Raw genomic sequence first — 233,528 nt, 5'->3', positions numbered from 1 at the left:
CAGGTGCCACATTCAGCCACCATCATGCTGAATGAGTCAACTCCCCACACACCACCATAATTCAGAACTGGTGCATCACTGATTGCACTAAAAGCAGCAGCTGAATGGGACAAGAACCTGCTTTTCAAAATTTGAAGCCTCTGCATAGATGAGCAGTCTGGAATTCTGTGAAAACATAAGCAGATTTGCTGCTTAAACGAACAGGGCTAAGACTCAATTTATATTGACTAAAAAATTGCCACTTGAATTCATTTAGTATATAATTAATAATGTTAATGTTAATGCTTAACTATGCCAATTCCTTAAGACTTTAAATAGAAGGAAGGAATAGCCAAAGCAATAGAGTACTCAAAGCCAGGTAACATTAAGAAACTCAAACCTGAATTTAGAAACTTTGTTAGGTTCTTTCTCTCCTTTCTTCCACCAAATCTTTAAAAGGTAACACACTCAAAACTTGTGCTGTTCTCTTAGTGCTACAGCACAAGTGTGGCTAAGAAAACTCAGTGTTCAATGCCTGTTGTTAATTTAGCAAGTCATCAACAAACACATACTTTTACATACGATGACTTGCAGAACTTCGTTCTAAAGTAAAATTCAGGTACAGATATGTTGAGTTCTAAGAGAATTCCATGTGCTAAGGGAAAATTTTTAGTGCTCAGTTTCTTTTTTTATAAATCAAGGGAGGAAGCAGATCTAGAGAACAGCATATTCATACATTCAAACTCACATACAAAAAGTACAGGAACTATACGGAAGCAAGGAGAGCAGAAACAGGGGAAAAGGAAGAGTGCTACATTGCACAATGCCAAAGGACTGTCCCTGAAAAACTAATCTGCCACACAGAAGCTCAGAAATAGCTAAGCTAGTAGAACATGCTGGCCATGTCTTCAGTACCAGGGGACTTTGCAGGGTGATGCTATGCTGCTGCCCATACCAAGTCTATGCCTGCCAGAAACTTCCCATATGTCAGAGTAATTACACTCCATAGTTTATGCAGAGTGGCTGCTTAGATAGCCCACTAAGAAAACGGGAATTCTCATCAATGTGCCAGCAGCATATGAATCAACTAGTTAGCAGTGCTCTGCTTTTTGCTGTTGTTTCTGCATATCTCTTTGAATAAGTATTATTCCCTCCAGATACACTTAAGTATTCTGACTCCATTTCACGTGACTCATGCTACATTTATGGTGACTTAATTATCAGTTGCAACTTCCTAGAAATAAAGAATTCAAGTAGCATACTGTAACAACAAGCCAAGGGAAGAGCTGACATTGATGTTTCAACATAAAATGCTCTTCCAAGTTAAAAAATATCAGTTGAAACATATACAATCTCTGCCATAGCCAGAGAAGAAGGACATAAAGAAGACATCAGCACGCTGAAAGCAATACATTCTGATTCCTACCTCTAATCTGTGTTGGAATTAGTTCATTTAAGGAGCAAAACCAGACATCTGACTGTGTAATGTTATAATGTGATGGAAAGTACAGGAATAACAGCAGGATGGCAAAGTTTTTGGTACAACAAATGAGGACAAGCACAGCTAAACAGCAGCCACGATTAGAAAAATGATGGAAAAGAGCTGCTTACCTTTAGAAGGACTCAGGTAGGCAGGGATCTCCAACAAGTATCCTCGCTTCCAGTGCCAACCCTTAAATGAGGTGTGGCAAGGACTGGATCCTGGCTCCACCTCTTCCGGTCATTCAGGTACATTGCATGCACCTGAGCTCCTGGCCCTGCCTTCCCACCAGGTGCTCCATCACTGCTTCAAGTTGTCACTTACCATTTCTGCTACTCTCTGAAAATAAGTGTGACTTCAAGAAAAAATTCAAAGCTTTTTCCTTGTTTCTACACACTACCCACATCCTCACTCATTCCAAATTATCGAATGCTGAGGAACACCTGCAGCTGTTCATCCTGGCGCCTCCATCTTGCAAATATCATCACTCACAGAACACAGGTTTGTCAACCAAACTGCAAGTACTGAGGTGCTATTTCCTGCTCCTTTTGGAGCCTTCAATACCTTTACCAGTATGGGTAAAGATAAAGTCCAAATACTACCCACATTCAAGAGCATTATCTTTACAACAGACTGTGCATAGAAGCATTGAGCACAGCAGGCAAACTAATGGTCATCGCCTGCCCACGGGTGTTTGCCACTGTTTGGAATGAATGTAGTGCTCACCCCTAGGCTTCTGATCAGTTAAATTATCAGTTCATTTGCAAGCCAGAAAACACAATGTGGCACAGAACTCCAAGTTGGTACTTCTGCTTTCCTTGCTGCCCTTGTAAAAGCTACAAGACGCGACCAGCATTTTCTCTGCACAGCTGGTACAGTCAGCAGCAGTTAATTATTGTTTATAAAATGTAGAACTGTGTGTTCCTGCAGCTACAAGTTACATCACTCTTTGGCTGTGCCCGTTACTTATCAAGGCAACAAATAAAGCAAAACACCCAAAATCACACCGTGATGGTTTACACGGGCTCGTAAGGGGTCAGGGAGCAATGAGGAGGAGCAGAGGACACGAGAAGCAGTTGCCGTCACCTTACCTCTGGGAACCTTCTGCTTCAGCCTTCCCACCTGAGCAGCGACCAGCACGAAGCTTGGGAGACCACACACGCTTAGCGGGCAGATGGCTGCGAAAGCCCAAAATAATAAAAACGATAATAATAAAAAGAACATGAAAGGCCTCGACACAGCGAGCGCGCCCGTACCCCGCCGCCCCCTACAGCTCCAAGTTGCACCACCGCTCTCGGGCGCCCCCTTGGCTGCTCAGAGAAGGGCCGAGCCGGCGCGAGGCTGGCGGCCGTTGAGCGGCGCGGGGCAGTTAGGCGGCACGCGCCTTTCCCGCCGAGCCTTCCAGAAGCCGCCGCCGCCGCCTCGGCGCAGCCCCGCGTGCGCGGCGATGTTTGTCACGAACGGAACCGCGGCCGTGCGGGCCCGTGGGTTTCCAAAGAGCGGCCCCAAAACTGAGCGCAGGGCGGTTGGACTGTGAATCCTTTCGCCTATCGCTAACGGTGCTGCTTTGCTGCTTGCAGAGCAGTCGGGGAGTAAGGTGCTGCTGCTCTCGTGTGCTAGGACTTGCGTCTGTGGCACAGGTTTACTCAAGACGATAAACAGCATTTGTAATTATCGAATGCCTTAATCGGTTTTGGTTTGGCATTTAATCAGCGACAAAAGCTATTTATTACCACATAAACTCTGCAGCAAACGTTATCCTTTAATTAATCTCTGCAGATGACGAAGGCTGGCGATGCAGCCTGTTCCTCACACCGCACTGTTAAGCTCAGGAGCATTTCTTGCTGTTTTCTCTTTCGTTTTGTTTTTAGGCAGTCGTCAGCTGGCCCAGTAAAACGCCTTAGGGCAGGGAGCAGAGACTGAGCAGCATGGGATTATTCACAGCTGAGAAACGGGAGATGAGTGAAAGTTAAACCCTAATTTGGCTGCCATGGAAATGGGAAGGGCTATCAGGGCAGCGTGTGGCTGTGGCACTGACCCATGCTGCAGACTGGTTAAAAGATGGGGGGCAGCTGCTAATTAGTTATTTGAGGCTGAGGACACAATAACACCAGTAGATCTCTTCAACGAAGGATTCTGCTGAATGTTTGCTCTTGTGTTGTGACTTTGCACGTTGGCATTTACAGAAGTTCAAAGGAGCTGAGAAGCACCAAGGTCTCTCTACGACTATAACAATTCCATACCTTACAGTATTCACTGGAATGTTTTGTAGTATAGATAGAAGTTTTCTTACACTGCTGGCACAGACTTCTGCTGTTTCCTCATAGTCCAACCCATTCCTCTGCCAGAATCTGACATAAATTTTAAAATTAAGCAAAGAAGAAACAAAATATTAGACCTTGAGTTCTCAACATTTTCTTTGGGATTTTGAGGACTAGAAGCATATCTGGAAAAGTGGATACCTTGTATAAACCTGAAGATGTTATTGGAGAGCATTTTGGGGGTGGTGGGGCAAGGAAAAAATCTCCGAAACATTTGGGAGTTGGCAGAAATGAGTTCTACCTTATTGTTTCCTATGGATGACTGATAAAAATTCTTGTGGAATTACTTGTTTGGAAATGCGATATCAAGGAAGAAGTTACTTTTGTATACTTAGCCAGCTTAGTAGCAAAAAGCTGTTATAATCACGTAATCAGACAGATCTCTGCAGACCTACAGCAAATGTTTCATCAAATGTGAATTCTATTTTAGGAGGCATCTACCAGCACAGGGCACAGACTTTGTAAGTAAGGTTGTATAAATGTGATAGAATACACAAAATACTGGAAGGGAGTTGTGTCTAAAACTTGTTGTAACAAACTTCCCAATCAGCAAAAAGATTCAAAAGTAAATCCTGAAAACAAGCAAGCAAAACAAACCTTACTGTGTTTGGGAAATGGGAAAAGAAAAAGAGAAAAGTAGAAAAAGATACTGTCTCTTATGTCTTTACCTCTAATTTCTTCTCCTCGTTTGAGGAAACCTCGACCTTGTGCTAATGGAAGGACCCATCTGCTAGGGAATTTACATCTCCTGTGGCAGGTGTTAATTGTGGTGAGACTAAAGAGCAGTTCCACTGCAGTGCCTCTTTCTCTGCGTTGGTAAGTGGTAACACAGTAAGGACTCAAATTATAACATGTTATGTATTCAGAGATGTGTTGAAAATGCCAACCCAATAATTACATTTTCTAAAGTAGTCCATGTGTGCTGTGTTACTGCTGGAGGCATTCCACATTTACTAAATGATGGGTTCCTGCAGTCTGACTTTCTGACATAAGTAGGAAAAAAATGAAGTAGGTGGATTCTGTTAAAATAAAACTTTGGAAGCTAGACAGGCTGAAATTGTGCCTCCCAGGAGGAGGAGGAGTGCTGAGGTGATACAGTGATTGGTGGTACAGTTTTCAGCCTTCTGTAATGAGTAATGGAAAGTAGGAAAACCAATACAGGGCTTGGGAAAAGCAGGTCTCTGCAAGGATGAGTCCTGTGATTGTTCAGTTTCTTTGTTCACCAGAACAAGTATAGAGGTAGTTTTTACTCAAAACAATAGTGCCCTGCTGTATGTCATCCACAGCTTATTAAAAAGGAAAAGAAGAATAAAAAACTTGACATGAGATTTCAGAATTCATTGGGAGTTAAGGCAGGTAACCAAGTTACTCAGTTCTAATTCAATATACAGGTTGGTCTCTCACCAAGCACGACTTGTTTTCTGGACATGTAATAGTAATGTTCTGTATGCCTCTTAGCTTTTCCTTTCTGCATAGTTCGGTACTTTGTCTTACCTGAGCAAAAGCTGAATTAAAAAAGAAGTGCTACTGTTATAATATGAACTGTAATATGTAACAATGCATATAATAATATATACAGTAATTACCTACAGCTTCTTTAAAAATCTATTCTTGATTTTCTAGTGGGTACAGAAACAATACAAACAGAAAGGTTATTGTTATCCCCAAATTACATCACTTGATTCTGTCAGGCTTCTTTTCAGTCTAAATGGAGAATACCCCTATTATTTCACAAGCATGACGGCATCCTGCCTAGTGGGTTGAAGAAATGATAATGCATTCTTATGGCCATTTGTCCTACTGGATAGCAGCCTTGTTAGCTCTTTTTCTAAGAATAAAGCAAATGAAGAACAGTAAATGCAGGAGTTGGAGATGCATCCTTTAGATTTTGATTCATCAACTGCACTACTAAGAAAAGTCTGTTGTAATTTTTCAGATGGAGTGGTTGGATCAGAGCAACTTGAAGAACAGGAGCAATCCAGCAGTGACCTCATCATATATATACCTTAGGACTTGGGCAGATAAAATGAAGCACAGAGATACTTGAGCAGTCTTCCCAGACCAGCCTCACTATAAAACCTCGTGCAAGCAGCAAACTGAAGGTAAAGTCTCTTCCCGAGTACTACCAGCAGGGGGGATTTTCTCCAGCAGCTCTAGTAACAGCAGTATGATGAAGAGGCAGACAAAGGCGATACTGTTATTCATGCTTTATTTGGTACAAACAATGCATTTTAATCTGCCTGCCAGAAATCAAGCCCGATTGAGTCATAACTGTTGTGAGTTTGGATGCCTGAATTGTTCCTCATGTCTGAGCTAGCCTTTTCTTCCTGTTTCTGCCAATCTGATTTGCAATCCAAAGGGATTTGTAGTGTTAACGTAAGTACATTGAATAGGTTTTGACTAATTCAGTCTCGGTTGAAAATGAGTGTGTATGTAATGGGATATTTCTGAGAAGAACCCTCTCGTATTGTGCACTTCTGAGTACGAGGTTTGTTTGAATGCTGCCATAGTCTTAATTGAACATCATAGCCGTGTCTTTGAAGCAGTGATCTAATAAAATCTAATGCTGAGGATAGGGAGCCAGTTACATGTGAAACAAGCACAATCTCTCAAACTGGCCCAGTCACTCCAACAAGGATCAGGCTTTCAACCTCAGATTTTTAAACAGTAGGAAAGAACCAATATTTTAAAGTCCTTGTTGTTGTCAAGTGTCAGAATTAATAGACACCAATAAATGTTTTCTACAGTGGAAACAGAGGTAGGAGCTGATTGTGCTGAGTTAGCTTGTAACAATGACCTGTATGGTCTTTTATTTTCAGTCCTTTCATTCCTCTTATGTGATATGTTTGGTTTGCCTAATTAGACTGAAAGCACTTCAGGGTAGGATCTGTGTCTGTGTTCTATGTAATTCCAAGTCAACAGAACTCTGCTTTGTACCGAGGTCTTTATACAATGATAAAACAGAACTATTTTCAAGAACAATTAGTGACACAAGCTTTGAGTGGGAAGTCATAGCCTGGCCTGAGAAGGAGGAATTCTTACTGCTCTTCCCTATCTACTAATTAATATTTTCTTCAATATGAAGAAACTAAAGTTTTTGCAAATGTTATAAATATTCAAAACGTTTGTGTGGTTCAGGCAGACTGAAGCACATAGATAGCGAGCAGTTCAGTTACATCTATTTGAAAATCAGATCAGCTTCCTGAGTACCTATGCACTTCAACAGAACCATAGGAGTTGGTACACACTAGGTTAGTGGTTCTTTGACCTCGCTATGCCAGAGCAAACCATCGGCCCCAGTTTGGCAATGACTTCAGTGTGTGTATAATTTTAAGCACATAAGTAATTCCAGCCAGTCAGGCAGGCTTGTATTTGAGTGCATTGCTGACTAGGGGATTTCTGGCTCCTATAGCTGTTCAGATCGTGGCTCCCAGAAGTCTTTCACCAAATTTAACAGCATTTCTTCTTTACTCCCTTGTGGTAGAAAGGTGGTAGCCTACTTTGCTGTATAATCACAGGCAGAAAATCTGCTTCAGCTGTGAGAATTATGCATTGCATAGATAATTTAATGGGGATAAACACCCTAGAGATAACTAAGAGGCTAAGCAGTGTATACTGCTAAAGCTGAAACACAGGTCAACATAGCTAGTTGGCAGAGAGTTTACACAAGCTTTTCTAAATTTGGGTGCATTTTTCCACAAGGTTCAGAAGCAGACAGAGCTCAAAGTGGGCAATGCAAAGATGTGTTAGAAGTTGAAGGGTCCTTTCCAACCCAAAGCATTCTATAATTCTAAATGGAATTGCTTTTGCATGTGGATTGGGAAAAAATATGTGCTCCCCTAAGAATTAGTACAGTAAATAGAGCTACATCAGCTCCATTATAAATAAGAGATAAATAGAGCCCAGGACTGCAAAGGAGAAGGTACAGCAGCTTAACTCCTCAGGGAAAGGAAGGACTGTTTGGGACAGTGGTAGGTAGGGAAATGTATTTGTGTCTTTGGGTTCCTTGTCTTGAATTTTCAAAAATCTGTCCTTTGCTATACTGCACACTAAGCTAGATGAGTGAGGGAGTTTCTCCCTTCCTCTGAGCAGTGATGCATCAGATCATTTATTTTTAATCACTTGTGCTAGGAAATGTCTACAAGCCATCTTCCACCCCGTCCTTGACTGTGGAAGAATCAGCCTATAATAGGGAGAAATTACTGCATTCTGGTGCAGGCCATCCCTTGTATTTTAATGACATCTATCCCTTGAAGAACAGATTGTCCAGCCTGGCCCAGGTCACAGTGGAAGAATGGCAAAACTAACAATAAGCTTGCTATTCCTAAGAAGCTGTGCTTTCGCTGTTTACCTAACAAAAGTGCATTATGCAAACTTACTTGCATTTTCATTAAATATATATTTCATTCCTTCTTGTTTTGAAACGTGCTTTGCCCATACCATTGAGGTTCTGGGACAAGAGCCCACTTTTACAACAATCCTGTGCAGTGCTAGGTTTTCCAAGCCACAGACCCTGCGTGCTTCTGGAAAGAAAGAAATTATATAAAATTATTTCTTGTCTTCTGGGACTTCTAATTTACTCCAGCATCATCCTTCTATGGGGCAAGTTGCTCCACAATTGACAAAACAGAATTTCTTTCACATCTTGCTTAAGAATTTGAGACTGGTAACTCTTTGAAGCGGGACATGGAATTACAAGGGTCACTGGCAGATCTGTGCAGGCAACTCTACGTGTGTAAAGAATCGCATGGGCCTTTCAGTTTTCTGTAACTATAGAAGGCACCTTCAAATCAGTGATGATCTGCCTAGATAAGCTCCTTATAACCTCAGGCATCACCCTCCTGCTACTTGCTAGCCAGCTTTGTCACTCTTTCCTAGCTCTAGGCCATATTTTCAGCACTTCCTTCAGGAAGCAGGAAAAGCCATGCACAGCTGAGGAACATTGTCAGCTGCTGTTGGTCTTCTCTGTTATAAAATCCGCAGCTGCTCCCAGATGCAGCCCACACATCTCTTGCAAAACAGCAAGAAGTGGGATGCAGTTTATGGCAGGTTTTCATGGCTCCTGTAGGAGAAATGGGAGCATGTAGCTCTGGGTTTCACCGGGCAGTGCAGCCTGATACTGCCCTCTTTCTCTGCTCAGCTGTGCAGTCCTGCAGTTAAGCCTTCTGTTCACTCTTCAGAGTTAGATCAGGGTGATCTGAATGGAGGGGTGAAAGAGTCTGGGGCATGGCTGAGACACTGCTCATGGGGAGGGGTTGGACTGACAGGTGACACCAGTTGCCTTCTGATACCTCAGAAAGGAGATCATGTTCTTCAGATCCAGAAAGAAATAGCGTCTTTGCTGGTTGCCTTGTCTCACTGCCAGGATGAATCTATAACTAGTGAATGGCTTAGTAATAGGAGTTGCAGAAGGGCCCCGGGAGTCCAAGCAGGTGGTACAGCTAGTGATGACAGGCTCAGTCTGCGAGAACAGCATGTGTGCTGGAGATAGCCAGGGAGAACTCCTTTTAGCAGGAGCTGGGCAGGCTCGCTGTCACATGGCACTGGCTCAGCAGTACAGCCTGAGCTCAGGGACAAAGTCTTCCGAACTTGCAAATTGAAGCTGACTGTACAGCGTATTGACTACCTTTCCTGGATGTCTTCTCACAGCTGTTTCCCACCAAATGGGAGAACAAAACCCTCCAGACTTCTTAATCCGACAATGCCTTTGAGATTGGCACAAAAACTGGGCATAGATTGTTTGAATACTTGATACGAAGTGCTCTCTTCTTGCTAATGCTATTTCTGTTACACTCTTCCTTCAGAGTGTGATTTAAGAGGACTCTATGATAGAAAGGCACTGCCGCTTGCTGACTCTGCAGTAGCTTCTGTGGCATTATGAATGCAGCTTAATTCCCCCGTGAAAAGATCCGGCACAACCAATCCCCATGAACTCTTCACTCTTGACAGGAGCACAAGTGGAGAGGTTGATTCATAGTAGTCAAGAAATTGGGATTAAAAGCGGACAGGCTTAGCCCAAACTGTTTTGCTTAGTGGCTGTCACTGCAGCTTATAATATACAACTTAATTACTAGAGAACATCATTTCTGCAAGTGAAAGCAGTTTCCAGAGCAGAGAAGCTGCTATAAATATAGTTCTAAATTCTACTTAAATACAGGAGTTGAAACACTATGCAAAAGAGCAAAAGTGCTGTCTTGTTTTTGGCAACACTTCTCAATAGTAAGGCCATTGTCACCCACCTGATCTCATGTGTCATCCAGAAATATGAAATGAGGATCAAGACAGAAGGTATTTTCTCTTAAATCCTCTTTCTTCAGCAATGGCATCTTTGGTTTAGGGCATATGAAAAGATGTTTCTATAAACAGTCCTATTTTATATCTTAGATACTGTGTTAACAGAAGGCAAAACTGCAGGAAACTAATCTTTCCCCTTGCTCTTAACTCTTTATACTGCATACATGCTGTACAGTGGAGCTCAGGCTCATAGTATGGTTGTGAATGGGGGGTGGTGTTTGTTTTTTGTCATTCTGGCTACTTGGTCTATATTAAACTTTTTTTCATAATAGTAATTGAAATAGTATGACTGATGGAATTTTAGTACTGGATTTTCTTGGGTTTTTCCAAATGTTACATTCCTGTCAGTGTTTAAAAAGCATTTGAACAATGCACTTACTGAAGTTCTTGAAATTATGGTTAGCCCTGAAGTGGTTGGGCAACTGGACTCACTGATCTTTGTAGGTCCCTTCCAAATGAACTGTTTCCATTCAGCTGACTGATGACTGGGAAAATGTGTCCTAACACAGCAACTGCAGACTTTCACTTTTTTTTTTTAATCAGAGAGAGCAAGACTGCTAAAAGTTTGTCATTTCTACATTGTATGTGCTGTGGGGATTACTGCTTTCATTGCACAACTACAAAGTAATGGTCATTCTCTGCCTACAAACTGTTAACAGGAAAATACTGCAACGTTCCAGCTCTGGATTTGCTTTTTTATCCTTTTTTGGTTTACGCATGTGGTTTGAGTTATCATTTGTTTCATATTTTATCTCACTGTGTGGGGTTTCTTCAGTATTTTGGGGCCTTACTGTCATTTTCCTGTGTAGCAGATCTTTTTTCAGTGCTTTTTGGAGTGTTTTGTTTCTGCTCTGGTCAACCAATGGTACTTATCATCTTTGAATAAAAGAACACAATACACAAGTTTTAGCAGATAAACAAATCTACAAGAAGTGAAAAAAAAAAGTCAAGGTCACAAAGCTGAATCTGTGGAATTATGTAGCATTAAGAAGTTGAATGTCACTGTGGCCAATTGTTAAGACTGTGGGCACCAGGGTGTAATGCATGCCTCTGAGTTTTAGGCACCTGTACAGTAAATGTGGTGTAGAATTACCCAAAGCAGCTCAAGCAGTAGAAGAAAGATGCTTTAGTACTGGCTAGTCTAGTTACTTTTCAGTGTAAAATATCAGTTTTGTGCTCTTGACTGGCTCACACTGCTTGAGACTGGAGAAGGGCTCTTGCTTTCTGCTGTTGCATCCAACCAAGAATGTTTGTATTCAAACCAAGGCTCTCTGGGCTGAGAGGGTGAAGGTGCAGAAATAAGTCAGTAATTGAAAGATTCAGGTGCTTGTGGGGGTCAGAGGGACAGAGGGTCTCTTGGTTGTGGTTTCAGCCCTATTTCTGAGTTACATAATATCTGTTATAATGGCTGTTAAACACTTCTACTTATTTCTGCCAGACTGAATTTTTTATAGATAAAATGTTGATTAAAATGGAGAAAAACTGGAGTGCTTAACCTTTTCCCATTCCTCCTCACCTCAGCTTTGCTAGTATGCACCTGCAGGTCATTAGGTGCAATGAAGTAAATGCACTGTCCGGTAGAAGTCGATGTAGGCATTTCCTAAGCTAGAACATGTTTAGATAGACTGTAACATAAATTATCAAGAATAATATAGTTACTTGTTTTAAAATCCATTTCCCTGGGAGAATGTACAGCAGGTCTCTCTGTGTGCTCATGCTGCTTAGATATTGTTTGTTTGGATCACGAGGAAAGCAGCTTACGGCTTCTAAGAGCTAAGCTTTACCTTTTCTACAGGTCTGTGCTTTTGGTTTGCTGCCTTGATTAAGAAAAGCTTTGCTGGTTTAGCTTAGAAGGGTACCTAACCAGGCTTAGTACACAAGCTTCAGTAGTCATACAGGTAGTTGCTTCAGTTTAAGCCTAACAAGAATAACACATTCAAACAAGAAGCAGGAGGGGTCATGCAGTTTTCTATACTTTTGAAGTCCATTGATTTAAATTAGTGAAAGCATTTTTATTATGAGCATTGCATTGTCTGAGTCAAATGCTATCAATTGAAGAAGGAAAACTGACGGTATTAGTACCTCACCAGTAGCATGGGATGTCCTATAAGTAATGCAGTAGTGAAGGACTGGGAATTAAATTTCCAGAGAGGCTGCTGCAATTCTTCCAGCAACTTTTTCTGTAGTAGAGAATGGGAATAAAACTAAATTTGGTTTTGTCCAGAAGAATTTGAAGTGCGCTGCTTACATAGGAACACTATAGCTAGAGGCTGCAACACAGCAGCTTAACACACATTAACTGGAAGCTATTTGTAAGAGCTTCCTTCTCAAATTTAACTCCGAAGTAACCAGAAATCTGTAAGTTTTCATACATTTATTTACTAGAATTCCTATTACAGATCACTGCCTTCTAAAAACACTTTTGGAAGAGCAGTCGGCAGACTGTTCTCCTTAGAGCTGTACTCATTCACTACCTGTTTCAAAACAAGTCAGTGCCTGAACATTATTTGCTCTCTAGCATCCGAGCTTTCTGCTTTCTTGTATGTAAGTTACTGCGCATGGTAATGTTAGGATAAAACAACATAATGCAAAGTTGCAAGGCTCTGCATGCTAAGGGAGTGTGCACAACACTTGTTTGGCGAACACAGCCTCATAAGCTTCTCATATACTTTCCAAATGGGCACTTAATTTATAGCATTGGAGTCAGTCTGTAATTTCTAGTGCAGATCGTTCCAGCAGGGTTGTTGAGCTGTTTTTGTGCAGACACAAAAGAAAGCAGTGATATAAAACACGCATAATTCGTGTGGTGTCTCCTCTCACCCCAACATAGCAGAAGTTACAGTTTTTTCATGGAAGCATTCTGTGTTGTTCCAAACAGCCATGTTGCTGAGTCGATTGTCTCCTATTCTTAGCATAGAAACCATTAGCAACTAATATTGTAGTGCTTCTTTCTCATTTTTTTTTAATCAATCGGTCCAATGTTTAGCTTGCAGCCATCATTAAACTGCCAATTAGAAAGCACTATGTAAGGTAGGTGGCAACTGTTAAATTCAGAAAAGGTAATTGAAAAGGCACTCAGTACTGTTGTAAGTGGACCATGTAGTCACAAAGTAATTGGGAAATGTGCATGTGTAAGTGTATGTGGGAAGTGAGTACAGTGTGTATGCGCTGAGTCTTATCTGGTATAAAGTTGTACAATAGGTAGAGGATTTGGTGTTTGGGTTTTTTTGTAGCTTGTTTGCATTCCCATAATACATACCCCAAGATTTCCTTAGCGTGTGCAAAGGATGACAAGTGTCAGTACTTCATACAACTATATTTAATAAGTTATTACAGAAAAAAATAAAGTCCAAACTACAAAGTTTAAGCAGTTGTAAGCAATAGCAGCATTAAGCTCCATGTTTAGTCACAGTACTGCAGTTCCATACAAGCATTAGTCCAAGCCAGAAAGGAAGAAGCCTTGTTAGAATTACTAGCAAAACAATCTAAGAGAACATGTAATAAAAGATACAGTACATTTAAAATTAGTTGAAAAACAAGTACAGAGATCTTAGCTGTGAATGCGCTAAAAGTTATGTCCATTACTTTGACAGTAAAAGTACAAATATCTAATACTTTATACCCCAACAGAACTACATCCAGGAAAAAAATAATAATAAAAGGAATTAAACAAAATGACCTCTTATTAGCACCCTCAATTTTTACTTACTGCTAAACTTTTTCTCATTTATATTTGAGTGTACCAGAATTATGTGAGCAATGTGATTTCTGACCAGCTACCCATATGGGGTACAGACAGTAGTGTCACTAACATGAATATAAAATACTCCGTGGTATGACTGAACACTATAGCAGCAGAGATAAGAAGTTTGTTTAAAAAAGAAAAAGAGAGATAAAAGGAAAGGAAGGGAAAGAAAAAGGGTTTAGCTGACATCATACAAACTAGCGTAAAAGCAACTACATACAAGCCAGATTAAACGAAAGAGACATTTCTACATATCTGTGACTAATCTTTCACTCATACCTTGCAAGTAGAGATGTCACAATACTGAAATATTAACATGGGAGCTTTTCCCAGTTAAGCGCCATTCTTTTTTTTTCTTTTTTTTTTTTTTTTTTTTTTTAAAACTACTCTAACAGTGAAATCAGCAAAGTTATTTGCTAACTGCATATTTGCAATACAATTTGTTTTAGCCCATGCCTTGCTAGCAGGCTATAAAATACAAGCATGTAGGCAGAAGTATAAGCATAAACTTTGTACCACTTAGCAGGAATTATTTATTCCCTCTTCATTCCTTAATCTCCTTTGTTTTCAATTTGCGTACATTCCAACCAGTAGTACCTAATTTGAGTCTAAATTTTACTTCACTATTTGATCTAGTCTATACATTACTTACAGAACTGAACACACAGAGGATACACGATAGACCGACTCCGGACAGCTTCTTTCCACAAGTTATGGATGAGCCACTCTTACACTGGCATAAGTTAGTCTAAAAGGCCATCAATAACTCGTTGAAGTAGTTGTTTTGTCCAGAGAATGTCACTGTATGCCCTGTTTACGCAACACCAGTTTCAGTCTGGATTGGTTTAGGTGACAGAACAGTCACTGGCATCGGGAAGGGGTTTCTCCTGGCTGCATAGGAAAACAAAGGTGATGTAAATGGAGGTGAAGTGACGGGTGTTTTGATGTTGCATTTGGTATTGCCAATACGAAAGAAAAAAAAGGACGAAGACACAGGAGAGTCAGAGAAGAACAGAGAAAGACAAAGAAGCTGAACTAATGTTCAGACATGGTGGCAATATGGGTTACTGCATTGCTACCAGGAAATGGGCGTACGTTATTCTGCATTAACTAGGCAGCTACCAACACTGTGTGGTAACTTCATTAGAAAATGATGTGGGTACCTACGGTCTGCTCCATGCTGCCACTGACAAATGTATGCAAGAAGGAAGTTGTGCAGGAAAGGGTCATTTTAGTTCATAAATAAATAAATAACAGGGTGGCAAAAATACAATGAAGGATATATATTTTAGGAGATTCGGCCTAAGGCTATCGAAAGAGTTTTGAAAAGTTAATGACAAGAAAAGTAATGGAGCATTATGCTGAATGGGCAGGGTCAAAAACCCATCATTTCAATAGATTTAGTTAACTGTAACGGCAGTCGGATTGAATCAACACTGGTGGTGTATAAATCTAGACAGCGAACTGGTACTGTGACATCCCTATTATCTCCCTAAATCATTTTGATAAAGGAAAAGGCTTTTCAAAATATCACATTTTTTCTGCTTCATTCTGTCATTTTATTGCCCAATTCTTTGTTACAATTTTCCAATCGCTTTACATAACCAACCGTTTCATCATTGCCACACTATTGTAAACCACATCAGCAAGTTAATACATAAAGCTTTGCATTTCAAAAAACTAGACACTTTAGTAACAATATTACAAAGATTTTAGCTTCAAAAATAACTGAAAATGAAAAAAATAAACTTTTAAAGAATTAGCATCATAAAATTAATTTATTCCAAGTAAAAATACAAAATAATATTAATGACATTGACCAGATATGAAAGTCTCTCCCAGAAACAACTATATTAATGGTTGAGAAAGCACTCCTTAAAGAAAATACGAAATAAAAATGAAAAATATGTAAATATGTTTAATTTTTTTCTTAGCAAAAAATCTTTCTAAAAATAACAATGAAAATTTGTCTCAGTACAAAGGCTACATTACTATTGAAAAAATACCAGCATGAAGAAAAGGTACATATTTGACAGTAGAAAAATGATTTTAGTGAATCACAATGTCTAAAGTCTGCAATGAAAATAAATCTGCAATAAAGATTTATGCCTTTTTTCTTTTCATTTTTCTTTTTTTTTTTTTATACAAACAGTACAAACAGTATTGCACATAACAACAAATAGTCGAGGTTAGGTTAGCCTTCAAAAAATCAACTAGTTCAAGTCTCACATCAGAAAAGGCCACAATAGGACCTGTTGTACCCAGGGGCTTCTTAGTCAAGTTGCAGTTCAGAACTCCTTATTTTAAAAAATAACTTTTTTTTTTTGAAGGACCCTCTTTTAATAATAACATATTAACAACTCAGGGGCACATTCATTTACAAAACAAAAGGGAGCATGTTATAATTTAATAAACTAAAAAAAGTTCTCTTTAAAAAAATACAAACAGAAGAACTCTCACAATTCTGGTCAGTCGTGCATAATCACACTTGATTATAAATATACAAATTAAGGGAAAATATTTTTTTCCACCTTCTATTCACAACTTTCAGCACCAAATGGAGTTTGTTTACAGCTGTTTTTCACGATAATTTTGTTTTTTAGTTTTAACCCAACGTTACACTGTATTGTACATCTTCCAGCTTCTCTCTTTCTCTCACTCTTTCTCTCTTTCTCTCTCTCTCACACTCTCTGGGGGTATGTTTGTACATGAAAGAGGGGTATTTCTTCAAAAGGGTTTACTTCGTTCACATAATTAGGTAGATTTCTGTAGGTTAGCTATGATCTTTAATATTACAGTTATAAAGCTCTAACTTCTTCATTTTCAAAAAAACTCAAATAAGCATGAAAAAAATAAAGTTACCCATCTGTTAAATCATTTTTCTTGCAGAATTAAATTAATATATATTTTTCTGAATAAACTTACTTAGAAAATATCATTTTCTTTCCTATATTTCAAAATTGAGGTATTGCAAAAGATCATGTCAGTCAGAAAGCATGCCTTTTTCTTTAAAAAAAATCATCAGCCGACTGTTGAAAACTGTCTAGATACAAAAAGTAGTGCATAACAAAATGTCTTGTACAGATGAAAAAACAGAAAAGACACCTGGGCTGGGAAAAGCAATATCACAAAAATGCCCAGAAGTAACCTCAAAAGGGATAATTATAATTAGCATTTTAAACCAGTAAAAAACTATTTTTTCTTTTTTTTTCTTCAAAAACAGAAAAGTTCCTTTCAAAGCCAATACTCGCAACTAAACACTGGGAAAAACAGCTTACTAAATTAGACACAAACGAGGACATCACGACAAACAAAACCCAGAACATTTACATCTACTATGCGGTGTCATATCCAGTCAGATTGTCCCCAGAACTGCAAAAAACAAAGGAAAAAAAAAAGAAAAGAAATAGTGTACACATTCTCACAATCGTTAGTATACCAAGTGTGTTTATATTTATATGCTATCTGCAGCCCCATAGTTCATGCTAAAAAAATGTCCACTGTGTTAGCAGGTCTTAATTGTGTTCAAGCTTCACAGGATACATCCAGGGGTTAGAGAGATAACGCCACATCCACAGAGCAGACATCTCATGTTACTTTTATATGCAGACATTTCTTTAGCACCACTTCTTTTTCTAACTTTCTTAAATGTGCCTAGTTCATTAGGTTGACAGACTATCTAGTTGGTAGTGTATGTATGCTAGTATGAGCTCTTTGGTTTTCTGGACAAAGTCTGCAACTACGTAACTGGTGCAAGCGTTAGGAGAGAGATTGTAAGTAAGAGCTCATTTCTGTTTATGTACCTGTTATGAACTGTCAAGAGTGTGTTAATGTCGGATACAGAGGCTTTAACAGTTAAGTTTGATCACAGTACTAGACATAATCACCTTACTATATAAAATAAATTGCACGATATATAACAGAGCACCGCAAAGTACTTCATCTACCATCCACAAATTTGTTTTATGAATATCCTACAGCTAGTTTTTATATCTGTTGTAGTATAGGTCATTCTGTAATGGGCTGATCCTAATTTCAGAAGCATTACATTTACTGAGGCATGCCTTCCTCCAGTCAGTAATCAGTTTTTTTTTCTTTGTTACTCAATATTTTGTCACCTAAGTAGACTCGTAATTTGTGCATTGTGGGCAGGTTTTATATTAGACATATATAAAATTTATTGCATGCAGCAACCTGATTAAGTAAACATGCAGTCAAAAAATATTGACCTTCCTTGGAAGCTTTTCTGTATGCTATACTGATCTCCTTTCAGCAGCCATCACTATTTTAATCACATATTCATTTTTTAATTGATACCCTAGCCTGAATAGAGTATTCTGGTATTAGTAATACCATTTTAATAGCAGCAAAAGCTATTGCAGCATACATTTACATAACACTAAAAGACCTAACAAAAAAAAAAAAAAAAAAAAAAAAGAAAAAAAGAAAAAAAAGAAAGAAAAACCCTTAGCAAAACAAAAGAAAAAAAAAAGTCTGATCCAGCTTATGAGGTATCATCCTTACAAGTCAAAAATGGAGAGCAACTAAAGGCTTATTTTCTTTAAGGGTTATTACTACGCTAAATGACCCAAACTAACAATTGCTGAATATCTGATAAGTTTTTGCTACATCTGCCACCTACTTGTGAATATTACCTTTGGTAAGTCATCTGCTAGGGGCAAGTCTAAATTTCTGAAAATAAGTGCATGCTCCAGTTTAAAAATAAAAATAACTATAATTATAATAAAAAAATCTTCATCACATACACATCAACCCAGTGAAGGCTGATGAGAATGGCAGTCTACATAATGTCACTAGTGACAAGTCTTGTGTAGGAAATTAAGGTACCAAGCAGATGTTTGTGTGAATCAAAGTGCAAAATCAGTACAGTTACACTCTGCCGGTTTGTATCATACTGGACACTGAGTTCAGTAATGTGACTGTAAATAATAATAATAGTAATAAAAAGACCCATATCTTCATTAAAGTCGAGGACGAATGCACAAATTTCCAGAACACTAAGCCCTGAGGCAGCGCTCTCTTTTTCCCTCGATTTTATCTACTCCAGTACTTGTTGCTGGGGGAGGCCTGGGGTTCAGCTCCAGCGGAACGGCACGTGGCGGGGTCGGTCACCTCCCTCCTTTACCAGTGGTTTGTGGAACTCTCGCCCAGCACGAGAGTGTATGCTTGCCCAGCAGTATTCACAGTAATACTGCAAACAGGTAACATTGGCACAAAAGAACGGAGCAAATTTTCCACCACAGCGAGTGCCTTGGCATTCATCACACATCTGATCATCCAGCACATATGGCTTCACTTCCACCTGCATCAAGAGACAGAAAGAACTGTAAGTCGATTACGCAGTTTTGCTAAGTGTGAATAGAAGAACAATATCTTAGTTCTTTTGACTCTGTTGAAGGTTTCCAACTGATGCTGGATTAACCCAAAGGGCTCGGCAGTTAGATTTTCATACCAACCAGATTACTTGTCGGAAAATCTCAAGGATAGCTATTCAACATTTCTTAGAACAGTACTAAAATCAAAGTATGGCAAAAATAGTGCCACTGAGGAATTTGCAGCTAGGAAGCTTCCAGCTGTGTGAATACAGTTGTTACGAGGGCAGAGCAAGCGGCACGCATGAAGGAAACTGACTGATAAAATCTAACCTGTATTTCTAAACTTCAGAGTTGAGAGTCTGATGAGCTTCAGAGGTTTTTGGGTTTTTTTTTGGTGTTGGTTGCTTTTTGTGAACTGCAAAAATGCAGGACCAAGCTTACAGATGAAGAAATGATTCACATTAAACAAAATTAAATGCACTAGCATTAAATACTCTGCTTTATGCTTGCAAAAATCACTGTCTAACTTCTGCATTTAGCTCTAGACATGTGGTAAGATTTCAAAGTTGTTATAACTGTGGTCTTGCAATCAATTACAAATAGGCTGGAGTAGTGGACTGTTGTCCTAGTCTCAGTTGTAAACATCCAAGGGCAGGGATGTTGTTGTTGTCTTGTAAAGCACCTGTGCCAACCACAGCAGCATTCAGTGCGTGGCCAGGCACTGCCATAACGCTGCTACAGGAGCTGACAGCATGCGAGTTCTCTCCTGTTTCTGTTCCTCTGAATAATGGCAAATTTAAATGTTATTTAAATTTAAATAACATTTCAACTGACTGTTTATTTCTTCTGGAGAAGTCAGTAGTTTGTGCATGTGTAATTCTTATGTCTCTGTGATGCTATTTATAAAGTGTTTAAGTTCAGTTAGCTACATTTAAAAAAAGACTTAGAAAAAGATGAGATATGTGTACTTAGTAAATAATTTTGCTGTAACAAAGTGTTTTGCTGCATAGAAAATTTGATCACAGTAACTACTCTTAAATGGTTGCAATATTAGACACAGAATAAAACAGCAAGTTGAAAAACAAGAAATTTGCACAGAAATATTTATGGTGAATTTTACTTCAATTTGTCAACAAATGCTACTCATTTGAAGTAAAGCTTATATGGCAAGTAATATTTATGGCTTATGGTACTGATAGAACAGATTTTTTTGCTTGTTCTTTTTTAATTACACTGTGCTGCTGATATGACTCTGAAGATATCTGCATATCAGATACCGTGCCATTGTCTCAAATGAAATTGGAAGAAAGAAAGCAGGACCAATGTCCAGCATATCTCTAGATCTCCACCTACTCACATTTCCTAGTGAAATAGTTTTAAGAATGGGTACTGTACAATTCAGAGATTTCAGTCTATTGGGGATAAAAATTTGAGGACAGAATTAAATGAATTCATGCTTCTTTAAACTCAAGGATAAACCTACATTAAAAACAGATAAAAGATAATGAAGTAAGCTTAAATTCTCCATCAACCATCTGGGATGAGTATTAGTTGTTGAAAACAACTACCAACTAGCATCATTTGTGGATGTGTCTTAAAGCTCAGGAAGAAAACAGGTTTTCAAGCACAAGTGATACATAACCCTCAAAAGATTTAATCCTCCTAAATTCATTTTGTTAGACTCCCAGTAGAAACTGTATGAATTCAGTGCACAAAATAGACTAAGGAACATCATCTTAGATAAAATCACAACACGCACCAGCATCACAAAACTAGTTTGAAGAGATGCAACTATGACCTCATCTAAGCTGACAAGAACAAAAAATTAGTCCAGATTTTTAAAGAGAAACTAAAACCAGTTTGGACTGTGCTCTGTAGGTGTGTTTTTAACTACATACAGCATATAGTGGACATGCTCAGTACCCATCAAGCTGACTCTTAATAAACAATTCATAATAGATTAGGTAGAAAAACAGCCATCCCTCTTGTTATACATACCAGCATGGTATGTATACATACATACATATATATGCAGTTATACATACTGCATGGTACGTGTTCTTTTGAATAATTTTAAATGCTAAGTCCTCAAAAGCTTGGGTGCTATTTGTACATGTAATCAAGAGGTGAAAATAGAAAGTCTGAAGATATGACTTGGAAATTAAGTAATTTTTTCATTTAATGTCTTCAACTCAGAATTTAGTAAAGACATTCATTTCATCCTCTACTTGGAAAACCCTTAGAGCCCATAGACTAAGAAAAAAATAAAAGGCAGCAAACACCTCATTTTTTTCCCCTCCCATTTACTCATCAAGCATTTTTTTGGCATCTCTTTTTGGTTAAATAATACCCAATATTTTGAGGCCATCATTGTCTACTATTTTCTACAATAATACCTGCATTTGGGGAATTTTAAGGCTAGACCTTCATTGTGGAGAGAAAAGGTTGCCTAACTGCAGAATCACCATAAGTGATACAAGTAGCCAGAAGCCGCATGGACAGCTAGAAATAAAATCTCTTGATGCATAACAAGCAAACATCTAAACCCAAAAGAAGGTGGGTTCATTCTACAGTGCTTGATCTTTAGAATTCAAAACAAAAAAGCTGAGACTAAACTGAGTTTGCCATCAACTATTTTCTGATTTCAGTGTTAAAAATCTCAAGTAACAATTTTAAAGTCTACTTTTTCCACTATAGAATAAATAATTAAAAATTATCCACCAAAGAACAGAAGTTACTGTTTTCTAACACAGCATTAGTATAAGGATGTTTTTAATCTCTGTACAGTTTTCTTAGTAACAATCATTTCGTACCACTTTACTTACCCGTTTATCAATGTCATTGTGTTGGAGCTGGACAAAGCGAGCACTGATAGCAGCAATGTAGCTCTGCTGATTAGAGAAAGCCACTCTGCCAGCACCTTTTGGGTATTTCAACTCTGGGTCTGTATCAATGCCAGCATAGCAGACACCTCCGTATAAACGGTCCATAATCATTGCCAATTCAACTGCAAGAAGGCAATTTAAAAATACGGATTCAACATAAATAACAGTTTTGTTTGGTTTGCTGGGTTAAAAAGTAGTGGTATTTGCCTTAGTACGACTGTGTCCAAAGTCTAAAATTGCAAACCTATACGTTGGTTTTAATCAGCTTGAAACAACTCTATAAATTACAGTAAAACATAAAGACTAGAAATGAAACTTGCAGTGGTTGAACTGTAGAAAGAATGCACCTTGTGAGAGCAGGGATCAGATCAACTTTTACTGGAATTTATCACACAGCAAATTGAAACTGTGATGTTTGAGATTAAGCACTCAGGGTTTATCCCAGCACCAGCAAGGCTTGCTAACAGTAGTTTAAATATAAGGTCACTCAAATATACTCCTTTATTTAGAATCTGCTCTTTTAGCCTACATGTTAGGAATTTGAAAAGACATTAAGAAAGTATTTCATGTACGAAACAAAATTTGGTGAAACACCAGAAGTTATATTTAACATGTGCCAACATTTAGGGTGAATTTTAATTAGTTATATTTCTAGAATATTAACTTGATTTTGAGTCTTTTAAAATGGTTTGCTGTTTTTCCTGACACAAACAACTCAAAAGAAAGTTATAAACATTCACTCAGAAGACAGTGCGAGTGAATGGCTAAGGAAACATACAGAAAGAAGGGGAAGATAAAGAGTTGAAGGAAATGGAGCAGAGGCATGTAAAGTGTGCGAAGACGTACAGTTGCTGAGACATTTTCTCTCTATAAGCTGATAGTAAAACAAATTTGATGGATGAAGGACAAACACTCAAAGCAAGGCATTGGGACCTGCCAAGTCAATGATTTTTTTTTTAATTCCAACATGTGAAAACCCTTTGGTAGCAAGCTAAAATTCAGCAATCTGAGATGAAGGGAAAAGATTATTATATTTAAACTATTGAAATTCTCACAAAAGTTGTTAACTACATATAGAATAGAGCTAATTATTAAACTGAATATGTTTAATTATTTAAACGTGCGTTTGTGTAAACATGTGTCACATTATGGAAAGACCAAATGCTAATTTGTCCATTTGCAACAAGCAAACAAACGTCCAAGCCATTTCATCAAACTAGATCAAATTCATACTCCAAACAGTAAGGGGAAACTACCTCCAGGACATACAGACTAAAATATTCTTTTGCTTCCCTGCGATTTGTAACCATTATTTAGGTAATGATCTCAGAAAGTAACAGACTGGAATAAACAAGAGCTTTTAAAAGCATTTTAAATAATTTCAGCAAGTTACTCTTGCCAATAGACAAGGAATATATATGATTCCAGGAGGAAGAAACCACACAGTGTTCAGACATCTTACATAAAATGTCTGAATGAGACCTTGAAAGTTGCAGACAAGAGCTGGAAACTCACTGCCTGCTTTGGAACATAACTACCTGTTTTTAAATGTAATGCATAAACAATCTATGAAAGGCCAAATGACATACAGTTCTGTGCAGTGCTATAATTAGAAGTAAGGTGATGTTTAATTGTTATCAGTTACATAATTATCCTCTCTTACAATTATACCTTATTTTAGGATGGTGAGGAAAATGGAAGCTGGCAAGAAACCTGGGCTAGGAGAAAGAAATCTTTCTGAGAGCAATGACTGAGGATCTTGCATAGAGCTTCTCAGAATTATGGATAAGACTGGGCTTGGAAGAAAGAGAAAGCAAGGAGTTACAGTTGCGGGGGGCTAGGAGTGGGTCTGAAAGTAGCCTTCAGCACAGAGTGGGGCTACAAGAGAACTGGACAGGGAGAAATCTCTCTTCTGAACACAAGCTGAGGCCTTATCCATAGCTCCACAGGAAAGTCAGAGTTAGGGGTCAGAAAGAGGGAGAAATTAAAGAGTTGGAAAGGAGCTTGGAGAAGTTTGTATTCTAGTCAAAGGGCAGGGAAATTCGCCCGCATCTCAGCAAGCAAATCAGGGTTAGGATTGAGATGGTGGATATATACAGAAAATCAGCCAGTTTCTGTATGTGATGCAAATTTGAAGAAAATTGTTTCTATTTATTATCCAAATCAGTAACCTATTTAGAAGATAAAAATTCAGGTTTTGTATTTCATAGACAAAAAGAAATTAACTGACTTAGAAAGTGAGCTGTGATCTTGAGAAAATACAGGATATGTTTTCTGTATTCTATTCTATTTCTTTTACACATACTGTACATCTTTTCTACTTTTAATGTGTTCTGCTTAATCTGAAAACTCTATTACATACCCAGCATTTTCCTTTTACTCACCAGCTCGGAGGGGCCGTGGAACTCCTCCAACAAAAATAGTCTTTCTTGGGTCCAAAGGCTGAGACCCATCCATCACAAAGTCACTGTCACTTAGGTTCCAAGGGCGAATTTGCACCTGTACAGGGAATTAGAGTTTATAGTTAGTAGAGGACTTGACAACTTAAAATAAAGAAAAAGTTACTAAATCATGCTCTAATCAACAATACAATTTAGTAAAAGCAGTGAATCAGTGGTGTGTGCACCAAAATGCCAAGCACGTAGCTTCTCTAAGTGTTTGACAGGAGGAGGACAATTAATTTTTCACCTCTAGAGGCCAGGCTTGAGTTAAAATTTTCATCATAGCAAACTCCTACCTCATTAGTTCCCTGCCCCCAGCTGCCATTTATAACAAGCAATCTGTGAAAGGACTTCCAGAACATTTTATCACCTGTGCATAATTACCGATGGAGTTTGGACTCCACATTCAAGAAACCACACATTTTTAAGCACTGATGAATGGAAAGAGATAAATTTCTGTGCTTGAAATACAAGAAGAGTTTATTTTGACAGTGCAGTTGCTCACTTCTGTTAAGCAGCTGAGAAGAAATTTTCAAACTATGTAGAGAGAAACTGCTCTCAAGTCATTTGGACATAAAGCTGCTCATATCCGCTTGTCGCTGTTAGTACCTGCACACACTGACTGTGCTGTAATATTAGATCGTTCATTTATCTGTGTAAGCTTTTCAATAGCATTTTAAGAAGTCAACATATTTTTATCTAATTGAATTTATTTGTAGTTTCCATTTAATCTGTATGTATCCATAGCCATGAAAAAGAGTAGCTTTGAAGAGTATTAGAGATGTTAGCAATAGAAACAAGGTACTGTATGTTCTACCATAGCTTTCTGCTTTACTTGTGTTTACCCTTCAGTTTATATATGGCAAATTGGACGTACCTAAGTTATAAATGTCTTGGTAATTGCATTCAGGACAAACAATAATTAAAAATAATGGATTACAGTGGGATATTTGAAATTACCTGGTATTTAATGGAGGGAAAGAAGAGGAGATAGTTAAATTTTTCATTTCATTGCATAAAGCTTTCTTTCAAATAATGTGGAGTGAAAATGCTGAATCTAATTGTTTTATAACTAACATTGTAAAAGGGTGCATACTCCTGTGAGACACCAGAAGTACCAAATATAAAAGTTAATTGAATGTGGCATTTATCAGAAAGAAGCAAATGTTAAAACTGCGTTACGCTGATACAGAAAGTCAATTCAATGCAACACCAAGGGCAGCAGCAGGAAATGGACAAGTCAATTAACAGTAAGTAGTTATTTATTTATTTAGCTGAAAAGAGTAACAGCAAATGGGTTAATGGCCAGCAGAGGTGTCATGGCATAAGCTACTTACTGGTTTATCCTTGATGGTGGGACTTGATACACACAGGTAAAGTTTCCCATCTTCTTCCAGACAGGCATCTATCAGAGCTTGTACAGAGCTTTCTTCCTGGAACAGCAGGAAGGCATAACCTTGGAAAGGATAAAAGTGGAAGAAAAAAAGAACAGGTTAATTTATAAAACACTTTTTTTCTTTTTTTTTAATAATAAAGAAAGCAACCCACCAAAAGAATAAAATATAAAAATTACAGGTAACTCAATGTTCTTAGTTTATTTTCATGAATTTAAATTCACCTAATATATCATACACTCATGCAGTATTGATTTCAGAATGGAAAAAAAGAACACTTTCAGGATATGACAATGTCTATTTCTTTATTTAATGATTTGAGAGAGAATATAGGCTGGTAACTAAGGGGTTCTTATCCTTAATCCAGCCAGTGGATACATGCTGGTGTAAGTTCTTATGATCTCACAGTGGGAGTATGGAATTTCTGGTTATTATATACAAAGAATGAATATTAGAAAAAAGAAAAACCATAAACAGATAAATAGCCAGTTTAGGACAGAGATGTTAACACCATAAAAATATAAATTATGGTTATACTACATGTTTGATTTGTAAGTACAAATTATTTCTAAGCAAAATCACCTGGAACAAATTTCTACATTTTTTCGTAAGCATTTTAAAACTCTGAAGTTATGAAACTCTGAGAACATTCAAAAACACAGTCATTCCAAAGGAAGGTTATCACCCAAGGAGAGATCACTGCTTTACCTTACAAACCACAAACATGCTGTTAATAAGACACTGTGACACTCTAAAGTCAAAAGTTAACTTCAGCAGAGTACATCAGGAAATGAGACAAACTTCACAAAGTACAAAGTAAATCTTTAAATAGCTGCTCATTTAAGCTCTGCTAGGGTTTAAGTGTTTCTATGTGTACATACTTCATCTGAAAAGAAAAAAAAGAAGAAAAAAAATGCTTACCTGAAAGCAACAAGCCAGAGTGAAAAAGAATGACATTTGTTGCATTTTATGATGAGTCAAAAGACTTGCTGTTATTTATATTTGAATACAACAGTTCAAAAGGAAGAAGGAAGTCCAACAAAAATTACTCCCAAGTGATTCCAAATTTTAGGACTTAAAATTAGACAGTGAAACTAAGTGTACGTGGCATTCCGTGCTCTTGTGAATGCAGCTATCAATAAAGCTTTCTTCAGTTTTAAAGATCTGATCCAAGCAATCATGTTGTGCCACATCAGAAGCGAACCAACACAGCACACGCTGCAGCAGCAGAGCCATTTAAAGATCGGCCGCCAGGCTGAACACAGCTGCCACACTGAAAAGGGCTTTCTATCATGCATGCTCTTTTGCTCCATAATCAGCACAAATTGTTTTTGTCACTGAATGTGAACATGTTGGCTTTGACCTTTCTAATTTGGCAGCTGCATGTCTTACAGGCTACCTCTTTTCAAAAAGTCTGCAGCAATTAGAAGCAGCTGGAGTTTAAGGAAGGACTCCAAGACTTTATCTGCCTAAGACTCAACTAAGCAACCACCCAATGGTACTCACTGTTTACATTATGAAAACTTCTGGTATAGCTTTACACAGCCTGTTTGCTATAAAAATAGTTGTAACTTACCCTACCTTTGCAGTTTTGAGTGAACATTATTTGGTATTGTCTGTTTAAATAGATATTGCACAACTCTGATTTATTAGAAAAATGAATAGGACACTGCCAAAGGATTTTCCTCTGTAGAGTATTATCTGCCAAATCACCTCTTTCCCTGTCACCTCCAGTTCCGTGTGACTTCCGTATGACTGGTTGTTTTCAAAGGCATAAAAAAAAGCATTAGCACCAGAACTGCGTCTATTTCAGACTTTCATAATCTTAAACCAGCAACATTTCCGAAGTTTCTTTAGCGTGAAGTCAAAATCAAAATTGGCAAATATGTTTTTTTGCTTAATCACTCAGCAAAAACATGGAAAACTGCTTGAAATGCTTCTTTCTCCTATGGAACTTTTCCAAGGTTTTTTGGGTCATAGTAAAAAGTTACACCAGTAGTAGATGGAACTGACAGGCATTTTTTTGGAGATACTGAATTGCATGATCATAAAAATCTCAAGCTAGATAAAATTAACCTAATTTTGGCTGCTTGATTACAAGGATAGTAAAAATTAGTACTAATTCTGTTTTCTAACCTGAGACCAACAGCAGCTATGAACTTTAGTAAGCTAACAACTCGTGATTCTGGACTTCTGTGACTGGAACACGTTGGCCTGCCTGCTAAGGAGTCCCCATAGGCTCTCTGAAGTCAGTCAGGTAAGGAGATTACAGCAGCAATGTTTTGTTGATCTAGAGAAGCAAGCAGGCTGGACTGGCAAAGTACATATGCAGAGTGTCCAGCATTACTTAAGAATTTGGTGACTGCACATCTGTTCCTGTTATTTAAGGACTTTGCATAGTCAGGATTAACAGAGATTGCAGAGAAATTAAAAGTAACTAATATGGGCAAGAAAGACACCTGCCAAAATTGGAAGTATTTTTTCTCACTTTCAAGAAATGCGCAATGATTGCTAATACTGATGGCCGAGCCTCCACAGTGCCACTGCCTGCATCTGCTTGTTCATACAGGCGTGTGCCTGCTTCCCTGGACAAAGGGAACATCTGAAGTGAACTTCGTGGCAGAAGATGCACTCTGAACTCAGATTGCATTATAAAAACAATGAAAGTGGAAAAATATACCTGCTAAAATTGACATTGCAAAAAAGAATTACTTCACAATTGATAGAATTTAATAATGGTGGGGTTTTCCTAATAGGAAGAAAACAGCATTTTCAATAACTTCATTCATCATTTAATGAAGAGAGCAATCTAAACTGTAACTTATTCTTAGTTTTTATTAATTATCTTTTCCTGTCAGCTGTGTTTAACTGCAAAGTTTGGCTATGACTTTATAAAACTCAAAACACCTACTTCAGATACTGTATTGTTTTGCTGAATATTTTAATCCCCATTTCTACTACAATGAGAGATGAGCCTCATCCTCCCAAAAAACTCTGGGCCAGCAGACTTCTAACATTTAGAATTGGCAACTGTAATGACTTCAAGGTTTAAAGGAAACTTATTCTACAAGGACAGTGGGTGAGGTAGAATTAATAAGAACATTAGTTTTCAAAACAAAAATACGTTACTCCAAAAGCATGAATTGAGCAAATGCCGAAAGCTTCTTCAGATGCCGCAGCACCATGTGCTTCAGCACATTCCTCTGTGCATCAATTTTCTTAACACACGGTAGTGTTTGTTGTTTTTTTTTTGTTTCACTAAGGTTGTCTGAACAGTCTTTTTACTTCATGGTACGGGAATATTTTAGAAAGGTGCTAACAGTAACTGTGGAGATGTCTCACTCGTGCTCTAGAGGGGATTGAATTCAGTCTGAAGTTTTTCTCAGAGATTCCAACTAGTTCTGATTTCATTTCATCTCTTCATATTAACACAAGCTTACCACTTTATGCTCAACTTGTATCTACAAGAAATAATTCATAAATGTTTTAAGTTCTTGTACTTAAGGACAGCAGTCTATCAGTTGCATAAACCATGAGTTCCATTTTCCAATACAAAGCTGGCAAGATTAACTTATTTCTGGCTATTAGGATCATAGCTACTTTGCAAATAAAGAAAATCATATATAATGAAGAGCTATATACAAGATCAAAGAGTATTTGAACACGTATCTATGGCAGAGGTCTGCACTTAATCGATTGATTTCCTCGGTACCTGATTGCCCAAACTCAGCACACTTGGAAAAATCAGATATTTGTATTCAAAGGGGCACATATTCTCAGTTTTATAACACTAATTTTGGACAGTGAGGAGAGCCCAGTGTAAAGAGGAGGACTCTCTCCTTGCATACTGTATAGCAAGTCAGAACAGTCTTTGCGTATTCACGTGTATTTATCTCATATGCACAATGAAAAAAACACTTGAAAAAAATTGAACTACGTCTGAGGCACATTTTCTTTCATTCTGTCTTTTGAAAGTTTAGACAGTGTCTTTTCTGATGTTTTATAGAATCCAACATGACAATAAAAAAATCTGTCATCCACCGATGATCTCTTACATAACATTTCAATATGTAATATTATTAAAGAATAAAATATTTCAAAATTTCAATATTAAGGAAAAATATGGACTTAAACTTGCACAGAAAATTAATGTTCTAATTTAATATCTGTGACATCATTTTTATATGGTTGAGATGGCTGCTTCAAAAAGTAGCTTTAAATGGATGTAATTTTTTCATGGAAGATAAATAGCACTCTCTCATTTTTCTTTCTGGATTAAAAAAAAAAGGTATTTAAATTGCATTGCAGTTGTACGAACTACAACTTTTGAATAGATTTGTTTTAAAAGCCCACAGTAAAGGAATATTTGGAATCAGTACGAGCCAACTTACTAAATCAGTTAACGTGATGACAGAGGGTCATTGCTCAAAGTCACCACTAGTAATCTTACTAGAGGATGCTTTGACCATGAATAAAACACATTGCTAAATCCAAAGATGAAAGGACTATTAAAAATGAAACTCATTTTTGAAAAATAAAAATCCAGGGTGTTAAAAAAACCCACAGATTTTCTTTTAAACGTTGCAGTGACACGGCTGGATTTTCAAGACGACATCAAAGGCTTTAAATACTTAAGAAACCTTAAAATAGAAATGACTGTAATCTCACTTAGCTACTGCAGAAGAGTGAAATTATGTATTAGTCAAGGCTGCAAAGATTTCTTTTAGGCAGTCTAATTTTAAATAGAAGTGTATGACGCTGTCAGCTGATTCTTTTATCTAAAAAAGCTTAAGGTAAGAAATGTGAGCAGTTTAGCATGTTACAGCCAGACTCCTGTTTGCTTTATGGTGGTTGGTTTTTTCCATGAGCACTAGATTGAGTCTGAGTAGTCTGGTAAATAAGAAATTCTCCACGTGCCACATTAAAGTCACAGTTTGGAGTACTTTTTGTTTGCTTTTAATTAAAGGTATGTTCTCCATATCCTCAGTTCCACAGCTGTGAAAAAAACTGAACCTTGAATCTGCAGAGTAATTAAATGAAGGTCACGTAAAAATTAAATGAAGCTAAATGGAAGACAAGATGTGCATCAAGCAGATCATATGGAAGGGTTTAATGAGAACAGATTCTGGATCAGTAGCCTCTGTGAAATGAACTGCGTGTCTTCACAATCCCAGTTTTACTATTAAATAGGCCATATCACTGAGGTTACCGACAGAGTGAAAGGTAAACATTTCACCTTCACTGCTAGTGACCTTAACATACCCCAAGTAGAAAAATCAGTTATTTCCTACATTGTCATAAGTACTATGGAAAAGTTTTTCCCCCACATCTTCTCCACATCTTCAGTGTAAATGAAAGAAAAAAAACCAAACCAACCACAAAACTCACAGCACATCCACTTGCTCCACGAGGACAAGGGAAAGGAGCCCTAGTGTTTCCTCTTCACTGCTTCATGGAGAGGACAGCATTTCAATATCGATGCAGTGAATAACACTGGTAGTGATTTACAGACTCCTTTCACCTCTAAAACATGCCAAGAAGCAGAAGGGATTTGCTGGTCATTGCTACCTGCGGTTTCTTTACAGTTTATGGGAAAACACTGACATCCAGATACCATCTCAATTTTTCCTGTAGTAAAGATGCTTCTCCCCACATTTTCTGAAGAAATTTTGAAGTGCACCCCCTCCATTAAAAAGAAAAAAAAAAAAGCAATAAACCCATGGCAAATATTCTGAAAGGGAATCGAAGCCCCTACTTTTATGTGGCATTTTACTTCCACAGTGTGCAAAACATTGCAAGAGCAAATGTGTATGCTTGTCTCCTCTTTCAAAGGTCACCACCATTTTAAAACTTCAGACTTATGAAAGCATAGCAGCTCTAAATCAGAATCAAAGGGTATAAAAAAAAGGCTATATCATACAAGTCGCTTTATTATAATTATGATAGTAGTCGCATGAATTAATTATATGACAAAGAGTAAATTTTTGATGAGGCAAGAGCTATCTCTGTGAAGTTTACTGGGTCGGCAGCATGGAATAGCAGGCATTTGCATGCATCAACACGAAAAAAAAACCCACAACTAAATTCAGAAGTGAATTTGTCAATTTCAGGTTGCAGTATTAAATCACTGCTGCTCTTTTTCATCTTCCACAGGACTCAGGTCTGCTGCTGCTGCTTTAACTCTGAGCAGATGGCTGAAAAGAAACCAGCCTTCAAGTCTGTGGGAAAGCCCAGTTACCCTTGTTTGTCAATAAGCCAATTTCAGATTCTACTCTGCAGTATTAATATAGAAAAATTCTAGATAAATATGTCAGTAGTCTGCTTGATTCCACCTTCTATTCCTTACCTCAGCAGGAGGTAAAATGAATTGATGACATACAGTTTTCATGGCAGAAGACAGAGACCCAAACATCCAGACTGCTTTTTAGCTGAAGTCAGTTATTTTTAGTTAAAAAATTTTGATATTGGATCTTACAACATAGTACCTTTTAAATTATGGGTTAAGTTTTATTTTTAAAGAAGAAAGGAAATTTCCTGCAGCTATGGGGCACAAACCAATCAGAAATTATATAAAGAGCTTCTCTCAAAGATCTCCAAACAGAAAGCACCTGACATCATTTATACAGGCCAAGAAGCCAGCAAGACATTCTCCCACGTGTGTGATTCCAACAGCCCTATGTGCAGACACACAGCTTGCACTTCACCATGATTTCGTAACTCTCTCTGTAGAGGAACTGAAATTGCAAGACTCTTTTTAAGACAGAGTGCAGATGCTGGACTTGATAGTTCTGAGGTGGGGAAAACCAGGAAAGACAACTGTTCAGACAGGCTGTGTTCTCCATCCTTTACCTCAAGGAATCTACCCTTAGACCAATGCCTTTCACTCCAATAGAAATGTTGCTTAGGAAGCCAAAACCTTAGAGAAGACCTTCTGTTGTCTTACAGGGTCACTGCACACTACTGACTCTAATCCAGCCAGAACAGTTAGTCATCGTTCATCCAAAAGGAAAAAAACATCTTTACTGTCTAAGAATTTTCCTAACAAATTCCTTGCAATTAAAACCACTGATCATCCATATCTGAAAACCATCCCTTCTGCTTCGTTTTCCTGCACACATACAGAGCTGGCACTATCATTTATCCATGAGGATGAACTAGGGAAAAAAAATAAATACCTACAAAATGCCAGTACTGTGCTGGAGCATTTGATAGTTTAAGGGCTGCATGTGAAATTCACTGCTAGAATTTTTCCCCGATCTGCTATCCAGATGGTTTCAGCTGTGGTGTCTGCAAATAGCTTGAAAACACCAAAGCTACAGATCAGAGGAGTGGTGTAAATGGACCACATAAAGGACACCGTATGCACAGTGTATCAAGCAGTCAGGGCAGAAAAAAAGAAAAAGGCACAACAGTTTACATTCGGAGGATATTTTAGATCATTAGTCCATGTCTGTCCAGTTAATAGTACTTAAATTTAATTAGTGTTATTTGAGGATACCATGCAGATTAATTCAGTACTTCACCAAAAAACTACTGAAAGAAATTTTGTTGTTTCCTTTTGGACAGAACAGTGTAAAGAATTGAGCAATTTCAGCTTAGAGTAAGAAAGATCTCTTCCTTGCAGCATTCAGAACATATTTTGTGTGTTGGCATTTTAAGGCATTTTATCTAATCTAATCTTACACATTTTGTGAAATAATTCTGTAGTAAATGTTCTTGGAAGGTTCTTTTTGTTTCGTTTTTACAGCTTAACTAAAATAAAGATAATTTTAAAACATCAAATTACTTGGTATTTAATTCTTTCCAAAGAAGATGTGCTGTTAGCAGTTTTTCCCTTAATAAGAAGGTTTCCATTGCTGACAACATTGCTTCAGCACTAGGTTTAATCATAAGAAGTCATTGTGTCAATTTCTGTGAGTTGCAGGTCAATAATAACTGGTTTGAATGTTCACTCTCATGTGTTTTTAAGCTCTGGTTGCTCAAGTCTCTCGTCTCTGTTGGCTGTACAGAAGAGACGCGCCTTGAAGGCCTCAATGACAGAAAGCTTTTCCAAAACTCATCTAAGTCATTTTGGCTGAACAAATTTCTCTCTCCAAGTTTCTACTTAGCATGCAGTTTTCTGGGAGATCAGAATGGTACATTTTACAAAAAATATCATAGGATTTACCAAATCCTCTAAACCACTATGATTCTCACTTTATTAAATGAGAACTGCGCAGCCTCCACTGCGATGTAACAGGGCAGTGATCATACGCAGATGGTGTTACCCACACACATCATAGATCCCCAAACGGGAGCGATTTTGCTGCCAAACACAGCAGTGGGACATCGGAGAGAACGGCTCTCTGCTGCTCCTAGCTTTTGAAACCTGAGCGCAGCAGATCCTCTCCCGAGTACCATCTTCCAACACGTGGTGAATTCCTACTTCCAGTCTTAAACTCTGATTCGGGAGAATAAAAATAGGGCTCATTGCCTCCGAAAAATTCTTGGTGTGTGTTTTCAGATGATACAGCGCTGATTTGAAATTACTGTATACTTACTGTAGGGGAAGAATGGTGGGCATCACTACAGTGATTCTAGGAACAGGACAGTATAAATTACTGCTTGCAGGACTTTCTAGGGAGCGCAGATTTGTAACTCATGAAATGATCACAACTTACCAGGGGGTGCAGGAGGAATAAACATTATTTTTGGATTACTGCTTCCAGAAAAAGTGAACCCACTGCAGGGCTGGTCCTCAATAATGATCCCCTTCAACTTTTCTCAACCATTTGAAAGAATTTGATGGTTCCTATATTATTAGCAACAGATGCTGCTCAAGCTATCAGCAAAGCACAAACTGCTGTTATCGAGACCTCAATCTCCCTATTCATAAAACTGATTTTATCCTGGAGCCCATAACACAAATTAACCCATATCTTCCCATTTATAAAACATCAGAAAAGGCAAAAAAATAGAATTTAGATTTCTATGGTAGAAAAACAATTTATGGAAAAAAAAAAAAGCAGACCATCAGTAAAATTGATGTGGTTTCAGACGCAGTTTATGAGAATCTGACAAATATTTAGCTGCTTTCATTTGACAAAAGCAGACTGCTTCTTTCTTAGGATTAACTGACACAAAAGCCCTTTTTCTATACTTCAGAATGTTCACATAGCAAGTAATACTTTCAACTTCTTTGTTCTGTGATTGCTGCCTTAAATCTTTTTAGTGCCTTAATCATTGAAGACCTTCAAGTACTGGCTAGAAAACCCTCTGAAACCCCACATTTAATGCCCCTTAGTGATAAAATTTTGTTGGATCCGAAATCTATTTTTGACAAGTATGTATGTTCTAAAGAAGGATCAATGGTTATTTCTGGGAGACTTCAATTAAGAAGGGCTTTACTGACCTTTGCTTTAGATAAAAATAAAGATTGTGTGTCAATGTCAAATGTCTCTCCTCCCTCATTACATCATGAATGTGCTGGGAAAGGTTGAGAACTGGTGTTCTGCACACGCTCTGACATGCAGTTGACACAGCAGTAACATTTGCACAAGAAAGTATTTGGAAAAATAGCAACTCTACGCATTAAGCTTCACAAATATGCATGTTTTCTGATTTGAAAACTGTGCAAAGTAAGAAAGAGAAATGCTACCTTTTGAGCTATTTCAGGTGGAGAACAGATGTTTAACAAGTACACAAACTTCAGACTGAATTTGTATTGGAAGTTTTATGATAAATTATTTGCTAACGTGACTGAAAGGTGAGCGACCTTTCAATACAAGCTTGTATGAAAGAATAAGGAGTACATTACTAGCAAAGATATTTATTCCACACTCTTTCTGGTATTGACCATAACCTGTTTTCTACAATTCGTGGAGGTGACATAGGAAGTGATTACAACCGCATACTGAATATGTAGTACGGACACTTCAGTACTGTCACTGTCCTCCGTGAGCAGCATTCATCTAGAGAAGCTGCACAATGTAACTAAGTTACCCTGATGCATCCTTTCTATGAGTTTGAAGGAGAAAATATGCTGCAAGTAGCACTTTTTTTTTCTTTAATATTGTTGGGCTTTTTGTATTTGTTTAAAAATGTAACATGAACAATGTAGTGCTAAGGGTGACTAAGGAAAAAAAAAAACTTAATCTCAATTATGGCATTTTCCCACAGGGGAATTTCAGACTCCTTCACTCTCTCCTACACTTTTCTTTCCAAGTTATTTTTTCCATACTGAGATATTTTGTACACTGGTTTCCTGGTAGAGTCCATCCTGGTGGTTTTAGGTTGCAGAATGGAGCTATTTGACTACTGTTGTGACCAGAACCCGCCGCAGACTGATCAAAAATGAAGAAATCCACGTGACAGAGAATTTGGCTAGATGCTGTGACCAGGCAGTCATTCAAATAGAATCACTAGCATTTCTTTCCTAGTTGGACCATGAAGTGACACTGGGAACTCATTTTTCAGTCTGCTTAGGAATCTTTTAGCCATTATCCAATGCAAAATTTCAGTATAGCTACACAAAATTACTTAATATAACTTAGTTTTAGTTAAATATCCATTTAAATTTAAAATATATGATCTCTAAGAAAATTCACAATCAGAACTCATGTTTTCTTTCCCATACCAACACTCTGTAGTCACTACAAATAGTGAAAATGCATGCCAGCCCTCCCGAGTGAGCCACGTGATGTGTGAGCTGCTCAGCGACTTGGTCTGATAGAAACAGTGTAATATACTTGGATGCTTAACTACTGTAGCATATATCACAGTAATATCTATCATCCACAAAAATGACAGAGCTGCATGCTCCTGAGGGCGTACAACTCAGTGTTCTTCTTTAGGACATGGTGCAGCCAGTCATCAAGCTCGACGTGCTTGTTTCACAAAACACAAAGCTTTCTGCCAAAGAGGATCTGCATCCCCTCTCCACCTTTGCCCTGTCCCTGAATTAGAAAAGTAATGATTCATCTTCAACCATTAAGAAGGTAAGTAGAGCACCTCCTTTCTCTTTAATATCATCTTTACGAACATCAAGATTTAAAGCCCATGAGCACAAGTATGGCTCTATAACATCAGCTGCCCGATATATTCAAAAAGTGAAGTCAGTTACCTCTGTACCACCAGAAAACAGAACACCCAAGATGTACCCATGAAAAGTCTAAAGGTACATAAGATACTAAGCTGAATTAGGCTGCAATTCTAAAAGAAATAGCATTTGTTGTTGAAGGCAACATGAAAGCCGGTAGAGAATAATCCTGCAAAGCCACCTCAGAATGCAATTTGCCCTGCCTAGGTTTGATTGCACAAAAATAACTATATTTTGCCTCATCAGACTCTTGTTTACTCTCAGAAATAGAAACAGCAAATGGCACTGCTCTAGGGACAGACATTCTCTTACATGAAGCAGCTTCTTGAATGCTCTTTGAGACTGCTGTGCCAGTTATCAGACAGATATTTTACAATCATTATCACTTCACCACCAAGACTAATCAAGCACTGGATAGGAAGTAGCATGAAGATCTTTAAAAAGGAAGGCTTACACATAATTAATTGAAAATCTAAAAGCAACTTCTACGCTAAAAACAATCTTAAATAGCAAATTAGTATGTGCTGCATGCTGCTGCCACACACGTTGTGAATTGCATTGCTTTGGAATCGTGCTTTTCTGCTGTGGGATGGCATAGGGCCTCCAAATTACATACACAGCCTGAGAGATCAGTGGTTAAAGGACTGATCTTGTGTGCTTCTGTGTGGGAACATACACAAATAAAGTTTCAAAAAGCACTTTCATTGCTTCTTGCCATACAGTGTGTTTCTGGATAAGGAACTCAAGTTCCCATTAAGTTCCCATTCTAGAAAACGTTATAATCTCCAGCTTCAGCTTGTAAGATATGAAAACTGGCCAGGCACTCTTTGACGTACTTCAGCAGTACGATATTACATCATTTAGACCAAACTAACTGAAAATAAATTACAAAAAAAAAATCACAGAATGATGGGTTGGAAGCCATCCACAGTTCCAACCCCCTGCTGTTGGCTGGGTGCCACCCATCAGATCAGGGCCTGGAGCCCCGATCCAACCCAGCCATGAGCACCTCCAGGGATGGGCACCCACAGCTTCTCTGAAATACTGAGACTGGTTTCTGTACAACATATCACTGCGCTCAGACAAACCAGATGCCCATTTCTGAATCCAGTTGGTGAAGTTAGAATTATGGCGCCATGCTTTATCCTTGTAACTATTCACTGCTGCTGCTCTTGTGGAAACTACCATCTCTACTGCACTGGCAATGGAATTAACCATGCAAAGGGATCTCAGTCACACAACAAAGGTCAGACAACTGCCCATGACAGCGTTCCCAGCTAGTTTACCTTGGAGACCATCAGGAATGCTCAAACAAGTCTGCTGCACCAGTGGTTTTAAACGAAAGCAATCACTTCCCAGTGTTGCTTTATGCAACTTTCTATATAGCATTCTTTTCTTCCTGAGATCTTGCTCATCTCTGTGCGCCCTGTAAGCAGTAGGTACAATGTATCTATTTTGAATCAAATAAATGACTGAAAAACAGGGAAAATACAAGAGGATCGGACTGTTGTACCACACGTCTTAATCAATCATGTCAATGCATTCCTCCATTCCAAATGCATCTTGTCTTCAAGTTCTGTCCCACCTCATTTTCTTTCTCTACAACATCTTTCTTCTTACAAGAAAAGAAATAGAAAAAATTCAGTAATTTTTGTCCTTGTAAAATGTCACACATGTTCCAGTGAGTGCTAGAAGAATCATAGTTATCACTAAGAAAAATAAACCCGTAAAAGCTTCCTTTGGTTTTTTTTTTGTTTTTTTTTTGTTTTGTTTTGTTTTTTGTTTTTTGTTTTTTTTTCCTTAAAGGTGTTGTTTTAAAGTTAGCAATGTGTTGAAAAAACTGAAAGGAGAATGTTTTTGAAACGTTGACACCATCTGTTTAACAAAAGAAGTAGGAAAAAAATTGTCTCTAGTTAGCATATACATGGCTTAACTCAGCAGACCAGTAAGTAAATCAGAAAGCCTTCATATTTTAATCAAATACAAATTGAATTATCTTGGTTTTGCCAGGGTGAAATAAACTGTCATGGAAATGTGTAACTACATTTGATAACTTACTTATGTGCATATTTAATTATTTCTCAACATCTCATAGGTACTCAGAAAATACTTAATCACAAGCCACATTCAGTTCCCAAAACTCTGTGGTGAAAGCCAAGTAAACATATCACAAACTGGGCATCTGCTTAGCGAGACCAACACATGGCATTTATACATTTTGCCAGTTCTGTTACTAATGCATCCAAGCAGATGCCAAAGGAAATAATCCAAAGACGCTTCAGACAGCGGTAATGAATTGGCCTTATTCAGAAGCAAAGCATTAAATTCACCTCGTGGATGACACCAACATAAAAACACGGTGCTAAGCTTTACAATGCACAGGAGAGGTAAAAAGAAATGTTGAGGCAATAATGCAGATGCTCGCAACTAGGAATAGAAGCCTCTTACCCACACTGTCAGCTGTTATCAACTTCTCTTGCCCTAGTGCAATAATCTACACTTTCAGTGACAAAACAGCTGGGTACCACCAGTGTTCTCTTGGCAATCTGAATGCCAAACTCGTTGGTGTTTCCTGTAAGGGCTGTTTTGATCTTCCAGATAATTTTGGTTTTGTTGTGGTAATAACCAAAATTTAACCACTGATCGAGCAGATCTTCCTCAAACACATCATGTCAGGTGAGGTTTGGTATAGGTAACAAAGACCTAGAATACCTGCAAAACAGGAAAACCTGCATGGCACGGTACGCAGCACGCCCTAGTAGTACAACACAGACACATCCTTGTTGATCTGTAGTCCTCCAGGTCCAAAATCAGATTGCAATAAGCCTTGCGTGACTCACCATGCTGGAGATTGCAGTTCAGTGTATGTCACACAAAACTGGTCTACATTCACCAGGCCCTACACTTAATTGATCTTAATTGATGTGTTTAAGCAAAGGCAGTGGCTGTACAGGGCCAGTAGCATCACCATTCTCAGAATGCCAAAATCTTTGTTCAAGCTCAGCATTGTGAGAACGTTTCTGGACCTCAGCCCTGAAAGCAGCTTATGTGACACTGCACCTAAGCTAATCAACCATACCAGCTAATAAACTAGCTAATATGTCTTGCCAGATCAAGACTGCATATCTGCAGTCTGACTTACCCACCAAACTAACCAGATAACGCACCAGATAAAGGGAGGAGGGGAAAAAGTCATTAGACTGTAGTTTTATTTTAATCTTTCAGATTTCATGCCTGATCAGCTTAGACATGGCTAATAGCTCCTGCAGCCTTTTGTTCCTAGTCTTAAGGATATCAAGAGAGTCCTCCTAACATAAAGCAACTAAATGGAATTCATCTACTGCAGCATTGAACACATTTCACAAATTCATGCAATTATGAATAAGGCACAGCATTTTTCTTGAACAATAGATGCGGAAAGTCCATATCCGTATGCTCAGAACTGTAAGGGGTGACATCACCTGCACTTAGAAGGTAGTAATTCCTGATGAAACTGCCCCAGTGTGAAACTCTGCTGACTATGCTGACCCAATGGTATGATTCTATCTGCTTCAAGCCAGTAACTGAATGCTTATCAAAGCAAACAAAAAACAACTTTCATTCTAAGTCTAGGCATAGTCATTTGGCCTGACCTACAGAAATAAAGGGCTAATAAAAAAGCCTATCCATCAAAAGGCCACTGAAGTCCATCTGGAGGCGACAGCCTCTTTTCAGAAAGAGCAGGGTTCAACATTACTGCCAGTCAGGCATGTTCAAGTAGGTGGGAGAAGCCTCAGAGATCAGTTTTATTAACGTGTGAACAAAGATTAGCCTCCACATCATCCCACTGCATTCCCACAGTCCAGACAGCCTCTTTTTTTTTATTACTATTATTTTTATTTTGGACAGATTTTCCATCTGAAATAACCCTACTGAAATTGTCAGAAATTCTACAGGTTAATAACGTGACATGGAAGGAAAAAGGTAGAAAAAAGGGAGAAAACATCTGAAATCACTACTATTTGGCAGCTGGATGCCACTGAATGTTGTGCAAAAGCATAACTTCAAGCATCTCTTTCCATTTCATTTAATTTTCTTTTTTTAAAAATAAGTCACACACAGAATCACACAGAATCACAAGGTTGGAAACGACCTGCAAGATCATCCAGTCCAACCACCCTCCCATTCCTATCAGTACCACAAGCTACTAAACCATCTCTCGTAGCTCCTCATCCAGGCGCCTCTTGAACACCGCCAGGGACGGCGACTCCACCACCTCCCTGGGCAGCCATTCCAGTGCCTGACCACCCTCTGAGAGAAAAAGTTTCTCCTAATATCCAACCTAAACCTCCTCTGGTACAACTTCTTGCCGTTTCCTCGGGTCCTACTATTTGCCTGGGAGAAGAGGCCAGACCCTTTTGCACCACAACCTCCCTTCAGGAAGTTGTAGAGTGCAATGAAGTCTTCCCTGAGCCTCCTCTTCTCCAGACTGAACAATCCCAGCTCCCTCAGCCTCTCCTCATAAGACTTGTGCTCCAGACCCCTCACCAGTTTTGTTGCCCTTCTCTGGACACGCTCCAGGGCCTCAATGTCTTTCTTGTAGTGAGGGGCCCAAAACTGAACACAGTACTCAAGGTGCGGCCTCGAGTGCCAGATAATAAATGAGAACAGCCTAAAATAAAACAAGTCTAAACAAATAAATACTGTGTTTTAATTCTAAAGGAGCCTCTATGGAAAAACAGAAATAGAGGCATTTTATTGCAGTGCTTCTTTCAATGATTCCATAATACCCTTGTAAGAGGAGTATTCTTTATCTTTAAAATAGATGCAAAAGATCTGAAAAAAATACAACAGGCATTCAAACCTGGCTTCTGACTCCTGGTCTTTTACGCAGACGCTCCAGCACAGAAGCGCAGTCAGTTACGTACATTCAACCAACCAAGCTCAGTACAGCTCTTGAGAGAACCTCAAAGACAGGAATGCAGGATGCATAACGCTGCAGTCCTGATTGATAACTAAGAAGTTAGTTATAAATAAATCTGGAACAGTTGGGATTGACTGTTGTTTAGCACTTTCAGACAGACATTCAGGGCAACTGGCAGGGGCTTTGAAAGCCGTTTCCTATATTAGAATCATGACAAAAATAGAAGCGAGCCTGCATTCCCTTGTCTTCTGCTAAAATAGATCTTACTCGAAAACATTTTCACAGGTTTGTTGAGGCATAACTAGTCCAGTGTCACATACAGAACAAACTCAACAATAATTGGAAGTCCCATGTTGATCTGCCTTAAATAGTTACTGAATTAATGAGAACTAAAACTGTAGCGGAGAGGACCAAGAGATATTAGGGACAAGGAGAAACTTGCTTTATTATATTACTGTTCTTTAAACTTTTCAGTGAAAGTGAGGAAAAAAAAAAGAAAAAAAAAAAAGCATATTTTACTAACTGTTCTTAAGAACATGTGCTTTATTCACGTATTTATTAATTCAGAAAGAGGTGTTGCATAAAAACTCCCGACAGCAAGGCTGAGTTGTGAGAATGGGACAGGAAAGACACAGCATGTATGTTTTGTTGTTCTGTTTTAAAGCAAGTGCCCCAAATGCTGTTTACAGAACAAGCCTTTGTACGGAGCTATCTTGCCTCCAGCACTCAAGATTCCACAGAAGCTGTTCATTACTTGTCTGTTACAATCAAAACCATATCTATGGAAATGTTGCAGGATTAGCTAGTTCAGTGACCAAGTAGCCCGCTCTTCTGCCAAGATAATCAGTGGCCTTAATGAGCCATTAAGAACTTTGAGATCCAGTGAGAGTAGAAAATCTTAATGTATAGATCAGAAATCTTGTGCCTAATTTTATGCTGCAGTTTTAGATCATGCATGAACTCCCAAACTATACGCAAGAGGCAAGTGTGACTGAGCATAGACTGTATGGTATAAAAATAAAATCACAGCAGAAGATACAGTACAGAGCAATCGAGTTTAACCAAGCAACTCTCCCAGCCAGTTTTTCCATAAACCCTAAATAAGTTGGCATAGCATTTTGCTGATGGGTGTGAAAAAGCCCCACCTGCTTAACTCTAAGCCACTCTGAAACGAATCAGTTCCGGCCTAACAGCTCTGTGATCACGGTGCCTGACACCTGCCCAAGCTGAAGACTCCATCTCTTAGCAGAATTCATTGCTGTAACTCAGCAGCAGCAAACCCTGCTGCAAACCTTTTGGTTCTGAGCAGGATCACAGCTTCCTGGGTCAGCACACACGCAAAGTAGGCTCATGCATCTTGGCAAAATACTGTGCATACAGTTCACCAATGACTTCTGGCCATGACAAATCATATTCTATTATTCTTATGGTTTCAACAATAAACAAACCACAACAGAATTAGGAAATTTCAAAAACTTTCCTTCTAAACTAAGCCTAGTATAAGTTAAACACTGAATTAAGGACTCCGTGCTCGCTGAAATACAAGGCTACATTTCATTCACTGAATCGCTCTTTTTTTCCATCATGGTAACTGCTGAAAATACACTTGTTGAAAGAGCAAATTCATCACTGATAATCAAATCCTTTCTTTTTAATAGATTGCCATATTGTAGACATAATTTCCTTTTACCAGAACAGCCTGCATAAAAATATTTTAAGCTAATTACCTTTAGGTGGAAAATATGACTTGCTTTCAGCTTTGTGAGGCCAGTCCACCACAAGAGGTCCAAATCTACGAAAGCTGGCAGTGATCTCATCTACAAAAAACAAATGAGGCACCTTAGAGAAAGACTGAAGACTGACAGTGGCAAGGTAAGCATTTCTATTTTAAAAGTCCATTTTCCGTTCCTATCAAGAACAACAAAAACTGCAATACTGTACACTGATAATGCCTAAATGTTCTTTTAGTTCTGCAATATACATGGCTGCTTAAAAAAGGAATTTTGCATTCCACTAATACAAGTCTGCATTTAATCCTGCTGCAAACATGATCTATCAAAAGTGAATATGCTTCAGCTGTGGTCTACATCTAATTATAGCCACAATGCAGGGTCAGATGCTGCCACATGGGGACTGATGGAGAAGCTAAGTGTCTGCATGGCCACTCCTTGCAGCACAATCCAGAAAGCAGGCTGCATCAGGCCATGTGTCTGTGGGGACTTCACCTCCACAGTCCCCTTGGGAAATCTGCCCTGAATCACCACGTTTTTGTTGTTGTTGTTGTTGTTTTTAAGTATCAGTTTAAAAACACCAGAAAGCAAACATCTGAAACCATCCCTGGAACTATCCTATAGAACAATTTTTATTTTAAGAAAATTCTTTTTTTCCCTCAAATTCGTTCAAGTTTTTAAAATATATATAACTTTTCAATGCATTTATGCATTTTAAAGGAAGCAGTAATTTAGAGTTATAGCTAATGCAATGCTAAATAGATCAGAGCAACAACTCAACAGAAAGAAAGGTTGGAAAAAAAAAAAAGCAGCCATTTTCCAAATTCTTGGTTGCTACTTGAGATGCATCCAGATCACCTGATCCCCATGAGCTGCGTGTTAAATTTTTCAAGCAACAAGAGACACAGAACACACAAATCAGAAGCTTAAGGAAGATGATGTTACTAGACTCAGTCTCTCATGTATGAGGGTAATAGCTCCCAAGCAGCCATGTTTCTTATTTCCTCTCAGGACAGGCTGGGCATGTATTTCAAATCTGAAGTGTCCCAGCAGTGGTCACATCAGTTGTACCTGCTGGCCTGCTGCTGCTTGTATTTGGAGACTCAGATGACCCAGCTGTCCCCGTACCAACAACTCTGCAACTGGTGATGTGATGTGGGAACTGTATTTGTAGCTGTTTGTGAACCATTCATTGGCAATCCAGCTTATTTTTATTTCTTTTAACTGAAATTGCACCATAGTTTATTCTTCAGATTTAGTAGTGATGAGATTCAAAGATTCCTCCCTTTAAGGCATCCTTGAATGTCCTGTATATGCCAACTGAAGCTACGTAGTGATGGATTCCTGCCACAGTGTGAAAAATACACCCCAAACTGTAATGTTTTGGTTTCAGTCCAAATGTGCGTGTGTACATGCATGCAGAGTTAATATGGACTGAGAAAAAAACCTGACCATCCCTACTAAATGCTGGTTACTGTTGCAACCATATTAAATGCTCTACTTCCGTGAATTGAATGCTACATATATGCTGCATAGGAAACCAATTTATTTTGATAAGTACTGCATTAACAAAGTCCATAAGTCAACAACTTCTATTAACAAAGGAAATCCTACAGAGGATTGACAGTACCCACTGTTTTTCCTTTTTCCAGCTCTCCCATTTTACATGTGTGGGAACACATGCTACTAGTGCAGATTAAAAGACCTGCTATGCAGGCATTTCTGTCTTCATCTCCTCTAATCTGCAGTACAGAAGAATATCATGGGAATTCTCAGGTGTTGTGGGACAAAGTGAGGAGGATGTTTTAAATAACGCCACAAGCACTACAAGCGATACACCTGGAAAAATACATTTGTTTCTATGATAAAATGTCGTTTCCTAAGTAACTATATGAAAGCCAATTCCCATATCTCACCAATGTAACTTATTCACAGTACCTTCATCAATGTCAGGAGGAAGACCTCCAACAAACACCTTTCTAGAATAGCGTTCCACTCTTTCACCATTCTGACAGCGTGTTGGAGAACTGAGACCCGATGATAAAGACTGATCACCGTGGCTGTCGTCTAGGAAGCCATCTTCAAAAGGAAAGAGTGAAGACCGACCTGTAACAGATTTTGTAGTATCTGTAGTTAAAGCTATTTCCTGGACAATTAAATATTTCAGTAAAAACTTACAATTTCCTTTTCTAAAACACCGTTTTGCTTCTAAGAGAATTTCTAATGAGAAGTCTAGCCAAGCAATCAGTTATTCAGATGGTATTCATTGGTATCACTCCTATTTTTTCAAATCTGTAACTATGTTATTCTTAGAAGACAATAAACTTAATTTAGTTTAAAGCAGAAACTCTTGGGAATGAAAATGGAAGCCAACAAGTTGTCCGCAGAAACTGTCATAGCTGCAGAAAGCACCTTTGAACACTTCAAGCCAATCCTTTTTTGATTTAAGAGCTTCCATAGCAGATCTCAAAGAAACGAATTAAAAATGCAGATCACTTAAGCCATGGCATTGCGGGGCAGGATGGCCTCCTTCAGAATGCTTGACAGTATCCTAACCTCAAGAGCTGCATTGCTTTCTCCATGAGTGAGTGGAGGCAAATTTCTGAGCAGGGGGCAAACAGCAAAATAAACACAGAAAAGCTCTGAGTAGTGGATGTTAAGCGTGTAGGTGAAGCAAACAGCTTAGCTAACAAGATAAAAATCTTTAAAAGACTTATTAAATAAAACACAAACACTTGCACTAAAAAAAAAAAAAGCTGTTAGCTACATCAGTGTCAAATTGTTACTCAGTATTAAAATACACTTTCAGTAAATGAATGAACAGAAAGCAGCACAAATGACTTCTATTCAGTTATTTGATGAAAAGTGAATTACTGTTATCACCTGATTCAAATAACTTGTTGCTACTATTACCAAAGTATACGCACCTTATCTTAAGAACAGATTTATTAACCCAGAAAATAGAAGATATTCAAAATTGCTTTAGAATTTAATTTCCTATACTTGAGTTGAAAAATAAATCCTGTAAAGTGGAAAGATGTATAAATGGGAACCTCATCTCAACTCTGAAGAAACTACTTGTCCCCTCATATCACGTAGGATTGCTCCCAGGGACAGAATTAAAATTAATTGATACAAACAGTTTATAGAGGGGTTAACTATAAATATAAATAGCAGGAAAAATAAATTACATGGTAATTGATCACATGAAATTGACTTCTAGGAAGACCCAATGAAGAGGAAGCTACAGCACACAGAAGTAAAGGGAGGAAAACCAGGGGCAAGGTGGAAAACAAAGACACGCAGACTGACACTAGTCAGAAAAAAATGTATATACTGAAATGATCAGTAATAGAGCCTTGAACAGTAAAGGCTACATTACAAAAAGAAGCAGCAAACCTACATATAAGGAACAAGATAAACAACCAACAGAAAAGATGTTCTGACTGACACAAAGCATGAGCTTCAATTTTTATGTAGGAAGAACACATTGAAGGCAGAACATTGGCAAAGAACACAAATGCAAAAATCCACAGAGGTAAAAATCCTACTGTGCTTTTAAGCACCAATATAGAAACAGGGCAAATGTCACAAACAGAGAAGGATTTAGAGATGCTACTCTTAAAGTCTAGCACAGCTGGCTGTCAGAAATGGCAGCTTTAGAGCATAAGCCAGAAAGGACTTGATAAATATTCTGGTAATGCATGGAGAGGTTATACACATATATGAATGTATGCATTTTAGCAGAAGAGAGAGCACGTGAATGAGAGTAATAATAGGTAGAAGTAAACATGTAAGAATATCAAATTATTTACAGACTAAATAATATTTTATTTCCCCCCACAAACATGCTTTCTTAAAAAAGATGGAAGTTCACACATCAAATGAATCAATATTTAGCTATTCAACTGAAATGCAGGTCCATTGAGGAGGCTGAATGAGAGCTGATTTCTGATGGAAATCGAACAAAATGCATAGTGGCTTAAAAGGCAAGATGCCTCCTCTGATGGTCAGATGCTTGACAGTTCACAGGCACTATACTCAGATTAAGTGAATTCAAGAGATGATGACCTAAAGCTTTATAGTGAAGCATACAGTTAAAAGTATAAAGCAAGTATTTAATATAACAAAAGGCACAGAGAAAATGGAGTAGGGAACAGTTGCTCAAGTACATTAAATACATAAATCCAAAGAAAGCCAAACTATGGAACCCATTACCACAGGCTTTTTAGGATGCTAAAAAGTTCCCATCATTTCTGAAAGAGGGAATGAGCAAGAACAGTGGAAAAACCCATCTTGGAGCATTAGCTATTGAAACCTCACATCAGAAAACACCCAGGGCAAGCCTCTATAGAGTATCATGGAAAAGCATTACTAAGTGCCCTGTTTTTATATGCCTGCAGCCCTTCCCTGGCACCTCTGAGTTGTCAAGGCAAGAGGAAAGACTTTCAATAGCTACTCTTACACCCATATCTGGAAAAAGTAAAATAAAATTTGAAAACCAGATACAGATCTTGTTTTCAGGATACGCAACTCAGCAACCTGAAGTGTGATTTCTACAAAAAAAAAAAAAAACTCGGCTTAATTCACAAAGGAAACAAAGGATCAAGTAGAAAGCTGATAGGTTGCACCAACCCCCAAAATATTTCTGACGACACTCTTCCCACTGAAGATGCTTAGTCACAGTGACAGAGTGAAAGACTAATTAAAAGACTCCAGTATAACAAACATGAAATGAGTCCCTGCACAGACTTGCCTCTGAGTTCTCTGCATATTATTACTGCAATGCAAGTGGTAAAAGCAATGAATATGAGAACGTTTGATAAACAACACATCTTTTTTAAGCAGACAACTTAAGAAATGTGTGGTTCTTCAGGTTAAGAAAGCTCAAAACAACATTATGCAATTCAATATTCTGAAAAAGCATGGATATCTGAGAGATTAATATTGTATGAGTAGGGCACGTCACAAAATCCCTAACACTGATGACAAGAGACGCGTGCACACACACACACACACACACACACACCTACTAGTTACCATAGAAAAGACAAATTCACATAGGCAACAATTACTATGGAGGGAAGCATGCATTTTAGCCGAGTAAAACAATCCTGAAAGTCCAGCGCATCCAGAACCTGTTTGCCTTGTTTTGTCATCACCACAATTTCTACAAAGAAGCCTACACTGAATTTTACAGCCTATCTTGCACGCATCACGATTACAATTGCCACATCACTTACATTTTGCTTCTACAAGTCAGCACAAGTTACTGGAAGTTAACAGTGCCCAGATGGTTTCCACCTCCCTTCCTACTTTGCTGCCATTTAATCAATCTGGAGACACTTGGCACCATCCTATGCTCACATGCATACAGAGCTTATGATATTTAATGTTTCAAGTACCATGGGAGCACCAAAGAAAAATATTAACGTGCTTTAGACACCGGATAACAATACTGTTCTCTGGAAGTAGGGAAAAATAGCAAGGTAAGTTTGTGGATAAAATCTAAGTTTTAAAAATACAATTCTCTGTTTACCTTTATCTATAAATTAAAAGCTAAACACCATCAGCCTTGAATCAAATCAGCTCCAATTTTATGTTAGAAACAGTACCAGTCCAGCCTACTATTTTAAACACAAGTACAAACTACTAGTTACTTAGAGGTTATTGGGTAACTCATATGACTAGGTTTGTCCCCAAATTCTACACTGTGAAAAGGAGGCCTTCCAAGCAACGTCACGTGCATGGGTGCCACAGAACATATATATATATAAAAAAAGAGAGATCAAATGAAATGTAATGCCAAAGTACCCCAAACAGATGGCACTGTCCAATTCTAGCTGTAAAATGCCACAATCTTCACCATTATTTTCTCAGTTAATAAGTCAGTGTCAGCTACAGCACAGTACATTAGAAAAATCTTTTTTGGTAACCAGCATGTTTGCTCCTGTCCACAGTCATTAATCTCTCAGAATAAACATAAACACAGCTCTGTACAACATCTGTATAATGCTTTTCTAAGAGTTGCTTAAATGATGAAATACAGTTAAAACATCCTCAAATGTTTTTTTTGTTTGTTTGTTTGTTTTAAATTTATTTCCTCTCTTGATTATCAGTATTCACCACTGAGGACAGTTATTAGTATTGGTATTCACAATGTTCTACCTAGGGTAAACTGATGCAGTTCCCAAGTGCAATCTTCAACAAAAGTAGTTTCATCCAAGAAAAAAAAACGTATGCTTGAGGTAATTCAATAAGTTTGCTAAACATTAAAAGTCTACAAAAAACATCTGAAAACAATCTTCATTTCTGGAACACCACACATTTAAAATCACAAATATGTGTCATGAAAAAGAATCTTAACATTTACCCATTCTCCAGTAGTAACAGCAACATACTGAGTTACCTGCTCAAATCATCGCTGCTTTAAGTTGTTATAAAAAGGGAGATGTTTTCAAAATGAAGAATATAAAATTGATTTATAAGAAGCAACTGATCAACCAAATACTGTTAAAATTGGTAACATTATCTTATCATAAGAGAACTAAATATTTACATCTCCCACTATTCAGCAAACAAAACATTTAGTAAATACTTTTACCTCTTCTCCGCCCATAGCTCCTGGCTGCATGTAAACACAGAAGAAAATTGTCGGTACAGCTGTCATTAGATTTAGCTCCAAAAGCAAAGAAAATGTAGCTTCTAAATCTTCTTTTCCCCTCCCACCACAAAGAAGGAAAAGGCATTGAAAAGTGTGCAAAATGAAATTCAAACAACCCAAGACAAGAGAAAAAGTTTGAAGATGACACAGCCAGGGAAAAAAAAAAGAAAAACAAAAAACCGCATACCTGCTGTGCAAGTTTTCTACACATCAAGATTAATTAAAAAAATCAGACACATAAGACTTACAGTACTACAGATGATTAATTTAGGATTATGTTTTTAAGAAGTAATAAACATTATCAACAGTAATCCTAATTAAAATAATTCATTTTGCATTTCATTAATTAGCTTGTGGACAATGTTTTCCAATTATGTTTCAAGTTAAATAATTAGCCATCTGCAAGTACTAAAATCCTACTACCAAAACCATATGAACTCAATAGCCAGAATGTTCAGACTGATAGAAACAGATTGGCAAATTCATGAGAACCAAATGCAGCATTTCAATGAGCTATGCATCAATGGCAAATCTACAGCGTTGTACAAGCGCAGAAGCCACAAAGCTGTACAAAAAATTCACTACACAAGCACCATTTTTTCATTTGAACTTTTAGAATACCAGAAAATGACCTGGAAAACAGTGTCTTCCATATACAGAATTCAATGTAACAAAATATATATTTGGTCTTCAAAGGAAATCAAGCATGAAGGCCAGGGATCATGGAAGAGTTTTTCAACAGCAAGTCAGCTTAGATAACAGGAGGAAGAGTTGTTCCGTCCCTCTTTTTAGTGCAATACTGCTTGCCTTCCTCCTCTCTCCTACTCCATCTCTTGCCTCTGCATTTAACACAATGCCTTCAGGTCCTCTCCTGCACATCCAAGCTTAAGTTGTGATTCTCTCCCAAGACCCCCTTAACCCACTTGATATCCAGCTTCTTCTCCTCCCTCTATATTCTAAGCATCCCCTACCCTCCCGTTCTTCCCATCTTTATATTTCCATCCACACAAATGCATGTCCTGAGATGTCCAACCATGCGCATAGCTTTCTCTTCCTCCTCCTTGGCTCCCCCCTCTGCTGAACGAGCCCATGACTGCCACCCTGGCAGCCCAAGGACCTGCCAGTAAAATCCTGCACCAGCAGTTCCTTCCTCAAGCCCCAAAGAAATGCAGCATTGGCAAACACACAACTGTGTCATCTCTCCTCATCATCCCAGCAGTCAGGCAACAAAAAAATAATTACCTGACTGCCTCATTAGAGGAATTACATAATAATAATAATAATAATAATAATAATAATAATAATAATAATAATAATTCAAGGCCCTTGATGAGGAATTGTTTCAAAACTACTTTTTCCAAAAAAAGCCAAGAGTTACTCAGCTAAGCAACTAAGGGATGTCAACATACCCTTTCATTTTTCATCTACACAGGATGAAAAATAAGGATGTGTAATTGGAGACAATTTAAAAATATCCATTTTGGCTATAACTAAGATCAGAGCACAACAGAATTAACAGAAATAATGGTTCATGGGGTAAATTCCATAACACCTCCGGTTTGAGTAATTATTTTGGAAAATAAAATTTAGAAATTAATCTTGAATTAAGATATTTGGGAACCAATAAGAAAACAATTGCACTATGAACAGACAATGAAATTATTAGTGTTATATATACATAAGGTTAATTTCTCAGTCAACTCCAAGAGTAAAAAAGATGGGGGGCTCCTGGCAGAGATGAAGCCTCTTCCATACTCTGCTCCCTACACCAAACAGAAACATCTTTTTGCACAGAAAACCAACTCCTTGAATGGTCCCAAAATTTAACACAGAAGTGTCATTTCCTAGGTGCCTCATAGAATGTTACACACAAACACATTTTACCACACGCACCATGAGACAGCTGCAAGCAGATCCCGGTCAATTGTGCCCCTGCCTTGCACGACCACTGCTGGTCACTATTTCTCCCACCCCTTTGCAACTTTCTTCAGCTCTGACAGGCAGTGAGCTGCAGAGCCACCACATCCTAGAGTGCATCTACTCAAGGAACAACAGTCTTTTTGTTTGTTTCCTGAAACTGTTAACCCGTCTCGATTCCATGAGTTAATTGAACTTTACAAACATGAAATTGTATGTTAAGGAATGGAACTCTAAGCTTTTTACAGATGAGCAAAACAAACTCTCCAAACACCAATTAATGCAATGCAATTAAGTAAATATAGTCCTGTTGGGAATCTTGGAAGTCTGCAGCTAAGGATATCCACTGCTGCAACATATCAAAATGCAATGAACTGATACGTGGAAATTTTAACTGCATCTCAAGAAAAGCTATATGAAGTGGATGAAAAAGAGCTAGAAGGCTTGCATTTTTATAACTTTTATCTGGCAGTCAAAGGAGAGAGAATTCACTGCTGGCATAATAATGACTTTGCAAACTGAGATGAAGAGCTACAAAACTCTGAAGATAACATGGTTTATATGATGCATGACACACTGAAGCACATCCACAAAACACAGCCCTCAGAGTCTGAGCAAAAAGCCCCTGCCTATGGTCCTGGGAAGGCAGTGGAGCAGACATCCACAGTGCAGTAATGCCAGCAAGAGAAAAGGGATAAGGACAAGGAAGTCACCCTGTTAAAAGTTACTCTTGCTCCTTTAACATTTGTTCTGAAAACCAAGAACAACACAATCAAGCAAAGGAACATTTCATACCATATAACAACAAGAAAACTACCTTCACTCTTCTGCTCACTTCTTATGCTGGGAATAAGTTTGGGTTTATACTGTTGTTTATCTTGGAAAGTTCCAACTCAAAAAAGGACATTGTGTAATTTGTGTGATAAAAGCAAACCCTGTAAACAGACACCAGAATTGCACAAAAGGTTTCTGATAATTATTTTTAGTAAGGCAGGTGTTCTGCAATTCATTTCTGAGATGAAACCAAGTGAAAAAGCTATAGAAAATAAAGGATTGACTAAAACATTCTCATCAACTACTCTTTACCTGGTGCACATTAGAACATCAACAGAAATCATACAGCTCATCTAGAATACCTGTGAGAGCTGACATGCAATGCTCTACTGGCCAAGATCACTGATCCACGCAGATGAATGTTCTGTTTTCCCTAATGACACTAGAAAGAGTGTATTAGACTAGCCACTGTATGTTTTTCCTCCTGTTCCATTGGCATTTAAAGTAAATATGTTTAAAATGTTAGGGGGCACTCTTGCCTGCTTCTAATATCTTCTTAGAAGTGTTTTGTTTACCATTTCTCAAATGCCTTTTTGATATTATATCTACTTTACACAGTTTCTGTGGCAGGAAGCTCCAGAAATGAACTACAGAAGCAATTCCTGAGCATTTTTAAATGGACCTACTAGAAGTTTTACCAAGCGTTTCTCTAGTCCTAGACTTGTAGAATATGAAGAACAGCAGTTCCACATTCCCCTTCATCTGCCACCTTTGTGATTTTTGTAAGGATCCATTACATTCACCTTCAACATTCTTCTGACCAAACTGAATCCTTTCAGCTTCTTCAGTCTCCTGGTAATTCAGTACAGTCACAGCAGAGATGCATTATAAGAAAGCATAGTTCTGAGATGCACAGAAAACTATATTCTAATAGTTAGTGATTGAGCTAATATGAAATAAGGAAGGAGCACAGTTAAAAAAAAAAAAAAAGCAAACAAATGAATAAAAATCTAAACTTTCAAACGGAATAAAGAAAACAGAAACAGCAGTGGAACTGATGTTCATTATTAGGCTCATTAGCTTTTCCTGAGACTACAGAGAAAGCTTCCAAAACCCAAAGTTCAATGCTCTCACTGGTTTAACTTACTCCCATGGATGAGAGAAGCCATAAGAACATTTTTACACAAAAAAAAAACCCAAAAACTTATGCTTTTGCATTCTTAATTGTTTGTCATTCTGGTCTCAAGTCACACTGCTAGCTGGTCTTGCTGCACTGTTATGAAGATGGTACTAGGCATTAGTCACAGCACAATTCAGCTATAAGTTACCAGAAAAAAATAAACAAACAACAGCACCTGGTGAAAATAAACATCAGTGATGACTGTGTGGAAGTTCGACCTAGAAATGCTTACCATCTGAAGTGATTCAATTTAAATGCTGACATAATACATAAGTACATGAAGGCAAAACACTAACTTTTATTTCAATATCCCTATAAACCAAGACTTCTAAGGTTAATAAACATTGGCAAAACCAAAACACCCTACTTGGGTAACATCTACTATTTCCACACGACATGAAATCATCAGCTTCAAATGCTGGAGTGGATATTCAGTTATAAGTTCAATTTCTATGGCTTAGAAACTGATATTTAATAGAAACACATTTATGTTACTAACACTATCATCAAAAATTGTCCCTATAAAAACTCAAGTAGTTGTTCACCAATATTTAGCAGATCAGAAGCTTTCAACAGCTTTGTTACGGCCATATTAACAACTGGTGAGAAGAGACTCCTGGAGAACCTCTTCAAATGCATCAAACCTTACTAAAAACTGATAACTTAAGTCTACAGGCAAGATCAAGTATTTCCAGTAAGCTCATAGAGGAGACAATCTTGCCAAATCAATTTGTCAGCTTGTCTTTTAACTCAGGTTCTAACAGCAATATAAAACTGACAAGCTGTGAAAGATCTTCACAGATTTCAACAGAGGCTGACCAAGTATTCTGGATTCCCTTGCAGAAATTTCTTTAAGTCAATTTGTTTGCTATAATGTACATAATATTTATTTACATGTTTCTGATTTTTAAAAAGCATCTACCATTCACCAACCAGTCTCAAATTACCTAGTGAAAAAAACCATCATTGCAATTCCAGCAAGACAAGACAAGTTTCCATTGTTCACTTTGTCAGTCCATCCTGTTCCGTCTAATTGGTGAAGGCTATTCAATAAACTGTTGTTAACATGTGAAAAAAAATCCCTGAATAAGAGGTAGGCAAGGTAGGTTCTATTTAAAAATTGGGCTTCTGTACAGATGGAAGCCCATGAAAGACAGTAGCTAAAGGTGAAACAGTGAGTAACTTAATAGCAATCAAAGCAATAATATTATATACACATAAATGTAACTTAGAATTATTTTAACAATTTTACAACCTAAAATAGGAGGCAAGCTTGACAAGAACATCTTGTATATAAGATGAGGCCAATGTTTAATAAAAACAGCATTAAGTTAATTATATAAAATACTATTCATCGATTACATTTCTGGATTTCAACTACATAAGCAGCAAGCTGACAAATGAACACTATCTGACAAAACTCAGTATGTGCACAAAAGTAGGGAAAACTAAGAACTATGTTTGAGAGAAAAGTATTCAGTTTAATTCACTGTATTAAATGTTGGCTTCCCTGCTGGATGTTTCTACTGATCTTTACATGTGCAGAAATCTATTTGCTTACAAATGAAGTTTTCTATATATTAAGTTGCCACCCTCAGACTATTCTCCCCATTTTGTTAGGGGTATTTAAAATTATTTTTACTTCTGCATGTTTCATTGTTGAAGAGCTGAATGATGATGAGCTTGTTTAAGAAAACAATTTTCTTCCACTTTCTTTGGCTGAAAAAGCTGTTCACAAAGAGCAAGATCTCCATCTTCCACTCCTTTTAAGGAGGTCTTCCAAAGGAAAAAAAATACAATGCAAATAATTAAGATTTTGGAATTGAGGTGAACTTTTTATTTGAGAGTGGTTCAAAAGATAGTTCTTAGTTTCCACTGATTGAGAGCTGGATGTGCAGACTGGTGTTGTGATAATGTAGTGGTATGACAGCCCCTTCTGGTTCACTTCTTTCCAATGACACACTGCAAATGATTGCTACAACAAATCTCTCTGTAAAGTATGTTAGCATACATATGCTACTGAATACCACCTTCAGAATAATACAGTCCATATGCAAGCTGTATTCAGGTTCTTTCTTCAGAGACAGTTAGCAAGCAGGCATCTGTGCAGGAAAGAAGACTTTCCTATTTTCATTTCTTAGTTTTCATTTTAAAAGTAGATTAATGATAAAGCTCACATTTCTAACAGCCAAGCTGATGGAAACTTCTTTATATTGCTTCCAAACTACCAAACATTTCTGGACTGCAGTCCCATCTCTTCTAGCACCATATATAATGCTTTTGAAAAAGCCTGGCAAATCTTGATCATGAAATGATGCAGAAACAGATGGCATGCACCCAAAATAGAGGATCACACAGTTGAAAGAAAACCTCACATTGGTGAGGTTTAGATGCAGGAAAAGTAGTGAGGAAAAAATAAGGTAGTACTGAGCTAGCAAGTGGAACTAAAAGGAAGAAAAGTAAAGAAATCTTCCTCTGTTACAAAGATACTTTGGCAATCACTGATAAGCAATAGTGCTCTTAGTGACAGCTAAATTAGGTCCCAGAAAATACAAATATATAGAAAGAAACTTGAAGGGAAAAGAAAAAGAAAAAATACCTTTTCTCTGCCTGCATTTTTTCTTTTTAATTAAACAAATATAGAAGGAACTTTGATATAACCATAACTATCTTACAGTCCCCAGGGTAGCATCAAACCTAACTGTACAGCTGATTCTGAAAAAGGTAACAAGGTTATGTATGAAGTAACAGTCGCACCCTCTGGGACTCTTATAGCACTGCTGTCTTTGCTGTGTCACACTTTCCATCATTCATTTTCCCCTCCCATTAAAACAATTCTGATCTCTTAGATTAATAAGGATTGTAAAAACAGACCTAATGTAGCTCTCTCAGTGTCTTGTATTTTTTCTATTATTCCTCATATGCAAATGAATCAGTAATTGATTGCAGCTTGATGTGACAATTGGGCTTAAGGTCAGAGAATTCCAATAGATAGATATCAAAACTATCAGGACAGCCCTGACGCCTCTTAGAAGTCCGCTGCATATTTTCTGAGAATATAATATTCTCACTGCCAAAAACCTCCCTCTCTCTATACAAACCTAGTACACTGTCAACTAAAGATTTTGCAAGAGAAAAATAATTCAATAAACTTTCTATTCAGGGTATATGTATGTCACTGGCAGAAGATTAAATATACAATGATATTTCAGCAAGCTTGTTATGTCTAGATATGACATGTTTGGATGCATTGCATCAGAACACACAAAAAGAAAAGCACAATAGCTCTTAAGGAGACAGGACAATTGTAAGAAGACACTAGGAACATGAAAATACTTTGTTTTGCTTCCATTTTCTGTCATGGCTTGAAGATTTCCCCCCATAATTATTATTCATCGTAATAAATCTAAACAAACTCTATACATACACCTAAAAATGTGCCCTAAAGCACCACCTTAATATTTCAAAAGCTATTTTATTAGGGACAAATAGAACTAAATGGCAGAAATGAAAAGATAGTCAAATCACAAGCAAACAGCACCAGACCTCACAGACAATACATTTTTAGATAAGAATGAACATTGGTACCAGATGGAACATTTGAAGCCCAGCAGCACTGCAAAGTCACTGTGCATAGCAGCTTCAGGAAAAACAAAATCCCAGCACTTCAGAGGTGTGAGTTTATTTATTTATTTGAGGAAATGAGTGGGAAGGTGTTGGCTGTTTTTTGGTTGACGGGTATTTTTTGTTTGTTTTTCAATTACCTTTAGTCTAAATTCATGTTACAAAAGGTAGCTTTGTAACCCAGCAATACTGTGTTTCCTTAAACAAAGACAAGGAGTAATAGAATGCACACCACTCTCTTTTTCACCCTGTCTACTTCCCTTCCACTGAACTTGCTGGCTTTCCAGCGTTCACAAGAAGCTCTAAGGACAGCTCACCACCCAGCTGACAGGTAACTGTGTCCCCATGCTGACTGTTCAGTCCAAGTATAGCTAAATTCAAAAGGAGCATATGTTAATTCAAAGGAACGCCCAAACCCAGTGTTCCCATTAGAGCAGTGGCTGCAGAAAGCTATGACTAAAAATAAGAATGAATACCAGCAAGATAAGGGGACAGAGGACACCTTCCTGTTCATTTTGGTCAAACAGATTAATTTACATACAATTCTTAGTACTGTAAAGATTATTTTAAATTAGGATTGCAAATATCTGATAAGAAGTATCCAGGTCAGTTGTTGGTTTCTATAACTTCAGACGTGTTTATGCAAATAAGATATTTGTAATTTCATTTGTACCTCATTTTCCCTAGAAATTACACTATCAATTCTATTTAATAAAATACTGTAGATGAAAGTTCATAAAAGTTCTTCTATTGACTGTTTAGATCAATATCAATGACATTATTAGAAAATCAAACAGATATCATTTCTTGATTAAATGAGAATTTCAATTCAGCAGTATAACAGTTAAGTTTTGAAACTAATCATACACTAATAAACAAAAACACTCTTTGTCTAAGTAGTAGTAGAGGATACAGTAATGTAATATTTGCAAAGACAATTTGATTTGTAATCACCAAATTATCTGAGGACTAGCATATAGACAAACAGTAGCTTTTCCCCTTTGTATAATGCTTCCAAATGTAAACATTCTCATCTCACTTTTCCTGAACAGTCTTTAGGACTGAACAGCACATTCCTCAGTGAAAGTCTAATGTTCATTATGAACGTTGAGCACTTCTACCCTGTACCCATGTACAACTTGTCTGCATACAAGTAATGCCAGTAATGTCAATACATTCATAATAATTACGCATTTACAAGAAATCTTTCTATCTCACTAATTTTATTATTTCAGAACAAGATGCTTCAAGATGACACTGTTTTTGCCTGGGGATGAGCAACTTGGTGGCTATATGTTCTGTACTTAAGCCCTGACAACTAAGGGGCTGAGATTTTAAGGTCCTTTAAGCAGCAAGTTGCACACTGCCTCAAACAAAACAGCCTCCTTCAACAGTGACAGACAGTAACCAGTGACCAGTGTAACCAATAACTGAGAATTGCTATAAAGGATGGGAAGAAGCTATAAAGGATGGGAATTGCTATAAAGGATGGGAAGAAGCTCAAGAGGCAATCATCCCCTAAAATATTTAACGCACGGTAGGGAAGAGGTTTTGTGCTCCTGTTGGCATGAGCCTAAGTTGTCATCCAGCTTCAGAAATACTGTGGGCATGCAGACATTATAAGTACTATGATTTAAAGAAGTTATGCGAATTCCAAAATTTACTGGAATGAAATCACTGAGATTATTTTTTTTAATCCAGATCACAATCGTTTCAGCAGAGGAAGGTAAATTTCTTCTTGGACTAACTTCTCTTAGCTCATTTCCCAATGGCAAAGATAATAGATCATATGGGGGTTAAGTAGTTCTAAATTTCTTAGCTTTAGCTGCATACAGAAGATTAAAATCACAAACAGAAGCCAATTTTTTAAGCTTATATACCTCAAAACCTGATTTTATTCAACTCTCCAAAGTTTTAAGAACAAAAATAAACAGGTTTCACAGAACAATTAATATGGCTTCTGCATTCTTAGTGAGGCAGAAAACAGTGCTTTGTATGGCTTTTTCCATTCCTGTTTTTCAAAACTCCCAGCTCTACAAGAAATGTTTCTATGTATTACATAGCAAAAGCAGTTGGCTTTGATTTTCAAACAAGAATAACTCAAAATTCAATCATAGCCTCCCATCTTCACAATTAGTTTTACTATTACAACTGGCAACTGAAATGCCCACATTAGAACAAATGCACTGAGACCACAATTCCTGTCAAACAACAGCACTGGGATATGTAGGACTTGCACCCACATGCAGCCAGCTTTCCCCTTCAGTCATGTCCTTAATTACAAGGAGCATTTCTCCCAGTTAATGACATGATTTCCTATAACATATGCCTCATTTTGATATAGGCACATGTTCCAACCATTACTACAGAAGCTCTGCAAAAACATCTCACTGTTAAATGTGTAAAACTAAATGAGAGCACAAGTATCCTTATTGATTCCAAGGCCTGGCACTAGAAGTCAAAATCTTAAAACACTTGCACATTTTATGTTACAAGTTTTCCACTCTTTACATATAACAATTATTTTTTTAACATATGTGAAGACCAAATATCTGCAGCTATCAATAATACACCACATGATTTATACAGACAGTAAAAAAGAAGAAAAAAAAGTAGTGAGTAAATTAATCCTAACACCTGTGACTAATACAGCATTCTAAGCAAAAATACAAATTTCCATGTCGTTAAATGAATGTTTCTGTGGATATGTTTGTTGCAGAGTTCCATTTATGACAAAAGTTTCCATTATAATCTATGTTGCATTCAGATTACAGATATTTAGCTATCACAGTTATTGTATGCAATAAACATACGAGAATATTCAACATAGTAATATCAGATTTTGTGTATTAGCTACTTACTGTTAAGGGCCATAATATTATCCGTTCCTGGATGATGGAAGTTTATTCCCATACGCCCTGTAATACAAATAGAAGCTATTTTTAATGTTTTTATTTCAAAACTGAATGCAATTTATTAATGTGAAAAACTACTGAAGGTGGTGAACATTCAGGGTAGCCAAAGCCTCCACCTACTGCAGATAACCCCTCAGAGCACACTTTTAAGATGTTTAACACTGTAGAACCCCCAACGTTATGTTCTTATAACACAGAAGAGTCACAGAACAGTGATAAGTATTTAACAAACTCCTTTGCTTTGTACTAGATAAGTATTACATTTACCCTTTCAAAATAAGGTCTCAACGCTCAGCCTTCTACTTGCTGCAGTTTATTATAGGCTTCAAATGAAAATAGCATTACATAAACACTCCTTACTGAGTAAAAGTAAGTCACAATTCTCCATACTACCTGTGACACTAGGAACAGATCACTGGTGGCTAGAATGCTTATGCTTCAACCTGCTATTGCTCACTGTTTGAGATAAGATACTGTGTTGGACAAAGCTTTGTTCTGGCGGAGTACAGAAACTCATCTGCACTTTGAAAAGCATTTTTGACCCATAACATGGAGCAATGACATACAGCAGGCTCATTAAGAAAGTCAAATGTACTCTGCTGGTGGCAAGAGTCCCAGAAGAGAGGCAAAATAGTACTAACAGTTTAAAGATTGGCTTAAGAAGATTTTCACTGACTATACGAACTGGGGATGGGAAACAATTCCGATATTTATCTTGTTTTAGAGGAGAATTACATCACAAAATCCTATTTTTACTGTCAAAAAAATAAATGAGCTAACTTGATAAATATTAAGTAGTATTAGAAACTAAGACCAGTCTTAAGTGACTTAAAGCATTAAACATATTCTCTGAAGAAACTCTGTAACATTAATTACTACAGCACCAACCACTACCACCACTGCAATTAGAAAAATATAATTGATTCAGCCATTGGTTGGAAAAGGATTTAAAAGGTTATTACAGCCCTGTAGAAAAATATTTCCATTACAAACATCAGTTACCTACAAGCATTGTAATCATTTTTATGTGCTCTGTGTATCTTCAGATTTGTGGGTAAGTTTAGGAGGCAAAGAAGTAGAAGGCTTGCATTTATTCACTAAGTTGGTACTCCAATATAACAACACAAACAGGAAGTTCCTCTGGTGCAAACTCTTTTCTCTACTACTACAAAACCAAGTTCTAACAAAACGCTATGACAAAACAGAGCCAAAGTAGATCTTCTACAACGTTTTTAGCTCCTATCAGTATGTTAAAGCTTTCTATTTCAGGTCACAGAGACTGCTGTATTGTAATTAATACTCTTTCCGAACAGATGTAACACAAAGTTTCAGTTCAACTCTGAAACTAGAGTCACAAGCAGTTTAAGAAAAGCAAATAAATCTTCACATTATCATTTTCTCATTCTTTTACAAAGAAGTCCTCCACAATAAGAGTATAGTGAAGGAAATGCCACCTGCAGAAAGGAGTGGGAGAAAAAGGAGGCAAATAAAATTTCCATTTTACTTTCTAGCTCCTTGAGCAAGGCTTCTTAAAGAGATCTTCATTAACTACTTCAGATTTTCTCATTACAGACCTAATCTTTTATAGTTCACAATATATATTCACATTAATCTGGCATTGCAGAAACATTAGAGCTGCTATTAGTTCAGTTAGTATAAGCCTGTGCTAAAATATTGCAGAAATCTTGCCAGAGTAATTCCTCTTGCTTAGCAGCATACTGAATAAGCATGAGGTAGCAAGTATATCTTTATAATTATTATTATGAGAAAAGGCATATATAATAACCTACACTTTTAAATTAAGTCTTGTAGTAAAGGAATAAAGATGACTGCTATGAAGAAAAAAAGAGTAGAAATCAAATGCTTAATGCCTGGAAGAGTTCTCAATCCTCCCTTGCTCAAGCTGAAATTCTGCTGTTTTCCCAGCTTCAGAAATAGGATCGTATCTGTGACATCTGGGTTTGGTTTTTTCTTCCCTCCAGGCAGTCACTGGACCAGGTGCTGCTTGCATGACATTTTGTCACCTGCCCTTGGCCTGCTATTTTTAAACTGTTCTTGTCAGCTATCTTTTAAGAGGAGCAGAAAATACAGAGCAGCTCAAGCAGAAGGGCATGTTCACATACTGAGCTAAGCAGTAGTAGGGATAATTCTATGCATCTTCAAAGGACCCCTACAGCAAATCTACAGGGATGTATTAATGGAACACTGTCCAAACTCACTTGTATTAAAACCATTCAAAATAGACTGATTGTACACCAATCATAAGACAAAACTGTAACTGATAGATGGCCTTCCATATATTAATGGCATATTCCTAGATTAATGATATACTTTTAACGTTTTTACTCTGAAGCAAAGATCACAAAACTGTATAATTATCCAAAGAATGAGAAGAGAGCACAAAAGTTGCAAAAGAATTGAAATACAATTAGAAACCTATGCTCTCAAAGAAATATTTGGGTTAAACATAGAAATTACTATCAGGAAACTACTTTAGGAAAGCACATGTATGCTAGACTTTTACTGAGTCTATATAAGCACATATTTCCGATTTTACTTTTCATATTGAGCACTTTGATAAAGTTTCTACTTTTCAAGAATCTGAAGGAAAAGAAGCAGAAATGCAGAGAAGACAGAGCACAGAAGTTAGGTACTCCAGCAGTTCAAAGTCATAAGAGCCCTTTCCATAACAACTACCCTACTACTTGTACTCAGTGTGCACCTGCCATTTTCAATTTACTTGTCTTGGTTTCATAGCTACCTGCTTAATATATATCCAATTATACACTTTTATAACCGTACTTTCTATCACTGCAGTTAGATGTCAGTAACAGTCACTCTTACATATAAGTCCTTCCAATTTTAAAATACTTATTTTTAAAAAATATATTAATAATAATTGAATCCAGTTGCAGTAGTAGTAAAGCAGTTCTTGACTTCTTGCTCTTTTAACATTTTAGAGCATAATGGTTTTAACCATTCTTATATCACAGACTAGTATTTTTTGCAAGTCTTCTTATGTCAATAAATGCCTTAAATTCTTGTTTCTAGCAGCAGTTGGAGAGATTTTTCTGGCTGCACTTCCTTAGTTCTCTGCTGCATGCCCAATATGCTTATTATGGCAGAGAGCCCAATTCCTTTCTCAGAGCACATCTCAACAATATGCACTGTCTTTTCTGTATTATGCAGGAAATAAGAAGGTGCTGTCTCTGACAGACAAAATTACTTTACATTAAACATTTAAATTCAATATCTTGTTATTTTAATGCATTAATTTTTGAAGGCATTTCAGAACTCCGTCTATACTTTGTCACTTACGATGATCACTTTAAACTGGTGGAAATGTTTTCATTGAAGCTGAATTTAATTCTAAGCAAGGAAATATGCTTAAGTTCATGAGTACAACTGTTGCCTCCCAATTTATACAAATAATTTCTTTTCACGTGCTCCAAATTAATTTCATTGCAAAAGTACCAAATACCTGTTTTATTTGCCTTCACCTACCCAGACTTACGTACCTGAGCTAGTAGTTTCAGATTCCTTAGTTAACTTGTTCTTCCACTACCCTTCTATATGCAATATCTGGACAATTGCTTGTATAGGTCTTGAAATAACGCCATGTCACCAAAATAATTTAGATCTAACTTACTAAATCCAGAAGTACTTCTGATATGCAAGTTCTTTGTTCTTTCTTGGAAAGCATTGTTAGCAATTACAAATAGAAGAGACTGTCTCTATCTCTACTCACAACTTCAATATTTGTATTTTTTTGTATGTTTTTGCATATAATGTCATCCCTGCTGTTTAACTTCATCCCATTCTCTACATAAAAGCATAATGATTTTGAAACAGTTCCAAAATCTTTCCAATAATTTAAAGAAGTATAACTTTCACAAACATGTCATCCTTTTTTTTATTATTATTACCTAAATAGGTCTGAATTACATTAACAATTTTGAGAAAAAACATTGCTCCAGAAGTAATAAAAGTAATAAATATGTATACAAGGCATGGTTTTTACCACTATTACCTCTTTTTTTTTTTTCAGTGTCCAGAGCCTATAGAGGTTTCCTCATTCTCAACTCTAAAATTCGTTACTCTTAGAAGACAGCCAAGCTCATGAGAATGATCTTTACAACTGTGTAAATCTGATCTTTCATCATTACATTATTTTCCTGTGTCTGAAAGAAACACCAGTGATTAAGTTCCAGAACTGTATTTCACTTCTTGAATTGCATTCATTTTCTCTTCCTAAATGTTGGTTTTTTGAATTTTGAAATCCTAATCGACTCCTAGATTGCACATTCACTTGATGAAGAATTAAGATTACAGTTACCTATTTTCATCATTTTGATATTACAGACAACATTCCAAGAAGTGATGCTTACAGTTAGTTATACAGTGAGTAAGACTTTTTGCACTGTTATACCTCATGGGTTTTGCCAAGATCAGCCACTTACACTAAATTCAGCAGTTGGTATTTGGCACGACATTTGTTACCAAATAACAAAGGCAGCCTGCTTTTAACTGGTCCTGAACTCACTGAGATCAAGAACTTCTCCTCAGTTCTTAAGATCATTGTTGATATCAGTCACACGTTTTCACTACAAACTCCAGCGGCAATGTCAAAAGAAAACTGTCAACAGGACAAGGTCAACTATACTTCCTTAATAATAATACCTCTTTTATTGTTCTTCTCTCTTCTATCATATGATTTCGAAGTTGGTGCCAAGACAAGGCATTACAAAACTGCAATAGTTATTTGGAAAGACAGATAGCAAGTAGGGTAGAGCAAAGTTTAGACATAGAGGTTCAAAAATCAAAGCAAGATCAATATACCTCCTCAGACTCCTGAAACAAGGTTAGACCACTGAATGCATGTGAGTCAAAATATTTTGCAGCCTACACAAGCACAACTTGCTTAACCATGAATCACAAGAGGTCAAGGAGTGTGAAATGTGTGTGTGTGTATGTAAGAGTGTAAATCTGGCTAGACTTCAGATTATTCTCTCTCCTTCTCCAGCTCAAACTATAGACATCTGGCAACAATGCTGCATTAACTCAAATAAAGGCGACCAGAACAATTTTAAAAGCATTAACTATGTAAGCAAGGGTGCGTATAGAGAATTATAAAGGGTAACTCCATGAAGAAGTTTCAGGGGTTTGGTTGTTGGTTTTGTCTTTGCTTTTTAAAGTCTATTTACAATTTGTTCACATCTATAATTTAAATACCTACTTGAGAATCAGGTACTCTTCAAACATTAACATACGCAGGATAACAAGAATACTACTGTATGCCAGAACAAAAAAAATTGAGATTACTGTGTTCACACACCGTATAATTTTCCTGTACAGATACATAGTGTAGCAAAGCGAACAGAAGTGTCTAATTAACAGCTATGAATCAGAAACAAAGCTTGCTATACTGCTATCAGTAGTAAAACTTGCTGATACTAGCTTCTTACCACTGACTAAGCAAGCCTATGCCATCAGAAGAGAAAGATATCTATAAAATAAAACAGAATATACATGACAGTGAAATGCATTCTTTCTAAATGAAATGTATTGCTCCAATAAAAACACCAAGGTCAGTGGTGCAAACATTTTTAGCTTCAAAAAACAGCTATTGAACAGAAAAAGAAACCTGACTTTACCTATGAGGCACAGACAAGGACATACACATATATACACCTATTCTACCCTATAGCTCTAGAAATACACTCAAAAATTGGTATTCTTATTGGGCAGCCTTGCAGGAATAAAAATCGATCGCTATGAAAGCAGACCTCTTATAAGCACTCCATATTAAAACACACAAAATACTCAAAGAAGTAGAGAAGTGAAGAAAAAAAAAAAGGAGGAAAAAAGTTTTATGGGGCCAATTCTCAACAGTACAATATAAAGATGGAATTAAAGAGAAGGGTAAAAAAATATGTATATCTTTATCATCAGTTCTATTAACAAACTAAAGGGAACAACGTCCTCAGTCCTGCTCAAAACAAATTCAGCAAGTCAATGACAAGGACATGCTGGATTGCAACAGCAAATAAAGATGCATGGTTAGATTATAGAATCATTGAAGCAAGCAGTAAGAAATATGTAGCCTTTAATAGTCATATTCTGTCCTGAAACAAAGATTAAAGAGGATTTTCTTGAATAAGCAGTGATTAAAAGCCAAAGGAAACACAGTATGTTTCCTTTAAAAGGATTAGCTTGGGTGGCCTCATTTTACACATAAATAGATGTGCCAACACATCTGTCTGCTCACTCTGGTTTTCATGTGCATTGACAGAAAGGTGCTCAGTGAGCATTGAGAATTTAAGAAAGGCTGTTACTGTGCACTTTTTCTGTATAAAAGTGTTGCAAAAAGCTCTGAGTGGCACCATTTCTTGAACTGGGATGACAACATCTGTTCTATTTGCACGACCTTTGTGTTCAGCTGCTGACTGCAAACACAGATATGATCGTTCACCTTCACTTTTCTCAGGTCATGTGGCAAACTTACTGCTTTGCTTACAAAAAGCTTATAAACAATTAGAGCAGAACAAAATCCGTTGGCATGCACTCAAGCTAACTGAAGATCGAGATGGAAAAGTAAATGCCCATTCTGTACGTATTACAAAACTCACACATACTCTCCAAATACTGTTGTCAAATTCATTAGCAATAATATCACTAAGTTAAACGTAAGCAGAAATCTCAAATTTTACTTTGTTTTCATGTGATCTGGTGTACTTTTTAGAATGATAAACAGGTAGCAACTTCAGTTTTCTGTTGTGCAAATGTACGGTTAGCATTAAATGCTGGCAAGCAAGATGAAGTACTCCAACATAGATGCTACCTGTACCTCTGAACTACTGTACATTTGCATATACAACATCAAATGATCTCAGAAGAACAAATGCTACAACAGCCAGGAAGCTGCTCATTCTATTGAAAGAGTATCACACAACTGGCACATAGTTTGTTATGCATCCTTCTGCAGCTTGATATCCAGTAAATACATACAGCCTGCTCTGGAAATTCTGCTTGTACATGTGTTGTCTCCAAATACTCATACTTGGAGATACATCAACCATTACTGGATAAGGCCTCCAAATTTTTGCTTACTTGGAGATTTGCATATTGCAAAATGTCTTACTAAGAAAAAAGATAGATATTACAGTTATTCCACCATAAAAGTAAATATTAAAAACAAATGTTTAACAAGGCTATGATGTCCCCCCTCAATTTCATATTTTGATTCAGTTTCGTGATCTGTGGGAGCACATGTGCATAACATATGAACAGATGAAATATTTTATTTAAAAATAGAACAAAGGCAGCTGCTAGTCACTACTGATCAAAATATATCTAATAGATTAGAATGTCTCTGTGTTGCAATGTAATATTTTGACACAGATAAACATATTGCAACAGTGACATATTACACCATAGGAGAGACTCTGACTGAAGAAAGAAACATTTTAGCCACTAATAAGTAGCAACTACTCACATTCTGATAACACTGTAAGGCAAAAGTGAATTAGGTAGAAGCAGGACATGTATACCAACAGGTTATGAACTATTGCAAATATGTTTTTCCTCTGTAAAAAATAAAGATCTGTGTTTCGGTATTGTATATTTTATTGGTAGCTCAGAAAAATAAGACAAGCAACTCAGAAAAAGCCTTCTCAAAATACTGCTTCTGCCACATAGGCTGGGTCATGACTGACGCAAAGCCGGCTGTCCTTGGTCATATGCAGTAATTTATCTTTAACCAGAGGAACCTCATCAGTCCTTTTGCTCTACTTTTTAACTAATTTTTCCCTCATTTTTACAAAAAGAGAAAAATCTTTTGAATATAGATGGAAAGAGGAAAAAAACATTGAAAAAAAATTTGACAGCAGAGAAAGCAGGCAAGGCAGTCCACCTGAGTGTCTTGGATGAGGAAGAAAATGAAACTTCTTTATAGAGAGTTTACAGCCTTTACACAGCTCCCAGACTGAGGAAGAACCCTACAAGCTAGGTATTCCTATCTGGCAGGAAAAGCTGGGGGTGAGGGGAGAGGAATTGGTTTCAGACAGAAAAACAGCAAGAGCTGATGCTGGAAAACTTCCAAGGCTGGGCTCAAGATAAATTGCAACATAGAAGGATAAGCTGTTAATTCACCTAAGTCCAGGAACCTCTGAGTTAGATATCAAATCTCTCTTACAGCATGAAACACCCGAAGAGAACTAAGTGACCCTAGCTGGAGAGGACCAAGCAAGCCTGCCAATCAGATTGAATTTGTACTCTGTCAAGTAATTGAATATTGTGAGACCAAGGATCACTTCATTTCTGTTGCACTAAAATCCTCCAGCATTTCTCTTATTCCATAGTTGCACCAACACTAAAAAAAGCCACCAAATCACATGCTATCTCAAAGCCAAGCGGATCCTGCTTTGAGAAAAGTGACCTGCTTCAACAACCTTGAAATAAACTGTTGACTTTCATGGCCTGCAGTACAAAATCTGATCATATACACCTCTAAATCCAATGAAGCTTCCACTACTATAAATAAGAGGACAGACTTCCTTTCACAGCCCTGAACTTCTCCCTCACTGAACAAAGTGGAGCACACAGAACTGACCTACTCAGAAATAACAAGAGACCAGAACCATCTCAGTTTGCTCTTCATGTCAGAATCTTTCCCTATTAACTTTCCTATCCATATTCTAATTAAGAGCCTTTGTTACATAACAATTATTTTTTTGGTTCAAGTGTCTGATAAGACGTTGGGAGAGGAGGGTTGGGGGCACACATGCCAAGAGGGGCTATGATCTAAGCAATGTTTCAAACTTCAGATAAATCACTGGCAATATTCCACTAATTAATAAATAGTACACAGAATACTTTTATAAATAGATATTTGTTGACAGCAGCAGGCTGGAATGATCCTGAAATAGCTGCACTGACTTCGTAACTCACATTAAAGGTTCTAAGGCTGTATAGCTTTTCTAGAATGAAACCTTCCCATGTTTTCCAAGGCAGAGGCTTTTGCCATTTCTCACCTCATCTCTTCCATTTAAAAACCTTTAAAAGTAAATATTAAAACAACTAATAAGGTCAACTGACTTGTAAGTGCAGATAGCCAAAATTGTTTGAGAAAACAAAGCTCATTTACCAAAAAATGAACACTGTTTGTGGTTCTGCTTTTTGGTGTTTTTATTTTATTTTATTATTATTCACTTATTTTGTGGTTGTTTTACATTCTACACATGCATGAAAACACTGCGCAAAATCTAAGAAAAGACGGTCGCAGATCTTAGAGGAAGGGAAAATTTTAAAACACACAGTTCACTATGAAAGACAAAGCAAAGAAGAAGTAGCTCTAAGTGCCGACTACTAAAATTCCAGAAGTAGCAGTTTTAATTTAGCAAAGAATCATTCACAAAGGAATGCCTATGAGGAACTGAAAATTCAAACTGAAGTACATAAACACAGTATTCAAAAAACTTAAGAGATGAAAATAAATAAAAATGGGGCAGTGGCTGGTGAAACAAGCAAATGCAAGCAAAGTTGATCAGTTATGTTCTCAAACTAAAGTGTGCTGATAGTGTGTGAGAGTAAGAGGAGTGTGGGATAGATAAGAATAAAGCCAAAGTGAAGTGAAATCTGAGGGAGGAGCAGAGAAGGACAGTTGAAAACACTGTCTGTGGATGTGGAGAAGGAGAAAGTTGGAGATGCAGGAGAAGAGTCAAGACCAATTTTCACTGAAAAGACCATGAAAATGCAATAGCAGAATAATTTTGCAGGTTTGTTTGTTATTGCTTTTTGTTTCTAAACAAAAAGGAATCAGTTAAAATAGTACTGCAGAGCTATTTAACACAGGGGAAGAAAGCACTTGTAGGAGGATAAAATGATCATGTCCTGAAACAGCCACTCTTACAAACATTGTCAGTTGCACTGCACAGTGTGAGAACTGGAGCAGAGGGAAGTGCACACAAGGTAAAGCAAAGGCTGGAGGTTAGCAAAGTCATTCCTGCACTTGGAGGGAGGAGAAGATGAAAGCAAGGGTAAGAATTAACTACATCAATGGGAAAACAACAGCTGGGCAGAGATGGAATCAGAGATCTAATAGTAAACAAGAATTCTCCAGAAGTTACTGGCCTGGAAGAGCAGTAAGTAACAAGGCAGGAGGGCTGAAACAGGTGAGCAGCACTCAGAAAATATGTCAAGAAGATCACATTCAGAAAGCGACAGAAACTCTCCTTAGAGTAAAGGTAACAATCCTGTTGGCAAGTGGAACAGATCAACTAAAACTTCACAATTAATACCCAACTCCTTTGTTTACTGGTTTGAGTACAGGGAAAACTGTTCCTACTGCTTCCAAGTATTGTGTTAAACTGTACAGCCTCCTACACAAGCCAACAACCTCAAAGAGGTGAAAATGATTTATTTACTTACTTTCAAAAAGCTACTTTGATTGAAAAGCAAGATGCTTAACAAAGCCAAGAATCTCATGTTATCTCATGCATTGAGGCAACAACAAAGCACCAACGCTAACAGGGACTCAGCTTCATGATAGAATGAGTCAACAAGACCAAATACTTAAGTATTTGTACCATTGTTATTTCACTGGCTAATACTCTTATCTAAAACGTTTTTAAAACTGTTGTTAAGGGACAATAATAAAGTAAAGCCCATATTGCTTTCTATGATTTTAAAGTGTTTTTCTAGAGTAACACAATTTCTAATAGTCTTCCTCACTTTTTTCATTCTCAGGATCATACGAAAATTCAGCCTTTAAAAAAGTCAGCTTCAATTCATATGTTTAAATTTATACTTCAAGTAAAAACACTTGTGTTGAGCTAATCAAATCAATAGAACAATTAAATCTTCTTCATAGTAATTTTGTTGTTGATTATGAATTTACTTCATTTTAAAATGTACATGGAAAATACCAGTCATGGAATGTGTATAAAGCAGAAATCTCAATATATATACTTTTTTTTTAAATTAACATTTATGTTGGAGGAATACGATCAGAATAGAGATGTGGATATTTCTTGCCATTTTAGACAGATGAATAATAGTTAAAGGCAGAAGTATGAAGGCTATAGCGCAGAATAATTGAGGAAAGCACAGCTACAGAGTCTCAACTCTTTTAACCTGAGTTTGGAATGTTTGAGGTAATTGTTGCATCAGAAAGGTATGCGTATGCATAGGAAGAATTATACAAAACAATTCCTTCTCTATCAGTTGCAGTATGTTAAAGTTTGGGAATTGTTTCTAGTTCAGTGTCCCCTAGCACATAGCCTACTATCAGCCTCAGTCTTTCAAGGAAAAAAAACTAGCAGTTTGTGAGCAAGAATGTATTCCTGTTTTGAAATGTAACCAACGAAAGATGAAGACAGAACTGTGACAGGCAATTAGGATTCATTAAATGCTTGTGCAACTTTTCACTATTCTGTATCAGCTAAACACTAGAAATAATTTTTATCTCCACTGCTACATCTGGTAGAACAAATACACTTCAGTAGCATAAATAAGCAAACTTTCTTAATGCTGAACAACACCTAATACTTGTTGGTGCCTCCTATCATTCTGAAATCCAAATCAAGATACATTTTTTAAAACCATCCTTAAATAATTATGGAGAGTAAGCTTGACACAGCGACACTTTCAGATCCCCGTATATTAGCTGATGATCTGTAAACAACAGTAATATTAATGCTGTATAAGATTTTTCAATATAATTGGACTCCAGTTGCACACCTCATACTACTCATTTTGTGAACTGAACAGTGCAATTCGGTGATGCACAAAGTTTCAGAAATGACAGTTGTTAGATAATATTATGATTGCGCACTTACACCAAGCGATACACATTTCACCTTATCTTCCTACTATAGAGATGATTATCCTAAGATGGGAAACAGAAGTATTACATAGCTGACAACTCATTCATTAGCAGAAAGTTCATAGCAACACTGAAAAGCTGATTTTTGTTTAAAAACCAAGCAAGCATGGACATATGAATATTCCTAACCTGTAAAATGATTCCTCCACATTATATCAGCGAAACTCATTGGTGGGCCACTGGGAGGGTAGTGTTTACCTTTCAGAGGCTCATGATCAGTCCTTATCATATCCATTAAGGAATTTTCCAAAGAGTGCAAGTTAAAAGTGTCATAGGGCCTATTCCGGTCCTAGAAGGAAATAAAATAAAAAAAAAAAAGGAAAGAGACTGTTACAGACTAATCATTTTCTAGCACAGGCTCATTTCTCATTTTAGAGAACTCCAAAATGCAGTTCTATTTTTCTTTTTGATACATTCTTTTTATATTACAAAAGAAATTTATAAAGATAAGCCTCCACAGCTGTTAAAATTATACTCTATTTTTAACTACTGCTCTCAACAGCATAGACAGAGAAGTTTTGCAATATTTCTGAAAATACACATATAAAAAATAGTTAATTGCAAATATTAATATTTAAGTAAGTTGGAAATACAGATGTAATAATGTATCTACTGGAGAAGTGGCATTACTTCAGAGTTCAGATATATTTGTTTTACAGCTTTATCATCTGCCGTCTGTCACAGTGCTTCCATAACACAGAGCAGAAGCAAGCAATGCTCAACAAACCAGCAGGTATATCTGCCCCAGAAAGTACCAACATATTTTTCATACATCTAACACAAATCTCAGTGCTTTAAAAAAAGTACATTAGAAGCAAGTCAAAACAAAATACAAGATAGGAGATGACACGCTTTCAGAATAGGGTACTCAAAAACCTGAGTAAGGGGTTTGTATTGTTTGAATATCTCATTTTTGTTGTTTTGCTGCAGTTCATCTTCTGCTTTCATGTAATTACAAAGTAATAAAAATACAATGGGTCTGTAAAAATAAACACTTTCAAAAAGTTTGTGAAAAATTATACGGAGATTTACTGATGACTGGCTCACTGATATCTAGAGTGCTGAGTGCAGTGGGACAGCATAACAAAATGGCCCATCTTCCCATTGTAGTCAGACAGTTTTTAGAAAACATTACTTTTCTTAATTTCATCACTACCATTAAAAAGGCAAACCAAAAGTATGTAAAAGATCACAGATACTTGACAGGGTTTTTAGTTCAGAACATGATGCTAAAACCTTCAGTATCACGCTTGTGTTCTCAGAATTCCCAGAACAGTTTTCCACATGCTGGTCGAAACAAGATAATACTCTTGCTTGGGGGAATAAAAACTAAAATCCTTATACCAGAAGCAGCAGTACCCAAAGGCCTTTGACTGCTGCTGAGAAAACCAATGTTCGTATGCTGCTTAAAAATGAATTTATTCACCTTCCCAAAAGGATCAATACATGCGTGTCAACACAGCATATGAAAGAAAATTTATGCCCAGGAAGTCTAAAAGTCTTGGGGGGTGGGTAAAAAAAATAAAGTGTTATATCAAACATATCTAAAAGTGATATATCTAACAAAATACTTCACTTTGGTATAAGGCAATCCAATATTTTGCAATATGCGGCAGGTTAGAAGAATTTTATTGTATTTGTAAAATATGAGGCCAGACTGAAAATTGTTCCCGGGATGTTAAAAAGAATAAAACAAAAAACACCCACATTCCTGTGATACATTAAGGAGTGTTAAGTAGGATCTACATTACTCCTCTCAAAGTAAAAATAGTAAGAATTATAGTCACCACAAATAGTTTCTTCTAAGTTTTTAATATTCTGTACTGTGAGGAGCTCCGAAGTTACTTAACCATGTTTTTTTTTAGGAAGAGAAAAATACATGAAGTTAACATATAGCTTAAATCTTAAATAAGGTAGAGGAAGTATTTTTCAGTCAGATCAGTCTCCTGATCTGGCTTACTGCACAGAGAGCTTAGCTGGCAAAACCCAACAGCGTCAGGAGAGCACAAAGGCAGGACTGATGTTTTTGCCACAGTGATAGTTTATTCCAAATCTAAACATTTCCAAGATTACAGTCTTGGAAGTCAGAAGGAAAGAGTTCAGAAGAGGACCAAGCCTACAAATTGATTTCAACTGTCCTGTACTAACACAAATGTTATATTGTAAATATGCAGCTGCAAATCTATGGAAGGTCCTGTTGTAAAACTTCCCAGGGAGCTTTGTAAATGGACACACATGAGAAGGAAGGGGGAAAAAGATCATGGAACAAAAGGCAAGGCTATGATACGGGGCAGATTTGTTAGAATGCAGAACCAACCCTTCTGGCCTTAAAGAGGAGTACAAGCCTGCCACATATTTTCAAGGTGAAATTGCACCTACATTGGACAGAGAAAGATCAGTTAATCAAAACTCTTACACTTCCCACTGTACATCAAACTAAATCAAGTAAAGGGAATTTAGACTTCACTAATTTTTATGAGTATACTTAAGTTGTATACTTAATTTGTTATACTTAAGTATAATGCATGCTCACTACAGGTTTTGTATAATGGGTGATAAACAAACCAGAGCTAACATTCCAGCTCCTAAGGGCTGCTACCTTTTTTCTCAGGAGCTTTATTTCCACTAGACTTGTTACTTAGCACATATTGCTTCATATATTCAGTAATTTGTTCCAAGAAGCCTTGTGTTCCTGCACACACAGAAAGGGTGATGTTTCCTTTTCTTAGCAGGAACAGTTTCTCTTGGTTTTGTGAATTGATACAGTTCTGTCTCCCAGCTTTGCCTTTTGCATGGTTTCATCAGATTGCCCATGTGGTGCCAAACAATCCCAGCAATGGAAACAATCCATAAAGGCCCCCAGCAGCACATGAAAATGCTGCAAATTGATTTGTAATAGGACCATGATCAGAAATCAAAATATATGCTACAGAATGATAAAGCACACTAAAAAAAATTTGGAAAAGCTGATGGATAATTCTGCAAGTCTGCAAAATCTGCTCAGGCCTAAATGAGACAAAGATCTAAACTAAAGACCTAAATCATAGATTAAAAAAAACCTTCAGCTATAAGGCACTGCATTTAGTGAAAAAGCAATCACCAAAAGCCAGGAGAAAATTAAGTCCAGTCTGCCAAAATTGGATTGTACTTTTGCTTTGTACAGACAACAGCTCCTTTCCTGTTAGTTGTACATGGTAGCATATTTCTGTTCTTACAGTGCTCTCATCTTGAAAGAAGAGCAGCTTAACAGTAAGAACTGAAGAAAAAATGGGTCCCATAACATCAACTCTCAGTTTGTCTGCTACCTTTAAGTTCATCCATTGAATAGGCTTCCTCAAAGTTTCTGTGTTATGCAAAGCAAAAAATTATAAATGCATACGCAGGATCAAATTCTTGAAAGATCACAAAGCAAAACTGGACCTTCAGCTGAAGTTGAGTCTCAGCTTTCTACCTTGAGATATCTTACAATTCGTTGAAAATGTCTCACAATACAACGTCTACAAATTTCCTGTTAATTAATTATAACCACAAACAGCAACTCTGCCAAAAAATACTTGCAGTGTTACAATGCTAAAATAAAATAAGAAAATGCAATAATTGGCATCTTACACTCTTCTGCATATGTATTACACTCATCTTTAACTACACAACCGTTGCAATTTTTCAGAGGTCTCCAGTCACCATCCAGCACACATAAAGAACCTTGTCTAGGAATGAATCAAAACTCTTTGAAGGAGTCTGTTCATCCCTAAGACTGATGCTTCTGTTGCATATTACAGAAATTAGCTGAGGTACAATCTGTTTGTCACCAAGTTCCAGGATGGGAAAGCATGTTCTTAAAGGATACTTCAATTATGAAGCAAAGATTACTTAGCAGTACCTGAAGTTCTCTGAAAGATGTAATTGACACGCACATATATCCTATCATTTAAAATCAAAATAAATTTTCCCTTTTGTCATACCTTGTGATATAGCAAGCTGTCTTGTTGCCTTTCAACTTCGAGCAAAAGCATGTAAGGGCAAAACATAGCCAGCACTGCCCCTCAACAGAGCACCTTACTGTTGAAGAGGGAAAGGTTGAGGATGGGGGAAAGAGCACATCAGCACATGGACAGTGAGTACCTGCATGACAGTTGCAAACAATCTTCGGATGACAGACCACATGCATATGCTTTCAAAGAATTTTCCTTATCCAAATTTATCCAAGACAGACTTGGAATTCTTAATGTAAACAATAATCAACATCATTGTTTTACTAGGCATTTCTCACAGCAGTGCTGCATTTGACTTGCATTGCAACAAGCTGCATTTTGATAACAATGGAAGATTACATCTTACAATTCCCAAAGATAAATCAGTAATAGATTCAATCTTGGAAGCATGAGCTAATATGGCAAGTTCATCTCTGGATGAAAGTAAAACCAAGACACTTTGAGAAATGTCATGTGGGTTAGAATAACTCTTAATAATTTTAACAATTTTTTTTTTTTTTTTTTTTTTTTTTTTTTTTTTTAAGGTCACTTTCAGCTAAGGGGAAATGAGAAAATGGGCTCAAAAAGAAAAATCAATAAGAATTTGCAACCCTACTCTAAAGTCTATTTTGGACAGCTCAACAAAAATGCATGTTTTAACTAACCCTTTGAAACTCCAACAATTATGGATGACAAAGTCAAGACCAGATCTACAGCTTGTGCCTTAAGTGGTTCTAAATGGACTCTCATACAGCTTGGCTTCCTTTCAACATCGACAGGTAGTTCAATGTAACCAGAACTGATGAACTAATAAAGGAAATGGCCAATATATCCCATGGCAAAAAAAAAAAAGAGACACACTTCTGGTCAAAAAGATGAAGTTGCATCTTTCTCTATTGTCTCTGCAGTGGGTTGCAGCAGAGAAGAAACTTGACATTGAACTGATTGAACTACAGTCAGAAAAGAGTAAAGATTTACCCTGAGAAGGCATTTCAGGAATCTGACACGTCTTTCCCAAGTATAGCTACCACTCATAGTCAAAATCTTTAAACACTTATTTACGCATGTGTTGAATTCACATCAGTGTGGTCATCTGCATTTATAACACAAAATGCACACTGAGCTGTGAGATACAAGCAGAGTAGCTTGCGAGCAGCCTCAGTCACTTATACTCTTCCAGTGACGTTTCCTTATGTTTATATATTTCAGAAAAATCTACTCACTGACTTCCTGCTATGTTTTCTATATTCTGAACTGTAGCTCAGTTTCAGTAATTCATTTCAGTGTTCTATATATTCCTGCTGCCCTAGATTTAAGGCTGCCTGCACCAGCACATGTCATGGCACAGCACAGCATGACTGCCAAGCAGCAAGATGGCCTCCACTCATAGAGCTGTTCACTGTTTCTAAGGGAATACCAAGCAGTGTTTAGGCTCAGGCAGTTTCCTCACAGATTCTAGGACATCACGTGCAGCATGTAGATTAGAAGAAAGAAATGAGATACTGAGGAATGGGTAAAACTCTCACGGTTTAAAAACCTTTCATATTAATGCAAACGCCTTCACCATCATCACTGATGCATTTTACCCTTCTGTGCCTGCGCTCAGCCAAGTTTGGATTTGGCTGCATAACACTGCTAAGCATTGCCAACTAAAGCTGAAGTCAATGGAAGCACAGCTTTGGATAAATACAGTGCAAAATGCCAGCACTGTCTCAAACTGGGCTCACTTACTCTATTCTAGCACCTGCAGGAGAGGTTATTGCTGAGAAAGCAAGGAAAACAAGTTTGTCTCACTCCAGCATCCCAATCCAAAAGAAAAAAAAAAAAAGCAAATAAAAGCAAGCACTATGGAAGTTTGGCTTGGGACATGTCAGTCTGCTGTGATAATGCACGTGAACGACTGCAGCTAGCAAGCTCTGAACACTTTGCTGAGCAAGCGTGTGCTCCTGGCAGCTTCCTCTGATGCAATCCCACTTGCACCCTCCATAGATTCAACATACAGATATAGATACATTCTTCAACAGAAGTGAAATCTGAGGAATAAGGCCATGTGGCAAAGTAAATTGATCACTTTGTGAAAGAATATAAAAAAAACCTGTAAATAGCAAGCGTTATTTCCTTTGCAGCTTGGCACTGGAATGTTGCCAATAGCAACATGACTGACAACACAGATATGGACAGAACCAGCACAACCAGAAATTTCAGTAATTTTTTTCCTTATACTGGATTTCATAAAAATATTAAGTAAAGCCAAACAACTAACGAGGGATACAATGTAGACAGGAGGGGAAAACAGGGTAAATTTGTACACGTGCACGGTAAAGAACACTACAGCAGAGCTAATAGTACTAAGTCTTAATGGAACTTCATTTTAATTCTACTTTCTTTTTTGAACTTTCTTTCTCTGCCCACAGAAGAAACGCATCAACTTCTCGTCTCCTTCTTTCTTCTCATCACCAACTACAGCACAATTTTGATTTCCTACATGTTCAGAAATTCACTGGGCAAAAGGTGAATTTTTTGCCCTTTTCTTCCCTAGCTTATTCAAAAAGACTTTAAGAAAAATGAGGAAGCTTAAAAGAAAACAATATAAAAAATATCTAATCACATACAGATTAGGGAAACATTTTAATACCATTTGAGCAATGACACTTTGGACCTCTAGATAAGAGCATTTAATCATCTTCACTACATAGTTGTACTGTACAACTTTCACAGTTAACATGCAAGAATTCAGATGAAATCCAAAAGCCTTGAGTACTTGACTGACTCCAGCAGCTTTTCAGAAAAAGGTAAATGACATCTACAAAGGTACCCCTCTTATAGACTATGAGCCCTAAAATGTCACAAGGAAACCAAAAACTTTCACTGGAATGTTTGCAATTTGCATTTCCAAAAAGCACAGAAATAGGAAGAGATAGAACAGGCTTTACACTGAATTAGAGAAACTAATCCTAGTCATATTCTTCATTTTAAAACTCATTTTGCATTGCAGTAAAGATGAGATTCTCTTTTTGTATGCACTCAAACTGCATAGAAAAATATTCAGTCTTTACAGCCATAAGGCTTCGCAATGTCAACAAAATATTCTGACAAGCTACTAAATATTGAGTATTTGCTTGCAAACTCTGAGTAAGAAGGTAAAGGAGTTTACCCAACCTTTTCTCAGAGGTGGTGGCTCTAGGGCAGGCTGAGTCTGAGCAATTTATACCTTGGAATTATAGAAAACAGACCAAAATATAGCACTACTGGGTACAAATTAAATATATTTACCTCTTGTTCTATACTGTACTGATCATTTCTTTTAGCTACTCAGCAGAGCCTTATTAAGCAATAACCTACTTACTGCACTGTTTGAATGATCCTTTGCTGCTCTTCCAGCACATACTCTGATGATATGCTCAGCACACATCTTACATCATTACTAATATTACTCCTCTACCTCAAATTCAAAGGCAATAAATCATTCAGTCAAGCACTTAACTGTGTAACGTAGTACTTCAACTAGAAAAGTGTTTATGACCAGCAAATAACAATATAATGCACTTAAAATTTTTCCAAACACATTCCTTTCTCCAATAAATAATGGCAAGTAGACAATGTGCTACAAAGAAAAAAATTAAAAAAGAATCCACAAGTCAGCCATTATTCTAATACCTCATTATGCCATTGTAAGGAGTGATCTGTACACAACTGTCTGAGCACTCACAGGCAGCATTCATGTTCAGCCATATTTTGTTCCATGTGATGTTTTAGATAAAAATCTGCTCATCAGTCCAGTTTAGGAATGCATCTCAAAAAGCTGATGTATCCACTTTCTATTATAGTTACAGATTCCAGCAACAAATGGTTGTAACCACTCCAAAGTATAGGATTAAAATAGTTACCCCCAAGACAACCAGCAATTCAGAAAAACAAGCAAATGAAAAAGTAGGAAGTCAGCAGTAGGATTTACCAGGCTATTCATTAAAACCTTAAGTTATCGAAGGGACATCATTTAAGTGGTTCAATGGCATACTGTATAAAACTTCAACCCTGATAAGTTACGTTTGGTTTTCTACCATTCTGTTCAGTAGAATTATCCCTGTATTCTACATACACTAAGAAAAGGTAAACTTTGACTTAAGAACTTCCCATACTCGCTAAAAATGGGCACAATTGAAGTGCAAACCTAAAATCACAAAATCAAAGCACTACAGAAATGCAGACTGCAAATGGACAAGGGAGTACTGGGGATGCTACAGCATAAAAGGACCCAAATGACCATACTTCACAGTCTAGGCTGTGCATAATGCAAATGAGAGTAGAGACAAAGTATAAGGAAGCTCTCAAAAATATTTACAAACTGAGAAGTCTATCGCACATTGTCATAGGATAATGAGACAAAACGGGATAGAAAAGCATGCAGGTAGTAACTGTCAGATGGCTGATCACCTTTGCTCAGTAAAGGACTCTCAAAGATTTCTCCAAAACTGAAATAGGTTTTATTTTTCAATAATCACTGACATATATAATTGCCAAGATCAAATATATATATATTTTTTTATTTTTTTTTAAAGAAGCATGTTACTGAAATGTTTACAATGTTTAAGCCTTATGACAAAAAACAAACAAACAAAAAACAACAACAACAACAAAATAAAACACCTGAAATACTGTCTTATACCTCACACTCATTGTGCTTTTAAAAAAAAACAGTGCAATTGAAATAATATTTGTCATATTTCAAGCCAGGCTCCCGTTCCATGTCTGCTATGTTCAGAAGATAGCAGTTCATGAGCAAAACAACTTGTAAGTGCCAGAATTCTGGCTAGATATTTCCACCAAAAAGGAAGGTGATATTTCTTCTGTTCCTACGGGACAGTACTTTCACCTGCAGGTTTGAAGAACTACTCTTAGAGAAAAGAGGGATTTTGCCATTTCAGTCCTTTACTTTAAAAGGAAGAAAAAAATGAAGGAAAAAAAAAAAAAAAGGAAAGCATAGTGGGAATACTTGTTCACTAAGAAAAGAAAAGTGAGGTCACTTACTGACAGACCTAAAACAGGACACAAACACTCTCAATGAAAACCAGCACCAAAGAAGACAAGAAGGTGACCTTTTCAGTGTGATGTCACTTTGCATTCAGCAGGACTTAAACAAGACGTTTAACCTATTAGCTGCCATTTCACTGAATTCGCTTGTGTAAGCGGCCATATCCTACCATTATGTTATTATAGCACGATTAATATGCATGACAAATTGTGACACAAGAATTAAAAACCTGCTTACGAAGAGGTACACACAAGTCCAGGCAGTCAGGCTCTTCCTAATGGAGACTGAAAATAGTTTAGGCAGCAAATGTTCTCCATCCTGGGCCTTCATCCAGGATATAACCTATTGTAGAAGCCAAAGCTGTCACAGCCATCTTCTCTTAGGGGAAAGAGGACCACAAGCTCTCTCCAGCTGTGCACTTATTTCTAACCATGAGTTGAGGATTCCTGTATAGTCACTGAGAAATGAGGCAATCCTTTTATAACACTGTTATTATGCTATATTAAAAAATATCATTTAAAAGCATTCAGTGTCAACATTGTAATGAACTTCAAAGTTGTTGAAGGCTGTGTATATGCAACCAAGCAGGTGAGAAATGCATTCAAATAACTGCTAGACATTTGGATTTAATGATTTAAATAATTTAGAACAATTGCGTTAAAATAAACCAATTTACCCAGGGATGGCAAGAGACATGTAATTATTTACTTATTTATTTTTGAGCTGAAACTAATTCAGTACGGGGGAAATTCAGTTAACACTGCTCCAGACAGTGAGAAGATTTTCAGATAAAAGCCATCCAGTTTGTAGCTCTCCTATTTTAATAAGGACTGGCAGGCACATTAGCAGATTCTGTTAGAAGGAAGGAACCAGGATATTCAGCCACTTATCCACACTCGGAGAAACTGTAACAAGTTCAGTGTTAATAACTCAAACAACAAATGTTTTGGAATATGGCACACGGACAAAATAATTAAAGTAGTATTATGGGAATGTGACAATGTGCATATCCGACTGATTAGTTTTTGCAATTGAAATTCACAGCTGTCTTTAAGAAAGAAAAAGTAGAGCTAAGAGCATCATACAGTAACTATGCAATATTCTAAAGTATGATTTCTGGTTCTTGAAATACACCCTTGAAAGAGTATGATGAAGTTGATATAACAAGGACTACAGTGTAGCACTTCATGCAGTGTTACAAGCAAAAGTAACAACATAAACGAAAAAAAGCAGGAAATGGTGCAATTGGGGTATGAAAAAGATGCCAGAAAAGGAAAAAAAAAGTGATAGCGCTGAACATGTATCATCTAAAGAAGAGTTACTAATGAATTTTCTTAAAAACAAAACAAAAACAAACAAAGCTTAAGACTGAACGTATTGACAGGTAATAGCATTCAAGTAGGAGCACACTAGCTATATTTGCAAGATCTCATCAGTGTACAGCAGACCAGCTCATCATACAGAACCAACTAAATGAACCTGAAGAACTCAGCAAAGCAGGATGATATTTAATATTGCTAACTACAAGGTCATAGGATCAAGGACTCAGACATCAGTATAAACTGAGACCTCAGCAACGTGAAAGAAGGACACAAAGGAGAAAGAGTTAATTAGTAAACTTCAGGACAACTGCAAACCACAGATAGGAATGGAAATGTGAAAAGGTTAAAAAAAAAATAAATAAAAATCCAGGCTGCATGAAAAGTGGTACTTCTGGTATATTTGCATCAGTCTACATCTGCATTCATATTTTATATATCATATATATATAAATGTATTATCATTGTATACTCTATTATTCCCATTCATCTACATGTCAGACTGAGCTAAGGAATGACCTATGTTTTGAAACCTATACCAGTTTGAGTTTATATTCAAGCAAGGTGAAAAAGAAAGAAAACTTTCCAGTTTCTTTAAAAAAAAAAAAAAATAAAAAAATAAAAAGAATGAACCTTTCCAAAGAAACTGTAAAATTTATTGCTATCCATTTTAAAGTAGTTGTAAATGGAATGCAGGAAGTCACTTCTGCCTTGCTTAACAAGAAAAAAAAAAGTTATATAAGCAATCTTCTATTTCTACTTTGTGAAGCCATGTCAGAAGAATGTGATCCTGTTTAGACAAGGGCCAAGAGGCTCACTACAGAAGCTTAGAACAAAACATTCGTTTTAAGCTCTGCTGACAACGTTGGTTGATTCAATTTCTCAGGTATCACAGGTGCAGTTTCATTTATTAGCAGACAGCAGCAGGGATCACCAAGCTGAGGACCCTTCCTAACGCAATGTGAAATCCAACCTTATGTTTGCAATATTTCATTAGTTGAAATACCCATCTACAGAAAGCAATGAGTTACACTGTCACCTTGGATAGCCATATATGAACACACCACAACTTCACTTCCATTTTGCCTTATTAAAATCCTACTCGTTCTCATCCCTGAAGTTTTCCTTCACCCTCTCACTGTGCTTTAGTCTCCCTACTTCAGTTACCTACTACCAAAGACCTTGTGAGCTTTAAGAAAAGTCTTTTCTGTTACTGTGAGATGTTTCATTGTTTTGAATTACGTATTTTTTTAAATGACACAGGAAGAAACAAATGAGGCTAGAAAGAGTACACAAGTGAGATTCTCCTAAAGCTAAAAAAATTCACCAGACTATTACTGTGATCATTAATTTAAAACTAAAGGGTATCTTTCTTTTCTCTAAACTATTTTTAAAATGTCAGCAACACAAAGCATACTGTAAACATTTGACAGATTTGGTTATTATAGATCATCGTGGTTACTAAGCACATCAAAAGATGATATTAAATTTGTTTACAAGCCATCTGTTAATGTGCTCTACCCTAATAATCAGATAATACATTAATCATTTATTAACTCTTTACAGATGAGTAGTTGCTGTAAAGGTCATGTAGAAACTGAAATAAAAATAGCTGCCCACTGGTTCATTCTTTAATGCATTTAACAAATCTCCTTCACAAAGTAAAACACTGTGTTACAGGATCCACCTAAAATAAGCTCTGTTCTCAGTGGAGAACACTTCCTTGTGAGACCACATCAAGAACAGTAGGATAATACATTACACTTAATGTTTCTGAAGGATGCCACTGGAAAGACAGAGGTAGTCAGGCGATGCCACGCTGCTCATTTTCTACCACATTTCCAACTGCTTAACACATGATAAGCTTCAGATTTCTGCCTTTCAATTCTAGGTGTCTGTCTAATAAACTAAGCAGATAAAAGGTCACCTGGACCTTAGTTGATGCACAATGATAACATACAAAAAAGAACTGCTCAGTGATTCAAAAAGAACTTGTGCTTGTACATATAACATGAAAATGTTACTGAATATTTGAAAAATGTTCCTTGAACTAAAGCACAAACATTTGCTTAGAAAAATAAGGGTTACACTTCCCAGTTATTTTTTCTGAACCTAACGCTACCATTTTAATACTTCATGGGATAGTCTGGATTTTTTTTTTTTCCCCAAGCTAATGGGAAAGAGATGGAAAAAAATTGACAGAAATAGAGAAGGCCAATAGAAAAGAGAAAAGGAATGATTGGGTGATGGCAGTCATGACAAAGGAAGGCAGATGATCTAAATGCAATGCGTTGTTTTTAGATAGAGTAATATGACAGAGCAATTTTGTTCCAATTCCAGTTCCCAAATTTAGTTCATCTACATATACAGTGTAAATAAACTAGACAGTAGCAATGAGGAAGAGTACTGATTCTTTAGTTACAATTCCAACTTTAATTCTCAAAAGCAAGTCACACTCACTAGGTTGTCTTTAATTCTTATGAGGTAGAAAATGCATAATCATTCCAGACAACATTAAGCTCTCATAGAACGAGTGACGATGATTCAGTTTGTGACTACTGAGGATTACTGGGCCTTGCACTGTAGCTTTAAGTTTTGACAGATAAAGCAGAACAGGGAAGGCCAACTCAAATGGGAAACTTCAGTAAGAAAAAGGGAAACAAAAAGCAGGAACAGAAAGAAGAAGAAGAAGGAAAGCTTGAAAGGAATGAAGTTGAACTGTTCAAGATGGGATGAAACAAGAACAAGGAGTTATGTCCACAAAAAAAAAAAAAAAAAAAAAAAAAAAATCACACTTCACCCAAAGCCCTGACAGGAACCCCAAACATCAAATGCCTCTAAAACCCTCTGGCAAGTATGTACTCCACACCACATACATTATTTTCATTAACCCTGTTAACTCTAGAACAATCTGTGGTGTTGACCAAAGAACTACAATTTGGTTGATGAATCATGTGAATATCATCATAAAACGGAAGAGTATTTTTGGTTTTGCTTATACATTTTACACTGCTCTAGAACATGTAAGAGAGCTCTGAATTTTGTAAAGCCATATAAAAAGATAGCACAGAAGAAAGACCACTTGGGCAATTTAAATTGTACCATTCTGCATTAATAATTAAGTATATGGTAAAAATATTTTTTCCAACACAACTTATTTCAGGCAGTGCCCTGAGTGGACCTTCAAATTGACTACAGTTTGCCTGTAGAAGCTTTAAGTTGTCACATGCACAATTTGGAAGATGCATAGTGAAACCATAGACAGCTGAAGGAAGAGTAGATCTCATTCAAGGAAATAAACTAGTTTTCTTCTTTTCTCTAATGAAGAGTTCTTAATTCCTGAATAATCACCCCTTAACTTCAACTAGAATTGGTCACATGTGACAGTTTATTTTCTTCACGTCCTGGTACTAGCTTGGGATTAAAAAAAGCAGCAAGCAAAGGCAGTCAGTGGATGTTCTGCTTTGAATAAAAAGCAATATGCTAAGTATTTCAGAATAACAGCTTCTTAGTGTTCTCAGATTGAACATGAGAAGGAAATTATTTCTCCAAGCAGCGCCTTTTATTTACATCTTTAGAACAGAAATTATCCACCTCTTCTTCTCTCAGCACTAATGGAACAGAGGAGATCAGCATTCGTCTTCATACAGACAGTGCACAGTGCTTCTCTTCTGTAAAACCTAAGAATAACTGACTTTTTTTAATCTGAGATGATTTTGAAAGGCATACAATAAAAAGTCATGTTGAATAACAAGGAAAAGGTATCAATTAGCTGTGTTTGACCAATGTTACTGTTAACAGAAAGGATGGACCCTTATAATTAAAGTTTATGAACACAAAATGTTTCAAGATACACAGGCATGTTTTCTGAAGCATTTCACCACTTGCCTGTTGTAAATTCTAAAGTTTACAAGTAATAATCAGAAGATGACACAAATGAAGTCCTATTTCTATGAGCAAAAATAATACATTCACCCATCTTCAAAACACCTGCTTATTAGTAATATATACAAGTGGTATTCTAATAACAATTGCTTAAAAACAATGCTTCTGTACTGTATTTCCATTAAAAGAAACAAGAAAACTGAATAAAGAAGGAATAATGAAAAACGTGGGACCTCAAATTTCGTTACGAAGCGTAACACGTCACAACAGCCTAAAAGCCAAAGAATGAAGATATTTCTCCGATGCACTTGCCAGGCAATGAGAATAGTGAACAATTATACTTCCACCTGCACAAAACTTTCTACAGTAAATATGAAAAGAAGCAAATTATGTTAATAACAGCTAAACCTATTTATCAAAGCAGTTCTCAGGCAGATGCCATTCAATATTATCAGAGCTTGTTTTCTGAAGAAAGTGAATTATTTATACATACTCAAACACAGATATGTACACATGTATTTTATGTGTATTTATACTCAAAATGCTAACATTACTAGGAATGAAAAACTTGCCTAAAGCTTTGCAGTATGCATTCTTTACTTCTCCCATACTACACATTTCACTTACTCCCATCATTGGCCATTGGCCAGAGGAAAAAAAAAAAAACTCTAAATATACACATTTAGGAAGCTCCCCTGTAGAAGGGAAGTCCTAAGCCCACATAGCAGCAGGAGTCCAAAAGGAAATTTAGCTAACTTGATGCTGAATCAACAGGAATTAGAAAATTCTCCTTCCTGCCCTTTCTGAAATTTCACTTCCATCGCACCTTACTGAATAAGTAGGCTGAGATAAGAAGTGGAAAAAACCTACAATGGCAGTACATTGTGAAACTGAGCACTTAATTGGGCTTGCAATAGACAAGAAAACTGATCATCCCTGAGCACAGGCAGAACCTTCTACCTGCTTCCACTTCTATTCCACTTCAAGATCGTACAGAATTTCTTTACGCAGATTCTGTTGTCTTCGACTTTCAGCAGGTAATTGCAAACAATATACAAAAAAAAAAAAAAGGTTTTTATAATGATTCCTGTTGACAGAGAGTTGAGAGACAAAACAGGGGAAATAGAAAAGAACACATTTTGCACACAAAGTCTGGTAACTACCACTATGCTAGCAGATGAGCAGATCCTTCTTAAATAACATATTAAGGATTACAAAAGCAAAACTGCGTGCTTACTGAGGGAACAAAAAAAATGAAGTTTGTAAAGGCTTTTACAATGATCTTTTGTATATAAATAGCATTTTCAAATTTATAACAATCTCAAATGATCAGTTGGAAAAAGAAAAACAAAAAGTCAGAGTATCTTCAAATCTCTCTCACAGGTCATCCCTGGCTAGTTTTGATGATGATGCTTTTCTCTTCAGACTAACTTGACAGTTTTAGAAAGCACATTCATCTACCCAGCCTAAGCAAAAATCAGATCTGTACAGTTTCAAACCACTAAGAAACTTCAAATTAAGCAGTGCTACCTTTTAGCTTCCCCTCTGATGCGCTTCATCCAAGAAGCATTCAAAGAATCTTAAGGAACGAAGAACTACTTTACCAAACATGAAGAAATGGAAATGTTCATCACCCACACAGCAAACTCCTTGAAAATCATCTAGGCCAGGAAAGCATTGGTTTTCCATATCTCTCTATCTGACATTCAATTCACAAAAGCTGCCTTTGGTCAATAAACAAACCAACCAACCCAGGGAATGCAACCCAACAAAGGAAACAGCAAAACAAACAGCATGCTCTTCACCTTCCAGCTTACCTTCCAAAGGCAGATAATTCCTTTAGCATAAGACAAGATCATTGATCCATTGTACTATATTAAGACCTTCAACATCTCTGAGGAAGTTCTGTCTATCTATAGACTTCCTGAGACCTTCACCTGCATATTGAACTCACATCTTCATTCTACGTTCATTAATTTTGAGTGAGGGCTTAAATGGGACTCATTGTTTACTTAAAATCAAAGGCAATCAGTGATTAGTGCTCAAATCATCACACTTTTAGTATGAAACAGCAATGCATTTGTTATTCCATACTGTGTTATTGCTTAATTTATTTGAAAACACAGAAATTCAATTCTCACTCCTGAATATTCAGAATTCAGGCCTTATTTATGTTCAGTGACACAGTAACACCAGAAGCACATCAGAAGGCAGGAGAGAAGAGCAGAAAATCCAACTAAGTCATTCCGTGCCATTTTGTTTGCTTATTTCACAGTCACAGGCTGTCAGTACTTGTGTAGCATCAGATAAGGAAAATTAATATTACACTACACTTGAAGAAATAGTTTTCAGGACAGCGATAGTGCTCCTGTTACCGGTATAGTTACTTACTATACTGTCAATAAGCCAGCACTCAGACTGTCAAATTCAGAACAGGGAAATAACATTTCAAAAAGTCTTCAAATACATTTATTACATGATATGCAATTTTTAGCTGGAAAAAAAAAAAATAATCTAGGCTTGAAGTCTTCAAGTTTTCAAGATTGAAATTAATTAGGTCTTTAACAAATTGCTATTTCAAATTTTAAATTCCTTTTTCAAAAATAGAAAACAAGGAAGTTTTGTCATTATTATCTCTGACCCCTGGCTACTAACAGGCTCTGAAAAAGAAGGCATGTTAAAATTATCTTTATCTACAGTAAATACCCCATTGTTTATTTTTATTAGGGATGTATTTGTCAGTAAAGCTGTCAAGAATGACTTGATACATGCCAGAATCTTCAGAGCACTGAATATGCTGCGCAGTTTTTAAATCTATAGTTTGCTATTATGCATTTTTGATGCTTTCTAAAGAATACTACCGGGAAAGAAGTATATCTAACAAAACTTGTATAAATTCTGAGAAATCCTTCATTTATTTGCTATAGTGTTATTGTTCTACTAAAATCCCACATGGTAGACTTCTTTAATCAACATACTGGCCTCCAAATATTTAATTCCTTCTCTACAATAAAGATAATTTCTTATCCATTCTTTCAAGGATCTATTTCAGGCACTATCAATCCTCCTAACCCCACAAGCTGCATCACAATACATCCGAAAGGAAAAAGCCAAAAGAAATACACTATTTACCTGAGAGAACTGAAAGAAAAAAAGAGTTCTGGGAGCAGCTCAGAAGCATGAGATGACAATAGCTCTCTTCAAGCTCCACTGCTCTACTGTAAAAAGGAATTGAGCCACAGCCCTGGTCCCAGGGACAATCAGTTAATGCCAACCTCAAATATCAGAAATGAGGATAACCTGGCATAACGGCAAACACTGCTGCTCATCACACGACAAACACAACAGGTGAATTTGGCCTGAACCACCCATAAGCCGAAGAACATTCAGAACAGACTGGCTGCATTTCTATGCTTCAGATCTGGCCTTGTTCCACATCTGTTCCCACAATCTTATCTCCAACTCTTATTTGCTACAGTACATTTCATTCCATACCAACTGCCTTTTTTGTTCTTCTTTACAGCTATCAGCTTTGTACCTTCAGGTTTTTTTAATGCAACACAAGCCATTTTCTTCAGTATGCATATTAAAACAGTCTCCTTCAAAGCATTTTTAGTTGCCTCTCAGCACTGATCATGACTCAGATGCCAACAGCATTCCTCTCAATTGATACTTTATGTGCTCTCGTAATTTAGCACAGGCCCTACAAGCAGCCACCTTATAGGCTTTTATGTACAAGGCACACTAATCTACTGCTCAAATTCAGGGATAAAGACCCTTAGCTTATTTCTCTATACACATATTCATTAGAGAAACATCAAGCAATTCTATTTTTTCTTCAGAACTAAATTAACCAGAAGTTGATACCAGCTATCTTCAAATATAACAAATTCAGAATACGATTCTGGACTACAGAAATTCTCTACACCAAATTTTTGATGATTAAAATCTGAAAAAAAAAAAAAGAAAAAAAAAAAGTATCACTGTTAATTCCAACAGTGAACACATTAGTTTCGTTTTGACTCAGAACACCTTGAGCTTCACACGTTAATAATTAATTAATTCAAGATCAACTAAAAATGTAAAAAGACTGTAAGATTCAATGAAAGGTAAAAATAAAGGGTTAGCATATGGAACTTACTAATTTTTACTTGCATGGGAAGTTTACTGAAAGGTATTTCTGAAGCAAGTTATAAACAACAACAGAAGCTTCAGTTCTGAAGGGTGGCAGATGTACATGGACAAACCTGCCAGAATTACTTGATAGTGCTGACAAGCAGTACTTACTGTGTCAACATATTGCCCAATTTCTATGAGGAAAAACAAACAAACGCAACCACAACCCAGGCAGCAAATATTACACTCATATGAAAATCATTTTATCAATGTAAATTTGAAGTAAACAGTTGCTTCCTAACAGAAGTACAGTTTCAAGATTTCTTTGGCAATTTGTGAAGAATAAGAGCAATTGGCATTAATGCAGATCACAGCCTCATATGCAAAGTTCAGCAGTTTGTACTAAAAAGAATGTTTGTTTGTTTTTTTATAGTACAACAACAATATAAATTAAAAAAACCACAAGCTTTCCAAGTCTCTGAAATCAGACTGGTACTTCAGCTGGTGCTGAAATTAGTCTGTTTGCTTTCAGTTGAAAACACAAGATCACATTCAAAGACAAGAAAACATTTCCAAATGTATATACTGACTAATAACTTACATTTTCAAAACCTTAACTTTAAAAATGAAATGAACTTTTCTTCAAAGCATTTATTTCCTTTCTTCCCACCATGATGACTAAATACTAGACAGATTAATCTGTGACAATTTCTAGTCGCAATAATAAATATCTCCTTAATGAATATACAACTTTATGTATCATGTTGACAGAAGTGCAGAAGTAAGATCATTGCTATTGCTAGTCCTACTAAATTTAGCCAAGTTTATAACTTTTAAAGGGTGATAAATTAAAGAGTACTTGTAAACTGAAACATTTGACACTCCTTCAGGAGTGACTGAGAGCTATATCCACTGGCTTTTGTGCTAGAGAGTTCCGTGCAACATAATAGCTTCACTAGGCATATTGTATCTGAAATATAACCTTTCTCCCGTCTTCAGAGCTAGAGACATTGCCCAGCAGTTAATCAACAGACACTCCACCTTAATTTAGGGTAGCCAATAAAAAATGAGCAACTCTCCCTTTAAATAGAATGAAGCAGCAAAATGAAATATCAGGGCAGACTATAAGATACTCTCTTTGAATGGGACTTAAAAAGTGCACAGGAATGCATATATCTTACTTCAACAATCTCTTAAAGTAATGAGTGGGGTTTGTCTTTTGTTTGTTTGCTTTGTTTCTGACACTAAATGTCAAGCTAAACACTATTCATACAAAACTGATCTGTTACAAATGTTTGGGAGTTCATAGATACTGAGAAAGCTAGTACCTTAAAATAAAGCGTACACAAATGATTTCACTGCATTCCAAAACAGGAAATTTTGACATATCTGAGACTAAAAAAGCTAGCCTGGCAGAAAAGAGTGATTCACTTCACCTTGTATAAATAAAACCGCAAGTGCATGCCCTGCTTCTTTCAACTTAAAATGGATTTCACACCATGACAGGTTTCGTTGTGCATTAAAATTGCAAATCTTCTGTGTGGCCCAGTTTCAGCTGCAATTGATCTGCTTTGTCGTCATAGATAAAAAAAAAAACACTGAAGGGCACTGCAGCTTTAAATATTTCAGAGCTATGTAGCTAGTAAATAGACTCCATTGCAATATGGCTCTGAAGGTCGTGTCCTATTGTCTCTTTTCTCTGCAAATATTTTGAACAGCATAAATTAGTTTATTTTATACAATACCTCCCTGCCATTCCTAAATCACACCAATTGTATTGGGTATTTCCTTACTGGAAAGGACAGAGACGCCACTCTTTCCATACACACCCACGCTGCTTCTAGACATATTCAAAACGTCCACCATGAATATAACAGCAAAGGGGGATATATCAGACATACACAGCTTTTCCTATATGTACCTTATATGAACAGATCCCCCTGTTAAATGCCCCAACATAAAGACAAGTAGTTATTTCAATAGTGATAAAATAATCGACTGGATTTCAAGTTCAAAAGCACCTTTGGTTAAAATTAACATGCCAGTTAGAATACTGAAGCAAGCAATTTTAATGTCTCCTGCTCTTCTCATATGGGAAAACACGAGAAAAAAAAAAAAACAAACAGAGCAGCAATAGAACACAGTCTGCCAAACCTGCCTTTCACGTAGGAAGGCTACTACCTTTCTAATGCTACAAACAAACAACAACAACAACAAGGTTAAGCCCCGTCATGTTTAAGAACAGATTATAAGTACAAGGAGACTGTTAACACCAAGCCAAAATTTGGAACCTCTGAGTGTGCACCTCCCTTAGACCAAGCTTATTTCTTTTATATGGGATGACTATTCAGTGCAGACATGAAGTATGGAGATGTCTCTCATATAGAAAAGTAAAGCGAAATATATCCCTGCAATAAAATACAACTGTGATAGCTGTCACTATGTAGAAGGTACATTTACCTGAAAAGGCAACAGATTGTTGCCATTGTCCGTCCTGAACGCGTTGTCTTCCATCCAGGATTTGGGGGTTAAGGGTGCAGCCCGTGGGAACTTCGGAGGGGCAATGACATTGCTGGAGAATGGTTTTTTAAGGGGTGAAATGGGATTGAGGGGGGAGGGTACACCGACCCCCACTCCCACGCCAACCCCCACTCCAACTGCCCTTCGAGGGTCCCTACCAGCCTGCAGCCCACCCCAAGGGTTGGAAGGTGTACTCCAAGCTGCATTTTGATGGTTATTCCAGCTGGAGGAAGAAGAAGAGGATGCAGAAGAGGAAGACGGTTTGCTGGTCATGATGGGCTGATGGCTGTAAGCAGCATTTCTCTGGGCAAAAGGCGCCTGATTAGGGCTCACAGGAGACCTCCGCTGCTGCTGCTGCTGCTGCTGAGCTTGCTGCTGCTGCTGCTGATGTTGGTGGTGTTGAGTCTGAGCTAGGCCAATTTGAGGAGAGAAAGTGCCACCAAATACAGGGTTGACATGGTGTGGAAAATTCTGGAAAAGCATTGTTCCATTGACCGGAGTAATCCCCTGGAAAAAGCTATCATCCACCGTGTTTGTGGTCCCCGTCGACCAGGTGCTGCCGAAGGAGGGAGACAAGGAGGTGCCGGCTGCAGGTTCTTGTTGAGGCTGGTGAAAGCTCAAGCCAGGCAAAATGGGAGACTCCATCTGCATCTTCTCCTTGCTATTTTGGGAAGGAGCCGATGTGCCGATACTAGTCACTGAGCTGCTGTCTTCTGGCTTGGGCGTCTCTGACGAGATGGGCGTAGAGGGGGCTTCTGCTGAGTTTGGATCTTGCTGCTGCTGCTGCCGCTGCTGCTGGGGCTGGGCTTTGCTTTTGTCCATCAGTAAATCATCCTGCATGGTTTGCGCAGCTGAAACAGTAGGGGAAAAAACCACAAAGACAGATTATTAGCATTGTCATTCATAGCACAAATGAGGCTGCTTTAATCATTTGCCGGTCAAAAATCTCCTCCTATTAGTAGTGCTATATGCTACAGCAAGTTGCAAGGCAAACCCGTAATCTTCCCCCTCCCCCATTTAGGAACATGTAAGCTTTGATCATGCTAGATTGTCTTGAAAATATTTTTTAAGATGCTTCACCCTTTTTGATGCCTTGTTTCCCTTCAGTCTAAATGAGAGATGTGCTTATAGGGCAGAGATATACAGCAATTTCGCCACGTCTCTTTTCTCTTACACCGGAACTCAGAGCTCTCACCCTGCAATGAGAAACTGATTCTGGTTCCTGTTTTTCCAAGCACCCTCCTCCTCCTCCACCTCCTCCCCCTGGCTATTTGCATACGTCAATAAATACTGCTGCGTCCTTCAGCAAGGTTAAAGAGACACCAGTCTCCGCTCTTCTCCACCCCCTTTCCGATGAGGGCACCTTTAAAGGAGCCGGTACCCATTTCCCCAGCAAGCAGCCAGGCTCTCCGGCCGGCACCGCCGTGCTGGGGCCGCGGGGACGGGGAGCGACCCTCGGCGGGGCCGAGCCGGCGGCACTGCGGGGCGCAGCGCTGCTTCGCCGCAAAGGCGTCCCGCTCTATTGCCTTCTCCAGAAAACCGTCCGTCATCTGTTCGTAGGGAAATATAAGGCCAAAAGGAGCAAATCGGGGAGGTGCTACTCGGCTGTAACGCTCCCGATGCTTTCACAGTGAAAAATTAAAATGAGGTTAAGTCGAATGTTTTAAGTAGAGACATGGCCATCTTTAGATGCACAAGACAAGGACTAGTGATGGAATTTATTTGCTACATCGATACATAAGCTTAAACTCGCTTTAGAAGCGAGTGTACATAGCATGACTGAGTCTTATACCTGATAGAAGGGGGGATTCATATAAAGGAGGGCAGGTACTGGAATTTGATCAATATTTCAAAACACCATAATAGTAATGCAGATGTAAACATCATTGCATGGAACTAAAACAGGATCCTCCACATGTCACAGACTTCTAGTCTATTGAAGAGATTATTATACATTTCAAAAGCATGTTGAATGAGCCAAAACCAGTTTCTCAATTGAAGTATGTAAAAGATGGTGATCACCAAATGCCTAATTGCATTTCTACTGAGCTAATCACAACAGCTTGGCCACGCTGTTTTTAGGATTGCTGTTTCAAAGGAACAAAGTAAAGTCCAGCCAAACCAATTATCTGGTTAAGAAAGGTGTCAAAGAGCAAAGTCAGTGACTCCTGACAACGGTTTTGAGATGGCCTATACACACCTTTAGTTTATTATTTTTTAATTCCTACATAGTCACTCACAGACTTTTTACCTCAAATGAATGTAAGGATACATTTCTTCTATAAGTTACTTGGCTTGCTCCCTAGTATTTCCCCTCTCCATACAAAACGAACAGCAAGGGTTCATGCAAGTCTATGCTGTGAGACAACATTAGGGCAAGTTCCCAAGAACGGGGCAAACTATCACACCCAGCCAGCAGCCCTGCTGCTGCCAATGGGGCAGGGGAAACCTGGAGGCGGCTTAAAGCAGTGCTGTAGAAAAACCAGAACACACCAAGCTTCATGTAGCTTTCCATCATCTGCGTTTATAGCAACATCACCATTAATTCTAAGACTGCAGAAAATTATTGACAATTTTGTAGCAGAGAGAAAAAGCATAATTGTTTACCCCTTCCCTGCACAAAAGTATATTGAGAAAAAAATACAGCAGCTGAAATACTACAGTCCTGCCATCAGTAAAGTATATTTAAATCAGTTAGTCATCAGGTTATCTATAGTGGCTAGCACAGCAGTTGTTTCACATATGTACCTTGACTTAGCCATTTGTTTTTGAACTTTATCCTAAAGACTGTAATCCACATTCATTTTCATACTGTTTCTTAAAGGTAAAATCACCACAATTCAATTCTCTTGTCAAGGTCAAGACCTACCTTTAACAGCAAAGCCAGTCTGAATGGAAAAACACTGGATAAAAAAAAGAAAGACTGAGAGGCCACCCATGTCTAACACTGGACTATACACAGCAAATAATCAAGAGGTGCTATAAGTATTTGAGCAAATACACAAACCAGAACAGGAAATCTATATCCCCACAGCAATACCACCTCTGCTTGCATGCAGTAACCCATGCAGTCGACACAGAAATTCTTAAGGAACAGTTACCTTTGGATTTTCTGTATCTAAAGCTCAATAAAACAGTGTGTTTATTTTGTCCTTTCGGGTTTGGTGTGACAAACAGTCGGCCCACTCTGGCAAGAGCACTTTGACAACTGGGAGCTGTCAGCGCATGCTCTGCCGCGGCATTCTGGGTTTTGCAGTCCGACGGGGGCGGCGTTGGCTGCCCAAGCAGGGCCTGCAGCGCCGGGCAGCTCAGCTCAGCTCAGCTCGGGCTGCTGCGCTCCGCTGCCCAGAGGAGCTCGGACAGACACAGCGCGTGCCGCACGGAGCTGACAGCGCGCAACGGCAGCTGAGCTGCACGCAGCGTTTTTATGGCCAGAGCACACAGCTACGTGGAGCAGCAATCGCTAGCCAAAGGAGTGCTTCCAGGACTCCCAACTTCCTTCAAATCTCCAAATTTACGTACAAGGAATTATTTACAAGGCTTATCATCTATGAAAAACCATCACCACTATTACAAACGGGATGGTGCCACATTACTTAGATGTAGAAAACATTAAGGAGCCACTTGTCACAACACCAGTTCTAAAAGCATTCCAACTGAAGCACAGATAGGGCAAGTATGAAACTTCAAAACAAAAATCAGCACGTGGGCTGTATGATATGAATACCTTCCAAATTGCAAATTACTGTTTCTTCATTACTGAGCTACTGTTATAACTTCAAATCCTTTAAAGAAGGAAAATAGTAATAACCCTACTCAGGAAAAAATAAAAAGGCAGACCAATATTTTACTATTTACCACCACATCCACTCCATACTGCAGCTCCTCATTTTAGCTACCTTCCTTCCACAACCACCATCCACATATCTCCTACTTCAGTACACAGATTGAAAGGAATGAATCTCATTTTGATGTTATAGGTCAGACAGTTTTCAGAATTTAGTCTGCAGGCCTTTGTATTCCATCTCTTGCTGATCCATTAATTGTTCTGGATAATCAATGATATCAATAATTCTGGAAAAGGAATGCTAACACTTGTATGAAAATCACATAGCAGAAATCTGAAATGTGAAACTATCAGCGTTTCGTAAAGTTTCAGGCTGTCTTTTCGAAGATGAAATATGCCCAGCTTTGTGGCTGAACTCTGAGAAAGATAAATGAGGGTATTTGAAAACAGCTTGCTAAACCACCCCTGTATTTTGCTTTCTGCTGTCTATTTATGTTGGACTGTGTGGTCCACTCGCCTTGAATTAATGCTGTAATCAAGAGTCTCTGAACACTTGCTCTAACCTGTTTGCACTGCTCTGAATCATTAAAGGCCAGGAAAATTGCTTTCTGACAGCAGCTGAAAATGTCTCATTTGTTGAAACCTCAGCTAGTACAGGGTTAGCCCTGGTCACTGTGCAGCCCTCCTTTATGCCCTTTCTTGCTCCCTGCAGATGCTGTGAAGACTGATGTGAAAGGAGACAGGAGACAGCTTCATTTGCAGATCAAATATTAAGATAATGAAAGTAATCATGACAGTCACTAACAGAGAAATGCTACTTAACCAAAGAAATTCAAGGTTTAATGGAGTCTTTTGATCCATTAGCTACCAGAAGCTTTTTTTTTTTTTTTTTTTTTTTTTTTTTTTTTTTTTTTTTTTTTTTTTTTTTTTTCTTTCCTACCAGCCAACTGTTTTGTAATTGGAAGTTAAAAGATAGTAACAACAGCTGTATCAGGAAACAAAAGCTTCATTCAATCTGATACCTGAATTTCTTGACCTGGGCCAACTCCAAAGAAACAAATGTAAGAAAAGCTCAAGTAAGCCTAGCTAACTTAGCTAAGATTGTACTGAGTGCGTTTTTGTTTGATGAAATTCATTACGAAGTAATTTATGCCTTCTATAGCTAAAAACCCATGCCAGTCTTTCTATCACAAAGTGAATTTTCCAACTAACTTGAAGGTTAAAGTACATTACTGAAAAACTTAGTTTTATTGTAGAAACATTTTTCTCAGTTTACATATATCTCATTTGAATTTAATGGAGGGCTCCTTGCATTTAGAAAGACAGAATCAAGCAAATATGAAATATAAAGTGATCTTGCCATTTATTTTTTATATGCAGTTATAATGCACTATTGAATAAAGAGAATGCTTTCATATTGCTAGATTGCTTAGCTTTGTTTAAATTAGTGAATAATTCCAACAGCTTCAGTGTTGTCAAATGAAAAGAATGTGTTAAAGCAGTGCTGCTGAAACGGACAGGTAAATATTTAATATACTCCATGCTATTCTAATGTTAATTGTTTATCAGTTACCTTAACAAGCTTAATGAAATCTCTGCAAGTTTGTTATCAAACAATTTAATGTTTTAAAATGTGACTTTCTGGTATAAATCTGATAGCTCTAAGCAGCTTATATTATTTTTCATAGTTTTCATTTAATTCTGTACTTCTCTTCAAGTGTGTGGTCTTATTTAATTCAAAATGGCTGCCACCTCCAGCTGGCACCAGTGAGGCTGAGTTCTGCCAAATCCCAAGTGGTAGCAGTCCTCATCCTACACTTCATATTGGCAAAAGGGAGTCCTCCTCAGGGAGTCCCCTCCAGGCTCAAATGCAGCTCCCATCGGGTGAAGGCAAGAGAGGACCAAATGAATCAGCACAACCATCAGAGAGACAGAACAATGAGGACTCCATTTAGGGATGGTATGGAAAACAACAGTGTAATAAAAAAAAAAAAAGCTGCAAGAGCAAGTCTGAGGTTTAAGATACAAACTGTCACTGTAATAAAAAGTAGAAAGAAAAGGAACAGTAAAGGGGGATAGGGAGAGTGACTTGAAGGAGACTGTTGGGGAGAATAAAGAAAGCATTTGAATGGGGCAGCTGCATATTCAGTCCTGGTAGAGGGAAGAGATGAGGATGGAATGACAACTTTTGCTCTGTTGGGGAATAAGGAGAGTTCTTTCAAACTTAGAAACTGTTGGTTATTTATGTATTTTAACACCACATTTTCTTTCTGAGAGGACAAATTGAGATTCCATACCTAAAGCTGCCCAACAAAGTCTTGAAGATTGAAAAAGACACAAATCAGTTTCTAGATTTGGGGATTTTTAAGCTATTCATAGGATGTTATGAGGTCTGTCATGTTTTTCTATATTGCATATTTACAAGGAAATATGATGTACACACCTGCCAAGTGTTTACCACGTGACCCAATACACATGTCTCAACCGCTTTTGTCATCCCTCCCTCCCTGGCAGGGGGCAAAGAAGCCTTCTTTGTGAGAGACTGTTCTCAAGCTTCATATAGTAGCCAGGTGATGATGGATTCCAGTCACATTTCTTTGGGTAACTATTGCCCAAAGTCATTACTGCTGATCACAACCTCATAGCCTTATCCTAAATGGCAGGCAACTAGCTTATCCTCCCTGCCCCAAAACCAAAACACAGAAGCTGTACAAATCCCAGAAATAAAATAGACTTCCTTCCTTTCATCTGTAAGGTTTCAGAATAACTACATAAAACCCAAGCATTTGTCTGGCCTATCTGATCAGTACTTTGACCAATAGACAATGCATTTGTTCCAGATGAAGTCCAGGAATCACAGACTCTGGTAACCAGTACTGCTCTAATATTTCACAAGCAGCTGTAATTGGGAAAGTGGGTATTAGGTTCTCTTCCAGGAAGCCACGCCTACATGGTTTACTCAGCCTACTGTACGCACAAGACTTCCCAGTACTGCAAGTAAAATTGAATTTTACTGTCCTAAGACAAAGTTAAAAATAAATTTTCTTGGACAGGATGTCAGCACGCTGCCCTCTTCCTACTTGCTTCTGTAGATACTTTCTGTAGGAAAAAATTACCAAAATGTAACTGCTTTGGCACTCCTGCTGATGATAGCTTTGGTAATCAGAAAACAGACAACACTGTCCTTATTCTATGTATAGAATACAGCTTGTAAGTCTAAGTCCAGATAATAAAAGAAAAATGGAAAATAAAATCTGAGAAAAATAATATCAGGCACAAAGCAATAGCAAAAACAGAACAATGTACATAAATTTAGGTCCAACTGCATAACCAACTTACACGTTTGTTCTGTAATCTGACAACAGTGCAGCCCTCCACTTTTTTTTTTTTAAACAGATATTTTACAGTATTTTTCTCCCATCAAAGACTCAAAACCAGACATTTCCCCTTAGCTATGACAGCAGGGTCAAAGGATGAAGTACATTCACTGCAGGCTCCTTCTTGTCCTACCTGATCTCTGCAGCTGCACAGAGCTACCAGGCAAATTCTGCTCATCTCAAGCATGAACTGATGTGTGCTGAAGAGGGTGCACAGGTGTGGAGCTGGCCCAGAAAGCCACCACCTTGTACAGCAAATGAAGCATAACACAGCAAGATACAACTGACGCAAGATTTTGAGGACTGGCTACACACAGCAGTTGTTAGATATGTATATACACACCCATCAAAACTCGAGAAGAAAGACCTAAATCTGATCTTTACCCACCAACCTTCCTAAGAATTGGAACTGTAGTAGGCGTTTCTGCAAACAACACCTCTGCCCTTTGCGTGGGAAGCACAACATGCAGAACTTCTCCACACGTGCCAATACATGCACATCTGGGCTGAGGAAAGAGCAGGTGAGGGCCCCAGGGGGACAAGAAGCAGTAACCCTCAGGTGCTGTCTGTCCCTTTGTTCCATAAAGGCTTTTCGGACTCAGAAGTTCCAGCTTCTTATGCTGCGCTACTGCATATCGACTTCAGAACATAGAATGGATTTTCAAAGCCCTTAAGGACTTACACTCCACGGTTACGAGCAGCAGTGGAAGCGCTGCACTACCACTAGCCACCCCATAGCTCGCTCAGGGCGCCAACAGCCGCCACAAGCACACAACGCGATCGCAGCCCTTCCCCAGCACCGCGCGAGCCCTCTCTCCCCCGGGGCAGAGGCTGCACCTGCCGGCCGGGTGGCGGCAGTTCCTTCCCAGCTCCTCTCCCGCAGCAGCGGCGCCGCGCGGTACCCTCAGCCGCCGCCGTGAGGGAGGGGCTGCGGTGCGCGACGGCCGCTCCGCGCGAGGGAGAGCGGAGGCGCAAGGGCCCTTCCCGCCGCCCTCCGCTCGGTGACCCTGTGCCGGAGCGGTGGGCGCGGTGCCGGGCACGGCGCTGACCGTCCCCCGTCGGAGCCCTCTACGCGAGCGCGGCTCCTACCTGCCCCGCGCGCGGTGCCGGGCAGCGGTTAGGCGGCAGAGGCGAAAAGCGGCATAGAAAGGGAGATGGACAGGGGGATACGGCGCCCCGCGGGACCTTTAAGCCCCCGGAGGCGGCGGGACTACACTTCCCGGCGTGCCCGGCCGTCTCGACTGCCTGCTGGGCGCAGGCGCGCTGGGAAGAGGGCGGGGACGGGCGTCGCGGTTGCGCTCGGCCTTTACCTCACAGAGGCACCGCTGCCTTTCATCTCGGCGCCGCGGCGGCTCTAGGCCGCGCCGTGCGTGCGTAGCGCCCTCCGCGCGCCGCGTCCCGCCCGCCGAGGGAGGCGCGTGGCGGGGGGCGGCCCCGCTGCACGGCCCCGCTTTCTCCCGGCGTGACGCGCGGCTTCCCCCGCGCTGGGCCCCTTTGTCAGGCCGCGGGCCCTCGGCTGTTGGAGCCATGTCGGAGCAGACGGGCCTGGCGTTGCCGCAGACCATGGACAGGTACGGGAGGACCGGCTCCGGGAGGCTTGGGCCGGCCGGGGGCGGTTGCGTATGTGTGGGTTCGCCGTGGCTTTTGATGCTTGGGTGGTGCGGGCCGCGTTAAGCTCGGCCGTGGCGGGGCTGGAGCGGGCTGCGGGGAGAGCGGCGCGGTGCAGGGGGTTGCCCGCTTCCTGACGCTGCCGGAGGTAACGCGGCGTCGGGAGCGTTCGTCGAAGCGTTGAAAGGCGACGTGTGTTTAGCCGGGCCTTGTGGGCTTTGTTACTACCTTTGTCTGTTTTGGAGGAGCGTGTAGTTTCTTTTTTGAGTTGCTAAGAAGTCCGACCTGTAAACTCCTCTGACTTAATTCTAAGGGAGAAAAGGCGTTCGCTCTTATTACGTTTGCTTCCTCGTGTTTGCACACGAAGCACTTTCACCCTGTTCTGCTGAGAATTTGAGGTTCCCACTGTGGGGCATTGAGTCATCCAGGAAGCTCTTGAGAGCTGCACGTATAGGCGACACAACAGCACAGTGCTTCTGAAGGTGGGAGCCCATAAGGAATCTACCCTCTACTGATAAACCCATCACGCTTTTCATCACAAACATCCGGGGAAAAGGGAGAAAGACCTCACTGAACTCTGATGTATTTATTTATTTATTTATTTATTTTACTTCTGTAAGGAAAGAGGATTTTAGTAAAATACAGGCTGTCATCAGGCAGGTGATGGAGGGACAAACTCTGGGAGGCAAGGACAGAGCTTGCTCTGCCTTGAAGGTGAGGATAAGGAACTTCAGTCCGATGCAAAAAAAAAAAACAAACAAACAAACAAAAAAAAACTATAAATGATTTGCTGGGGGGACAGAGGAAGAGGAAAACTTATTGTTGATGTTTTAGATATCTGGGAAGTGTTGTTAAGGAGGCTGAGAGTCAGGAACTGGAAACATTTTTGCAAGAAGTAACAGACAAGAGATAGGTTGGTTATTGTTTTTGTGGGTTTTTTTGTTTTTTTGTTTTTTTTTTAGAAGCGCTGTAAGGGAGGTATTCTATTTTACTTCCTGTGAATGTCAAGTATAAAAAGGAAGACGGTTAAGGATGACAAATGAGCAGGAGGAGGATGGTAAAGCTGTTGTGTAGAAAGGAAGAAGAACGAGGAAGATCAGGAAGAATGTTGCACACCTGAAACTAAATTTCATCTTCATCCTGGAATTCATAGTCTGATGATATGTAGTATTTCGTTATTTTGGATGTCTAACAAATCATTATGTTCTGAATGGCTGCCCTGCTGTCTGTGGCAATTTTAACATAACATGAGGCCCTAATTCAGTGGGAAATGTCTGAGGTGGTATTTATCTGTGTGGCAAACAGTAAATTGATGTAATTAGATGACTCTGCCTAATAAAACTGAAGTTTTTCTTTTGTGCTCATATCAGCATTTGGGACTGTGATACGCAAGAATCTAGAATCTTTTGTGATGTCTTTGCAGGTTTTTTTCTTTCAAGCTTAGATTTTTTTAAAATCTTTTTTTTTTTTTTTTTTTTTTTTTTTTTTTTTTTTTCCCTTTAGGGTCTTCCCAGTATTAGCAAAGCTTACTGTTCATGAAAAACTGTCAAAACCAAATGGCATGTAGAAAAGTAAGGAAAGGTTTAGGTGGGCATTTACTAAAAAGGAAGTTGGTTAATTAGCAGCCAAACCAGTTCACTGTTCTTCAATTGGATGTGGATATCTGCGGTTTGATGCACGTTTCATGTTCTTGTGAACTACAGTTTCACAAAGCTGAAAGGATGTATCCAAATACTTCCCAGTAAATTTGGAATAACAGTTGATAATCTGAAATAATTGGAAGGCGTTCATGGCTTGCTTAACAACAAGGACAATAGGGAAAAAGTTTGAAGTACTTAGGAAGCATAGAGAAAGGCATGAAGAAAGACCACAGCTTTCATGCAAGCTTGTTGCACTCAGTATAGGAAGCTTTAGAAACAGCGCTGTGGGAAACAATGGATGGGAATGGTAAGAAGGTGCCGAGTATACAGGATTTGTATTTAACTCAGGACTCGGTACTGTACAAGTAGAAGGATCTTGGAGTAAACAAGACCTCAAAATGCAGTCAGGGTGAGTAAGTTTTCTATTATATACTGGTGTTATGGAGTGTGGTTACGTTACAAGAAACTTTCTTGTTCCTTCATCTGGTGCTCGGAGATCATGCATAACTGCTTTTATGTTGTATGTAGTGATGATCAAGAAAAACATTTCAGTATTTCACATCAGAGGACGTAACCTGTGAATGACTCCTTTGTAGGGATTCTGAAGGGCAGAAGTTCCTTTTCTTTCATGCTGTTATTGTTGATGCTAATGACAGATAGTTATTGCGCTGGGTAGCAGTAACAAGTGCATACAGAAAAGCTTATGAGTTAATGTATTGTCATTGCACTCAAAGCACATACTCTTAAATCAAATTGAAATCTTGTAGTGAAGGATGCAGAAAATAGCTTTCCAGTGAATAAGGCTTTCTTTGGTGTCTAACACTTCTCAGTGAGAGGAGAGAGCTTTTTTTTTTTTTTTTTTTTTTTTTTTTCTCCTGACACCTAGGTGGTATCACTGAGAATTTGCAGAGAATGGTGAAGTACTGTTGTCTCAGGAATAAGTTATTGCTGTAGATCTGAATGTATGCACTACTTTGTATGCAAGGGTGATAGCTCTTAAATCAAGTTCTTCAATATGTATTTGTGAGAGAGAACATCTGGCTTTCTTTACTTGGCTCCTAGGTTGTACATCTGTGTGGCATTCTTCTTGTGCATTCTTCTTGGTATTTTTCCTGCATAATTTTAGTCTGAACCACATTTCTAAGAAATGATACCTTTCTAATAAAAAGCTGTCACAGTGTAATGAATTCCTTACTTGAAATTTCTAGCTAAGGACTTTATAATTAGCTGAAGTGAAGGGTTGCTACACCATGAATGCAAGAGGAAATAACACAGAAATACTGTACTCACAGTGGTATGAGGGTCTTGAACATTTACAATGGAAGTATTGTTCTTGGTATGCCAGTATTGCAAACTGAGTCCTTTTTGTCTTTTTAAATATCACTTTTAAAATAGGCTAAAGAAGAAGGAAGGTTTTTTTTTTTTTTCTTCTTTCAGTTAGGCACTATGAACTTCCTGTCTTGGCACTGTTTAACGGTAGTTCTTCCAGCTGAACACTTGTAAATGTTGCCTTGTTTATCCCTTGTTAGGTGTTCTGGCTGCTTTGTGCATGCTTCAGACTCTTTTGTTCTTCCTAGCTAATGTTGGAAGATAAGCAGTTGAACTTTGTCAGATTTTGGTTTGATTGGACTAGGTTTGATTAGTAACTTTATCTTTTAAGCACGTAGGTCACTCTGAAAGCAATGCTTCCTATTTATTTTCATGGAAAATATAACACGTGCAGAATAACACTATTTCACACAATAGCACAGTAACACTATTTCATAGAGCAGATTGTCAGCTGCAAAATGCTATTTTTAAAGGCCACTTCTTCCTCCAGTATACAAGGACTGCTCTGAAAGTAATGCTTCCTTGTTTTATCAGCAAAGATAAATGAAAACTGATTGCAGACCTTTAGAAGGTCTTTTGCCCATCTGTGTAAAAGCATCAGGATGTTAAGCTATTTTAACCTTCAGACTTCTGTCTCATGTGTGTAGCATTTCCATATTGACATCTGCTTTGATAGGCTTATATACAAACTTGAATATTTTAAATTTAATGGCTTAACAGCTTATTTCTACCTGCAGACAGTAGGAAATTAGCTTTCTGATTTTAGGGTTAGGAAACTCCCAAGATGCTGTTTATCATCTTTGGTACTGAAAATCTTAGTACCTCATATATATTTCCAGGGCGTTCAAACAGTATTCATCTACTAAATCTAAGAAGCTGAATGAAAGATCTTATTGATAGCTTCTTAGATCTCTGTAATAGTGCTTAGCTGTGATTGTTTCCCTTGGTATGGTGGCTTGCAATGCTTGTTGAAGTTAAAACTTGTGTCAACTAATACAAATATACTAGGTAACTATTTTAATATGTATAATTTCAGGGAAAACCAACTCTACAAGATTAAAGTACTACTTTCAGAAGGTTTTTAAAAGAAAACTTTGAGTGGCAGTGAATATATCAAATGTTCATTGGTGCTTTGCTGTAGAGAGGATAGGGAGTCCTATGCATGAAAATGTGAAATAGTCCTTCTCTTTTAAAGCTGTAGTGTCTTTAGTTGCTTTCTGTTCTCCCCTCATTTGTTTTTCCTGTTAACAAAAGCTTCCACTTGACACCCGAATACTTTGTTTAAAAGTCAGCATTTTATGTTGGATTGAAACATGTCAGCATAAGGTAGCCTTCTGTGAAGGATGCTATTAGGAAGGCCATGTGCTGAGTGCTTATGATTGTTCTGCTGGTGAGTCATGCAGTCAGCTTGAGAGTGCTGGGGAGAGTTACTTAATGTTATGTTCAGACACCTTGAAGTCTGGTTTGCATTTAGTAAATATTCTTCCAGATTTTCAATACCAATGCCAAATATGAGTAGCTGTTCCTAAAGCCATTGCCTCCCAGCCATCTCTCTTCTTGGGGTTTAAAATCCATACTGAATTGAGATATTTTTTTTTTGGTGACTTCAAAGTTTCATTCTTCAATTTTCAATATGAATATTAGGAAGATAAAAGATGACTGTCTCTTCTAGGACTTTTCGTTTGCTCTCTCACATACTGTAAATTCTATAACAAAAGTAGAAGTTATAAACTGAAAATATAACTTGAGTAATAGCATCTGTCATATAAGATATTGAATTCAAAGCCATTTGCTTGAAGACTTCCTGCCAATTTTTGCAGCTTTGGGACCCCACTTTCTATTTTATTTCTGCTTTGTTTGGTAGAACATAATAGAAAAAACTGCTTTAATCATGGAACTGAGAATGGAATGTGGACAGCCATAAGCTCGGTTTTTAACTGATAAAGGTAGTGCTAATATGTTTACTTTTAACTGTACTGTATACAAAGATTGTTTCATTCTTACATTAGCTGTGTGATGCTGGAAAATCACAGAATTGTAGGGGTTGGAAGGGACCTCTGGAGATCATCGAGACCAACCCCCCTGCCAAAGCAGGTTCCCTACAGCAGGTCGCACAGGTAGGCGTCCAGGTGAGTCTTGAACATCTCCAGAGGAGACTCCAGGACCTCCGTGGGCAGCCTGTTCCAGTGCTCCATCACCCTCACTGTAAAGAAGTTCTTGCGCACATTCGTGCGAAACTTCTTGTGCTGCAGCTTATGTCCATTTCCCCTTGTCCTGTCTCCACATACTGCTGAAAAGAGACTGGCCTCACCACTATGCCCCCACACCTCAGATATTTAACAGAATTGATGCAGAAGTTTGAACTTGCATAAAATGCAGACTGTGAATGGAATCAAAGTTTGTATTTCTTATCTTTTATCATTTGCTTGTCACAGTAGTGGTTTAATGTTGAGACAGCTACAATTTCAGGAATGTCAAAGTTCTGTTCTCTATCTATGTTGCTTCTGATGTTTGTAACACCTACCACCTAATTTTTATATGTACCACAAACACCAGTATTGGTATTCTTGTCATGCAGTTTCTCTTGTACTTCCTCCAGTGCAAATTAAACTGTTGTACATAATGTAATGCCTTTTAAAAAGAGCAAAGACATGTTTTCATCTTATTCTTGAGACTAACAGTTGTACTTAACATTCCAGTTTAAAACAGCATATTAAAAATACTTTGATACCAATCTTTGAGAACACACAGATATGGTTAGTGCTTGATAAAGGAATGTAGGTAATTGCTAACCTTCTGTTATGGAAAAGTAAGTCTTCTGGGAGATACATTTGGTATCCTTTGACTCAGAACTTGAAGGAATAATAGTTAAATTCCTTTAAGTCAACTCAGTGTTTCTTTCCTCAATACTAGAGGATACATGAATATAGTTGTTGCTCGTAACGGGGTGCAGCTAACAGGATTCTGATGAAGCATGAAGCGGTTGCGCACTGATACCCATCCCTGGTGCATGGACAGCACTTCCAAGCAAGCTTCTTGAAACAGAATTGCTTGGTTATCAAGGTTTGCCTCAGTGCTAATATTTTTAATTCTCCGGTAATGTCAGAAAGCTGTTTTCTGGAAATGCTGAGTAGGGAATCCTCTGAATGTGTAATTAAACAATAGGAGCATCTAAGTAGAATATCTTAGCATGCTTTGAGTTCCTTCTTACTAAGAAACAGCCTCCTGTGTTTTAGAGTCTCAGATCAATTTTCTGCTGCCTGCACTGACACTTCCTTTCAGCCAAACCTTTCTCTATCCTCTCTTTGTCTGTAGTAATTGAGTATTATAAGATGGAGAGTTACATGAGTTATTTTCTGTGCATTGTTCTTTATTAAATGCTTTTTCACCAACATTTTTTATGTGTTGGTTTGACTGAAGTGTTGTCATCCTCTAACTGGAGAGTGTATTGACTGAGCTGCTGAAAGCAATGGTGCAAGTAATTTTTTTTTCTTCCTCAAAGTGCAGAATCCAGGTCATGATGACTGTGATCAAGAGTATAGTTGAAAATGCTTTCCCCAGGGAGCCTCAAATGACTGAAGTTTGACAGATATATGATTTCTTGTTTTGCTATGCTTTTATTGTCTGGCAAGTAAATTTGGTACATTGGAAGCCATGGAAACAGTTGAAAATCAAAGTTTAGCACATAGTGAAGCATGTAATGTGTCCCTGGGGAGTGGGCATTGGTGTAAGAATTCAATACAGTAGATTGCAGATGAATTACAGGAAGAATGACTGCTAAATCTACTTTGAAGTCTTACTCAGTCTCTTGTTGGTGTAAAAATTAGGTAGTTCAGCCTGTCAGGAGTTGGGTGTTCTACCTTAATAGCAGGTCGTGTTATCAGTTGGAGAACACTGTGTGGTCCTCTTGCCAGCTGGAGTTCTTGTAGTATCCTGAGCATGCTACCTGCCTTGCTTTCTATAGCCAGAGTAAATATTAGTATACAAATTCTATCTCATCTAGCTTCTTACTATATCTGTTATACATGCATATCATGCTGCTCTGCAGTTCAGCACTGAGAGAAGTTGAGACAAAGAATTTTTTCTGGTTTTCATTTTCCTAATCAGAGCTTTCAGACATACTGCTGTATTATGTTGCAGCCATTGCAAACAATTAGTACATGATTAAGATGTTTAAAGGAATACTAAGGAAGTATTTTTAAATGATCTCAAAATCATAATTTGCTAGGTGTTTTGCCATGTATTATTACAGTAGTAGCATTACATATTAGTAATATTATGTATTACTGCTACTTCTTACTCAGCCTTCATTTTTTGAATAATGTTCAACCCATATTTCAATTTTGGAAGTAATTTGTCTGCAAGCTTTGTGATCTCACCCCTCACCCCCCACTGTTGGGTTTGTTTGGTTTTTTTATTTCCTGATGGTGAGATTCACATGCTACTGCCCCCTAGCCGTTGCTTAGTGTCTTAGATCGCTGGAGGTGTGTGCTAGGCTGCTAAAAAGTAATAATGACAGCTTAATTAGTAAAAATGTGTTATGTTTCGGTAATAAGATGCTTGTTATGAGTAGTAGTTTTGCCTGATCTGTCCTTTGCACGGTTTTAGGAGAGCCCTGCTTTCCCTCTCCACTTCAATAAAACAAATGTTTGCAACAGCTCTTCATGTATTTAGAGACCTGCAGCAAGGCTGCAGGTTATTACTTCAACCAGTAGTGTAGATTCTTTGGTAAAATAGCTCCCCAAACCCAGTGAGAACTTAAAAGTACTTGAATGTATGATAACTAAATCTGTGGGGAATTTCTTAGTCCAAGTTAAATAGAAGCAAAGGCCATGAATACATGTAAGGCATGATTGGAGCACAATAGATGGTGGCTGGCAGTCCAAGATTTAATTTTATCTGCAAGCTAGAAAGTTGCCAGCAGGATTTTGTGAACTTCCTTTACTTATATCTCTTCCTTTATATAGTTTGGTTAGCTCAAGAGTAAACACTTTCTCCTTAATCGGAGCTATTATTCACAGCATAGAAATAAGCTAACTTCCCTTAATCGATAGACCTCTGCTATGGTTTCTAGCTAGTTATTTTGTTTTGCTTCTATGCATTTCCCTGACTGCTTATTGGTTTTTAGTCATCTGTGGGCTTTTCTTAAAAGGACAAAATATGTATTATTGAAAAGCCTCTTAAAATCTAGTTTCAGCAGTGCCATCCTCTGGCTAGAGGAAGTCAGAGCTGTTATATGGATACCACAGTTGTGTGGCCATGTATTTGTTTCTGATATTATCTATTTAAGCTTTCCTGGCTGTTTTTTGACAAAATATTTTTGTATTAAAGGTTATGTCATCTTCTCTTTTATTTAGCATTATACCATATTATTGACCGGGGATGGCAGGATATTTAGAGATGTGACCTTCAGGAACTGCCTTTAGTAGTTACACTTAGTTTCAAGGGGACAGCATGCTTTCTAGCTGAATGATCCCAGCTGGCACATAGCTGCTATGCCACTCTGCCTTAAAGAAGATTGGTAGAAGTTACGATGCTGCATATAAAGCTGGTGTCGTGCACTGGAGCAGCTTTGCACTGCTGTCTTTCTCGGCTCATTTCTTCAACTGGTGTGAGTCCTTCTTTCTTTCTTACGACACTGAGAGTTTTTGGAGTTTGTCAGACAGAACTCAGGTTGAAAATGAAAGCATTTTCTTCTTGGAGAACTGGAAAGTACAGGGGAGATAGCAGCACTCCATCTCTAATCCTGCTGCAATCTCAATTTTCCTCTGCTAACTAGCTTCAACCATCGTGTTGCATAGGTCTTATGTATTCTGCTGCTGAAGTCTTCATGATGCTTTAGGCTTTGCAGCTGAGTGCATCTAACTCTTGCTCTCCCCCCTGAAGCATTACTAAGCTAGCATATCTCATGGTAAGCGGCACTACTGCTTGATAGCTTTTATCAGAAACATAGGCCATGCTTGCAGTCTCTTGTGACCAAAGAATGACCCTCTAGCACAAGACCTTCCTGCTGCTTGCTTCCAACTCAGGAAAAGGAAGTGCTTAGCAGAGTACTTGCAATATATTGTTTCACTCCCTCTTGAGAAAAGAGCTTACTGAGTTCTTCTACTGAAATGAATTGCAAAGCAGCTTGCCTATGTTGTGTGCTGCTACATAACTCCCTTTAATTTTGAAATCTTGGTCTTCTGACTTATGTATGCTTTTACAGTATTTAGAGTGTAGTCAGTAGGTTTATTGGAAGCTTATTACTATTAATCAGTAATATTTTGTCTGTCAGTATTGTCTATGTATTAAAAACTTACAAGCTCATGGAAAATTGCTTTACAAATAGCGACTCTGGTTATTCTTTTGGAACAGTGCCTTTTCATGGCCAGTTATTGCAGTGCTTTCAGTCACATCTCCCAGTACATGCTTTCACCTGTTACTGCATTGGCTCACAATGCTGTCATTGCTATCAGCAGCCTTTTCGCTTTTTTTTTTTCTTTTCAGAGGTTAAATTCAATTGTAGTAAGCATTCAGTGCTTGGCAGAGTAAGGATGCTTTGTTCTGATATTAAGGTAACAGCGAATTTGTACTTCAAGGTAAAATGGTATACTTTATAACGTGCAGAAACGTTTTCCTGAAGAGATTTCTTGTATTTTATGAAAGATCTGTAATGGGAGGAAAATGGTTTTTGTGGCTCATGGTTACGTGCTAAGTTCTGCTAAAAGTCTTGCAAGACTTTTCTTCTCAGAAGTTTTTTGTTTGTACTTGAAGTTCATGTGTGTTTGCCACTGATCCTTGGGGATCAGAAGCTGTAGGAGAGCAGCTTCCTTAGTGATGCAGAATTCATGGTTTGGAGAAGTTTCTTCTCAGGCAAGCTATGGATTTTTAGATTACTTGTATAACGTTTGGAGTGTAGGCTCTCTGATTTTTGATACAGCTTTCTATCTATCCACTTTGCTTTTCATATGCATGGTTTCCTGAAGGGAATTTAGTAGAAAATAAAATGGATGCAATTAGTTTTTCTGAGAATAGAATTTTTTTAGTCTGGACAACTTTTAGGTACTGGGGACCAATATCTAAACGGCATTTGTAATCTTATATTCCAGGCTGAAATGATGCTGGTCTGCTTTTCGTGTTTTGTGCTGCTCTCAATTGCCTTTTTTTTTTTCTTTCTTTTTTTTTTCCACCATACAAGTATAGAAAAATACATTAGTATTATTGATTTGGCTCCGTAGAAAAGTCATCAAGGAAGAAAGGTTTCTGTTTCTATCAGAAACAATGCTTTGTTCTGCCTTGCCAGCCTTTTCTATTTCAGGTCATCTGAGTAGCAACCCCATTCAGTAGTAAGAATCAAGGTCATATTTTATTCAGTACAAGAAAATGGAAAATGTGGCAGGAGCCAAGGTGCTTGTTTTGAAATGGTTGTCTTTAGCTCTTTCTGCTACAGATGCAGTCCATGGAAAGGGATAAAGCTGATGACAAAAACATGAGAAATTTACTATTCATTATTCATGTATTGTTAAAGGCTTAAGACTGTAAAGGATTTTGTTATTGTCTCTTAAGTCTTTCAAATTTTTTCAGTTATGATTACCTGGAAGGAAATCAGATGAATCAGTTAAGGAAAAGATGAGGATTTTCTTATTAACAGAATACTTGGACGTAATTTATTCTGTGAGGTGCTCATGGACATATTTGCTAATTAAATAATCTGTCATTATTTGAGTATGGTTTAGACTTCTGTGGTTTTAATGCATTTGGCCTCATAGGCAGCCACAGACTTAACTAGCTCTGTTGTGAAGTTCTTAGCTTGAAAAATGAAAGTATAAGTTGTGAATATAGGATTAAATTGGATGTGGAATTAGAGGAGCAAAGAACAATACTGGAAGATGAACAATGCTGTGAGTAGTAGTGTATTGGTTTACAGAAAGTGTGCAGGGGCTGATGGAAACAAGAGAGGGTGATGCAATAAAGGTGAGATATAGTTGAGCAGCTGTGATGTGGCAGAAATTGTTTCAAGGAGACCTGAAGGTGGAGGAAGAAGGTCAACAGCTGACAATAAATTTTAGAGGAGAGGAGAAGTTTTGTTAACCACTTTACACATCCCTACATAAAAACTGCAGTTAGATGTATTTACTTACAGGGTTTGTAACGTTGTATCGTTTGCTTTAAGGTTTTGTCATGTAAGAGGCTTGGATTTGTTTTCCCAATTGAAACTACAGCATTGATCTTACATTTTTCATTAAAAAAAAATTACAGAAATGCTCAGTGTGGAAGGAGGTACTTGATAATACAGGTAAACATTTAATGCATTTAATTATTTGAGGGCTGAAGTACAGTTGCAGTGCTTTTTAACCCATAACTGATCAAAAACTGAAATTAGTAATTCAGAATGTATTAAAAGCATCTGCTTAGCTGTCTGTGATACTATGTTGTTAATACCACAGGACAAGCCTGTGGTTAAAAAAAACAAACACCTATGTATTTGGTGATTAGGAATGAAGCAACGAGCATCATTTCTAGGTATGCTTTTTCTAAAAATACATCTGAAAGTTTAGCACTTGAAAGTAGCAAAAATATCTTTTTTTTTCTTCCTGTAATTACAGAAGCTGCTGGGTTTGTTTTGCTACCGATGAGGATGATCGGACAGCAGAGTGGGTGAGACCTTGCAGGTGCAGGGGCTCTACGAAGTGGGTTCATCAGACTTGTCTACAGCGCTGGGTGGATGAAAAGCAAAGAGGAAACAGTACTGCTAGAGTTGCTTGTCCTCAGTGCAATGCAGAATATTTAATAGTATTTCCAAAGCTAGGTAAGATGTGTATCATTTTAATCATAATATAATGGGTTGTTTCTGTACATTGTTCCTAATTCTTTGCTTTCTTGTAATGCTTGGAGCCTCTGTTTTATTGACAACCTTGAGCTGAAAAAATTAAGCTGAAAGGAAATTTCTGAGTAACAATGCATATTGCTAAGAGGGAAGAAAACTGGCTAGTATGTTGTCCATGGTCAAGAAAATGTAAAACAGCATGATAACTCGTTAAGAAGTCATTGATTTATCAGTCCTTGAGTCACTTTTGTTATAAGGCAGCTATGAAGAAGGCATCAAATGTTGATAATTAGCTTTACTTTTGGTGTGTGGGGTTGATATCTGGACAATGAAGATATACTGCAAAACGTGAAGGTTTTGGCAGTGGGCAAAAGAAGTGCCTGTAGTTTGGTTAAGATGCACAAGGGAAAAAAAAAAAGGCTTTTTCATTTGTTCCTGCAATTTGTAGCTTCCTTTGTTTGAATGCTAAGGTGCCTAAATACTAATGTTCCTAGCTTCTGATAAATCTGGCATAAAATTCTTGCATGATTCTGTTCAGCTCTTGCATGCAGGCATCTTTTGATATGTTTTCTCTCTCAATACCAGCTTTTTCCATGGTAAAGGTACAAGGGAGGCATAAAATATAACATGGCATATGTAATTTTACACAAGTCTACAGCAGACCAGGAAAATGATTTTGGGTTCATCAAACCTCCATTGTGACCTCAGGTCCTCCAAGCACATGGGACAGTTGTGCCCTTTTGCAGCTCTTTTTTGTAACCCAGAACTGTTACATCAGAACTCTACTGTAAGTCAATCAAGGTCCCACAAGGCAAAGTTAAGACAGTAAGATTTCAAGCAATCTTAGCAGTAGCCCCTTCTTGTGTTGCAGCAAACACATCACTTGTCATGCCATTCAAAAAACTAAAGTTTCTTGAGCAGGTAAGATAAAGCAGCTAACCAAGTTTCCATGACATACCCTGGTTTACAAACGTAATCTATGTTAAGACTCTTCTAATGTACTGCTGGAAAAAGGTTTCCATGAAAGAGTACTTTCTAAAAACTCCTCCTAGTGAAGTATCTCCTTTTTTGTTGTTGTTTTTTAAATACTAAAAGAACTGCTTAAAACCCAGAGGTTTCATTATTATTATTTCATTTTAATAAATAGGAAAAGCAAACTTGGCAGACAAACTTCTACTAAAGCATGATTGTTTTTAACACATGAAACGTGAAAAATATTGCTGTATTTTGTTCTTTCATGTATGTCAGATTTTTTCATTTTTGTACTTCTTTAATATCATCTTAAAAGATATGTTTTGCCTTTCTTTCTTACTATTTTCACCCTAGAGGGATAATTAAAGTTTAGTGGAACTTTTTTTTTTTTTTTAGCTCAAAATTCTGTACTGTGCTTCCTTTCATGATTGGGATCAGTGGGTGCAATCTGTTAATATTTTATCTTAGACTTCTGCTGTTGCCATACCACCTTGCCAAGTTACCTTTCAGGACTTGCAGCCTATGATGATTATACATGGTTTTTTGGGGAGTGGTGGTGATGCTTTTTTTTTGGGGGGGGGGTGGAGAGGGGAAGGTGGTGGAGAAGTCTCCTGTCTTTACCTCCTTCAATAGAATGATGTAAATTTTCCAAATAGTGCACTGAACTTTGTCAGCGACTGTAGGAAGCTATCAAGATATGCCAATGACTGTGTATTTAGCACTTGCAGTTATGACCTTGTTGCTATTTCAATATGCTCATAAATATTTCAGCAATCTTTTAAATTTGTCCTGGAAAGTTAAACATAATTGTTAATACAGTTGAACTGGTTGTTCAATGAATTTATATTTTGAGTGAAGCATTCCTTCAAAAAACCACTAAATTTCATTCCTATTCAACAATAAGTTGCTCAACTTGAGAGTACATTAACTCTGTAACTTTGTCAGCTACTGAATGACTAATTTACATCAATTGGTGTATTTGAAGCAGGGTGCTGATGAGGTGTTTTCTGTTGCGAAGGAAGAAGATTCCTGCCCTTAAAACTAGGACTTTTTATCAAAACAGCACATTCTGTTCTAGAAGATGCATGGAAGGGTAACTAACTTACAGTATATTAGTAGGGTAAAACATGATTCTGTGCCAGAGCTGGACTAAGAGGCTAATCAACGTTCTGCCCAAGTTAGTTACACAAAACTGTCTACTAGATTGTTACATAGCTTAGCCTTTTAATTACTTGTGTCAAGTCTACATATAAGCTAGATATGTTTGCATTGGGAGTCTTCAGTATGATACATGCACAAACACCAGTAAAAAGTTGCAATCCCTGCATCAGGTCTCTGGATAGTGTTATCATACAACTGGTGTACAAAATATTGCTCTGCATTTGGGAGTGCTTTTCTAGAATGTCAGTGTTGATAAATATTACTACTAGTTCACTGAGATGTCCCTGTTACTTGTTTTCATTGGCTGGCTTCAGCTGACTAGAATTGGTGTTGCTATTGGGTGGTTGTGTTTGTTATTGGTGGTTTTTTTTTGTTTTTTTTTTTTTGTTTGTTTGTTTGTTTTTGAAAGCACACCCACTGTTCTCTTGCAGAGCCAACTAAATCATGGAATGGGAATCACAATTTTGTCAGCAATAAAAGTACGCAAAAAAAGTAGTCACCAACTGTTTACTTTCTGACAACACATGTAATATCCTAAAGAGCTTGTTGTAAAACACAAAAATGAAATTGCTGCTGTTGTACTGATACTTAGAAGTCTGGCAAACACAAAAATAGCATGGATCATGGTCATAGTGGTAGCCACTTTTCAGTTCCATGCATACTTTTCACACTCTTCAACTTGTGGCTTTTGCTTTGCTGGTTCTCTTGCAGTCTTCAAAAGAAAAGATGTGAGTATGCCCTGCTTATCAAAGTTGGCATGAGTAATGTGTTGCTGTGTGCAAGTCTTGAAAGTGGATTTGTCAATAAACAGTGAAACTGTATTATCAACAGCTCTAAATGAAAAGAATTTTTTTCCTCCAATATTTGAGGTAGCCCTAAAAATATTGAGTGCAACCTATCGCTTTTCCAGTGGAATGAATCTTTGCTTTTTTTTGCTCTAGAGTGGGATAAAGTTTAGTGACAGCTTTCTTGTGACAGTTGCTGAGAGCTTTCTTCAGTATGCTTATAGCTGCATCTTGAAACCTTACTTTTCCTCTGTCATAGGTCCAGTTGTTTACGTTTTGGATCTTGCAGATCGACTGATCTCAAAGGCATGTCCATTTGCTGCAGCTGGAATAATGGTGGGCTCCATATACTGGACAGCAGTTACATATGGAGCTGTGACAGTGATGCAGGTACATGTCTATTTCCTCTTCTAGATCTTACAAGCCTTGAAAGCAAGGCTTTTAAATAGGACTTTTAAATTAAAAAAAATAAGATTCCTTTCTTCCCTTAGCTTAAAATGTGGCTGTATGGTATTTGGTTCTGTTTGTATAGGAACTTGTAGCAAAAATATAACCATTTTAACTTGAGCCCAAATGAGTTGATGCAGTCTCCCTGCTACCAGTGTCAAATGGTGATATAGGAGTGATATAAAATGACTTACAAGACCTCCTCCATTCCGGTGGATGACACTCCCAACCACAGAATTGAACATCTGTGAATTTCCTCATCTCATATCCTGTTCTTGTAGCCCTTACAAGGGCACTGCAGGCATCTGTAGGGATAAAACTGGAATTTAGTGAAATGTACTAATCCTTATCTCTCTGAAAACTGCTACACTGAGCCTTTTTCCGTAGTAACTTGTATGATCTTTTATAGCTTCTCTAGAACTACATAACAAAATGGAAAACTAAACACTCCTCTCTATGGTTGCTTTACTTTGAAATGAGAATCTGGCCTTAAGCAAAGGCAAGCTGTGGGTCTAGTTAAGCAACTGCATGGTTACAACTTCACACCCATGTTGCTATAAATACCTGGCTAAATCCTGGGTTTGAAGAATTAGATTTTTTCCTCTGGTTGCACACAGTGTGATCTCTCTTACATAGAGGATTCCTAATTATGAGATTTTTAATTAAAACATCCTGAAATACAATTTATCCTTTAAAGAGGAAGATCTAATCAATTTGACTATAGAGAAATTAAAAAAAAAAATTTCAAAAATTTAAGTTTTTGTGTGCATTGTGGGAAGCTTTCTGTTTTCATACTTCAGATGTTTATGCTTCTACTCATGCATGCAGAGAGACATGAAACTTTTGCTGAGATGGTAAAGAATTGTGTTACAGGTTTCTGTTGCAAGATTAATGACACGCACACTAGGGCAAGAAGCTCACTTGTCTGCATTGTGCTTGACAAACAGCCAAGGATGCAAAAGGAAGACTGAGTACATCAGTTGAAAGGTTTTATTATCTTAAAATGCATGGTTGGTCCCTCCCCAAAGCAAACTTTTAAAATTGTATTTCTTGTTTGTCCACTATATACGTATTTATCAGGTGGTGGGTCACAAAGAAGGTCTTGATGTTATGGAGAGAGCTGATCCTTTATTTCTTTTGATTGGACTTCCCACTATCCCAGTCATGCTAATACTGGGCAAGATGATTCGCTGGGAGGACTATGTGCTCAGACTGTGGCGCAAATATTCTAATAAGCTACAAATTTTGAACAGCATATTTCCAGGTAATGTGCATTAATTTTAAAAGGAAATACCAAGTTTGAGTTTCTCTGTCTAGGAGACAGGGATATGAATTTTTACCATCCTTAAGTATGGGTAGTTATACTTTCCCTCTATTATGTTTGTTTTATTTTGATTGTGCTCATACAGTACCTAGTGAGGCAGGTGGGGCAGCAGAAGCAGGAATGTGGTTTCAGGTAAGTGGTAATGAAAATAAGCTACTAAATATAACAGTTTCTCATTTGAAAGTAGAAATGAATATAGTCCCTTAATTGGAATGGAATATCTGCTGAAAAGAGGGCGAGTTATCAAAGTAATTACACTGAATATCTATGCTGATGCACTGTATATTTATAATGAAGCCGAGGAGGGCAGGACTAGTTCCTCCTATGTTCTGTTTGAGGCAGTGGCTATATTCTCTCCTCTTCTGCTCTCATCCCTTCAGGCATTGGTTGTCCTGTTCCTCGTATTCCAGCAGAGGCCAACCCGTTGGCCGATCACGTCTCTGCTACTCGTATTCTGTGTGGAGCTCTGGTTTTCCCTACTATTGCCACAATAGTGGGCAAGCTGATGTTCAGCAGTGTTAACTCAAATTTACAAAGGACAATCTTGGTAAGATACTTTATTCTTTGCTATACAAATAGTTACATAGGATTGTAAAGTGCTGTGGAGTGGGAGGAAACTAAAAAGTGTAAATTGAACCAGAACTTCAGAGTGGCATTTGATTAAGGGTAGAGAAGATTTCCTGAAGTTGTCTGCCTTGGCAGCGGGTGAGATTACATGTGAGAGACTTTTTTTTTCCCCTATGACTGAAAGTAACTGGAAAAGGCTGAAACCTGTGTCTGGTACTGTGCTAAGCAAATCTTAGCAGTAGATGAACAATCAGTATTTTCTAACAACAGGCTCTGCAAGTGAGAACTAGGGCTAGAAACTAGAGAACTATCAGCCTTTTCAGATTAGCTTCTGTTGACTCCTTGGAAGAGTCAATTTATTGAAATAAGAGTAAAAAGATCTATTTCTTACACCTTAAATGAAGGCAGAAGAATGGTAGATGAGAAAAATCTCCTTTGTGAATAACCTCTCAGGCTTGCAGCTTTTCAAGAGGGAGCAGATTGAGTTTCATGAACTGCATCCCTGGTAGATGTGACTGTCACTTCAGTCTTTTTTTTTCCCAATTCTAGCAAGTGGAAGAAACAGCAGTTACAACCATTCACTCAGGCTAAAGGTTTCTTAGTGTTTCTTCTTACTTTGAAGACTTGAGATGAACACAGGGTAAAACTATAAAAATAATAAATTGTCTTTCTTTCACCTTATGCTTGTTTTTAGCAAGTACCCTCTACCACAGTCTGTTTATGGAATGGTAAAAAACATTATTGTTTATGCCATCTATAATTATTCAGAGAAGGGGAAAAAAAGCAGATAAATAACTGTTTGACATAAGTTTTTGAAATAGAATAATAGACTTTTAGAACATGTGTTGAATTCCCAAGGAGATGAAAGTTTTAAAATACCTGTAGGTCTATTTTGTAATTCCTTATATGTAACTTGAACCTTTGCAATGCTATATTGTGACAGAAAGCTGTTATAATCATTTGGAATTGTCCTAATTAGCTAACTTGAAAAGAAAAAGCTGTTTGATTAGAAAGTACACCCTATTAAGTAAGTTTTCTTTTACAAAGAACATTTGCAATGATAAGATGCTGAACTTTGCAGGCTTTCAAAATCTCTTTTTATTTCAGGGTGGAATTGCTTTTGTTGCTATAAAAGGAGCTTTTAAGGTTTACTTCAAACAACAGCAGTATTTGCGCCAAGCTCACCGCAAAATTTTAAATTATCCTGAGCAAGAAGGTGCATAAGGCTGTGATCATCTGATGTCATACAGTCTCACCTAACAGGTTTTCATGTTGTATTGGTTCCATCATTATTGCACAGTAGTGGAGAATTGTGATAAGTTGCTGCTCCTGTTTTTTTCTTTAAGTACAATAAAGCACTGTCTTGTGGCAGGGTATATCCTTTCAGTAATCACTGAACCTAAGAATGTGACTTGCTTTCATTGTTTTGGAGTATTTCTCTTGAGCAACAGGCTTTGGAATTACTTTCTTTGAGCCGATTTGCTGAATGGGTGGGGAAAAAAAAAAATCACCAACTACACAACAAAAACACTTCAAATTGTGTAGTTAATAGAGGCCGTGTTCAGATGCTTTTTTTAATAGTGTGTTTTCATACCCAGGCTGTCATCCATTTCAGTACTTCACACAATGAAGGTTGTTTGTTTGTTTGTTTTTAAGGAAGGAAATGAGTCATTACTAAGGGAAAGTAATTGTGGGACATCAGGCAATAAAGGTTTTCTTGTATCTTGCTGGTGTGGAACAGGGAGTACACAGTACACAAATGGCTGGACAGAGAAAAAGATCATTCTACAGGACTGGTGTGTCAGCTTTAGCCACCTAAGTACAAGCTTTTGAAATGAGCGTGGCTTCCAGGTGACTGTTGTATTACTGATACTTTTTATTGTCCTGTTGTATCTTCTGCAATGCCTACTGTTTTCTCATGGCTTTTTTTTTTTTTTTTTAATTGGTTTGTAACTGGTACTAGATAGCTTTCTTTTTTTCTTCACAGCAAAATAATGACATGGGGGAAGTGAATTTCAATTACTTTCTAGTTACGTATTAGAGCAATTGTTTAGTTCTCATGTTCCTTTTGATTATGTAAGTTATCTGTACAAGTAAAAAGAGTAGGAAAAATATGAGGAAACAATGAATGCTAAAGTTACATTTAGAAGAAAGCTCTAGTTTTCAGTTTCAACTTCAGATCTGGGGGCACGGCTCAGCTCCTGTATCTGGACAAGTCTTTTCTCTGCCCACGCCATCTGTATTGGCAGGATAGCCAGGAACAACAGCTGGAAAGAAAGGGCAATGCTACACTGGAGGACTGAGTTTAAGACATTGCCAGCAGTTTAGACAGCTGAATGCAACTTGGTTCTGTTCTGTAAAGGACTAAGGACAAATCTTAAATGTGTAATAAACTAAGTTAGTTTATTTGCACAGTCAGCTTTACTGTTATAGCATGTTCCAAGTAGCCTGCTGATGGGGACACTGGCACTTCAGTTATTTCAGATATTTAAAAACTTAACAAAAATTAACTGTTTTCCAAAGTTACATTTTGACAAATATAACATGGCCGTTTAATATTCCTATCAGATCTAACCTCCAGTTAGTACTGGAAGTTCTCTTTACAACAATTTGTTGCTCTCAAAAGGTTTTTTCTTCTTCATAATAGGATGTCAAATGCATGGAGACAGGTTTAAGAAAAAAAATTTAAAAATTAGTGGAAGTACTCATAAGTAACTATTTCTTTTCACCAGAAATGAAGGAAATGAGAGATTTGACTGCAATAATGTATGTTAAAAAAAAACCTTGAAATATGGTACCTTTTCTATAGTATATTTGTCTTAAATACTGAGATGTAATATTTTAGAACTGTATAAAGTGTATATAATGGCCACCTACTATTCAAAAACTACAGTATAGAAAATTATACGTTTGATCCATATCAAATACTTTGAGATTCGTAACTGAAACTCTGAGCTGTAACTGAAGAATTGCTACAATCTTGCAAGTCTGCTGATTATATTTGTCTTTGAGTGGGCTCAATTTTATATAAACTTTAGATAGAGTGGCAACCTTGAAAAGTTGCTGCTTTATGTAAGATAGCCTTGAAACATATACATATTTCTTATGGAATTCCTCATTTTGAGAAAACAGCTTTTCAGTGGTCTTCACTGTATATATTTCCAGGCAATTTATTACTGTTTTTTAAAGTCTCATGAAGAATGGAAGGATGCAAATTGCCAGTCTTGAAACTTGTTCTATGGGAAGAGATAATTGTCTTCACTGAAACTTGAAGCTACTGTAAAAATATCATTACGGAAACACTGTTTGGATTATATGATGATTAAAGTGGTGGCAGAAAGTCATTACTTTGGTTACTATGTTGTAAATCTTGTTTTTAGTATTACGAATTACAGTTATGTTGAATTAGGCTGAATAAATATTTTTTACGCTCCGTAGTGTATTTTGTCAGTTGAACAGAAGCCAACAACAACGGAATGTGTTTTAATGTGTATCTGAGGAGTTATACGATCAATTTTAAGTTGATAGGTCAAAGAAATATCTTGCAGTAAAGGAAAAACGACTGAGACTTCAACCTTACACTTCAAATTTACTATCTGTTGTTTTTTTTTTTTCCCTTGCTTGTTTATGATTAGTGAATGAGATGATGGAATGCATTTGTCAAGCATTTAAAGCAAAACATTGTTGCAACGTGACAGAGCTCTGTTAATACAGAATTGTGATTGGGAGTTGTTAGGTAACTCTGGGTTGGCTGATGTGCCGGCTTTATTGGGGAATACAGCGATGTCTCTTCATTTTGAAAGGTAATACTGACTTTAGGAATGATTTTTTTCACTAATGGTTAATGTTCTGATACCTTCACAGAAGGAGCATTAAATGTAATGTAGCATTTCTCAATGCAATATAAGAGTTCTCAACCATTCTTATCCAAAATTTGTCTTTTTTTTTTTTTCCCCCCCTGTTTAGGCAAGAGCTGAACTACAATTATGGTAATGCATGAGGAATGATTCTCCCCTTCTCACTCATTTTCCATCTTAAATTGTTAGATTTAAAAGGATCTCTACATTTGTTTGAATGGTTTTTCTTTTGTTTGTTCTCTTTCCCCTGTAAAAGTTCCCATTTGCAACAGTTTCTTTGAGCTGCCTGTTTTGAATTACACTAATTCCCTCATCTCCTGTGTTTTTTTTTCTCTAAAGGTAGCTGTCTCCTTTGACTTATCAGTCAGGGATCTATGTTGCTATTTGGGGCCCCACTCCAGGGAAGCATTTGGAATAGTTCTGTGCTTGCTTGAATACGTAGGTAGGTATTGTTGACTACAGTATTAGCCATCTTTGAGGGCACCATTCTATTTGACAAATTTCTGTTGCATGTTTACAGTGGCAGCTGTAACTGAACTGCCATACTGTAAACCTGTTGATTGAAAATGGACGTCTTCTCCCCTGACCTCACATGCTGTGATTGTAGGGGAAAAAAAACCTGTTTCAGTGCATTCCAGCATAATCTGGGGAAGTCAGAATTTAGTTGTCTCAGTTCTTGTAGACATTGAGGCCTAGACTTTTCTTTGCTGCTGTTTAGCAGGTTCCGCTACTGGAGAAGTACCTGTGCCAGAGGTTGCCCAGGATTTCAACTACTTAAGTTCTTTCTGCTTACTGATTTATACTACTCGAAAGTAGACTTTCTTAGTTTATTTCAAGGGCTTATTCGAGAGCTTGAGTATGGGAGCTTGCTTCCCAGAAATGCAAGTCAAAAGATGTGTGCAAAGAATATATTGCAAGTGGGGGGAAAAAATCTTGTGTTGAGAAATGTTCTGTAAACAGGGACCAATCATATCCATTAGATCATGGCCCCCTGTACTCGAAATTTAAGTTGTGTGGCCTTTTTGTTCTTGCCTGTTATTTACTCCTGTGCTTGGTTTATTTAATTTCTTTTGCACCTCTGCATATTATAAGCACAAAGGAGTTATTTCTGGTTGTACCACAATAAGTACTTCAGTAGAAAAATTCCTTTCTGGAACCAGTGAAAGCAAATAGCAGTCATGACTTGAAACTGCCTCAACTAAACAGCTCAGCAGCACCTGTCAAAACATATCTTGCAGGCACCTCATTTAATGCTGGATGACTAAGCCATGGAAAAGCAATTGCCTAAGCAGTGGGCCTCTATAGGAAGTACTTTGTTTATTTAGAAAAAAAAAATTATGCAACTTTATTTCCACCTACAGAGCACTACTGGTGATGCAGTATGCATAGCGGACTGCTTTGTATTTTTTTTTCAGTTGTTCTTCCACTCTTCAGTAACATTTTGCTGCAGCTAACAGAAGCCAATAAAGGAACACGCTTCTCTATTTACCATATGTGTGATTTGGGGAGTAGTTGCCATTGCTTTGCCATGGGTCATAACAAGAAGCTAATATCCCTACTTGGTGTACCTCTGGAAGAGCCTTCTGATACTAGTTTTCCAGACATTTCTGATGCTCAGAAGATAGAAGAGCTAAGATAGCCTGGAATCAAAAGCTTCTTGATTTTTGTTCACAATTAAGGCTTTTTCCTTTTCCAGCAGAATCATATCTGGTTCAGAAGCATTTGAGTAATTTGAAAGAAGAAAATCTCTACCACCTTACATCCCTTGCATAGTTCTAGGCTAAGATCCCAGGGATAATTGGGTTTGTCACAAGTGATAGTGTGAGGTGTTACTTGGGCACAAATTGTGTGCATTATTCTGTTTCAGATAACAAGAGTACAGTGCAGGAGGACAGTCCTCCAGTATATTTGCTTTTCAACTTTAGGGATTTATTTTCTTAATTTAAGACAGATGTTAATTAAATACATATTGTAACAAGTCCCTCTGGGTGAGTGAAGTTGCAGAAGTTCTATGGAACACAAAGTGCATGATGAAAGCCTTTTGGAGAGAGGGAACTGAAGGAATAAAAACCAGAGCGTCATTTCTAGAGATGGGTCCAAGTCTGTTCATTAAGTCAAAAGGGCATTTTTTCCTAAGTCCCCTCAGTACTGAGCTATGAACATTAGTGCATTTCTCACCATCAATACGCTAGCAGTTATTATCTCTGCAGAGAGAGACAGTCTCTGCAGTCAATAGAAAACAATAGCAACAACAGAGAACTGTTGCTAGTGTGTAAGGATAATTCAGTCTGAATTTCATCAAAAGTTTCAGATCTGTCTTAGGTCCTTTAGTGCCTTTTAATTATGAGGCCATGGCTTTTCATTCTGTTAGTGGCTTTTTTGGGGGAAAAAAAGTATCTTTTAACTGCAGGATTCTATAACCCTACCTCCCCCCCTGAGTGCTGTTAAATTTCAAGGTACTATAAAAATGAAAATGTTTTCTACTTAACATAAACTAAAGGCTGTAACTAGCCTTCCCCCACTGCCAAGTGCAGCCTTTCCCAGCAGGTGTAACACTGTACTACGCGTTTTAAGTCACATACCCCCTTCCTTATTACCAGGGCTCACTTACCCATCTCATTTCCAAGATAAATGAGAATGCAAATAAACACTAATAATTTGCAAGCAATTTCAAAACTATGGATTCTTGTTGGTGTTTGATTTTGCTGGTTTTTTTGTGTGTGTGTGGTTGGTTTGTTTTTTTTTTTTTTTTTTTTAAAGCTTTTCTTATGCTTTCAGGTCTTCTGCTATTTTGGACAGAGTCGAGAGTAGGTGATTACAGACAATCTGTAATTTTCTTTTCCAGTTCCTGGTCAAAGCACTTCAGTTCTAGTTTAGCTTAATCATATCTGCTGTGTGTTGGAATCCTTCTACATAACACTTAGCAGCCCACAGACATTATATTGTCTTTACCTACAACTAAGGAATAAGAAGAGCAGAAAAAGGGCATATGGGTATTGATCAACTTTACTTAATTTGTTGTAGCTGACACTTAAGTGTTACAGAAGGAAGTAATTATTTGCAGACTGAAAACTGACTAGCAGAATGCTTTTGCCCTGGTTATCCTGTTTGTCCTTATAGCCACAACAATTAAATTGCATAAACCTTACAGTGTTTTCCTTCCTTTCTCTTCACTGATAGGACCATTGGTAGCATCCACATAAGAAGAGTTAAGAGAAAATAAAATCATTATTTATAACAAGTTGGACACCTTCAACAGTTTGTCTGTCAGCTTTAGGAGCCTCATTACAGGATAATTAGTTGCATCTGGAATATTCCTCAGGACCAAATTATCAAAATGTTATAAAAAGCAGAGCATGAGATTTGAATTCATCCCTTTTGGCAGCTGCATAATCATCAGCTGAGAAGCTGTATAATTCTTCCACCTAAAATATATTCTTATGAATGGTAGCCAGTGAGCCAAATTTAAAATCTGTTTGCATACAAGTGAACACGACAAAGAGAAACTGAGTATATTCATCAGCTGTGATGTGCAGCTTGGATGGTGGCTTTTATAGTTTTGTTTTGGTTATATTCTGTTTTTAAAAGAACAAGGCTTGTGACACTGTGCACAAAAGGCATAAGCAAGCTGAATTCACAATGTGGCACTTCTGTTCCAGTCAGAAAGCAAATCAACCCACTGAAATGTAATTAGTATAAATCAAATATGCACTGCAATTACGTAGCACATGGTAAGCAGACTGTAAAACTGAGTGGTGTATTTTTGCATCCTAACATTTCCTGTATTCCCAGAGCAGCTTTTTTCCTTATTATTGCACTTCTGAGATGTAATTAGATGGTCTCAAAATATCTCTTCTCTGTAATAACCTTTTTTCTGAAAGTCAAGTCTCTACTAATTGATTAAAGGAACAGTATCACCATCAAAATACAGTAACGTGACTTGATGTCCTTCTGTCCAAAACATAAGGAAGCAGAAGGCTGGGAAGAGTGTTCAGTAATGAAATTCTTGTACTCTTTAACAGCTGAACTGGGTGCTATGCCTCAGGAAGGGCATCTGGTTTTTTAGAAATCATTATTGGCATTAAAAATGAAAACATCTAATCAGTTTGTAATCACTGCTCCCATCACACAGGCACACAGAAATCATCCTGATTCCAAACCAAACAGATACTGGAGTGGCAGCCTACTGTGTCAGCTGTCTGGCCCTTTGAATAATGTTCTCTTCATGTGCAGGGGTCTCACCTGCCTGGGGCTATATAGCAGTGAACATTGAAAGTGAGAGGATATGCAGAAATACTTGCCTCCTATTATATAAGTAAGTAATAATGCTGAAACAAAGTCATGTGGTGACTGAAGTGTGAGGGATAGAACAGGAAAGGGCTGCAGGCTCACTTCCATCTGCGCGATCTGATTTTTAAGTCTCTGAAGTCCTACAGATTCCTTTTTCCAGCAATCACTTGACACCATACACTGCCAATCCCAACCCAGGAATGGGGTTTCTTGAACGTGCTCGACAAGTTTCTCACAGCTAGGTGTTCTTGCAGATGAAAGGTAACTGAAGGTGTGGTTACACAGCTGGCTCACCCACTGTCTTTGCTAGGTGAGAGGATACGTGTACCACAACTTTGTGTCAGCATGAGCCACGGACAGTACCGGCTGATATTTCCAAGTTGTACTGGACTTTGCCCCTTCCTGCCTTCCACATGACTGCTGGTTCTGGTGAGGCACTGACGCTCTTGCCTGTGGGCTGGGTTGTACAGCAGTGCCCCCATCCTTTTGGCTGGCCGCCTCTGTTGCTGACAGCTCAGCCAGGCTCCCAGCTCCAGTGGCACAACAGGTTAATGTCTGCTGGAACAGAGTTGTTATTTAATGATATATACAAAAAGGGATCTGAGACGACGTCGTCTTGTTGCATTTCTGCATTGAGTCTGTTCTTGGGACAGCAGGGAACTACAGAGCTCTGCGCTGACCTGAAAGTAATGAGGCTGTACTGCAGCCAGCCTGGCAGAACAGTACCTCTCACTTCCTCTGGGATTAGAGCCAAGTCACTTCTCTTCAGACATATGAAAGGCCTAAGTCATGCTGTAGAGTCAAAGACAAAGAGGGCATGAGGTGCTCCCTGCAATCACATACAGTGAAAATGGAGCCTAAATGCAGATTGCTGACCTACTTAGCTGTTACTTGCCTCAATGAGGATGGGCTTGAGTCTAGTATGAGCTACTGAATGAGCTTCACACTCACTTCTTCCCAGTAGGTATGATATTATTAAACCATGCTGTTGCTTTTGTGGTACATTACAACGCTCTGACACCAAAATGCAGTCAGACCACAGCACAAGTTTCACAGAGGTCATGTTAGCCTCAGCCTTCTAAATAGCAAAACAGAAAGATGAGAGAATCGTGGCAGGATTCTGAAAGCATACCAATTGCTTGGCAGAAAGCATCAATTTTATATCGTGTCAAGAACATCATTCCTCCTCACAGCTGTGGTTGCAATACAAGCCTAGAGCAGATGCTGGAATTGTAAAATTCTGTATTATCTGAAAGCAGAACTCGCTCAGTCCTGCAGCAGGTAAAAAGTCAGTGCTGGCCAGCACTCAGTGATCTTTTTCCTGCTTCTACTGCTCCTGCCACTAGTTGTGGTTGTGCTGAAAATTTACTCTTAAAGGTCAGAGATAAAGATAGACGTGGATTTGTAATCCTGAACACAAGTAGTATTTGAGAAGATGATCTCATATTCTGGTCCGGTCCTTTTATAATTAATCTCTGCATTTTCCAGCTATGTAGGAATTGTAGATTTTGGCTAATCCTTTGGTATGCCTCTGGTGTTGGAGGTCTTTCCATTGACAGCAATTCATCAGTACAGCTGAAAAAAAAGCACTCTAAGCTGTCAAACAGAAGACAAATGAGAGCTTACAAAACAGAATTCTCGCTGAACTGAGACAAAACTTCCAGTGCTGACGATGACGAGGAGCAGAGACTATCATCTCGTAATTGCCAATTTAGCCACAGCTGAGCCTGTACTTATCTGAATTGGTACTTCTGCTAAATTCATGGTTTTGTCCTGTGCTAAGCCTTGAGGTTGGCAAACACAATACTAATGCAGTGTTCCAAGGATAACTCCTCTCAAAAGCCAACAGGTGGTGGTTAGTCTGGGGACTGAATCATGGGGGAAGATTGGTTTTTCCTTCATGTGGGCACCTGCTATTGAGCTGAGACATTTTGCCACCTGCAAGCATCAAGGTGATGAGCATGCACTGATTTTCTCAGGAGATGTTTGCTATTGCTCTCAGTTCCAGCCTCAGCCATTTTTCTAAGCCCAAAATATAAACTCACTTTTTGTTTAAAACTTTCATATTGTGCTCTTGGGAGTCCTGCCTAAAGAACTGCTTATCTTTGGACATTACTCATAACACTGGCATTCTGTCTCACCATGAAGTGGTTGCCACCACATGCTGGTGAGTAAATCGTAAGCATGCCTTATTCTGTCAAGGACAGGTGATTTGTAGATGATTACTGTCTAGCCTATGATTTGCTTTCTCATTAAAAGATGTTTTGAGTTAATGAAAAGCATATAAAAGGGTACATGAAAATATGCAAGAAACATTTGTCTGATCCATTACGAAACACATTTTGTTCCAATGCAGTAAAGAGCAGACAAGAATGCAGAAATAAAAATCACAGAATTGACCAAAAAAAAACCCAAACACATTTGCCCTTTTAAACCATCGTCTCAGGAGGTTTTATACTGCAAGAACAATTCTCTTACAATGTAAAATTAATAATCAACTATAACATTAGGCACTGGAAATCTGAGTAAAAAAGCATTTGTTTAGTGTTGATGGTGTTAGTACATAACATGACATGCCTAAACCAGAAAGTGAATACAAAATACTAAAATTAGACTTTCATTACTAGAACAGAGGATGGAAAGAAACTGGAAGATGCACATCATTTCTCCTTTCATGTATGGGTATACTGCTACCCATTTTGGGACAGCGACCTTCTAATAGCCTTCCAACCCACGCTGTGTACATAAGAAGCCATGTACTTTTCCAAGCTGACAGTTGCTCTGTTCCTATATATAGCTTGCAATAGAGCACGACAGAGAAAACTAGAGTCGGAGGGATGACACAAAAATAAGCTATTGGATTCAGGCAAGGGAGGAATTTGCCTTCAGCTGAAATTTGAAAAGTTACAGACCAACATGCAGCTTTGACAGGCTTATTATCAGAAAGAGTGTAATTTCTTTTCCCATCATACATTCTCAAAGTCATAGCTGCAGGCCTTTCTTCTGTTAATATGGGCAGCATGTTTGGTTTGCTTTTTGGAGATCACAGGCTTTATGACTGCCCATGGCATGAGGCATCAACATTGGAACGAGCTCTGACACAAAGTGCAGTGCCTGAGCTCAGGGTGTGTCCAGCTGGCAGGGACAGGGGCTGTGGGCACCTGTCTTGCTCGCAGTGCTGGCCCTGGGCAGAGGAAGATGAGTCCATGGCAGCCCTGACACATGCAGCAGTCTGGGGACAGCTTTTGCTTGGGTATTTTTAAGTCATATGTGGGATGTAAATTCAAGGCTAATGCCATTATTCAAACTGCTCTCATTAACATGAAAGGATGTATGGCCACAGCCATCTCATAAAGCTCACTTTCAGACTGGCCCCCTTGCCTACATGAATTCACCCTTCTCTTTGTTGCTAGATTTAGGTAATTTATTACAGCTGTGTGTATGTGAATCTGACTTGTTCTCCATGAAAGGCTGCAACCGAGAGGGTCAGAAGAACAGAGCTTAAAAAGGAAGCTGTAGCTTTCCTAGGCTTGCTCTTTGATATGCAAGTAACATCGCTTCAAACTTGCATCATGGTGGTTAATAGGCAGAAGTAGGTCTAAGGCCATTCAAGCTCTGACTCATCTCTCCTCTGTGCAGGGGCCTTTTGCATTAGTGAGGCTTTTGAAATTAAAAAAAGGACAAAGGAAAGACTAAAGGGAACTTAAAATGATAATTAATTCAACTATATTTAAAATCACTAACTGCAATGTTATTCAATTGCAGTGAATGGAAATTTAAATAATTCAAAATATATCAAATCTCACAGCAATTATTCAACTGAAAGCTCTAAAGTTCAGAACCATCTTCAGAGGGATGTGTTTCTGGTGCACGGGAGTTCTCCCAAGCCAAAAGCGTGCATTATCTCTGGAATGTTCTTTTCAACCTTACAGCTCTCAAGAGTATGGTTTATTCATCTGTCAGTGTATGCACTTCTTGCCAGTGTATCACTCATCTTTTTTTCTCCAAACTAGAAAAAAAAAGCCAAAAAAACACCCCACCCTGTATTTTTAGAAAGACAGAGCAAGCCCTTAAATAACAAGTCAGCTGATTGAGAGTCCATTCTATCTCCTTCAACCACGTTGTTTCATATTTGCCTTGAAGTTAAACCTGTCCAATGAGCTTTTGCTCTCTGTGACAGACTTATAAGCAATTTATCTTATGCTGCAAGCCAGGCGGCTCTTTCAAGCGGATGTATGACAGCTGTGGGAGCTAAGTGCAGCCCATGGACACAGCCAGCAGTGAGCATGATTCAGGGAAAATGGAAGCTTCCCTGTGTGTTGAAGAACCAGAAAAGGGCAGGTTCAAGGGTTAGGCGTAAGGCAGCCCTAAGTTACAGAACCTTGCAAAGAAAGGTTCCTTCCTCCACCTGACGAAAGGCTGATACCACCACCAGGTTGCCTGACATTTCTTTTAGTAAGACCACGTTTCCAATTGCTAAGATCCTCGTCAAACTTTAAGCACTGTGCTGGCATGCTGAGCACGCGGCCCGCAGGGAAAAACCACATAAGATTTCCTCTGTGTTTGGTGAGGTATTGCGGCAGGTCTCCCATAGTCTCAAACTTCGGAACAGGGAATCGGAAATCAGGAGGCAGGGAGGACTTCAGCCCAGAGGTGGTCAGGACGAGGAGATGGAGGACGGCCGCCGGAGCAGGGTGGGTCCCGCTGCCACGGGCTTATCGCAGCGGCCCACCGCTGGCACGTGCGGTACGCCTCGTGCTTCTGGCCGAGATAACCGCCTTCCTATCAGCGAAAGAAAGCTGCCACCGCCACCCTTTATCGCTCTCGGGTTTGAACGCTCGGCCCGTACGGCCGCGTGCAGCTACCTCTGCTCTCGCGCCCGTCGTAAACGCGCTGCCGACGGCCGGGCAGCACACGCCGAGCCCTGCGGCCGTTCGAGGAGAGCGGCTCCGCACCGCACCGCGACCCCGGGACCACGCCCGCCTCCCGCCGCCCTTCGTCACTCGCCTCCCCGAGCCGTTCTCCACCCCGCCCCGGCCCCTCTCACCGCCTCGCGGAGCTCCCCGCCGGCGGTCCAGCTCGGCAGCGGCTCCCGGCGGCCGCGGCCTCGCGCTCCGCGCTCTGAGGCGCCGCGTGAGGGAAGCGGCGAGGCGGGAAGCGGAGCGGCTCGCGCCGGGCAGCTGCGAGGAGGAAGGCGGCGGTTCTGCGGTGCCAGGGTGCATCAAGACTTCTCTCCCTCGAGCAAGATGCTGAATGTGTGGATGAGAAACTCATCGGCAGCCTTGCTGCATGTAATAATAATGAAACATTTTCTGTGTTTTAAAAGTAATTTATTCTTTTCCAGGTTAAGCAGTTGAAGTTTTCATTATGTTTTTTTTTTTTTTCCTTAGAGTCAAACAAATATGATTTTCCTCATCAGGAGAAAATAATTTGCATGCACAAAGATGAGATGCACAACTCTTCACATTATTATAAGGAACAACAGCAAATGTTGTATCGTAGCACCAAGAATTTCCATTACAGTGTGAAGGAAAGACGCCATAAAAGCTTCTCCTCATGGCAAATCTTTTATGGTGACATTTGGATTCTAAAGCACACTTTTCTAAGCAATGAAAATTAAACTTTGCATTACAAATAAAATATAACTACCTTAAAAAAGTTAATGCTTTCTAAGAATTGAACTATGAAATTTGATTTGTTTTCTTGCATAGCAAATTTTCTTTACTCTTTGAAAGAAGTAAAAATTAATTCTTCCTTGCCTTGTCACCCTTTATCCCAAGCTGGCCAAACAACAGGAAGTAATTATTTAAGGTACAGCATGAATCTGAACATTCCTTCACAAGTTAAGCCATGTAATCCCACTCTTAATATTATAAAGATAACACTATAGAGTTAACATCTACTGTCACTTACATTGCTTCTGCTTGGCTTTCTAGGTTACAAAATATTAAGTGCCAGCTCTACAGACTTAGGAAGGGACCAAAAATTCAGATTTATAGTCTTTTACTCTCTTGCATCACCATAAATAACACACCCAGTACTGCTCGTTTGCTCAATACAAAGATTAGGGACTGGATGCGACATGTAATTTTCAAATAAATAGGCCTATCCCCTACCTGGGGTACAGGAAACTGTTGGAAGTGGCACTAAGTAGCACACTGTAAGTACTGCAAAAGTTAGAAATGAAGTTCCGTTTACCTAAACAAGAAAGAGGTTGCAACATTTAGTGTTAAACTAAGTGGAAGCATCTGTTGAGTAAGGAGACAGTTCCATGTAGCTGCTGCTCAAGGATAGTGCATCTTAGATTGCAAAGGGTCAACAAAGATGCGATTAGCCTCCTGATGCCTTCTACCATTTATCTACTTTCAGAACCAGAAAACAACATTACAAATGTGGGGCTGTTTTGTTTGCTTTTAATAGCAAAGAGCTGCTCTTGGCCTGTGGATTCTGCAGTACTAACCATCCTAATTATGTGCCTCCCCACTGTGCAATCTCGGCTACAGTAGCCGTCTGTCAGGACTGTGCACACTGGTGCCAGTACATCTCTGGTATCATCTGAGGGAACCTCAGCATGTTCACTGAGACCAGAATCACCAACAGAACAAGTAAAAATAGTTAAGCTTCCTGACCCTAACTGTGCCTTCCCTTATAGTCCTACTTAATTATGTACATAAACCTATACCCAGTTTGAATTCTATATTCCAGTTACTTTTTTTTTTTTTTTTTCCTAAAACAATTACTTCCTCCTGAGCTACTGAACAATCAGGTATATAAAATCTTTCCACAAACATATTTTCTTTAACTTTAGAAAAAGTGATGGATTAATAACATTACAAATGTAACATACAGATTTTTACAAATTTAGATAAACATTATCTTGGGTTTTAAGTTTATCTTCATGGATTATGTGTGGTGGCTCCTGGAGAACAGCAGGGAGCTCTAGCATCTTTTAATTATCTATTGCAAAAAAACTTTGTAGGACCACTGGTGAATTAAAGCCTGGTCCAACAATCTGGATCTCAGATTAAAGAAAAGAATGAATTTTTAACGAATTCCAGGCCTATTAAGCTTCTCAAAAATATTTACAATTATCTGAAATGACTTGTCAGGGTTTATGCCACAATCAGTGTACAATATACCTATTTTTTAATCTAGGACCAACTATCAAAATGCTACAGGGCATCACACTTATTCCAGTTGTCTGGTTACTTCAAGCTCTTCGTTAGGGTTTAATCTCCAAATTATCTCAACTGCTTTTTCTTTTTCTGTCTTTTTAGTGGAAAATGTAGTTAGTAAAATTCATGAGAGATTCTGCTACCTACTACTCTGCTGCTTCCAAAGCTCAAATAAACTCAGACTGTTCAGACACTGCAAGTTGTCCTGAAAAAAGTTATCGTATTGACTTTTAATTACTCAACATTTAAAAGGCCTAATAAAAATGATCAACTATACACTTGAGCATTGGTAGTTTACAGACATTAACACACAAATCCTTTTCACAGGAATTCATAACCTACACACAATGATATGACAGACATGATCATTAGACAAGAAGAGTAAAATGGCATGCAACTAGCTGCTTTCAACTTATCTGCATAATCTTCCATTTCAACATTATTTTTATTGAGTAGCTCACTGTGAGAAAGCACCCAAAATCACTCTTACATTTTGTATACACTGAGCTTAATACAATCTTTTGATTAACATTCATAACATCTTAAAACTAATGATGTTTGACATTTAAATTCAAGTGGAAAATCAGAACTACAAGCATTCTTTGTATATGTATTCTTCAAGTTACACAAAGTCTACATGCTATTCCACTCAAATATGCCTTCCAAGAAAAGGCTGTATATAAGGTACATTTTTATTAGATTACTTACAGCAATTAAACCATACTGTGCATACAACAGCAGATCAGTCTCCTGTTATGGTTGAGTAGCACCTGTTTTCAGTTTATGTCTGAAATACTTGGTTAAGTGTCCCACTGTGCTGAGCTTCAATAGCAGTCACGTGGCTTTCCAGGCCAAGACATCACATAGATGCCGCCTTTGCACCATGTTACAAATAAAGCTTGCCACGATTAGAAGATGAATAATGAAAAAATGTCCCAGAACACGCATGCAGCCTGCACTTAGTGCATGGCAGTGCTAAAGGGACACTGATGATGCTTGTGGCTGGCATGACAATGGGAGTACCCTGGTCCTCTCACTTGGGTCAGACCTGTCAATGCACGATGAACTGCAGGCATCTGCCTTAGAAGATGACACAAGGATCATTGGAACTAAACAATCAGTTTGTGGGGATGCCGGATCCAGTTATAAGTACAGATTCCTGTGTGCCTAAAATACTTCTAATCCTGCAGACAATTTCATCTGGAAATATCAATCAAACCTGTGAACTGGGGAATTATCTATACAGATTTTTTCAGATTCCTGAAGCTTCACCCTTAACAGATATGTATGAGTGAATGGTACTGGTACCTCACAGTCGAAACACAGAATGTCATTTGCAGTAAGAATGCAATTACTTAGGAAATACTTTGTTTTCAGCATTGCGGCAGGCTTGGAATACAAGTATCAGAAGGCTAAACGTTACTAAAATGACAAACAGATCAAGCTGGGAAGCACTGAACCCTTTGACAGCTTATTGACTCTGATGCACTGTCAGGCTCTAATCCACTATCATCCTCCCTTGCTTTACACACACACACAAATGAAAAAACATGTTGAGACTTGAGGCTGAACCTCTGGATTGAAACCTGTCCTGCTAAGGTTACTTTACTCCCAATCAAGTTTGAAAATACCTAATAAGATAATTTTGAGCACTACTTATGAGAACATTTACATGTTTTTGGTATTTTAACCAACTCTAATACTGTCTTGTAAAGTGCATCACTTCAATAGCTAGATGGCATGTTTTTAAAAGCTGTGCCCACTAAAAGGCACATATCAACAATATATATCTTTAATGCCAACACTCAGGTGTTAACATTTGTACACACAGTTTTTCTCTTAACAGATTTCCCAAAATGCCCTCTTTGTGCATGCCCTGAATGACTCAGCCTTAACAATGCCCATTTTCTCCAGGTCATCATTCTCACCTTCCAGGAGACTAGCAGTGCAGTCTGGGGACTCCCCGATTCCTCTGTTGGAACTGTTCTAATTTTGCAGAGTAAGCACACACACGCATTGAGTCCACACCTACCATGGAACACCCACTTTGATGCGCAGGTGGAGGGGAATGGGCCCTGAGCTCCAGTTGCTGCTGCAGTGTTTACCTGTCTGTAACATCCTACATGACACAGTGGCTGTCACTAGAGAAGCATCACAATTCTTTGCTCCCTTCTTGAAAGAGAAGCTGAGCTGAAAGAGAAGCTGGACAGGCAGTGAAAAGCTGTAATGTAAACCTGAAGCAGAATGAAGCATCTCTAACACACAGAACGGTGGTAAACCCTCAGAAAGATGCAGGATTTGAACTTGGATCCCTCCTGCAGTTTCCTACTGTCTATCCCGGTTAGTTCCTCACTCAACATAACAATAACCTGAAGGCTATGCAGAGGTTTGTACCTCTCCCCATACCTTGCATAAATAGTAAAGAAATCTGATTCTGAATTTTGCATTGCGTGATAAAAAAAGGGGATCCTAAAAGTTACTAGCAGCAAATGCTCAGCACAGTGGTGTCTACATCCTTTAACATTTCACTTTTAGTGATAGTTCATATTGCTGGGATGCCTTAAAAGTATTAATTTAAGTAGTCAAATATTTTAAATCTTAAAACTCTTTTTATATGCTTGAGCTCAACTACATGGGTTTAATTGTGACATTTCCCATGTTACTGTGCCTTTGGCTTTAACCACACTTGCTTCTTTCCATTTGAAATTCAGGATTCACATGTTGTTGAAATTAAATTCTACCAAGAATATATACTACTACTTACATTTTTTAATAGTAAGTAGACTCTGAAATGCTTCAGCAGAATCTATGTAGGCTAGGCTTTTTTTAAAACTACATGAAAAGTCACAGAATCATAGAATGGCCTAGGTTGAAAAGGATCACAATGACCATCTAGTTTTAACCCCCCTGCTGTGTGCAGGGTCACCAACCACCAGACCAGGCTGCCCAGAGCCACATCCAGCCTGGCCTTGAATGCCTCCAGGGATGGGGCATCCACAACGTCTCTTGGCAACCAGGTCAGAAAGGTACCTAAGCATTTCTTCCCTTTAAATATTAAAGATGTGTCCTGTAGTGTGTAGCATGTATCTATAATATTAATATATATATATTTCAGAATTGGATTTGAATATCAAATTAGTTATCAGCTCAAGGAGAGGATCCAGGTATAATTGTAGTTGGCCATATAAGTTCAATGGTCATTTATTAAAAAAGCATGGAAAAGTTTATGAATAAAGACAGAATATAAGGATTTTTCACTTTACAGTGGAGCTACAGGGAAAGCATACTGGTAGAGTGAAGATAAGACTGGAATTCTGCTGGTCTTGTATTAGAACAGGAGCTAGAAATAAATGAAGTTCAAAAGCTACATAATGATATCTTCACACATTATGATTACTCTTGAGTGCAATAAAATGAATACAGGGGCTTTACACATCAACACACTTCAAGTTTTTGGTTCATTTGTTGGGGTTTTTGTTGTTGTTTTTCTTTTTTTGTTGTTGTTGTTTTTTTTGGCTAAACATGACAGTCTGTATTTGGATGGCTTGGGTTTTGTTTTTTTCAGAAAAGATAACAAAGCTGATGTTTTAAGATTTGTACCAATTTGTACTCTAACAATAACAGTGTAGTTCAAGAGCCTTCATTTTAGGTACTAACAATTTTCCGGGTGGTTTGCAAGCATTTGATTCCAGTGATGAAATTACCAGCCACTTCTTGCCCAAGCCAAGGATAAAAAAAAATCCTGTCTCTTTGCCTTCAGAATTCACAGTTCTTATTTTTCTAACAGTCACACTTATTCTGTAACTTTCTGCAAGTAATCCTTTGGTGTGCATAAAACAAGATGACCTAGGAATGTAGTTTCTCAAAAGCAACACTGAAGTAAATCTGCACCAGCCGAGATTAAATGTGGCTGCAGTGATGATCTGTATTTACAACTTCAGATTTGATTATTAGAATCTGGTCTTATGGAAATATTTCTACTTCATATTATAAAGCTTTCACACTCAGGGAGCAACACAGGTGATCTGCCTTAGAGGTGTGGGAAGACACGTGGGCAAGTCTTTTGAAACACCATAGAAGTGAAGGAGAACAGTTCTCCAGCAATTCCATTCAGCCTAACCAGTCCAAGAAACTGCAAAACTGCATCATAATGTATAGTAAAAAAAAACATTCAAATATGAGAGATGTACCATTACCAGTATGAAAAAAAGAAAAAAAAAAAAAAAAGAAAAAAGAACTCCAAATGTTAAATTCAGATTGTTTATTGTAAACAGAATAACTCTAGCACTCTGTCATACTGGCTGTGTCACGTGCACCCAATTCCACATCAACTGCTTAAAATAGCACTTGCAAAAATTACAGTTATGTAATAATAATTTATGGTTTCTTACATAAACTAATTAACAAGCACTAAAATTGAATTACAGTGTATCCTAGGTAGTTTTTTATTGCTTGTAGACACTGCAGCTTTGGATCCATTATGATGAACCCATTAGTATGCCTGAGTTTATCAAAATTTACTGCTATATCAAACTCAGAAACTCTAAAATGCTGGAGAACACTTAAAAGCAATTAAGAGTTGTTGGAAAACTACATGTGCTTCCACATCCAGTCACAGAACTTTACAATTCCACATTTTTTCCTGGGGAAAATGTTATTTGTGAGGTTGTGCTAAGTACACTGCCATTCCAATTCATTTATATCATTTGTTAAGAGTTGATAGTACTTCCACTAATATATATTTATTATTTTTTTTTTTTTTTTACAGAAGCAATTTGATTTTATTCACCATAAGAGTGGTATGCTTAAATACCACTAATTCCCAAAATATATATTTTTATAATATGCTGTCAGAAGTTTTAATATATATATAATACAAATATTTTTACTAAAAGAAAACTATAAACAAAAGCAAAAGAGTAAGAAGTCTGTTTTACATGGAAGATCCACGAAAAACATGGTGAACAAAGACACCTGTACTGTTTTTGCTTATACCATGGCTGATTTTTTTTTCACCTCAGGCTACAAAAAGTGCTAGTGGACTTTCCTGGCAACAGGTTACATCACAAACTATCATCAAATTTATTAAAGAGATGTTCAAACATGTCCTGTTAGCCTTAAAATCACCTTAAATACACTCAATTCAGCTAGTACAGCCTCAAATAAACAAAACTTAAAGCCCTTAAAGCATTCATTTAACTGCTTTCAAAGCCAGCATTACTACAACACTGACTCAACGACAGGAACACCCCTATTGAATATTCCAGGACTCTGATGTACACACACATGACACACATTCTATGTCGGGGCCTCAGTTTTAGGTTATAGTAGGAAGCAAACTCTCACTAACACCTCTGATATAGCAAGGGCTCATTATGAACAGATTTTACATCTTGAGTGCTTTTCATCCTCCATGCTGTCTGAATAATTACACTCAATTTCATGCACTAAACTTGTAAGAGAAGTTAGTAAGATGTTCCCTTATTTTTTTCTATTTGGGGAGTTTACCCATTTGCTGTCCCAAGTGGAAGACTACTGCAGAAGGCAGTGGACTTGGTGAAGACTGAACACTGTATTAACATTTTACTAAGTTATGAAATATCTATACTATATTTCAGCATTATTCTTCATCCTTGGGCTTCATACAATCTTCTTAAAAGGAGTAGGAAGGAATATTCTGTGATGCAACCTGAACTGCACATCATTGCCAAGACTTCTGCTAACCCAGTACTGCTATACCAGCACCGCTCCATCTCAAATGCCCTCTTGAAGGACAAAAAGGACCCACAGAAATGTATCATAAAAATAATGAATCTGATTCCTTACAGGGCCTATATTTGACATTCGTCTGTTCTGCAGTCAAGAACTAACTCATGCTTAAAGTTATTTGCACTAGTAAGTACTTGACTGAGACCTAATAACAAGAAAGGCAAATTGTACTGGTGGAGAAATCATGCAGTCTATGCGCAACTGAAAACAAAAATGACACCAAATAAAGTATCTTATACATCATATGGAAACAATTCAGAATAACACTGAAAAACTGAAGAGGATATTGATATTATCAAGACAATACTAGGACAACACTTTTGACAACAAAACTATGTTGGACTGTTGAAGTGTTTCCAGCATTTCACGAGTTTTAATATAAAATGTCCCCAAATTTATATATAAAGATTAAAATCATGTCCATATCTTCAGTTATTTTCATTAAGACAATTCTTTCACTTATTACTATGTTATCAATTTCTCTTTTTTTCCCCTCCACTGGTTTTCACCAAACTTAAATAGAAAACATGTTATGTTGATTGCATTAAGGATCAATTTTAAAAGTCACATTCAACACAGCACTTCAAAAAATGTGAAACTCTATTTTAAGAAAAATTGTTGACCCCATCCCATTCTTTTCTCACCCTCCTCCAGATCCCAGGAAGATTACTTTGGGGCTACTAAATGTTGTTGATTGTTTTTCAGGAATAATGAGGATATTTCAAGCAATTGTTTGCTCCAGAAGCTTATTTTATCAAAATTAAAGTGTGAAGGGGTTCACTATTTCAAAAATATACTGCATCTACAAGTTGTTATTATTATTACTGTTTCAGTTGATTTTGGTTTTCAACAGGTTGTCTGTAATATAAATGACACATGACCACAACTGATTTTTCTATACTCTCTATGCCTAACACACATCTAATGTCAAATGAACCAAGAAGGAATTTGGGACGTTCATAATGGACAGAACCATTTATCCTAACAGTCTTTAATAATTTTGTTCATCATGAAGTCCCCTGAAACCGCATCAGTGCTGATCATTTGCATTTCTTCATCCATTGAGGTTCTTCACAGTTTTGCAGCCATGAAATTGATATGTGGTTTCACCAGTGGAAAGAGTGGCAGACTGCGCTTGAATTCTGTCATATTTTCAATCACGCTTGGCTGCAAAGAAGCGTATGCAAGAAAGTCTGTTCAATTATCCTTAATCAGAAGAGCGAGAAATTCCCCACAAGTTATTCTACAACTACATAAATATACACGGGTCTTGTTTTCTTTCAGTGATTCAACATTTCATATTACAGAATTTTCCCAAATAAAGTGGCATTACTTCTGAAATGAATGGTTCAATATCTACTCTAAATAGTTTAAAACAGTAACTGTAATGCTGCGGTTGCATTATTACATCACGTAATTTAGAAAATGCAGAGTTAAGTTTGTAAAAATAACAGCAATCTAATGAGCTACTATTTGTAGTTGCTGCAGTAAAGTCACTTTTTAACACTTAAGTCAAAACAAGTATACCCATATTTAATTCACACAGAAATTTCTATCATGGTGATTATCTCACCTATTAGCACTAAGAAGAACACAGATCTACAACTGCATTGCAAAAAGAATCACCTACTGGGACAAACACATTTCTTCAAGCAATTTCACCTCAACCTCATTTGAGGTCCAGGAATGGCCTGGTGTTATTGCATCTACTTACACAAACAGCAACACTGAGTCAATAACACTTGTATGAATAGACTTTCCCAAACTGCTTCATTCACAGGGTATATTAATCCACATTCACAGGAATATTTCATCATTTAAGATCATGACCAGACAGTTAGGTGTTTCGTTTTCTGAACAGGTAAGTTTACTGATGCATACCCATCCTTCTCTTGGCACTTCACACATCCTAACACAAGCTCAGACAATCATAATCTGTATTTTATTCTGTAGTGTAGACACTCAGAAGAGCTACCTACTTCTATTAGATTTCATTTCTACGAACAGAAGGAACAAAGTTAATAGCATAGATGGTTAAAAAAAAAAAAAAAAAAAAAAAGAAAATGATAAAAACCTGTTATTAAAGACAACCGTGCACGTGTAAAAAAGCTAAAAAAGAAAAAAAAAAAACAACCTGCAAAAGTATAAATGTCAAGAAGTTTGTACTTTCTCCCTGTAATTGTATTCAAGAATTCTAGACTTCCTTCAATAAAGCCTGGGATTTTATGTGTTGATTCTTTTTACCTGTGGTAGTGGTGGTGCTGGTGCCAAGTTCACATCATTTTGGCATGGAAATTCTCCAACAACAGGGCCTATTTAATATCATCAAAATTAATTTAGAACCAGAACTCAATCAGTGCCTTTCATACAGCAAATTGGACAGATCAAGACATAAAACACAGAATGACAATAATTTTCAGTTATCTCTAAATAGATTTTTTGAAGCTTTTGCTTTTATACTCATAATTACCTCTAAAAATACAAGCAGATTAATCCTTGATTTTACTTGAGAACACATGCTGAGGCAGTGTTTTGTTGGTTTTTTTTTTTCATTTTACTTACATGTACGGAGAATGTAGCAATAAAAAGAGCTGATGTACTGGAAAATAAATACTTAAAACTATATTTCAGTAAAAATTATGTGAACAGTATTAAATGCCAATTATATGCAATAACAGCATATCTGTGTTCCAAAGAGAATCCTTCAGTAGGACATGCTTATGGAGACATGGAGATTACTCCATATACCAAATCCTGTTCAGCAACCCCAAGTCTTTCCTGCCTGTCCCATGCACCCTCTACTTACTCCAGTCCCACACAAACTTATTAAATCCAATAAGCCTGTCTCATATGTGTATGTTATGCAGTTCCTTAAATCTTCCTTCCTCAATTTCCAAACTCAAGTTTCAACCCTAACTTTTACACTGGGAGTTCAAAATGTTCCAGCATCCGAATCTCCTACATCTCTACTGCTTCTAGTCATTTTCTACTCTCCGTGGAAATGCGTCTTCCTCCATGAGGAAGGAAACTCCCTAGGAGTCTTTTCAGCCTCCTTCATGTTACCCTGTTCAGCAGTTGCATTTCTTCCCGAGAATTTTCACTTGGACTCACAGGAAATGAATCAAAGTCCCGGCTTCTATTTCATAGCAGAAAAAGAGACCAATTGTCAAATTAAATGACTTAGGAGATGTGGAATACATGGAGAGAAGACTATGCTTTACTATAACCACTGTAAGAGTTAAGTAGTTGTTAGGCTTCCTCCCATGTTCCTCTTGGCTCAAGAAGATACCATTCCAAGTGAATAATAAACCACTTGGCAATATAGTTACTTTCTAAAAATAAAGTTTTCTAAAGTTAGTCACAGTATTAGAGCTAATTCTATTTAGCTAGCAATGATTCCCCAGGATAGATACTTTGGAACAAGTCTCTTTTACTCAGCTGAAGAATTATGACATCCGTGGTATCATAAAAATCATTCTGATACTGGAAAGAGTTTCATAAGAGGCACACAGCTATCTGCTTCCTTCTGTTCTATTTCTAACACCAGTGCTATGCATGCCAAAATTTAATTCTAGCATGAACTGGTAAAAAATTAGCACAAAACAACGTAAGTTTTTCACTCTCTATGTATTTATTTATTGTTTATTAACTGGAAACACCATTAGCCTTTTCCTCTTGGAATTCTAAAATGGAGTAGTAGAGTCTACAATGCACAGATAATCTAAAATATTTGAAAACAAAACCTAAACAGACTTCCTCAAGTTATATTAAATGCAACATCTGACATTCCTGGAGGGTTACTTTATATTTGCTTTTTCTTTAAGAGTGCTTGAATAATGAATTGAGGACCTTTTCTGATTGTTAGGAAAGCAATCATTTTATTGATAACTGCAAATTATAACTTTGGAGTTTTAGGTGTACATCAAAATATTGTTCTATTTAATGATATCAATATGCTTTTGAATGGCTGAAGAATTTGGCCACAAATGTCAACTAGAAAATTTGAAGCACCTATACGAAGAAAATTTAAAAAAGAAATTCTTTTTCCTTTCCAACGTATGCAATCTCCAAAGCTGGATTTTTCTTGAAGTACATTTGTATAACACGACAAGAGTATTTTTAGCTAGGACTTGCTTGAACACAAATTGATTAAATACTATATTCAGCACAGTACTTACAGGAATCCATTTCCCTTGCAAGGACGTGTACTGAAACCTTGTGTCTTCTGGGAGCATCAATTGCCAACAACACCTAGAGTAAACAATATCAATTAGTTCAGTTGTGGAAAGTATCCATCACAAATATATAATCTCTAAAAGAACGACAGCATTTACATTTTAATTTAAGCTTTAACATGAAGGTGAATTTTGAGACATCCCTTAAAGCATTATTAAAGGTAGTCCATACCTTGAATCATTTTAGAATCAAGTTGTTTACAAAATTCATGTACTACTTGGGACTCAAACCATTCAAACATAAAACAACCAACAAAAACCCTGGAAGTAGCAAATTCAGCTATAAACTATCAAAGTATCAGGATTACCACCTAAAACCCTAGCAAAACTTTCAGAAGTACATCACCCTGAGCACAGTTATTAAACTCAGGATTAGCTCACCAATCTAGAATTATTTCTACTCTGGAGTACTGGTTAATCATTTATTGAGCATTACTGTAAGTAAAAAAGTATCAATTCCCACAAACACAGAACATGCATACTTGCTGAAGTTATCAAGCTACTGGAATTCCATTTTCCAAGTTTATGTTTGCTGTGCTTCTTCACCCATGCCACCATACTATGAAAAACACATGTTAGGGTTCACTGTCATCTACTGCTCAAAGCAGTAAGATTGGATCTCTAGCACAGATACAAGCTAATGCAAGAATGACCCTGGTAGCGAAATGGATAAACACAGATAGATTACAAAAGTGAAACAATTTTGAACTGAATTTCCAAATAGTATTAAACTACATGACTAACTTACCTTGTAGAACTGTATGATATCATCCTTGGTCAGGGTCTTGAGATATGCCACTTCAATGTTATCTGCACAATAGTAAAAATTAGAACAAGTCTGCAAATCACAGCTGGCACACTAATTCTAAGTATTTATTCTTTCCTGCAATTAACTGCAAGTGATATGCTTTTCATTCTTAACTTAAAAGCTAACACTTGTACCACTAAAAGTGTCAATGGAAGCTTGGAAAAAAATTATACTTTAACTAACATCCTTTGTGATTGGACTTACTAAAAAAAAAATGCACGCTTGAAGAATACTGACTGCATTGTATATTATCCAGTAGCTAAAAAAAATGCGTCTACTTTTCTATGTCATCTTCACATCAGTGTTACCTATTTCTAATGCAAACTGATTGCAGAGTTTTTATTAACAGTTAGGAAAGATGGCATGAATTTCTGAAAATAAACATGAAGAAGAGTGACAGCCTAAATCATATTTCTTAAGGAACAACCACCTTTCAGATATTTGATGACAAGTGTGTCTCAGTAGCTACATCAGAATACATAAACTCAATTGTAATGAACTAGAAATTTAATATCACTCAAGAATGAGTGTTTTTGTTATAGGTATGCTTGCATTTCTTAGGATTAGCAGATAGGTCAAGAAAGGAAAGTGTGTGAAAGAATACGCAGCTAATATGTTGGTGAAGCATACAGGAAGTAGTTCATACGAAGTTCTGAAGGGAGGAAATTCAAAAAAATCAGCAAAACATGATGATGACAGTATTTTAAAGTCTGATGTAAAACAGCAGAAGTAATAATAATGTTAAAACCTAAAAAACTTTTTCACTTCTTCAGGCTGGAATACGCATTTCTGCTTTGACAAATATAGTCATTTGAGAATCATTTAATGAAATCAAATTCCCAGCGGGCAGAAGGGAATTAAAGATACTCAAGCAAAATAGTAAGTTTAGTGGAATTCAGATGTGAAAGATATGGCTACAGTTAACAGTAAGAAATTCTAGAGAGAGAAGATGGATCCAAGTAGGGTAAAAACAGCAAGACTTAAAGCAGAGAAAAAATGCATTATTTCAGACACAAAAAAGTACTCAAGTTCTCACACCAGTCCTTAAACTCAGCCATGAAATCTTGTCAGTATCTCTCATTCTCTCAAAACCAAGCCAGACAACAATTTGAAATTTTTCATTATTACAACAGTTCAGTTAGTATAACAAAAAAAAAAAAAAAACTTGCTATGAAAGGCTGACACTCTGCATGTAAAGCAAAAGAGAAGTCACGATACAGAGTGAGTCTTATGTAGGCAGCATATTATGCATGAGAGATGGAAAATTATAGCTTTAAGTAAGAGTTGAGACATGAAAATGTGATGAAAGGCTGATCTATATCTAAATCTGTAAGTATTTTTTAAAGTTAAGAAACTAAAATCATTTAAGCATTGATTTCTTTCTTCACAGAAGACATTTTAGAAAGCATATAACGAGCTAAATAAAAACTAGATTTAAAAATTCTATCCATCACCTTTTAGGAAAAAAAAGACATGTATTTATTGTAGAAAATCAAATTAGATCTGTTTCAAAATATATCATTTAGTGACAGAAAATAAAAGCTAACTCAGAATATTACTTATATATCTAGGTATTTAGGATTTAAAATTTTCCAACACTGATAAAAAAGGGAAAATACAACTTCAGCAGCACGTAGGATCACAGTATTATGATATTACTGTAAAAAACTGCCTGTCCATTTTCAGTAAGAACAGCAGAAGCTGGATTTCAATCAACCTTCTAGAAGCTTATAACCATCCAAGCATTGTGGCTTAAAAGAATAATTCACGTTTCTACTAGGCCTACTCTAAGTTGAGACAGGTCACGTGTTGGCTAAGTCTGTTGTTGCCACTGTTGTTGATTTTGTCTCATTCTCACGACAGAACTGCACAGTGTAAGCAGGATTCGAATTCATGTCTACACTGTCAGGAATGTCAAAGTGCATTTGAACACATCTCAGTCAAATGTTAGGCACATACGTAATACAGGTGTTTGAACATCACAGAAAGAAAGTTAAGCTTATACAACATCAACAATTGCATCCAAGCCACTTCCAATCCTTGACCTACTCCTCGTCTCACAGAGGCTTAAAGGAAAGAACTGAAGGTCAGTGAAATACTTGTTGTCCCTGTCATATAGTAAACACCAGGAAGCAGGATTATCCTCTATTACTAAAGGCTCTACTGCTGACAGCATGGGCTGCACAAATGAGATACTTTTCTCAGCTCAGAATGAAGAAATGTAGCCTACAGGACTGAAATCACAAAAAAATATATAGAAATTATGCATAGACTACAAACATATCTAAACTACAGCATTGGAATTTAAGGGAATAATAATCTTTCTTACCTCTGTCAAAGTTATACTGCTGAGAAATTATTTCTCCCCAGTATTTAGCACATTCTGCAGACAGCTTCTTTGGTTTGTCTAGACGACGAATTGCTAAAGCTTGGATGTGTTTTTGGAAAGCCTCTTCTGTCATATCTTCTATACATTTCTCCATAGTCTTTAAGAACGCTTCAACTCTGCTTTCTAAATAATGTGGTGGCTTTTCAGATTGGATAATAAATCGTAGACCCTGTATGCCGTTTGCCCGACGTGGACCACTGAACACAATGTAACCTTAGCAAAACAAGAACAGTAACAGATTTAAAGAAATCCCTTGTTCAAGCATTAAGTATGCAAAACATGGCAATTTTGATAGGGACGTGGAAGAAAGGAAGCATACTAACAAAGAAAAGAAAATTTGTCATTGGTATTAGGTAATCAGAAACCAAGTTGTACTATAGTGCTTAATTGGACTCGACACCAGGAACTTATTATTTTTCCATAAAGTCTGATCCGAATTCACTTTGCACTATTTCTTGTATCCTAACAATTTGATATAAGGAAACTAATCCTTTCATTTCTACTTGCAGCTTTACCTTATCTGAGCCCTTCCTAAGGAACATAACCCTTTCTTTAGTCTTACTCCCCTTTTTGTAACAAATCTGTCACGTTTCAGTCTTGTAGATGTTGTTTTATAGCTCTCTAATCATTCCTTGATTCTTCATCAAAACTGGACATAGTATTTCAAAATCCTTATTTGAAGAGCACAGAAATATTGTGAATCTTGGAAGCTCTTTTTATCTATCCCAGTTTTTCTTTGAAACAGCAGCTTGACACAGTTCATATATGTTTTACATCTGATCCACAGTAACCTAGTGATTGTTTTCTACATAACTGCTACGCAGCCAGTTGTTTTCTGTTACTCCTGCCAAAACATTCCCAACTGCATCTAATCTGTATTCAAGCCATATTTTCAAAATGTCAAACTGAGTTTGAATTCTAATTCTGTCTTCCCACACACTTGCCTCTTCTTCCATCTTAGAAATCTGAAGATTTAGTAAGCCTAAACTCTTCTATTGAGTACATTTTAAATCCTAAGTAACACTGGATGACACTGGATGAATAGAGAACCATTCTTATTAATTTTCTGATCACAACTTTCCATCCAAACATGAAGCTTTTTGAATTTAGGTGCTCTCTTCAGCTTGCTTGTGAATGTTACACCTCTTTCATACTATCGAGGTGAGATCCACAACAGTGCCATTACCACCCAGTCAGGCAGGCAAAGTATTTAAAAAAAAAAGTTACTTTGACACCACTTTGCCTAGTAATCGTTTCTCAGTTGTTTTCTATGAGTTTGCAACTGGTTTGATAGCATTCCAGGAATTAGAATGAAACTGACAGATCTGTAATTTTCTTGCCCTTTTATTTCCAAAAGAAATGTTTAACACTTAGTATCTTTTTTTTTTTTTTTTCCAGTACCACACTTACCATTTGAAAATTCTCAATTACAATTTCTAGTTCCAGGTATCTAGTATTTTGCTTTTGAAATACAGAATTCATCATACTTGAACTCTTCAAAAAGCTACTACTTTTCCCTTCCTTTGTTTTTCTTGTACTGCTGAAGTATTTATTGAATGAGTGCCAGATACTTTCTCTACTGTCTAATAGAATGTCAAGAGTTATCAGTCTTTCTCCCTTAGCTTTCTCAGAGATCTTACTAACAATTTCATTGAGTTTACTGATTCTTGCTGGTATTTCTGCTGTCTTTCCTCCTAAGTCTTGTAAACTCCCTCCTTTGGCAATCACGCCACACTGGTTGTTTCTGTACTGACATGCGCGCATAGTTCTTCCTCACTGATTTCCCCCACATTCTTTTTAACAGTTATCTCCAACTTCTGTAAGAAACCTGCCACCAACACATTCCAAAAACTGGCTAAACCACCTGGGTCCTGCCCTACTTTCAAGAGATATCTAGACTGATATGATGCGTGAGATTCTTCTAGCAGCTTACAAGAAATCTAATCTTGCCCAATCTCCCTGGTAATTCATAACTCTGTAATGGTACTGATGTTCTTTTTCCATTCAGTCATTATACTGAAACATCCCTCTGCCTTTCACCTTTGAAAAAAAAATAAAATCCTAAACAAACAAACAAACCCTAAAAATCTGATGGTATTACTTATTAATATTTCAATCCTGCAAACTGTGATGCAAGTCCTTGTCTCTTTCAGTTATCCAATATGGAATAGCCTGACCAGTTTTTAGACTTACTGGTTCAGATAACGATTGTTTGTTCTTCCTAGTGGACAGCTGTATTCTTAACACACCTGAAATGCATGTTAATACTACTTCGTTAGTACTGCAGCTTACCATTACCCACACAGCTGTATTCCTAAGCTAGAGGTTGTAAATCCTTCCACTCGGAAGTAGGATCACAAGCAGAAAAGACTAAACTGCTGCTGATTCTTTAAGAAGATCTAAAATTTAGGAATTGATCTTATCTCCTTCTGGTAAAAATTCTGCACAGTTGTTCTGTTGTTGTTGTTTTTAAACTAGGGAGGATTTCAGATATTTAAGACTAATGTTAAGAATTAGGCTTGCTTATTCTCAGTTTAGAATGTGTGAACAGTAACATTCCTTTGAGTCATCAGCAGTTAAAATGATTTGCATTTACCATTTGTCCTTTAAATGGCATTCACTGATCAGGGAAAGAACACCTCATCATGTCTCATGCAAGTGTGTGAATATGCATGCCTGGGTTTATACAGACAATAATCACTATGGGAATACTTACCTAATTGTTCCTTAGTGCGCAGAGTATTGAAGCATGGTTCTGAGATAATTTGACAAAAGAGCTCCAAAAACATATTCTCAGAAGTGCTCTGCATATCTGTCTGGTAATATATTTCAATGCCACAATTGTTATGTACTTCATTTCTCTGTTGATACACAAACCATCCCCCTAAAAGACAAACATAAAACAGTTAGATTACAGTTTAGGTAAATACATATTATTTACTTAGAAAGCATATATTTTTATTGTCCAGTATTAAAAATGGCTATCACTTGTGGAATTCAATTAAAATAAATGCTTCAGGACTTTTAAAGCAGAATTTCCACTAACAGATCATGCACGGTTTTCAAGTAACAGGAAAAGAAAACATTATTTTAATACATCAAGATGACATAGCTTGAACACATCAGAAGGTAAGTAGAAGCTTGCTGTTTCTCAAGCAAGTAGTTTGGAACTGAAGTTCCAAAACTGCATTGCCTGGAATGCAGTTTCTAAAGACAAACATAAACATCATAAACATTCTGTGAATATTAAAAATAATTTAGTAACAACGGATCAGCTATGGGTAATTGATTTTGGCTGCTTAGCCAAAAATGTCATCATTCCTGTGTAGCTCCCAAGAATTCCTTGAAGCTCATTTCTTAAATGTAACATTTTCCACACAATAGAAGTAAAGTCATAAAAGCACTATGAGAAGAAAAGATATCAGAAATAAAGAATATATTCTTGTGTAAAGCTTTTATTTTTCCAAATAAAAGGAGTTTTTTGGACAATCCTTCACTGAATGTTCACTTAATACCTGGAAGTGCTCAAAGAATGCTGCTTTCTCAAATATGTCTTCTACACGTAATGTACAACGTGAGAGATTTTATTTCCATAAAGCATACAGAGTGAATTAAGACTGAAGGTCAATTTATGCACATGAATTAAAAATGAAATCAAATATACAAAAATATATGTATATATTTGTGTATAATTTTACTTACATAAAACTACAGCCTAATTTGCTACATCTGCAGTTTAAAATAATTTGAAATAAATCTGATTTTGAAACAAAGTCCAAGCAACAGAGAGTATTATTCATCTTAAAGTGCCATTAGCAGACCAAGAACCTTGATTTAATGTACAACGAAAAAATTTGAAGTAACCATTTAACTTACTGTCAGGAAGTTGCACTTCTCTGTATCTCACTAGCTGACTGGGAAGGAGTGGCTTTGTATGAGCGTGCTCAATAAGAGTGTCCTCAACCATTTGCATAATTCCTAGTGCAGCCTTGAAGAGAAAACACAAGGACTTCCATATACAAGTGTGTTAAAATGAGGAAGGGAAAAAAACTTTATTTTTTCCCTTGTTATTAACCAAGTGCTACATGCATTCAGTAGTCACTAGCAGTGTTTTGTAACATCTCCTGCTAGTGAAACATCACAGAGCTACTATAACAACATCTTGTGAGAAATACTGCTATGCCAGTCTTCCACATAGAAAGTAAAAACGTATATGCTTTACGTATAAGAAAGATATTGGGCGTTGGTTTTGTACATACTTTCAAGTACTTGGTTAAATTTCCGACACAAATTACAACTGTAACTTTTTTTGCTGAAGACAAAAGAAACATTTTCTGTTTTTTACTCCCAAAGACACAACTGATAGCAGAGGGCTATTTTTTATGGACTAACATTCCTGCTCAGCTTCATACAAAGCAATTCATTTAGCAGAATCATGGATTCTTGAAGCTTTGTTAGTTAGCCTGGTACTTACAAATGGAATAGCTGGATCTGCAGCATTCTTTATGCAGCTTGATCACATTACAGCAATAACATGTAGCACAGACTTTAAAATATTTAGATCTAAGCTGTTTTTTTATTAAATTTCCAAGAGCAATACAAGGGAGCACACAGCCTAATAAATCAGAAGTGGAAAAAATGACACCATGATTGTCCCATAAAGAAAAAAAAGAAGTACGTCAAATTATGTAAACAAAAATTATGTAGACAAAGCTGCTTTAAGATATGAGAAGGTTAAACTAGCCTTTCATTTTTAATGCTACTTTTAAATAAAAACTGTGTTATTAAAGAAAGTATCACACCAACCTGTTTAGTTATATTGCCATGGAGAAGAGCTTCAATGTGTAACCGTGACAACAGTTGAGATATAAAGGCCTTGAGGCGGGGAAGAGTGACATCTAGAATAGATATCAGGATAGTTAAATCAATTACCTGCATTTCTACATTAAGAAATACCTAATTCATTTCTAGATGTGGTATATTTCTTACAGGAGCAAAAAGACATTGTCATAAAAAAACCTGAATCTCTCCTTACAAATGCAACCCTGGAAAGCTTCCAGGTCTAAATAGCAGTGCTCATCATATAGCTTGCTTTGCTTAGAATTCATGTATCGTCTGACCCAGATTCCAAAAAGAGAAGGAAAAAAAAAAAAAAAAAAAAGAGCCTTCTGAAGTCTTCTTTCCAGTCATTCCAAGCAAACATTCATTCTCCAGAGAAAATAGTAGTAATCATTTAGGTGGTGTTCCAAAATAAAGCTATTAACTAAATAAGAAAAATGCAATTTGTAATGCTTGAGAAACACACTGTACATTCACCATCTTGACTAAAAAAAAAAAAAAAAATGAACTGAAATAGTGTTTTGATGCTATGTTAGCCTACCTTTGTAAAGCAGTTTTCATATATAAACCAAAACACAACATACAGAATCAATGGAATGAGAGAGGATTGGAAGAGTGGATGAGAGGTTCCTCCTAAAGCTGACAAATACGTTGTTAATTCCCTGACTCTACATGAACCCCTACCTCTTTTTATCTTAAATGTGCATTACAAAACCTTTGGAAGAGCACATGGTCCTTTTATTGTTGCATAATCCTAATCTTAACTTGCACTATTAATAAGCACTATTAATAAGTCTATAGACAAAAAAAAGATAAATTGCTTTGAAGGAGAGAGGATGTGAGGAAAATAAAATCAGACGTGAATTCCCTGTATTTCAAGCAGATTTCCTGCAGTGCTAAGCAGACAGCATTCCACTCCAGCATTCTTTTTAAACATTCTTATGCTGAATAGAGTAAAAGTAATTTTGTAAAGATGACTTAGAAAAGAAACACAACATCTGTTTGGCTTTGAAATTCAACCGTCATTAAGCTGAACTCACTGCCATGAAAACTGGCATTAGCTTTCACATGGACTCCACAATCTCTAAGGTGCCTGCAATCATTCAAGAGACCATACAGCTAAACATCTGCATTTCTATCTTGGAGTAATCCAAGGAAAAACTCCTGCACCTCTGTGCAGCTGGCTTCAGGCATCTAATGAAGCAATGTTAAGCACCAGACCTTCAGACAGTATGGTATGTGCCAGTCCGATAAGTAAGAATGTGAATTCTGAATCATATCATCACATCTGAATGTTAAGTTCTTAAATCTTGTAAGTTGTAATTTCTTCTTCTCCCCACATAGTGAGGGCACTTGCTTTTTGTTAACAACCACTGTCTTCTTTATTCTTAACCTTTTTTTTTTTTTAAATTATTTTCTACAGAAATGAAAATGTGTGTTGGGAAGTACAATACAGCTGATACATTCCAATGTATCTGCAAGGTGTCAGCTGGAGTCCAAATGAATTCAGTGCTGGTTATGCCACACTCAGGCTCATATCCACAAAATGGGCTACCTTAGCACTGGCAAGAAGCTGCATCAGATTAATGGCAGAGTCAGATCAAACTGGGTCCGTACCTTTGTACGTTTGTTTGGATGACCTATTGAACTTCCCAGAAATTGGAGCCATCTTCCATAAGAAAAAAAAAAAAATTAAACAAACAAACAAAAACAAACTTTAAAATTGGCAGAGCATTACCATCAAGAGCTTCTTTTAATTCATCTTTGGTCCAAGCAACTTCTGTCATCAGGAGTCGCAGGTAATACATTGCATGCTGGTGAGGCTGTTCAGCCCTGAAGTTGTTAAGTGATCTCATGTACTGAAACAAAACAATTTTAAGTTCAAATTACAGAGCTCCATTCCTACACATGAAATATTAACTCTGTCCTTTCAACTTCGTGTATCATCAAGTAAGTACATTCTGAATGTCAACAACTGTCTCTTGCCTGTTAGCAGTTTTAAAATTGGTTTAAGTCATTTTAGTAATAAAGTAATATCATGAGGCTACAGATTAAGTAGTTATTATAATGTTGCCTGTACTAGAATGAAACCAAATTTCTCAGTAAAATTGTTATATTCTAATCCTAAATAAACATCAAGATGAAGTTGATGTAAGTAGGAAACATACATTCTATGATATTTGCTCAGTGGGGAAAAAAAGCAAACAAGCTAGGAGACAAGGTTTTTTTCTAACCATTTGAGCATAGGGAAAAATGTAGATTCATGTAGGAAATTCTTTGCATTCTTAGCTTGGATAAAATACAAGAGAATAATCAGTGAGCCCGCCACAAAGGAACTTTCCCAGTCCTTTGCAAAATAAAACCTTTTTTCTCCTGGAGAAGAATTGAAAACAGAAACTAATAGTTTCAGCAAGCTGAAATCTGGTTCTACAGAGATGCTAATTAGCATATCGTATCCATTACAGCAGAGAAGTTCATTTCAGATCACACCGGTGAGAAAGAGCAACTGTTAAGTTGCTGAGGACACATCCCTTTCTGTTCCAAACAGAAGAAAGCTGTTACCTCTCTAATCTGTCCTTATTTTATACAAATTGTCTGTGCAATGAAATCTACAAAACATGCGTAAATACAGACACAAAGCTTAAGTGGACCATAAATACAGAAACATCTTGAAATAAAAGAAAATCACCCCAAGCAGATCATTCACAGACCCGTGGGTTTGGGGGTTTTTTTTGTTTTGTTGTTGGGCATGGACTTGTTTTAGCTTCACATTTGTAAAACCCAGTTACAACCTCCTAATTTATATTCCATATATAGAAATCAGTCATTCAATTTTGGAAGTTCAGTTTCCAGAAGACAACATGTACTTGAACAACTGATTACTTCTGCACTGAATGGTCTTAGGCCAGGAGCAGAGCTCCTCTTCACCTCTGGTGAGAAAAAAATATTGTAGATCTCAATACTCCCCTTCCCCCTTCATGCTATGTCTAGATCACATTGAAGATTTTCTAAATTGTAAAACAATATACGTGATTTTTTTTTTCTCCTTCCTGAATTCTACTCTTATCAAAGCAAGCTTCAATCTCTTAGCCAATTCCAAGAAAGACTGACTGAAAGTAGATTCACTAGGCTATTTTAACCTAAGAATGTAATACAGATACAATGGGAAACTCACAGATATAAAAAAAAAGAAAAGAAAAAAGCCTCTAGAGTCCCAGTGGGACAGAATTTAACTTTGTCTAGATGGATAATTAGCCCGCAAGATTACAGTTCAAGTCAAACATTAAATTATTCTAAGGTGTAAATTTTTCATGTAGCTTACCGCTTCCTTGATAATTTCAAATCTTTTTTCATCAATCTCAAAAGTAGCCATTTTCTCAATGATCTTCTTGAGCAAGATATGTTGCTTGTCATTATAACCTTTCACAGAGAGCTATGAAAGAAGTGCATAATTAGCTTTAAATGCATAACATAAAAAAATAACTATCGAATCTCACAGGACTCAATGAACAATAAAATCTTGTGTATTTGTCCAAGAGTTATGAATGCAGAGAATCCATGTAAAACTAGATGATGTAACCAAGTTGTTCTCAGAATAACGGTACTTCGCATTTATAAGTACTGAGTTCAGTTAGTAAACAAGCTCAGAGTACTGAAGTGGTTTTACTCCAGGTTTTGCATGCCAGTAATGAAATTAGATTCACAGCCTTCTGAAATTGTCCCCAGTCTATGTTTAATCCTGTTTCGTGTTTATATTTTTGTGCAACAAGACATTTTACTTAAGTGGAAGTAAGCAGAAGCCCTAGAAAGGAAGCCCTGCCAAGAACTATGCAATTTATAATAAGCAATGGTGCTGAGCTATAGATCTGATCATACAAATTTTCTGCAAAGCATTCACAAAGTAAGTTAGGTCATTAAAAACACAAATAAAACAAAGATTACTGTATGATCCCATCAAGGCATAGAAAGTTTTGCCCACTGAAAAGGGCTTTAGAAGACCCTTTGGGTTTAAAAAAAAAAAAAAAAAGCAGCTTCAAAATTTGGTATGTAGGAAAGGAAGTTTAATTAGATTAGTACAGTATCATTATTAGGGTAAAACCAAACATGCAGGTCAATTCCTGCTTTTCACTAGGAAAAAGCTTTTCTTCTGCAGTTACAGAAACACACGTAAACACTGAATTTGAGAAAAAAGCTATGATAAATGGATTTAGGGCAAAAGACTGACATCCTAGATTAGCATGAGAACCCTGTTTTATAAAAATGTAGGTGATTTTTCTTAGTAGCATGTAACCCTGCTTAAGTTATCAACACAGTACAGATATACATACTGAATACAAAGATCTCTCATATATAGAAAATAATCCTGGAAATTCCCTGATACCATAACAGAAGAACTGATTTTAGTATTTTAAAATATAGTCTTTAAGGAACAGGAATGAAAAGTCCCTGTCCTAAATAAATAAATAAATCTCACATTTAAAATAACTCTATAATTCCAAACTGTGACTAAAAATGAAGAAAGATTACCCCCCCCTTCTCTGACCATGAAGCATCAGCAAGCTTTGAGACTGAGAACAGATAATCGTGTTTGAAGTTTAAGTGAATGCTACCAGGAAATGAGATATTAGATTTGTGTTGGCTAAAAAAAGAAACTGCAGGGATAAAAACACTGTACTTTTTTTCATACAGAAAATACAAGGACAATATACTCTCTTACAAAGAGATTTTGAAAATAATACAGGAAATTTCAAAATAAATCTTGTTATATAATGATGGTCAGCAAAAGCATTCAACAGAACTTCAAGGAAGACTATTTAAACCTTCTTCCATAAATCTCAGAGGTGAAGATAAATAAGAAATAACCACACATCATATCATCGTTATTTCTGAAGTAAATATAGTCAGCACTTGAAAATACGTTATAAAACGTATAATAAAAATGCACACTAAAGAAAAGCCAAAAATGTCCAGCACTGAATTCTAGTGAGCACATGCACCATCCATTTCCACAGCTCACTACAGCAGAATTAGAAGACTATGACAAAATCTGTAGAGCTAAGACTCATTCAAAAACTTTAATCTTTTCGTGTAGAAACTAGCAATAGTATTCTCAAGATTACCATGCAAGCAAGTAAAAATGAATGCAACTAGAATGCAACAGCTGCACTGCACACGTGTTCACAAGACACTGCAATCTCAAAGAGGTCATTCAGCACTGATTAAAATGCATTGTTTCGCTTTGCCTTTAATTCATGATATATACGCCAGGGAAAAAACATTAACCACCTCATTTAGAAATGCAGAAGTCAAATGTTTTCTCCAAGCTAAACAGTTCACAAGCTGTTTCATTTCCTCCTGTGTTTCTTTCTTACTTACAAGTATTGCATTCATTCCTGATGCAATGCCATAGACCAAACCTGAGAGGCGTGCTGCATATGTATACTCTTTTAAATCATCCTTCAACAACCTGATAAACAGGTATGTCATGTTGCAATGGAGAGGATCAGCATAAATGTAGCGACTAACAAAAAGAAAAACAAAAGAAATGCTTTGATACCTCAAGCAGTGACAAAGTAATGGATGAAGAAACATGACTGAAGAGTATGTATATGCAGCCTCATGACCAGTAGTTCTTGAAAAGGAAAGCTTAAGTATATCATTTATATAATAGCATGAAAAGGGGGTCTTCTACCCCATCAGTCAGAAAGTTTTTAAGAGATATCTGGCAAACTGAAATAAAAATATAAACTTGCATTAGATTGCTTTTTTCTTTCTTTTAGATGGAGGAAGAAATCTTACAACTAATGCATTTCATGAATGACGTAAAAGAAAAGGAAGAAAATTTGCTTAATATGAATGGAAAGATTGTTGTAGACTTTGAACGAAATTCAACTTAAAATTCAAATCAAAGAAAGGATGGTTAATAATTAAGATCAAAAAGGAGTAACAGCCTTAGACCCACAATGGAAAAAGCTGTTTTTTAAATAAAAGTTCTTCCACCAAATCAATATAAAAATGTTGATGAGTGGAAGTAGCTTTAAGTCTCTAATCTCTTCCTTGATATGGGTACTTACATACATCCCATAGATGGTATTTTGGAGATCATAGTTCAAGCCAGCTAGTTCTGCTGCATATGCATACTCGTTGAGGGAGTCTTTGAGTAGTTCAAGGTATAAATAGGCCATGTTACAATGCAAGGGATCCACGTAAGCAAATGGGCTGGAAGAAAGTGTTGAAAGTAAAACATGCAGTTTAAAATTACTTCTCATTTTCTTTTGGCCCTTCTAAATTTGATCTGAAGGAAGCAATATTTACTGCAAGTATGCTGAGGGATCCCATCATGAAGGTTTCCTATTTTGAAGCCAAATATGAATATGCCTGAAAATAACTACTTAGCTCACTTATGGTCTCAGTGATGCTAAATACCTTAAAGATTCCAGAAATATTCCTTTACTTGTGCTGATAAATGAAGATACGTTGTATTTATTTTGCTGCATGTCAGAACTCACAAGTAAAATAAACACAACCTGAATGAATTATTTAACAGATCAAAATGAAAACCTACATACTGAACATTAATTTGATTAATACTTTTAACATTAACATTTTTATCAGAAAATAAACCAGTTTTCACAGAAACTAAGACATTAGCAATTCACAGTACATGCAAATCTCAACTCAGGAAAGAAGTTTTGCATACCACTTTTACATCAACAGCCATACAAACTCTACTTTTGACTCAGTGGAATCTGATCACGTACACTACTGTTACAAAGTTCTCAAGAAGAAATGCAACTCAAAGACTCAAGCCATATTTCAACTGTACTGATGTTTGTTAAATACCTGAGATGTTTAAAGATAGCAAAGGCAATACAACTTATTTGTTGGGTATTTGTTCCTAATGCTTCTTAAGTACACGTAAATTCATTACCAAGTTCCCAAAAATAACCTGTAGTATTGAAGACCAATTGCTATCAGGATTGGGTATTTGACAGCATTCAACAGTATCAACAAAATAAAGCAAAGACAGACCACATCACCAGCACTGTACCTGCTGATAACTTTAAGATGTAGGCTATGTTGTTTTACTAATACTGTGTTAATTATTCTGGGTTGGGCTTCAATAACTGAAGTAAATGTCACCAAAAGAACAGGACTCTGCTATCTGCTTTCTCCCTAAAGTAAGTTTTCCAAACTGAGCAATTTTTTTTTATGCCCAGTGATGCAAATCCAATTAATACAGATTTATTTATTTTTAATTAAGACTGAATTCAAAGCAAGATGTAGGACAGTCCTATCTTATACCCCCCCACAAATTCATTATATTCTTTTCTATTAGTTGGCCACGGCCAACAGGGAATTTCAAAAATAATGTAGACTACTAAATAGTTGTTCAATGAAAAATATCAGAAAGAATTATAACAACACTGTTCTGGTAGTTGTTTTTTACTACTGATAACTTTGTAAATAAATGCTTATTCTTAGTCTACCTTTTTTTTTTTAACTGGACTTGAGGAAGAAAAAGCCATAAACATAGACTGATTGAAAAATATCTTAAATATTTTTCCTGTTTCAGCAAGCTGCATGTGTCAAAATCAGTGTCAACAGTGAAGTGTTGATAGAAGGTCATCTTACGAGCTATTGTTTTTAATCAAAGGCACTCAAATTATTTAAAATGTTTTTTAAATTGGAAGATAGCACATATGCTTAAGTAGGTCAAATATAACTAGCGCTGTATTTTAACATCCATCTCTCCAAAACACGAGAAATGATGGGCAGGTGTTATAACCTTTAGAAGGTTTTCACAGCAATTGCGCATAACATTGTTTTGCACCTTTGTAAAGAGGGGTGCGCATTGAGTTCTCAAGTCATAATTCACATGAAAGCAAAAGCTTTTTAATCGCCTTTTAAGCTGGACAGTAATTCCCATGTCAGAAGACTTCACTGTTTTGTTTCTTTAATACAAGCCTTGCACAGTGCCCCTACCTTAGGATTTTCAGTTTTCAAACTTGGCAACTTAAGGAGATTCATATATTCAGACAGCCCCTAATGAAGTTATACATTTGAGGGAGAAGTCACCCTCATCAACTTCATCTTTTAAAAAAAAAAAAATCTACACAGCAGTTATTGCTGGAACATCTGAGTCAGGAATTCTTCCAACGATCTGTGATGATCAGGGCTGACAGGCAGTAGAAATCTCCGTCATTTTTCCTACCCTACTGAAGCAGTCTGTGGTGTGAGACAAAAGTACAAGTCTGACTGGGAAGAGCTGTCACCATACTGTGCATATGTGCACATACTTATACCCTTGTGTGCTCTACATAAAATTTGTTACTATCTTTTAATCTGCCAAAAACTGCTTTAGAAATTGAATCCTTCATAGCTCATTTGAAATTTGTTGGAATACACACAAACGCAGCCTCCATCAATAAAATCCTATTTGGGATTTCAGCCACACACAGTCCAGTGAAAATCCACTGGGTGTGAACAGAAGTATTGTATTGTTGTTCCCTGAATAAGATACAAGCAGACACCATTTTGATCTTCCATGCCCTGACATATCAAAGGCAAAACAATCAAAATGTTTGTGTTGTAGTTTCTAAAGAAAAATGAAAGAGGAAATGCCTACACAACCCATTTTTCCTAGCACTAGTTCTGACACTCTGAAAAAACCCTCAGTATAAAATTCTGCCAAGGGCTTGTAGGGAAAAAAAAATTGGCGTCACTCAGAAGGACTCAACAGCTCGTCTATGAGAATCTATCAGAGCCCATATAACAGCAGCTCCAGCAATATCAGTAACCTGGCCAAAGGAAGAGATCCTGAAATTATTTTCATTTTCCAAAATCCAACACAGAAATTACTATACTCTGAGGACAGCAGTGAACTTGCACATTAAATTCAAAAGTTAGAAATTATTACTCCCAACAATCCAGAGCCCTGACAAGTTATGTTGTTCTCATGTTAATTTAAAAAAAAAAAAAAAAAAAGGTAATGCAAGACCAGAATTAACATTACAGCACTCAGTCATGCATACTGAAGTAAGAATCACACATTCACTGATAATGCAGAGGTGTTCATCCAAACAGTTACTGATGTAAATTAAGCAAAATCCAACAATTATAAACTTTATACTGGATAGCATTATGCGAGTGGAAACAGAACTTGAATATTAATAAAAATATCAGAATAGCATTTTAGAAAGAATATTACCTTTGAACTTTTCTCATTTAGTCATCAGTGCAAAAAAGCAGCCACACCCATTCTTAAAAAGTTGTATTGCAAAACTCCATGCAGGTGTTACTAGCAGACGCACTTTAGGTATAGCAAACAAAATTTCTTTTCATGGGCCTTCCTGCTGTCTCACTCTCACTGCACATTACACCAGGTAAGGACAACCACTTTAAAGCCACAGTACATGGAAGAGTTTTTAATCACAGAAATGCAGATTCACAACAAATAAGATGTTTTCTGAGATAAATTTTTGTTAATTATTTAACATTGCATACCTGAAAAACTCAAAGTTGAGACAAGCCTTCGGCAAAAAGAATTTGTCATCTTGCTTGAACCACAGTTTACTCATAGCAGTGTCCTGTGTCAAGAAAAGAGGTTAAGTCACCTAAATTCTAACTGTAATACATGTAACAATTTTTTTAAAAAGTCATTTACTTCAAATGTCAGTGTTGTCTCCTTAAATTCACATTTTTTCTATGTCAGTTGGCATATACATCCATCACTTATTAAGGCTACCTTCTTAACCATAAAGCACTTTCACATGCAGTTACACAGCTGTAACATTGTGAACGAGCTTATGGTCATCCTGGGAACAATTGCTCCAGAGCACGAATGCTCAAACAGAACTGTCTGCTGCTGCAGACATTAAGAAGTGCCATCATGGGGACAACACCAAGGAGATTACAGCAGCACATTGATGCATGTTTTATACAAAGGGTGTAATTGTATATTTAATGCTCTTAGTAAAAGTGATTAATTCACAGCACATTGCTTTAAAGTAGCAATGGTAAGAAAAAAAGCAATGTATTTTAAAGAGTAGTTAAACTAGATGGAAATTAGAAGATCTATCACCAAAAACATTTAGAGAAATCTCCCAGCAGAAAAAAAAGAATCAGAACCACCTCGCTTATTCCTTTTTTCTCCCACAAACATTATGAAATAAATACATTGTCTATTCTAACTTCATCTCCCTAACATCTTTTCTATTATTGCCACACGTGAGAGCTCTATTTTTTAAGTATAAAGATATTTCTCTTTCTCATATTTTTGAGCAGATGTTCTTTGCTTCTCAGAGATCTGCCATGGTATTTTCCTTCTCCTTTCTACTTTAAAGAACTAAGTCCCACACCTTACAGCACAGCACATAATATTCCACTCATACTAAGCAGCAAGATTACAGCTTATCTCTCTGACAAATATTTCTTCTATTAAACGACTATTACTCTATTACACAATGTAGGACACATTGCATAAACTGACTACAGTGCTGGAGACTTGATGCAATAGCGTATCTCTGCTGATCCAATTCTTGTAATGATTTGCTATGGGGTCAGACAAATGCCAGGGCCCACAGAAAGAAAACAGCACAGACATACAGCTGGTGACAAAATAGAAGAGATGTAGGCAAAATATATGAGATAGCTATTTTATCAAGTACAGAAGGTTAAAAACACTCCCCCTCAAAAAGTATTTTAAAGGCAAAGGAAAAACCAATAGCAAATACATTTCTAAAGTAATGAAAGCAGAGCTTTTGTGCAAATCAATTGCTTAGTTGCTACAGAGACACTGAAGGACCATCAAGTTTCTGTAGCAAACCAATTAGTGCTACTTACTAGAGCTGTAGTATTTGTCCCTGCTGAGGTTTAGGGTTTCAGTTCAGGAAGAACATTAATATAAACTCAAAGTCCTCCTCTGTTAATAAGAGTGCTTCAAGTATATGCCTAAAGTGCCCTGTGCAGAACAAATACGTTTTCCTGAAGGATCTCTTTGCACTAAAGTAGACTTATATTAATCTAATGTGCATAAAAGTGTTTCTGAATTAATTTAGTATTCAAGCTGAAGCACGACACATAACTGAAGAGCTTTTCCTATTTAACCTCCAACTAAGCCCAGAGCAGAGATGAGCATTATCAGCAAAGACAAGTACATGCCAGTATCTTGAAGTAGTCCTTAATTTTTCAAATACTGAGATTTGCTAGACAAATTGAGATTATTAAATGATGATAAAATTTCCAGGAGACTGGGGAGTGATATTTATGTTTACATCTTTCTGTCTCCGTGCAATTGCAAGCTTTCCTCACGCACAGTTACAAACCGATAGCCTTGTCTGCACCCTCAATTTACTGAACACTGCTCAAAAAATACAAGATGGGCAGTCAACCTTCTGCTGGATCAACAGTTTCAATACTATTTCTATTAACTTTTAACACACTTCCAAAAGGACAAGAGTTCAAGTTGCCTGAAGATTCATTTTCATAGGAACCCAAGCAGCCATAATCCAAAGTTCAGTACGAAAGGACTTTCTATTGTCTAGCAATACCTAGAAGATTTCTATTTTTTAAATCATGTTCTGGCATATGATATGACTTCTATTTTAAAAAACACGCTGCAAACTTAACTGCTAACTTCCCGAAGGTTAGCAAGCAAACAGAAAAGATACAGATACCTTACCTTGACAAGGGCAGGGTACTGAGTTGCATCTTTTTCCAATGGTAAAATCTCAAAGTTAGTAGGAATGAACTCATTCTTCATTGGAAGCTTGAATTTCCCATTCAAGTCAGCATTTTGCCATTTCTAGACAAATAGTAAGAACGATAAGGCTAAGAAAAATTTCTGCTTAAATAATATATATAACATACATATATACTATATGTATGCATACATATATTACATACACTTATTGCTTTTCTGCTGTAACAGAAGACTGAGGAATACACTCCACTAGCTTGTGTGTAAATTCTAGCAAGGTAACTGGAAAAAACAAAAATCTGGGGAACGGGGTAGGATGAAGAGCTCAGGAGGAAGGTGACAAAAGAAAAAAAAATATATATATTTTTTAAAGTTTCTAGTACAAGGGTTCTGCGTCTCACCTTTTCTGCTACTACTAAGTGAAGGCATCACACTAAATGCATAAGCAAAAACTTTAAATCAAGAACAAAGGCACGATCAACCTACACGAAGTGATACGTTCCCAAGCAGGGTCTATTCAAAGCATGTTAGGCAGCTCCAGTATAGCTTTAGAGCATATTTAGTCCTCTCTTTCAGAAGTAGTAGTAATCAGTAGCAAGACTCAATAAGGATTTGCTCACTTTCATTGCTAGAGCTTTGATTTTTATAAGTTCAATTAATATGCTCATTTTGTAACTTGCAAAGATCAATTTCAGAAACACAGTTACATACAACAGTTGTAAAAACATCCCTTTCTTAACAGAATAGTTCATCAACATTTAATAGATGTAAGCACAAAGTTTTTAAAATTGAGAAGTAGCCACTGCATATTATGGACTTTTCATAGAAAAACTGTGTAACATTCTCCACATTAAAACTTTATATGGCTTAAGACCATTAAAATGAGTATGTTCAACGTAAGAAATTTAAATGTAAAGAGCAACATAAGATCCTCAGTTAAACAGACTCATTGCATATTTTTTGTACTATACACAGAGCAGATTTCAGGGTTTTTCCTTCCCCTAGAGGGAAAATTAGACTAAGATTCACCACTGTCTTTCATTTGGACATAGTGGAATACATTTAATGTTTTAACATGCCTTAATAACTTCATCAGAAATTGCTTCTTGCTTGTATTGTGTTCCATACCAGTCTTCAGTTCGATCAGTTTTTCCTTCAAAAGACTTGGACACTATTGCAACTCTAAAAACAAAAAGACAAAGCACTTTGGCATGAATGTATCTGGGAAAAACTGAGAAATTATTCAAAGCACTATTTCTGTTCCATCATTAGCATGCATTTATTTGTGGAAATGGCCCCTGGACAATTAAAGGACAATTTAGATAGTGACGATAAATACACAGAACTACACACTATAGCCATCAGCATAATTTAATTTTACCATTTTTTCTTCAAGCGTTACAACCTAGAGTTATACACGACTGCTGTAATCCATTCCTGTTTCTTAGGCTTTGTCCTTGTTCCAGAAAACAAGGAAAACAGTCCCCGAGACCTTCTTCAGAAAGAATGAAGTGACTAATGGTGGTTTTCATTTTTAAATTGACATTTGTTTTGTTTGTTTATGAAGATGAAGTCAACATATTCCACAATCAATAAATACTACAGGATTACACTGTTAGAAACCCAGAGGAAAAAAATGTGAGATTACAAGTCCAGAATAAAGAAAACCGGAAGTGTACAGTCTTCAGAACAGGTACCAAGCAATGATGTGTATACTCCTTGAATTCTTTTAAGCTGCCTATAACAACATGAAAGAGTACTCAACAGAAATACATAGAATTCTGAGATGGCCAGAAAGAGGTAAACACAGTTATCTCCCACATACATTTGGTGACCACTAAATGCTGGATTGCACAGTAACAAACTTTGTCAAATGTTGTGCAGATGGCTAAAGCACATGTTAAAGTGTCTAAACTTATACAGTACAAGTGTTCTTCAACAGCACAGTAGCCACAGGCTAGCAACATTCTGTTGTGTATTTTTAACGAGTAAGGCAAAGAGGCAGAAATCAAACACTCATGTGGACATATCTCAAACTATAGTACTTGACTTTATAAATGTTCTACTGGAAAATACATCTGGGATGAATTTTGCAATACTCTGAAAAGTTTAAATACGTGGAATATTAATACTGTAAATGTTTATCTTCTTATTCCTCCTTATTCATCTAATGCATATACGTAAATGGCTAAATGATCCAACAAGGTCGAAGAATCCTGTTGTATTAAGTTCAAGACTCCTCCATTAGCAAGATTTTCAAATTATTGTAATTTAACCTCTATTTTGCATTTCAAGCAGCAGGATGGGAGTGGGATAAAAACGTCACTAGACAATAGCTAGCATTAGATGCATTTAAATGAGAAATGCATCTCAGAATGACATGGGATTTAAAAACATTCTCTAGCAGTAGATCTGAACTGAAGGAGCACTTGTGCTGCTCATTTTGAAACAGACACACTAAACAGCAGTAATCAAATCTCATGTTTCAGTGATACAGACAATTACCTCAGGGTAGCCACATGATTAGCATGAGTATGTGAACAGACACAAATACAGAATACCCCCTGCTTTTCTTCAACAGCGCTGAGATGTCCAAACCTGGACATTCATCTTAGAAAGATATATTTCATGTCTCATTGTAAACAGCAATAGAATTGGTTAACATTTTTGTTGCAACTTCGTATTATGACAGTTTCTAAAGTGTTTGCATGTTATATCTATTTTTTCTTTTACTTGGTATTGTTTCTTTTTTTATAAATACTCAGCAAAGAGCTAAGCACTTTAGTTCCAGAGAATATTTACTCTTGCAGAATAGCAGACACCATCTCAGTGAACAAGGCAAAATCCATTACAGAGATTGGTGTTTACATAAAAACAAGCCATAGGAATATTCTCTGCTCCGCATTTTAACTTGGACAGCTGGTGAGCAAAAGCTCTAGCCCGTATAGATGAAGTTGCTAAGAGACTGTAAAAAAAACATAACATCCATTAAAATTTCATAGCTACCTACCAGGCCTTTTCTGCCATCCTGAAATTCAAACAAAGTCTTAAGCTAAAAGATTATCCTGATAAAATTCCAATAATGATGTGGATTGAGAAGCTAGACAAAGGTGTGCCATAATACACAAATGTCTTTCATGCTACTGCTTGATCATCAGTATCCTGGAGAAGAGTGAGGAATGTAGTAACAATGTAAGAACCCATACAGTTGCTGCTTTAAAGAGCTAAGAATAATTCTACCTGGTCAACGTATAGAAAATGAAATTGTAGCAGCAAGCTTTATCAGTAGTGCTGCTTCATGGGATCCTCCTGCCCTCCCTATACCTTGAGTCACCACTGGAATAAATAGCAACATTTTGAGCTCTCCCTCAAAAAAAAAAAAAAAAAAAGCCCATAGCCACATAAAACAAACATAAAAGTGTTTGATGTGCTTGTAACTCAAGCACCTAAATCAAGCACCTACAGCAAAGAACAGCAGGACAGAAAAAGGGGAGAAAGAAGCACCACGTGTAGAAATAGAATCCTGTGCAGTCATTTAAATGTATCATGATGCATCTTTGAAGTTCCCAATCACTCCTTTTCATTCCTATGACGTGACGAAGTGTTGAACAATGAACATCCTATGGTTTAAGACAGCGCTGAAGCTCACCAGAAATGTAAAATAGGCAACCTTTAGATTAAGTATGTTGTAAGCAGTTCATAATAAACAAGTACAATCAGAACTGTGAGCCACTCATGAAAAAGAAATGCAGCTGAATCTACAACACAATTTCCTTCTCTATGTACTTCCTTGAATATGCAATCCGTTGAAGTTCACAGTTATTCAGTCACGTGCTGTGTCTCTATGAAAGCATAATTTGTGATGGGACACAACACATGATTTTCAAAATGTTTCATCAAACTTAATGCAAACAAACAAACAACTCTGACATACACACAATATTTCTAACTTGTTTATCTGCAGGGATGAACATCAGGAACTGTTCTGAAACAACTACTTGTTCAATGTGAAATTCAGTCCCCTAGAAATTTCTCTATCAACGTTTTTGGCACTCATTTTATTTTTCTTCACTCTAGGATTCTGCTAATGCTGCTCTTTGGATATCAAGAAAGAAAAAGAGACTATGTATAATCCAGAAGAAAAGTTCTTTAGTTGCTTAACCTGATGAGTCACTAACTTCTTAACTTTTAATAAGAGCATTTATACTGCAGATGATGGGGGAAAAAATGTATTGGAAACAACAGGAAAATTATCTTTTTCAGCTAAGATTGTGACACATGCCTTATCTTCACAGATGGCTGGCAAAACCCAACGCAGTTTGAACAAGTAAAAATTATACTTGGTTCTTAAAAAGGTTTCTCTCTTGGGGAAATTAAGCTACTAAATGCATCAAGTAATGTGTGGGGGCAGGAGAAGAATATAACAATTTCCTGTTACGGCTCAATCAAAGAGAAGAACATATGGATACTTGCTACCATCTGTGAGTACAGTTATTTTTCCACACTTTTTAAAAACTCAACTTGTTAAGAAAATAACATGGTCAAAAATCTAAACTATTTTCTTTCAAAGCAGTCTCTATGAACACAGCTACCCCAATATAGATATGCCAAGAAAAGTCCTTAATGCAGGTAAATTCCAAAAACATTATGAAAAGCAAATAATAAATCCATGACATGAAGCAGTGTGTCAAACCAAGGAAAACTTAACCACTGCAAGACAGTTTATACAAAGCAAAAATTCTAAGAACAACTAGAATTCAAATTTGTGTGGAAATTCTGGCTAAGCTTTAAGAGCAGATGTATTACATATTCCCCATCACTTAGTAAAAGCAGCCTTTGTATTACAGTAAGCCTTGGTATCTAATTTTCAGGAATTAGGATGAACATGAAAATAGATTCAAAATAGAAGTATTTAATACAACAGAAAAGGAAACCTGGATATTTTCTTTCAAGTTTCACTTGTTCAAAATGCACTCTCTCCAAGTACTAAACCTTCAGTTGTAGTATCCCACGCACATTACACATAGATGCACACCCACATACAAAAATATTGGCGCTTCTTTAAAGGGCATTAATTACTATGGCAACTGCTGTCACCGACACAGGCAGCTCCATTTATTTTATCATTTCCAGTATACTCCCAGAAACAGCAGAACCCCATGGTATCTGCAAATACAGATGATAATTCAATTCTATTAGAGTTTATCCAATGATTTCAAATATACTGTTTTTAAAAAATAAACTAATTTGAAGCATAAACTGAATGAATACACGGGAGTTTGTCATATATGAACGTGTGCCTCACTGTCCTTCTACATACATCACTTCAAGAACTGTATATAAAGCACACTCAAAAAGACAAAAAAAATCACCTTTTTTTAAACACGACTAGCTTCTAAAACATTCTAAAAGGTGTTCAAGAACTGTAACACTGACACACAGAATCATAAGCAACATCATGTTGCAACAACTTATAGCTAAACTGAAAGAAAAAAAAAAAACAGGCTCCAAAGTGCTAGTATGGTTATGGCTCACAAAGCCTTGATATGCTCTCTCCCTTTCTCGTAACTAGATTGCATTAAGTGACAAACACATCAATTTGTTATGTGGATAAATGGATGGATATATTACAGAACAGATGACTGAGAAGCAACTGATATTTTGTCTGTTTTACTCCAGGCACAACCTGATCTTCTCTTTCCAATACTTAGATCCTTCTCTAAACGAGCAGAATTATTGAAATTTTATTTCCACAGCACTCAGTGCTACAGCAACTAATTTTATATTTTAAAATATCCCAATTGATTTGAATTGACATGATTTTCATAGACTGCAAGCTAAGGCATGAAGAAATTTACGAGAATTTCATTTCAGATGCTTATTAAGACCTTTTTCTTTGTATCATACAGCACCTTACATTTATCACACAACTTCCAACTGCATTGGTAGATCAAGCAAAGATGTGGCACTGGCATCTTATTAAGTATCTCTAGAGTATTTCTCTTCCTTAAGAATTGAAATAGAAGTTGTACGGGGAAAAAGGTAATAATTTATATATTTAAGTACATGTTTACAGAAAGCAGAAAAAAAAATAGCAAGATTTGCTTAACAAGTTTGCCTTTCATAGACTGTATCACAATTGGCATATGTTTTTCTGTTCAGTTTCTCCAAATTTGGTCCCACTACTTCTGCTGCTGCTCCATCTCAGTCTCCTTTTCTGACACCTCTATGCAATGTTTTCATGACTCTCACTTTAATACCCCTGCTAAGGAGTACTGATATATTCTTTTCTTTTAGTCTTTTCTCATAAGTCCAGCTCTGCCTACTACAACCAATTCCTACTCCCTTCTCATCTCTTCAGCAGACAGCCTTTCTTCTTCATCTTTTAATTAGGTAACAGTCCTCAAGACCTACCTATAACTCTGCTCAAATTACCCCATGATTTCCATTGCCACCTTTGCTGTCCCAAGTTTCTCCTCTCAGTGTTAACCATTTGCCAGGCCCTTCCTCCCTGTCCACTAACACTCCCTTTGTTAGCCCGCCCAATTTTTTTTCTCTGGCACTTCCAGATTCCCCCATTTGTACATCATCTTTTGTCAAAGTATGTGTTTCAGTGCACCCACTTCTCTCATCTGTATCATACCACTCTCGTTCAACTATTCAAATACACTAAGTACGTCTGTTCTTTATGAAGCCTCTCTTTTTCACTCTGCTTGGGTGATTACAGAGGGTCCTCCAAAGCACAGAAGAGAGAAGCTTCTTCCTTTCCTTTCAACACCTGATCTGACCATCTGCTGAGTCCTGGAATCTTCAACACATTGAAGCTACAAAGAAAGCGCGCATACAGCACGGTCACTTGCATCAAAGAGATGTTCTGGAAGCCTGGGAGATTTTAGCAGCTAAAGATGCAGCTATTTCTACCCACGTAAATTGATTTGCTTGTAGAGGCTCTATTAGTCTGCACAAAGCCTGGGAACACATGCACAGTAGATAAAAGCCATCCTCTTAACAGATTTCCAGAAATAGGTCTAAATAAAAAGGACTGCAGCATTATGTTAAAAAATACCCCAGAATTTAAGTGATGCAGGTTAACTTTTACTAAGCTTTTTCCTCGGTAACAGTTGAGCTATTCTGAATAATTATCTTCCTAAAAACAGTTTCAGTCTGAGGAAAACATCGTGCATAGAAAAGACCAAAAGGATGGTTTTGGCTGTACAGGACACTTACCTATCTCCAATGGAGAGCAGAAAGAAGGCTCATTAACACACAGAACTGCTGTCTCTTTTACAGCAACATTTACTCTGGAGCTGCGAGAGACACCTAAGAACTTGTATTTCCATTACTTCTTTGCCTTTCTCACAAGACTTGGGTTAAAATATGACCCAATTAAACTTACCGAATGTTTTCTGGTCTCAGTTTATCCAATACCATCTCTATTAAATCAGGCCTGAATTCTTCAAGCAAATATTCAGCAGCCAATACTTCTTCTATGGGATAATACTGAAAAACAGAGAACAAACATAGAGATGAATAAAAAACTAAGCACAAAAAAAAGAACAGCAATGTAAAATGTAAAGGACATTAAAACTGTAGCTTTAACCCGTATCAACTTCAAACTTCCAAAGACCTCTTTAAATCACTCTTAAAACTAAACAAGAGTGAGAATATTCTGATTATGCAGACCATATTTTTCCTATACTGTTAATTCTACATAATGCGTATTACTAGATTTCCCTCTTGAAATATTGCATGTTTCAATATAGAAAGTCACCTATCTCTAAATACTGTTTTGAACTAAAGTAAAAATAACATGGTAAATGCTGACCCCTGGAGGATATTTTTAAAGATCGAAGAACACCAAGTAATCAGTGTTTGGGAAAGCAAAACATAATGAAGCAAGCAAACAAACAAAAAAAAGGGTCTTTTTCTAAGAATTTTCCCAAGAATTCAAGAGGTTTTATAATTTATGAAGAGCATCTTTCAAATATCTAAAAGTACTATACACATTTACTCAATTTTAATTCTAGCATTAGAATTAAATGGTAAGATTATCTCCAGACACTCCTCCTAATCTCAACCACTCTCTGATTATGTTTCAGAAAGTCTGTTTTATTTTGGGAACATTATATTCTGACCTGAATTGACCTACATGCATCAAATTCAAATGAAATCTTAAAAATGATAAAGAACATTAAAAAAAAAAAAAAAAAAAAAAAAAAGAAAGAAAGAAAAGAAAAATTCCAAGAGTACAGCGAGCCAGGGAACAACTATCTGGAAAGCATGAAGCTTATAAGACAAACAGGAAATGTAATTCAACAGAAGAGTTTAGCAGTGATTCATTATACAACCACAACTGTTGTTTTTGTTTTTTACATAGAACTTCTACTTTTTTTTTCTTCTAAATCCTTTTGACAAACGTATAACAACATTGCATTTCCTTACACTAACTTACATAGGTTCTCCAAGTTATGAAAAACACTTTTTTGTAAGCATAAGAAATCACCATGCAATAGACCTAGCTTGGTTACTTCGTAATGCGAACTTAGTAGAACTCAGAAAAAAAGCACAGAATTAGAATCAGAACAGGTATTTTTCAATTTGTGCTTAAGCAATTAATACCAGAATCAACATTACCATTTGTACTGCAAAGCACAGCAAGAGATAAAAAATACTGTCCTGATTCGTTATTCTGATCTTTGGAATACTGCTGTCAACTTCCTGGCCTGATTTTTCAAGCCAGTAATCAGAAATCGATCAGAAATTATCCAACATATAAAAACCACTGAAAGTCTGTTTTAGAGACAGAAAAAATTCGCTTCTTAAAGACATTTTCTGCATTTAGCAGAGCAAAAATCAAGAAATGGCATCCCAAACAAGAGCTTTTTAAAATATCCACCTAAATGCTAACAGCTGTTTAATGTTTTTAGTAAACAGAAAGACAATTCTAAAATAAAAACTAATATTTTAGATATTACAAATGAAAGCTATAGGAAATACACAGGAATTCCTGCAAAGAAATAAAAAATGCTTCTCTGTATGCGTAGATATTAGATGTGCAATGGAGAATGGCTGCAATCTACAGAAGTTGTACAGTGAGTTCTGCTGAACGCAAAACCAACTTACTTCAGCGCAAAAAGAGGGAAGTGAATTTTCTAAGATCCTTTCAGTACCAACACAGAATAATGTTAAAAGAGTCAAACATTTTAAGTTTGCCATCTTAACACTTCTGCTTACTGCAGTATTCCAACATTATTATGTATAGAAGCATTTAGTACAGTACTTGGGTTTACATTAAAATTTTATTTCTCTAAAGAACATTTAGCTGTCAGGTAGGCAGAGAATGACAAAATACCTGTGTGTTAAAAAACACTGAAGCAAATCAAATAGCAACTCCAGTTGTAATACCACTTCTACCAGGTACAACAGTATAAAATGGTAGAGTGTGAAGAAAATGTAACTTGCTGAGTGGCAAGAGCTACGTGGCATATTAACTTCCTAAACTCAAGTACAAAAGAACTTTGCAATGCCTGCATTAATGTGGAGCACGGTTAAACATACTGGTACATGATTAATATATTATCCAAAATACAAGATTTTTTAAAAACAAGCAAAAATATCACTCACGTGCAACATTCCTCCAAGCTTTGATGTATAACCTCGTGGTCGTTCTTTATCTTTAAATCTGAAGGCCACAGCATTTAGATCCTACGAAACAACGTAAGGGTTGAAATGTGTAGTGAAATGCATTTTAAGAATAATTAAAGACTATTTTAAAAACTATTTTATAGTAGTATTCAGTCTGAAACAGGCACATAAAACAAGAGTTGCACAAAACTCGTGAGCAATTTCAGACAGTCTCACAACATAAAGCATTATAAAACCTTATTTCCAAGAAACTCTGTGCTGAAAAAGATGGGTAGCTTTTAAAGTCACATTCATAGTAAAAGATCTCCTCATAGCACATATATTTAGATCTCTTGATAATGGGAAAACATCCCAAATTTGATACAACCAATTTTGTTGCAGTGCAAAATACTTACAGACAGGGTGAGCTACTTCTTCCTCAACTTTCATTAAGCCACAATGCAATGTTAACTCATAGCTCTGTAAGTGCATTTCACACTTATACTGAAGATGTATTCTCAGTGTATTTGCCATTTGCGTCATGTCACAAAAAACACACCTTTAAAATTTTAAAACTTATTCATCATGCAATTAATAAACCTATTTCCATAGCAAGAGTTCTGATTCTCTTTACCATTCAATAAATTGTGAAAACACTACCACTGCTTATTTCAAGTAGCAATCGCTGTACCTTGCACTCTTGGAAAACCCATTCTTGAGGTCCTTCTGTACGTAGTTTTTGAATATACTGAAACATGTGCAAAATAATATCTTCAACATGCACTGGAAAGAAAAAAACAGCTTGCTTAATAATTGGCTCAATTCTACACACAAACACACAAAATTATTGTGAAAAGAAATAGGAAAGTCTGTATTTTTAATTACATCAAGATATTTGATTACATGAACAATCCCCCTGAAAAAGTTACTGTGATTGTTTACAGACGTGAACTGTTTAGGTCCCAAGCTAATTCTGAGAACTGCTTTGAACATGCTGTGTAATAAAATTTTATAATATAATTTAATTTCACGTACTATGAATAAGTAGCACACAAAGGTATTAACAGCTTTTCTTCTAGAGTAGTTTACTTTAAAATACTTAATTAAATATTTCAATTGTACCCTCAAATAAGTTCACTCCTTGCGTTAGATGAAGAGTGTTAGCACAGTGATGGGATTTAATATACTAAACTAACTGGTTATTCTGGGTTTATCTTTCAAGCTATAAATATAATTAGTCTCTCTAAAGACAAAAACAAGCCCATTAGATCAGGACTAACATGGAATGCAGACATAGTGGCTTCACTTACAAAGTCCTTCCTCTGTCAAGTCCACATTTATAATGAAAAACATGAAACCTCTAGCACCTTCCTTCTGTCCTCCAACAAGAGTATACACCCATCCTATGAAATCAAAGAGAAAATTTATTGCATGAGCAAGCCTGTAAAGATTTATACACCACTTTCTTTGTATGCTTTGGCAACAATACTTTTTTTTTCTTCTTTTTCTGGAAAATCTTGACTACTTTACATGTTCACCTTGTCTATCTCAACATCTACAGCAAAATAAGTTCAGCATCTGACCCATCTGATCTTGTGATGCAATAATTGCAACATCAACTGATCACCAGGTAATTTATGTTTGGAACACAGTAATACAGTGAACAACATTGAGGTACACTCTTCTATTCCTCCAGACATTAAGAGAGCTGACAATAGCCTCTAAGTCAGTGACAGAACAGAGACAAAACAGTATTTCAAAGCTCACACGTCTCTAAGCAGGGCTGAATGAAGCAGAGCACTAGAAATAGTAGCTTCCAAAGTCAGGGCGTTTGTTATTTATTCATTTTTACTCATCACAGAAACAAGAATGAAGTGGGTAAAAATTATTTACAACTCAAATTACTCAAATAGCTGGGAAATTCAAATTTAAAAAAAAAAAAAGCTTCACATAAAATTGACCCACTTATGGTAGGTCTTCAAAAAAATGTACAATTGATTAATTTTTAATTCTTTACATTCAAATTACTTACCTTTGGCTTTAAGCTCTGACAGAAGACTCCCTGGGCCTTCATGCCCAATCAGATGACCAAGGTAATGGCCAGGATTTGATTTATAGTATTTCTGAAGGTCTGGTATAGGAAATGTGACATAAAGATTTCTGATGTCCTTAATAGGTACCACTTTGTAAAGTTGCTGAAGATAAAAATTAAAAAGCAGATCCATAAACAGACATTCACCCAATCTCATATATTCATTTCAATAGCAAATATCATGTCCTCTTATGTACATAATAACAACATTGGGTTGAAAGTAAAGGTATAGAAGAACCACGGCAACATTTGAACCATTCATTATGCAAATACACAGAATTAATTATCCCAACCTCTGCAACCAAACATACATCTTTACTAAAAACTATATTAAATACATTCATGGACAGGTAGGTGAAAATATGAGGAAAGAAACAGAGATGCTGCTACAAAAGTAGTCAAGTATACAATGTATTACTGTAACATGAGTAGTTGAGAAGTATCACCTGAGGTACACAAGCCCACCAAAAGATACAACTCTATACTGACCCTGAGATGTTCCTCTTGGAAAGGATGTTCCGGAAATTCTGGTATAGGGACGTTTTTATTCTCTACTTCTGAAAACAACTTCACCACTAGGGAAGTCAGCTCATCCAAGGATTCTATAATAAAGAAATATTACAAAACACTTAATCATTATCTGATGTTTCTACCTAACTTAGATTTTCAATATTCTATAGGGAAGATATGGATTATACAGAACAGTCATTCTAATGATGTGATGGTTAATCGATTCAGAAAGGAAATATGTAACACTTCAGTATTGAAATATAATATGCTATAAGCACCATGCTTATTAAAGGCTTCAACCATGATTCATATAAATCCTGTTGAAAGGAAAAAACATATTTAAAATAAACTGACGAATCTAAATCTAAGGTGGAATGGAAGAAGTAGTAAATCAGATGTTAAGCATTAAAAAATTAAAACAGCACAAACCAAAGTAGTCACTCACACAGAGACTTTGTGAAGTGCATATAACTCTGTTAGAGACCCATGTTTTATCTTTTTTCCCCACACTGGGAAAAAAAAAAAGTATTGAAGAATGCACCTACAGTATGAGATAGCATTGGGCATTAAATTCAATAGATACTATTAAGGCTTTCTCTGGCTTAAAACCAACTCAGTAACACTAAAAAGAAATGCAGAAAGTTCCAGGCTTACTTCATTAGAACACCAGTCAAGGCTGAAGTGTACATTTTTCTGTGCTAAAAAGAAAACCAGTTGCCTTCTATCAATGTGTTACCCTGTTTAACTTGGCTACTGAAGCTCGAAAGGCAAATGGGATCCTGGGCTCCATCAGGAGAGGGGTGGCCAGCAGGGACAGGGAGGTGATTGGCCCTCTCTACTCGGCTCTTGTGAGGCCCCATCTGGAGTACTGTGTCCAGGTGTGGAGCCCTCAGTACAAGAAAGACACTGAGATTTTGGAAAGGGTCCAGAGGAGGGCGACTAAGATGATCAGGGGGCTGGAGCACCTCCCCTATGAGGACAGGCTGAGGGAGTTGGGCTTGTTCAGCCTGGAGAAGAGAAGGCTGCGGGGTGACCTCATTGCAGCCTATCAATACCTGAAGGGAACCTACACCCAGGAGGGGAGTAAACTCTTCAAAAGGGCTGACAACAGCAGGACTAGGGGAAATGGTTTTAAGTTGAAGGAGGGAAGATTTAGGTTAGATGTTAGGGGGAAGTTCTTTACTAGGAGAGTGGTTAGGCCCTGGAACGGGCTGCCCAGGGAGGTTGTGGATGCCCCGTCCTTGGACGTGTTTAAGGCCAGGTTGGACGGGGTCCTGGGCAACCTGATCTGAATGTGTATGTTTGGTGGCCCTGCTAGGCAGGGGGTTGGAACTACATGATCCTTGGGGTCCCTTCCAACCCGGGTGATTCTGTGATTCTGTGATTCTGTGAAGGCCAAGTTAATAAACTGTTACTCCCAAAGAACTACTCCAACGTTTTTTTCACCCTCTCCAAAGTTTATACACCTGCTTCTTCATTAAAATATATAAATAGGAATGCACTACTGCACTTAATTCTACGGGGGAAATCTTCAAAAACATTTATATCAAAATTACATTGCAAGGACAACTTCTTTGTCTTCAGCCAACAAAGAACTTCACAGTAACATTTCTGGTTAATGGATTAGCTTCCTTAGCAATTAATAAGTACACAATTCAGCTACATAAAATGTAAGAAGTCTGAATTCAAGTTTTCCTACTCAAGTTTACGTAACACTCAACAAAAAAAAAAAACAAACATGCCACCTTAATACAGGCAGAAAAGAACACAATCATTTGAGCTTCCCAGCTACAGCCATGGTTTTCTTTAGGGCAGATTTCCAGTTGCTAGGGTGATTCTTACTGAAAAGGTAAGAATTTAAGAGTCTACATAGGAACTGCTATACTGAAATTGTTGCATGAATTTTGCTTTTGATTAATTTTATTTTTGCAGGATGAATTTTAAAACAAAATTACAGCAAAGTTATATTTGCCAGTATTTACCAGAGATATTCTGATTCTCTTATCACTTTTCACTGAGGCACATTGTGTACATAAAGTGGAGGGGAAAAAAATCAGAGAATTACTAGGCTGCACACAGCTTTGCAAGTCTACCTACTTCAGAATGCACAACAGGGAGATCGCAGATGACCTGCAGTGAGCAATTTTATTAATTTATTTACTTAGATGTTAGAGCATTTCCAACTATTTGTTTATCTATCAATTAGAAGTTCTGCTACACTGACAGCAAGGTGTTTTCAACAAAAAAATTATGGAATTGTGTTAATAATGTTTGTTTTCTGCACCTTGATTTGTATGTGTGGAGCTCCCCACTATCAAAAGGAATTAAATCAAAAAGAATGTGGAACTTATCAATTTTCAATTCTGATTCTGGACGACTTCAAAAGAAGAAAACAAAACAAAACAACAAAACATTTCGTAGGATATAAAGCCTCCTGGAAAGCAATTGCATGATTCTGATGCTTGAACAAACGAGTGAGAAATGAACGTTTCTTTTTAGGGAAAATAAATAAAGAGAAGTAAAGGCTTTTCATCTAAATGTTAGATTAGGTTTATCCTTTAACAATGCAGACATATTTAGAGTGGAAATATGCACAAATGTCAAATATGAAAACAGTATCAAAAGCCCTTCCAACATCTGAGGTGTCAGTCTTCAAAAAACAAGCATATGACAGCAACTGGTGATTCAATACCGGATTCAGATTTTCAGCTTAGCTTTTGTATTGTAAGCTTATGAACAATTACATTTACACACTGCAAGTTGCTTTGGAGATGTCGCTAAACGTAACATTAGGTTTGGTCAGTCTGTAAAAACTTAACTTTTTCCCCTTCTGTAGATTTTCAGATTTTACTCTCCTCTTTATGAACATAAACACACTGAAAGTCTTACGTGACAAACAACAAGAACAAAAAACACTTTTGAGCTCTCACCTCTTCCTAAGACACAAATAGCCATTAAATTTGATGAATAGTAAGTAGAATGAAACTTCAGTAACTCTTGTCTTACATCTATTCCTTCTTTGGTTGGTCTAGTTTCCAGAGTGAATTTGTTCCCTGTAACACAAAATAGCAGTAGAGCTTGTTGATACAGGTATACTCATGGTTTATGAATTTACAAAAAAAAGAAAAAAAAGAAAAATAATGAATCTGTTTTTGTCTGGATTGACAGTCAATTTAAGATTACTGTGCATAATGAAGTATATTTGTTCTATATTGTAAAAATATAATTGTAGAAATTATTGTTGTAAACACTTCCATCCTCTTTGCACATAGATTCTCAAGAATCTAAGAATGCTTCAGACTTCATAATTAATATTCTAATTTTAATGGCTATTTCAAAGCAACACAAGTGAGCCCAGGCTTTAATTCAGAAGGAAAAGGCTCTTTTGCACAACTAGAGCAGATTTTATTCCTGCATACACACACCTTTCAGAGGAACCACTGTGTGAAATTACTTATGGCACAGCATGACAAAAATTACAGCCTAATATTTTAATTTTTAAAAAATGATTATTAATTTCATAACAATGGTTTGTTAATTGTGACTGCTCAGCTTATCAGATCTTATAGATCTGGGCCTAAAGACAACAGAAACACAGAAGTTAGAAGAGTGCCCCTGAATCAATAGAAAGGGCAAATTAAAATAAAAGATCTAAAACTTCAGCTTAATAACTGTTCTATTAAGAGTACTAGCATAAATTAAGAGCCAACAGTCAGAAGACAGCTTGTAGAGATAGGAAAATGGACAATACAAAAGTGCCAGGAATTATTGTTACAGGCAGTTACTCAGTGATGGATAAAGAGTATCTGTGGACAAAGGAACAAATAAAGCATTAAGTATTAAGGTACAACTGTTTCTCTGGATAGAAAGAATAACGTAAAATTCACTATCAAAACAGGCTCTGCAGAGATAAGCTGTGATCTAAAGCATCAAATGGGAGCACTCCTATATTCTGCTAGACTGGCTAACAGCTCAGCTCAGCCAACAGGAAACAATAAGGATGTCAACTGCAGTTGTCTGCATCACAGCTGGCAACCCTGAGCAAATAAAAACCAAAGTCAGGCACTAGCTCTGCTGAGTCAGATTTGCAGGAAGGCTCCGCTCTGCTGAATTTGAGCAAACCTCAAGTATTCTCCCCCTGCGCAAACATTTCATTTGTCAGCTAAAAAAATCTTCCTATACTGTAGAAAAATATTTCTGCAATATCCACTAATATTTTTTGAGAGCTGCATAGAAATGAAAAATAGTAATCTCTTCATTAAAAGCAAAAACTTTATTTGCTGATTCAGGAAGGCCAAATTCCACCCCTCTGAGATTACAGAATATACTTCAGATACTCACCTGCAGTTTCCAAGACTTGCTTTCAAATTGATTTGTTTGGGGAATACAGTTTAAACTTCTCCTGTTTAGAACAGCCTCTTCATCAAGTGCAAAAATATTTTCCTCTTTCTTGAGCCAAAGGAAGAAGGCAGTCCTTACAGTTCATTACCTGCTCTCTAACCTCCCTACTGTACGCAATATTTCATCAACTGTTCACTCAGCAAACAGACCCAGCCACAAAATACATTCATGGTTAGATAGTGCAGTGCCCGAATTAATGGCACTAATACTTTGACAGCTTCAAAATAAACTTGCAACTCATGTATAAAATAACTTCAACAAAACCTCCAATTAAACTTCTGCCAAAGCACATAACAGCTTTGGTTTTAAGCATAACCATGACCTGTTACTTTCATGCTTTTTAAATTAAGGCTTTTTAGTTTTCATTACTGAGCACTCCGTGATTAATAAAGACTGAAAAACACCATCAGCTATAGGATTGGGATTTGTTCAATAATAGTTTACCTTGACATCTGCTGCTGCATTTTATGCTTCAGATTTTCTTTTCATGTTCTTACTCAGTAATTGCCAGGTTACTTTGCTAATCTTTCTGATTTGACCTAGTCACTGTCCCCAGTCTTAACAGAATACTACTTAGCAAAAACAACGTGACTGAGAATGATTAGAACACAGTCCATCCATGTTACCATGCACAAAGAAACACAGTACCAGATTACGACAAATGGAATCACTGGAAAACAGCATCCATTGCAGTAATTATCAAAATCATAAAGAATGCCTCATCACTATCATGCAAGTCTTGTATCACTCTATTCTGCATGTTTTGTCTAGCTTGGTTTGGTCTACCATGTGGAAAATGCAATAAAGCACTATAATAAACATGCATGGAGCAGAAAAAAAAAAAAAAAACAAAATCAGAATTGTTTCACTCCAGTCTTGATCAACTCCATATAATAACACTGCATACACTACACAGAACTCTAATAGAAGAATAATAATTTTCTGACAAACCTGTTCCAAATTTACTGAAGGGATGATTGGGGTTTCCAGTAGCCTTCTCCAATTGAAACAACCTCCAGGCATCATTCATCAGATTCTTTTCATGCTCAGAATCAACAGCATTCACTTCTCTATCTTTGCAGCTTTCATCAAACAAAGGGCACAGGAAAAACTGGGCAAATCTAAACAGAAAATTTTCAGATCAACTTTCCATTACATTTATTAATAGTATGAAGTATCCCTCCTGAAAATAACTGATTACTTTCCAGTGCAGAATTCACAAATTCCACAACAGCTTTAACACCGATTCATTAGTTCTCAATTTCTTTACCTATAAATACAGACTACAACATACTCACACCACAAAGAATCAATCTTGTGTCACAAATAATACACAGAAAACTTCTACTGTATAGAAGCTTAGCTGCAAGAAGTTCTTAATCTTGTGAATCAAATCAATTTTGTCATACAGAGGAAACAAGGAACAAACTTTGAGAGCAAAGAGCTCAGCCTTTATAAGTATGAACAACTTGATCACCAATGCAGAAATTCTGTGGCATAAGCAAAGGATTAAAAAGAAAACCAAAAAGTTTCCTAGAACAATACTTCTTAAAAAGGGAAAAATCCACTGTCCATCTCACTGACTACACGCCCTTAAATTTCTGCTCTTTCCCACAAAAGGCAGAGGTTTCAGTCATTTCCCTTTACTAAAGACATCCAATTTTATTTCTAGACTTCATTCTTATGCTGTCAAAGAAGTAAGGTTTACATGGCATGCATAGTACTTGATGATACAGTCAGAGCACTTGCATAATGCATAAGCTCACTGTCACATTCTGTGCCCCACATTTTTGAAAATATTCCATATAAATACAATCTTTAAAAATTCTCCCTTGGTGAAGAAGTCTGCTGGCTGAAAAAAAAAATAAAAAAAATCTGAGAAATATTTTTTAAACTGAAGTCACCTACTATCAGTTTTAACAAAAGACAACGCTCTGAACCCTTTCTTTAATAACATAGTGAAAAAACATGAGGAAGAACTCTTAAGCCATTTGAAATAGCAGCAATAATTTAAACAGAAGTGTGTTTACCTGTCTAGTGCACCTTCTAGATGTTCGTGTGACACATCGAAGTAATAGTTTGTATGCTCTCCGCTGGTGAAAGCATTGGAGCTCCCTGCATGCTCACTGAGAAATTGACTATATTCATTCTCTTTTGGGTATTTCTTGGTTCCCAGAAACAGCATATGCTCACAAAAATGACTAAGTCCAGCAATGTTGGGCGGATCAGACAAAGACCCTGCAGGAGGAAAAATGTCATAAAATCACTGACAAAAAGTAATGATCAAATCTTAAGTCTTTTGAAGTTCTTTATATCACAGTACGTTGTCCGAGCCAATTATACAAATTCTGTAGTTATAAGTAGACACTTGGCAGCTAACAGTCAACTAAAATCAGTCTTAAAAAAAAAAAAAAAAAAGGAAATTTAAAATGAGTAACTGAACCAATTACTGCCTCAAACTGTCTTTCCAGATCAGCCTGCATTGATTGCTTTTCAGACAAATAAGATTTAAATTGAAGTTCATGATTCATAATCTGTATAGACCTGGCAGATCACAATGTTCTGTCTTCTATAGTTTGATTTTAATAACTGCATTGCATTAAAAGGCAGCAATTGACAGCCACAATTAAGGAGGTGTTTCCCCTGTGGTTTACAGGATGAGTAATAACCTGTGATTAATTGCCAGGACACAAGCAGCTATTGGAAGTCAGTGAGGAGGTAAGAAGGCAGCCACTTTAGAAGACAACAAAGGCTTCCTGGAATGTAAGGCAGAAGCATGACGTTCGAATCTGGCAGTTCTGCTTTGGACCTTACAACAGTGAGCAATGGGAGAATATAGGTGGAGGTAACAGACATTTCCTCCAGCACATATGCAGGAACAGGACATACATTGGTTACTACTGTCAGAGTATCCAAGAAAACCAGATTTGGGATCCTCTGAACCAGATAATGATTTGTACCAGAAGCTTACAAAGTTACTCTACTACTTGTGTCCTAACATCAATGGCACAAAGAGCTCCCAACTATATATACTGCAAGAGGATGAGTAAAGATGCTCGGGTAATGTGTGCATGCATCACACTTTGGAAGTGAGAAACTGTCACTTTGAGAAATACCTCCACTAAAAGAAAAGGCTTCCACAGCTTCAAGATACCGTCTTCCCTTTCTATGCCTTGTATTCTTGTTTGCAACTTAAGCATCACTGCAGCTAGGGTGTGCCTCCCCACCTCCTCCAGCACTACAGCACCTTCTCACCTCAACTCATCAACAATTTCACAAAAAAAAAAGTCTGACGTGACAGATGGAGCCATCTGAAATAATTGTACTCACACCCGCCCCTTTCCTGCTTACAAAAGAGCTTTCATAACATGAAACTTACTCATTAAAAGACATATTTCTACACTTGAGTAAACACAGTTTACCAAGAGAATTTAATTAGCCCTCATAATTTTCAACTTAGTATGCCAAAGAATTAAGCTCTAAATTTCAGTAGACCAGGCTAGCAACTAGATATTACTCCTGCCAGTTTATTTGCACTTAACATACCAAAATTTAAAGAATTTTAATGATATAATAATTGTTTAATGAACACAAATTGCATTAAATACCTATGTGCACATCGAGTGCTGCTGAAGACTTATCCGTGGTGGGGTCACTGATGAGAAGTGCTTTAATGCCATTTGCCAATTCCAGTCCACGATATTCTCGTTTATCTTCAGGTGATTTGATGATTTCATTTGTTATTCTCTTAATAGCAGGATTGTTCATTTTGTTATTTGTCTCCTTCTGAAGACTTAAGGAAAATAAAAGAGAATTCACTTACTGTTTTTACGTAAGAGCTGTTCATAGATTAACAGTTATGTTAGAGAATAAGCTGCGGGTGACAGAGACAGCAAGGAATTTAGTTCTGCACAACACTCATATACCATAGCTCAAATCCTGAGAGATTCCTGCAAAAAAAGTAAAATAAAAAAATAGACTGAGCAATGCAAAAAAAAAAATGCTGATCACGTAATTGAATGTTCACAGTTTCACTAGCAGTAATTAGAAAATAACTTAGCAAAGTAATAACATGTCCCTGTTCAACTACGATAAGAATGAAATAAATCCTACATTGCTATCTTGAATATACTTCCAGGCTTCGGGAAAGTATTTTCACTGAAGCTTCTGAACTGGTCGTTATATTCTGTATGCTGTAACTTCACAGTCTCAGGTTTAAAACAAATACCACAGCAACTGGGTTTGTACAGTCAGATGTGAGAGGGTAACATCATTCACACGAGTGCCAGAAACATACAAACAGAAGAATCACCATGATCAAAGACTGCCTCATATGTATAAAATTCTACTATTTTACAGATGGAAGGTGGATCATTATAAAGCAAAGCAGCAGAGTAGGCATTTGATCTTTGAAAAAAATTTGGAAGAAGTAAAAAGACTATCTGGAATTTTCAAATAGACTGAAAGAAAGCACAATTACCAACAAGAATTATAATCCAAGTAAAAAAAAATCTGGAGTTTAGAAAGCATCAAGGAATAGTCAGAATTTGAACACTGCCAAGCCAGAGCCAATAATAAACAATTCAGAATAGCACCTGTAAATGTGCTGCAAGGTACATTTCAGAAGGAAATACTTTCATTACTAACCATACTTTTTTTTTTTTTTTTTTAAGCTCAGTCAAATGTAATAACTATTTCCCCACTTGGATGCTGAAATTAAATGTCTACGCTCTAATTTACATCTCTCATACATTTACTGGCTTAACCTTATATGCAGAGTGCACCTATCATTCACAATCACAGTGTACTCCAAGCACAGAGACTTGTTTGTTTGCATTAACAACATGTGTTGAGGAATAAAAATGTTTCTTCATTTAAAGTTCAAAGTATGAAGTAGAAAAACTCTACTGTAAGTGTATATCTAAGCATAAAGGAAGAAATGATACTACCTTTCATAGAAAAAGTAACTAAGCTGTTCTTAATTCCATTTCACTGTCTCTTCTACATGGTTCTGTTGGACTGACAAATGTAAGCATTCAGGAGAACAAAGCTATTTCTGTACTTCCTGATTTCACCTCTACTAATGCACAACTATCAGTTGGCTTTCAGTTAAAGCCTTCTGCCTCATTAACATACTAGTTACTAAACAGAAGATGAAGGTACACTATAAAATTTCAAATCTGGGAGGTTTCATACGCTACACAATTTCCTCGTCACGTGGTAACTCCTTATTCCTCTACCTCCTCATTGTCACAGAATGTTGATTGTTCACACAACTCATCATTCCAATGTGATTCATCAAATTACACAGCTTCCGTGAAACCTCACAGTTTTCAACTGATGCCTTGTGAAGCTGCACACCTCCACCTCATTTTATCATCATTCCCTACTTGTTCCTCCTTCACAGCTATCTCCAGTTTAGCAGCCAAATTTCTGAACAGGAAATCTACCATTCTCAAAAGATCAAATGATTAAGCCTTCCAACTAAGGACTTAATTCTGTCTCTCTTTATTGATTGTTATTTTCATGAGCATTGTGAATGTAAGATTCTCCCCCAGCTCCAAGAGTGTTCATATAATTAAGCCAGAATTACTTCCTTGAAAGCTACATAAACTGTGCTAGCAGAAGCAAGAGAGCAAGAGCAGATGAACCACACAGTATATTTGAAAGGCAGCATGACAAAAGAAAACAAAACACACAGGTCCAATACTTCCTAGCTAAAGCACTATTCCTTTTGGTGGTATGCAATTATAACACAATAGTTAGAAAAGAAAATGCAGTTTAAGACAGAATATTTTTACAGTGACATTTTCTTAAGCGAGCTGTAAGCTCCATTCATTCGCAACTGCTTTTTGACAAAAGAAAAATAAGTAACAAACCTTTTTATTTCTAGTTTATTTGAGAAGTAGTCTAATTCCTTAAGTTATGCTGAGGGCCTGTTCTAAAGTACTGGTGCTATATCTACTTTGCTATGCTATCATCACAGCCAGCACTGGGTGCTGACATCCAGTAGGAAAGAAATTTATGCACAAACTAGATGCGTCCCTATTCAGTGACTGGGAAATCTTTAACATTCTTCCATCAAAATGACTTCACTTGTACAAGAAAAGTCTAAGGCAGTTTGCAGTAAAGTGATATTCTATTATTTAAGGTCCATCTTTGTAACAAGTTGTAGGGAGGCAGTCCCTCAAAACCAGTGAGGTTTCCTGGGAAAGCCAGCTTCCACCTGCAGAGTACAAGAGTGGGATTAAGTGATACGTGAGTCTTCCTACTTATTTTAGTCTAAGTTATTTTAGTAAACTTGTTGTAATTAAAAATCAACCACCACAGTCATGCCTAAGTTTAGTGTTTGAACAATTAAAGACCATATTTGAAAACCAATTAACAGAAACTCCTGAGAGATGCCTTCATTGCATGAATGTAACTAGCTAATAAAAATATGACCCTGAAAGCACAAACTCCAAAGCACTTTTCAAGATTTGTGGTTACAACAGGCTGCACAAGTTGAACTCAAATGTTGATAAGTAAGTCTGACCAGACAAATGGCTATAAACACTCATCAGCTTGAAGTAACCAGCCGGAGGACGACCAACATCTCTGCAGATTTCCATGCCTATTTTCAACATATATCAGTTGTCTTAAAACTTGGGATTCCCTGAAGCTTTCATACAACTGAACCTGAATTTCTTTTATGCATATCTGTGGGAGCATTGATGTGCTTGCTGTAAGTTTACAGTGTATATACTAGAATCCGCACTGTTCCTAGTCTTCAATTCATGTCTCATGTGTTCCGATTACACTTCACATGTCATGCTGGCTGCAATACAAATATTCTAACTCCACACTGACAACAGTAACAGCCAATCTCATTTTCTATCTGTTTCAAGATCCATATTTTAATTGCATGCCCACCTGTATTTTAGTTTTCTTTTAAATTTCAAATTTCACTGCCTACCACTTACCAGAGGGAAACCTTTCTCAAGTCCTAACTTCTTTGTTCTGTCTTGTAAGGGATCTAGCACTGACTCAAGCAGCCTGTATTACCTACTAATCCTTGTGGTTTACAGTCCTTAGTAACTTAGACAAAAACTTCTTCAGCTGGCAATGCCTGGAGCAAAAGAAGAGCTGTGTGCTTCAGCAGGAGGCCTGGGGCTGCAGAACTACAGCCAAGAGAACTCACAGTAAGTTTTCTCTCCTTTCCTGCAGTGAATTATTATCACTGAGTGAAGCACTGTGGAAGATTCCATGAACTTCCTTAGCTACAAACTAGTGGCTCTGCAGTTATAAAATAAATCTCCATTCTTTCACATGTCTTTAACCCTCATATCCTTTAAGTCTGCCATTCCTCACGGCAGCAGCAGCATTTGACAGCATTGTGACATCTTTATGAGCCCAACAGTGAAATTAGCAATAAACCAACCTGTAACTGACCAGCTCTCTCAGCTTATTGATTCACTTGTACACCACAATTAAAAGTTTATTTTTTAAACTAAACTGTATTCAGAACAGTTGTTTTCCTAAAATCAGGCTGCTGTTTTTATTAAGGCATATAGACACTTCCATATACACCATCAATATATTACAAATTTGAACAGAAAGCAAGTAATCTCAACAAGCATAATTAAATTTTCCAGGCAACTAATGCCATAAAGGATGCTTAAGAATAATCATCATAAACCATTCAGGTTACGTGGTTCAAAAGTAGCCCAACTTAGTAAGTATTCTTCTACACACAGAGAGATTAAAACAGTTTATGTGATTCAAAATACATAACCCACTGCAGCAATCTGCTGTGAATTTACTTGTCAAGAAGCTACAGAATGTATCTCAGATTCCAACACGTTCCTGATGCTGATCTGAATAAATGTGATTGCATACACAGACTGACTAAGGAGATAAACCATGACTTAATCAGTGCTCCCAAGTTATTAAAAACAACTAATCGTGCCAAATCAGGCAAGTTTGAGGACGATGAATATTTATAAGGCTTTGTCATGTAGTTCATTTTGAAGAAATTCTGAAGTCTAACTACAAGAAAGCATTTTCAGAACCTTAGCGTCCAGCTTTCTGCCAGGTCTGGAACCCACAGAAAACTCCCTCTTAATGACAGCGGCCAGGGCAGATGCTGCCTTCCTTGCTCTCCCTCTCAGAAGGGTCCATATCTTCTGCAGCTTCTATGTTACATCCATAAGGCTCGGTCTGCTACAGATTTCATTGCCAGGTGGCTGTAAAACTGGGCATGATTACCAGCAGCATTAATGAGATGACAGCACATTGGGAACTTGGCAAAACCAAGGACCATGGTAGTTTCACCTGTACAATTCAGGCCTGAACAGCAAAACATCATGTTTTCAGCAGCCTTGGCTTGGTGAAACAGGATGGGATCAAGATACCAAAGCTAACTCAGTGCCTTAAAATTATATTCCTTTGCTTGAACATTTTATAGTTTCCAAAGGTTAAAAAAAGAAAAGAAAAAAAATGAAAAAGGCAGAACGTTATACAGTCTGCCAGCAGACACAGCAGTAAAGGATAACCATTTTTTTCATAAACTTCTAAATCACTTTAGCTTACATTCTCTCTCTTTAAAAATTCCCCGCAAAGAATTCATTAAACATCTTCCAGGATAAAAAAATATTTTATCCAGGTTCAAATGAAACAATCATTTCCCCAGTATTTGTTGCTTCAATTAGGCAATATCAAATTCTAATGCTTGAACAATACAGTGGGTGGGTTTTTTTTGTTGTTTTGTTTTGTTTTTTTTTTTAAACATTTAAGCAAAATTATCTGGGGTTTTGGTCTTCAGACAATTATAACGATACAGATTCTTCAGAATGAATTCCTAAGTCTGGCACAGTATTTTACATTGCATCATTATACGCATCAGCCTCAAATCACGTGCTAAGAACAAGACTGATAACAGTTTCCATGTCATATGCTTATGTACTTGAAAAGTGTATTTTACTTTCTTCAGAAACACTCACATGAATTCATTTCACTGTGCTATGCATCAAATCCCCACAAGCCAGCAGGATTCCCCTTCACCCTTCCTCCCTTCCTGACATTTCCCACCATTCCAGGGCATGATCCACAGCTACAGGGCAGCAGCAGTGCCAGCACAGCCCTGCATGTGCCAGGAGAGACTGCTGTGCTTTATTCTAGAATGGATTGGGATGTGTACTTCATACATTTTGTCAGCAACTAACACATCAGATTGTCCAAGACTGTCTGTAAAGCCAACTCACCTAACACTTTATGCAACCATCTGTCTCAAACCCTCAAACTTAAAAACTTGTGAGGTCTGAAGAAAAAAAACAAATATATAAAAAGACTAAAACTTTCCTTACACTGCACAACAGAAGTGCATTGAAAGATATGAGAACTGGCAAGAAAAACTGATCTAGTAACAAAACCACAAAGAACTTTGGGATTTGGTATCATGAACAGCACTGTAATCCCCTGTTAAAAACAACTGCTTACTTAACACTAGAGCTTTGACAGAACCAACAGAGCTATAACAATGAGCAGTGTCCTGTGGTGTTTCAGCAAAGGAATTCCAGATTGTTTACCTATTTTTGTTCTAATTTTTATGATTTTAGACAATTCAGTTCAAGTTCTACTGCTAACACCCTGAATAAATCTTCAACTTAGAGCAATTTTTTCCATTTCAATCTTTCAGACAAGATACAGTTCTGACTCATTCTAAAAACAACTTGCAGAAGGTCAGGCCTTCTAAATAGAGAGCTACAGTGAATCAACTTTTGAACAAGCCTCAACAAAAATCACCTGACCGAAAATATACAGCCCTACATCATTGTAGGCATAGTACAATTAAATTAATTCCTCTTCAGATATTCTCATTACAAAGAGTCCTTCTGCTATCTTGTTAGAAAGACCAACATTATGAAAGTACCCAATACGATAGAATTAATATATCACAAAAATCAACCCAATATGACTTCCCAAATGCTCTGATAGTATTTTTAGTAAATGACTTCAGTGAGCAACCATCACCTGCAGTGACCCCTAACCATGTGCTAACACCTTCCAGCTCACTGAAACGCTAGAGGTAAGGAACCTTTTTCCCTCTTCCCTCCTTCTCTGGAGGTAGCAGAGCAGGGAACTACTACTGTGTTCACATGCAATATGAGGTGTATTGCTGACACTCTGATAAAGTTCCTGAACGTAGGGACTCTGCCACAGTCTTACACACATGTAAATACACTTGTAGGGACATCCCAACACCAGTATAATTTGCTCTTTAATTGAGGCTAAAGCAGCTAATTTCAATGCTGTATGCAAGATGAGAAGAGATAAGGCGGCCTAACTTGGAAATTATCCCCGTTACTCAATTATTAAAATATATCTGTTACCAGAGTCTTAATTTTCACAAGTTCTCCATCTTTAAAAAACAACAACAACAAAAACCTATGTGAAGTACTAAGCCTCCTCTGCCCCCTCTCATTTCATTATCATTTATCTAGATCCTAATCCACAATCAAATGGATGATTAATTCATGGTTGTAGGCAGTATGAAAACACAACAGGCCTACTCACACACACCAAAATCTAAATACTCTATACATTCAAACACTCCAAGAGAAGTAATCCAGCAGAAGGAACGACAGCAGCAGCTCAGAGCACACACTGTGGATTACCTTCACAGCAGCCAACAGACAGGGTACATTCATGCCGTGGTGCACACAGCAATCACAAACAATAACGGTGCGCCCAAAGTTTGCCACACGAGCAGTTGACAGCATGAGTCATCATAAGTCATTTGTTTTCCCAAAGAAAAAAGCTACTTTGCCGTCTTACTTTTTTGCCGTTAAACATAGCTTTGGCCATCAGGGTAACGGGCACGGCACCTACAGAAGGAAGAGAACAAAGTTCCCCTCTCCTTCCTGTCAACTTTGGATAACTCGGAGCAATGTTATTTCTGCCCCGTTTGGGATTTTACGCTTCAGGAGAGCAGGGCGAGCTAAGCAACATCAGAACTCCTTTTTAAAAGGAAAATGAAGGCAAAAAAAACGCAACAACATGATTGCGACCAGTAAGCCCACCAGGCACGCAAAGGAGTTCTTCACGCAAAGGACGCCCGCCCTGCCGGTACCGGCGGCGCAGAGCAGGGCACACGCAGGCCGCCCGCCCCCCGCTCCCCTTACGGTTTCCCCACGGCTCCGCGTTCCGGGCTGCCCTCGTTCCCCACAGAGCCGGGGCCGCCCCGGCCGCACAGCGCGCCTCCGCCCCGGCCCTCACACAACGTGGGGGTTGCAGGCGGATCTCCGGCCCCTCACGGCAGCGCCGTTTCCCCTCCGCCCGGTTCCCCCGCCTCACGCGCACGCACCGTACCCGAGAAAGCCGCGCCGAGGGGCGAACTGCGAGGCCGGGGCGGCCCAAGGACGCGCACAGCCCAGCAGAGCCCTCCTTAGTTCAGGGAGCAGCCGCTGCCGCATATCCCAGCCCCGCCGCCCGCGCCCGGCTTCTCCCCGCCGCACGGCCCGGCCCGGTCCCGCTCAGCAGACGCCGCTCCTCAGCTCAGCTCAGCGCCGCGGTCGGCGGCGGCGCCATCTTCTCCGCCCGCCTCCCCTCCCAGCCCGGCCAATCCCTCCCCGGTGCCCTCGGGGTCCCGTCCGCCCTCCTCGCCCGGCGGGCCCGCTTTCACCGAGCCGGGCCTAACGGGGCCCGTACCTGGGGGCACCTCGGGCTGCCTCTGCTGCCGGCGGGGCGGGGGCTGCGGCTGGGGAGGGGGCGGGGGGCCTCTGGGAGGAGGCGGAGGCGGCAGAGGGGGTGGGTGGCTGGGCGGGGAGCCGGGGCGACACTCGTTGTGGCGGGTAGGCCCCCGAGCCGCGCCCGGCGGAGGCAGACGGAGCGAAGGGCAGCGGGAGCGCTCCGCCGCCGCCTTGAGGGACCGCGCGGGGCCCGGCCGTTTCCCTGCTGGCGAAAGCCGAGACAAAAGGTAATTGGATGCCTCTTAATTTGAGTTCGGTGCCGCCCTGAGCGGCTGAGATTTCAGTTCTCGTCGTGGAGCCGGTGTCTGAACCCTCCCTGCCCGCGGGGAGAGGAATTAAGCTTTGGGAGCGATCCTGTAGCAGCCGCGTGGCCTCCGCTCACCGCCCGTGAGCTGCGGGCTGCCTCAGAACGTGCGAGTGCTGGGTTGGATCAGCTGCTGCTGTAACTGTGGGCCTCCGGATTTCTGGGGAGATATTTCGTTCTTCTGTTGGTATACTTGCCTGTGGGAAGGCGGTGGTTGTGGCTGGCTACTTAAATTCATTTTTAGGAAAAAAACGCTAAAAATATCACCACAACACCTGTTTGTGTTTCTAATAACTTGCTTTCTTCAGATGTAGCTTGTTTCGACTGTCCTATTTAACAAAACTTAAAAATACTGAAAATATCTCAATTTGTTACGTTTGGTGCCCACTTTTAGTCCATGTCCTTACAGGCGGTAGGTCACAGCTGGAAGCGCTTCGCAGGACCCTGCTGTCCTTCAGAACCCAGTGGCTCAGCTCAGACTATTCCTGTATCCATAGATGGGAGTGAAGATGTATCTGATGGAGCTTTAAACCTGTTGTCTTTGGTCAAATTAGCTGTTTAGAATGGGAGCATGGTACTCCAGATGGTCAACAAAATCTGTCAGGAAGTTTTGGTAGACATTCAGCTGCTGTTTCCCATTGAAGCCTGGGCTGCTATAGAGACGTTCCTATCTGTACCTGAGCTTCCTAATTTAAAGTAGTCATGTCTGTATCAAGCACACCCACACTCTGGTCTCAGTTTAGATACAGAACTGTCTCACAAGTTAACTAAACCTGGTTAGAGCAAAGCAATACTCTTTGCCTAAATTAACTGGTTGGATTTAGAATTGTGTGGGAGCCTAGTTTTAACACAACATGGTACATCATGGAAAAAGGAAGTGTCACGTTGTCCTCATAAGATTCTAGTTTGAGGTAATCTGCTTTTATTCCATTTCCTAGTGTATGTAAAAGAGAAGATAAGGACAGAGGGAAAAAGGAAAGGATAAGTGATGAGATCTTTAATCTTAATTCTGTCCTATCACTGTTGCCTGAGCATCAAAAAGGGTAATACTGCTGTATTGAGAAGGCGGCAAACTGCCAACTGATTGCCTTTTAGTGATAGATCTGCTTTCTTCCTGAAGCAACCAGGGGATTAAAAGGTTGGGATTTGGAGTAGAAGAAATGCTTCTGCCTCTTTTGCTATTAAAAGTTGTAGATGGGTTGTATCAGCTCTCATGTGAAAGATGCAAAAATGTACAAGCGGTTTTTTCCTTTTTCAGGTCCTAAAGAATTTTCTACCCTAATGCACCCTGTTTTTTTCAGCTGTTAGTTGCTCTGATAAATACTACCTTTCTCTATAGATCTTGCCTAATCTATGTTTATATACGTCAACAGTTTAAGAACTGGTTCAGCCCGGTTCTGTGATTAATGGGGTGGTGGGACATATGGACCCATGCCCCGGGAAAAGGGAATGGGAAAAAGGGTAGTGAGATAGGCCTAAAAATAAAACAGTGGCAACAATCTGAGGAGGAAAGCTAATTTACTAAAAAAGATATCAAAATGCAAAATAACGCAATATAATACAGTATAATTGGAATTGAAGCTAATAAATAAAATGAGAGTGTACAAAAACCAAAGGCTTTACTCTAATGCTGAAGGCAAGATGTCTAGCCGGGCAAAAGAGAGAGACATCTTGTGATCTGCAAACAGTTCTATCTTTCCCTCTGAGTGGAAAATGGAAACAAAACAAGGCAAAGCCCTCTGTGGTATGTAGTATGTTGTTTTGTTCTCTTCTGAAAGCCAAGTACCTGGAACTACCCATGGACCTGGAGTATTAACCCTTTAACTCCCAGTGCACTACATGATGTTATGATGTGGAATACAGATAACCAAAAATCATAAAACCATGGAACTTACTACATCAGCAGAACTGTGGGATTTTGGGAGTAGTCGCAACTAGAGCGAGGGCTTCTCCTTGTGTAGCTGTGATGATGAAAGATCACATCTTCACACGCCAAACACAATATAGTTCTTCACACCTACTATTCTTTACACCTGTCTTACTGAGTCTATTCCCTCTTTAGAGGCCATGCTGTTGCACTGATATTTATTTGGAATGCATATTATTATAATTAACTACTCTCTGTTTCAGTTTATATACTAACCAGAAACCACCTTTATCCAAAATTTGGACATATTTTGCATGTTTTTCAAGAATTTTTAATATAACGCTATTAGCAAAAGTGAAAAACTTTCTCTATTAAACAGCCCAGCTGTTTAATTCTTTTTTCCTTATAGGACTTTAATTGCTTCAAGGCAGTTGGTGCTGATTTTCTTATCTGCTCTAGAGAAAAAAAAAGTGTTGTCAAAAACGATTAGGACTTAAGATTTGGAGTCACTATGGAAATTGTCAAAAATTCCCATGAAGAAGCCTCATAAAGAAGCAGATCTCTCTTCAGGATATGTGACATGGCTGTACGGTGCAAGAAGAGCAATCCTAAAGGTAGTCAGGTTCAAAACTGTCTAGAATAAAACAGGTATTTTCTATTCCTGTTGAAAACTGAGGGAACAAATGTTAAACTCCAATTACAGTCTTGTCATGTTTCTAATAGAAGCTCATTTTTCCACCTACCTAAAATTCTGGAGTCAAGTAAAATTGCAGTTGGATTTCTGTGGGTTACTCCAAAAGTAATGCCTCCTATTTACTTCCATGAAAACTACAACAGCTATAAAGAGCACAGTAACACTATACGACAGTGCAAATGCTCAGCTATAAAACTATTTTTTCAACATAGTCACCACCATTAGTTATGCATTTTTGTCAGCAATGAACAAGAGCCCGCATGCTATCCTCATAAAAATCTGTACCAGTGGAGGTGACCACTGCTACCAATGCTAAAGTGCACCACCCACCATCTTGTTTGATCTCTGTACAATGTTCAGCACGTGCTGATGAATGTCAATGGGTGCCATTGTTTCCACATGGAGAAATTCAGTGACACACCCATGCTTCATGCACACTTTTTTGTCTGACGCCACTGTGTCAGACTGCCCCTCTGCTGCCATCTGTCACATGGCAACAAAACATAAGGAATATTGGTGGGAAGGTTCAACCTCTACTTCTATACCACCAACATCTGCTTCTGACACTGTGGGCCAACAGAATAAGAGGCATTACTTTTGGAGCAGCTCTTATAAAATGCCTCTGAAGAAATCTGGCCTCAGGCTGAAAAAAATCCCAAAGGTTATGGTTATTTCCATGCTAAAATAAATAGAGATAGCTTCATAACAAGGTGTAGGTGTAAAAAGCATTATTGATCACTGCTGGAATATGTTTAGCCACAACACCTGTGCATATAACTGTAAATTCCCTAACAGAACCTTTATACATCAGAGAAGTCATGTATAAATGTGATACATTGAACTGCAATTATGTTACAATAATCAGGTACATTTTCTTAGAAAATTGAGATTAGACATACTAAATATCTCCCATATCTCTATTAAAAAAAATTGTTTTTCTCCAATGGTTTGTTAACAGAAGCATTTAATGCCTGTAATTGTACAGGTATTGTTTAACAGGTATAATTTCATCTGTTGAGAGACCTATTTTCATATGTTTAGACACTGAAGAAAAGGATTGTCAGTAGTAAGGTCAGACATTTTTATGCCAGTACAATTCAATTTTCTCTGTTAAACTTTCTTAATCTCCCAAACTTCACAGCTAAATAGAATAATTACAGTTGCACAAACAACTGTCAGAAGCTTAATGTTCTATATGAGCTTAATGTTCTATATGACCACTCTTCACCAGTTTCAGCGATACAGGTATGTATAAACATCTTTCTTAGTATATGATACATTTATTTGTATATTCAGGACAGCTTTCCTATTTAAAATAATATTCACTGACGCCTTGACACATTTCTGTTTTTCAACTTGTTTTGTTTCCGGGGTTTTCCTAATAAGTTTTGGTGTAAGTGTAATTTCTTTTTCCCTTTTATTTTTTGTGTTTGTATATATGACAATCTATCTGATGCTCCATAACTTCTTGTTTTATTATTTGTTTCAGACACAGAAGGGAAAAAAAAAAGATGTTATTTACTCTGTGTGACGCATACCTAAATGCAGTCACTGAGATACAACAGTCTCAGGTAATGGAAAGATACCATAATATTCCTGACGAAGGATGCTTCTCTGTTTTCTGCACTAAGTTTAAAAACAATGAAATGAATAAAATGAATTAATATTTTGAAATATGAAATTCAGAAAATAATGAGAAGTTGAGGAGACACTTCTTTTTGACTTCAGTAGGTCCTATTAAACCTATGTTTGCAGTTTTCGCATCCATTTTTTTTTTTTAATGTAAAAATATCATCTAGCTGCATGTCCTAATTGAGAATAAGTAAGTATAAGGAGAAAGTTAAGCTTTGCTCTGAAGTGATTATACAAATGCATGCTATCCTGTAGGTATGGTGTTGATTTTTTTTTTATGTTGCCTCTAACAAGTTTAGAAGTCCCACCACCCGACAGTGCGTGATCTGGCACATACACATGAAAAAGAGACCTTTATTCTGTGTACTTTCTCTGATTATTTGTAACCAATTCTCTTTTCACTGATGTTGCAAATGCATTAAGTCGTTAAATGTTTACAATGAGGTATTTAGTTTATCACATCTTATCTTCCATTTATACCAGTGAAACAGCTTTTTTTTATTACTGTGACTGAAGGAAACTGCTGTCCTCAGCATGAAATACACCAGCACAGTGTGTAAGTTTTTATTGTTCAACTTTCTATATGTGGAAAACAAAGAGTTCAGAATTTTGCTGTCCAGCTGGGCTGGTTGTTCAAGAGGTGGAGATTGCGTTACGTAAATCTGAGTTACGGGTCATCTCCTCTTTAATGTCATACAATTAATCAGTACATTTTTATTCTGTATTACTGGTAATATTAAACAGGATGTGACCAAAACTATCTCTTTTTACTAAACATTGTTGGAGTTAAACTTGCTGCTAATTCTTCAGCGGTGATTGCATGTGGAGACCCTTCTGTAAGCCTATTTCAGCTTATATAATGTGTACCATATTGGTAGCTAAAAGAGGTTCTGTTGAGCCTTGAAGAAGTCTTGGCCAAGCTTATAATTATATCTCTCCATTATTATTACTTTCCTAATTCTTAGCTAATCATGTTTTAGTGTCAACAATTCTATTTGCCAAGCCTCCATACATATAATTATCCAGGTCATCTGATTTGATTTATTGAGTTAGTTTTGAAACATTCATATATAAAACATGGGCTTGTTTTCAAGGTTTATTGAAAATTTTTTATCAATAAGTAGGGATTAGTAATCTCTACTGAAATCGTTATGGCAGATGTGTGTATTTCTATGTGGATTATTTTTCTGTAAGGCTTTTTGTCTTTTCCTAAAAAGAAAAAAATAAAACATTTCTCACAGTACAGTGTACATGCATTCCTAAAGGTTGTTCTCCTAACTACTGTTTAGACTATCCTAAATATTCTTCTTTCTTTCTCGTGTTTACTTTCATTGCTCGTGAAATGCCAGCTCCCTGTTACTCAGTTTGTGTTTATTGTATTAGGCTGTCATGGAGTTGACCAGATCAATCTATGTCCGTGACAGGGGCAACAGGCCTCTGCCCTCCCCCCCCCACCCCAGTCCCACAAAAAATGGGAAGGAAGGAAGGGAGGAAAAGAACAGAGGCGACAATCTATGGAGGAAAACTTATTTTACTATAATATCGGAATACAAGATAACACAATATAATACAATTTAATTGAAATTGAGATTAATAAATCAGACAAGATGAGAGAGAGAGTTCCCGGGACCGAGTCAAACTGGAGAAGCTTGGAACGGCTAGGAAAGCACCTCCAGCACCCACTGCAAGGCAGCAAGAGAGCGCCCCCCCCACCTGGAAGGGTCAGATCCCATGACTGCTGTAATGTACAGGGTTAGGTACCTGGGATTGGGCATTAACACTTTAATACCCCATACACTACATGATGTTTTGATGTGGAATACTGAAACCCAAAATAAAAACAAACAAACAAATGAACAAAAAACATAGAACCATGACATAGGCTCAACCTAATCTCAGGAAATGTATGACCATTGTGCTATCCATCGACTAGGTATGACAGAGCTACAGCTATTAAACTGCAATTGTTAAGCTACCTTGATTACCAGAAGTTCCTGCTTTCCATTTACCACAGATTTAGCTCCTAGTAATTAGATTGATTCCTATTTAAACGCAAGTTTGTATGATCTCTTGTATGTTAATGACAGATGTGTTCACATTTTAAGCAAAATTCTGACTAATGCAGATCATACTTTCGTACTAGAAAAGAACAGAGAGGCAGAAATGAGATGAAAAGACATCTTGTCTGTCAGTGCTGCCTTCTTTTCTATGATCTGTATGAGGGAGGAGAGAGCAAAAAGTAAAGTTTCAGAATGTTTACATAACCTGCATTCAGCTTGTCCAGTCTAGCAGAAACTCCAGTACAACTGTAAGTATGATTTATTTTTCACTCCTAGCACACTAATAATAATAATAAAAAAAAAAAAAAAAAGTAAGAATGATTGTGGTCTCAATTTGCAATTGCTGTTGCTTTTGTATTAATTTTCCTACTTAGTTAAATTTTAACTGAAACAAAATGTATTATTGTGATTTTAGTGTTTCATTAGAGGCCCATAGATTTCTAAGTGTTTCATCAACCCACCAAAGTCATTGTGGTTGCAAAGATAGGCTTCAACACTGGTAGAAATCATAGATTCTGTACTTTTCTGTGCTTATGAATTAAAAGATTTTTTTTTGTTATTACAAGCATTTGCTTGGATTCATTGCCTTATTTTCTGGGGTAGAGCCCAAACAATTTAAATGGGTATTGAAAGGCAGCAGTTCATCTGGTGGTTACAAACTTGTAAACGTTTGTTCTTGCAAAGTAATTCTATTTTCATGTAGTATATATATTCTATGTAGTATTTGCTATTATATTTGCTTTGCTTCATATGTATTATTGCTACATATATGTTGGTATTGTTTTCAGTGGCATAAAATCAGTAAGGTCTTACGTGGAACAAAGAACGGGCAGTGGGTGAGAGAGGCTGCTAATGAACATTGCTGTTAAGCACTGAAGATTTCCTAGCTGTTATCCTGCCTCATCCTCAGCCCGTATTTAATGTCAGACACATTTCGTGTTCTCTGAATGAATGCCTGCTTCCAGCACACCAAGAACCAGCACCTCGTGTCCTTCCCTGTTACGTCTGCGATGAAAGTAATGAGCTCTGACATTGCTCTAACTTTGGAGGTAAATGGTGAAGGAGCACCACGTGCTGCTGCTTCGTGGCACTGTCACAAAAAGGACCACAAGCCTTGCAGGCTGGGATTCATTCTATTGGCTGTAAGAGCTCATGGAGGAGGTATAAGTTTCAAAGCATCCATTTAAAAAAAATAAGGGGTGGGGAAGGAACCTGTGGAATTATAGGTGGTAATCCTAGTTTGGGTAACTGGAAAGGCCCTAAAACAGCAACTAAAAGCACCGTAGTAGATGACGCTATGCACACGTGTAAGGATCCCATATGAACTCTTGAGAGCAAACCGTCCCGGACCGATTATATCTCCGGTGGCAGCCGCTCCTCCCCTGTGCCGCAGGACCTGCCCGCAGTCAAGGCCATACTCGGCGAAACGCTCCGCGCTGCCCTGCAGCGGGGCAGAGCGGTGCGCTCTCAGGCCCGCTCTCTGGCGCCCCCTCCCGGCTCGGTTTCGGGGCGGGGCGGGGCCTCGGGGGGATGCGCGAGCCGCCATTTTCCTGTCACGTGGTGCCCCGCCGGCACTACAGTTCCCGGCATGCACTGCGCTCACGGCAGGATCGGCCGCGTCCGCCGTGCCTTTCGCGTCGTCACCCGAAATTTGAAAGTAGGTCCCATGGTGCCCCGCGGGCGCCCGCTGATTGGTCGGGCGGCAGCGCCGCGCGGTTCGAAGGCGGCGGCGGCGGCGGTGGCGGCAGGCGCTCGCAGGCGTTGGGCTGGTTCTAAGTCTCGGCTTCAGCTTGAGCCGCGCCCGTGCAGCGCAGCCGGTGCCTCTACCGTCGTCCTCGGCTCCCTCGCGGCCGAGTGCGCCATGGCCTCCCTCAGCTTCCAGAGTGGCGGCGGCTCGAAGAAGGAGAAGGAGGAGAAGGGCAAGAACATCCAGGTGGTGGTGCGCTGCAGGTAGGCGCTGCGAGCCCTGGGCTCGAGGAAGGGGAGCTGCGCGGGGTGTGCTGCTGCCGGGGGGCGCTCCGGGCTGCGGGGCGCGGGCGGGTCGGCGCTGCTCCGGGGTGAGCTGCGGGTCCGTGCGGGATGGGTCGGCGTCTGCTGAGCGGTGACTATTCGGTGCGAGGCTGTGTAGGACGGGTAAGGGGAGCTGAACGAGAGGTAGCGTAGGTAATGATACCGTGTTCTAAATTGCCTTCGCGAGGTTTTTTTGTGCCAGTACGGACGCCGGCTTACCAAGTTGTTACTGGTGGGAGGTTGTACTTTAACAAACCCACGCTGAAAATAACCATTAAAAGCGGCGTTCGCTTTTATTCTTTCAATGTTAGTAAGAAGGCGCTGGAATGGGCGTTAGGAGGCTGGGTGTAAGTGTTGGTGAAAGGCGAGAATGTTGCAAAAGACGATTTTGGAGCAGTTGTATTTGAAACACTGTTGAGCAATTGGCTTCTTTTCCATCTGTCCAGTACTGCATCGTTCTGCTGCAGCCTGGCTGTGTATTGGTGTCTATTCGATTAAGATTGTGTTCTGCGATACAGCAGCATCAGGATTGTATGTGGAGCAGTGTTTTGCTTTTGTTGTGGCTGATACTTTGGAGCAGCAAAAGCTCCTTCCCGTTCCCTTCTGCAGCATTCGAGTTCTCATTTTGTAGATCAATGGATGCAATTGTTTCAGTGGCCCCTAATTTCCTTCTGAAGCCTGATGATTCGAAAACCTCAAGCCACACATTCACCGTGTTTCAATAAAATATGAGTTTGGAGCTTCTGAATGTGTACGCTACTGTGTGTTTAAAGGTCCCTTGCAACTTAAAGTTTTCTATTATTCTCTTATACATTAATGTCCTTTTGATAACTTAAGGGAATGAACGTGTCACCAAATGCTATCGCTGCGTGCCAAGTTGCTGCTTGCCTAGTGGCACTTGCTCTAGTTTAACTGAATTGCCCCTTTATCATGAGGTGACTATAAGGCCATTTCTTTGATTCTCTGGTCTGCATTCATCTGGTTCTCTGTTATGTTGCTGCAAAGAAGACTACAGTTACTGTTCAGCTTCTTGCTATTTTAGAAGTAGCAAAGCCAAAGCCTTAACTTGCTGCTGTGAACAAGATGGTTGAAATTGGCTGTCACCACAGCAACCTGACTCCATTCACTGTCTTGTGCTGAAGCATTGAGTGGCCTATCTAGAATCTAACACTTCAGTCTCAGTGCTACCATGAGGAGGAAATGTCAGCCACAACAGTGATGAGTTCCTGAATGGGTAACAGATATCCAGCACAGTAACACTGCAGGATGAAATTTAAGAACACATTTTGTGATTTGGCGTGTGATTTTTTTTTTTTTTTTAATTTTTTTAAATTTTTTTTATTTATGAGGGATTATTATTGCTGCCCCTATAAGGAAAATTTTATGTGCCACATTTGGATTAACCTAGTGATAAAAGAAAATATTGAATTTTTTTTTTCTTGTATCTCTGTTAAACTTTACTTAAAAGTGTAATAAAAAGGTGCATGGGCTTCTTGTTCACCAAACCCAAAGGCATTATTTTCTGTCTTATAAAATTCTATTCAGAATTTACAGATTCTATTCAAGTGTGTCAGCATTATAAAGATTCCAGCATTGCTGTCTACTGTTCTGCTAGCTGTGGGCTGTATTAGCATATCTGGTGCTTAGGGAGTTGTCATTCACAAGAGACGTGTGGGCTGCACTGTTTGTCTAAGTGGAAAAATAGGGAACTTTTGAAGTGCATTGATTTGGTTCACTATTATCTTGACTATTGTACATACAGTTTTCCTTTTCTCGAGGTGCTTATTCATACAACTCTTTGCAGCATTTAATTGCTCCCCTCACTCATTGGTTAGATAACTCTAGCAAGAAAGACATTTTTAAATGCAAGTTAAATATGCATGCAGCTAAGCAGTCATAAATGTATTTATGGACACTATTATTTAGAAACAGCAACAAACAGCTAACCACGTAAATGCATGAGAAGCTATAGATGCTTGGTTTGTCCTGGCAAATGGAAGGAGAACAATATCTGGAAAGCAAGTTGTGTCAGTTTTCCTTAAACAAATATAAAACTTTTAACTTAAATCAGTTAATGTTCCTTTTGCTCAGTTATCATTTTGTGGATTCTTAAATCATAGAATCATAGAGTGGCCTGGGTTGAAAAGGACCACAGTGATCATCCAGTTCCAACCCCCTGCTGTGTGCAGGGTTGCCAACGCCAGACCAGGCTGCCCAGAGCCACATCCAGCCTGGCCTTGAATGCATCCAGGGGTGGGGCATCCACAACCTCTGTGGGACAACCTGTTCAAAAGCATTGCCACTCTCTACGTGAAACACTTCCTCCTAGTATCCAACCTAAACCTCCCCGTCTCAGTTTAGAACCGTTCTCCCTTGTCCTATCACTATCCACCCTTGTGAACAGTCATACCTCCTCCTGTTTATATGCTCCCTTCAAATATTGGAAGGCCACAATGAGGCCTCCCCAGAGCCTTCTCTTTTCCAAGCTAAACAATCCCAGTTCCTTCAACCTTTTTTCATGGAAGAGGTGCTCCAGCCCTCTAATCATCTTAGTGGCCTTCCTCTAGACCATTTCACGTTGCTGTTAGTAATTGTATTAATTTGATACTCTTCTGCTTTTAGGCCTTTTAATGCCTCGGAACGTAAAGCAAACTCCTATGCTGTTGTAGACTGTGATCAAGCACGGAAAGAAGTCAGCATCCGCACTGGAGGAGTCACAGACAAGATGTTAAAAAAGACTTACACATTTGATATGGTAACTGCTTGTCAAGCTGGACACTTGTAGCTGTAACCCAGCAAATTTCTCTTAATAGAGTCTGATGTCTACACTGTGCAGTATGCACAGTGCAATATGTTACTGTACTGGTAAATAGGACAAGTTGTCTTTGCTCTGACAGGTTTTTGGAGCTCAGGCAAAGCAGATTGACGTATACCGGAGTGTTGTGTGTCCTATTTTGGATGAAGTTATTATGGGCTATAACTGTACAGTGTTTGCGTAAGTATCCCAGTATTACTATTAGAAAATCTCACTTTAATTTTTGTTTCTTGTTTACATCTTAATTTTTCATTCTTAACAGCTATGGCCAAACTGGTACTGGTAAGACTTTCACAATGGAAGGGGAACGGTCCCCCAACGAGGAGTACACTTGGGAAGAGGTACGTTTTTACTCATGAGGTTTCTCTTGTAGCTGTGCTGTGTAATACAAAAGTAGATATTGCAGAAAGCTAAAGACAGCCTAAAGTTGATTTCTTTCAAACACTGAAGCCAACTTTTGGTAAACATTAGTAAATTAACGAGTGTTCTCATTACTTGTGAAAACCAGAACTTTATATATCATTAATGCATACATACAAATCTTAGCAATAATTGCACAGGAAATAATCTTTGTTCATTGTATTTTTTGTCTGTATCCATTAGACCAACAGACTGTAGCTAAAATTTGCTACTACTTCACTCCTTCCCCAACTCTCTTTTTGTACATCTATGTATGTACTTGTTTTTTCATTTTAATTTGTAGGATCCATTAGCAGGTATAATACCTCGTACATTGCATCAGATATTTGAAAAACTCACAGAGAATGGCACTGAATTTTCAGTGAAAGTCTCTCTTTTGGAAATATATAATGAGGAGCTTTTTGATCTTCTGAATCCTGCTCCTGATGTTGGAGAAAGACTGCAGATGTTTGATGACCCCCGAAATAAGGTGAGTGCGGTCTTCCAAAATCTGTTATATGAAGACTTCTGGAACAGTTTGAAGAGGTTGAATGAACATGGGTTTTTTTGTTTGTTTGTTTTGTTGTTTTTTGACAGAGAGGTGTAATTATTAAAGGCTTAGAGGAGGTAACTGTACACAACAAAAATGAAGTCTATCAGATCCTGGAAAGGGGTGCAGCAAAGAGAACAACTGCAGCTACTTACATGAATGCATATTCCAGGTACAAATCTTGTGTGTTTCAGAGACTTATTTTGTTAATGTTCTATTAAACTGGATTTTACCGAAGAAGGAAAAATTGTTGAAGCCAGAGTAAGCCTTGCCTGATCTTGAGATTAGATATTATAGTTTGTTGCCACATATAGATTAGGAAACCATAGCAAGAAACTTTTTCTTGCGTTCTGTGGGTTGATGTATTCTAGTACATGTATGAAGATGCATTGTAAATTATGGAAGTTTCTCTTAAAAAGCTGTTGCTGTCAGAAAACGTGATTACAAAAAACTGTTGTTTCAAGATTGCATACTGTTTTAAATATACAATTAAAATGGTAGTCCTGAAATTCCACCTATCCAGGTGCAATGTGAGAGGTAGAATATTCTTAGTCTGGCATGCAGAATACTGGAATTTATTAATAACTCTAAATCAAGCAATTAGCTTTCTCAAAACTTTATATTTCTATGGAAACACAAATCTGATGGATATCATTGAAGTATGCTGTATGTTTAAGTGTGGAATAAATAATCTTTACAGTAAATATTGATGATGTTTAGCAGATACACCCGTGTGAGAGAGATGGATTGTCTTTGTTCTAGCTATTATGGGGTATTATTGGTTTATTGTTGTCTTTTTTTCTGGTTCTGTTCACTGGAAAAAATCTAGGCATAAGTGTCCCTTCCTCTCCTCACCACCAATAGGAAATGATACAATTAAGATTCTGAAACTGAACTTACGAAACAGTGTTCAGATCTGTTTTTTTTTTTTTTTTTTTAATAGAATAATGCTAACTTATGAAAATGTACAAGATGTATTGTGGAAGTCAGAAATAAGAATAAGGGATTTTTGTATGGCAATGCAGGCTATGTCGTATGATTGCAGCTCATAGTCAGAATCTAGTAGACGTGTTAGTCAAAAATCTCAGTATTTATTACTGACTTCTCATTCTTGAACTGCAGATTTCATGTCTGTCATTGTGAGCAAGTAGGTTTCAAACTGCCATAACTTCTATGGTTTACTGTATGTCCCAGCTTCCTATTGTGAAAGCTTGTTAAATAATCTCAAGCTAATGTATTTTTTTTTAAAACTTAATGTTTTGAATGAAAACTAAATTGAATTTCTACATCTTCAATATTGGATTCAGATTCTTGCTGATTTTCTTTAGTCTGTATGAAGTACTAAATTTCCTAATCTCATGTTCTGTAAAATTGTTCCTATTGTATTGGCTACAAAACTGCAAGCCAGTTCTCTTGAAGTGTCTATGAGTAGAGAAGATAGAAGTATCAACATCAGATATTTCTGTTGGCTTCACTTGATAGATACATCAATGAAGCAACTGGTTGAAGTTTGATTGGTATTCTAGCCTGCTAGATTATGATTTCCTTACATGTACACAGATAAAAATAGACAATTTTTATTGTATTGGAAATGTGTAAAGTTGCAATTAATGGGGGTGCATTTATTTTCTATAAAGAGCACTGATAACTAACCTGGAGTAATGTCTCATAGAAAGCAGATAATTGGGCTTAAAGAACATTTGTCTGAAATTGAGTTCTTTTATAGCCGTTCCCACTCCGTATTTTCAATTACCATCCATATGAAAGAAACCACAGTAGATGGAGAAGAACTTGTTAAAATTGGGAAGCTGAACTTGGTAAGTATTTGAATTAAATTTCATTGATGGCAATACTAAAGTAAGGAACTAAGCAATGTAACCTCATTCTCTTGAGAATTAAGCACTTGTAAGGGTAAAGAAATTGTCATTTTTTCTGAGCGATGTGAACTGTTTGTCATTCTTAGAAATGTCTGTCTCGTTCATCACTCCTACAATCTCCTGAACAAATACATGTGTTAGCTCATGCACGCTGTGACAGAGCAAGCATTCCTTGCGCTGATTTGAGATAGAAGCACGTGTCTTTCCTCTTTCAGGTTGATCTTGCAGGAAGTGAGAACATTGGTCGATCTGGGGCAGTTGACAAAAGAGCTCGTGAAGCTGGAAATATCAATCAGTCTCTCCTGACTCTGGGAAGAGTTATTTCTGCTCTAGTAGAAAGAGCCCCACATGTTCCATACAGGGAATCTAAACTCACAAGAATCCTTCAAGATTCTCTTGGAGGACGAACAAAAACATCAATAATTGCCACAGTTTCTCCTGCATCTATAAATCTTGAGGTAAATTTTAATCTGAATACCTACTCCATAATATTTGTGGTTTTTTGTTTTGTTTTGTTTTTTCCAAAAATATTTTCTCCTCAGCTTAACCTAAAGTTGTATCTGTTTATCACAGGAAACACTGAGTACGCTGGAATATGCCCACAGGGCAAAGAACATATTGAACAAGCCTGAAGTTAACCAGAAGCTGACCAAAAAAGCTCTTATTAAGGTAAGCTAGGCGTATGTATTTGATTACTGTAAAGACAGAATACATTTGACTATTCTAATTCCTGCACAGGAGAAATGTTATGAAACTATGGGGAAATTGGCTACCAGAAGCACATTTCTGAGGTGATTTTAATCACTGAGGGGATGCTTTACTAAGGTGCTCTGCTGGTACGCTATTAAACACTGCAAATACTGAAGCTATTGTTAAAGCTAAAGCTGGAGACAGTGTGATTGCTATTATCTATGACTGTGTACCTGTTCACCAGGTAGTGAAGACCTACTAAGTAACAGTAGATTACTATTTTGCTGGATTTCTCCATTAGCAGCTTAATTCCCTCAAAAATGCTTAAATTTAAGCAACGAACTATAAACTATGAATGAAAAGGCCCTATGAAGAACATGAATGCTATTAAAGAAGCTGCAATTCCCAATATAAACTGTTAAATGGAATAAACAATAATTTGAATAGGAAGATTCAATGCTCTACATATGTGCAATGTTATGAATCTGTGCTACACTGAACTTATTTGGACACAAGTGAAACACTAGATTCTGGAACATCCTTCTGTGCTTGTGGAAAACTTCCATATAATTCCAGATGTCTCACATCTGTTGAGGAGAACTTTGAAAATGAAGTATAACTATTCATGTTGAAATGTGGTTATTTCTTGATGCAGGAATATACTGAAGAGATTGAGCGTCTGAAACGAGACCTTGCTGCTACACGTGAGAAAAATGGCGTCTATATTTCCCTTGAAAATTTTGAGTACGTCTTCAGGATTGCTATAAGATGTCTAACAGCATATACTGGTTCCTATCCTTAAACAGAAATGTTTCCAGATCTATTTTCATAAGGCTAAGTTAGGAAGATTTAACTGACCAGTTACTTTCTTCTTTAGAAATTAGTTATTACTCAAATAGAAGCCTATGAAATGTGCTTGCACTGAGAACTTCATTTGTGGAATTTGCCACAAGCAAAATGAGCATTCATCTTTTTTTAATATCTTATTTGCTCTATCAGCTTTTATATAAACTTCTATTTTAAATTTTCTGTATGAACAAGTCTTCTCTCAAAGCACAATAAGCTGTCTTTAATCCTATCTGTGTTAATTGAAAATTCAAATGCTGAAGTCAATACTTCTTGAAATGACTAAACATGCAACATGAGACCAATAGCTGATCTAGAAATCAACTTTATTACTGTTGTTGTTCTTATTAATCTTTGCTTTAGAGCCCTTAATGGAAAGCTGACGGTTCAGGAAGAACAAATTGCAGAGTATATTGACAAAATCACTGTCATGGAGGAAGAGATGAAAAGAGTAAGTGCCATTTCTCATGCAGCTTAAATCCCCCAGATAAAGAGAAGATGTCTTGAGGGAAGAGAGTTGTTTAAATAGTGACAAAAATTTTGGTCTTAAATATCCTTAGTAATTAGTTGATGGAATTTTCTAGAAGTTGAGAATTTCAGATACTGTATATGAAATTGCAGAATGCAATATTGAATTTAAAAAAAAAAAAAAAAAACAAACTCTTTCAATGTTTAAAACTGAACCTCGAATTTTCTTTGACTTTCCAGCAAAAATCTTGTAAAACAGCATAATCTCAGTTGGAGTTGTGTGCTTAGAAGCAAAGAATGAAGGGGGGGAGTGGTGATGACTCCCACTAACAAGAATATGCAGAAAAAAAAAATTGGAAAATTTCTCTTAAACAAATGGAGTATGTAACTAGTGTGCATAAACAGGCTTACCTTTAATCAGTTTTACTGATTATTCCTCATTCTATCAGCTTATATTTGTTTAGTGGGGATTCCTTCATTGTGATATAATGAATGCTTGATCTTGTGACTTGAATAGGGAAGTGAAGGATTTTCACAATAAAAACTGTATTGGTTTGTGATGTTTTCAGTAAATAAAGGCTCTTCTAGCCTCTAGTCAGGCTTAAGATTTCTGAGCCTTACAGCTGAAACTGCTGAAACTTTCTTGCTTATCTAGATGACAAACTGTTTTCTAGTATTGTGACATAACTAGGGATATATGGCGAGTTGCAGTTGAGCTTGCAAAGAGCAATGTTACTGTACTGATGCTTGTCTTACACTGTAGGTGACTGAACTGTTCACAGTTAATAAAAACGAACTTGAGCAGTGTAAAACAGATCTAGAAATCAAGGAGAAGGAACTGGAAGAAACACAGAAAGATCTGCAAGAAACCAAAGTTCATCTGGCTGAAGAGGAATATGTGGTTTCCATTTTGGAAAATGCTGAACAAAAACTTCATGGCACAGCTAGCAAGGTTATCACTCTCCTGGCATCTAATTGTAACAATAACTTCCTCTCTTTAAGGGTTCAGCAATCTGTTCAAAGATGTCTTTGTCACTAGAGGATGATGTGAGTGACAAAAATGAATTTAAGGTTTAAAAACTATGATTGACCCTCTGAAAACTGTTACAGTGAGGAGTCACTTAGAGATTGCAAGGCTTCCTCTGTGAAAGTATTAAACAGTATATCTAACAGCAAACTGTCAGTCTGGAAGCTGGCTTTTCATAAGGTTTTCATAAGGCTTTCAGTGCTCTGCAGTTTCTATTGTTATGAGTTGTTTTGCAGAATAACTAGTTTAGGTTACCTAACTAGACACTTAAGCCTGACCCTAAAACAGAGTAAGTTATGCATAACTAGAGTAGAGAAATTGCAAGAACCAAGGGACATGCAATAATACTCACTGAGTAACTGAAACTATTGCCATGTCTCTATATTTTAGAGGGTATTTAGGTGCTTTTTTTGATGTGTTTATGACTGGTCTTAATTTTCAAAACAGACTTGATAGAGACAGAGTCCTGCTATTTAAAGTGCAAAGTGATTAATTCCGTGTCTTTAGTCAATATGAAAAGTTCTTTCTGTTTGGGTTCTTGTAGGGTTGGGAGCGGGAGCTCAGTTTTGCATGCTGATATGGAATGTTTGTGTGAGATAAATGGGTAGAGAAATCATTTACACTAACTACAAAACCAAATTCCAGTATACTTTCAAATTCTAAATTATCACAGAGGTAATACTGGAAATCACTTGCTTTCAGTACAATTAAAAATATATTTACTGTCAAATCTTTCAGAAAACTGTGAAGCTACTGGGGATTTCTTGGTTACTGTTCTATGTTCATTGTATTTTAATTCCTTGAATGCTGAGGATGTTCTATTTTAATACGTGAGAGTTGGGGGCGAATGTTCTCTAGTAGGTAAATTTTTCTTGTACTGAGGCTGTAGATGGCATAGCACAAGATTAAGAACGGTTGTAATTTGATGTTAAAGGAAATATCTGCTTCACGTTCAACTTAAAACTATAGTTCTTCTGAACATAAATTTATGCTTGGCTTCTGATTTAAATATCTACTGAAATAACCTTAAAAATTTTAGTTGCTTAATACAGTTGAAGAAACCACAAAAGATGTATCTGGTCTCCACGCAAAACTGGACCGTAAGAAGGCTGTTGATCAGCACAATGCTGTTGTCCAAAATACGTTTGCACAACAAATGACTGATTTGTTCAACAAAATACAAGATTCAGTTAATGAGAACAGTGCGAAGCAGCAACAGATGTTGATGTCTTACACGCATTTTATAGGTAAGTGTAATACCTCTACATGAAGGTCATCCTTATATTTTGCAGTAGTACAATCAAAGATCAACATTTTAAATTGGGTCTCTGTTAGTTGAAAGATTAAGTCTTATTTTAAACAATGTAGTAATTACATAATAATGTGTCTCAGATGGTCAGCTAAGAGTAGTAAGTTTTGTAACACTTTGCAATTTCTTTTCTAGGTGACATCTTGTCTACCAGTTCTTCGGCAGCTAATATTCTTACATCAGTTGTATCAGCATCCTTTGCCTCTCTTAAGAAATTGGTGTCTACAGAAGTTTCTTGCATGTCTGAAAAAGTATTACAACATGAGAATCTGTCACTTGATCATAAAGCTGAGCTACTGAGATTAATTGTTAGTAAATTTACATACACTTTTTTTTTTATTTGAAGTATATGAAATTGTCCTCAATCAGAAGAGGTGCTATAAACAATCTTTTTTTTTTTTTTTTTTTTTTCCTGACTCTCTGTTTCAACACTTGGCCATGATTACATACCTCTTCCCTCCTCATCCCATCATGAGCTGTAACGTGCTGTACAGCAAAAGCTAACTGCAGAGCACGTAGACCTTACTTATCCATATGAATAACTTCTTAGAAAAGTACCAAAGAGACTTCCATATTTTGTTTTACCTTTTTTTTTCCTATTGCTCTTTCTAGGAGGAGCATGCGTCAGGATTAGGAAGCGCATTAAATAGCTTGACACCAATGGTAGAATTTGTCCTGGGCCTAAACTGTCAATTTCAGACTAACATGAAAAAGTATTCAGCTGTGGCTGATAAGGTAATAAACAGATTTTTCTCTTGTGCTTTTCTTGCATATACCCCCTTTTCTGCAGTGCTAGTGTTTTCATGCATGGTTTGGCTTTATCTCCTTTATTCTCTCACGTTGTTTTACTTCATAGCTTTTCCTTTTGGACTTCCATTTTTGTGTGTGTTGTGTCCCCTTGCTACCTGTATTGGCACAGCTGCTCACCTAAATGCTGAAGACAAATAATAAAATGTAGATGCTTAAAGCTATGTATAACAGGTATTTGATAATATTTTTTGTGTAGTCTCTACTGTATTATGGAAGTCTGAAACAGCTGACTTAAATGAGTTCTATCACTTCAAATTTCTCCTGCTATTGTACCGAACTTTATTTCCTAGTTATTTTCATTATGGAGAATGTGGAAGTGTACAATAACAATATACATAGACAGTGCTACATTTATAAAAGTTCTTTGCTTGCTTTTTTTTTTTTTTTTTTTGCTATGTTATCACAGAATCATAGAATTAACAAGGTTGGAAAAGACTTCCAAGATGATCCAGTCCAACCATCCACCCATCGCCAATATTTCTCACTAAACCATGTCCCTCAGTTTAACATCTTAATGTTTCTTGAACACCTTCAGGGATGGTGACTTCACAACCTCCTTGGGCAATTATGTTTTAAGTCTTTGTATTGCAGCTCCACTCTTTCATTCTCTCCATTTTGTTGGGGAAAAAAAAACCTCAGTTCCAGGTGGAGGACTAAATTTCCCTCTTCTGTCAATTGCATCTCATCTCAAATAAACTCACTTCATTTAAAAGCTGTCTGCTAGTTTTCAAGCTTTAACAGCAATAAGTACATGTCTTACAAGCTGTTGCTTCTTATTCTGGTCTTAGCCAAGTATGTTGAGTCCTATTTTGTGTATTTTGCATGCTGAATTATATTTAGGAAAGCCCATACTAAGTGCCATTCTGTTACTTCTGAATGTACTACATGTTATTTGCTACCATTCACCCACTATGCTTGCCTTCGACAGCTTTTGTGAAGTAAAGGTTTCTTCTCCCCTCTCTTGCCCATTATGCTACAGATAAGTATCCAGTTCTTATCTAATAACAAACATTTAACTGAGAATAAACTTCTGTTTTGTGTTTTTTTTTTTTTTTTTAAAGCTGGAAAGTCATAAAAAAGAAATGGATACCTTCTTTGAAGATCTTTCTCTCACTCTGAAAAAATTACAGGAAGAAACAGCTAATGTTCTTGCTCAGCTTCAGAATGATTGTGAAAATTTAAGAGAAGAAGTGGAAATGACAAGACTGGCACATACAAAGGTACCCTTGGAGTGAAGAGAAATCATAGTGTCACACGTTATTCTTTGAATTCTCTAGCAGTAAACCGTGGTATCTGTTTCAGAAGCAATGGTGGGACAGTGACTTGGTGATCCCAATTCTTTTCAACTTCTGTTGTGTGACTTTAGGTGTCTTATGTAGGAAAGTAACAAGAATTACCCTTGCTATGAACACATCTAGTTTATATGCCTTCACGTAAATCTCCAAAGGCAAAGTGTCTGTCATCTATAGAAAAAATGTGACTTAAGCTTTAGAATAACAAAGCTGTACTATGTTATATCTTTCTTGAAAGATACAACTTTTCTTAACAGAGTGCAGCTGAGTTAATGTCCTCACTACAAAGACAGCTTGACCTGTTTGCTCAAGAGACTCAGAAGAACTTAGCTGATGTACTGGCAAAAAATGGAGGCTTGAAGACCACCATCACTGCTGTGCAAGAAAATGTTCACCTGTAAGGAACTGATTACTTTCGGTATAAACTGATGCAACATGTGTTAAAATCCACCTTTCAAAAATGTCTGAATTGTTACGTGTCTGTTGTTGCAGGAAAACTACCAACCTAGTCAGCAGCACAGCTTCTAATCACAGCAGATTTCTTGCATCTATGGATAATTTTTCTAAGGAGCTCAGGATTATAAATGGTGAAAATAAAAGGATGCTGGAAGATTCCACTGACCACTGTCAGCAGCTTCTCAACAATCTCACAAATGTGTCTCAGGATGCTGATAAATATGCTGAACTTACAATTGCTCAGATAGCCAGCTTTACCGATCAGCAGCTATCGTCCCTCAGGGATGAGAAACAACAGCTTATGTGTTTTCAAAAGGTACCTGTAGCTATTGTAGTCTAATGCAATATTTGCAGACAAACTTCTACAGGAGAATTCATAGGGGAAAATTCTTAACTATAATCAGTACAAAATGGAGTCTTGATCACAGCAGACTCATGCTAATAAATGCATTTTGATGAGATAAAAAAGCTTAACTTGAGTAAGAGTTCAAACTAGCAATGCAAATAACTTTAAAAAAAAAAAAAAGTGTCTTGATTAATCCCACGTGGCTAACTTCCACCTGTACTTTAAGCTTTTTACCACTTGTAGCATGTAGCTCTAATTCTAAAGCTTAATTACAGGTAGTGTCCCAGGGAGATTTAGACAGAGATGAAGTACAGTCTGTAATAGAACAGACAAGTCTACTTTGTCCTCTAGAAATACATAATGCTTCTAGTCCTGGTAGGATTTTATCACTTCCCTTAAAAATCCTAATTTAATGCAGTGTTGTGAGTAGACACATAACAATTCTGTTCTGAACCAGGTGGCATCATTTTTATTTTGAAGAGTAGCTTTCTGAAATGATCGTACTTTCTAAGAAACTGACTCTTCTTCTGAAGGTAGTTCTCAAAATGAGAATGTAAAATTGGCACTGAAACTTCTCAATTTGAGGTCTCACAATTGTTTCGTTTTAGATCATGTCACTAACCATGCACCCACATCTTAGAAAGGAGGCCATAACCTTAACTTTCCTGTTAACTTGATGTTTTTGTGCTTTGTTGGTTTTTTTTTTTCCTGTTGTTGTTTGTTCTAGAAAAACGGAGAAAACTGTGATAAAGCAATAGCTGAAATTGCCGACCAAATTGGTACTCAAAAATGTGCTGAGGAGAAGATACTAAATGGCCTTCTTGATCGAATGAAAGTTGATCAGGGGGTACTTCTGGAACAGAAGCTGGCACTTAATGAAGAAGCACAGCGTGGTCTGGCTCAGGTTAATGGTTTCCTGAAAGAAGATCTTAAAGTGGATATTCCAACAGGTATTTCAAGTAGGGCAGGAGTCAATCTTGTAGAAAGCAATCTGAGTTGTGGAGTTTGTATTCAGAGGTTGATAGGAACATAATACAGCTGGCCATCTTGCACTTTTTTTTTTTTTTAAGGTGAATGCAAGGATTGACTGAAGAAAGTGTGACTTCTGTATTGAGTTAATGTAAAACTGATGATCTGTAATTAAAGCAGTTGCTTTATGTATTTAATAGTGCCTTTCATTTGTATACCATCTGCATTAAAGGGACAACTCCACAGAGAAGAGACTACTCTTATCCAGTCACACTGGTGAAAACAGAACCCAGGGAACTTCTACTGGAACAACTGAGGCAAAAGCAATTAACGCTTGATGCTATGCTGAACAGTGTGATACAGGAAGTGGAGGGGAATGCAGATGAGGTATGTATATGAGTTACAAACATGTCAACAAAGATTTCATATCTCTAAAGAGTTTTGTGTTCTTTTAATCTCTGTGGAAAGTTGACCAGAAACCCAGCACTGTTGCAGCCTTCCTGTGTGGTACTTGGAGTTGCATGCTTAGCTTTTGAGAAAAACATTGTCTTGAAAAACAAGGGAAGACCTTAATAGTTGTTTAGAGGCTCTCATTTCTGTTTTACAAAAATACATAAATTGTGGTCGGATCTATAAGAAATACAGCACTTCCATTCATGTAGGAAATTCAAACATTCAGTGAACTTCTCTGAATGCTTCTGTTTTAGGACCTGCTGGAAGAGGAGGAAGGGATGCAAGAATCCAGTGAAAGCCTTGGTGATGACAAGTACTTAGTGGATATAAACATAAGCTGTCATGCAAATGGAGGCATTCCCTTTTTCCAGGTAACTTTCATAGGTATTCTGAACAGTGAAAGAAAGTTATCGTTCTATAATAGGCTTGTAGTATAAAATCATTTGCTGATAGCCTTGAGTGTAGTCTCATAACTTCTTTTAATGCTGTAGAATATGCTTTGTTAAACTTCAGTTAAAATAAACATTCTAACAACCTAGAAAAATGTCATGACTTGCTAGATGCATGCATGTGGTTTAATAGAAAAGATGAAATTTAATACAGTACATTTTCTTAGAGATCTGATAAAAGTTAGCTTTCTTGATTTTTTTTTTTAATTTATTTATTTATTTTTTATTTTTTACTTTAATTTTCTTCCTTGCTTTTGACCTTTCTCTTCCACCAATGTATCGTGGACCTGCATCATCTTAACGTGCAAAACTTATCACACATTTTCTTTAAATTCCAGAACAAAAGGAGTCACAAAAAAGATAAAGAGAACAAAGCTGCAGCAATGTTGGAGAAAAACAAAACTGAAGATATGACAGAACAGCTACTTCCTAAATCTAAGCTACCCTTAAGATTGGTGAACTAAAATATACATATATACTGCAGGTTCTTATAAAATACTTTTGGTTATCTACTGAGCCATAAGTTCTCCTGGTTGTTCTGTCTCTGTATATAGTGATATATTGATGCAATATTGGATCAAAACTTGACACAATATGTCCTGCCTTTGTTCTGTTTTTATATACGATGGCTTGCAAATATTAACAGTTTTATTAAAAAAAAAAAAAAAAAATCTGAAGGTTATGGTGCTGTATGTTAAGTGACATTTTTTATCTTGTCAAGTAATAGATTGCTTTCTGCTTCTTAGTAGATTTGCTGTAGCAGGAAGGGATATGGAATAATGCTGTTTTCTTAATTGTAAATATGTGATCTGTTTCTGTACCTGCCTTACTCTGATTCCTGTTACTATGAAGTAGATAGTTGTCTTCGGGATACTTTCAAATAAATCAGCTGATGCACAGAGTATAGATGTGTATGCATATGTGGTTTCAGTCTTAAACTTGACAACATAGCTGAAGTATTATCTCTGCAAAATAGATTCTCTGAACACCGTTCAGATAAATGCTGATAGATAAAGATCAATAATTTTGATTATACCCTTGCACTGTGATTCTCTTAGCTATAGCACCAGATGGACTGATTTTTCTGTATTTCTGTACCACTTCTTACCTGTTAGTTTCTCTTCATGGACAAAGCTAATTGCTTTTCTTTAGCAACAGATAGCAGGAGACAAAAACATTCTCTTCCAAATGAGCAAGGCAGCTATATGTCCACAGCTTCATTACTTTTTATTTTTATTGTCTTAGTACTTAGCTTATATACCAGATCTTTCCATTATATGAGGTTTGAAACCCTAAAAGGGGTTTTGAAATCCTGTTTTGTCTGTGGAAATGTCTGCATTGAAGTGGTTGGTATATTGTGAAATTCTGACAACAGAAACATCATGGGCGTAAGAATTTTCCAAGACTTGGCATCTAGGTTCTTGTACCACATTCTTTAACACTGACAAGATTTTTGCTAGTGTAATCTATCCATTTCCTAACTAAAAGGCACTTCTGCAAGTCTTTCACTTTTTATTTTCCATCCAGAGTTCACAAGATCGGTGTGAACAAACAAACTGGAGCAGCCAGTGCCAAGGAAGGATCACATCCATTAAAATGATGCCAGAATCTACGCTTATTTAACCTTTTTGAAACTACCCTTGTCCATAGCTGTTTGATTTGCCCTGCTGCGGACACAGATCGCTTTTCTCATATTGAGAACCTTTAACAGATGTATGAATCTTTGGGACTGCTTGCTTTCTCTTTTCAGAGAGATGTTTTCTTACATTTGCAATAATATTATGGCAGATCACTGTTTCTTTCATTGGGCCTGGTGCCTAGTGGTCACACCAGAAAGATGAATGGGATGAAAAATTCGGATACAGAGCCTGTCTCTGCTTCCTTGCCATTGTCTCTTCTCCCACTAGGTGGCTCTAACGCTGAAGTGTTAGTCTAAACCTCCAGCACCGATTGCTAACCAGGATTTAGGAGCAGGCAATTTGCCGAGGCTTTATTCGGACATCTGTTACAAGAATGGGTTTGAAAAACTTATAACTTTATGCTTCTGCTAGAACAATCCTATATTCAAACCGGGGTGAGGGCTTGTTTATTGAAGGAGCTGCACTTAAGAGAGATATTCAGACCTGTGGCTTGAGCTTTGGTGCAGGATCAATAGATGCTTGTAGTAATTAAATGCTCTCTGAGATCTCTGTTGCGTGGGCATTCCCTAAAGTAGAAAGCAAAACCTACTTGTTTAGCTGTAAGAAACACCTCTTCCTTAACTTTGCTTACGCAGGGCTATCTGGATGCACAGGTTTAACCCAAAGAGAGGAAATTGGTGTGATGTAGGGTAGTTTACAGAATAGTATCAATTTTGCTTGTTAGAAAGTATCGTTCATAAGAAGTGTGGAAGCTGTTTCCACAGAACAAGTAGCAAGGTCATACCCTGACCGAGTTGTGCTGAGGTGGAGTTGTGGTGTGACTGGGATTGTACAGCCATGTTCTAATTAACCAGGCGATTTTTCCGTCTGATTCCAGATTAGCAGCCAGGTGGGGCAACTCTCAAATTAACATCAAAAAAAAAAGAAAAGAAAAAAACAACTAGCAAATATGTACGATGAATGGTAAAATGAACAGGGGAAAAAGAAGAGCTTAAGCACATGTAATATGGTAGAATGTGGAGAGACTGGTAAGACAACAGGAAACAATAATCAGAGCCACCAGCTTTCTTTTCAGTTAAAAGGGAGCAATGAAGAGACAGTGGAGGAAAGGAAGTTTTCTGCTTCCGAGTTGACAGCTGTTGTATCAGAAGCCGTTGTGTGGGACTAGAGAGGAGTGAGAAGCTACCTTTCTTTGTTCTGTTAGACATCAGTCGCCCTATAACCATATGTTAAATGAGTGGAGGAAACAAGAGAGCCTAGAACTCTTCAGGTGATAAAAGAAAATTTAAATGTAGAAGGAGATGGAAAAATATAAAAAGGCTAAAATTCCTTTTCCATCATAAAGCATCTGAAGAGGAAAAAATGAGCTCTAATCTTTTAGAACATTAAAAATGGGGGGAAAATATATAGTTGCTAAATATATACTTCTTAAATGACTGTTTATATCCTTTTGACTCCTATTTTTTCTTTCCTTGTTAGAAACTACTCTTTATGGTAGAGGACTATGCTCTATAAGCTACCCGCCCACACACATAGCAGCTTTATGAACTTAAATAACAATAAATCATTCCAGGTTTTGTATTAGTAGGGTTTATATGGTGCAGTATTACAGGTGGGGTGTAGACCACCTAGCAAAGTAGGCCGGTCTTGAAGGTTGAACCCAAACTCAATTCACAGCAGTACTTCTACGCTCGTTCTTGAAAATGTTAAAAACCCCCAACTCAGCAGGAACACAGGGCAGCTAAGCAAATGTTTAGATCTCTATGTTCACAGTACATCTGAAATCATCTTTGGTTCCTATAAGGCCTGCCTACAAGAGTGAGGGTGCTTCATTACAATGCATGTGCCCTTCAGACATGTTAAAAAGGAGCAAATGCTCGATTCCCTGTTCTCTCTTCAGGGAAAAAGATTGGAATGAACTGCCATTTTTATAAGGGGTCTGAACAATATTTATCATGCTTATTCTGTTTCAAACACTGTCCTGTCAGATGTAGAGTGATGTGCAAAACTATATGAAAATACTCAGCTTTTAGGCGGTGTAAAATTAGATTTTGTAATGGGGATTAACTGGAGTGTGCTGTTGTTGTTTTTTCTCTCTCCAGAATATTAAACTTACATAAATGTTTCCTTGGCTTTATTAGTTACACTTGAAATACTCTGGGGGACTCTTGGCCTGTTATAACCCAAACACTGTAAGTCAGCGAATGAGACACAGTGACTGAAATGTTGAACTTGACAAGTATGCTTTATTTTTTTAATTACCAAGAATGAAATAAACAGATGATATAAAATACATTTGAGGGTTTTTTTGAGTCTTTCTAAATATGATTGTCTACAATTGCTGATAACATAATTTTGACTATAATTTCATTCTGATAGTGTTCAGAGCACTAATGCTACTGCCAGAAGATTTTTCTTTTTAATGTGAAAAAGAATTGTATTTTCACTGGCATAAGTTAATTGAAAGAAAAAAAAAATCCTTTCTTAGCCTAATTAAGCTGGCCATTTTCAAATGAAAAATAACAAAATTAGCAGCAAAGAAAATATTCTTTTAGCAGTTATGACAAGTATTAAGCAAAACAGATGAAGTATGTGGTAAGATATTTATTTTTTCCTTCTCCACAGCCACTTGTTATAATGATGGCTGCTGCTTAGAGGTTTGCTCTCTGATTTTATAAGGAGATAATTCTACAGCAGTCTCTTGGCTTACATAAAAATGGTAAGGTGAGGGATCAGATTCCTTATCTCTGAAGTACATTACTAACTTGGTAATGATAATTTAAAAACAGAAATCCAAGGCCCTCTTTACTCTCTGGCAACTAAAAGTTTCATGGTGTTCAGAAGGATTCCTCCAGGTAATGGTGGCAGCTGCTTTAATTCTTAATTCTGTGTTTTTCATAGGTACGTCAGGGGATTTTGCTTCCCCTACTTTGTAAAATAACTTAGAGATCTTTCAGGATGGGTATGATTGTATCATTCTGCTATTCAATGTCTTGATCCTACTGACAGTAGTGGTCCTAAGATCACGCCAAGATCTGTGGGAATTGTGTTTATCACAAAAAGAGGAATCTGTCTACAAAATGTGGCACCATGATTCACACAGCAGATGTCCCCTGTTTTCAGGAACTGACCTTCATGGCTAATGTAGGGACTGCTACTTCCACTTTGGAATTAAGTTGTCAGTGTCTTGTTAAGATGTTTCTGATGGAGTAAATGCCAGCTTTCTGGCATGATTGATGCTGAAGAACTTAAGCAACCACTGTCATATGAAAAGGCTGTTTGGGGAAACTGTTTTTTCACCTTTCAGTTAACATTCACTAGCCATCAGAACTAAACGTAAGTGGCATCAGTGTTCTGTTTAGAGGCTGAAGGAAACAATGAGTGAGACGCTTATCCTTCGTTAGAGCCAGCAGCTTTTGTGACTTAATTAAAATATGGCATTAATTTCAAAACCATTCATTAAATCATTATGATGAAATGATGATAGGCGCCAAAATTTTGCTTGTTCGTACTAACAGTTTATTTTGGGAAACTCAGTCTAACAGGATAAACCTTGAATATACAGATTAATGCAGGGGAGGAAATTTTATGATGTCTGTTAGTTAATACAGAAGCCAATCTTATTAATCATGGATTTACAGAGGGCTGTTTTATTAGATGTTAACCATAGCTTATGTTGACAATTGATTTTCATTGTAGGACAACTGAATTTATTATTTGTAATAAGATAAAGATAATTAAATTGACTTTGTAAAGGTTACTATCATAAATGTTGGTAGTACCTGTGAATAGCAAACATAGAACTGCTTTAGCAGCGAAAATTCAGTTAAGTGATAGGGGCTTTTTTTCCATTGCATTTAATTGTCTCTGAATATTTTTAGCGTGCAGTTCATTTTCCAGCCTTTCATTTTGTTTTTTAATGCTGTGAGGAAACTGTCTGTGTTGAAACCTCACTTCTGGTTCATTTTCTTTCTAATAAATCGGGGACAAAACATTTTAAAAGTTACAGAAGTAAAGCAAAATACAGAATATAAATGTTATGCCGCAAAATCTTGTTCTGTGTCTTCTCCACTTTGTCAGTAAGTTATTCACAATGTGTTGAAACAGGTCTGAGATCTACAATTAAATCTGACTTTCAGGTGTTTTTCCTTTTTTTTTAATATTAAAAAGCATAATTATTAAGGAAGAGAATTTAGGCCTTGCAAAAAAATAAGGCTGTTGAGAAGTTATGTAATCTTTTTAAGTTGTATTGGCTTCACGATATGTATTTCCCCACCCTGCAATGTCATCCATATATCTGGGTACAATCTTCTGAAAACGTGGAGGAATTCTGAGGATGTTGAGCCCTTGGGAAAGCAGCTGAAGTAATATCATCAAACCAGCGGCAGCAGAATCATGGAGTCGTAGAATATCCTGAGTTGGAAGGGGCCTACAGGGATCATTGAATTCAGCTCCTGGCTCCACACAGAAGTACCTTCTGAAGATTTGACAGTGTGGAACTTATGCAGTACAAAGGTAAGTACTATCAAAATATTTATAATGTGCTTTTACCATAATATTATTCTTTGGTTTCTAGCTCAAATTTGCCATAACTACAGACTTGAAACTCATCATGTCTTCTTTGTTATTTTGAATCTGAAAGTAGAGAGGTAAGAAGACTGTTGTGTAAGCACAGATGTTTGATATGGTCTTTAGGGGGTTTCAGAAGGGGGGTGCTGTTGATGTTCTTTAATGAAATACACTTGGCTGGATCTTTGTATTAGTAGAGCTAATTGTGATTCATCCATTGGTGGAAAGAAGTCGTAGCTATATGGCTGAATATGGAGGAGGTGAGCAGCACATCACAAGCTTACCAGGGAAGTTAGGCTGCTGGTTGCTGGGCTGCAACATAGGTGCTAATCACTTGTTTCATTTCTATTTAGTTCAGGAAAAAAAAAACAATGAAACTCTTTGTAGCTTTGTAACTGATGGCCGGTTAGTTGTCCCATGACTTTGTTACTGGTGCTGCTTTCTCTAACAGAAGGACTATAAAATATTATTAAATATTATTAAATAATAAAATATTACTATAAAATATTCTGCGTCCACTGCATTTTCAGTGCTTTGTTGTTCCTGTGTGGAACTCTTGAGCTCAGTGCTCTACTACTTGATCCAAAGGTAGTCAGGAACCCATGCAGCCAGGATCCAAGTTCTAAAGATACATTCTTTACTGCTATATTTCTGCTGCACACACATCCACAAAAATCCTGACTGTCACCTTGGTCTTAGGCCACCTCCTGGGCAGGTTTTCCTCCCAAAGCAAAGCAGAGCCTGGATTTGCCCTGTGATATTTGCTGCAGTCCCTAGGAGAGAGCCTTGTCACACTCTGCTCTGCTTGAAGCTGGGGAGAGAGATTAGAACCTCAGGGAAACTCAGCACCTGGTGCCCTGCTTGGTTTCCTTCATCCCCTATGTGGAAACATGAGGAGGTTGTGCTTTTAACTTGGATGCTCCAAGTGCATAGATAAATCTGGAATAAGCATCACTCACTTTGAATTTTCCTATTGTACTTTTTAACGTTAAATACGTTTCTTGAAACATGAAACACAGATCCTTGGCTGGAGGTTGGCTCTTCACAGCTACCTTATGCCATAAGCAGCGCTTTCTGATTCTCTGTGTGTTATTTGCAATGAAAGTGCTGAAGCCATTGTAAGAATATGATATTATCTGGTTTTAATACATAACTTAATCTGCTCAGAACAAAACCAGGACGATCTCATTTTTCAAGTAGTTTCCATTTCATTGCAGTATTTACTTTAAATGAAGGGCCATGATCCCGTTCAAAGCCATAATTTCCCCCTCTCTCCCCTGTTGTCATTAGAACCAGATAACAGGAAGAGAGTGGAAGATAACTGCCACTTATTTGGATTTCACTTCTCAGGCAGAAGCAGGGACGCCAGCCAAAGCCAAATCAATTCATTTGAATGATTTGCTGATTACCTGTGTTAGTTATTCCTTGATTATCTTTCCCATTGTCTGGGACTAGCTCTTTGCCTTTGGGATTGGTTTGACTGTTTATTTTTACCTGTTATTTGTAGGGAATATTCTGCATCGTGTGTAATGCACTCCAGTCTCTACAGTCAGGAGTAATTGGCACTAGAAGAAGTGAGGGCTGCTGTGATAACTAGTGGAGAGGAAACATGATGTTCTAGTTTTTCAAGGGGGTACATACAGGTGGTGTGAGCTGAGCTCTAGCCACACACTATGGTAGAGGCTGGGGCCCAGATCCCATTGCCCAGAGCTGATGGGCTGTGCTCGCCTTCCCTCCCTGTCACTTCTGCACCTCTGCTCTGCATCCCAGCAGTGCACATGCTCAGAAAGAATGGACAACTGGTTATGCTTTGCTTGAATGTAAACTTTCACTCCATAGGATGTACCATGATATAAGACAAGGAGCTATACCAACATTCAGCAGATGGGAGTTAATAACACAGAGTGCTAAAGTTATAGTACTACGTGACAGATAATTTGGTCAGACTATGCAGCCAGGCCATCTCACTCTAGTAACCAAAGGATCTGAAATAATGCTTCAAAACCTAAGGAACTGTCCTGTGCTTTGGGGTGTATGGCAGCAAAGAGAAAATCATGCCTCCGAGTTGGACCTTTTGCTCTCCCAATAACTTCTTGATGAAGAAGCCCTCAGCCCACAGCTTTCCTTCTGGTTTTCAGCCACATTGTAGCATCATAGCATAGATAGACAAATGTGGTTTTATTCACAATAGGAGTGAATAACTTTATTCGTATTCATTACATTTTCTGAGTGGATTCATCCACAGAAAGTAGGGCAGTTAGCACAAAGCCTGAGTGAATGCAGGAAAAACCAGAAAATAAAACTGTCCAAAATGAAGTTCTCTGAACCACAGACATTGGAAGGGACCTCGAGATCAGTGAGTTCAGCCCCCAGATGCTGTCATTCTGAACTGTACAGAAAGAATCCCTAGTGACAAAGCAATACAGATAAAATCAAGTCACCCATTCTGCAGCAAAACACATGGCACCAGGTATGAAAGCAGCGATGTCAGATTGAGGGCCAGGTTCCCTCTGTCCCACACTGTGAGACCTGCGCAGCCTGTGGGGTGACTCTCCTCCCTTGCCTGCCTGCTGCCTCCCCATTTCTGAATGTATGTGTGTGTATGGCCGTGCTCGTCTTGCTCTTCGGTCAAGATATATTGAGAAGCCTGAGGGGAGGCTGATAAACCAGCAATTACAGAGCTAAGTCAACAAGAAGAGATGGCACCACACTGGCCGGTGAAAACGTTTGTTCAGCAGCGTTCCAGGGAGGGGAGAGAGCTTGAAGAGCACATACAACTTTCTCAGCACAGATAACAGGTTTTCTCTTGACATCAGTCCCCAACAGAGTTGATCCAACGAGTATTATCTGCAAAAACAACCACTGGCTGGGCCAACAAACCCGGCAGTACCAAACCTTAAAATATCCAATTTCAGTAACACACTTTGCTGTAAACTTTGGACGTTATCTTCACCTGCATCAGATCTGATAAAATTGCCTGAAGAGGAATTCAGAGGTGCTGGAGCCAGTGTTCAGCTTAAAGATTAATTCTTTACACTTATGGGCATCCACATCTCTCATTAGGAGAGGAACATTAGAGCTTCATATTAAGACAAATCATTAATTCCAATATCTCCTTCCTGGCCATGACCAGAGGGGCTGCAGAGGGGATCTGTGAGAAACAGCCACAGCCAGAGCTCTTCCAGCTTCCATCAAATTGCAGCGTAAGGGCTTCCTGAGCCAAACTCTGTAAGTGAGCTGTTATGTCCAATCCTCATCAAGGTACCTATCCTCCATTAATTTGTCTTCTGTCTTTCTGAATTCATTTGTACTTTTGGCATCCAGAGCTTCCCATGGCAACAAGTTCCACAGTTTAATTATGCACTGTGTGAAAAAGTACTTCCTTTTGTTTGTTTTAAACCTGCTAAAACAGAATTACAGGATGCACAACAGAATTGCATGGGCAGACTCAAATGGGAAGATAATGTGGAATGACAATGGAAAATCGTTCTCAGCGCAGAGAACTGGAAACCGGTTCTGTTTTTGTGCTGCTCTGAGCACCAGTATGGGATTAGGTAGTACTTCCTATCAGTCCTTTCGTTCTCATAAATAAGCTAAAAATGACATACGTAAGAAAAGCAAGGTCCACATCTTCCTTTTCTGTTAGAGTGAAAAAAAGTTCTAAAAAGAAAAAAGAAGAAAAGTTCTAAAAGAAAAAAGACTGCTGCTTAGGAACGGAGGACTCTGAGTTTACATTTGAATTTACTGTGTAATGCAATGGTTTAAAAATCAGTATGTTTTGAGGCTTTCAAAGCCACACTGCAGCAAAGGAGTGAGCAAACCTCTCTTCTTGGAACTGAAGCTAGATAACATCTGGAAAAGGTGAGCGTAGTGCTGTGCACCTTGTTACCAGGAAGGCAAACTGGAGGGTGTTCAGAGAAGAAGAGCCAACCATAGCTGTGTGCTTGGAAGGAGTGCTGGTGAAAATGACATAAAGAACTGACGGTGTAGAGTTTGCTAATCATCGCTCAAGGAAGAAGATGACATAATAACTGTTAACTAATGCTTGAAGTGTGAGCCTGCAGGAATGAGGGGAACTGGGATAGCCATTTTATGGCAATCAGGAGCATCCCGACTCTTTAGGAATTCGCTCACTGTTGGCACACACAGAGGTTTTGGAGGGTTGCAGTGCTCCCTATCAAACCAGCTGGTTTATCTATAGCAAACACCTAACCGGGCTGCCTGACTTCAACATGCATTCTTACAGCTTAATATTTTACAGGTGTCAGATGGGTGCTGTGAAGGATACATAGAGAGCAAGGTCATGTCTTCCTGTGGATTCAGTCCTTGTATCACACAAAACATAATCTGAAAGAAACAAAAACAGTAAAAGAGCAGCTTGAGAGCTACAGAAATGAAGAGATGCAGAAAGGCTTTGGCTGAAGTACACTGTTTTAGAGGCAGACGCTGTGATGTTGGTTCTACTGAACCTTCCTTGACTCGTGGTCTGGTTTTCAGTACATCTCAGACCACAGAGGATCATCTTTCTTTGAGAACAGATCTAGAAACAATGTAATGGCAAAAGGCAGGGAGGGTTCTCCTAGCTCCCCCCAGGCTGTTAGATGTTCTTCAATGATTAAATGTGAGTGACCTCAGAATTTAGGTTGGTTAGTTTGTTTTAATTAATCCTGAAATTTTAATTTGTGTGGAGATTTTGAGAGAGTTTCTATGATTTTATAAACCTCTTGAAGTTATACTACACACGTTTAAAAAATACCATTGTAGAGAGGGCAATGTAGAAATGGATCTTGAAAATGAAGATGTATTTTTTCCACTTAATATCTACTATGTGTAATGTTATACAAGAGATCTCTTTGGACTCTCACGATTCTATTATTGGTGAGTCTTTTCCACAATGGCACGTCTCCAAAGCCTCTGTCCTGGTCAGATGCCTGCTGCATCTCCTTTCCAAATGTTATATGTACCCAGTGAGTCTGAACAGATCTCTAAAACCCCATGTTTTTGGCAGAGGATATTCTTCAGCTACTAATTTGCATTCATTGTACTAACTTTGCAGTAGATTTTTTGCTGTAGGCCAGAGATCAACTTCTGGATTAGCACCTGCAGTGGGTTTGGCTCTGAGCTCATGATTTGGGTTCAAGGAAACATCTGGGCTATGGATTATGTACTGCAACACTGACACTGCACCTCCAATTCTAGGCCCCAGCACTGGGGTGAGGTAAGATTATGAGGTAGTCAAACTATGGAAGGATTGAGAAATGGCAGCTGTTCTGAAAAATGAATCAAACCCCAGTCCATAATGTATTAGCAAAGAACGGTAATTCTTAATATACAGGTGTGACACACAGATTTCACATCAATGTGCTTACTTTCATGCCAGTTGAGATTTATTTTTTGTTTTGTTTTTACCATAAGTCTAGCAATCAGTACATGCTGTGGAGTAGATATCATTGTTCCAGCTTCCATCTGGGAGAAATTGTATTATAGACAGCACTCTGTGCTACCAGCTTGATTCCATGCCTACCTGGAGAGCTGTGCTCTGCTGCATGACCATTGCTACAGGTTCTTCTGAACAATTCTGTCACTTTATAGGCCAATAAGTTCTAGAAAAACAACGCACTCAAGATGAATATTTCAACCAAACTCTGGGGGGAGGGAGGGGAGATAATTATATAAAGCAGCAGAGAATGACAAAATCTACATTCCTGTGAAAACATTCCCCTCATTTCCAAACTCTGAAGAGATCCAAGCAGTGACTAGGCTTAGAGGTGACTACTGCTGCAGAGTGTGAATGGAATCAGACGCACTGAAGGCCTACTCAGACGCTCACCTACATCATTCTCTTTTTGTTTCATCTCACAGATTGTGTGGGTTTCTCCTCCCTGGTACTACCACCAGGGCCCCAGATGGAGATGGCAGATGTGGGCAATCCAGGAGTCAGTGCCTCCCAGAGCTGCATCTGGAGCGGATTGAAATGCTGACACAGACCAGGTCAGCTTCTCTTCCACAGCTGTGGCATCCTCCCAAGTCCTTGTTGTTGAGTGCCAACATCCCCTGGGCAGATGGAAGTGTCATCAGTGCTCTGAGATGACACCGAGACTTTGGCGCTGTCAGAAAACTCCATATTGTTGTCGGAGCTAATTGGAGTACTCCCGCCACCTCTGGAGAGAACTAATGGGGGATGTTGGCACAGTATGTCCTCTGGATTGAGACACTCAGGGCTGGGTGCCATCTGCAGCTGTGGCTGTTACAAGGGCTGATTCTGGGCTGTGCAGTTTCCATCACAAAAGAAGGCTCCAGCTCCTGTGCTGGAGCAAAGAGGGGAAACATCTGCCTTAAGGAAATACGATTCTTCCTTTATTTCTTCCATTCAATATTGAGTTCTACGTGATATTTCCATGTGCAACCATCAAGGCATTTTCTGTCATGCTGTTATGAAAAGTTTCACAATTGGACTCTGCAGATCATCTGCTCCAGTGGGCTCCAAAACCATTCCATGAACTTTGAGTTAGTCTCCAAGGTGCTCCCAGGCCTTCCCACACCAGCTTTACCCCAGTGCTTTGGCTTCTGCCCATGGAAACAGAGTCTTGAAAAGTTCTGAACGCAGAAACAGGTCCTGTTTCTTGGATGAGAACAGATTTTAGATCCATCCTCCTAACTCTGCTGTCAACCAGCTGTGAGTTGTTACCTTGATTGTTACTGCGTGCTGCTGCTTTTCTCTATTAACAACTGCACACACCTATCAGCTCCAGATAAAACAAACCTTCCCGCTGACTGATTTCATGATGCCAAAATGATAAAGTTGGCTAAAAAATGTAGAGTGAATGTGTGAGCTCTGGAAAACATTAACAAAAATAACCAAGTAACACTCCCCATTCATACCTAATTCCTACCGCCATCAAATTTAGCTGTGTGTACTTTGGACCCGCTGGAACTCAACTCCTATTTTAAGTGCCCAATAGCTTGTAGTCTGATTACTCCATAAAAAAAGATATGTTGTCAACACTGTAGTTTAGGCAGATTCTCCATTGTCTGCTCCCTTGTTATGGGCATTTACATCAACACAGAGTGGGTGTACAGCAGCCAGCAGTCTGTGTTAGCAGCACTTTGCAGTCAGTTTGCACTTACGTAAAGGATTGTGCAAGTGAGAGGGAATCTAGCCCCTGGGAATTGTGTGTGTTTTTGGGTGTAATCTTGGTGCGTGTAGCCAACACATGAGAATATAGAGAAGTTTTAACATGCTGTGGCTGCCATCACCCCAAATAAATAGAACAAACTACGGAGCTGTCAGTCGCACTCACAAACAGGAGCCAGAATAGCCCATGTTTTGTGGTGGCAGATACACAGAAATATGAGCCCGTAAGGAGCAATATATTGCTCTGTTTGTCATAGAGTTGCTCACCGCATTCTCATACTGGTCAGATAAAAAATTCTTTTGGCCAAAGAAGGGTTCCAAAAAACATTACAGCCCATGGAGTTTCTCAGGATGTCTCTTTGCATCTCAGAAGAAAACTGGTGATTTCTGTTCCATTGGGCAGAATTGGATTGTGACTCTGGTTTAGAGAAGCCAATATCGCTGCAGTCATTGGGACAGCCTAGAAAGAAAGCATTATGAAGGTATGTTTATGGAGCGGGGCCATGTGTTCCTTCCTCCCACCTCAGAGCCATAAATGCTGCATATCCCACTCTGTAGCATGAAGGTGTCCCAGCAGAGGTATTAATGTGGTGCTTTCGGGGGCAGGAGGAAATGGAGGCACCTTACCCACGTGCTCCCCAAGGATCTGCCATATGTTGGTTGGAAATCTTTGACAAGACTCAAAGCACCATTAAAGCTTTTCTGAGCCTTTTAAATGTATTTATTTTCACAGCACTGGTGACAATATATAGGAAAGGGACACTTGCTGGTAGCAGCACGGCTCATACCCATAGACCTCCAGCGCCAAGCAGGAATAGCCCACCAAGTCATCAGAAAGTCAGGATGCAGCCATTAAAGATGGTTTTCTCTATAAAGGCTTGGGATCTTCTTTTTGCTACCCAGAGCCCATAGCCCCAGTTGGAGGAGCAAAGCAGGAATCAAGAGCAGCCCGTTGCATGCTTCATTCCCCTGGGGTTTCCCAGTGGTGGGGCACCATGGGCTCGCAGGATAAGGCAAGGATATCTAAATGCTGGCAAGGGGGTTTGTTTTCCTCTGACCTAATGCTTAGAAACTGCTGAACCAGTTTTGCTGAGATCTTACAAATCCTTAGCATGAGGCAAATATCCCCAGAAGAGAATTTTTTCCACCAAAAGATTTAGATTTGGCATAATTCATGATCAGATGAACGTAGAGGTGTAGGATGAAAAATGATAAGCCCCTGCCAGCTCTGCCTGCAACAACTCAAGTGTTGTCCACTGCTTTTTGACCAAGATTTGTCTTATTTTGCTACAACTAATTAATATTCCTAGTATTGAACTAGGAGTAATAATGAATAATTGAACTAGGACTAATATTGTTTTGCTGCAGCTAATGAATATTTTAACCTGCCTGATGTTTGTAATGGTTGCATCTCATTGGTAAATGGTGAGGAGGAGATGTGAGAGGTGAATGTCTACCAGATGAGCGATCTGGAAGATGGAATGAAGGCTGACATCACCCCACAATACGTGGTGCCGCTGTCTGAAGCTGTCTGGCTGCCATAGTGCTAGGAAAATCAGAGAAGCGATCTCCCTCATATTTCCTCCTTGGATGGGGTTCAAGGCTGCGGCCTCACCTTTCTTGGAAGCAGCTTGCAATGCCTTCAATAATGGGAAGGGTTGGAATGGCTGAGGGCGGGATCCTCCTGGAAAGTGCCAGGTAGCACTGGGAGATGGGCTCTGCTGCACCGCCTGCGAATTTTGCACAGCCCAACATGGTTATCTTGGCTGGGGTGATTAATCTCTGGTCCTGCAGTATCACTGAGAGTGCTATTATGGGCAAACTCCCATTTCTTAGAGCAGAAGCCGGGCAAGTTCCACTCCAGAAGACCACGCCAGTGGGAACCGAACGAATGGGGTGAGCTGGGCATTCTGTGCTCCTGGACCCACTGCTCCTATAAATCGCAAAGTTTCTTTGTTGTCTGCAAAGACAACCCCATGAATCAGAAATCTTCTGGGGGGTGTCTGCAGGTAATCGAGTGTGGGGAGCTGTGGAGAGCACCGCCTGGAGGCTGCAGCCACCTTTAGGAGCTCCGCATTCCCGATGCTCCGATGTTAGGTGTTTGGTTTGTACTCTCCACAGATCTTTTGTCGGATTTTATTGGTTTGTTGGTCTTTGCCATGTTGGCGGTATCCCTCCGCCCATTGCTGCCCGCAGCACGGCGGGACTCCCGGGCACGGCAGGGCAGGGCCGCCCCGCGCCCCTCAGCTCCGCAGCCATAGCACAAAGGGGCAGCCCGGCGGGAGGATCCCTGCGGCTCCGAGCAGCGCGGTGCGGCTCCCGACCCCAACAGGAGGGTCCAGGTAGTTGGGTCAGGGCCGGCAGAAACGGTGAAGAGGAAGTGGGGCCCGGATTTGTTTTATTAAGTTCGTTTTTTGCTCGTTCCCTCAGCTAGGAGCCCCTCGAAGGAGATTTCGCAGAGAGCGATCGGCAGGACAGAGCCCCGTCGTTATTACAGAACTAATGAGTTCTCCAGGCGCTCCCTTTGGGCCGAGGTGCGGGGATGCCCTGTGTCCTCCCCTCCTCCTCCTCCTTCCTTCCCCCCCTCCCCTCCCCCCCCCAGCAGCTTTCGACTCAGCGAGAGAGCTAGGAAAAAGAATGGGAGAAGTTTTTTAATCACGAAGGAGCGAATTTTCATTTCTTTTTCTCCCTCTCTCCGAGGAACTGCCGTACTCTGCAGAGGGACAGCCGAGGAGAAATAACCCCGGTGCGGACGCCCCGTCCCGGGCGGCTGCGGACCGCTCGGTGCCACCGCGGGCGCTCCGCGTTCGTCGCAGCGTTGGGACCGCAGCTCTCCGTCCGGAGCTGCGCTGTGTCCCTCCCGACGGAAAGTCCAACAGAACGCAGTTCCAAAAAGAAAGGGAAAAGGTTTGATTTAATCCAGAAAATAATTAAAATCTCATGTATTTTTATTGGTTTGAGTATCCAGCAGAGTGAAAATATTGAAACTCCGAGCCCCCTTGCATTAAAAAGTCACAACTGCTCCATTTTATTGGTTCTGACTGTGTGAAAAAAATTATAAGGACAACATTGAAAAAATCCGGGTTTTAGAGCCCCGAATGGCCGTAAAAACAATAAAATCAACTATAAAACCTGCACTAGTGATATTAAAAAATTATGTAGTTCAATAAATGTGACATTTTCATGAATGCGATTTAATAGTCTCCGGGCCGGGAGGAGGAAGGCGAAGGGGTAACAATTGGATCGGAGCGGGGCGGTGCTGCGGGGCCGCGAAATTAAGTGCTTCATTTTCCTTGTTGGGGATTATGCAGTGGGAGTGGAATGTAATAACCGCGCCATTAAACCTTCCCTTTAACAAGGCCTGTTGCTGGTATAAAAGTCAGAAAAGAATAATCTCTTCCTCTATTTATTTGTTTTCAAATAATATAGCAAAACACGTATTTTTGCCTTTCTTTTTTTTTTTTTTTTTTCGGCTTAAATTTGTTCTCAGCGTTGGGAAGCACAGAGCGTAACGCCCCGCGGAGGGCAGCGGGTCAGCGCCTCCCGCGCCCCCATTAAGTGCTCCGAGCTGCAAATCCAACACTTCCAGCCCAGCCATGAGCTAACCAACCCCCTTGGACGGAGCAATGCCTCGGAGACCGGGAGCGGAGAGAAAAAATAATCAGAACTGTCAGCCCGCTTGACGTGTACCTGATATTTACAAGACACAAGACCGCGCTTTAAAGGTGAGTTTTGGCATTTGTTAACAACATAAAGAAAAAAATCCAACCGCCTGATATTATTAAAATATATATATATATTTCCATTTCCACAACACCCTTTCGTCTCGCTCCCAGTCTCGTACTTATTAAGAACTTCGTGGGTTTGGGGGGGGTGGGGTGGGGAAAGTATATATACATATATATGTGTGTGTAAAAGCAGCACCTGCTGTTCCTTAGCAGCTCTTTGCGATCGCTGTCACCAGGCGGAGAGAGGACACCTGCTGCCGACCCGCTCTCTCGTCGGGGCGCTCCCTGGGGCGGCTCTGTGGGGTTTGGCGCTGCCGGAGGAGGGCGAGCGGCCGCCTCGCACTGCTTCCCTCCCTCCGGTGCGCGGGGAGCCGCTTCCAGCGCCTCGTCCGCCCTGTCGGGGGCTCCGCCGCTGCTACCTCTCGCTCAGCGGCAGTGAGTGCCCGAGGGGTACCGAGTCCGCGGGCCCGCTCACCCCGCCCTGCACCCCATCTGTCACCCAGAGCCGGGCCAGGCTGCGGG

General features: G+C 37.9%; 4 protein-coding genes across 17 annotated transcripts; 2 read left to right on the top strand and 2 right to left on the bottom strand.

Annotated features, from left to right (window-relative positions):
* Nucleotides 1-13,375: 13,375 nt before the first annotated feature.
* On the bottom strand, nucleotides 13,376-101,848 carry CPEB3 (cytoplasmic polyadenylation element binding protein 3). 9 transcript variants are annotated; one of them, XM_048945289.1, is made up of 11 exons: nucleotides 101,640-101,848; nucleotides 93,327-94,237; nucleotides 72,673-72,832; nucleotides 60,606-60,662; nucleotides 50,190-50,213; nucleotides 45,524-45,691; nucleotides 43,583-43,672; nucleotides 25,819-25,937; nucleotides 24,425-24,539; nucleotides 21,981-22,162; nucleotides 13,376-19,142 (listed from the first exon to the last, which is right to left on the bottom strand). In XM_048945289.1, the coding sequence occupies exons 2-11, from the start codon at nucleotides 94,224-94,226 to the stop codon at nucleotides 18,915-18,917; spliced, it is 2,043 nt and encodes a 680-aa protein (XP_048801246.1). In that variant the 5' UTR covers nucleotides 94,227-94,237; nucleotides 101,640-101,848; the 3' UTR covers nucleotides 13,376-18,914. The 9 variants fall into 9 exon arrangements, with proteins under 9 accessions (XP_048801246.1, XP_048801245.1, XP_048801247.1 ...); XM_048945288.1 differs by lacking the exon at nucleotides 101,640-101,848 and adding an exon at nucleotides 96,488-96,602; XM_048945290.1 differs by lacking the exon at nucleotides 101,640-101,848 and adding an exon at nucleotides 94,582-94,648.
* Nucleotides 101,849-101,951: 103 nt separating this feature from the next.
* On the top strand, nucleotides 101,952-133,002 carry MARCHF5 (membrane associated ring-CH-type finger 5). Of its 3 annotated transcripts, none has more exons than XM_048945299.1 (6): nucleotides 101,952-102,121; nucleotides 113,716-113,918; nucleotides 117,114-117,244; nucleotides 118,382-118,565; nucleotides 119,006-119,172; nucleotides 132,730-133,002. In XM_048945299.1, exons 1-6 carry the CDS (start codon nucleotides 102,078-102,080, stop codon nucleotides 132,766-132,768), a joined length of 768 nt encoding a protein of 255 aa, XP_048801256.1. In that variant the 5' UTR covers nucleotides 101,952-102,077; the 3' UTR covers nucleotides 132,769-133,002. The 3 variants fall into 3 exon arrangements, with proteins under 3 accessions (XP_048801256.1, XP_048801255.1, XP_048801254.1); XM_048945298.1 differs by lacking the exon at nucleotides 132,730-133,002 and adding an exon at nucleotides 120,300-122,625 and having other exon boundaries at nucleotides 117,144-117,244; XM_048945297.1 differs by lacking the exon at nucleotides 132,730-133,002 and adding an exon at nucleotides 120,300-122,625.
* Nucleotides 133,003-138,758: 5,756 nt separating this feature from the next.
* Nucleotides 138,759-192,628, bottom strand: IDE (insulin degrading enzyme). Of its 4 annotated transcripts, none has more exons than XM_048945269.1 (25): nucleotides 192,571-192,628; nucleotides 184,491-184,675; nucleotides 182,913-183,120; nucleotides 181,834-182,003; nucleotides 179,412-179,534; nucleotides 176,461-176,573; nucleotides 175,912-176,074; nucleotides 175,190-175,282; nucleotides 174,571-174,662; nucleotides 173,880-173,960; nucleotides 171,652-171,755; nucleotides 165,335-165,437; nucleotides 164,238-164,360; nucleotides 162,062-162,144; nucleotides 158,629-158,773; nucleotides 155,877-155,987; nucleotides 154,293-154,413; nucleotides 152,522-152,613; nucleotides 151,592-151,703; nucleotides 150,432-150,599; nucleotides 147,656-147,928; nucleotides 145,267-145,328; nucleotides 144,462-144,534; nucleotides 142,528-142,595; nucleotides 138,759-141,450 (listed from the first exon to the last, which is right to left on the bottom strand). In XM_048945269.1, the coding sequence occupies exons 2-25, from the start codon at nucleotides 184,648-184,650 to the stop codon at nucleotides 141,355-141,357; spliced, it is 2,937 nt and encodes a 978-aa protein (XP_048801226.1). In that variant the 5' UTR covers nucleotides 184,651-184,675; nucleotides 192,571-192,628; the 3' UTR covers nucleotides 138,759-141,354. The 4 variants fall into 4 exon arrangements, with proteins under 4 accessions (XP_048801226.1, XP_048801225.1, XP_048801224.1 ...); XM_048945268.1 differs by lacking the exons at nucleotides 158,629-158,773; nucleotides 192,571-192,628 and adding exons at nucleotides 157,931-158,075; nucleotides 192,232-192,480; XM_048945267.1 differs by lacking the exon at nucleotides 192,571-192,628 and adding an exon at nucleotides 192,232-192,479.
* Nucleotides 192,629-200,683: 8,055 nt separating this feature from the next.
* Nucleotides 200,684-216,557, top strand: KIF11 (kinesin family member 11). The gene is given in 23 exon segments (XM_048945285.1): nucleotides 200,684-200,797; nucleotides 200,799-201,118; nucleotides 203,801-203,933; nucleotides 204,076-204,173; nucleotides 204,256-204,334; nucleotides 204,697-204,882; nucleotides 204,990-205,114; nucleotides 206,669-206,759; nucleotides 207,035-207,277; nucleotides 207,393-207,488; nucleotides 208,165-208,253; nucleotides 208,719-208,806; nucleotides 209,587-209,775; nucleotides 210,890-211,097; nucleotides 211,295-211,467; nucleotides 211,772-211,894; nucleotides 213,031-213,189; nucleotides 213,519-213,658; nucleotides 213,754-214,033; nucleotides 214,791-215,013; nucleotides 215,265-215,419; nucleotides 215,740-215,856; nucleotides 216,273-216,557. Coding segments are annotated over 23 exon segments (3,540 nt in total). The 5' UTR covers nucleotides 200,684-200,698; the 3' UTR covers nucleotides 216,399-216,557.
* Nucleotides 216,558-233,528: the final 16,971 nt, after the last annotated feature.

This window comes from Lagopus muta, chromosome 5 (genome assembly GCF_023343835.1).
Source record: "Lagopus muta isolate bLagMut1 chromosome 5, bLagMut1 primary, whole genome shotgun sequence".
In the NCBI taxonomy this organism is placed as follows: domain Eukaryota; kingdom Metazoa; phylum Chordata; class Aves; order Galliformes; family Phasianidae; genus Lagopus; species Lagopus muta.
This window is presented reverse-complemented; position numbering and strand designations above follow the sequence as displayed.

Bases quoted from the DNA above. Each gene is read 5' to 3' on its own strand.
- CPEB3 (XM_048945289.1), bottom strand. From the start codon at position 94,226: ATGCAGGATGATTTACTGATGGACAAAAGCAAAGCCCAGCCCCAGCAG. The intron at 43,673-45,523 runs GTACTGTGAATA...TGTTTTTTGTAG, and splicing joins TCCTCCTGACATTGATGAAG to ATGAGATCACTGCCAGCTTT. The intron at 19,143-21,980 runs GTAAGTAAAGTG...CTCTTGATGCAG, and splicing joins ACAATGACATTGATAAACGG to GTGGAAGTGAAGCCATATGT.
- MARCHF5 (XM_048945297.1), top strand. From the start codon at position 102,078: ATGTCGGAGCAGACGGGCCTGGCGTTGCCGCAGACCATGGACAG. The intron at 117,245-118,381 runs GTACATGTCTAT...CGTATTTATCAG, and splicing joins GAGCTGTGACAGTGATGCAG to GTGGTGGGTCACAAAGAAGG. The intron at 119,173-120,299 runs GTAAGATACTTT...TTTTTATTTCAG, and splicing joins ATTTACAAAGGACAATCTTG to GGTGGAATTGCTTTTGTTGC.
- IDE (XM_048945268.1), bottom strand. From the start codon at position 192,335: ATGCGGCAGCGGCTGCTCCCTGAACTAAGGAGGGCTCTGCTGGGCTGT. The intron at 144,535-145,266 runs GTAAGTTAGTCA...TGTTTACTCTAG, and splicing joins ATATCATACAGTTCTACAAG to GTGTTGTTGGCAATTGATGC. The intron at 142,596-144,461 runs GTAAGTACTGTG...GATATTAAATAG, and splicing joins TGCAAGGGAAATGGATTCCT to GCCCTGTTGTTGGAGAATTT.